The sequence below is a fragment of the Leucoraja erinacea genome, chromosome 20 (assembly GCF_028641065.1).
Source record: "Leucoraja erinacea ecotype New England chromosome 20, Leri_hhj_1, whole genome shotgun sequence".
Taxonomy (NCBI): Eukaryota; Metazoa; Chordata; class Chondrichthyes; order Rajiformes; family Rajidae; genus Leucoraja; species Leucoraja erinaceus.
Window position 1 is genome coordinate 25,212,822 of NC_073396.1, and position 288,358 is coordinate 25,501,179.

Here is a 288,358-nt window from a genome sequence, read left to right on the forward strand (position 1 = left end):
TACACACATTTGTGTTCCTTTCCCAGTGACTTACCACTGGAACTATGCCTCACACACTTCCCATGAGAATGTGAGAGTGTAAGAAATTTGGGGGAAGCTCGTGTCAAGATGCACGGGACAGCAGAAGCTCCCAGCGGAGGGAGGTCAGGACTGCACTTTAGTCGGTGAGAGGACGGTTCAGTTGCCCGATCACAGCTGGGAAGAAACTGTCCCTGAATCTGGAAGTATGTTTTCTCTGCATGTCACCTGATGTGAGAGGGGAGAAGAGGGCGTGCCTGGGGTGAGGCTGGTCCATGAGTATGCTGGCTGCCTTGCCGGGGCAGAGTGAAGAATAGATGGAGTCAATGGAAGGGAGGTTGGCTTGTGACATGGTCTGCGCTTCATCCACAACTCTCTGAGAGGGATCTCAGGGACAACTTTTTCACTCAGAGGACAGTCCATATTTGGAACGAGGTGCCAGAGGAAACAATAAAAGTGGTTACAATTATGACTATCAAAAGACATTCAGATAGAGGAAGGGTTTAGAGGGATGTGGACCAAATGCAGGCAAATGAGACTAGCCCAGATGCCAGCTGGGTGGCATTGACCGACATGGCCAAAAGCGCCTGTTTCCATGCTAGATAACTCTGTGAATCTACGTAAGTTTTCCTCCGATCCCTTTAAACCTCCTTAAAGGACATTCTGCATGAAGCAATCAATCAAACTCAAAGTTTGTGATTTAGATGGAATTACAAAACCACTTAATGTACATCAGGTTCTGAAGTTGCTGAATAAATGTTCCTGCTGGAGTTAAATGCATGGATCGGTGAATAATTAGACACCTATGCAAAATTATCAGGCCATTTTGAAGGGTTACAGACATGGTCCAAGCAACAGAACTCTCTTCAATGGGCAAATTACAACAAAATCCATTTTCATTGAAGATTTCCTTAAATGCAACAGAAAGCACACAATGCATGTCATGTCTACCACCGATTTTCCGGCATTCTTAGTTCCAGGGCTTTTCGGGATTACCGGTTTTCCAGACCAACAGCGGTCACGGCTTCTGAGAGTAATCCCACGGTACTGGAGCGTTCCGCCTAGGCTGCAAAGTAACCTCGGAAATCGGCTATGGGAACAGATCTGCCGGCTCCGGCCAGGCAGGAGTTCCAGAGCCCTGGCCGCAGGGGGCAAATTCAACCTGCTGATCGGCCGCGGAAGTTAGGCGAGGTCGAGATCGGCTGCCTCATATTCGGGGGGACCTCCGGGAGGGGGGGGGGGGGGGGTGATGTTTAAAGTGTGCACCGTTGTAAATTTGCCCGGATTAAAGCAAGTGCCAGACCACCAGTTGTCAGAAGAGTGGTGGTGGACCTGTATAGTTAATCCATTATTTTTCTTTTCTGACCAGAGATATTTCAAATCTTGCTGTTATTGATCAAGTTCCCAGGATCTCCGAAATGGAACAATAAGCAGAGTCCCACGCAAAGACCAAGAAATGATTTTTCATCTTTTCCAGTCTGTAGACTTTACCTCAGACAATGAACTCAAGCTTCAGAACAAATAAAGGATCCAAATAACATCTATCAACAAATGTCGTCTGCAAATGTGACCGAGCAAAAAAAACCCTCGAGTCTTAAGGTCGTAAGTGATTGGAGTAGAATTAAGCTAGTCGGCCCATCAAGTCTACTCCGCCATTCAATCATTGCTGATTCAATCAAAGCTGCCTTCTCCCCATAACCCCCGACACCCGTACTAATCAAGAATCTATCTATCTCTGTCTTAAAAATATCCACTGACGGTCTCCACAACCCCCTGTGGCAAAGAATTCCACAGATTCACTACCCTCTGATTTCTCCTCATCTCCTTCCTAAAATAATATCCTTTAATTCTGAGGCAATGACCTCTAGTTCTAGACTCTCCCACTAGTGGAAACATCCTCTACACATCCACTCTACCCAAGCCTTTCACTATTTTGTATGTTTCAAGATTCGTGAAAGGCCTGGATAGAGTGGATGTGGAGAGGATGGTTCCACTAAGTGGAAGGTCCCAACTCGTGGTTGAAACAATAGCAATGAAGTGGCGGGCTGCCATGCCTCAACACGCTCTCTTCACGGCAGTTCCCTGTCTGACTTTATTCTTTCTCTAAAATGCGTGTAAGTGGGACTAGTGTAGAGGTATAATGGTCAGCAAAGCAGAGAGGAGGAGGGCAAATGTATGAGAAGATAATGTTAAAGGAGATGTGCAAGGCAATTCTGTTTACATCGAAGATGGTGAGTGCCTGGAACAGTTTGCTGGGGGTGGTGGCTGTGGCAGATACAATAGTGGCATTTAAGAGACTTTTGGATAGAATATGGATATGCAGGGAACTGCTCTTTACGAGAATGATCCCGGGAATGATTGGGTTAACGTATGAGGAACGTTTGATAGCTCTGATCCTGTACCTTCTATATTCACAGCAAATCAGATCATGGAGGATCTATTTTCCCCTCTCAACTTCATTCGCCTATCTTAGTCCCTTACTAATTGAGAATCACCACAGCCGTTTGTGGAAATAAATTCCACATGTTCACCATCCTCTGGCTAAATAAATTCTTCCCCATCTCCTTTCTACATGTACGTCCTGAGCCTGAGGCTGTGCCCTTTGCTCCTGGACTCTCCCACTTCTGGAAACATCCTCACCATATCCAGTCTGTCTAGGCCAGTGGTTCCCAACCTTTTTTTGGCCATGCCCCACCTAATCACCTCTAAAATCCTGATGCCCCCCCTTGCTTTCCCTTGAGAGAAAACAGAGGAAATAGATATTATAAGGGTAACTTAGCAAAAGCTCTTTGAATCGCATTTCTAAATCCAATTCAATAAATAAGGTTCTCCCATGACCTCGTGCGTTTCGTGCGACGTGCATGAAGAGCGATGGCGCGGTGATTATGTAATAACTACACAATAAAGACCTTTTTTACCCCAAAAAAATGATTTACTCAAAATAACATCTGAAACATAAACTACATATGTTTACCTGATGGAAAATCCAAAAAAATAAAAATCGAAAATTTGGACCCAGACCTCCTCAGTCGCGCTCAATTGCCCCCCTTAAAAATCAAATTGCCCCCCTGTGGGGCGTACGCCCCACGTTGGGAACCACTGGTCTAGGCCTTTCATTATCAAGAGTCAAGAGTCAAGAATGTTTTATTGTCACCGAAGATAGACAACACAAAATGCTGGAGTAACTCAACGGGTCAGGCAGCATCTCTGGAGAAGAGGACTAGGTGACGTTTCGGGTCAACACCCTTCTTCAGAAGAAGGGTCTCGACCTGAAACGTCACCTATTCCTTTCACCAGAGATGCTACCTGACCCGTTGAGTTACTCCAGCATTTTGTGTCTATCATTGGACTAAACCAGCATCTGCAGTTCCTTCATACATGTGTTTTATTATCATATGTCCTGAAACAAAACAACTACATTCTTCCGATAGGTTTCAATAAACTCCCCCCACCCTGATCTTTCTAAACTCCAGTGAGTAAAGGCCCAGACCCATCAAACACTCCTCACCTAATCATCCACGGGATCATTCTCATAAACCTCCTCTGGACCATCTCCAACAAGGCCAGCATTACCTTCCTCAGATATGGGGCCCAAAACGGCTCACAATACTCCAAATACCAGCACACAAGCGCAGCCTGGCTCCAGCACAGTGGCAATACCACAATAACTTACGCAGCAGTGTTAACAAAGACAAAAAAACATCTCAAGGCCTTACAGAGTCTGAATCACACAATGCAAAGTGCCAGCCACACAATATCAACCTCAGGGGGAGACTCCATACATTTTAAATGAGCATTGCACATTTTGTTTATTATCTAGCCTGAATGTGGTGATAGAAATGTGAACAATGGCTAATACCGATAACCTGTGGGTGCATTTGATGGAAAATGCATGCTGGCTGTTATCTAGACAACACAATTCCACAGTACAAAGCATTATTGTTCAAAACATTATCTGCCCAAAAGCTCGGGGGGGATTCTCAGGCTTCAGTTTTAATAGCATCTCGCACTGAAAACCCATATAGGTGTTCAATAATGAATGATGTGCACTGAAGTCTGGGGATTCCTCTCAGGTTATTGGAACGCTCTGTTTCAAATTAACACAAGGAGCGGGTGAGGACTTTTGAATAAAGTCCATCACTGCCCCCTTGTGGTTGCAGCGAAAACTCTCCTCCTAGTTTTCCGCATTAGTCACAGTCTTATCATCCTGAGAGGCTCCTAGCAAAAAACAGAGTGCTGGAGGATAGACACAAATTGCTGGAGTAACTTGCGTGGAGTAACATTTCCAAAATGTTGGAAAGGGTGCGGAGAAAGTTTAGGACTCGAGGGTCGAGAGGTTAAGCAGTCTGCAACTACATTCCCTGGAGCGCAGGACGATGAGGGGTGATTTTATAGAGGTGGATAAAATCATGAGAAGAATAGATTGAGTAGACTCACAGTCTCTTGCCCAGAGGCAAAAGCCTAAGCATATAAGTTTCAGGTGAAGGAGGATAGATTTAATAAAAATCCGAGGGGAAACTTTTTCACACAAAGGATGGTGGGTGTATGGAACAAGTTGCTTGAGGAGGTAATTGAAGCAGGGACTATTACAACATTTACAGCACCCAACTGCCCCCACCCCCACATCACCATCATGTTTGTGGATAGGTTTGAAGAGAATATGAGTAGGTGTAGGCCATTTGGCCCCTCGAGCCTGTTCTATTATTTAATATGATCAGGGCTGATCTCCACCAGCTCTCATCTCCTCCACTGTGCCAGTTTCCCCGTAGCCCTCAATTATTTGATGTTTCTGAGGTTTATCAATGTACATACCCTTATTAATTTAGCCTCCACAATCCTCCAGTGTAAAGAATTCCAGTGAGTCACCACCTTCTGTGAGAGGATCAAATGGAATGTGGTTAATGTCTTGATGAACTAATAGGCTGAATCTTCACTATACATTTATCCCACGTCTGATATTCTCATCACAACTAACCTTTCTTTTTTTGTATAATTATTCTTCTCTTGGGGTTCCTGCAGAAGTCCCTGCAAAATTTAGCATTTAATTCCAGTGAAATTCAAGAGAGTTGCCATCCTTGTGTACACAGGAATAATAATGTGATTGCCTTCCCTGCCTTATTCACCGTAACAACTGTAGTTTAGTTTAGAGATACAGAGCGGAAACAGGCCCTTCGGCCCAACAAGTCCACACCGACCAGCAATCCCCGCACATTAACACTATCCTACACACACTAGGGACAATTTTACACATACACCAAGCCAGTTGACATACAAACCTGTACGTGTTTGGTGTGTGGGAGGAAACCGAAGATCTCGGAGAAAACCTACAGCAGTCATGGGGAGATCATACAACCTCCACACAGACAGCACCCGTAGTTGGGATCGAACCCAGGTCTCCGGCGCTGCTAGACCACTCTACCACTGCGCCACCGTGCTGCCCAATCAAACATCTATCCCAGAACTGTGCCTAATGCAGCCTGTGGAGAGTTCTAAAGAGCCCCCATTCATGGGAAGGAGTAAAGTTCAAGTTCAGTGTGGTACGTATTATGTGATCTCTGGTCTGCAAAAGGATTCATTATCATTAGAACAATACAACACAGGAACGGGCCCTTCCGTCCACAATGTTTGTGCCCAACACGATGCCAAGCTAAACTGATCTCATCTTGCTGTACATGATCCATATCTCTCTATTCCCTGCACTTCCATGTGCCTACCTAAAAGCCTCTGAAATGCCACTATCGTATCTGCCTCCACCACCACCTCTGGCAGCGCGTTCCAGACCCCTACCACTCTCTGTGTAAAAAACTTGCCCACTTGCCCTGCACATCTCTGTTAAGCATTTCCACTCTCACCTTTTAGCTATGCCCTCTAGTGTTGAACATTCCCACGTTGGGAAAAAATTCTGACTGTCTACCCTATCTACGCCTCTCATAATACACAAACGTACACACATACTCTTACATATACTTGTTCACATAAACATTCAAACACACACACTATCTTACATGCACACACTTTTACACACATTCTCTCAAGCACACTTATTTATAACTACGCACACATCCACACATTCACTCACATATACACACACACTCACACACACCCACATCCAGACACACACACACTTACACACTCACTCACACATAGACACACTCACATATACACACACACTCACAAACACACACACACCCAGACACACACACTTACACACTCACTCACACATACAGACATACTCACACCTCACACATAGACACATTCACTCACACATAGACACACTCACACATACACATAGACATACACACACACACATACATGCACATACAACCATACACACACTCTCACATGCATACATCTGCACACACACACACACACACACACACACACACACACACACACACAGCTACCCTCTGCCTCTTCCTGTCCCTTCAGCAGCTGGGGCAGGCTGGCAGAACTGGAGTGGTTCTGAGCTCAAGCCCCAACATGAACCACAGCCAGACTCTAAACATCTGGTGCATCTGAACCTGTGTCACTGTCGGATCCAGGAGACAGTCCCTGTGCTGCAGGAGCTCACAAACAATAAGGAGAAAACCACTGGCAGAAACTGTCGCTGGAAACAGAGGAACAGGTAAACAGGAGTAGTGTAGCCCAGCAGAGGTTGGCCTTGCTCCTGAACATGATTAGTGGGTGTGGATGTGGCCTGGACATCCCCATTAATATATCTGACAGTTCCGTAAGGCAGACCATCCATTGCTCAGAGATTTCATCAAAAAGAGCTGTGCTTACAAATTATCTCCTGTACAAGTAGTTCCTTCTTGCACTTCACAGTTCGCCCCATGGAATATTTCATTCCCAATTGACTCATGATTAATAATCCACTGAAAGAATGACACGTAGAGACAGCGACAGCATGTGTGCAGCAGCTGTCTGTGCTTTGTCATCTTTATAAAGCAGTAAGGCGGAATCAAAGCGTTATTCTCAGAAGAAGAGTCCAGACCCGAAACGTCACCCACCCTTTTTCTGCAGAGATGCTGCCTGACCCACTAATTTACTCCAGCACTTTGTGTCTATCTTCAGTATAAACCAGCATCTGCAGTTCCTTTCGACACACTTTATTATTTTACGTTGCCTGCATTGCAACTTTGTTGATCTAAGTGATGGTACAGTAAACACTTGTTATTACAGACCATAGAGGAGGGCAGGGGAATGGTGGCCATTATTGCCGACTGTCCTCGATAACCAAGTAAGGGTATAAGTAGCAGAAACAAAGAACAGCAGATACTGGTTAAAAAAGACACAAAGTGCTGGAGTAACTCAGCAGGTCAGCCAGGCGGCATCTCTGGAGAACATAGATAGATGATGTTTCCAGTCGAGATATTTCTTCAGACTCTCGGACTGGAACTGGACCTGGAATTCAGGTGAGTTGAGGCAAGGAGCGGCTGGAGTGCAGGTAAGGGTCAACGGTGGAGGTGGCGACGGCAGGCGTAGCCTGGAAGCGGCCGGAGGTGGCGTCGACCCCCCGGCCTAGCAGTGAAGATCTGCTATAACCATAACCTGTTATAAAGAAGTCTGTAAAAACGAGGCTCTATGGTATACTTTATGGTGGAGGCGGCTGGTATAAAAGTGGCATATTAGGGGGCATTTAGTTAGGCACCTGGGTATGCAGGGGATGGAAGGATATGAATCATGTGCAGGCAAATGGGTTTGGATTATTTGGGCATTATGTTCAGCACTAACATTGTGGGCCGAAGGGGCCTGCTCCTCTGCCTTATGTTCTATGGGTCAGCAATCTTGAAGAAATGTTGTGGTGAAGGAACAAAATTGAACAGGCAGACAAGGTGGATGAGTACAGATGGATTATCAAAAGGACACAAGTGTCAACATAAATACATTTTTGAGTTATTTCATTGATTAATACTTCAACAACATTTCAAAAGTACGTATTGAACTAAAAGTGAACTGTGCAATTTTTGACAAGACTTACATTTGACAACACAAAAACATAAGAGCAGCTGTAGGACATATGTCATTTGAGAGCCTCTCACCACTCTCAAGGTCATTGCCCAGATATCTATTGATCAATATCTAGAATAGATGTGACAAATGAGCTTTTACTGTTGCCTGAAGTAGAGAAGGTTCACTGCATCTTGAGTGATGACATGCTTTTTCATCGTATTCCTAAACCGCCTAGCCCATGTTCATAGGTTCATCAGTTATACCAGCAGAATTAAGCCATTTGGCTCATCGAGTCTACTCCGCCTTTCAATCATGGCTGATCTATCTTTCCCTCTCAACCCCATTTTCCTGCCTTCTCCCCATAACCCCCGACACCCTTACCAATCAAGAATCTGTCAATCTCCGTTTTAAAAATATCGATTAACAGCCTCCACACCCGTCTGTGGCAATGAATTCCATAGATTCCCACCCTCCGACTAAGGAAATTCCTCCTCATCTCCTTTCGAAAGGTGTGCCCTTTTATTCTGAGGCTATGGCTATGGTATATCTTCTCACACTGTGTCCCATCCCTAAACTCTCATTCAGGGGTAACATTCCCAGGCATTTGGTCAATCAAGAACATAAATGATTTTATCATTCTCAATAAGAGCTCCGCTTATTCTTCTAAATTTCCATCTCAATGACCTAATTGAGTCCATCTTACTCAACTTCTCCTCATAGGTTACACCTGTCCATGCAGGGGTTGGTGGTAGGTCCATTGTTAATTGATGTTTATATTATGAATTGGGTTGGCAAGGTAAGTAACATTGTTACTAGACACAAGAAACGGCTGGTGCTGGTTTACAAAAAAAAAGACACAAAGTGTTGGAGTATTTGTGCCTGTCTGGCTGAGTTACTCCAACACTTTTTTCTTTCTGTGATTCTCATCCAAGATACCAGATGGAGTGAAGAATCAGTCTGAAGAAGGGTCCCGATCTGAATACGTCACCCATCCTTTCCCTCCAAAGATGCTGCCTGACCCGCTGAGTAAAGGGGTTGTCCCACTGCGGCGACCTAATTGGTGAGTTTAGAAGACCTTAGGAGAGTTTGAAAAAGTGTCATGTTGAAGACCTCCTTCGACTATGTTGAAGACTAGCTTCGACTAGCTACGACTAACCTCAGGAAAATTGGACACCGAATAGTGGAGAGTGAAGACTACCTCGATTACCAATGAATAACATGCCAACCTACTAAGTCTACTTCGAATAAACCTACGAGTAAAAAAAATATTGATTTTCCCATGGCGACCTTTTTTTACTCGCGGGCATTTTTCAGCATGTTGTAAAATACGCCGCGACCTAGCTGAGGCCTTGAGTACGCGGGCTATTCCCGAGCATGAAGGAGTTACAAAGACCTCCTAGGACCTTGTGTCGAACATGCTGCGAGTAAGAGTCAAGGGCAAACTCTTCTAAACTCGCCAATTAGGTCACTGCAGTGGGACAGCCCCTTTACTGCAGCTAACATAGATAGGCAGCGTTTCTTCAGTCTGAACCTTCTTCTGAATTTTTCAGACGTTACCTGACCCACTGAGTCTAACATTGTTAGTGAATTTTCAGATGACAATGAAATTGGTGGTATAATGGACAATGGGGAATGATATATAAGTTTACGATAAGATCTCGATCTGTTGGGAAGGTGGGCCAAGGAATAGCAAATGGAATTTAACTCTGGCAAGTGCAACATGCTGCATGATTTGGCATGCCAACCCAGGGCTGGCAGAGCCCTGGAGAGTGTTATAGAACAGAAAGGTATGAGAGTAGAGGTGCAGCGTTCCTTGAGAGTGGTAGTTCTGGTGAACAGTGGTGTGAGGAAGGTGTTTGGGACGCTTGCCTTCATTGGGAAAGGTATTGAGTACAAACGTTGGGACATCATGATGCTGATTGGTTCCGAACATTCAACTTTCACTTCGGTATCCCCAAAGGCCAGGAACGTCACGGTACGCAGGTGCGCAGTAAAATGGTAGTAACGTCCAAATGATGGACAATGATGCATGACCCGCGCGGTGCCGGCCAGGACACAGTTTGTTTTGTAGGCTGCCATTTTAAGTAAGTTGCTGAGATTTAACGATGTTCAATGTCGTTTAGTAAACTAGTGTTTAAATACTGAGGTAGAATTAAAATGCTGGAATAACTCAGCGGGACAGGCAGCATCTCTTGCATCTGTTACCTACTGCACGGAGCAATAACGACAGCAGAGTAAATATTTAAATATGTGTAGGAAAGCACTACAGATGCTGGTTTAAATCAAAGGTAAACACAATGCTGGGCCAGGCAGCATCTCTGGAGAGAAGAAATGGGTGACGTTTCAGGTCGAGACCCTTCTTTAGACTGAAGAAGGGTCTGTGGAGTGTATAACAGATGCAACTGTAGAAGTCACTGGTGAAACCACACCTGGGGTACTGGGTGCATTTCTGCTCGCCCAACTATAAGAAGGACAACATTAACTTGCAAAGAGTGCAGAAATACATGTCAATGAATATCTAAGAGCTCTAATGAAATGCTCTAAGCCATCTTGCCTCGATTAAGAAATTAAGCACAAGATGACCCGAAACGTCACCCATTCCTTCTCTCCAGAGATGCTGCCTGTCCCGCTGAGTTACTCCAGCATTTTGTGTCGGTTTAAACCAGAATCTGCAGTTCCTTCGTGCATAGATATAGTTAAACACTTTAGATCCATAGCACATTGTCCTTTGGTATGGAGCCTGGTTTTAAATGTAATCTGTAACTTTAAGCATTTCTCTATGTACTGGAGTTTCACATGAACACGAAACAAACTTCAGTCATCGTCATACAACAGGGTCAGAAGGATGGGTTGAGCCGGCCGCCTACCTGTTTCCTGAGAGGAGAAAACTGGCGACGGTGGACGCAAACGCAAGGGCCGGTAAGAGAGTGAACCAGGGTCTTACCTTCCGCACATTCGAAGTCGGCTGTGGGAGGTGCCCCCGCAGAACAAAGGCTGATGGAGGCCGGGTGAGGAGAGGGATGGCGGTTCACTGTACAATCCAGACAGACGGGACAGCTGCAGGCCCTGCAGCAGCCTGGGGTTCACCTGGATCGCGCGCCACTCCAGGAGACTGGACTGGATTTTAAATATGGCACCAAAACCTGGCGACCCTTGCAAACAGACTCAGCGGTCTATTTCAATTTACTTTATACTAATGGGGGATTGTGCTTAGATATGGTGATACTTCACTAAACTGTATGCAAAAAAAGAATTTCACTGTACATCTGTACATGTTCAAGAGTTCAAGGGACATTTATTATCACATTTAATATCACATGCACAAATTGGTACGGTGAGATTTGAATTACCATTTAGCCATACGAATAAAAAGAACACAATACCCGATAGAATTTAACATGAACATCCCCACACAACAGAATCAACTGTGAGGGAAGGCAACAAAGTTCAGTCATCTTCCTCTTTGTTCACCCGTGGTCGGGGCCCTCTCAGGCCCTCTCACCGGGATGATCGGAGCTCCGGCGTTGGAATGGAGAACGCTCTCAGCGGCTTGGAGTTTCCAAGTCGGCCACTTTCTACTGGAGACCGCGGCTCCTGAAGTCCACAGGCTGAGCTGGGCGGAGATTCAATGCTGGCGACTACGGCAAGAGGTCCCAGGACTCCGCGATGTTAAAGTCAGTACCGCCCGCAGCTGGAAGCTCCGCAGACCACAGCTCCACGGTGTTAAACAGCTGGCCCAATAATCCAGAGCTCCACGCGGCGATCCCCGGTAAGGCATCGCCCACTCCGCGATAGTAACTCAGTGCTGCTGAAGCTCTGGCCGGTCTCCGGCAGGAAAGGTCACGCCAATCCAGATGGTAGGCCGCGAGGAGGGGGCGAAGGAGCGACTCGAATAAAAGACGCATCCTCGACCAGGTAGTGACTGAGAAGACGGTTTCCCCCTCCCCCTTCCACCCCCCACATAAAAACGACCTCCAAAACAAAACTTAGGACAGACTAAAAATAATAAAAAGGTTGAAAGGACGAACAGCTGCTGGCGAGGCTGCCGCACGCAGCGCCACCCAATGAAATATTGAACCGTTGACTGGTGAACATTGGAAACATTGGACTAGTGAACATTACCTTTCGACCCAACTCAACCATGCCGATTAAGATCTATGCTGGTCCCATTTGCCTGCGTTTGGCCCATATCTCTCTAAATCGTTCCTATCCATGTACCTGTCCAACTGCTGAACTACTGAACATCCTTTACAATACAATACAGTACAATACAAATTTATTGTCATTTGAGCCCCAGTGAGACTCAAACGAAATTTATTGAAGAGACTCACTAACAGCAATGATTAGTACAAAAGTGTATCTAATGTTACAATATGTGATAACATCTAGATGGTGAAGATATGCACTCAAAATAAACTACATCGCTTTTCCTTAAAAACAGTAACACATATCAAAAAACAAATATCTACATTAAATGATTTTGTTAGCTACTCACTCATGTGTAAGATGATGCAATTATATACATTTAAAATATGTCATTCTACATTCAACTAAATACAAATTATGTTCTCGTCTTCTCAACTGCAAACTTGACACTATTAACTAGGTTTAACATCTGTAATGTTATCTGCTCCCAGTATAGATAATCCCAATGGATAACTTTAGCAAATGTCTTTATCTATTGCTAATTGCACATCTTGTGCTACAAGTGTTACCATGATCACACATACTCATGACATGTTGTGTTGCATATATTTTCTAAACATCAATGTTACCCAAAATTAAATCAATACATCCATTTCCATTTGCGTATCCATTTCCTCCAAAAATGCTGCCTGACCCACTGAGTCACTCCAGCACTTGGTCAATGTTGAGTCATAGCGAGTCATATTCATTCAGTTTGGAAACAGGCCCTTTGGCCCAACCTCCCTGGTATGATATATTCTTCCCTTCCCTCCCGTACCACCCCCTCCCCGGGCACTTTCCCTTGCAACCACAAGAGATGCAACACTTGTCTCTTTACCTCCCCCCTCGACTCCATTCAAGGACCCAAGCAGTTGTTCCAGGTGCGACAGAGGTTTACCTGCATCTGCTCCAACCTCATCTATTGCATCCGCTGCTCTAGATGTCAGCAGATCTATATCAGTGAGACCAAGCGGAGGTTGGGCGATCGTTTCGCCGAACACCTCTGCTCGGTCCACAATAACCAAGCTGACCTCCCGGTGGCGCAGCACTTCAACTCCCCCTCCCACTCCGTATCCGACCTCTCTGTCCTGGGTCTCCTCCATGGCCAGAGCGAGCAACATTCCATCACGCAAACCAGCTCCCCCCACCCCCCACCAGAAATTGGAGGAACAGCACCTCATATTCCGTTTGGGGAGTCTGCATCCTGGGGGCATGAACATTGAATTCTCCCAATTTTGTTAGTCCTTGCTTTTTCCTCGCCTTCCTCAGCCCTCCTGCTGTCTCCTCCCATCCCCCAGCCTTCAGGCTCCTCCTCCTTTTTCCCTTTTCCGGCCCGAAATGTTGCCTATTTCCTTTGCTCCATTGATGCTGCTGCACCCGCTGAGTTTCTCCAGCTTTTTTGTGTACCTCCCTGGTATGGCAATTGCTCTGCCCAAGACTGTAAAAAAACTGCAGAGGTTTGTGCATGCAGCCCATTCCATCACGCAAACCAGCTCCCCCCACCCCCCCCACTCACCCCATTGACTCCATCTATACTTCATGCTGCCTCAAGATAGCACACAATGTAATCAAAGATAACTCACATCCCAAGCGTTTTCTCTTTTCCCCATCTCTCAGGCAGAAGACACAAAAGCTTGAAAGTAGGTACCACCTCATTTAAGACAGCTTCTTCCCTGCTATTATCATGCTATTGAATGGACCTCTCATATGCTAAGGTTCTGTTCCCAAACTTCTCACTCGTTGCAGACCCTGCACTTAAAAAAAAAACTGCACTTTCTTTGTAGTTGTAACCACCAGATTCCAGGCTCTGTTTATTTTCTCTTATGCACTACCTGATGTACTCATATAATCCGCCTGGAGCAGATTGGGGTCTTACCTCCCATACGTTCAAAAACACTCTGGATGTCACGAGGTCGATGGCAGAGCACGAAGACTGAACGGTGGCCAGGTGAGGTGAGGGAGGACGGTTCGCAGGTCGGTGTGTCCGGATCGAGGTGTCGGTGGAGTGGGCCGTTGGAGGCCCTGTACCAGCCTGGGGCTCGATTGGATCGGGCGCCGCTCCAAGTGGTCAAGCGTGCGGATTGGACGTGGCCTGCAACGGCACAGAGCCGTGGAGGACACCACTAACTTTGCTTGGCCAGGCCGCCCCTGCAACGCCGCCAGGACTACGGGTCTTTATGGCCAAGTTAGGAACTACATTTATAACAGCTTAGACGATATAAAAAAATGGCACCAAAATATGCCAACTCTTGAATGCTGTCGTTGTGTACTATTCCTATACACTCGTACTTTACTATGAATGTGCTTTCTATGAAATTACTATGAAAGGAATTTCACTGTACCTCCGTACATGTGACAATAAAGTACCATTGAAATGAAAATTCTCAGTGTATCCTGGTTCACGTGACAATAAGAAACTAATACCAATAATTAATTAAGCAGAACAGTCAAAACAGTCTTCATTGCTTCAACCCAGGTCATTATATCTTGACAAGATTATTTTGTTTATAGCCAGTTGCCAATAGCAAACCGAGTCATTAAAGGCTATTTCATTTCAACTGTCAAATTTACTTGGTCAAACTCTCTTTCAGGGAAACCTCTACCAAGTGGCTTGAATAGGAATTACAGAAAATTATTCTGAGATATCGGTGAGGCCGTATTTAGAGTATTGTGTTCAGTTCGGGAAACCATGTTATAGGAAAAATATTGTCAAGCTCGAAAGGGTGTGGAGAAGATTTATGAGAATGATGCCAAGGACTCGAGGGCCTGAGCATGCTCAACCTATAGGGGGAGCTTGAGCAGGCTAAGACGCTATTCTTCAGAGCGCAGGAGGATGAGGGCTGATCTTATAGAGGTGTTCAAAATCATGAGAGGAATGGATCAGGTAGGCCCACAGAGTCTCTTGCCCGGAATGGGGGAACCAAGAAACAGTGCTCATATGTTTAAGGTGAAGGGGGAAGAATTTACTTTGTGCCTGAGGGTAACTTTTTCACACAATGGGGTGTGGGTGTATAGAATAAGCTGCCGGAGGAGGCAGTTGAGGCAGGTACTATCGCAATGTTTTAAGAAACATTTAGACAGGTACATGGATAGGATAGGTTTAGAGGGATATGGGCCAAACGCAGACCTGTGGGATTAGTGTGGATGGGTAATGTTAGTCAGGATGGGCAAGTTGGGCCAAAGGGCCTGTTTCCACACTGTTTCTATATTGAGCAAATGCTGGAGTGACTCAGTGGGTCGGGCAGCATCTTTGAAGTCAAGTCAAGTCAAGTCAAGTTTATTTGTCACATACACATACGAGATGTGCAGTGAAATGAAAGTGGCAATAGAAGGAAATAGATACGCAAATAAAAATAGTTTGAACCTGGGTCTCTGGTGCTGTGAGGCAGCAGTTCTACCAGCTGCGCCTCTACGCTGCCCTGGTACATTAATTGATGCCAGCATAGATCAACCATGGTATTACTGAATGGCAGAGAAGGTTCAAGTTCGAGTATATATAAATTTCTCTGAGCACAGTGAATCCCTGGTATCTATGGATGGTGGAGGACAGATTATTAAAAATATTCAAAGTGAGATACATTTTGAATGAACAAGGAATTTGCAGTCAGTTTAGTTTAGAGATACAGCATGGAAACAAGCCCTTCAGCCCACACCGACTGGTGATCACCCATATACTAGTTCTATCTGACCAATCAAAGACAATTTACAGAAGCCAATTAATCTACAAACCTACATGGCTTTGAAATGAGAGGAAACCGGAGAGCCAGGAAGAAACCCACACGGTCCCAGGGAGAGCGTACAAACCTTGTACAGACAGCATCCACAGTCAAGATCAAATCTGGGTCTCTGGCACTGCATGGCACCAACTCTATCGCTGCACCATTGTGCTGACATTTAGGGGGAACTGGAACAAGAGTTGAGGTCAGCACAGATCAGCTATGATCATACTGAATGGTGAAGCAGGCTCGAGAGGCCAACTCCTGCTCCTATTTCTTGTGTCTTGGCAATGGTGATTGGAACATTGCAAATGTGAGATTTGTTGAAAAATTTAAGAAAGATTTAAGAAAATCTCTTTAACTTATTACCCAACTCCCAAATTTGAAACATCAGACTTGGTCGGTGGATAAAGTTTGATAAAGTCCTGTCTGTTCTGGGCATGGAACCAATGCCACCTGTTGGGGATTTCTAATAGGTAGGGTAAGGGATTACAATGGGGGAGCATGACTCTTCCATTCATTGCTTTGGTGGTGACTCCGGAGAAAGATATTAGTCTTCATATTTCTAAGGCAAGCTGCTAGAATGTCTGGACATGGCTTCTTTGATAAGGTGGATGCACCATCCCACTCACCCACCTTAATCCTCCTCCCCAAACCCTTTCAAAGTCTTGGTACTTGGTGTTTCCAGGAATTCCTGGGAAATTCATGGTTGGACACACAATGCTGGTGTAACTCAGCAGGCCAGGCAGCACCTCTGCAGGGCGTAGATAGGTGCCATTTCAGGCCGAAACACTTCCTAACCCCCACCCTTACACTCACCTCTCACACTCCCCTCCCCTCTCAGCCCCCATCATCCCTGCACAGTACCTCCCCCGAGCCTCCCTCCACCATTCTCTGACCCTAGCCCTCACCTCTGTGGTGTTTTCACCATTCCTCCTGACCTCCCCCATTCTGATGCAGCACGGATGGTCCACAACACAGGCTAAAAATTAGATGTAATAAAAATGAACTGCAGGTGCTGGTTTATACCAAAGATAGACACAAAATGCTGGAGTAATAGCAGGTCAGGCAGTCTGAAGAAGCTTGACCCGCTGAGTTACTCCAGCACTTTGTGTGCTTTTGTATATTAACCAATATCTTTGTTTCTACATCTCAAAATTCATGGTTGCTTTCCGTAATGGAAAGGAACTGTTTTCATTTCTAAATGAAATGTTCGCACTGCTCTGTGGACCTGTCAGGGTACAACCACCATGTTAGATGTTTGATTTCAGTTTCTTACACACCAGTAGCAACCTTGTGCATAGACAGTGGTCCACAACTTTTCTGGACAACTAATCTGTACATTCAGCTAACTCTCAACCTTGTGGTAAAGGCAGGTACATTGGCCTTCATCGGTCAGGGTATTGAGTATAGAAGTTGGGATATTGAGTTACAGTTGTACAGCACACTGGTGAAGCCGCTTTTGGAGCATTGCATCATTGGGAATGTCATTGTGCTGGAGGGATTGCACAGAAAATTTGTGAGGATGTTGCCATGACGCGAAGGCCTGAGCTACAGGGTGCGTTTGGGCAAGCTAGGGCTATGTTCCTTGGAGTGCAGGAGGCTGGAGGTGATCTTATAGAGGTCTATAAAAGTATGAGCGGAATTGATGGGGTGAATGCATAGAGCCTTTTATCCAGTTTTGGGGAGTCAAGAAGCAGAGTACATAGGTTTAAAGTGAGAGGGGCAAGATTTAATAGGAACCCGAGTGGTAACTTGTTCCACTAAGAAGGTGGAGGGTAGATGAAATGTGCTGCCAGAGAAGGTAGTTGAGACAGGTACAATAATAGCATTTGAGGGGCACTTGGAAAGGCATAAGGATAGGAAAGGTTTAGAGCAAGGTTTGCCAACCTGGAGTAAATTTACCTCCAGGGGGTAAATTTCACCTACCTCGGTGGGGGGGGGGGGGGGTTAATTTGTTGATTCTGGATTTGTACATATTTTTTCTCATTGACTGACTGTGTTTGGTTCTGGTATACCGGTATCTGTTCATCATTAGTTGTTCATAAATAAGTGAAATAACATTGTTATGTGCTATTAAAGTTGCCTGGGTAAACGGGACGAAAAAGGTTGGGAACCCCTGGTTTAGAGGATATGGGCCCAATGCGGACAAATGGGACTAGCTTAGATGGGGCATCTTAATCAGAATGGATGAGTTGAGCCAAAGGGCCTGTTACCAGACTGAATTATTCCACCGCTCTATTTTAATAGCCGAGGGATTTTTTTTATTTTATGGGATCAGAATTAATTGACCAACAAAACTAAACAAATCAAATTTCCAATTGGTTAAGGACAAAAATTGGAAAGTTCATTTGAATAACAAATGTTTACTTTGAGCTGCGAGACAAGAAGTATTTTTAAAATCTGCTTGTCCGGCACCAAAGTCCCAAGCCTGGAGGTTTTTATAAAGAGTCCCACTTCGACAGTAAAACCATAAACATAGAAGCAAAATTAGGCCGTTCAGCCCATCGAATGCTCAGTTATCCAATCATGGCGGATCTATTTTTCCCTCTCAATCCCATTCTCCTGCCTTCTCCGTATAACATTTGTCACCCAGAACCTATCAATCTCCACTTTAAATACCCAATGACGGCCTCCATAGCCGTGTGGCAATGAATTCTGCAGATTCACCACCATCTGGCTAAAGAAATCCTCATCTCCATTCTAAACGTACATCCTTTTATTGTGAGGCTGTGCCCTCAGGTCCTAGACTCTCTCACTTTATGAACTGTTAACAATTCTTCAGAAAATGTTATTTCCACTGGGTTTGAAAAAAAAGGGTGAGCCAAGAAACAAAATGGAGAAACAAAGGTCAGTTTTATTGACCACAGCTCTGGTTTAACCATCAAACAATGATATATAAAACAGCGATAGATTTATTCCTACCCATAGATTCTTTTGCCAAGAAAAACAGTTCTGAAAGCATTAACAACAGAGGGAATCTCTCTTCAAACAGCTGATTTGCTTTCCTGATGTTCATGCAGCTAAATCCATTCCCTCAGTTTCCTGGGTTTTATCCCACTGATCCACCTTCTTCATTTGCATCTTTTTGTTGCTGTTGCTCTAGCCCAGTCTTCACGATTTATTTTATGAATAACTTGATGCCTTGCTTCCTACATCATCTTCCTGTGTTCCCATGCTCTGCAAGGGAAAAAAAGTAAATCTACATCACAGAGTTTTTTTCTCTGATCCATAGTACCATTATAGAATGCCATTTAATTTTAAGCTACTCCATTACAATGGCCACTAACGCTTTATCAAATATTGTTATACCTAGTGTATTTTTTTAATGCTGTACATTTGCTCAGTATTGGTCACCCTGCTATAGGAAAGAAAAATAATTATGTTGCCAGGAGTCGAAGGAGAGGTTGGGCAGCAGAGAACTTTATTTCTTAGAGCGCAGGAGGCTGAGGGGTGATCTTATGCAGGTGTATTAAATCATGTCGAGTCAGGATGTTTAGGCACTAAAATTCTCTGAAATATGCAGGCAAAAAGGCATAATAAAATTACAAGAAAGGCATTTATTGACAAAAAAAGGCATGTATTCCCACCACCAAAATATGGTAAAAAATGATAATTATAAAGGTATACTACATTAAATGACCAAAGTTGCCTGGTTGCACATAGTTACTAGCATTTTTTTCAAATTATCTGGTGTTAAACTATGCCATCTGTCAGACAGAATATGCTTTAGTTGTGAAAAACCTATTTCTACCTCAGCTAAGGTCACTGGTGCATACCCAAAACAAGCTACAGACTCTATATTTATGTTGATATCTTGTGCATTACAACTACCTTTGAGAACTTTAGCTTTGAATTCCTTCAAGATCTTTGTTTGCTAAAATCATTCTCTCACATTTTCCTTGTATGTCTTTACCTGCATCGCCAGGAACTTTACGAATATCGTCAGTTACTTTGTTGAAAAACTGCAGGTAATTCACTAATGTTTCGCCACGTTTCTCAAAGGAAGTGATAGCTTGTGGGAAGTTTGCAAAATTGGAAACAATAAACACAAGATCGCGGTGGAGGGACTTTTTCTGCATGATTTCACTGACGATCCTGACTGCAGCAGATTCTTCTTCTTCAAAACAGTTGACGATTTATTTCATCTTTTCAAAATTTGCAGCATAGCAGAGTACAGCAGAGAGCCATGTACCCCACCTAGTCAAAAAGGGATGAGGAGGTAGTGGAATCTCGGGTGCCATTTCCTTGAAAAACTGCACAACTGTGAGGAAGATTTTCTTGACATTGGAAACTAGGCGATCGACATTTGGAAACAAGCTACGTATGTGCTTGGCAATTCTATGAAGTCCTTGAGCTAAGCATGTCAAATGCAAAATTTTGGGGAATAAAACTTTTTTGAGCATGAGCTGCTTTTTTCATGTACGGAGCTGCATCAGTCACAAACAGAAGAACATTCTCGCCAAAGTACAGCAAGTGAAGATGTAAACAACTGAGCAATAATTGAGCTGTTTGACTGCTACAATACTTCCGATGTCTACAAATACTCCTTTGATGGTTGAGCTGCCTCCAGTGTACCGATGACCACATTGGCAACATATCTCCCCACAGCATCGGTTGTCTCATCTATTGAGAACCATATTTTATTGCACGCAACTTCATCTCTAATTTTCTGCACAACAATGTTCAAGTTGCTGACAACATAATTACGGGCTGATAATGGGAAAAAAGCTTATACTTAAATTCTGGAAAAATGCGCCGACACCAACAATAAAAATGTGGATATCAAATATGTTTGAAACATTACATCTGGAAGAGATGAGATTCCTCCTAGCAGGTAAAGCAGACCAATTCCAAAAGACGTGGTCTATGTTTCTGGACCTATTACAAGTATGAGGTGCAATAGTAATTTAAAAAATAAAAACAAATATATAAATAAGTGGTATCAGGACCTGGTAACGGGAGGTAAAATAACAAAAACAGACTTGGTTGGTAGTCCCCTTTCTGCGGAGTTTAATGTTATAATAGAGCGATTGTTTCTATTTTCTCTTTCTTTCTTTTCTAGGGTCTATTTTCTCACTTTACTTCCTTCTCTAACTTCTTTCCTAAGGGGCTTTTTTTTCCCTACACTCTTGCACTGCACGACTCTCTTGCACTTTCTTTACTTTCCTTACTTCTACCTTTTTCTTAAAGCTCAAAAAAAAATGAAGCGGTACAAAAAATGTATTAAGATATATGTGTTGTGTAGGATTGTAATTTACCGTACTTCTAATAAAAATTTAAAAAAAAAACATAATTTTTCCGTAATGATGACTCGCTTGGTATATGTTCCTCTGTGTATTTCTCCAAAAAACCTCTGAGAGGTTTGTTTTCCAATTTCCAGTGGAATTCCAGCATCAATGAATGTCTTGCACAGATCACTCGAAAACCCAAATTTGCGACTGGAGCCAGCAGTAAATGTAGTGAGGAGCCAAGCTAGGGTATTTCACTTGGGTAGTCTACACCCCAGTGATATCAACATTGACATCTCTAATTTTAGATAGACCTTGTCTTCTCCCTCCTCCCCCGCTCTCCTTCTAGTCCTACTGTATCCGCCTCTTCTTTTCTTTTTCTCACACCCCCCCCATCAGTCTGAAGAAGGGTCTCGACCCGAAACGTCGCTTATTCCTTCTCTCCATAGATGCTGCCTCACCCGCTGAGTTTCTCCAGCATTTGTCTACCTTCGATTTGTCCAGCATTTGCAGTTCTTTCTTAAATAGATCTTGAAGAAGACTGAGCCAGCGGGCAGCGGCACGAACGAATGAACGACCAACGGTGGCGCCCCCGGTTTCATCCCGGTGGTGGAAATTTTCTTGTAAGTTATACTATGTTAACACGTTAATGATAACATTAATATTAATGTGTTAACATAGCAAACGTCATTGTAATCACGGTACAACTAGAGAAAATAGCACGACCTATTAGCAAAACGGCAAAAAAAAGGATGATTTAGGCACTCGATCGTGAAAAAGGCATTATCCTGGTGACATCACCAAAAGGGCATGAAAAGGCACATGGCATTTATGGTAAAATCTTGGCGCTAATCATGAGTAAAATAGAGAGGGTGAATTCATAGGATCTTTTTTTCCAGGGTATGGGAATCAAGAACTAGAGGGACGGGTAACCTCAGGCAACCAGGCAACTTTGTTTCCGCGCTATACGATTCCAGGACTACTTTAAATTTTCTTCCATCAGATGAATTAAGGGCTCGTGAAAACTATATCTATTGTAGATAATTCTGAATTAAACCAACTTGAATAGAAGATCTTCATTATTCGATTGCCACTTGATCAAAACCTTTAAATTGTTTTACCAAATGCCAACATGGATGTAATGTCAACACAAGGATTGCAATGTGTCGAGAAAATTTCCCACCTCGACGTTCCACGAGTAATTGGGAATACGCGATAAGAGTTGCATTGTTACAGTTACCTAGTCTGACCAGCTATTTGTGGTCTGAAGAAAGGTCCCAGCCCAAAACGTCACTTGTCCATTCTATCCTTAGACCTGGCTGAGTACTTCCAGTACTTTGCGTTTTGCACCCATTTCTTACCTTCTGTACAAACTGTGGATTAACAGTGATTTCTTGATCCATTGCTTTCAGCTTCTCATCTAATTCTATACATTTTTGCATCTGGAAATTAAAATGGCAACATAGTCAGTTGCATAGAAACATATGACAACTACATGTCAATCATTATTCTCAGGATTATGTTTTCTTTAGGGTTTTACAGATACAGCATGCAAACAGGTCCTTTGATCCTCGTCAACCATCGATCATCCGTTCACACTAGGTCTATGTTATCCCACTTTCGCCTTCACCCGTTATACCAGGGGAAATTTACAGAAGCCAATTAACCTTCAAGTCCGCATGTCTTTGGGATGTGGGAGGAGACTGGAGCAACCGGAGGAAACCCACGCGGTCAGAGGGAGAACGTGCAAACTCCACACAGGCAGCGGCTGAAGTCAGGATTGAACCCGGGTCTCTAGTGCTTTGAGGCAGCAGCTTTACCAGCTAGGCCACAGTGCTGCCCCTACGACATGATGCTAAATAAATGATCATAAGTAAATATATATTGGAGGAAAACGGACAGAAAATGTTTTAGGTCGGCACACAGGAGTTCTGACCCCAAAATTAATCTGATGAACAAATCTATCTATCCAGATATTATAAATTTATTTAGCTTCTATGTATCATTTTGCTGCATGTTGTTGCATTTTTGTTACACTGAGTGCTCCAGACAGATAGCCTTTTGTTTTCACAAGCAGTGCATTGAAATGTATGCACCCTGACAGCTTAGGAGAGTGTAGGGACAACCGAGAGGCTGTGGAAACTCCCATGGACAATCAAGGACATTAAATTGTGAAATTCCATAGCCAGACAAACAAGGGCATCACCCACATTAAAAAGCAAATTTCCCTCAAAGTCATGTCCTAACTTGGATATACATCAACATTTGTTCATCATCATCATCATTGTATGCAAATCCTACCAATTCTACCAAAGGACAGCAATGGTTCAAGAGAGATCACCATTATTTCATCAACGGCAATTAAAGATGGCTAATAAATGGTAGCCTTGTCAGTGTAACCATGTCCCATATATGAATAAAACAAATTCTAACATGTTTAAATTATAAATGTCAACAAACATTAGTTATAATTATTTTTTTTATTACCTCGTGGTCAATGTTTAGAAGCATGGCTGGGTTATTGTATTTCTCTGGGTTGTCATGGAAACTAACCATACCATCCTTCTGATTAATACTAGCGTAGATTTCCCCATCATCTATCTGAAACAAAGTTAATTTCATGAAATCAAAGACAAATTTTTTTCATCAGCAAATGTAATGATATAATTTTATCTGATTTAATCAGTTAGATTAAAAAAATACAAAAATAATTTTCTCTGAAATGAACGCATTGACATTACATAAAAAGGCAGCATTCTGTTTTGTGAAAAGCTACGTCCTCAGTACAAATCCCTGCTGAACAAAATTTGGCACAATCCTGCATTCATTTTCTCCATCTCACAACTAATTATTGCCCATCATAAGATTATCCCCAATTCTATCCCGAAAAATAATCCAAATGATTTAGCTCTGTGTAAATGTTCTCCGGTGTGTTTTATGTGCGAGGTGGGGGAGGGGGTCGGGGGAAACTTTCTTTCAGTTTCTTACCTTGCCGGAGATGCGATTGTTTTCTGGGTCGCATCTCCGGTCCTTCTGCGACCTACCATCGATGGAGCTGGAGGCCTCTCGGACTGACTCGAGTCCCACCGTGGGGCGTGGACTTAACATCGGAGCTGATCCCTTGCCTGGGATCGCTCCAACCGCGGCCTGCGGACTTACCATTAAGAGCTAGCAGTTTCGAGTAGCTAGTCGGGAGCTCCAATGCCACAGAGGCTCGACCAGCCCCGACGTGGGGTTCGATCGCCCCCCAATGACATTCCCCCCAATGCAGGAGCTGATCGCCCAGATGCGGAGGGCCCAAACGCCGCCGGCTACGGGAGTCAAGATCCTCCCGTCAATAGAGGGCTCAGGGCCCCGACCGCGGGAGAGCATTGGGGAAATCCTTTCGGACCGAGATAAGAAAAACATTTTTCACACAGAGAGTGGTGAATCTCTGGAACTCCCTGCCACAGAAGATAGTTGAGGCCAGTTCATTGGCTATATTTAAGAGGGAGTTAAATGTGGCCCTTGTGGCTAAAGGGATCAGGGGGTATGGAGAGAAGGCAGGTACAGGATACTGAGTTGGATGATCAGCCATGATCATATTGAATGGCAGTGCAGGCTCGAAGGGACGAATGGCATACTCCTACACCTATTTTCTATGTTTCTATAGAAGGGATGAGATTTGAACTTTTTTTTTTTGCCTTCCATCATATTGCGGAATGTGGAGGAGTCACTATGGTGGATATTTATGTTAAAATGTATTTTGTGTGTTCCCCTTTTTATTTGTATGACTAACTTGCAAATGAAATTTTTCATGTTGCAAAACATACTTGGCTAATAAAGTATTATTGTGATTGTGATTGTGTGATTAGTAGGAATACCATATTTTGACAAGGCAGGTTTTGCAATGAACCCATAATGACCGCAGCCAACTGATTTGGGCATCCCATGAGGAAGTGGAGATTTGGAGACAATGGGTGCTGATGGCCACAAATCCCTCCAGCAGTTGCCAAACATGCACAGAAACTCTTGCCCAGAGTTGGTGAATTGAGGACAAGGCGACATAGGTTTTAGGTGAAGAGGAAAATATTTAATAGTAATCTGAGGGGTCACTCTTTCACACAAAGGGTGGTGGGTGTACGGAACAAGCTGCCAGAGGAGGTAGTTGAGGCTGGGGCTATCCCAAAGTTTAAGAAAAAATTAGACAGGTATATGGATAGGACAGGTTTGGCGGGATTTGGACCAAACATTGGCGGGTGGGATATGTTCGCCGGTGTGGGCAGGTTGGTCCGAAGGGCCTGTTTCCATACCGTATCACTGTATGACTCTATGACAACAGCTATCCTTAGGGTAGTTTAAGAGTCCAAATATGGCAGGATAACCGCAGGATTAATTTAATGTCACATCCAACCTAGATTTATAAAAGATCCGGAGAAAATCCATTCTCGTCATTAATGTCAGACAACACACCACGTTTTGAGGAAAAACGAACATATTTGGAAAGCATGTTAACTGCTATGTTATCATGGTGGAATCTATTACGAATCCGTGGAGATATAAATTGGGCCACCATTTGATGGCTGGGTCTCAAATGCAGAAATTCTAATCTATTTCCCTTACACAGTTTTCTTCCAACAAAGACGCATTTCTTTCCCCTCGAAGAATGAATTTAGTATTACACTCAAAGATGAAATAATCTGCTTCAACAACCAATTCCACCAAAATGTCCTAACATCCAGGGGCAAGAATGTTCAATCTTCTGGGTAACAATTTTAAAATAACATCGTCACACTGATTTGTGCTCATTTAAAACACTTTCAGATATCAGAAAATAATTCCATTAATCTTTTTGGAATCATATAGTCCTAATCGTTTAAATCTTTCCCCACTATGATTTCCATTTTTAGTAAATCCAAGGTACATTTCCTATGACAAAGTCCTTTCTGCAATAGAATAGTCAAAACTGCACATATCATTATTTGTAAAGCTGCATCTGCAGTTCCTTGCATCCACATAATTGTTTTCTGTGTCCTGACCAATGTTTAACATGGATTTATTTTCAGATTGATTTTTTGAGTTTACTGCTCACATATTATCAGCTTTTATGACTCTACCTCTGCTTTTTCTGCAAACTATACAGTTGATTCTCCAAGTATAATCTTTTAAATCATTTTCTTATTTAGCTACATAAAGCCTTACCATGTGAAGTACGTACTTCTCCGCTTCCTGAGCGCCCGATAATTGTACTCTACTAGCCATGTCTTGCAAGGACAACGTTAAGAACGTCTGCAATTAAAAACAAGGTACTTCTCAACGTAATAGAAAATAGGCCAGATGTTATGAGATAGATATACATTTTCCAATATAATCTACAATACAAGAACACGGTTAGTGAAAAAAAAATTATAGTATCACCAGATACTTGATATAAAGGTAACTGCATCCTGTAAAAGCAAATCCTTTTAGAGATTAACCAATGTTTTTCAGGAATTGTGAAGATATCAGATTTAGAAGTATGACGATCAAATTAACTCCTGCAAAACGTCAAATTTTTCAGGCTCCCAATGAACCTGTTCACCCACGCACATGCAGTTATCAGAAGATACATAAATCGCAAAGGCCTCAGGCACTTTTAAATTCCTTGTGTTGGACTAGGTTATGAATGCTAAAAGTGGTCTCAATACTCCTGCACTATGCATATTTCACCAGTCATTCTCTCATCGTCTACCATCCATTTATAAGCGGATATTTGCATTAATATATATAAGTGGCACAGCTGCACATGCTACATTTTTGTTTCTCATGTTTAGTTTAGTTTAGTTTAGAGATACAGCAGAGTCCACATCAACCAGCGATCCTCATACACTAACAGAATCCTAAACACTAGGGACAACTTACATTCTTTACCAACGCTAATCAACCTACAAACCTGAACATCTTTGGACTGTGGGATGAACCCGGAGCATCCGGGGGAAATGGTCACGGGGAGAATGCACAAACTCCGTACAGACAGCGCCCATAATCAGGATCAAACCTGGATCTCTGGTGCTGTAAGGCAGCAACTCTACTCCTGCGCCACGTGCCGCCCTCATAATGTTGAATGGCACGATCATTTTTATTTGGTGGACAGATCATATAGCACAGAAATCCACTATATTTCAGCATATAGTTTTGTATTGCTTTTCTGACTATTTTCTCCTCCAAAACATTTTTGTTTCTTTATTCTCAAACACTGCACTGCTGATCTGATGCAGTGGATACCCTCATCTTACAAGACGTACACATTTCTAATGACCATCTTTGTAATGATCACGAGCAATGCTGCTGGCTAATTTTCCTCTTCAGTACCAAAAGCACATAAAATTAACTCAATCTTAGCCATTGGTGCAAAACCAGGCAAGCACAACTTTTACAGATCTCTTATTTCTGTTAAAAAAAAGTCTAGTGGTGGAAATAATTGAGAACAAATTACAAAGCCAACCTTTATCACGGTAAAATACTTCAGACGATCAAGACTTTGGGAAAGTGGAAGGAACTATTTTATTGGAAATTTAACTTTACATTGCCATTGCAAGAACTTACACCTTTAAGCACACTGAAAGAAAACTAAACAGATTCACTTAGTTATCTCTATGGCTTGATGTATAGTGCTCTTTACCCAGATATGTCTTACCTTTGTTAATCTTTGAATGTTCTTTTTATAAAGAGAGGACAGGCATTGTTTGACCAGTCCCATGTTATTATCTCTTGTGAATGTTTCATTGTGTTTGTTCACAACATTTCGAAGTTCTGCTGGGTTATTTGTTGCATACACTTGTGCTAATTCATGATAGGCATTACTAAGGGGCTGTTGAAGGATAGACAACACAAGATACAGTTTACCTCATTGATGCAGAGATTGTGCAATTGTTTTTCAATTGACAGAAAGTGTTAACTATACATTCTAAATACATGAATATTTAAAGAAAAAACATTCATGGTGCATTATATATTTCAATTATTTATTTTACATGTAAGTTAAAATGATTCCCTTAGTAACCATACATATTTTAACACTTATACATTTCCTCTGCTGTCATTTGAACTTCTCTATTATAAGGGCACCAGTTGAAGATGCTTTTGTGAGCAGCACAGCTAACAATAATTTCCCACTTCCTAAACCACAGAATGAATCTTATGAGAAGAAAGGTCTAGAGAGCAAGACTGATGAAAATAATGCGCCAAAGTTGCACAATCTGAATTCACAGTAAATAAGGACATTGTCAGGGGTGATGTAATGCAGTGTAATAATGAACATATTCTAAAAGACAATTAGAAGACAAAGTAGGAATAATACCTTGCCAATTCAGTGGAAGGAAAGAGAAGAAATAACTTTTCCATGAACGTTTGCTTTTACACAAAGTAACATGTCCATACGGTTCTAGTTCAGCATTTTCCTATTGTAATTCATGATGTCAACATGAAAAAGGCCATCATTTTGGGAATTCTCTTCAAACCTGTTCACATTTGGACCAGAGCAATGATTGGAGTCAAGCTGTCTGATGACAGCCACATGGAGCATCAATGAACAGTTTCTTATTGAGCAAGTGTCCCGATAGAACAATCAAAGACCAAAACTCATTAACGTTAAAGTGGAATTAAGAAATAAATCTGCCCCCACCAATTCCTACATATAGATACGTGTTTCATATGCATAAACTTTACTGCCTTCGTCAGTTTTAGCCACTGAGAATTCCTAACTCTACATTTCCCATTACGTTTTATTGCACTTATTATGATCTCTGACAAACTTTGAGCAAATCTTAGGATAGCAAGGTCAAAACACACTGAACATTAAATCTCCTTTTGCAGGATTATGCATTCAATACTAGTAGAAGTGTGTACACTTTCTCACTCTGTAACACAAGTGGTTCTGTTCATCTCTCCAAAACTTTCAATTTTTCCATTTAAGAATCCAGATCAAATAGTCTTCACAGCACATATATTTTCATTTATATCAGATTTCAATTACAATTATTTCTGCAGAGCTACACCAATCAGCTATTTCACCACACATGCTACAAAATATTGCCTCTCCTCATTACTAGCAAAGTATATTTCTCACTCACACGCTGGGTGAATTCTAAATTTCAGAGCCCTAACAGATCTTCTTAGAGCTGCAGAGTTCAACCCTATCCCCCAGTTCTAATACTATCAAACTGTCCCAGCAATCCTAAAATTCAATTTCTCATTCCCCTCTCCAGCACAAATATAAAAATGGAAAAGGAATGGTCAAGATGTCAAGGGGTAAAAGAACAAGAAAAAATTTCAAACTGGAAAAAAAAAGTTTGATATATTTTCCAGAGGCAATTTTCAAACTGCCTCATTGTGGGTAACAGACCCCAATTATTTTTCCTCAAAACTAATATCATTTCCCTCAATGCAGCCAATCCTCAACGTACATTATCATCTTCTGAGAAAAATGCCATCAATTGTAATGCTTTCTACATATCCAATTTAAAGAAGTCTCACCTATTTTGAATCTACTCTACATTTTAAAATCTAGTCATTTAGAATTCAACTACAGGCTGCAATATCCAAATGCAAAGAGGAACCCTTCCCTAGCTATAATCCTGGGCTTCCAACAATAACATTATAAAGTTCTCTCTATCCCCGTTAGACCGTCCTCAAAAGGAATTTGCGTCTTAAGGACAAGAGAGAAAGGGGACAAAACTGGCGTGGAAGTTTTCACTAAGTCATAACACTTATTCGGTATTGGGTACCCACAGCTTAGTGGCTACATTATTATTTTTTTATGTGCTTTTAACCTTTACAAGGCATCTTCTATTAATTTAGTTTTTGGAATAAGTTATTGCCCTTGAGCAAATCAAACCTAAGTTTAATTTTAATTACAATGTCAAAATAAAAGCGTTTCCTAATATGACAACAACAAAAAATTGTCGATTGAGCCTGTCACAAATGGACGTTGTATAATTCTGTGCTGTTATTTGCATGCAGTTTGTATTAGTGTATGTAGAAAGGATGGTGATAGTTTCCTGCAGTTTGTCACGAGAAACATGGAAATGATTAGGGGAGATACGAAGATGTTATACAGGGCAACCAGAAAGGAAAGTAACCTTTAAGCAGCAACACATTTGTAGAATTTTCAAATGGTAACTTTTAGACTTTACCATTGTAGGCACCATCTCCCAGTCACTTTTTCCTCAGCACTACTATCATCATGTCAGCCGTGCTGCTCACAAGGTGTTCAACAGTTTACATCATATGCCAGTCCACATCTGAATTAAATCAAGCCAAAGGGCAGCAGGGGAAAGAGCACAAATATTGAAATAAAAAGTCAAAATTAACCAAGCAATGGACACACTTAGTTACTTTGATGTATGTATTTCTCTCAGCCATTCTTTTAAAATAAAATAAAGAGCATATAATTGCATTAATTTAAATAAAAATCAAATTAACTGCAGATGCTGGAAATCTGAAACAAAAACAGAGAATACTGGAAACATTCAGCAAGTCAGGCAACATCTGTGGAAAGGGAAACAGGGTTAATGTTTCAGTTTAAAATTTTAGTAATTTAAATTCAATGATGGATCTTCAATATCATATCTGAATTCTGCTTCTCGTTCCTCAGATACTGTCTAACCTACTGAGTACTTCCAGCATTTTCCATTTTTAATTACATTCATTTTCAATGAATTTTTTTTTTTTTTTTAAATACCCTTGATTTGAATTAATTCTATTTGTGGGAATGTGGGCATTGTTGACAAGAGCAGCATTCAGCCTACATCTCCAAATTACCTGGAATCAATCACTAGCCAGACTATAGATGTATATGCCAATTACAATACCATAGCTCTGGGGTGACATGCAGACCAGGAAACAGCAGCAGGTTTTCTTCAGTGAAGAAGGGTTTCGGCCCGAAACGTTGCCTATTTCCTTTGCTCCATAGATGCTGCCTCACCCGCTGAGTTTCTCCAGCATTTTTGTCTACCTGCCTTCATTATAGGTTGCCTTCATTAATTTCTGTTCGGATCTGGACATCTGAACTTTATCTCTATATCATTAGTATGTCTCTGGTTTCCTAATTCAGTAAACTAATAAACATTCTTAAAGTGCTCTATAGTAAAGTGCTAGGCAGCAAGCTGTTATGGGCGATTTAACAAAGGCAGTTGAATGAAGACATGTTTTAGGGAAGCTTTTAAAATACTTCCATGGCCACAAGCATTCAGTAATTGCCTGTATATCTTGTATGCTACTTCAAAAATTCAGTTAAATGCAAGAAAACGTTGTTTAAAAGGTACTGCAGGATATCGATCAGTTGGAAAGCGCAGACAGAGTTTAATCCAGTTAAGTGTGAGGTGTTGCACTTTTGGAGGTCAAATGTAAGAGGACAAATAAATGACAGGAGTACTTATCTATAGAGGGATCTTGGAGTGAAACTAAGCAACCCTCTGAAAGTTGCAACACAAGCAGATAGGCTGGTTAAGAAGGCATACTGTGTACTTGCCTTTATCAGTCAAGTCATTGAGTATAAAAGTTGAGAAGTTATGATGCAGCTATATTAAACTTTGGTTGGCCGACTTTCACGGTATTGTGTGAAGTTCTGGTCACTTTAATACAAGAAGGATGTGAAGGGTTTGGAAAGGGTGCAAAAGAGGTTCATCAGGACTTTAGAGGATTAGAGAAACATAGAAAATAGGTGCAGGAGTAAGCCATTCGGCCCTTCGAGCCAGCACCGTCATTCAATACGATCATGGCTGATCATCCAAAATCAGTACCCCGTTCCAGCTTTCTCCCCATATCCTTTGATTCCGTTAACCTTGAGAGCTATATCTAACTCTCTCTTGAATACATCATGTATTCAAGATCATTCTAAAATACAAAATCATGGCTAACCTGACTGTAATCTCAATTCCACATTCCCACCTAACTCTGGTAACATTCTATCCTCTTGCTTATCAAGAATCTAGATCTGTCTTAAAATACTCAATGATTTTACTTCTGTCATTCTTTGAGGCCTTCTGAGAAATAAAATCACCTCATCTCTGTCTTGGATGGGCAATCTGTTATTTTTAAACAGTAATCCTTAGTTCTAGATTCTCCCACAAGCCTTGGGAGAGAGCACTAGCTTCAAGCTTATCGTTTTCTCTGGAGCATCAGAGGCCGAGAGACAACCTGATAAAAAAGTATCTACAGTTATGAGAGGCATAGAAAGGGTAGATAGTCAGTCTTTTTTGCCAGGATGGTTGTGTTAAATACTAAGAGGACATGGATTTAATGTGAAAGGAGGCAAGCTCAACAAGATCTGAGAGACAAGTTGTACAGCGAGTGGTAGGTGTCTGGAACTGCCAGATAGTGGAAGCAGATACAATAGCTACATTTAAGAGACATTTCCACAGCCACTTGAACAGGCAGGGAATGGAGGGATATAGACAATGTGCAGGCAGATGAGATTAATTTAAATTGGCATATTGGTCGGCAAAGATATCATAGGCCAAAGAGCACGTTCTTGTGGTGTACTGTTCTATATTGTAAATTGGAGTCATAGAGTGATACAGTGTGGAAACTGGGCCTTCGGCCCAACTTGCTAACATGTCCCAGCTACACTAGTCCCACCTGCCTGCATTTGGCCCAAATCCCTCAAACCTGTCCTGCCCTGACATGTACCTGTCTAACTGTTTCTTAAATATTGGGATAGTCCCTGTCTCAACTACCACCTCTGGCAGCTTGTTCCATACCACCCTTTGTGTGAAAGGGTGACCCCTCAGATTCCTACTAAATCTTTTCTCCTTCACCTTAAACCTATGTCCTCTGTCGTATGTCCTTTGATTCAAAGGAATGGAATTTTGGATGCACAGTTCAATACCCACCATACTTTACAATTTACAATGGGTTATTATGGAAGAATACCCATCTAGCTGGTTAATAAAGGCGCATTTGGTGGTCCATCTGTAATTTCTGACATTTGGCTTGGAAGACATTGGCAGGATGCAGAAAATAAACAAAACCCAAGACATGTTTTGGGGATTAATCCCAGGATAGAAAAGTCGATGAGACTGTGAAAAGGGACAGCTAGGTTAATCCCTGTTCAGAAGGCAGAGATGAATGCCTCAATGGGCTCTTCAAAGAATATTAATAGAAAGAGACAGAAAGCAACTGTGGACTTAACTAAAAATTATAGAATGAGCTAAAGAATGGTGGAGGAATAGCAAAGACACATAGCTGCATTGAAGAAATGCAGTGTGATTGAGCTCTCGGGCAGCATTTATATCAAGTCATGTTTTTTGGATATGATTCCTAACATCTTAACCCTAAACCTTCATAAGGTATTCAAAGTTGTGATTTAAAGGATGAATTATCTATTTTGCTGGATTTCAAAACTAAACTGAAACTAACTTTTTTTTTAAATTAACCAGCATACATGTTACAACATACAAAAGTTCATTTTGTTTTCTGAAAATACACTATTAAATTGAACAATATTTGAATTAGTTATTACAAACACCCAGAATGGAAATTAGGTTGTAATATCTAGTTATGTGATGTATTATCAATTGAATAATTCAAAAGATATTGTTGCCCAAGATCCTTTTAACTCGTTTATTAGAATAAAAATTCTCACAGTATTTGTTAGACAAAGTTAGATGTTAGACATTTTTTCCTCGAAAATTAAATATGTAATCTCACCTTAATGAATCTTCCAACTATCTGTGACGTGTACTTAGGCAGTTGTTGAACCTTCCCGTGCAGTATCAACGAGACAAGTATATACTTTTTATAAGATTCCAACATAATATGACTGACTGCCATGGCTGGAGTTGTTATAGCCTGAGGGGAAGAAAAGGCTTCTATTTGTTAAAGAGCATTTCCACAATCTCATTTCAGCACTCACACAAGGGGGTAAAGGAATGGAATTAACAATGAATCAGATTAGTACAATCAAAGACAGCCTTCCCCAGCTGCCTTCTGTGTAATGTCCCAAGTCCAAACGTCAAGGATGAGCTACAACTGCAATCCTCTTCTCAAGCTTTTTTGCCACAATGCTTCATCTCAGCTTCAATAAGCTCCCAGCCATGGTGGAGCTTATCAGTAAGATGGATAGAAAATTGTTCCACTGCTACTGTGCCACTCAGAACAAAGATCAGTCTAATCATAGTCATTAAATTACAACACCCACACACTGCTTGTGAATGTGAAACTCGGAGGTTCTTGGAGATTGTTGAATCTGATATGTTGTTGGGGATATTGGCCTGAATGAGTAGCAAGCAATCATAGCTATTCTCTTCATTCCTAACCTCTTAACCCAAAACCTCTCAGATGTACTAGGGGACGGAGGAACTGAAGGAAATTCGCATTAATCAGGAAATGGTGTTGGGTAGACTGATGGGACTGAAGGCTGATAAATCCCCAGTTCCTGATGGTCTGCATCCCAGGGTACTCAAGGAGGTGGCTCCATAAATTGTGGACGCATCGGTGATAATTTTCCAATGTTCTATAGATTCTGGATCAGTTCCGGTGGATTGGAGGGTAGCTAATGTTACCCCACTTTTCAAGAACGGAGGGAGAGAGAAAGCAGGGAATTATAGACCAGTGAGCCTGTCATCGGTGGTGGGGAAGATGCTGGAGTTGATTATCAAAATGTAATAGCGGTGCACTTGGATAGCAGTAACAGGATTGGTCCAAGTCAGCATGGATTTACGAAGGGAAAATCATGCTTGACAAATCTTCTGGAATTTTTTGAGGATGTAACAAGTAAAAGGGACAACCATTCCCCTGCAACCACAAGAGATGCAACACCTGTCTCTTTACATAGAAACATAGAAATTAGGTGCAGGAGTAGGCCATTCGGCTCTTCGAGCCTGCACCGCCATTCAATATGATCATGGCTGATCATCCAACTCAGTATCCCGTACCTGCCTTCTCTCCATACCCTCTGATCCCTTTAGCCACAAGGGCCACATATAAACTCCCTCTTCAATATAGCCAATGAACTGGCCTCAACTACCCTCTGTGGCAGAGAGTTCCAGAGATTCACCACTCTCTGTGTGAAAAAAGTTTTTCTCATCTCGGTTTTAAAGGATTTCCCCCTTATCCTTAAGCTGTGACCCCTTGTCCTGGACTTCCCCAACATTGGTAACAATCTTCCTGCATCTAGCCTGTCCAACCCCTTAAGAATTTTGTAAGTTTCTATAAGATCCCCTCTCAATCTCCTAAATTCTAGAGAGTATAACCCAAGTCTATCCAGTCTTTCTTCATATGACAGTCCTGACATCCCAGGAATCAGTCTGGTGAACCTTCTCTGCACTCCCTCTATGGCAATAATGTCCTTTCTCAGATTTGGAGACCAAAACTGTACGCAATACTCCAGGTGTGGTCTCACCAAGACCCTGTACAACTGCAGAACCTCCCTGCTCCTATACTCAAATCCCTTTGCTATGAAAGCCAACATACCATTCACTTTATTCACTGCCTGCTGCACCTGCATGCCTACTTTCAATGACTGGTGTACCATGACACCCAGGTCTCGCTGCATCTCCCCATTTCCTAATCGGCCACCATTTAGATAATAGTCTGCTTTCCTGTTTTTGCCACCAAAATGGATAACCTCACATTTATCCACATTATACTGCATCTGCCAAACATTTGCCCACTCACCCAGCCTATCCAAGTCACCTTGCAGTCTCCTAGCATCCTCCTCACAGCTAACACTGCCCCCCAGATTAGTGTCATCCGCAAACTTGGAGATATTGCCTTCAATTCCCTCATCCAGATCATTAATATATATTGTAAATAGCTGGGGTCCCAGCACTGAACCTTGCGGTACCCCACTAGTCACTGCCCGCCATTGTGAAAAGGACCCGTTTACTCCTACTCTTTGCTTCCTGTTTGCCAGCCAGTTCTCTGTCCACATCAATACTGAACCCCCAATGCCGTGTGCTTTAAGTTTGTATACTAATCTCTTATGTGGGACCTTGTCGAAAGCCTTCTGGAAGTCTAGATACACCACATCCACTGGTTCTCCCCTATCCACGCTATTAGTTACATCCTCGAAAAATTCTATAAGATTCGTCAGACATGATTTACCTTTCGTAAATCCATGCTGACTTTGTCCAATGTTTTCACCACTTTCCAAATGTGCTGCTATCCCATCTTTAATAACTGACTAGCAGTTTCCCCACTACCGATGTTAGACTAACTGGTCTGTAATTCCCAGTTTTCTCTCTCCCTCCCTTCTTAAAAAGTGGGGTTACATTTGCTACCCGCCAATCCTCAGGAACTACTCCAGAATCTAAAGAGTTTTGAAAGATTATTACTAATGCATCCACTATTTCTGGAGCTACTTCCTTAAGTACTCTGGGATGCAGCCTATCTGGCCCTGGGGATTTATTGGCCTTTAATCCATTCAATTTACCCAACACCACTTCCCGACTAACCTGGATTTCACTCAATTCCTCCAACTCCTTTGACCCGCGGTCCCCTGCTATTTCCGGCAGATTATTTATGTCTTCCTTAGTGAAGACAGAACCAAAGTAGTTATTCAATTGGTCCGCCATATCCTTGTTCCCCATGATCAACTCACCTGTTTCTGACTGCAAGGGACCTACATTTGTTTTAGCTAATCTCTTTTTTTTCACATATCTATAAAAACTTTTGCAGTCAGTTTTTATGTTCCCTACCAGTTTTCTTTCATAATCTATTTTTCCTTTCCTAATTAAGCCCTTTGTCCTCCTCTGCTTACCTCCCCCCTCGACTCCATTCAAGGACCCCGACAGTCTTTTCAGGTGAGGCAGAGGTTCGCTTGCACCTCCTCCAACCTCATCTACTGTATCTGCTGTTCCAGGTATCAACTCCTGTATATCGGCGAGACCATGCACAGGCTCGGCGATCATTTCGCTGAACACCTCCGCTCGTCCGCCTAAACCAACCTCATCTCCCGGTTGCTCAGCAACTTAACTCCTCCTCCCATTCTGACATTTCTGTCCTGGGCCTCCTCCATTGTCAGTGAGGCTTAGCACAAATTGGAGGAACAGCTTGCTTGGGTAGCTTACACCCCAGCGGTATGAACATTGACTTCTCTAACTTCATGTAGCCTTTGCTTTCCCTCTCTCCATCCCCTCCCCCTTCCCAGTTTCCCCACCAGTCTTACTGTCTCCGACTACATTTTATCTCTGTACCGCCCACACCCCTGACATCAATCTGAAGGGTCTCAATCCGAAACTTCACCCATTCCTTCTCTCCAGAGATGCTGCCTGTCCCACTGAGTTACTCCAGCATTTTGTGTCTAACTTCCATTCAGTACTTTGCTTTTTCAAGTAATCTCCAGAAGACAAAAAAACAAAAACATTTGAGGATACCCTCGGGTCCCTTTTAAAAATATTGTAACTTTCCCACCAAGTCACAGGAATCTCTGGCCCCAAATAGAGGGGCAGCATTTGGAGAGGTACTGAAATCCTGAAGACCATTAGTTTGGAGTGTAATGAAACTCCCTTGAACTTTCAGAACCAGCGTACTTCCTACCAGCCCACCAACCTTATTACAGTGAGTCTGAAGAAGGGTCTCGACCCGAAACATCACCTACTCCTTCACTCCAAGATGCTGCCTCACCCACTGAGTTTCTCCAGCATTTTTGTCTACCTTCGATTTTTCCAGCATCTGCAGTTCTTTCTTAAACCTTATTACACAGATGCTACCCTATTTATGGCGAAGGCTACAGGTTCCCCATTGCCCTAATCAGCTTCCTCAAAATCCATCAAACTAGTGTGGAACTAAGTCAGTCTCAGTCTCAAGGCAATGTCCAAGAAAATGTTGTGTGACACCAAAAAAGGTCTCCCTTTCATCTGCTATTAGGTCATGTCAACATTAATTGACCAAATATAATTTGTCACTATGGCCAGAGTTACATCCTTAATTCAAAGTTCATCCAAAGGTATAAGTTGGAAGCACAAACAAATTATTATAATTACAACATAGAAGTGCTGCACAACAAGTTTATAACAACTGTAATATCATGCTGCCTATTCAGTAAATAATTACTCAGCTTTAGTGTCTTTAGATAACTTCTTTGAAGCAATCAAAGTTAGTATAGTCAATGTTTACCTGCTCGTAGAAATATAGTGCCCGCTCAAAGTTCTTGAGTCCTGTATAGATCATACCACCATAATAGTAATAACATAAAAAGTGCTTGGCGTCATAAGCTCCATTTTCTTTACAAATATCAGTCATATCCACCTCCAAGTAGGAAATTGCTGGGTTAAAGCATTTCGCAAGGAGACAAAGCTATAAACAAGAAGACAAAAGTAGCTTAGTCTTCAAAAAAACATATTTTCACTCTAATTTATACAAGCAATATTAATGCAAAAGCCATGATCTCATGTCTAATGTGTAGGAAGATTTAACACGTGTCGTTTAATTACAGTTCCAACTTACATGGCACATTTTATTTGTCTAACTAAAAGGCAATGTTAATTAATCATAGAATGATCAAATGTAGATTTTTGTCCAAATGACGAATTAAGGTTATTTTTAAAAAGTAATGATTATATGAAATTCTGCTATTGTTCTAGTCTTATGTTTAGTACTTTTGTGGAAGTGACATCTGTGAAATTAAACTGAAATTTCAGCCACACTGAAACATCCAATAATTTACAATAATTTATATTTACTGAAATAAAGGGGCACCTAAAAGTAGGTTTAAAGTATGAAGGAGGAGATTTAAAGGGAATCCAAAATTAAAAAAACTTCACACATAGTGGCAACTGAAATGAGCTGCCAACAGAGATGATGGAGGCAGGAACAGCAACCACATTTAAGAGGCATCTAAATAGGTATTAGAAAGCATGGGCATTGAGCAGAGCATGGGGGAGGGGGGTGGAATTAATACAGGCAAGTGGGATGTGGATAGATAGGCTTGGTGGTGCTGGATTAAAGGGCCTGTTTCTATGCTGTGCAACTCCATGCCTGAGTTTGCGGAATGAATTCCATTCCAAATGTATTGAATAACTCATGTAATATCTTATAATCTGAAATAGTATCTCTGTTTGTCTCCCCACAGATGCTGCCTGTCCTGTCGTGTTCAATCATTTTGTTTTTAAAGAGTGTGCTTGAATGAACATTTAATTATACTCCCATAAAACTGGACTCTGCACGTTTTTACATTTAATTACGATGTTGTGGCTGAATTTGAAATGCCACATACAAGCATGCTGGGAGCAGTGGTGTCCTGTACCAGGGACTTACCAGTTCTGTTTTTAGATGCTGTGGCAGTTCTGTGGGGGAGGGTGGGGGGTAAGGGGGGAAAAACTTGAAGAAGAGAACGGTTCAGCTTCACCAGCACTCGTGCAGTATTGACGGGTGAGGTTGAACAAGTGGGCAAACAAATCAAATTGCCATTGATATGGGGTGATGAAAGAGAACTTCAATTAAAGGACAGGAGAGCACCAAAGATAAGGTAGGTCACTGGGTTCAACACAATACAATTAATGAACAGAGACCAGAATTTAGGTGGGGGTATTTCAAAAAAATTCAGCCCTCGCAGATCAGCACTCTGGTAGTAAAATCTACTTAAACTACAGGTAGCAACAATGTGGTTCAAGAGGAGTAGTGCAAGGTGAGTGCCATCATTCCATGCAAACTCCAATCTCATTGGGCTCATAAGTGTGACGCACAACATAACACAACACAACAGAAAATACTCAATTTATTTTTTGTGTAAAACAGAATGGCTTTTAAGAGGTCATTATCATGCTTCACTTCAATTTTGACTTATGAAACAAAAATTAAATGCTATGTGATTGAATTTCTAAGCACGGGAATTTTTGTATCCAAATGAACGACCATTCGTACACAAGAAAATGAACGAAAGAGGTTATCTCACCTGGCAGAGATCAGCATGAACTGAGGTAAGTTGGTTTGTATTCATCTGCATCTTGTCTATGGCCTGTTTCAGAATGCTTATGCCTCGCAGTGGCTGTAACAAAGAAGTATATTATTTTTAACTGAGCATCTTTTAAAAAAAAATCTGTGGGTCATTATTTTAATAGATACAAATTCTCCTCAATGCCATCAGTTTTGCAACTTAAAATAACACCATGCTTCCCATTCCTGCTCCATCAATCCCAACTGGAAATGAGCCCATGGACATATGTGATGATGCGATTGCCTTAGAAAAAACGCAACAAGGCCAAAGATTCCTCTTCAAGATTTCTTCCCCCCCCCACAACTAGTCAAACGAAGGGTCTCGACCCAAAAGATCACCTATCCATGTTGTCCAGAGATGCTGCCTGACCTGCTGAGCTACTCCAGCACTTTTGTGTTCTTTTGTGAACAAATACTAAGAGTCGAGTGACATATGGAACCAAACCAGAATCAGACATTAAAATAGTAAGATCAAATATACTTATAGAACTCTAATTCAACAAGGGGAAGACTAAAGAACTGGCGAGAAAGATAAACACAAAACCTTTTTTTTTTATAACTTGAGTTTTTTAACACACAAACGGACAATGCCACTTCAATATGAACCCTTTTCAAGGAATATAACATCGCCGTCACATAAAACGTGGGACATATCATTTAATTGTGGGACATATCATTTAATTGTTCAATTTTATGATTGTCCCATTTCATCTAATATGTAAACCATCCAAAAACATTATCAATGTTATGAGCAAATGTAATAACCTAGCCTACAATATGCAACAATAATCACTTTATGTCAAATTTGATTGCCTGGGTAATTGGGGCTCAGAGTCAAACAAGATATAATTAATCATTCTGTATCTAAAATTGTTAAATTTTACACAGTAGAAACACATGTACATCAAGGTTCCATTATGGTATTTGCATCCAAAAGTAAGAAAACAAAAATTTCACAGAACTGTGGAATTTTTTATTGGAAAAATTTCCGACGTGCAAATAGTTTAATTAAATGATATTCCTTTGGGAGGTCAACTATAAAATAGTACAGTGTAATTTATTGACAAGACAGAACTCTTTCCCCATGGGCCAAATCACGGAATTCAACAAGCTGCTTGATTTTTCCAACAGCTTAATTTTTTGCTCTAGTGTTGTCTTTCTCCACTCATCCGCTCTGTCTTCAGAGGTCTGTACATCTTTTCAATCATTTGTTTAAAATATTTAGGCCCCAAACTACTTGAATTGGCCAGAATTAATTCTTAATATTCATTCTCGATTCATATTTTCCCCATTGCTGTGATCATGATCAAACTTACTGAGCTTAATCCAAGCCTCTGTCAGTGTTCTTTTCAACCAGCTGCTTGGATGCAAAAAAAAAGGTTTGCAATTCCCAAAACTAACAGGGAGATAGAAGTCAAACTGGAAGCAGACTAGGGGTATCATAATGGTTCTAGCATTTCATAGTAATATTTGATTTGAGGAGAGAAACAAATTTGAAAACTATTATAGAAATGTTTACCTGTTTTCTTTCTACTAAAGAATTTGTCAACTGATGGCAAAGACCTGCAACTGGAAAAAAAAAAAAATGTATTAGATGTGCTAAAATTGTGAATTGTAAAACTGTGCTAAAATTACTTTGATTACTTTGTAAAAGCTCACTGCAAATGTGTATAAAGAGATACTCACAGGTGTCTGTTGCATATCTGATATGTTCACCATTACAAGTACTAATAAAAAGCTGAACTTGGGAGAATAACGTCTCAAAATCTGGGATACTGGGCATAGAAAATTTCACATACCTATAGAACAAAAAAAGAAATAAAATAGTTATGTACCAGCATCATTTGATTTTCATTGCTAACATTTAAAAACAATCCAATATTAAAGGAAGGCATGTAGAAACCATTCCTCTTGCACCATAACCACCAAATATCTAATCTCATCTATTTACTTTAAAAGTATTGGCATTGTTAACTTTAATTTTAATTCTTTCAGTAGGGCAACTATTTATATTTTATTTTCCTCTACATAGAAGGCCTCCATTTGGCCCATCGAGTGCATGCCAGTTATTAGAGCAGACCCATCAGCCCCTTCACCAGCCTTTTCTCTTTAACCTATTCTCTCCCACATACCTAAGAACCACCCCCTCCCACTCCAATGCCACTTGCTTACACCCAGGGGCAACTTATTGGAACCAACTAACGTAATGTAATTTTTTTCAGAGGAAAGCCGAAATCATGGGGAAACCGCTTTAGTCAGAGGGTTGCTGGAAATGTGCAACAGCAGCATTAACAGGTATGCTGTACCCTCCTGGCAGCAGTGAGCTAATACCCTACCACACTGCTATCAATCCAATGTGAAGCTATTGTTGACTTGAATGAGCACTATGTTTCGTTTAGTTTAGAGATACAGCACGGAAACAAGCCCTTCGACCCAACGAGTCTACACTGACTGACTGTCCCAATTATTCTAGTGCACTCCACACACCAAGATTTACAATTTTTACTGAAGCCAATTAACCTACAAACCTGTACATCTTTGGAGTGAGGGAGGATATCAGTGCATCTGGAGAAAAAACCCAGGCGGTCACGGGGAGAACGTACACACTCCGTACGGACAGCTCCTGTGGTCAGGATCGAACCCGGGTCTTTGGCGCTGTAAGGCAGCAACTCTACCGCTGCCCCATCGCGCCACCCAAAACAGTAACATTTATGGAGGGAAATGCCTCAAAGGCTCTCAATTATTCTCTCTGGCACTTCACGAGAACAGGAACAAGGATGCAAATGTTACTACGTAAAATCGATCAACTATATACACTTTACATGAAGAAGACAATCGTTTGGAACTTACAATACTGCCAAGACTCCCAGAGAATGTTCCTGCACATCCAACGCACCTAGCACTGTATCCAAATGAGAGAGGTTTTTAGCCAGCAGCTCTCCGCTCTTGTTAATGAGGTCACATAGCTGAGTCATTTGGCCTGTAAGAAAATAAAATAAGCCACATATTAAATTTAGACAGGAAAGGGAATGGCAGGTATTCAAATTAGCAGCACTATCCGACAGGGACTGATGTTAGGATTGCAACTACTCATTGCATTAAAGACAAATTAGATGATGAATAGATAAAGTACACTTGCCAATGACCCAAAAGATGGGGTGTAGTTGAATTACCATAGAAAAAGGGTTAGGAACCTTTCCTTGACAGAGCACTAGCTAGGAACTCACTTCATCAATTATTAACTTAGAATGTGAAAAGAATAGAATTCTGTTAGAAAAGAAACAGGATGGGTAAATATAATGACAGATAAAAACAATGCATTTTAGAATGGGTTTGAGAAACTAAATCCTAGTTCTTGAGTTTAGTTTCTATTAGTTTAAACTATTCATCTTTAATCTACTAGTTCTTGATATTCAGCATGTCTCGAGTGACTCTTACAAACTTCTACAGATGCACCATTTAAAGCATACTGTTGGGCCTCGTTTAGGAGCAGCTCTGCCCAAGACTGCAAGAAATTGCAGTCATAGATATGGCCCGGTGCATCACACAGACATGACTTCCCACCATCGACTCCGTCTACAGTTCATGCTGCCTCAGAAAAGCAGCCAACAGCAAAGACGTGTCCCACCCCTGTCCAGTGCTTCCACACCTAAAAAAAATCCTTAAATAGAATCCCAAATTTCCTGGAATTTGATCGTATTTCCTGAAATTTACAAAAATGCTTCCTGCGTGCTATTTGTTGTTGGGTTTTTTTTAACAGCACAAAGCAGAACAAGGCAAAATAGATCTATTTAACTACACTGTATCTGCCTGCTTCTGTTACTCACTTGTACAGCGTTGTGCAAGGCAGCTTTCGTTGCCTCCAACAGCTTTCGTTGTCTTCGTTTTTTCAACCTGCTCACATGTGTCTCAGTCTCTGCGCTCTCTCCCTCCCACTCTCCCTTCCTTTTTTCTCTCCTCTCTTATTCCCTCCCTCTGCCCCTCCTTCCCTCTCTCAATCCCCCTCCATCTCTCCATCTTCCTCTCTCCACCCCACCCCACCCCTCCTCTCTCCCCCTTGAGCCCACCCACTGTTCTGTAAGATCAAGGCCAAACCCAATGTAACTGCAATCCGACCACCACTGGTAACTTTTCATCACTAGGCTTATCCAGAATTCTACCACTGCCTGTAAAATAATCAATGGCTCAACTTCCACTGAGAAAGAGAATTCCAAAGACTCATTATTATACGAGAATTTTCCTGAACAGTCTGGTACCCATAGCGCTATGTTTAAAGCCCATAGTGCTGCAGCCAGTAGCACTATATTTAGAACCCATATGCTGCAGCCGACAGGTCTTTGTTTAAATTCCCACGTATTAAACTGACAGCGCTCTGTTTAAACCTTTGAGCAACAAACCGGCAGTGCTGCGTGTATTACCTTTACACCCCTTCGTGGGCCGGATGCGGAAATTTCCCGAAATTATTCAATTTCCCTAAAATTACCCAAAGACAACCAGAATTTCCTGAATTTCGGGTAATTTCTTTCAAAGTGGAAATACTGCCCCAGTCTTTCCTTCTCCCTGCTATCATCCAGCAAAATGTATGTAGCTCAAAAGCATGTACCACCAGACTCAGAAACAGCTTCTTCCCTCTATTAACAGGCTTCTGAATGGTCCTATCATAAGCTAAGGTACTGTCTGATTCACCTCTACCCCATTGAGGATATTGTACTTTATGTATGGAACTGATGTGCTACAACGCTGTGAATTATATACTGCACTCTGCATCTTCTCTATCTATTGTACTTGAGTTTGACTCGATTGTATTTATGTATGGTATATATATGCTTTTATAGCATGCAAAACAAAGTTTATCACTGTACCTCTGTACATGTGACAATAATAAAACTGAACCCAGAGTGCTCAAGAAGGCATGTGGTATACTTGCTTTAATCAGTCAGGGCACTGGATATTAAGCGTCAAAAAGTCATGTTACAGCTTTATAACACTTTGGTTGGGCCTATTTGGAGTACAGGAAGGATGTAGAGGCATTGGAGAGGGTACAGAGAGGTTTACCAGAATGCTGCCTAGATTAGAGTGTATTAGCTATAAAGAGAGGTTGGACAAACTTGTATTGTTTTCTCTGGAATATTGAATGTTGAGAGTAGACCTGATAGAAGTACGTAAAATTATATGACTCCTTCCCTTACATCAATCAGGCCCATTTCATCTCCTCGGGCTCAGAAATTTCACTGTACTGAAATGCAGCACCAAATGGATGGAGCAGTGCTGCACCGAATGTTTCAATCACAGGCATACTGCAATCACTGCAGAATTCAGTAGTACCTTAAGGTCCTAAGCATCAAACTTTTTAATGAAGCAAAATGTGCTGCCTTGAATTGAGGTCCGGTCTGGGAATGGGAAAGGGGAGAGTTAGTGGCACCAGGTACAAGTAAATCTTGGATCGAGTTAGCCATTACTTTGATTATCATTCACTCGGAATAAATCCCATATTCTTCAAAATATGTATCCACTCATTTGAACCCCTCGTCTGAGCAAGCATGATATTCTCTTCGTATTCCACGACATTCAGCTTAGATAACCTCAGATTCAGAACTAATACTAATTGAGTCATGGCAGACCCTACATCATTATTTCATTGGACTGAAAAAGATAAATAAATTCCATTGCTCTGATTCTGTAGCAGAAAGTTATGAGAACTGTGCTAATATCCACTGTGAAGTATTGGACAGTCAAACTCTCACATCGAATACGTGCTCAGACTCCATAGTGTACACCCTAATATGAAGAGCAAGTGGAAAACAAATTTCAAATCTTTTTAAGAAGCTCCTCCATATTTACGTCTCCCACACGGAGACATGCATATGACAAAAATGTTCAGTCAAGCTTCGTTCGAGCACTCTGTAAAACCACTAATTAATCGCTCCAAATCTGATCAACATTTTATTTCACAAGAGGATCTGTGGCTCATCTCAGGTAAGAAACTGACGATCATTTTACTTTTATTTACATTAAATTTCAATAGAAATTTATCCTCTGCCTAGGTGATGTACCTGTCCGAGTGGGAGAGTCGAGATCCAGAGGGCACTCAGAATAAAAGGTGCCTTTAGAAAGGAGATGAGGAGGAATTTATTTCGTCAGAGGGTGGCAAATCTGTGGAAGTCATTGTCACAGACGGCTGTGGAGGCCAAGTCATTGGGTATTTTTTAAACGGAGATTGATAGATTCTTGATTAGTATGGGTGTCAAAGGTTCTGGAGAGAAGGCAGGAGAATGTGGTTGAGCAGGAAGGACAGATCAACCATGATTGGATGGTAGAGTAGACTATATGGACGAAATGGCATAATTACACTCATACAGACTAGCTGCTGGAGTATTCAAGGACATCCTCAATCTCTCACTTCCGCGGTCTGAGGTTTCCATCTGCTTCCCATCAATCATACCAGGAAGAGCATGGTAATCTGTCTCTCTGACTGCCATCTGGTACATCCACCATAATGAAATGTTTCAAGGGGTGGTTACGGCCCAAATTAACTCCTGCCTAAGAACTAACCAGGAGCCACTTTAATTTACCCATCTCCACAACAAGGCAACCGCAGATGCTAGAGGCTACAGACAGTTGTGGACTCTGCCTGGTCAATCGTGGACTCAGCCCTTCAACTATTGGAAGCATCTATTCAGGTGCTACCTCAAGAAGGTGGCATTCATCATTAAGGACTATCTTGTCCATGCATTCTTCTTACTGTTACCATTGGGCAGGACTACAGCAACATCAGGTTCAGGAACAGCCACTTTCCGACAACCATCAGGTTCTTAAACGGATCTAAATTAGCCTAATTCCTAGAACTCCCTCCTTTTAGCAGAAAACTGATAGCAGCTCATGAACATGGCTCACTGTCATTTTCTCAATGGCAACAAATGCTTGATGGTGCCAACAATACCCATCAATTAATAATTTTAAAAAATGTAGCTCAAACATACACCACCATAACTGTATCAACAATTCAATTTCTCCCTGCTCGCTCAATCAGAAGCCTGGAACTACGCACAAATAACCACCACACAAACTTCAATTGTTCAAGAAAGCCCATCATATAACTGCCAAAATAACCTGTGATATACAACAAATGAAGTAGTACTTTGCCCCAACTCACAATAAAATATTTTGATGAATTTCTTAAAAGCTGGGGTCTTTGCAATTTACATCTGTACAAGAACATACGAAACAGAAGTGGGAGTGGAGCATTCAATCCCTCATGTTTTGTCTACTGTTCAATAAGAACATACGTGATCCTTACATCAACCCCTTTTCCACTGTAAGAACCATAAATCCCTTGATCCATTTTGGATATTAATGGAACTGAGGGGATAAAGGGTGACAGCAGGAAGGTAGTCATCAACATGTTTAACTGAATCGCCATAATCCTCATGGGGTAGGGGAGTACAAGGATTCTTCTTATCTCAGTCCAAAATGGCTCACTCCCTGTTCCTGAACGTCAAGCCTTTGCTTCACACTAACCAGTCTGATGAAATGACAAATCTACTCTATAATTCCAGAATCCCTTGACCAAGATTTAACACTTCAGTAGATTATTTTTGCAGTATACTCTGCATAAACGTGTTAAATGTGTCCACATTATAACAGAGATAACATTTTCTAAATGCCATGTACTTTAAATGTTCTGAATGAGGCATGAAAATTTCCATACAAATATGACACATTTTCCTCTTTTTATTGACATCTCATTCTTTACTGATTACACTACATATTGTCAGGAAAAGACACACAATGTATGAGTAGAAAATGGATAGGTGATGTTTCAGGTCGAGGCCCTTCTTCAAACATTGCAGGAGGGAGAAAGCTGGAAGAGAGGCAAACTGATTGCAGTAGGAGGGAGAGGCTGGAAGAAGACAAAGTCAGGCAAGTAATAGGTGGATACAGGTGCTGGGGGGGGGGGGGGGGAAGGCAAGAGAGTCAAGAATGTTTTATTGTCATATGTTCCAGATAGTAAGTAAGTAAGTTTTATTTATATAGCACGTTTTAAATCAACTCGCGTTGAAACCAAAGTGCTTTACATAAAATAAATAATAAGGTTCCGTACATACATAGAAAAAAGATTAGAAAAAAAGAAAAATTGACATACATTATAGAGTTACTTGCTGCAGCACACAGAATGTGTAAACCTAGTACACTAAACAATATGACGATGTGAGTTATTCACTTGAAGGAAACATACAAGCCAGCTTTTCAGCCCATTGTTCTTTGAAAGTATTATTAAATTAATCCCGTTATCCTATGCTTTCCCTATAATCCTGTAATTACTTCCATTTTAAATATTCATTCAATTATTTTTTGTGAAAGTAGTTACTGCTTCTGCTTCCACCATTTTCAGAAGTATTATTCAAGATCAGAATAGTATGCTGTATTTAAAAAAAACATATTTCATCTGCTTCAACTGTAGTTGCCTAAAGTCTATTCTCGTTACTGGTGGATAACTTTGTTCATTTGTGTTCAAAACCCCTTTCACTAACATCTACCTATCACTTGACTCTTTTCCAGTTCTTTCCACCCTACTATAATCAGTCTGAAGAAGGGTCCCAACCCAAAACGTTACCTATCCATGTTCTCCAGAGATGCTGTCTGACCCACTAAGTTACTCCAACAAAGATAGACACAAAATGCTGGAGTAACTCAGGGATAGGCAGCATCTATGGATAGAAGAAATGGGTGACGTTTCGGGTAGAGACCCTTCTTCAGACAGTTACTCCAGTACTTGGTGGCTTTGTTTGTAAACCAGCATCTACAGTTCAAACAAACCTATATGAAGGGTTCCAAACCGAATTGTCACCTATCCCTTTTCTCCAAAGATGTTGGCTGATCCGCTGAGTTACTCAGCACTTTGCATCTATCTTAACCAGTATGATATATGCAAAGTAACAAATCTACTGCCAGCAATATTTACTCACGAGGAAGTACAATCCTATGTAATATGCAACACATTTTTGATTGCACTGTTTCATAAATTATATCTGTATTTCAAACATAAACTTTATTCAGAACAAACAATTATGTACAATCAAAAACTCTTCATACACTCCAAGTACATTCTCAGTGTCTATACATTCAATAGTAGACTATAACACATTCAATAGCATGATGATAGTGTTCCACTTATCATTAAAGTCAACACCTTGCACTTTATACCTCCCAGCGCTACATGGAGGCCTCCAGGATCTTTGCTAGAGGCCATCCATTGCCCTTTATGTGACAGCTCCAACCTGCCTAGGCCCAACGTTTGGGACACTCAGGGCAATGATACACCGGAAGTATCGCGCCAGTGATTGATAGCCGCGGGAACCAATCAGCCGCGGGGGACGGAGTCCCGCCCACAAACACGCCTGTCGATCACCCGGGAACAGCCAATCAGCCGTGAATGAGGGCGGGTGCTTCCAGTATCGTGCACCCACCGCCTCCCCTCCCCACCCCCCCCCCCAACCCTGATCCCCGCTGAGGTAAACAGGCCGTTAAAACCTCAGCTACTCGCGCCCAGGGACTGCGGTAGATCTGCCCTCACGCTGCATTGGTGGAAAGAAGCAACGGTGTGGCCCCGGCGAGGAAGGGTTAGGTCCGCCGCGGAAGCGCTAGGCCTGCCGGCGGCCGCTCGCCCAATGGCTCCGCTCGCTTCCCTCAACAAGGTGAGGGATGGCGGGACGGACTGACATCGTCTTTCCCCAGGATCGGAGGGAAGAGAAACGCGTGGACTCGGGCGCAGCGCAACCCGCCCTCCCTTACCCTGCGAGGAGAGCTGCCTCACGCTGTTGACAAACTGCTCCAAGGCGGACGCCATTTTGTCCAACCGCCTCCCCTCTCCTCATTCAAACGGCGTCGCTGCGGCCCCGCGCCCGCCTCCCGCCACACCGCGCCTGCGCAGCGCGCCGCCCTGACGTCAGCAGGAGGAGGAGGGGAAGAAGGAGAGAGAACACCAAAGATACTCCCTCTAGTATCTTTCAAAGATCTTAGAACAGAACAGGAGAGGGAAAACAGAAGAGGGAGCAGAACAGAAGAGCAGGAGCAGAGCAGGGGAGCGAGAACAGAGTAGGAGAGAGAGAACGGAGCAGGAGAGTGAACAGAGCAGACGAGAGAGAGCAGGGCAGGAGAGAGATAGAACAGCAGGAGAGAGAACAGAGCAGAAAGAGAGTGAGAGGGCAGAGCAGGGGAGAGAGAACAGAGCAGAGAGGGAGGAGTCAGTGTTTTATTGTAATATGTCCCAGATAGAACAATGAAATTCTTACTTGCAGTAGCACAACAGAATATGTAAACATAGTACTCTGTAAACAATATAATAGACTAGAAAAAAAGAGCATATTCAGCACTGAAAAACACCGGCATGCACATATACATCATTTTCTTTTAACTTTTGTTTTGTGATTATAGTTGTGCCAATATTATTGTGACTTGGATAACAGAACAATGAAATTCTCATGCAGCAGCATAACGTACAAAGACTCGCATGTTTGTAAGTTAATTGGTTGGGATAAAATTGTAAATTGTTCTTAGTAGTAGGATAGTGCTAGTGTAAGGAGTGGTTTTTGGTTTAGTTTTGGGGACACAGCATGAAAACAGGCCAATGGGCCCACCAAGTCCTCGCCGACCATTGATCATCCATTCACCAGTTCTATGTTAATTATCCCGTTTTCACTCCCCAGACACTGGGCAATTTATAGAGGTCAGTTAACCTACAAACTCGTATTTCTTCATGATGTGGGAGGAAACTCAACTGGTCACAGGGAGAGTGTGAAAACTCCACACAGTAGGATCTAACCTGGGTCTCTGGTGCTGTGAGGAAGCAGCTCTACCAGCTGCACCACCATGCTGCCCAACTTAATTTTTCCCAACATAAGTTAATGTCCAACATAGGTACTGACCTACCCATCATCGAAGGGATCTGTGTAAGAAGGAACTGCAGGTGTTGGTTTAAACCGAAGATGTACACAAAAAGCTGGAGTAACTCAGTGGGACAGGCAGCATCTCTGGAGAGAAGGAATGGGCGATGTTTCCGGTCGAGACCCTCTTCTTCAGACCTATAGGATGTTTTGCCTCAAAAAAGGCAGTCAGCATCGTCAAAGACCTGTCAATGTTCTCATTTCATCCCAACATCGGAAAGAAACATTTAATTTTGTTTTATGGACAGCATAAAAAAATAGGCCCTTAGGCCCACCGAGTCCATGTCGACCACCGATATTCCATTCACACCATTTATGTTACCTAATCCCTACATATTGGGGAAATTTACAGATGCCAATTTATCCTACAAACGCGCGCATCTTTGGGATACCTTCAAAAAATCCATCATTGTACTAGTACCAAAAAATGCCTCCTCATCCTGTCTGAATGACTACCGTCCGGTGCCCCTTGCCTCGGTAGTCATGAAATGCTTTGAGAGGTTGGTGAAGAAACACATCTGCGCCTTCCTCCCTCGCAATAGAGAACTGGCTGGCGAACAGGAAGCAAAGAGTAGGAGTAAACGGGTCCTTTTCAGAATGGCAGGCAGTGACTAGTAGGATACCGCAAGGCTCAGTGCTGGGACCCCAGCTATTTACAATATATATTAATGATCTGGGTGAGGGAATTGAATGCAACATCTCCAAGTTTGCGGATGACACGAAGCTGGGGGGCAGTGTTAGCTGTGAGGAGGCTGCAAGGTGACTTGGATAGATTGGGTGAGTGGGCAAATGCATGGCAGTTGCAGTATAATGTGGATAAATGTGAGGTTATCCACTTTGGTGGCAAAAACAGGAAAGTAGACTATTATCTGTATGGTGGCCGATTAGGAAAAGGGGAGATGCAACGAGACCTGGGTGTCATGGTACACCAGTCATTGAAAGTAGGAATGCACGTGCAGCAGGCAGTGAAGAAAGCAAATGGTATGTTAGCATGCATAGCAAAAGGATTTGAGTATAAGAGCAGGGAGGTTCTACTGCAGTTGTACAGGGTCTTGGTGAGACCACACCTGGAGTATTGCGTACAGTTTTGGTCTCCCAATCTGAGGAAATACATTCTTGCCATAGAGGGAGTGCAGAGAAGGTTCACCAGACTGATTCCTGGGATGGCAGGACTTTCATATGAAGAAAGACTGGATAGACTCGGCTTGTACATGCTAGAATTTAGAAGATTGAGGGGGGATCTTATAGAAACTTACAAAATTCTTAAGGGGTTGGACAGGCTAAATGCAGGAAGATTATTCCCGATGTTGGGGAAGTCCAGAACTAGGGGTCACAGCTTAAGGATAAGAGGGAAGTCTTTTAGGACCGAGATGAGAAAATCATTTTTTACACAGAGAGTGGTGAATCTGTGGAATTCTCAGCCACAGAAGGTAATTGAGGCCAGTTCATTGGCTATATTTAAGAGGGAGTTAGACGTGGCCCTTGTGGCTAAAGGGATCAGGGGGTATGGAGAGAAGGCAGGGATGGGATACTGAGTTGGATGATCAGCCATGATCATATCGAATGGCGATGCAGGCTTGAAGGGCCGAATGGCTTACTCCTGCACCTATTTTTCTATGTTTCTACTTCACTCGCCCCGCTGCAGGATCTATACATCAGGAGGGCAACTCCAGAGCCAATAAAATCATGGGAGACCCCTTCCACCCCTGCAACGGACTGTTCCAGCTGCTACAGTCAGGTAAACACCTCTGTTGCCATGCTGTGAGAATTGAGAGGTTGAGAAGGAGTTTCTTCCCAGAGGCCATTCGGACTGTAAACTCCTATCTCACCAGGGACTAACTTTGCTGAATGTTTTCCTTCCGCCCACAATATTTAACATGTAAAAGAATATGTGATTCTGTTTGTTGTTTGTTTGTCTTTTTGCACAAAGTCCGCGAGCATTACCACTTTTCATTTCACTGCGCATCTCGTATGTGTATGTGACAAATAAACTTGACTTGACTTGAAACCAGAGCACCTGGGGAAAACCCACGGACAGCATCCAAGGATAGGATCGAGCACAGGTCTCTGGTACTGCGAGGCAACAGCTCTACGAGCTGTGCCACTGTGCTGCCTACAGGTATAGGACTCTGAAAACCATGACCACCTGGTTCAAGAATAGCTTCTATCCAACAACCATCAGGCTCTAGAACCCTACAAACCACTAACTTCAATTATGGACTGTGGCCTGTCTGATTCCACTAATGACATTGGCCCTTTTTGTACTAGTATTGGGGGTTATTCATTTCTTGATTTACAGTTCCTTGTGTCTCCATCTATTGTATCGTCGGGCATCTGCTCTAGGAAGGCCTGTTTGAAAAGCAAGCACGGTCGATATCTGTCCATTAGGGCCAGCATCTTGGCCATTATGGTGGAAGGCCTCCGATCACCAACCCCGTCCATACGTAGGATCTTCGCCGCCCGATCTCGACGGCTGAGCCTGAAAGTGTGTAGCAACAGGGCCTTGAGGCCCATGTACTTGGCTGCCACCGGTGGATCTCTCAGGTACGGCAGCATCCTCGAGGCCGACTCCTGCGGCAGGGCTCCCACCATGTGGAAGTACCTGGTCTCATCGGCGACAATGTGGTGCAGGTGGAACTGTGCCTCCACATGAGCGAACCAGACCTGTGGCTGATCTGGCTAAAAAGGGGGAAGTCCTTCTGGGTGCCGGCTGCTTCGGCAGAGAAATATTCTTCTTGCATGTCTCTCAGTCCAACGACGGTCAGACTCGTCGGGGTCACCAATTTAGTGGATTAGAGACAACGACCAGTGGTTTGAAACGAGATTTATTCTGAATCAAGGTTCTCCAGTATCACAAGTCCTAACACACAACTGACCACAACGGTGGTCCTCTTCTTATTGCGTATGGCGTGCACAGCCTAAAGTTGTAGGGCAACTTGTTCTATTTGATCTTATTTGATTGTGCACGCCAGGCAGATTGCATTAGTCGAAACAGGGCGGACCACGTGAAGATTGCAATCTCCCACCCCATGGTGGTCCTCAATCGACTGGCGGGCTGAGACCAGAAACCGGGCAAAAACCCGACCCCTCCCAGAATCACGTGCGCGCGGCTTCGGACCGCAGGGTTTGACGCTGGCGCGCACCAGCAGATGCCACTACATGTGCGTCATAAAAAGGAACTGCAGATGCTGGTGTGTACCAAAGATAGACACATAATGATTGCTGCAGTAACTCACCAGGTCTCTGGAGAAAACCCCAACCCGAAATGTCGCCAATTGTACTGATTGATTGTAATCACGTATAGTCTTTTCGCTGACTGAATAGCACACAATGAAATAAATATTTTCACTGTACCTCAGTGCACGTGACAACAATAAATTAAACTAAACCATCCATGATATCTGTGCGTTTGTGTAGATGAGAGAGGCGGAGAATAACACAAAAGCAAATATAACATACACTGGAAATATGAAATGTTTAAAAATTACTGCAGATGCTGGAAAAGTCGAAGATAGACAAAAATGCTGGAGAAACTCAACGGGTGAGGCAGCATCTATGAAGCGAAGGAATAGGTGACGTTTCGGGTCGAGACCCTTCTTCAGACTGAGTTTCTCCAGCATTTTTGTCTACTCTGGAAATATAATGCCACATGGAACTTTTGTAAATTTAAAAGGAAGTTATTTGTTTTTCTTTACAAGTTGTCTGCCAATACGTTTCTGCAATATTGAGAGGGATTTGTAAGGTGCGATTTCTTGTCAGCGATTAAATATAACATTTCATCTGGTGCTTCGATGTTGTTTGCAACAGCCGCACTTGGAATTCTCTGATCCTTCTGGGTAAAAAAACAACACGAAATCATTCCGCCTACCGACGGAGCTGTCTCTTGGTCGCTCTGCTTTGAAGGGAGCTCCGGGGCGTGATTTCCGGAGATTAGAGGACAGTGAGTGCGACGAGAAAGTTTGTCAATATCTGAAAGTGTCAAAGGTTGGGTTGGTTGTTTAATTCATATCACACGGCGGTGAAGGGAGCTCCGCGCTAATGCGCCCAGTGCAAATCGAGGTCATCTCGCATGCAGCAATTGCCCGCTGATCAAAGGCACACAACTATGGGAATATCCCTGTGGTTGCCTCCATTAATTACACGTGGCTAAATAATATTTTTTTTCTTCCCCCCCCCTCCTCCCCAAATGACTTTACGCTGAAGGCTATTTTAGGCACACTGTTGTTTTCTTTTGCACACCAGCATGATCTTCGGCAGTAGGTTTGCAACTCTGCGGAGTTCGGGCAGCAAACTGTTTGGCGCAATGACCAGGTCGTTTTCCGCAATGCCGCAGTGTGTTGGAGAAGGCGAACGGCTGCGGGTCCTGATCGACATGGACGGAGTGCTGGCTGATTTTGAGGGTGGATTCCTGCAAAAGTACAAGAGCACGTATCCTGGGGAGCCGTTCATAGAGCTGGCGGATCGCAGAGGTTTCTGGGTTTCGACACAGTATGGAGAGATTCAGCCCGATCTGTGTGTAAGTGAAAGGTTGCACGAAATTAACCGCGCATTGCTACATGCTGGCCAATACATAAACTGAACAGAGTGCATCTTGCATCTCTGCATGATCTCAGTTCAAAATATTTATTGGCTTGCGGCGATATAACAAACAGTATTTAGTAATTGATAATGCTTGTCAGATCAAAATTTGTGCAGATGCTGGACATCTGGAAAAAAAAAGCAAAATTAGTGCAGATGCTGGAAATCTGAGATAAACGACACATTAGCCGTGGAGCAATCAGCACAGAAAAGCCGTTTCTCCTTGCTGGCCGACAGACTGTCACAGGCATTTTATTTTGTGTGTAGGAAGCAACTGCAGATGCTGGTTTAAACCGAAGATAGACACAAAAAGCTGGAGTAACTCAGCCGGACAGGCAGCATCTCTGGAGAGAATGAATGGGTGACGTTTCTGGGTCGAGAGAGACCCTTCTTGTTCATTTTATTAAGCAGATCATCTTTCATTCCTGAGGGTAAATTGGTCCATATATCAGTCATGGATTTCTAACAAGTCAATGTAGCGCAGCTGGTAGAGTTGCTGCCTCAGAGACCAGGTTCAATCCTGACCTCGGGTGCTGGCTGTGTGGAGTTTGTACATTCTCCCTGTGACCATGTGGGTTTCCACCGGGTGTTCCCTTTTATTCCCACATCCCAACAGAGTTGCTGTCGGGTTCAATATTGACTACAGGTGCTGCCTGTGCAGAAGCTTGCATGTTCTCCCCAATACCTGTGTGGGTTTGCTCCGGGACCTACCGTTTCCTCCCACACTCCAAAGACGTACAGGTTTATAGGCTAATTAACTTGGTAAAAATTGTAAATTATCCAAGTGTGTAGGATAGTGTTAATGTGTGGGGATCAGTGGGCCGAAAGGCCTGTTTTCACGCTGTATCTCTAAACTAAACATGGGTTTGTATGTTATTTGGTTTATGTAAATTGCCCCTAATATGCAGGGAGTGGATGCAAAACTAGGATAACATAGAACTAGTGTGAACGGATGGTCTGCCTCGATTCGGTTGGCCGTAGGGCCTGCATACATGCTCTATATTTCAATCAATTAATGTATTACATTTAGTGCAATAAGAGATGTTACACTGACTGCCATCCTAGGTTATTGTAAAAGATTCCAAAATGTTATTTTGAAGATGGGCTTTAGAATTAATCTAGGTCACCCATCCATTGTTTAATCTCTCAGCTGTCAATTTTGGGGGTGGAATAGATTATTTTGTCATTTTTACATGGTAATTCTGTAATTTCACTGCAAAGTGATCCTAAAAGGAGCTTGATAAATACAGGAAAAATAGCTAAAAATATTGGAAACTTTCTTCAGGTTCCCCTGCTCTGGGGGAAGAGAAATGGATTTGATGTTTTGAGTTGGAAAGCCTTTTTTTTTTTATCAGAACTGGAATTGATGAAAGGTCTTTAACCTGAAGTGTTAACATTTTTCATTCCACGGGTGCTGCCTGATCTACTGGATGTTTCCAGCACTTTCTGTTTTTATTTCCGATTTCTAGAATCTGCACTTCTTATTTTCATGTGCTTATCGATACATGCCCTTTTTTTTATAAATCAATCGTTTTCATTAACTTTTTCACCTTCTTTTCTTTTTCATTGTCACAGAGAGTGGTGAGTGTGGAATTCTCTGCCTCAGAGGGCAGTGGAGGCAGGTTCTCTGGATGCTTTCAAGAGAGAGCTAGATAGGGCTCTTAAAAATAGCAGAGTCGGGGGATATGGGGTACTGATTGGGGATGATTAGCCATGATCACATTGAATGGCGGTGCTGGCTCGAAGGGCCGAATGGCTTACTCCTGCACCTATTGTCTATTGTAAATGCGATGTGTACAGAATGTCAACTTAGGTGCATTTGTAGTAATTCATTTTATTGGGGGGGGGGGGGGGGGGGGGGGGTCATGGTGGCACAGTGGTAGAGTTGTTGCCTTACAGCACCAGAGACCCATGTTCAATCCTGACTATGGTGCTGTCTGCTGAGTTTGTACGTTCTCCCCATGACCAGCGTGTGTTTTCTCTGGGAGTTCCGGTTTCCTCCCAAGCTCCAAGGATGTATGGGATTGTAGGAAATTGGCTTGGTAAACATTGTAAATTGTCCCTAGTGTGTAGGATAGTGCTAGTGTATGAGGGGATCGCTAGTCGGCGAGGACTCGGTGGGCCGATGGGCCTGTTTACGCGCTGTATCTCAAAATTCTAAAGTCACCTATCCATGTTCTCCAGGGAAGCTGCCAGACTGGGCTGATCCAGCACTTTGTGTCCTCAAAAGGATTCTCTTGTTTGTAAAATATTTAGGACAGTATATGTGAAAAGTGATATATAAAGTCAATCCATTAAGCAATTTGTGTTTTGCACCAGAGTCCAGCATCTGCAGTTCCTTATGCCTCCATTGCACTGCTCCTCTGCAAAATCTTGTCAATGTATATCAACTTTGAACAAATTTTCCTTGTCTCTCGCTCACTGCTCCCCCTCTGTATTTCCTGTTGCTCATCAACCATGTTCTGACCTAGGCTCACTTTGTGCCGCCCCCATCTTCCTTTTCCAGCTTTTTCCTCCACTGTAAATCAGTCTGAAGAAGGGACCCGATCCACAAAGTTGCCCAACCATTCCCTCCACAGATGCTGCCTGACGCTCCGAGTTACTCCAGAACTTTGTCTTGAAGTTTTGACTTTTTACGTTTCATCAAAAATTACGTTTGATTGATTACGGGCATCGCAAAGGAAAGGTAGCCATTTCACGAGATTTTCAGTGCAACTTCCGTAACCAGTGGCAGTGTAATCTCCTGCAGCTACAAACAACAAAGGGTGAAGAGATGATTTATGAGGAATGTTGCCAGAACGCGAGGGCCTGAACTATAGTGAGTGATTGAGCAGGCTAAGACTCTATTCCTTGGAGCGAGGAGGATGAGAGGTGATCGTATAGAAGTGTACAATATGGTGAGAGAAATAGAATGGGTAAATACACTGTCTTTTGCCCAGAGTAGGGGAATCGAGAACCAGTGGACACAGGTTTAAGGTGAGGGGGGAAAGATTTAATAGGAACCTGAGGGATAATGTTTTCACACAAAGGGTGGTAGATATATGGCACGAGCTGTCAGAGGAGGTAGTTGAGGCAGGTACTATCACAATGTTTAAGAAACCTTTAGACAGGTACATGGATAAGATAGGTTTATAAGAATGTAGGCCAAACGCTGACAGGTGGGACTAGTATAGATGGGACATTTTGGGCCGATGGGCCTATTTCCTTGGCTATGTGACTCTTCAATTACTTCAAAAGTGAAACAATGCTACTGTCGGTAGAGCTTGGCAGCTTGGTTCATTCTGAATAGGGTTTCTTTCTGAGGATGAAATGTGGACAAAGTAGGTTAGTTAGAGACACAAGAGACTGCGGATGCTGGAATCTTGAGCAATGCAAATTGTGTTGGAGGAACTCAGTGGGTTCGGCAGCATCTGTGGAGGGAATGGACAGATTATGTGTCCGATTAGGAACCTCCTTCAGATTGATTTTAGTATGAGGGAGTAATCTGAAAAAGTGAGGTTAGGGGCAGAACAAAGCTTGGTTAGTCAGATAGATAGGGGGATAGTTTAGTTTCAGTTTAGTTTAGAGATACAGCATGGAAACTGGTCCCTTGATGACCGAGTCCACGCCGACCATCGATCACCTGCATGCTAGTTTTATGTTATCCCACTTTCACGTACTACTTACTAGGGACAATTTACAGAAGCGAATTAACCTAGAAAACCTGCACATCTTTAGAATGTGAGTGTGGAGATCGGAGCACACAGAGAAAACCCACACGGTCACAGGGAGACCATACAAACTCCACACACCAGCACCTTTAGTCAGGATCGAACCGGGTCTCTGGCACTGTGAGGCAGCAGCTCCACCGCTGCGCTGCGCCACTTGGCAATGTTGTTGTTTTTTGGTCTTTTAAAGATGAGCTGTTATGGTTTATAACTAACCTCAAGCTTTAGGGGTAAAGGTTTAGTTTGCCCTTGTGGCTCAGTTTCTCCTGCATAGACCACATATCAGAAAATTATTCATTTATACTCCACAATTTATCCTGTAGATTGGGTAATCCCCAGCCACAGGCACTGAGTTGCCATCAGGCTGGTACTGTTCTATATGAAACAAAATTAAGATGGAGGCCTACAGAGGCTACGCTTCAAGCACAGCCTGCGGTGGGAGGAGCCGATGGCGTCATATGAACGGATCTGGCAGCTGATGAGAACAAAGACCAGGTGGCCGCATATAACAAAGACTCAGCAAGCCACCCGTGGCCACGTGCAGTACCAGGCCTGGTTCACCGCTGTCTGCACGGGGAAGCTTGGAAGTCCTGAAGATCAGAGAGTCGAGTAGGAGGGAACGACTGGCGATGACGGACGCGAAGAGTGGGCTGGTAGGAGACGGACCAGGGCATTGCCTCCAGCTCCTTCAAGGAGGAGGCGCTCCCCGGGATAGAGAGGTGGGGAGAGGGACGTTGGGTCATGGGCCTGCAGCAGCTAGGGCTCACCTGGATTGGGGGTGCTCCACTACTTCCAACATGTGGACTGGACTTTGGACTTTTTCTTTGCAAACAGTACCAAAATATGGTGACTGTGCATTTGTGGGTTGTGCAAAATAATTTCACTATACATGATAAGAAAGAACCATTGAACGCTGGGCCAGACCCACCCCTACTTCATTAATCCAATGCCAACAGGTTACAGGGCTTTACAGTGAGAGAACCAGAAATTGCATATCTCCTTGTGCCAAGATATGCAATTTCTTGCGATAAGGTAAGATCAGATTTTTCAGAGACATGGAAGTTGCAAGATTGGGCTATAACGTGACAACTCTCTGCGTGCTGTTCCAGACCAGGATCTATTGTAATCATGTAGAGTATGATTTGGATTTAATTTAGAGATACAACGCAGAAACACGCCCTTCGGCCCACCGAGTCCACACCGAGTTTCTCCAGCATTTTTGTCAACCTACTAACCTGTACTTCTTTGGAGTGTGGGGGAAACCAGAGCATCCGGAGAAAACCCACGCGCTCACGGGAATATCGCCCAAACTTCGTCCCCATGGTCAGTATTAAACCCGGGTTTCTGGCGCTGTAATGCATCAATTCTACTACTGCGTCACTGTGCCGCCCTTAACTGGATAGCATGCAGAACAAGCATCTCACTGTAGCTCCGTACATGTGACAATAAATAAACTACCTTGATGCTAGAATCGAGCAAAGCACAAATTATTGGCGGAGCTCAGCAGGCCATGCACCATCTGTGGTTGGAATGTACAGGCAACGTTTCGAGTTGGGAATCTTGCACCTTATCTGCACATGTGACAATAAATAAACTAACTAGATGCTGGAATCGAGCAAAGCACAAACTATTAGAGGAACTCAGCGGACGGACCAGGCAGCATCTGTGAGGGAAATGGACAGAAATGTTTTGAGTTGGACCCTTCTTCAGACTGAAGAATTCTGTTTCTGCAATAAATTTTAACATCGTGGAGCTCGCGGTCTCTGATCAGAGACCGACATCAGGAACTCCGAGCCGCAGGAGCATCGATCGCCCCGACGAAGGAACTTCGACCACCGGCTGCGGGAGCTTTGATCGCCCCGATGGATGGTTAGACTGCCCCGACAGCGGGAGAATAAAGAGGAAGAAGATTGGACTTTTTGGTTTTCCATCACAGTGAGGAATGTGGGGAATCTGCTGTGGTGGATGTTTATGTTAACTTTTGTGTAGTTGTGTTTTGCTTTTTTTTCGTATGGCTGTATGGTAATTCGTATATCACTGTACTTTAATTGGTACATGTGACAATAAAAGACCTTTGAAACTTAACTTGATACAATGACTTACATTTCTTAAAACTTAATCGGTAGCGTTAGAGTGAACTCTGATGTAGAATACTTACATGGGAAGGTGCAACAAAGCTAGGAATATATAATAACCAAGAGGAAAGTGGTGTGGAAGAACAGAACTGGAGAGTATACATCTACAGACCTCCACTGATTCTTCGACAACTGGTGGTCCAGCACCTCCTTAACCCCGACAAAATTACGAGAGCGCACTCCCCCCCCCCACCCCCACCGGAGTCCCCCATGAAAATGTGGCTGCCAATCTCTGCCTCATCGGGAATTCCACGGTCGATTGGGGGGTCGAATGTTCCCCCTGTGGCTGGGGCCCAGCTCAGCCGTCAGATCCGTTCCCATAGCCGACGTCTGAGGCCGACTTTGTGGACTGGTAACATGCCTAGGCGGGCTGTTCTGGTACCGTTGGACAGCTCTCGGAAGCTGTGACCTCTGTTGGTCCGGCAAAGCCATAATCCAGAAAGGCTGTGGAACAAAGGGTGCCGGAAAATTGGCGGTGGACCTGCAGTTAAAAGGCATATGGGATGCTTTCTTTTAATACCTAGTACATCTATCTATTATTATATAAAACTCTGTGGCTGCCGCCTGCCGTCTGGCTGCCGGCTGCCTTTCTGCCTTATGATTCGTTGATGGCTGCTCCTTCCTATCAGCTTCCAACACACTTCAAAACATAGTTGCAAGACAGGAACACTCTGAACTTTTCACTGCTGCAGCAGGCAGGGAGGTGCAATTGGAATTTTTCTTTAATCCACTGCTGAGGGAGGCAGGGGAGTGCTGGAATCTTACATTTGGGAACGGCTTCAGTTCCGTGGGAGGAGACGGGTGCATGGTGGAATATTGGGTTGGGGGATCACACCATTGGGGGTGCAGACCCAACGGGTCTGCACTTGGTCTAGTAGAATATAAAACCAGGCAGCTAAGCTAGGACTTTATACACTAGTTAAGCCTCACCTTGAGTACAGCGGACAGTTCTGGTCACCACATTTCAGGAAAGATATGATTATCACTATGGAGAACGCAGGGGAAATTTGCAAGATTGTTGCCAGGTTTGGGAAAAGTACAGCCACGAGTAAAAATTAGTTACGGTCTGGTTGTTTCCTTTGGAACAAAGGTGTCTGAGAAGAAACTTTATTGCATATAAAGTGATGATAAAATAAATATTAAGGATCTATTTCCCGTGATGGGTGGAGGGGGATGGGGGCATCAAATACCAAGAGGTATAGATGTAAAAAGTAATGATGTAAGGTAGAAGGACTAGGGTACACAGCTAGTATACGTTGGAAGGCAGGACTAAGCTGTGTGTTCATGAAGAACTGGTGTAACTCTGGTGTAACAAAGTGCTGGTGTAACTCTGGGTCAGGCAACATCTCTGGACAAAAAGCATAGGTGACGTTTCGGGTCGGGACCCTTCTTCAATTACAATATCTCCAGACATGCTGACTGACCCGCCGAGTTACTCCAGCACTTTGTGCCTATATTGACATAAACCAGCATCTGCAGTTCTTTGTTTCAACTGGAACTGCAGGTGGTGGAATCGAGCAGAGTACTGAGCAAAGACATAAAGTACTGGAGTAACTCAGCGGGTCAGGCAGCATTTGTGAAGGGAATGGAGAGGCGACATTCCAAGTCAGGGCTCTTCTGCAAACTGATTGTAGTTGGGGGGGGCAAAAAATTGGAAAAGAGAGTTGGGGGTGGGACAAAGCATTCAAGTGATGGGTGGATACAGGTGAGGGGGGGGGGAGGATTGATTGGCAGATGGGTGGAGAAGTTAACAAAGGTTAGAGATGGAAAGGAGACAAAGGAGTAAAGAAGAGTGAAATATAAAACACACAGGAGGGATATAGGTGGAAGGGGAAGAGAGGAGGGGCGAGGTAGTGGGAGAAATTGGTGTGCGGCAGGCTGAGAGGGGGGTGTTGTGTGTTCATGAGTTGGAGAGGAACTTAATTACACACCCTGGCTCTGCCAAGAATGCAATTGACTAAGTCAAGCAGATACCAACCAGTTGCTTCATGGCCTGAGACCTAACAAGTGTTGACAAGTAAAAGTAAATGTTTTTCTTGTACAAATTTTGCCAATTTAATCACACAATTCAACCGAAATCTCAAAAAGAACCGCGTTTGTAACGTCATATGCATTTTTGTGTCCGGACAACTAAATATTGGAAAAATATAAGGAAAAACACTATGCTGAAGTAACTTGCAGTCTGTTATGAGCTAAAATGTTTCCTACAACACAGATGTAACTGCATGAAACCAAGTACTTCACTTTTCGATTAACTGAAAGACATGGATGTGCAAGATGCTGATAAAAGCAAATGCATTATTTCCTGTAGTAATAAATCACGCATATTTAAAAAAACCACATTGTGTGCTTATAGCAGGTTCAGAGATGCATTGGAGTAACTCAGCGGGTCAGGCAGCATCCCTGGAGAACATGAATAGGTGACGTTTGAGGTCGCAACCCTTCAGATGAGTGAACTCAATTACTAAGTGACATTCTCCCTGTGACCTTGTGTTTTCTCCGGATGCTCCGGTTCCCCCCACACTACAAAGATGAACAGGTTTGTAGGGTGATTGGCTTTGGTAAAATTGTTAAATTGTCCCCGGTGTGTAGGATAGTGCGGCCTGATCACCGGTCGGCGCTGACTGGATGGGCCGAAGGGCCTGTTTCCGCTCTGTATCTCTAAACTAAACTAATAATTGGTATGAATGGTACATGGTTTCCTCTAATTCTAATATTCTTGCTTTTTTAAATAAAATGCACAGGAGAAATCAATAAGTATCTGGGAGTCCAAGAACTTCTTCATTGAACTTGATCCGCTTCCTGGTGCAGTAGAGGCGGTGAAAGAGATGGCCAACATGAAAAAGTGAGTCCGGTCTCCAAAACTATTACTATTCTTTCTGGACTGTCCCGAATTTCCGCAGTGACGTGATGTTTGTTTCTTTTCCACAGCACTGACGTGTTCATTTGCACCAGCCCCATAAAGAAGTACGATCACTGTCCCTTTGAAAAAGTGAGTTACGCAAAAACGTCAACCAAGAGAAACAGTCTCATGGTTACGAGGAAATATGCTGAAATTTAAACAGAACCTAAATGCTAAACAGATTTGTAAAGAACAGATTGACACGTTCGCTGGATGCACTGTGGATACCTTTGCCCCTAGTAACCATTAGGAGCTTGAATAAGTAACTCACATGTTGTAATAATCTGTGCGAAGGAACCTAACAAATAAACGTGCTAAACAGATCGAAAATCCAATGAAAGTAGATTCCAAACTTTTTTTTTGCCATAGTTTATATTATTCATGGCTTATTAATTATTATTAACTGGATAAATGTGAGGTGGCATATTATTATCACAAAAGAAACAATTAGGTACATGGATAGGACAGATTTAGAGGGATATGGGCCAAACGCAGGCAGGTGGAACTAGAGTAGACGTTGGTCAGTGTGAGCAAGTTGGGCCGAAGAGCCTGTTTCCACGCTGCATGATTCTATGACTCTATGATAATAATAAGTAGGCCAGTTATACGTTGGTGAGTAAGGAAAGGGGGAACAGAGTTTTCTTGGGACATGTCATTAAATGGAGCGCCGGATACTGAGAGGTGCTGTTATAGAGGTGTATAAAATCATGTGAAATAGATAAGGTGAATGCACAGAGTCTTTATCCAGGATACAGTGGCTTGCAAAAGTATTCATACCCCTTGAACTTTTCCACATTTTGTCACGTTAAAACCACAAACGTAAATGTATTGGGATTTTATGTGATAGACCAACACAAAGTGGCGCATAATTGTGAAATGGAAGGAAAATGATACATGGTTTTCAAATTTTTTTACAAATAAAAAACTGAAAAGTGTGGCATGCAAAAGTATTCAGCCCCCTTTACTCTGATACCCCTAAATAAAATCCAGTGCAACCAATTGCCTTCAGAAGTCACCTAATTAGTAAATAGAGTCCACTTGTGTGTAATCTAATCTCAGTATAAATACAGCTGTTCTGTGAAGGCCTCAGAGATTTGTTAGAGAACATTAGTGAACAAACAGCATCATGAAGCCCAAGGAACACACCAGACAGGTCAGGAATAAAGTTGTGGAGAAGTTTAAAGCAGGGTTAGGTTATAAAAAAAAATATCCCAAGCTTTGAACATCTCACGGAGCACTGTTCAATCCATCATCCGAAATTGGAAAGAGTATGGCACAACTGCAAACCTACCAAGACATGGCCGTCCACCTAAACTGACAGGCCGGGCAAGGAGAGCATTGATCAGAGAAGCAGCCAAGAGGCCCATGGTAACTCTGGAGGAGCTGCAAAGATCCACAGCTCAGGTGGGAGAATCTGTCCACAGGACAACTATTAGTCGTGCACTCCACAAACCGAGCCTTTATGGAAGAGTGGCAAGAAGAAAGCCATTGTTGAAAAAAATCCATAAGAAGTCCTGTTTGCAGTTTGCCACAAGCCATGTGGGGGACACAGCAAACATGTGGAGGAAGGTGCTCTGGTCAGATGAGACCAAAATTGAAGTTTTTGGCCTAAATGCAAAACGCTATGTGTGGCGGAAAACTAACACTGCACATCACCCTGAACACACCATCCCCACTGTGAAACGTGGTGGCAGCATCATGCTGTGGGGATGCTTTTCTTCAGCAGGGACAGTGCAGCTGGTCAGAGTTGATGGGAAGATGAATGGAGCCAAATACAGGGCAATCTTGGAAGAAAGCCTGTTAGAGTCTGCAAAAGACTTGAGACTGGGGTGGAGGTTCACCTTCCAGCAGGACAACGACCCTAAACATACAGCCAGAGCTACAATGGAATGGTTTAGATCAAAGCATATTCACATGTTAGAATGGCCCAGTCAAAGTCCAGACCTAAATCCAATTGAGAATCTCTGGCAACACTTGAAAATTGCTGTTCACAGACGCTCTCCCTCCAATCTGACTGAGCTTGAGCTATTTTGCAAAGAAGAATGGGAAAAACTGTCAGTCTCTAGATGTGCAAAGCTGGTAGAGACATACCCCAAAAGACTTGCAGCTGTAATTGCAGCGAAAGGTGGTTCTACAAAGTATTGACTCAGGGGGGCTGAACACTATTGCACACCACACTTTTCAGTTTTTTATTTGTAAAAAAATTTGAAGACCATGTATCATTTTCCTTCCACTTCACAATTATGCACCACTTTGTGTTGGCCTAAATCCCAATAAAATACATTTACGTTTGTGGTTGTAACGTGACAAAATGTGGAAAAGTTCAAGGGGTATGAAAACTTTTGCAAGCCACTGTAGCAGAATCAAAAACAAGAGGACAATGTGTAAGCTAAGAGTGGTTTCCTTTTCATTCAGAGGGTGCTGGGTATATGGAATGATCTGCCAGAGAAAGTAGTTGAGGCAGTAATAGCCCTGACCCATGGTGCGAGTTCATTCAAGAGCTCTCCCGAGTTTAAAAAAAATCAAACTCGTGGTAAGCACGGAGACTGAACGTGGCGGGTACGTCGGAGCTCGGGACGTCTCTTAGCGGCTCGTAACGCTAACGGCAGGTACTCGGGAGGAGGGTAAGCACGGGAAGACTCGCGAAGATCTTTCAACACATTGAAAAATGTCCACGAGAGCCCCAATTACCGACGAGTGGCCATTAACGTAAATCTCTGAGTTCGAATCGGCAAACTCAGGAGAGCTCTTGGAATGAACTCGCACCGTGGGACAGGGCTATTACTATAACAGCATCTAAAAGCCATTTGGACAGGTACATTGATAGGAAAGGGCTTATATGGGCCAAATGTGGGGAAATGGGACTAACAAGGATGGGGCATCTTAGCCATCATGGACAAGTTGGGTTGAAGGGCCTGTTTCTGTGCTGCATGACTACGACTCTACATAGAGTAGCACAGGTTTACAAGGCAGCAGAGAAAGAGCAAGTACTGTGATGATTATAGAGCAGAGCAGAACATTCATGTAAAACATATAGAAGATCATTTAGGCCACACATAGTACTGTCCACAGTTCTTGTCTCCACTTATATAAAGACACTGCATAAAGTACAAAAACATTCAATCGAATAATAACAATTGGAGTGCTTGTGTCTGTTAGTAAATGTGAGATATTTTCTCTAGATAACAAAAGACAAGTGGGATAACCCGAGAGAGGCTTTTAGGGTTTTAAAGGATTGACATGGACTAAACTCATTAACATACAGAAGTTGGTAGATAGAATATCTAGATGGTACAAGCGGCCAGAGGAAATAGAAGATGCGGGTACAATTATGACATTTAAAAAATATCCAGTAGGGGTTCATTTATAGGAACGTTTTGGAGGATTATGGGCTGAGGTCAGGCAAGTGGGACAAGCTTGGTTAGGCAACTTGGTCGCATGGACCAGTTGTGCTGAAGGGACAGATTCCGTGCTCTATAACTCAGTGATTCAGTAACTCATGGGCATCCCTGGCAAATGACTGCTCAAAATGAAGAAGGAACATCTAGGAAGAAACTGTGCACCAGATCTATAGTCGTAGAGTCATACAACATGGAAACAGGTTCTTCAGCCAAAGTTGCCCATGCCAAACACGTCCCACCTGCCTGCATTTGGCCCACATCCCTCTAAACCTGTCCCATCCATGTCCCTGTCCAAATGTTTCCTAAATATTGTAATAGTACCAGCTTTAACTACCTTTTCTGGCAGCTCGTTCCATCCACCCACCACCCTCTGTGTGACAAAGTTACCCCTCAGGTTCTTATTAATTCTTCCCCCCCCCCTCCGCCCCCCCTCACTTTAAACCCATGTCCTCTGGTTCTTGATTCTCTTACTCTAGGCAAAAGACTATGCATTTACCCTAGCTTGCTCAACCTCTCCCTATAGCTCAGACTGTCAAGACCTGGCAAAATCTTTGTAAATCTTCTCTGCACTCTTTCCAGCTTGACGACATCTTTCCTATAAAAGGATGACCAAAACTGAACGCTATACTGTATAGATAGTCAACAAGCTATACACAGAGGCATTGCACAAGCAGGCACACACAGCATCCCAAATAATACCACCCCTCTCCCTCACCACCCACCCCTAATCACCAATGCCTGTCCCAACCGTGGCTAGGTCTCCAGACCTCGACCTCAGCTGCCGCAGAACCCACACAATTGAATTACCCTCAACCAAGATGGAGTGCCTAAAAAGAGGGACAGACATAACAAAAATAATTTTCACTGGTAAAATTTATCAGAAAATAAACCTGATAAGGAAGATAATTGTTCAGCCGGGGAATGTCAAACTTGTTCCATCTACACTTCACACTGCCTCAGCCAGGCCATCAACATTTTCAAGGACCAATCTTACCCTAGTCATCCCTTCTCCTCCCCTCGCCCATCAGGCAAGAGGTACAGAAGTTTGAAAGTGCATACCTCCAGATTCAGGGACAGTTTCTTCCCAGCTGTTATCAGGCAACTGAATGGTCCTCTCACCAACTGAGTGTGGTCCTGACTTCCCTACAACATTGGAGACCTTGAAACTATTTTTAATCAGACTTCAATGTTATATCTTGCATTGAATGATGTACACTTTGTCATGTATCTGTGGACAACTTGAAGGCTTTTCTCTGACTGGATAGCATGCAAACAAAAGCTTTCACAGTACCCCAGGTCATGAATAATATTAAACTAAACTAAACACGAAGTATTCACGGCTCAGAGCATAGATGCATTTAAGGGAATGTTGGAGAAACACATGAGTGAAAAATAAATAAGAGGAGACACTGAAGAAATGTAATGGAGAGGAAGTAGAAAGGCTTTGCTGGGGGCATAACCACTGCTTGAGTCTCCTATGAGCTTTGTGCCCTGTTTTGATGCTGAGACATTAAAAAGTCCAAAAATCAAAATATACCAACTGGAAATTATGGTTTCACAGCTTCTTGCCTCCTAATATCCTGTTTTGTTTATTGTCATCTGTACCGAGGTACAGTGAAAAGCTTTATTGTTGCGTGCTATCCAGTCAACTGAAAGACTATACATGATTACAATCAAGCTGTCCACAGTGCACAGATACAGGATAATGGGAATAACGTTCAGTGCAAGATAAAGTCCAGTAAAGTCCGATTCAAAATAGTCTGATGGTCTCCAATGAGGTGGATGGTAGGTCAGGACCGCTCTCTAGTTGCTAATAGAATGATTCAGTTGCTTGATAACAGCTGGGAAGAAACTGTCCTTGAATCTGGAGGTGTGCGTTTTCACATTTCTGTGTCTATTGCCTCGTGGGGGAGGGGAGAAGAGGGGGTGACCGGGGTGCGACTCGTCCTTGATTATGCTGCTGGCCTTGCCGAGGCAGCGTGAGGAGTAAATGGGCCTGTCCCACTTTCACGACCTAATTCACGTCCTTTTTTACTCGTGGACATTTTTCATCAGCCTGGAAAAACGCCCCCGACCTACTTTATGTCACGAGTACCTACGACTAGCATCACGGCCTGCTACGACCTACCTACAACCTCCTACGACCTCGTGACGACCATGCTGCGAGTACGAGTCAAGGGCAAACTCGGCAGAGGTCGTGAATTAGGTTGTGAAAGTGGGACAAGCCCTTAAGTTTGTGTGATGGTCTGGGCTGCATCCACAATTCTCTGCAATTTCTTGCGGCCTGGGATGGAGTATATTCCCAAACCGTGCTGTGATGCATCCCGATCAAAAGCTTTCCGCGGCGCATCTGTAGAAGTTTATGAGAGATGTTGAACTTGACTCTGTTTCCACAGTACGCCTGGGTTGAGAAACATCTTGGGAAAGAGTTTCTGGAGCTGATGGTCCTAGCACGGGATAAAACATTGATATCAGGCAGCTTGCTGATAGATGACAAACCGGATATCTCAGGTAACATTCTTGGTTACAAGGGCCATGTTCGTGAAAATTCCATTGGTGGCAATCATACGAGGAATTCCTGGCTGGGAATTCGTGGGACATCACGATCAGAGTTTCTTAGAATCTTAAAATATTTCCCTGTACATAAGAGGTCCTTCAGTCCATCATGTCCATGCTGGTTGGATTAGCCACCTTCATCCCACCCTCTGACACTTGATCTGTGTCTCAGTATGCCACACATCCTGAAATACGCAACTAGTACTTTGTGAATGAGATGAAAGTTCATCCCTCCTTTTTGGTAATGAGTTCCATTTTTTTGTTCAGTTCACTTTAGTTTACAGATACAGCATAGAAACAGGCCCTTCGGCCCACCGAGTCCACACTGACCATTGATCACCCACACACTAGTTCCATGTTGGCCCACTTTTGCATCCTACACATTAGGGGCAATTTGCTGAGGCCGATTAAGCAACAAACCTACACGTCTTTGGAATGTGGGAGGAGACCGGAGCACCCGGAGAAAACTATGCGGTCACAGGGAGAACGTACAAACCCCGTACAGGCAGCACCCGTAGTCAGGATCGAACCCGGGTCTCTGGCATTGTGATGGGCCTATCCCACTTAGGCGATTTTTCAGCGGACTGCCGGAGACTGTCAAGTTGCCGGCAGTCGCCTGGAAAACCGGGAACTGGAACGGCGACTGTCGGAGTGGAACACACACACACACACACACACACCGCAAAGGCGGGGTCCAGGGCAAGCGGGGGAGCGCTGCCTGAAATTCACACGGTACAAAGCCAAGGTGATACAGACACACACCGTGATGAACAGGAAAGTTGGCGCTGTAATTAAGACGGCTAAAGCACACTGTACGGTAAGTCCTTTAAAAGAGGGGAGAAGGTGGGGGGGGGGGGGGGTGAGAGGGTAAGTAGAGGGGGGAGAAGGGAGGAGAAAGTGTGGAGGCAACTTTTAAGAAGCCAGCCAACTTTTAATAAGCCAGAGATACACGGCTGTGACATTTAACATTACCGGTTGGTTATCCTTGGTTCTGAAAACTCCTGCTTATGTTACCTACAACTACAATGACGACCCCACTTCAACTGCACCTACGACTACAGGATTATCGATTTTCTCCATGGCAACCAATTTTAGGTCGCAGAAAATGTTTCGACATTTCCAAATATTTGCGGCGACCATACTGAGGCTGCGACTAGTGCCCAGAATGCGGGAACTCCTCACGACCATGAAGGAGACTCACCAGAGACCATTAGCGAACATGTGGCGAGCGCAAGTTGCCTAAGTGGGACAGGCCCAAAAGGCAGCAGCTCTACCACTACCACTGTGCCGCCCTGAAGTGCAGGTTTCTGCGCTGGGTCTCTCTGTATACTTGATGGAAGCTTATTAAATATTTAATTTGTGTTTCACAAATTCTAGATCACACTGCATTAATTATAGCGTTTTAAGTGTTACTAGACCAAGTGCAGACCCACTGGGTCTGTTCCCCCCAACGCACGGTGGGGGGATTTTGTAATGAATTACAAAAGGAATTTCAGCCCACTTGTACTTTCCCCTTCCCCCCTCCCTCGTTCCTGTGGCTTGTCGTCAGTCTGTCTGTTGGAATGTATTTGTATTGTTTCACAATGACTTCCGCGTGTCTGTCAGTGATACTGCTCATTGTATTTTGTAGGTGTGGAACCTAACCCGACGTGGGAGCACATTCTTTTCTCAGCCTGTCATAATATGCATCTGCAACTGAGAGCCCCGCAGAGGCGGCTGCACTCTTGGGCAGATGATTGGAAGCTAATCCTGGACAGCAAACGGCAGTGATGCCCTACATGTGGCCTCAGATGGTTTCAGTTGCCACCGAACAATGAGACCCAGATAGATGCCTGACGCAGAGTTCCTACACGCAGTAGCATGTGTTGATCGTTTAGCAACAGTGAAGGTTATTTGGATTGCAAATACACACAAAGTTCTTGCATCTGTGTTTTTCAGGACGTTTTGGAGGGACAGTTTTGGAGTACTTTTTAATCAACTGTGTAGTAAACAGGAGATCACACAGCGTATAGACATACAGGTATACTAGCGATTTCCTGGCATGCTAGGTTCCAGAGCCTTGCCGGATTATCGATTTTGCCGGACCAACAGAGGTCACGTAATAATAATTTAACTATACATCTCTGACCCATTAATTATACCCCTTCCGTGTCTCTAAAGCATGGAAACTGCTAGAAACTTAAATTAAAAAATAACGATTAACAAAGAAGTAAACAATGAACACTTTCAGGACGGAGGCACCTGAGCCACACTCAATGCTCTCATAATATTGTCCGGATTAAAGGAGGTGCCGGATCATCAGTTGCCAGAAAATTGGTGGTGGACGTGTATATATGTTGCAGATAAGAAATTAAACCCGACCCAGAAATACTTGACAGAAACCAAATAATGAACCTGCAAAAATGGCAAAATATGCCAATATGTTGGTTTCATTTCACCCATCGACTGGATTTCAGTGTTGTAGGATTTTATAGTTTCACTGCTGCATTTCACAGTGTGAGCCGACACCATGGGACATAGGAGAAAAAGATAATTCATAATCCATACTTTCTGTACCTGCACTGTTAAGTAAAACATGAGACTTTTATCAGGGATTTCACGTGCCATTGATGATTGCGGTGGTGCATATTAAATTTTGCTCAACTCATTCCAAAACCCAAGGCCATTACCTAGGACTTTGTTCTGCTTTGGGGGTTAACCTAATATTAAACTAAATTTTAAAATATAAAGTGCCAGCAACTTCTTATCCGACTTTTTCAGAATTATCCGTCGAAACGATTGGCTTCTAGTTTAGTTTAGTTTAGAGGTACAGTGCGGATACAGGCCCTTCAGCCCACCGAGTCGGTGCCGACCAGCCATCACCCCGTAAACTAGCATTATCTTACACACTAGGGACAATTTACAATTTTTACTGAAGCTAATTAACCTACAAACCTGTACGTATTTGGAGTGCAGGAGGAAACGAGTACCCCGAGAAAACCCATACGATCACAGGGAGAATGTACAAACTCTGTACAGACAGCACCCGTAGTCAGCATCAAACCCGTGCTGTGAGGCAGCAATTCGACCGCTGCACCACCGTCTTGGCCCTTCTCATAACTCTGTAACTGTCTGTTCTCTGTGCCCAGAGTCATCGCAGACTCTAAAGAACTGTAACACTCAGATAAATGTTTACTTTTAAACCTGAGTTCATTATTTAATTTGTTAGCTCAGATTTCATAGAGTACAGCACAGGAAAGGCCCATTGGCCCACGATGTCTTGAGTATGATGCAAAGTTAAGATAAACCATCCCATTGATCCCTATACTATCACCTCTGCATGTTCATCTGCTTATCTAAAAGCCTCTTAATCATATTAGCGTCCACCACCAGCTAACAATCTCTGTGCAAAAATAACTTGCCTTTTCAATTCCTGTGAACCTTTCCCTCTCTCCCCTTTGAAGCTATACCCTCTAGTATTTGGCATTTCCACCCTGGAGAAAATATTCCGTCTATCTTTATGCCTCTCATCATTTTCTACACCTCTATCAGGTCTCTATTCTGTTAGGGGATCTTAGAATTAGGAAATTCTATTAAAGGATCTTATAGAAACATATCAAATTCTTAAAGGATTGGTCCGACTAGATGCAAGAAAAATGTTCTCGATCTTGGGGGAATCCAGAACCAGGGATCACAGTTTAAGAATAAGGGGTAGGCCATTTAGAACTGAGATGAGGAAAAACTTTTTCACCCAGAGAGTTGTGAATTCTCTCCCACAGAAGGCAGTGGAGGTCAATTCACTGGATGTTTTCAAGTGAGTGTTAGATTTATCTCTTTGGGCTAAAGGAACTAAGGGATATTCGGGAAAAAGCAGGAACAAGGTACTGATTTTGGATGATCAGCCATGATCATATTGAATGGCAGTGCTGGCTCGAATGGCCTATTCCACCTATTTTCCATGTCTCCCCCCCAACCTCTGATGCTCCAGACAAAACAACCTAAGCTTGTTGAATCTCTCCTTATGGCTAATGCCCTCTAATTCAGTCAGCATCCCAGTAAACCTCTTCAACACCCTCTCCAAAGCCTCCACATCTTTCCTGTGTTGGGGTGAGCAGAACTGCACACACAATACTCCAAATCCAACGTAGCCTAAACCCAATGGTTTATAAAGCTGTAACATGACTTCCTGACTCTTATTCTCAATGCCCTGACTAATGAAGGCAAGTGAACCATACACCTTCTTTACTACTCTATCTTCTTGTGTTTCCACCGTCAGTGAGCTATGGACACAGACCCCAAAGTCCCTCTGTACATCAATGCTGTTATGCCCCTGTCCCACTTAGGAAACCTGAACGGAAACCTCTGGAGACTTTGCGCCCCACCCAAGGTTTCCATGCAGTTCCCGGAGGTTGCAGGTGGTTGCCGGAGGTTGCAGGTAGGGAGACTGACAAAAACCTCCGGGAAGCGCACGGAAACCTTGGGTGGGGCGCAAAGTCTCCAGAGGTTTTCGTTCAGGTTTCCTAAGTGGGACAGGGGCATTAAGGTCCTATCATTAACTCTATATTCTCCCTTACATTCAACCCCATAAAGTGCAATACCTCGCACTTGCCAGATTACTGTAAACTCCCATCTGCCATATCTCTGCCCATATATGTTACTGATCTATATCTTGCTGTAACCTTTGACAGCCTTCTTCGATGTTTTTACGCTGTTTCCAAATTTACTAGCCAATACATGTATATTTTCATCCACTGCATTTCTATATAACCACAAATATATAACCACAAACAACAAATGTCCCAGTACTGATCCCTGTGATCCAGCCAATATTACACCCTTCCACCACTGCCCTCTGTATTCTATGCGTAAGCCAGTTCTGAATCCAAATCACCGTGGATCCCATGCATCTTACCTTCTGGATCAGAGTACCACAAAGGACCAAGTAAAACACCTTAACAATTCCATGTGGACAGCATCCACTGACCTACCCTCATCAGTCACCATCAACTCCTCAAAAATCAACCAAGTTTGTGAGACATGACCATCCTTGGACAAAGCCATGTTAACTATCCCTAATTCTCATTCTCTTCCAAATGTGAGTAAACCTTATCGCTAAGACTCCTCTCCAATAGCTTCCCTACCACTGATCTGAGGCTTCTGCATTGCCTGTTTCCATTATTAAACAAAGGAACAACTTTGGCTCCTCTCCAGTCCTCTGCGACCTCTGGCACGAGAGGATAGAGAGATCTTCGTCAAGCCTCCTGGAACCTCCTCACTTGCCTCTATCAATAATTGAGGATAGATTCCATCAGGCCCTGCCCACTTATCTACCTTAATGTTCTGCAAGAGACCTACATTTCCTTGATCGCAGAATGCTAGAGCAGATCAGTATCCCCCACATTGACCTCACCTTCATGTCCTGCTCTTTGGCAAATACTGATGAAAAATATTTTATTTATGTTTAAGAAGGAACTGCAGATGCTGGAAAATCGAAGGTAGACAGAAATGCTGGAGAAAGTCAGCAGGTGGGGCAGCATCTATATAGCGAAATAACTTTTCAGGTCGGGACCCTTCTTCAGACTGATATGAGGATGGGGGGTGAAGAAGAAAGGAAGAGGCGGAGACTAAGGGAGAGCTGAGAAGGGGAGGAGAAAGCAGGGACTGCCTGAATTTAGAGAAGTAAATGTTCATACCGCTGGGGTGCAGACTGCCCAAGAGAAAGATGAGGTGCTGCTCCTCCAATTTATGGTGGTCCTCACTGGCCACGGAGGAGGCCCAGGACAGAAAGGTCGGTTTCAGAATGGGAGGGGGAGTTGAAGTGCTGAGTCACCGGGAGATCAGGTAGGTTAATGCGAACCGAGCGGAGGTGTTGGGCGAAACCTACGCTTGGTCTCACCGATGTGGAGCAGCTGACATCTAGAGCAGCGGATGCAATAGATGAGGTTGGGGGAGATGCAGGTGAATCTCTGTCACACCTGGATAGAAAAAATATTTTATTAATACCTCGCCTATATCCTCTATATCCTCCAAACATAATTTCCTTCCTTTATCGTTCTGCAACCCTCTCCCCCGTTATCCTTTTGCTTTAAATGTATGTGAAAATAAAATGTCTGATTTAATCTTCCAAAACCTTACATATTACCCATTTTTCTTTCCAACAAAACTCTCTCGTCATCGAAAGTTCCCTTTAACATCCTTGCCCCTCCACCTTACTGGAACATGCCCGTCATAAACTCTGATTAGTTGGTCTTTAAAAAATTCCCACATGTTAAATGCGGACTTGCCCAGTAACAATTGCTCCCAATTTATTTACTGCCTAATAATGTTGTGATTTGCTCTCCCCAAATTTAGTACTTTACCCTAAGATCCAGACATCCTTAGTCATAGCTATCTAAAAACTTAATGAGCCGAAGATAGACACAAAAAGCCTCAGTAACTCAGCATCTCTGGAGAGAAGGAATGGTTGACGTTTCGGGTCGAGACCCTTCTTTAGAATGCCCCTCCTCGTTGGACTGTCCACACACTATTTCAAGAAACCTTATTGAATGCACCAAACAAATTCTGCTCTGACTCAGCCTCTTGCACGAAGGGAAGCCGGGAGGCAGGGTGGCGCAGCGGTAGAGTTGCTGCCTTACAGCTCCAGAGACCCAGGTTCGATCCTGACCATGGAGGCTTTCTGTACAGAGTTTGTGCTGTACATTCTCCCTGTGATCACATGGGTTTTCTCCAGGTGCTCTGGTTTCCTCCTACATTCCAAAGACTTACAGGTTTGTAAGTTAATTGAGTCGCTGAAAAAAGTCCCAAGTGTGCAGGATAGTGCTAATGTACAGGGGTGAACGCTGGTCAGCGCGGGCTCGATGGGCCGAAGGGCACTTCGCACTGTATCTCTAAAGTCTAAAAGTAAATTCTCAAGTCCCAGCCAATATTGAGGAAGCTAAAGTCCACCAATCTGACATCTTTTTAAAAAATCTAACTGCTAGAGCGAGCTGATGACGTCACAATTCCATTGCTCCTTGCGGCCAGCTGCGCAGTTTTCAACACGCAGCCACGTGGCCCAGCCCCCCCCCCCGGGCTCTGGATTGAAACCGTTGAACACGTGATCCAGTCGTGTTGCACGCTCCGCTGCGCTCCTTGAAGTTCTACAACATGGAGGCGGCGCTCGTCGCAGCGCGGCCACAGACAAGCGCAGTGGAAAAGTGACTGTGGCGGCTGTCACAGAGGAACAACCTCCTCTCCGTCTCCCCCGCCCGATTGTCATGCTGGTGGGTGCACTTCCCCTCGCGGAAGCCACGATCGGCTGGCCCTCCGCTGCTTTTTACTGTCCTCAGACCGCTTCGGGCCTCGCTCTGGACCACGCCGGCCGTAGCCTAACTCGGGCCCGGCTCCTGGTGGGGGGGCCTGCTTTACGACCTGGGTAGGTGCTGCCTCTACCCCCCTCCCTGGGGCAGAGAAAGAGAGGGGTGGGGGGGGGGGTGAGAGAGAGGGGGGGGGGTGAGGTGAGAGAGGGGGGGGGGGTGAGGTGAGAGAGAGAGGGGGGGAGGGAGAGAGAGTGGTGGGGAGAGGGGGGGGGGAGAGGGAGAGGGGGGAGGAGAGCGGGGCAGAGCGGCGGGGAGGGGGAGAGGGGGAGAAGAGGGGGGGGGGGGGTGGGGAAGAGGTAGGGGGCCCTGCCTCTCATGCCTCCCTCCCTCTCTGCCCACAAACGCACGTTGAGGGGACGGGACCCAACAGGTCCCCCTTGGTCTAGTGTATTTTAAATATTTTGTTCTATATTGCACTGTGTCATTGTTCTGCACATGATTGTAATAAAAACAGATTGCCATCATTCCTGTTATATTCTTTTACAATTGATACTAGTTGTGTTCAGGACATTGTAAGCAGTACTAATGATCTTTAATTCCATCTGTTTCTGCTGTTTTCCGTATCTCACTGGTGAATAGTGAAATTGCTTTCTCAGCAGTTGGTAAAATGTAATTATAAAGCCACTAAATTTACACGGATGATTGCAAAAAAGGAATGTGAATTGATACATTAAATGCAAAGTGATTGTGACTGACTGCAATTGTCTTGGAAGGTTTGGGTACACCCACGAAAGGGAGAGCGCCATTGCCCACAATACTGATGGATTTTCCAATTTTGCAAGTCAGATGGAAAGGGTGCATTAATACTGTAGGATAAACGGTGCACTCATGCATATTGATAACATAGACTTAACAGTGCCCTTCATCATCAGCTTTCTATTATATCCCATAGATCCCTGGTATTTTGCAGCTCAGAAATAGACCATTTCAGACAACAGTCTGTGTTTCTAATCCCAGGAAACCTCCACCCATCCTGCTTCTTTTAACCCCAGTAGTATGTCCTTTTAAGCCTTTCTCTCCATTATATTCTTTGCTAGCTTCTAAATGGGCATGTGCATTTTGTCTCAGCCTTTCTACTCTCCGAGAAAATACATTTCTCCTGCACTCTTTACTAGATGTATTGGTAATTATCTCTTATTTATCAGCTTTGGTGCTGGATATTTTGCCACGTGGAAACTACTCTACGAAAACACAAAGAAAATTGATTTAGTATATGAGTGAGAGTATGGAGTCATAGAAACATAGATGAAACATGGGAAAATAAGTGTAGGAGTAAGCCATTCGGCCCTTCGAACCAGCACTGCCATTCAATATGATCATGGCTGGTCATCTAAAACAGTACCCCGTTCCTGCTTTTCCTTCCTTGATTATTTTAGCTCGATGAGCTAAATCTAACTCTCTGTTGAAAACATGCAGTCAATTGGCCTCCACTGCCTTCTGTGGCGGAGAATTCCAGATTTATAACTCTGGGTGAAAACGTTTTTCCTCATCTGTCCTAAATGGCCTACCCCTTATTCTCCCCTTAAGTCATAGAGCTGTACAGTAAAGTTTTATTCAAAATTAAAATTCAAAATAATTTGGGTGGCAGTGGCTCAGCTGATAGAGCTGCATTTTACTTCAGTATTGTGTCTATCTTCGGTATAAGCCAGCATCTGCAGTTCCTTCTTACACATATTCTATAGTTTAGAAATACAGCATGGAAACAGGTTCTTCGGCCCACCAAGTCCACACCCACTACCGATCACCTATTCACACCAGTTTCGTTATTCCACGTTCTCAATGACTCCCTACACAATAGGAGCAATTTTACAGAGGCACAATCCTGCACGACTTCAATGAAAACCCATGCAGTCACAGAGAGAACGTGCAAACTCCGCACAGCCAGCACCCAAGGTGGAACTCATTGCCACAGAGGGCTGTGGAGGCCAAATCAGTGGATATTTTTAGGGCAGAGATGGACAAATTCTTGATTAGAACGGGTGTCAAGGGTAATGGGGAGAAGGCAGGAAAATGGAATTAGGAGGCAGAGATCTGATTGGCAGAGTAGACTCGATGGGCCGAATGGCCTAATTGTACTCATAATTTGTGAACAACTCATTTGCCCAAACACTGCAAATGCTCCCCTCCATCATCCTTCTGAAAGCCTCTCATCTTCCCCTCCACCTAACTGGAAAGAGCCTAAAGATAAAAGTTTACTGTGTTCTACATTCTGTTCTCTGCAAGATTCCAAATGCATAACGTGCCATACATGCCTCCGTATTACTGAATGAATAATCAAGATAAAAGACCTGCTTTCAAATACCTTTCCACTCCACCCCAGGTGCTGTAGAGTGAAGGTACTCACAAAGGGTGCAAGTATAATTGTGATATGACTCAGTGACCTTCATATACAGTAAATATTAAAGCATTAATCAGATGTTTGCTTGTAAACATCATCTATATAAAATATGCCAGTACACAGGACAAGCATTGCAACTTTAAGTGAGATAACAGAATGATGATGTTGTCAGGCATGAACCAGTACTTTCAGCAGAGGGGAATAAATGAAGAAAGTTGTAGGTCTCCAGTGATCAGAGTAGAATCCATGGCAGGTCATGGAATTTAATGTCAAATCTAAGTGTAGGTGATATTTAAGCACTGACAATATATCGCAAAGCATAACTGCCACATATCCCAGATGGGCAGCACTTAATCATTGTATCAAAAATCCCACTTGTTCAGCATTTGGTTAAGATTCTGCTGGGAACAAGAATATATTACGCAACACAGCTGGTAGAGCTCCTGCCTCATTCCGCAAGAGAACCGGGTTCGATCCTGGCCTCAGGTGCTGCCTGTGTGGAGTTTGCACGTTCCCCCGCTGACTGCGTGGGTTTCCACCCACATCCCAAAGATATTTTGGATTTGTAGGTCAATTGGCTTCTAAAATTGCTCCTAATCTGCTGGGAGTGGATGAGGAAGTGGGATAACAGAATTAGTGTGAATGAATGAATGACGTGACCATGGTCTTGGTGGGCTAAAGGGCCCGTTTCCTGGCTATATAAAAGTAAACATACATCTAGAAAACAAATAGGAATCTGAGGGGTAACTTTTTATTTTACACACAAAGGGTGGTAAGTGTATGGAACAAACTGCTGGAGGAGATGGTAGAGGCAGGTACTATTGCGACATTTTTAGAAACATTTGGCCAGGTATTGTAGATAGGGCATGTTGGTCAGAGTGGGCAAATTGGGCCGAAGGGCCTGTTCCCACGCTGTATGACTATCTGTGGTATGCGTAAATAGTCTGTGGCAATATCTGCTAAAATAGAAGAAATTTTAGTTGCATGAGGTAACATTATTAAACAAAGCAAATCGCTGCAAAGTAAGTTAATTGCTACCTCAAGATAGATCTCAACAAAGGGAAGAGTTTATTTTAAAAAAAGTGACTGCTGGACTTTCTGGGTAAAAGCTCAGTGTCGGGATTATTGAGCAAGATATGACATGACAACACATCTCACACCATTCCCATTCTGCAAAGGCTTTGTGGAGGTTTGAAAGCCGTCATTGATCAACAGCAACTCCAATTTATTGATGAGCAGGCAGTTTACAGATTTGAATGAAAAGCAGAAAAAGAATGAAAAATGCACATTGTTCTTTTAGTCAAGCTGGAGTGAAAAGTCAATTTATCGAATCATAGCTGAAGAAATTAACTTAAACATGAATTTTGAACATCACGTACTTCATAAAACAACCATATATAAAAACTCAATTTAATCTGTTTTTGTTAGCTGATGGATTCATCAGTGGAAGAAACAAGATTGTGGATCACCATTCACATCTCAGCGGGCTATTTCACATTAACAATATGATATTCCAGTATGATTAACAATAAAAGAAATGCAAAAATAGAGTTTATTCAGCAAAAATGATTACAAAAATTCACAAATTTCTTACACAACTTCAAAAATTCGAATCAATTGTAAATAAATTATAAGGACAGGCACCAAAATATCAGCTGTAACACTTCCCCCTTTCCACACTTTGGATTGTAATACATGATGTACCTATAGCCCTTGAAAGACAAGAAAATTAGTGTGACCTGGCACATATGGTTTTGTCGAATCACGAGTATCACCGAGTTACAGATGAAAAAGCAATTACACGTCCAAGTTTGCAAGGAAAAAATTGAGAAATGTACAAGTTAAAAATATATGCAAATTGGTTACTTAAAGCCAATGTGCTAATTGCAGCAAAGAGCAGTAAACACAGAATACGAATCCACTCACCGTTAAATGGAGCAAACGGTTTTGTTTCTTCACATAGATTGACTATTTTGATTCTTCAAACTATAATTACAGTTGTTTCTGACCACTTTGCTGCAGCATCTGGCTGCAAGCGGTGGCAACGTGTATTTACAAATTTAAACATTATTAATACCAGAACTGTAATAGGCTGCCTTGAGAATGTAATGTGACAGTACATCTCGATCACAAGTGTTCAGTTTCTAGGCGGCGCACTTCCTTGACCACCAGGTCGATATTTATGATGGGATTGAAGTACAATGCCCAGTAAAATAAACAGTCACAAACAAACTGAGGAATTATTGGCCACAAAATCGCAACAAGGATTCCTTGGCTTGATACTTTCCAAAAATGGCTCCACATTTTCTGAGGGATGGTCCTAAAAAAAAGAACATTTCAAATTATTAACACGTTTCATGGGCAATTGTTAGAATACTTTTTAAAGTTTTTAAATATATTGCAAAATTGGTGGATTTGGTGTTGGATTTGTAGCTCAGCTCAAAAGATTAAATAGAACTGTAAAAGCCACAAATTGCAACAGTTCGGGGCAGCACAGTGGCTCAGTTTCTGCCATACAGCACACCAGAAACCCGGGTTCAATCCTGACCACGGGCACTGTGTGTATGTTCTCACTCTGACCCCATCGATTTTCTCTAGGTGCTCTGGTTACCTTGCACACTCCAAAGATGTACAGGTTTTTAGATTAATTGGCTTCTGTGTAGGATAATGCTAGTATACGGGGTGATCATTGGACTTGGTGGACCGAATTTTGCCCCCCCCCCCCCCCCCCCCCCCCCCCCCCTCCATATCAATTCACGTAACATCTGTAATTATTTTAAAATCACTTTATTAGAATCAGTGCAAACACAATAGATTAGCATCTCGGCCAAGGGTGTTGGAAAATTGGCGGTGGATCTGTATTTTGGTCGACTAATTCCACACAAAGTTTGGTTGTGTATTCAAAGTACGGAAGTTACCTGAGTCCTCCTCTTGACCAAAGTCTCCAGAATGCAAAACCTTCCAGGACGGACAGAAGCACTGCGTTGAAAATAATAAAACGTGCCGTCCAGTAGTGCAAGTCCATCCAATCCCAAGCAAATTCAACAATCAACTGATACGGTATCAGGGAGTATTTCACAAGGAACTCAGCCCACTGCTTCAAGCTGATGTCATCAGGCTTTAAAGAGAAAAAGCATCAAAGTAATTGCACAAATAAGTCATCAATCCAGACATCATTCCTCAAGGAAGTTGTATCTCCAAAAAATAGGTTAACAAAAACAGCTAAAAGCAGATGCAATCAGTGTTGCATAGAGAAGCAAAAGGAAACAGCTTACAAGATTCAGACATCAGCCAAAAAGTTTATGATTTTTGATCAGTTTCAGTGTACTAATCTTGAATGTATAATGAACAGTTGAAAACATTAAGCAATCTAGCATCTTCACTTAACAAATTTTCTTCACAAATTATTTCACTTCAGTAACAGTATGCTTACCCAGTACTTGCGAAAAATATCTGCATCCTCTGTCATCTCAGTCTTCTTGGGAGAAATGGTGTGGATAAGGGGCAGAAATATTTCCGAGTAATCAAACAGGTAGAGGTACAGCATTGTCAGCCGTGGGGAGCTCTTCAGTGCATACAGCAGGAACAGTGACTTGCCAACATTCATTGCCTGAAGAGAGATTTGTAGTCCACATCAAGCAAAGAAGCATAAAATTATTGACTTGATTCTAGACAATTAAAACTATATATTTGTTAAATTGCAATATGCATCTCAAAAATATAAAATCATTATATTAACTGAACTGAATAGAGGTTACACATCTCCAAAACTCCATGTAACATAGTTTTAGAAACACAGCGTGGAAACAGGCCCTTTGGCCCATTGAGTCTATGCCGACCACCACATACACGAACACTAACAATTTACAATTTTACCAAAGCCAACTAACCTACAAACTTGTACATCTTTGGTGTGGAAGGAATCTGGAGCACCTACAAAAAAACCACGCAATCACAGGGAGAGCGTACAAACTCCATACATACATCACCCATAGTCAGGATCGAACCCGGGTTTCTGGCGCTTTAAGGCAGCAACTCTACCGCTGCGCCAGTGTGCTGCACAGCCAATTTAGTCAGGCCACCAGTTACTTTAGACCAGGAGTGGGGAACCTTTTCATGTTGGAATGCCGCATTAAGTTAACTTTAATCTAATAAGGTTGCATCCAAGAAACTTCAATCAGATATACTTCAAAATGTACATTATTTTGTGACTTACTAATGTTTTAATTGTGGCCGTCAGTCGGGGAGGATTATTCTGTTGAATCTTCTTTTACTCTTTGGTATTTTAAATATGTGAATTTTAAGATTAAAATAAAAATAATAAAAGACGAACAAAAACATATTAATAAAAATCAAAGGATTTGTTCTACAAAATTTGGATTCATTCAAAAGGCCGCATTTAATGGCCTAGAAGGCCGCAGGTTCCGCACCCCTGCTTTTGACAAAATTGAATCCTTTGTCAACAAGGGACAAAGAAAACAATAGGTACAATTCATTTCATCAGTTGGGGAAAAAGGCCAGCATGCAGACCATTTCATTTTAAGAAACACTTACCTTGTATTCCCAAAGATTCTGGGGAGGTTTAACTCCAAGTGTTTTTACATTGTCCAATTCCATTAGAATAACTTTCCTATGAAGTTCTCTCTCAATGTTGAAAGGAGGTTTTGAAAATTCTTCTTCACCTAGAGTCAGCAATAACCTAAAATATATTTAATGGAAGACATGTTTTAAATAAAACATCTAGACTGGAGATTTCACTCTAATGCAGTGGTTCCCAACGTGGGGCGTATGCCCCACAGGGGGGCAATTTGATTTTTAAGGGGTGCAATTGAGCACGACTGAGGAGGTCTGGATCCAAATTTTCGATTTTTATTTTTTAGGATTTTCCATCAGGTAAACATATGTAGTTTATGTTTCAGATGTTATTTTGAGTAATTTTTTTGGGGGTAAAAAAGGTCTGTATTGTGCAGTTATTACAACCAAGGTATTGCCGTTTAAAGCTTCTTCAGCTGAAACGGAGTTCACTTTTTAAATGATAAGAATTATATATCACCACATGGGGGGGTGGGGGGCATCAGGATTTTAGAGGTGATTAGGTGGGGCATGGCCAAAAAAAGGTTGGGAACCACTGCTCTAATGTAAATTAAAAGAAAAACTTGCATTTATGAAATGATTTTAACATCTCTTTTGGAAAATCCAAGGTGCTTTACAACCAAAGAATAATTCTTGAGTCAGTTCAATATAACATTGTCTTCAAAACTACTGCCTGTTAAGCTGCAATAGTTTATAATTCCAAATTAAAATGTGATAAATCTGTTATTATTGCTTATTAAAATAAAATCCATGTAATAATCATTTAAATGTATCTTATTTTACATTAATTCAACTAGCTTATCATATTCAAGTCTCAACATTTTGCTGACAAAGTATCTTCTGAAAAACATCAACACCAGAAATAAATTGAAAACCAAACCAAGATTTTGAACGATTCCTACAATTGTTCTGTTCACGGCTTTACCAGCTAGCGGGCGGCACAGTGGCATAGTGAGTATCTGGTGCTGTGAGCCGCAGCCTCACAGCACCAGATACCCGGATTCAATCCTGACCTTGGGTGCTGTCTGTGTGGAGTTTGCACATTCTCCCTGTGACTGCGCGGGTTTCCTCCGAGTGGGTTTGTTAGTTAATTGGCCTCTGTATAGTATTTCTTAATTACAGGGAGAAGGTACCAAGGTCTAGTCGGAGGCTCAGAGGGGATAGAGCCTTCTCTGTTGCTGCTCCGGCGCTCTGGAACACCCTGCCGCTGCACATCAGACAGGCCCCCTCACTGTCCATCTTCAAATCCAGTGTTAAAACGCATTTGTACTCCCTGGCTTTTGACCATGCCTGAGGCTTTGCTTCTGTTTGTGGTGTTTTTGATGTTTCTTTATTTTACATGTCTTTTCCTACTATTTCTTTTGATTGTTATTTTTGGTGTGTATTAACTTTTTTGTCAATGATTAGTGATGTACAGCACTTTGTTGCAGCTATGTTTGTTTTTAAAGTGCTCTATAAATAAAATTATTATTATTATTATTATTATTAACATTGAACCAGTGTGAATGTGTGATCGATGGCAGCGTGGACTCTGTGGGTCGAAGGGTCCGTTTCCATGCTATATCCCTGAAAACTAAACTGGAGTTGTGACATAGCAGTAAATCTCTTCAGTGGAGGAACTTCCCCATTTCCCCAACTTCCTCCTGTGAACCCCACGAAGAGATGAACAGACCATTGACTGGTATCAGGAGGGCTCATAATGCAAACTGAACAGGAAGTTGCATTTCAATTCTATGAAGTGCATTAGATAAGAGAGAGATAATATATGGTAGGAATGATAGATCTGTAGAAGAGTTCTAAATGTTACTTTCCAGAAGGAAGAAAGGACCAAGTCTCAATTGCACTATTGACGCCTGACAGCAAATGCAAATAAATCTCACCTTCCATTGACTTCCTCCTCCAGAAACCTGTCCTTGTAAACAGTAGTCCATTGACCCAATTGCTCCAACCAGACTGCCACTTCTTTTGCTGTCCATTTCATCACGGGTTTGTGTACAAGATGATCTTGTTCAGTTTCTCGGCTCCAGAGATAAACTAGAAGTACCACCTGCAACAAGTAATAATCAGTGCCGAGGATGTTATGCCACGGTACAAAAGTAAAAAAATTGCATATGCTAGAAATCTCAAATAAAGGGGTTTTAGGTAAATGACAACTCCTACTCCCCACATGGACAAGACAAATATTACATATTATAACTTCATCCAAATTAAGTTAAACAACAAAATGTATTGTTAGGCCACAGATTTTGCTGGAGCACAAACAATATAATTTTCATCTCATCGAGGGCCTGAGTCATTAAATTAGTTTAGTTTAGAGATGCAGTGCGGAAGCAGGAACATCGGCCCAACGAGTCTGCACTGATCAGTAATCCTTACACACTAACAGCCGTGCAGGTCGCGGGGAGAACGGACAAACTGCTTAGTGACAGCACCCGTGGTCAGAATCAAACCCGGGTTTCTGGCATTGTAAGGCAGCAACTCTACCGCTATGCTAACGTACACTTTCAATGTAAGTGAAAATGTGGCATATCAGTTCACATAAAATATGTAATCATTTTCAAATTTTATTAGAATCAGTACAAACACAAAGCTAACTATACTCAATAGATTAGGATGAAGATCACAGTCAAGGTTACTCAAGTAAAAGCTTGAAGGCTATTAAACAATTAGGGAATTAAAGTCTCCATACACTAGTCCCTTATTCATCTTTTTTGCCAGAGGCTGCTAGGCGAATTAACAATCTGCTTTACAAGCAAAATGGCATTGATGGTGGAAATCAGAAGGATATAAATAAAGACAGCAATTCATGGGAAGAGAAAAACATTTCACTGGACCTTTAAGCTGTACAAAGGCCAAAGTCCTGTGGCATTTATTTGCCAATTCACATGTTGTTCTTTTAGCAAATGCTTTTATCCAAGTGTGAAATGGCCTAGTAACAAATTCAGTGAAGTTATTCATTCTTATTCACTTCCTCAGATTCTGGGCATAAAAATCTTTCCCAATATAGAGTCATAGAGTGATACAGTGTGGAAACAGGTCCTTTAGCCCAACTCGCCCACACCGACCAACAATGTCCCAGCTACACTAGTCCCACTTGCTTGCGCTTGGTCCATATCCCTCCAAACCTATCCTATCCATGTACCTGTCTAATTGGGATAGTCCCAGCCTCAACTACCATCTCTGGCAGCTTGTTCCATACACCCACCACCCTTTGTGTGAAAAAGTTACCCCTTGGATTCCTATTAAATCTTTTCCCCTTCACCTGAACCTATGTCCTCTAGTCCTCGATTCCCCTACTCTGGGCAAAAGACTCTGTGTGTCTACCCGATCTATTCCTCTCATGATTTTGCATACCCCTATATCTCCCCTCATGCTCCATGAAATAGAGGCCCAGCCTACTCAACCTCTCCATATAGTTCACATCCTCTAGTCCTGGCAACATACTTGTAAATCTTTTCAGAAACCTTTCAAGCTTGATAATATATTTCCTATAACATGGTGCCCAGAACTGAACGCAATATTCTAAATATTTATCACAGCCTTTTAAAAAAGTATTTTACCAGAAACAAATATAAATCTACTATTATGTAAATCAATTCTGACCAATTTTATAGCACTAAATTGTAATTGATAGAGCTTCTTACTAAACTGATACAACAGTAAAAAGAGTTTTAAAATATTGTCAAACAAGAAAAGTATTGGCAAAATGCTGCAGAAAATTCCGTTCATAACTTCTAGGAACAGAATTAGGCCATTCGTTCCATCAAGTCTACTCTGCCATTCAATCATGGCTGATCTATCTTTCCCTCTCAACCCCATTCCCCTACTTAAGAAAGCTCTTACACAATATGGTCTAAATAGAATATTGTTAGTTCGTTGTTATTGTTATTTGCACTGAGGTACAATAAAAAAAAGGGTTGTGTGCTAACCAGTAGTCTCACGTTGCAGTAATTCTGGCAATCGCACACTAGTTTGATAATATTAAACTTGGTCATTAATTTAGAAAATGTGTGCCCAGGGCAATGATTACACTTACAATCAATGAATCACTTATGGGGAACATAAAGCATTACAAGTATGTATTCCTTGAGGGGCCAGATGACCTAACCTACCTCCTTTTTCCGTATAAATGTTTTCCAAGAAACATATACTCACCGCCGCACAGGTTAAAGAAGTTAGTACTCCTGAGAAAAAGCCCCCGCCTCGTCGCCATTGCCCCGAATGGTCGACAACCCTTGACTGTTCACTGCCAAATTTCTCGAAAGCCAAGATGCTATGTGAGATTTTTATGTCGTTCTGTGTCTCCATCCGTCGTCTTATGACATCATCAGGGAACAGCTTCTCAACTGCATCTCTGGAAAGAGCCAACAACAAAAAGTACAGCAAAATGACAACTCAAACACCTGTAAATTGGAGTTTAATTTCTTCAAATGTATCCAAAGGGCTGGTAATGAAGTTACGAGTAGATTCATCAAGGAATAGTCCAGCATTTATACAACTTAGACTACAATTATATACGCCATTTGAGGTGGCACAGCGGTAGAGTTGCTGCCATACAGAGCCAGAGTCACGGGTTCGATCCTGACTATAGATGCTGTCTGTACGGAGTTTGTACGTTCTCTCCATGACTGCATGAGTTTTCTCCAGGTGCCCCAGTTTTCTCCTACTCCTCGTGTGGCAATCTTGATGGCAGGGATGGATGATTAGGGAGGAAAATGCAGTGTCAATTAAGAGGGCTGCTTTGGTTTCTCTGGTGCAAAGGCATCTAAACGTTGTTAGAATTACACCCAGACATGCTGAACGATTTCATCACACTGTTGGCCAATAACTCACCTCCTGACCTTTCACCAAGCCTTTCTGCAAGACACCCACCCAGTTTAACTAGTTTACTTTTCGTTATAGAGATATGGCAAGGAAACAGGCCCTTCGGCACACTGAGTCCATGCCAACCACTGATCACCCAATCACAGTAGTTCTGTTATCCCACTTTTTCATTCACTCCGGACATACTGGGGGCAATTTTACAGAGGCCAATTAACCTACAAACCCACATGTCTTTGGGGTGAGAGGGGAAGCCAGAGCATCCAGAGGAAACTCATGCAGCAGCCGCAGTGAGAACATGCAAACTCCACACAGACAGCACCCAAGGTCAGGATCAAACCCAGGGTCGGACGCGCTGAGATGCAGCAGCTCTACCAGCTGCGCCACTGTGCTGCATTATACCCACAGTATTTTTTTTATTTGCAGGTGGTCCAGCTGGTTTTCTGGTCAATGGTGATTCTCAAGAATAGGACATTCAGTGAATCTCAAGTGCAGATAAACCTAATCTCTATAGTTAAAGATGGTAATTGTTTGGTGAAAATGTGATTTTCAATGTGTTCATTATTACTTTTGATTTCCTGAAGGAGAAATGGTTGATGATACAGCTGATGGTGGCTTGGCCCAGGGTTCTGCCAGGAGGAATGGATGAAACTATGTCCTGGGACTGAGATGATTGATCACCAACCATCATCTTCCGCGCAAGACTGGCCAGGAGAGAATATTCCTCTTGAATTCCACTGACTGTAATTTTTAATCATGAAGTCTCAATACCACATTCAAATAACAGTCACGTTTTTTAGTTTGGTTTAGAGATACAGCGCAGAAACAAGCCCTTCGGCCCACCAAGTCCGTGGTGACTAGCAATCCCCGCACTATTCTACACACTAGGGATAATTTACAATTTTGCCAAGCCAATTAACCTACAAACCTGTACGTCTTTGGAGCCTGGGAGGAAACTGGAGCATCGGGATAAAACCCACGCAGCTAACGAGACAATGTATATATTCCATACAGCAGAACTAGTAGTCAGGATCAAACCCGGGTCTCTGGTGATGTAAAGCAGCAACTCTATCGCTGTGCCACCGATGTCAAGAGTGGTTTAGAATTCAGCTATTGTGTTCATGCATGGATCAAATTTCTTTTGCAGGTGGCGATATGCAAAATGAGTTATCGGCAAGAAGATTTTTGTTAAGTTCCACTTGATAATATTTCTGTTTACACATCCCATCACCTTGTTCATGAGAGAGAGCAGACTTAAGGGGCGGTAATTTAGCTACTGTCCTATTTTTATATGGACAGAACATACCAGGGCAATTTGCCACTTTATTGGGTCGATGCCTATATTGAACTTGTACTGAGAAAATTGGTTTAATCTGATCTTTAGCATTACAATTAACATATCTGGGTATGAAATGTCAAATTGGCTGGACCCTGTTCTATGTGATTGTAATTATAAAGGAAAAAGCCCAGATAGATCCTTTTAGCTTAGTTATACAGCACGGAAACAGGCCGTTCGGTCCACCGAGTCTGCGCTGACCTGTGATCCCCAAACATGAGCATTATCCTACACGAGGGGCAATTTACAATGTTACCACGCCAATTAACCTACAAACCTGTACGTCTTTGGAGTGTGGGAGGAAACCAGAGAAAACCCACACAGATCACGGAGAGAACTTATAAACTCCGTAGACAGCACCCGTAGTCATGATTGAACTCGGATCTCTGGCGCAGTAAGGCAGCGACTCTACTGCTGCGCCATTGTGCCACCCGTATACGTATACGAATGAACAATAAATCAGTTGGTGTTCAAAATGTGTCTGTCTCAAAAAGCTGGCAGCTTTCTCCTCAATGTTTTATCCCAAAGATGGCATTTCTTAGCTTGTGGCATTCTTTCAGCAGAATTTTGAATTATTGGTCACTCAAGTCTCCAAAGTCTGACTTGAATCAGCAACCTTTTGGCTCAGTGCAAACTGTAGTAGCAACTGAGCCATAGCTGATATTAAAAAAATAGATTAAAACTCAGCAAAATGAAAAAAGGTATTTGTTCCAAAAACAGGCTTTTTAGTCTAATCAGCCTGTGCCGGTATTTACTCTCCACTCTTCCTTGGATAGAGGTACAGAGTCACAATCAGACCAAACATTAAGTGCAACTGCTGTTAATATTGCTATGGTGGAGTTAAAACTAAAACAGTAACATCAGGCAAACCAAATTTAACTGTGTTGAACAGTATTAGACGCACAAGCAAAAGATAGCTAATGGAAAAATAATGAACCTACAAAATTGGATGTTGCAATCAGTCTGAAGAAGGGTCTTGACCCAAAATGTCACCTATCCATGTTCTCTACGGATGCTGCCTGACCCACTGAGATACTCCAACACTTTGTGACTTATTTTTGGATATTGCTAATTCCATTCTGTCCTTCAACAAGCAAAGAATGACCAGAGAGAGACATTTCCTGTATTAAAATGCTCTCTTGCCTTTAATATCGATTCATTTATCATGATTTCAGCTTCTAAAAAAACGTACTCTTCGCGTGTAGGCTTCCTGTACACAAAATATAACTGTACCTTAAGACAATGTTGACTTTCGGAAATCCCTCCCATTTTTCTCTGCATTCTGGGCATTCCGTTTTCCTGGAAGCATCCCACCACAGTGCCAAGCAATGTCGGCAGAAACTGTGGCCACAGTTCAAAGTCGTTGGGTTTACCAATATCTCATAGCAACAGTGGCAGGAAAATTCATTGGCAGAGAGCTGATAGGATGGTTCTGTTAAGGTGTAGGCGTCTGACTCCTTGTACTTGTTCTTCCATTGATGCTCGTGACGGAATCCTGCATCACCCTCCATTCGCTTAGAACTGAGGCTTTGCAAACTGGATTTTCTTCCTTCAGCATAGGCCTGTAATTAAAAGTGTATTCCAATTGATCTTAAGTGCATCGTCAAGTGCTTCATTCACAGAGCTGTGACAGTCTGTATCTTTAAGGTTTCACTCTCAAACACTGCCCAAGTTTCCATACACTTTAAAACAAGTGGAAAAGGGCCTCTGAGAGGCCAAGAGCCACAACCTTATGATTCTTGGGTACAACTGGACTACAGAATTAGAAATTGCTTTTATTTTCACCCTTGCTGAAAGAGTTCGGTACTTTCAGATCATGATCTAGGCTGGTTAATAGTACGTTGATCTTTCCAATGCCCATATATTGCTACAAAAAAAAATTGCACAGCAATTGGCATACCAGAGTAGCAAATGAAAGCATCTAAATTCAAGTAGCTCTTATGAAAGGTTCAAGAAACCAGATAAATATGTGAGCTACAGTAGTGAAAATTAACACTTCTGGAGTATGGTAAAATACAAAACTCTTTATATTCTACAGGAGAGACAGTGCCACCCTACACGGCTCCAATTTATTTGCGACCATTCCACATTGCATAAATAGAAACATAGAAAAATAGGTGCAGGAGCAGGCCATTCGATATGATCACGGCTGATCATCCAAAATCAGTACCCCATCCCTGCTTTTCCCCCCCATATCCCTCGATTCCCTTAGCCCTAAGAATCTAACTCTCTTGAAAATATCTAGTGAATTGGCCTCCACTGCCTTCTGTGGCAGAGAATTCCACACATTCACAACTCTCTGGGTGAGAAAGTTTTTCCTCATCTCAGTCCTAAATGGCCCACCCCTTATTCTTAAACTGTGACCCCTGGTTCTGGACTCCCATTTCTGGAGCAAATGACAGAATTATCTTGAAAATGTTGCTATGGAAATAACATTTCTAAATTGAGATGTCAGAAGGTTTTGAGGTGGGGAACCAAGAACCAGAGGACATTGGTTGAAGGTGAGAGGAGAAAGATTTAATAGGAACCCGAGGGGCAACTTTTTCCAGAGGTTGGTGGGTATATGGAGCAAGCTGCCAGAGGAGGTCGTTGAGGCAGGTACTGTAACAACATTTAAAATACATTTGGTCAGGTACATTAATAGGAAAGGTTTAGAGACATACGAGCCCAATGCAGGCAGGTGAGACTAGTATAGATGGGGGCATTTGGTCAGCATGGGCAGATTGGGCTGAAGGGACTGTTTCCATGCTGTATGGTTCTATGACTCTATGAGGTGCTCCATGACTCACTGAGTTACTCTAGCACTTTGTTTTTTGCTGTAGATTGCAGCATCTGCAATCTCATGCCCCCTGTGAATATATAATCTAGCACCAGTGCACTGTATAATAATAATAATAATACATTTTATTTATGGGCGCCTTTCAAGAGTCTCAAGGACACCTTACAAAATTTAGCAGGTAGAGGAAAAACATGTAAGGGGAATGAAATAAATAGTAGAGATAGTACACAAAGTAAAGACAGAATTCAATACAAAACACAATATGAGGCAATTAATGCACAGATGAAAAGGGAGGGGGACGTGGGGCTAAGGATAGGCAGAGGTGAAGAGATGAGTCTTGAGGTGGGACTGGAAGATGGTGAGGGACACAGAATTGCGGATCAGTTGGGGGAGGGAGTTCCAGAGCCTGGGAGCTGCCCTGGAGAAGGCTCTGTCCCCAAAACTGCGGAGGTTGGACTTGTGGATGGAGAGGAGACCGGCTGATGTGGATCTGAGGGACCGTGAGGGTTGGTAGGGGGAGAGGAGGTCAGTGAGATATGAGGGGGGGGGGGCAGATGGTGGAGGGCTTTGTAGGTGAGGATCAGGATTTTGTAGTTGATCCGGTGGGAGATGGGAAGCCAGTGAAGTTGTTTGAGGACTGGAGTGATGTGATGCCAGGATTTGGTGAGGGTAATTAGTCGGGCGGCTGCGTTCTGGACCAGTTGGAGTCGGTTAATGCAGGTGGAGCTGATGCCAAGGAGAAGTGAGTTGCAGTAGTCCAGTCGGGAAGAGATGAAGGCATGGATGAGTCTTTCAACAGCGGGAGGTGTGAGAGAGGGTCTGAGTTTGGCGATGTTGCAGAGAAGAAAGAAGGAGGTTTTAATGACATGGCGGAAGTGAGGCTCAAGGGAGGAATCAAAATTCAGGCCAAGGTTGCGGGCCTGGGGAGATGGGGAGACAGTGGTGCCGTCGATGGTGAGAGTGGGGTTATTGATTTTGCTGAGTGTGGCTTTGGAGCCTATGAGGAGGAATTATATGGACTTTATAAACAAAGCAAAACTTTACCACCTAAAAAAAGCAAGGATCAATGGCACACAGAAATAGTACTTGTACTCACTCCAAGTCACATTTCACCCTGATTTGGAAATATATCGCTGTTATTTCTTTGTTATTAGATCAAAACATTAGAATTCTCTACCTAACAGTGCCAGTGAGAATATTTTTATGGACCGCACAAGATGTCAATTCAATGTATAAAGTTGTTTAAACAGAGTGACGAGTTTTGGAGACATGCACCAATTTTGAAGTGTTTGATATATGTCTTAGCTTTAATATCATTGCTGTAATTGAAATTAAGAAAAAGTCTATAAAGTACATAAATCACAGATTAACCCCACATTAAGTTTAGTTTAAAATGATGCAAAGTTGAGAAGAAAGGTACGAGTCATTTGTCAAAAAAAAGGATTAATGCAAATAATGAGCTGAAACAATATTATGTTTAAAACCTAAAGACATGCAAGCTACTTCAGACTCAAGTCTGCAGTGATATGTTGGAAGCATAAAAATAGCCTGGGGCAGAGTAAGTACATGACGTTTATCAAGATGGTGCTACGGAAGGTGTATGGTACTTAAAACAAGTTGGGTCAGAATACTGATTAAGAAATAGAAAGAACATACGGGTTGAAACATTCAAAAGGGAAATGATGCCAAGGCAAGCAACAGTTGTGACAGAATTACAGACAATTAGCACAATGGCTTCATTTGAGTAGCCGCTTAGACTTCAAGACAGTGAAGAAAGAGGATAAGGAATGGCTCCAACTAAGAGGCGTGACTGGTAATAAATAAAACAAAAATTATTTTTTTGAAAAAAGTAGGAAGAAGATGTTCCGGAAATTAGTAGTTATAATACAAGTACAAAGAGCTGAGGGTGAGAGAGAGAGCATGAGGAAGTATAACTCGAAAGGGAACCTGCCATCATGAGGAAAATAGATTTTCACCACAGCTGCTCAGGTTGATCTAAGATTTTGAAGAACATACTAAGTCCGTCATCTTTGTTAAATATTGCTTCTTTGTATTAGATGCAACTATTTAATAAATCTATTTTACTTATAACCAATAAACCTGCACATAGTGGTGTGTTGCTGACACAAACACATCCCCGAGTTAGGTTAGATTGAATACGAATTGACAATTTTCACATTACCACCGTCTTCAAGGCCAATTGTAAATAAGCAGTAAATACCGAAAGTGTAAGTAAGCCTAACGTCCCGTGAATAAATCTTTTATCAAACAATCAATCCTTCATGTTTAAATATATTTCCTTCAGGCACCTTCACATGATACCCGTACGTAATTCATCCCAACGAATCTCAATCTTTAATTTTAATGACAAAAACACACATACAAAAACATAAAAAGAAAATTGGTGGTAAACATCCTAAATTCATAGTTGTGCTATTATTATTATGCTATAAATAATTTCGATAAAGGTACAAAAACATTTCATTTCAAATATACCACTATTTTGGCAGTTATTTATGGAAGAATTAATCTCCTTTCCTCAAAACATTAGCTTTGCGTATTTTAGTTTGACTGAAGTAAACTAATACAGAAGGAGTTTTTGTTCACAATGCATTATAAAATATGGATCCCTTTGGCACTAGCATCACGAGTGAATTGTGCGTCAGACCTAAAAGCATAGAAGGGTATTCAACCTAGAGTCCATGTTAGTTCTTAGCATTCAGTCCTTTCTTGCACTTCCCGAAATAACCCCGCAAATCACTTTCCCCCAAATGGCTACCCCATTCCCTTTTGGTAGGATTACAGCAGCTCTTTCTTGGCTCGTAAGAGTACAAGTAGTACAAAAGACATCCAAGCCATTTGACACATACACCCCCACCATGCCTTCTCTGCCATTCTATGATTGTGGCAGATCTTTTACTGCCTCTCTCCTGCACTAACCCCATATCTCTGAATTCCCTTACAAAAAACCCCCCCAACTATTTGTCCTGATATTCAACTCAATGATATTGCCAAGAAAGCTTTAGAGTTGTGTGCACAGCCTAGTCTATCATACATACTATCATTCCCTCCCCCCCCATTGACAATGTATATTTCACACCGCCCCGTGTAAGCACCAAGATTATCATGGACCGTATAACCTGGTCACTCTCTTCTCCCCTCTTCCAAGGGACAGAAAATACAAGAGCTTGAAAGCACATACTACTAGCATCAACAGCTTTTTCCTTGCTGTTATCGGACCTTTCATATGCCTTGTAGCACCCCTTGTAACTTTGTAAAATCTGCACACTCTCTGTTTCTGTAACATTATATTCTGGATTCTGTTTGTTTTCTGTTTTTGACTACCTGTTGCACCTATGTATAGTATGGTTTGTCTGGATAGCATTTAAAATAAAGTTTTTCATTATCTGGATAGACACAATAGGTTTAGATTAAAAAAATGCTGGAGTGACAGCAGTTCAGGCAACATCCCTGGAGAGTATGGATAGGCAATATTTCAGGTCCGCTTCATTCAGAGATTTCCCGACCAGAAATGTCACCTCCAAGGATGCTGCCAGGGATGCTGCCTGACCAGTTAAGTTACTCTAACACTTTGCGTCCTTTTTTGTAAACCAGCATCTGCACTTCCTTGTATCCATAATGGGTTAGGCTTATTATTGTTAAGTGTACTGAGGTGCAGTGAAACGCTTTGAGTTGAATGCTATAAAATCAAATCAGATAATACTATACATAAATAGTCATTAAACTCTAATACAATAAATCAAGCAATGGGAAAGTTATAGTCCTTAGTATTGTAGAGCACCAGTTTCAGAGACAAAGTCCAATGTCCACAATGACTTGGATTATACCCTAGCTGGGGGGGAAAGTCAGTTTGTGCAGAAGCAAGTAACAGAGGTGAAGGTGTTCTTAAGTCTGGTGGTGTGCACTTTTAAGCTTCTGCCTGACATGAGCAGAGAGAAAAAGGAATGACCCAGATGGGAAAGGTCTTTGATTAAGTTGGCTGCTTTCTCAAAGTAGTGTGGTGTAGATGGAGTCAATAGTGGGGAGTCTGGTCTGCGTGATGGACTGGGTTAGATCCGCAATTCTCTAATAATAAACCACAACCTAAAAATCAATCGGTCTTTGCTCAGCGCATGAGGCTCCACAGTCCTCTTTGGTAGTAAATTACAAAGACTCACTACACACTGGGTAAACACATTTTTTTTTGTCTCAGATTGACTGATCTCTTATTTTTGAGGCCATGAACTTTCCTTCTAGATATTGTAATCACCTGTAATTACTCTGTGAAGTCCATAGGAATCTTGTATATTGTCCAGAGATGCTGCCTGACTTACTGAGTTTTTCCAACACATTGTGTCTTTTTTTTGTAAACCAGCACTGGTTTTCTACAAAAACCTTGTACGTTTCAACGAGACCACCTCCCATCTGAACTTAAGGAAGTACAGACACAGTGTAGTTCCCCTCACAGATGAAGCACAATCAAGCTGGCGAACCCTCAAGGCACTCTGCCAAGCAAGTATATCCATTCCACGACCCAACCTTTGCACAATATTCCAGGTCCCGACATAATTACAGCAATTTAAGTCTTTATATTAAAACCCAAGTCATAATTTTTCAATGACTCCCTCTAGTTAAAAGAATACATGGTTTCCTGTGCACAATAAACAGTTTATAATTATAGCAAAGCACCGTAACAGAAACATATCTGCAGGATCACGCGGTTAAATATAAGAAAGGAAACAAGAGTTTAGGAAACCAGAAAACCTTATATTTCTGTGTAAGAATTTATGATAAAAAATGTCAGGTATAAGGGCAAGAGAAGGCAGTCCCAGCAGTGGTTGGCATGGACTTTCCAAGCCCGAGGGTGACGCTGATTTTAAAGCTTGGGTACCTTTTCCGAAACAACTTCTCTTCCTCGTCGCACACCTCGCCCCAGTTCATAGTCCCGAGTCCGTCAGTGCGGCCGCCATTACTGCTGGCCCCGGGAATCTCCCTGGCAACAGGCGCGTCACTGCCTGCCCGCCCTCTCCGCTCATTGGCCCGTTGGCTTCCGGCGCGACCTATCACACCGCGCGGCGGCGCCAGGACCCGACTTCCGACCCCCCTCCCCTCCTCTCCTCAGCTGGAGACGAGAAGCCTTGGAGAGAGTTTCTTACTCAATCGATCCGATCAGATCTGACCTCTGCTCAGTCCGCCTCAACCGACCTGATCTCCCGGTTGCTGGACACTTTAACTCCCCCTCCTATTCCCACACTGACCTTTCTGTCCTGGGCCTCCTCCATTGTCAGTGGAATCCTCTGCCACAGAAGGCAGTGGAGGCCAATTCACCGGATGTTTTCAAGAGAGAGTTAGATTTAGCTCCTTGGACTAAAGGAATCAAGGGATGTAGGGAAAAAACAGGAACAGGGTACTGATTTTAGACGATCAGTCATGATCATATTGAATGGCGGTGCTGGCTCCGCCTATTTTTCTGTGTAAAACCCTTTTTCTATGTTAGAGTGAGGCCCAGTGCAAATTGGAGGAACAGCACCTCATATTTCGCTTGAGCAGCTTACACCCCAACGGTATGAATATTGACTTTTCTAATTTAGTAATCCTTGCTTTTCCTCTCCATCCTCCCCCCTTCACAGCTCTCTGACAGTCTGACTGTCTCTGACTACATTTTATCTCTGTAGGAAAGAACTGCCGATGCTGGTTTAAATCAAGGGTAGACACAAAATGCTGGAGTAATTCAGCGGGTCAGGCAGCATCTCTGGAGAGAAGGAATGGGTGATGTTTCGGGTCGAGACCCTTCTTCAGACTGATGTCAGGGGAGGGGGCAGGACAAAGATAGGGGGGAGGTAAAGCAGAAAGGGGTGGAGATGGAAAGTTGTGGCCAATAGTGGCCACCTCCGATGGGATCCCACTGTTGGCCACATCTTCCCATCTCTACCTCTTTTTGCTTTCCGCAGAGACCGTTCCCTCCCTAACTCCCTGGTTAACTCGTCCCTTCTCACCCAAACCACTCTCTCCCCAGGTACTTTCCCCTGCAACCGCAGGAGATGCAACATCTGTCCCTTTACCTCCCCCCTCGACTCCATCCAAGGACCCAAACTGTCTTTCCAGGTGAGACAGAGGCTCACTTGCACCTCGTCCAATCTTATTTGCTGTTCCTAGTGTCAACATCTCTACATTGGCGAGACCAAGCGCAGGCTCAGCAATCGTTTCGCTGAACACCTCCGCTCAGTCTGTCTTAACCTACCTGATCTCCCGGTGGCTCAGCATTTCAACTCCCCCTCCCATTCCCAATCAAACCTTTTTGTCCCAGGCCTCCTCCATTGTCAGAGTGAGGCCCAGCACAAATTGAAGGAACAGCATCTCATATTTCGCTTGTGTAGTTTACACCCCAGTGGTATGAACATTGAATTCTCTAACTTCAGATAGCCTTGCTTTCTCTCTACATCCCTTCCTCCTTCCCAGTTCTCCCACTAATCTCACTGTCTCTGTCTACATTCTATCTATGTCCCACTCCCTCCCCTGACATCAGTCTGAAGAAGGGTCTCGACCTGAAACGTCGCCCATTCCTTCTGACCCGTTGAGTTACTCGAGCATTTTTTGTCTACCTTACATTTTATCTCTGCTTTCTTGTTACCTTTTCCCAGCTAACAATGATCTATTTTACATTTTACTTGATCTGCATTCCCTATGTCCTGTTTTCACACCTTCACAGGTCCTTACCTATGTTTCTCCCTTCCCCCTGACATCAGTCTGAAGAAGGGTCTCGACCTGAAACGTCACCCATTCCTTCTCTCCAGAGATGCTGCCTGACCCGCTGAATTACTCCAGCATTTTGTGTCTACCCTTGATTTAAACCAGCATATGCACTTCCTTCATACACTAATCAGATAATCTGCATCAATTTATTGGCCAAGTATGTGCAAGGAATTTGACGGTGCTTTGCTTTGGTAAAAATACAATGTACAGCAGACAATTAAAAAAAAACATTGCAATTTCAAAATGTGAAAATAAACTGCAAGAGTAAAAAGGGGCAGCCTGGCTATATCTTGCACATGTAGAAATCTAAAGTGCACTTGGAGAGTTTGGCTTACAGACCAGAATGTAGTGGTGTAGTGCGGCTGTTAAGTAGAGCTCGTGGGATGAAGCTATTTTTGTCTCTGGATGTGGAGTCGCCTCCCTGAGGACTTCAAAGAGTTTGTGGCCGGGGTGAGAGGGGTCAGAGATGATCTTACCCTCTCGCTTCTTGGCCCTTGCAGTGTACAGTTCATCAATGGGGGGGAAGGTTGCAGCCAATAACCATCTCAGCTGAGCGAATGATGTGCTGCAGCCTCCAGGTGTCATGTTAGGTGGCTGAACCAGACCATGATGGAGGAGGTGATAGACTCTATAATGGTAATGTAAAATAGCATGCTACAATCCTAATTATATTCCATACAGAGACTGATTGATATTTAGATATTGGTGCTGGTTTATTATAAGAGAGTTGTGGATATCGCCCAGTCCATTTTCTGGTAAACCAGCATCTGCAGTTCTTTGCTGCCAGAGATGCTGCCTGACTCTCTGAGTTCTTCCAGCATTTTGTATCTACTTTTGTTTTATATCAGCATCTGCCTTTCCTTCCTACACATTTTCTCTGCTTTCTTTGTGCCTCTCTAATCCTAATTCAGAGTTTCATAAAATCATAATCCCAATTATATTCAATACAGAGGTTGGTTAATTTATAGAAGATAACCACAAAATACTGGATTAATTTAGGGGGTCAGGCAGCATCTGATGGAGGGGGGACTGGAGGTATGCAATGGTATTTTAAATAGTGTTTATTATTAAACACTTATTATTATTAAAGAGTTGTGGATATAGCTCAGTCAATGTTTTGGTAAACCTGCATCAGCGCGGAACAGTGGCACAGCAGTAGAGATGCTGCCTTACAGTGCCAGAGACCTGAGTTCCATTTTGACGACAGTTGCTGTCTGTATGGGCTTGGTATGTTCTTCCTGTGACCGCATGTGTTTTCTCCGGGTGCTCTGGATTCCTCCCACATTGCAAAGGCATACAGGTTTCTACGTTAATTGGCTTCTGTAAATTGTCCCTTGTGTGTAGGATAATGCTGATAGGGGTGATCGCCATTTGGCGGGGACTCGGTGCGCTGAAGAGCCTGTTTCCACGCTGTATATCTAAAGTCGAAAGGCATCTGCAGCTTCTTGTGTATCCTTTTTTTTTTAAACACAGATTTATTATTTGTTAATTATTTGTTTTGATACCCTATACCTCTGCTTAGATAGCCCAGGGCCTATGAGTAATAATAATAATAATAATATATTTTTATTGTCATTGCACGTCAGTGCAACGAGATTTAGTATGCAGCTTCCAACCGATGTAAAAGAAGAGTAAAATAAATAAATAGCTGTGTGACGTGACCATCCGAGGGAGACAGTCCAGGGGGATCGGGGGCACTCAGCAGGGCCTATAGCTCTGGGAATAAAGCTGTTTCTGAAATCAAGCCAAACTCAAGTACAAAAAGTAGAGCAAAAGAAAGATATCAGAGTGCAGAATATTGTGGGCATTATCAGTTCTGAATCAGCATTGGGGAAAAAAATCCTAAGCAGGTCAGGCAGCAGCTGCAGTGACTGAAGCACCCTCCGGGGAATAACCTTTTATATTGCTGCTATGGTGACGACCAAGTTCCACCTGATGACTGGGTTCCAAATGTTGCAATGGTGATGACTGGTTCCACTGTTGCTACGGTGATGACTGGGTTCCATCTGTTGCTATGGTGAAGACTGGTTGCACTGTTGCTACGGTGGTGACTGGGTTCCATCTGTTGCTATGGTGAAGACTGGTTCCACTGTTGCTATGGTGATGACTGGGTTCCAATTTGCTCTGATGAAAACTGGGGTCCACCCGTTGTTATGGTGATGACTGGATTCCACCTGTTGCTATGGTGATGACTGGGTTCCACCTGAGTGACAGCGACCATGTGGTTGCTGTGTTCGCAGGAAGTGACGACGATGCCGGTTCTGGTTCTGGTTGATTTCTGCGCAAACACCTCATAAGTGGTGATCTCGCGCAGGGTTAAAGGGCAGGAGGTGGAAGGTGATCGCCGCTGTTCCTGTGTCTGGGCTTTTCCGCGGCCATGGAGATCACCAGACAGAGTAAGTGCGGGAGGCCCGTCCCGTCCCGGGGCGGTGAGGGGCGGCCAGGCCGCGGGACCGGCAGGGTGTGTGTTGGGGGATTGGGTGGCGGGTCCCGTGCACAGGCCCCGGCCCCAGGGCAGCAGGTAACTCGCGGCCCGCGGCCCACACCCGCCAAAGCCGCCTTGCAAGGAGCGAGTGTCGCCCTTCAGTTAAATGTCTCCCGAGCAGCTGGAGAGTCACCGCGGATCCTTTCACGTTGCACTCAACCTTCCCCCGGAACGTGTGTGCAGAGCCTCCCGCTCCTTCATACAGGCTCTTGGGGCATGGGAGACTGAGCTGGTGTGGGTGGGCGAGAGAGGAGCTGGTGGGTAGGGGCAGGCGAGGTTTGGTGAGGGTGGGCGACGGGGGAAGTGATGAACTTTTAATCTCTCAGTAACCCTGGTGATTGTTGTATAAAAAAAATAAAAGTAGCACTGTTTTAGTTTAACTTTTGCAATAAAGGTTAATCCTTCTTGGTGATCGGGTCGATTAGGATGGAAACACGAGAGACGGTAGATAGTCATAGTGATATAGTGTGGAAACAGGCCCTTTTGCCCAACTCTCCTACACCGGCCAATGTCCCAGCTACACTAATCCCACTTGCCTGTGCTTGGGTAATATCCCTCCAAACCTGTCCTATCCATGTATCTGTCCAGCTGTTTCTTAAATGATGGAATAGTCCCAGCCTCAACTATCTCATCTGGCAGCTTCTTCCATGCACTAACCACCCTCTGTGTGAAAAAGTTACCCCTTGGATTCCTATTCTCACTCTACTCAACAACGTACCCCGGTGACTGCCAATCACCACCCCCCCCCCCCCCGGACACTTATTATTATTTATTCAAATCGTTTGCTATGTCGCTCTTCAAGGGAGATGCTAAATGCATTTCGTTGTCTCTGTACTGTACACTGACAATGACAATTAAAATTGAATCTGAATCTGAATCTATTAAATCTTTTCCCCTTCACCTTGAACCTATGTCCTCTGATCCTCGATTCCCCCTACTCTGGGCAAAAGACTGTGCATCTACATGATCTATTCCTCTCATGATTTTGTATACCTCTGATCTCCACTCGTCCTCCTGCGCTACATGAAATAGAGACCCAGCCTACTCAACCTCTCCCTATAGCTCACACCCTCTAGTCCTGGCAACTTCCTTGTAAATCTTTTCTGAACCCTTTCAAACTTGACAATGTTTTCTATAACATGGTTCCCAAAACTGAACACAATATTCTAAATGCGGTCTCACCAACGTCTTATACAACTGCAACATGACCTCCCTACTTCTATACTCAATATTTTGACTGATGAAGGCTAAAGTGCCAAAGGCCTTTTTGACCACATTATCTACCTGCGACTCGACCTTCAAGGAACCATGCACCTGTACTCCTAGATTCCTCTGCTCTACCCAGAGGTCTACCATTTACTGTGTAGGTCCTGCGCTAGTTTGACGTACTAAAATGCAACACTTCACACTTCTCTGTATTAAATTCCATCAACCATTCCTCTGCCCATCTGAGCAATCGATCATGATCCTGCTGCAATCGTTCACAACCATCTTCACTGTCTGCAAAACCACTAACCTTTGTATCATCAGCAAACTTGCTAATCTTGCCCTGTATGTTCTCATCCAAATAATATAGATGACAAACAGTAACGAGCCCAGCACTGAGGCACACTGTTAGTCACAGGCCTCCATTCTTAGAAGCAACCAGCCGCCATCAACCTATGCACCCTTCCATGGAGCCAATTTGCTATCCATTCAGCTATCTCTCCTTGGATCTCTTAGATCTAACCTTCTAGAGCAGCCTACCATGCGGCACCTTATCGAACACCTTACTGGTGTCCATGTACACAACATCTATAGCTCTGCCTTCATCAACCTTTTTGCTCTTCAAAAAAATCTATCAGATTTGTGAGACACGACCTCCCACGTACAAAACCATGCTGATTGTCCCTAATCAGCCCTTGCCCATTCAAATGCCTGTATATCCTATTCCTCAGAATACTCTCCAGTAACTTACCAACTACAGATGTTAATATTGCCGGCCTATAGTTTCAAACATTTTCCCTGCAGCGCTTCTTGAAAAGATGCACAACATTCCAATCCCCTGGCACCACTCTCCAATCCCCTGGCACCGCTCCTGTATTAAGGATGACTCATAAAGCTGAATCGGAGCTCCTGCAATTTCCTCTCTAATTTCCCACAATGTCCTTGGATTTATATGATCAGGCCCCGGAGATTTGTCTACCTTCAAACCCTGACTGCTCTCATGACACTTCCAGTGACTGCTCCAATTTCCTCTGTCCTAATGTCTTTCTCCTTGGTAAGTACAAAGGAGAAATACTCATTGAGGACTTTGCCCATCTCCCGTGGCTCCTCACAGAGGTGACCGCTTTTACTCCTGAGAGGACCCATACTGGGGTAAATTTGGCCTACCCAGGTGGTAAATTTGGTGATTCTGGATTTGTACATATTTTTTCTCAGTGACTGACTGTGTTTGGTTCTGGTATACCAGTTTCTGTTCATCATTTGTTGTTCATAAATAAGTGAAATAACAGTGTAATGTGCTATTAAAGTTGCCAGGGGTAAACGGGACGAAAAAGGTTGGGAACCCTTTTTCCCCCTTAAGTAATCTTCAGCGAAAAATAAATAAGCTGCTGGAGGAACTCAGTGGATCATGCAGCATCTGTGGAGGGAAATGGATAGACACGTTTCCCCTTTAAAGTAGAGGGGAGAAAACAGATGTTGTCTGTCCACTTCCCTCCTCAGATGCTGCCTTACCCACTGAGCAGGAGGCTTGCTTGTGTTTCCTTCAACTTAAATTATAATAGTGCTGTTAACATTTGTTTTGCCAGCTAACATAATATTGACTAAATGATATAGATAAGTTTTGGAAAATAATGCTGACCTGGTTGTTAATTATATTTTGAAGAATTAAATAATATCTTTGCCAGTGGAATTCTGTGCCACAGAAGGCTGTGGAGGCCATGTTAATGGATATTTTTAAGGCAGATAGATAGATTCTTAAATAGTCTGGGTGTCAGGGGTTATGGGGAGAAGGCAGTCGAATGGGGTTAGGGGGGAGAGATAGATCATCCATGATTGAATGGCGGAGTAGACTTGATGGACTGAATGGCCTAATACTGCTTCTATCACTTACAGCCTTATGGTCTTTCGTTGATCCATAGGCTTCCTTATGACTAGTTTCTGTTATTACCTTTTATTTCTGCTAAAATATTCAGCTAAAATATCACATAGCATTTAAGTACAATTTTTCTTCTGGCGAGTCTCGTTATCTTAATTGTTAAAGAAAAGTGTATTTTATCTAGAAATTAAGATAAGGGAAAGTTGAGGGAGCTTATCTAGGATGAAAATTGGTTTGACTAAGCAGATGATGTTTGGTGGTTTCTGTTCTGTAAACACAATGTAATTCTATGCAAAATTGTCTTTTTTAGATTTTAAAGAGCATCTAAGTCTAATCTATGAAGCAATTGAGGAAGCAGATTTTCTGGCAATTGATGGAGAATTTTCAGGTACTGATGTAGATAAATGTTCTCGAGATGAAAAACTGTATTCTTCTTCAAGATGTTTGGACAAATCTTTGACCAGGAGAGGCACAGAGACTGTGGACAATGCCAGCAAATGGGATTAGCATAGATCGGCCTCGTGTTTTGCATTGATGAGATGCATTGGGAGCCCATCTATTCTTTTATTTGGCTTATTAAATTCCCCACATTCCATGAAATAGCATTTGGATGCTGCATTAACATAAATGTTAATATAAACAAGTTGAAACTCTTCTTGACTGTTCAGTGTGTTTTATTGTCATATGTCCTGAAATGGAGCAATGAAATTCTTACTTTAGACTTTGGACATACAGCGTGGAAACAGGCCCTTCAGCCCACAGAATCCTCGCCGACCAGGGATCACCCTGTATACTAGCACTATCCTACACACAAGGGAGTGTGGGAGGAAACCAGAGCACCCGGTGAAAAACAAAATCAGGGAGAATGTACATCATCAATAGTTAGGATAGAACCTGCGTCTCTGGCGAGCAAGGCAGCAACTGTGCCAGCAGCACAACAGATATGTACAGTGCATTCAGAAAGTATTCAGACCCCTTCACTTTTTCCACATTTTGTTAAGTTACAGCCTTATTTTAAAATGGATTACTTTTTTTTTAAAATCATCAATCTACACGCATTACCCCAGAATTTAGAAGCGAAAACAGGTATTTAGAAATTTTTGCGAAGTAATTAAAAATAAATAAATTAAATATCACATTTTACTTTTACTTTACTTTTTTACTTTTATTAATTTATTGAACATGTTAAAAAATACAAACATAAATAAACTTGTAAGCAATAAAAAATAAAATAAAACAAACAAATAAGTAACTCAAATAATACAAATAATATCGTTCATGTTCAAAAGGGGTAAGAAGTTCGAAAACTTTTCTGGTCCTACCCCCTCTTATTTTCTATACATTTTCATGGAAAAACAAAATAATGGGAACAAATTGATCCAAAATCTGTTGAACTGTCCACAAACAGGAAATAACCAAACAGAAAAGAAAATCACTGGTCCAGCTCATAACCATTCAATCTTTTGTTTCTGAAGAGTTTGAATAGAGTCTTACATTTTGAATAGTTTGAATAGAGTCTTACATTTTTTTCAGCTCATCATGGCAGTTATTCCAGAGACTAACACCCTTTGCTGTAACACAATGGAGTTTTGCATTAGTTCTTATTTCTGGTTTTTCGAATATATAGGTTCCTCTCAGGTTGTGTTTGCTTTCTCTCCGTTGGAACAACCCCTGGATATTACAAGTCAATTGCTGATTAGCTGCTTTGAACATAATTTGGATAGTTTTATAATCTGTCAGATCTTGACATTTTAATGTTTTTAGTCTGATAAATAATGGTTTTGTTGAGTGTCTGTAGGTGGTTTTATGTATAATTCGTATTGCTCTTTTTTGGAGGATGAAGATTGGATGTGTATTTGTTTTATACGTGTTCCCCCATACCTCCACACAGTAGATCATGTATGGGAGTATGAGGGAGCAGTACAACATATACAGGGAGGCTTGATTTAGTAGGTCTCTGGCTTTATTCAGTATTGCAATTGATTTGGATATTTTGGCTTTCATACAATTTATGTGAGGTTTCCAAGTTAATTTGTTGTCAATTAATACTCCAAGAAATTTTATTTCAGATACTCTTTCTATTTCTGTGCCATTTATCATGAGCTTTTTCTCTGTGTTGGTTGATCGATTTCCAAATATTATGAATTTTGTTTTACTTAAATTCAATGTGAGTTTATTTTCGTCAAACCAGATCTGCATCCTGCTCAATTCCTTTTCCATACTATCCAGGAGCTGTTCCAAGTTGTCTCCACAGCAGAGTAAGTTAGTATCATCAGCGAAGAGAATAGTTTCAAGAGTTTTTGACACTTCACATATATTATTGATATACAAAATGAATAATAATGGCCCTAACACTGAGCCCTTCATAAGTATTCAGACCCTTTGTTATGACACTCAAAATTGAGCTTGAGTTCATCCTGCTTCCATTGATTATCCTTGAAATGTTTCTACAACTTGATTGGAGCCTACCAGTGGTAAATTAAATTGATTGGACGTGATTTGGAAAGGCTATATAAGGTCCCTCAGTTGCCAGTGCAGGTCAGAGCAGAAAGACCACGTCATGAAGACGAAAGAATTGTCCGTAGACCTCCGAGACAGGATTGTGTCGAGACACAGACCTGGGGAAGGGTATAAAACAAATTCTACAGCATTGCAGGTCCCGAAGAGCATAGTGTCCTTCCTCATTCTTAAATGGAAGAACTTTGGAACCACAAGGACTCTTCATAGAGCTGGCCGCCCAGCCAAACTGACCAAACGGAGAAGGGCCTTGGTCAGGGAGGTGACCAAGAACCCGATGGTCACTCTAACAGAGCTCCAGAGTTCCACTGTGAAGATGGGAGAACCTTCCAGAAGGACAACTATATCTGCAGCACTCCACCAATCAGGCCTTTATGGTAGAGTGGCCAAATGGAAGCCACTCCTCAGTAAAAGGCACATGACAGCCCGCTTGGAGTTTGCCAAAAGGCACCAAAAGGGCTCTCAGACCACGCGAAACAAGATTCTCTAGTCTGATGAAACCAAGATTGAACTAATTGGCCTGAATGCCAAGCGACAAATCTGGAGGAAACGAGGCACCACTCATTACGATGAAGCATGGTGGTGGCAGCATCATGCTGTGGGGATGTTTTTCAGCGACAGGAACTGGAAGACTAGTCGGGATCGGGGGGAAGATGCACGGAACAAAGTACAGAGAGATCCTTGATGAAAACCTGTTCCAGAACGTTCTGGATCTCAGACGGGTGGGTTAATCTTCCAACAGGACAACGACCCTAAGCACACAGCCAAGTAGTGGCTTTGTGACAAGTCTGTGAATGTCCTTGAGTGGCCCAACCAGAGCCCGATCTTGAACCCGATCGAACATCTCTGGAGTGACCTGAAAATAGCTGTGCATCGACGCTCCCCATCCAACCTGACAAGAGCTTGAGAAGATCTGCAGTGAAGAATGAGAGACATTACCCAAATACAGGTGTCCCACGCTTGTAGCACCATACCCAAGAAGACAAGGCTGTAATCGATGCCAAAGGTGCCTCAGCAAAGTACTGAGTAAAGGGTCTGAATACTTATGTAAATGTGATATTTCAGTTATTTATTTTTAACTACTTTGCAAACATTTCTAAACACCTGTTTTTGCTTTTGTATTCTGGGGTATTGTGTGTAGATTGATGATAACAAAATTAAATTTAGCCCATTTTAGAATAAGGCTATAAAGTAACAACATGTGGAAAAAGTGAGGGGGTCTGAATACTTTCTGAAGGTACTGTAAATGTCACATGTACCGAGTTACAGTGTAAAGCTTAATGAAATTATTTTTTTAAACTATTAGCGTGAATTAATAGCTCCAGGGTTTAATTTGCCATAAAGAACTAGGGAGATGACTGTCATGGAAGTCTCTGGTCTATTGACATATTAAAACTTTGGAATAACTTTTATTCAAAAATGTTAGTCTCTTGGAAGATGTTTTTGTAGATATTATTGTACTGCTGTGCATGAGTTGATGCTGCCATATAGCTACTGGACTTGTCATGAATTTTATTGCTGGTTATAATGTTCTCATTCTTAGCTTGCTTTTTCTGTAGCCCATGGAGCTGATTGCTGGTAAATACTGATTATTCTGCTGTCATCTGTGTTTCCATAAAGGAAGACACATGAAAATGCAAATACTGGTTAACCAAATAAAACAAGGGTGCTGGAGTAACTCAGCGGGTCAAGCAGTATCTCTGGAGAATATGAATATCCATGTTCTCCAGTGATGTTACCTGATCTGCTGAGTTACTCCAGCGCCTTGTGTTTTATATCCAATTCTGTTTATGGAAAATAATGTGATTGATGAAATGGGGAATGCCATTGGTAGTAGGCGGGCCAATTTGGTTATAACACCATTTTGGTCGGGAACTAGCCCTGCACTAATTAGATGCAGACTGCCAATTTCATCATGGAGATGAAAGAGATTCACTTTGGAAATTGACAAACTGGGGAAAAAAAACGTTTGGGGGAAAATAAAATCTTGGAAATATATGCTGCTTTATATGTGACTTCCCAGCCCTGAAAATCACAAGTTGTAGGTTTCACCACAGGAGGCCATTGAAGAATTACAGATAACCCTCGTTATAATGTGGGGAATTGTGTCTGTTATTGCTGATTGTCCGCTATAACCAAGTAAGTGATTTGCTCCGACCACCTTGTGGTCACTCTGTGAAACAACAAGTTGTTTTCAAATACAAAGTACATTTTAGCAATTAACATTTTATTTTTGTTACTGCAAGGCTGTTTGCTACATTGTTTAGTAAGGTATCATTGCACAAGTGTTGATCAAAGCATCTGCTTGTCAATTACATTGACTTGTCAATTTCCGTGGCGTCCTGCAGTGTAACCAGCAGCTTGTGTTCTTGTAGAGACGGTGTCTGATTACTGTGGGGATGCTCGGTCCGCTTATAATCAAAATCTGTTATAGAGATCTGTAATAACAAAGGTGGATTGTACTTGGGAATTTGACAGGCAATTACTTCTGTTGACACTTGTACAATGATTAGCTATTAAACAATGTTACATGCAGCCTTTAGTATTTTTAGCTTATAGAAACAAAAATAAATTTATTGCTATTAAAACATGTTGATATTTTGAAAATCATTTGGGGGAGGCAAAATAACTTGTTACTGCGGGGTCTAAAACTCTCTAGCCTCTAACCCCTTTTTACCCCATTGACACAATTGTTTTCATAATGCAAATTTGTATAATGCAAGATTTCTTGGGACTGCAACTATCCCATTGTAGCAGAACTACCCCAAACTATCCACAACGTTTGCTGTCATATATAACTTTTTTCCCCATCTGCTTTATTTTTGCACTTCCGAATCATTGCCTGTCCCTCCCCTCAGTCCATTGGTTGCTGAAACATTCACCCGTGCAATTCTTGATTCTTAAATTGACTACCAAGGCATTAAAAAACCAACACCAAGCACAGGAGTAGCAGTGGGTCAGGCAACATCTCTGGAGAACCTGGATAAATGACATTTTGGGTAGGGGCCTTTCTTCTAGATTGAGTCTGAAGAAGGGCTTCTCCTGAAGCAACTCCTGTTCATGTTCTCCAGAGATGCTGTCCGACCTGCTGAGTTACTACCGTGCTGTGTTTTGTAAACCGGAGTTTGCGTGTCTTCCCTCTGGTTTCCGCCCATATTCCAAGGAATTGCAGGTTTGTAGCTTGATTGTCTTCTGCAAGTTGTCCTTAAGTTGTAGGGCAGCGCTAGTATAAGGGTGATCGCTGGTTGTTGTAGACTCAGTGGGTCAAAGGGTTTGTTTCCACACTGTATATCTAAACTAAACTGATCATCCTTCTATTTGCAGAATTACCTGATAGTTGTTTATGTAACATATATTTTGCTGTTTTTTACATCTCCATGGGCCTGCTTCTTCCTATCTCTGAATTAGTGCTGCATCCATCTGAACATTGACTACTTCCACCACCAGTAGTCCATAGTTACAATGTGTACTGTCTACAGAATGCACTGCTTGGGCTGGTGAAGTAAACAATAACGATCAGTTGCTGCGATTCATCTAGGGCAGAGGTGTCAAACTCGCGGCCCGCGGGCTGGATTTGGCCCGCGAAGGAGCCCAATCGGGCCCGGGGGATGATTTCCCCAATGCCGGAGCGGGCTGCAGCTGTCCACGGTGCCGGATCAGGCTGCGTCCACGTATGCACGGCGCGATCCGGCCCGCATGAAGTCGCATTTTGCCCGTAGCCTAAAATGAGTTTGATACCACTTATCTAGGTCAAGGATTGGAGCTGTTAAGTGCAAATGCCACAAACCAGCTCTGGACTCCAAGGTAATGTCTGGTGCCAAGAATTGGTAAATTTATACTTCTAAAGGAGGGTCTCGACCCAAAACGTCACCCATCCTTTTTCTCCAGAGATGCTGCATGACCCGCTGAGTTACTCCAGCACTGTTGTGTTATGGTCACCCTGTTATGGGAAAGGTGTTGTTGAGTTGGAAAGGGTGCAGAGAAGATTTACAAGGATGTTGCCAGGACTTGAGGATCTGAGAGGGGTTCAGCAAGCTAGGATTTTATAACCCCAGGCAAGTGGGACTAGTGAAGATGGGACATGGTGGTCAGCATGGACAAGTCGGGCTGAAGGGCCTGTATCCAAGCTGTATGACTATGGTGTTTGAGCTGTCACAAGGAGCTGCCAGTCCTCTGTGCTGGGGAAGTTTTGGTTCGTGGATAACTCATCGTTGTATTTTGGCATCTGTAATTCGGTGTTGTACAGGTTCCCCCAAGTCTGCAAACACTCAGCTCATGTACAGCCCGTACATGCGAGCAAGTGTTTGGGTTGACCGGTGGGATGGATTTGCCAGTCTCTGCATGTCTGCAGGCATCCGCTGCTGCATGGGAAATCGGTTTGCAACTGCATTTCCAACTTGCGAACTGTTTGTGTAGCGAATAGCTCACAAGAACGGAACCCTGCTGTAACCTGATGACAACCCACACATAAACTTTGTAAAGTGGGAAGATTGATTTTAAACTTTATTGCATAATCTGAAGGGGGCGCTGTCCTGTGCACGGCTGCCCTGCCAGCAGTTGTCTGTCTTTTCACCGTTTTATTTTTATTTTTAGTTAGTTAAAGTGTTTTGTTTGGAGGTCTAGACTTTTTTGTGTGGGGGGTGGGGGGGAAACTGCCTTTCAGGGTCCCTACCTGGTCGGAGAGGCAGCCTGGAGCGGCATTTCCTGTCGCGGACCGCCCAGAACCTCGGCTTCGGCGGTGGCACAGCGCTGGAGCGCTATCGTGGAGCGGGCGAAGCCTTGCCTGGGTCGCTGCGCTGGAGCTCCGATGAGCTGAGACCGCCTGGAACAACTTCGCGGAGCTGCGGGACTGTGGAGTGGCCAGCTGCGGGCGGCGGCGCCGAACTTTACACTGGGAGCCTGGGATTTCGCGACGAGATCGCCAGTTGTGGAGCTCCAACCGGTGCGGCCTTGTCGGCTTCGGAAGCCGCGGCCTCCAGTACGGAGGCGGACGTTCCAGGGTTCCCATGCTGCTGTGAGGATTCTCCCAACGCCGGAGCACCACCACCCGGCGAGAACGGCCAGGAACATCAGGCCTCCGTAGAGGCAACTGTGGAGGCCTCAATAGGCCCGACTATGTGTGAACTGGGGTTGGGGACTGGACTTTGTGCCTTCCCTCATGGTGGGAGCCATTGTGGGAGGATGTTCTTTGTTTAAGACTCTCATTGGTGTTATGTCTGTATTCTTTTTTTGTGTGCTGCAAAATGGCAAAAAGCATTTCACTTCATTACACCTCGGTGTATGTGAATGTGACTAATAAAATACCTTTGATACCTTTGATAATTTGCAAGGAAGGCTATTACTGGTTAATTAAACTGTATTCTATCTGTTTTGTTTGTGTTTAGGAATAAGTGATGGACCTTCAGTGAGCACTCTAACAAATGGCTTGGACACACCAGAAGAAAGATATCAAAAGCTGAAAAAGGTGAGTAAAGAATTCTTCCTGCCATCCCTGTTGCTTAAAGCAGAAGGGACAACACGTCAGGCTCTCCTGTTGTACGATGGGAGTGCAGAGAAATTGGAGCTGAAGGTCGATAAAGTCATGTTATTGCCTATGTAAATTGCCCCGAATATACAGGGAGACGATGAGAAAAGTGGGATAACAGAGAGCTAGTATGAATAGATGATCGAAGGTTGGCATGGATTCAATAGGCCAAACGGCCTGTTTCCATGCTGTAGCTCTAAACGAGGAGATGACTGATGTTCGGCCTCTGCTTGGTAAAGATGAATTCGCCCAAATTATTAACCTCGCCCATGTCCGCAGGTTTGATAGCAGTGAGGGGGCTGGTCAGTGCATGCAATGCTGTTGTATTGGATGGTGGTGGTTTTGTGTGACCATGGAGAGGTTGAGACGTGCATTGCCAGGATGGTGATGAATAGGTCTAGAGAGGGTAAGAGGCCAGAGCAAGGGCTGGCGTCGGGGAATCAGGAATTCTGAAGATGGGAGAGATGCTCCACGATCTCCAGTGAAGATTCTTAGCCAAAGAAATGTCCGTGGAAGCAAACAAGCCATGTTAAAAATCGGTCACACTTGCCATGGGCTTTATTGAGATTGGGTGTTGGGGAATGATATGGAGCCGTCTGCTGCAGACAGATCGTTTGGGATGTGAGAGGGAAAACCTGAAGGGGTTTGTGGGCACAGAGTCGGACTTGTAAACCCTTTCCGTCCTGGGCTCCTTCATTTACCAAAGGGAGGTTTTGTGTATTCTGGTGGAACAACTGCTCCTATTCTGCTTGGGCAGCTTACAACCCAACATTTGAACATTGAATTCTACAATTTTAAGTAACCCGTCCCTATTTTTTATCTCCCCGCACCCCCTGTGCTTTTACTCTGTGACATTTTGCACCTTGGTGCGCACCCATTTCTCCAGTGATCATGGGGGGGGGGAGAACAAAAGAGGAGTTGGCGTGCTTTGTAACTTTGTCAATGCCGTAGGTGGCTGCTATTTGTATACCTTGGGTATGCAAGCAAAGATGTCACACGTGGCAAAGTATTCCATTCCACCCCAGCAACTCTCCCATCCACTTCCACCTGCATCGCTCCCTCAGGCTTTGCATCACTCCTCTTTCCTCGTCTGCTCCCCTTTGTCTCCTTTTCACCTCGAGCCTTTGTCCACCCATCTGTCAACCAAAGCCCCTTCAGCTGTATCCACCTATCACTTGCCAAGCGTTGTCCTGCCCCACTTCCATGACCTGAACCTTTGCCTATCCATTTCCTCCAGAGAAGCCGTCTGACCCGCTGAGTTCCTCTAGCACCCTGTGTTTTACTTGTAAAATTCAAAGTGGTATCCTTGAACTGGTTCGATAATACACTGTTACTTTCCCCTGTTTTGTTCTGCAGCATTCCATGGACTTCCTGCTGTTTCAGTTTGGACTTTGCACATTTACATATGACTCTGCAGAGAATAGGTTTGTATGTTTTATTTCTTATGAATAATCTGTCAATTATCGTTCCCCATTGATATTGCACACAGTGTTGGTGGATAGCTCTATGGGCACAGTTAGCTGTCAAGATGCCACAATGATAATTGTCTATTGAAAATGTCTTTCATTTGATTCAAAATTGGGGTTAAGATATTTTGGCATGGAGGGTACATCTTGTAAACTCATTCTCTTTGTACCTTATGATCATTATAACAGCATAAACATTTACAATGCCAAACACTTGCTTGTGCTAAGATAAACAAAAAATGCTGGAGTTACTCACCGGGACAGGCAGCATCTCGGGCGAGAAGGAATGGGTGACGTTTCGGGTCGAGAACCTTCTTCAGTCTGAAGAAGGTTCTCGACCCGAAACGTCACCCATTCCTTCTCGCCCGAGATGCTGCCTGTCCCGGTGAGTTACTCTAGCATTTTGTGGCTATCTTCAGTGTATATCAGAATCTGCAGTTCCTTCTTACACTTGTACTAAGCAGCTATCGTCAAAAATCAGGATGAGTATGTGTGTTAGGCATAAAAAGAAATGGAAATTAATTGGATAAGAATCATCGGAGACCAAGGAATACAAATAAGAGGTTCAAGAAGGCTATGTGGGAAAATAAATGTACAAGGGCTGTTAAAATTAATTTATTTGAATACTGTAATGTAGTACATTATGAAGGGTTACAAAATTCCTCCTAAAATAATTTGAGGAAATAAGTGCGTGCGACTGGGTTTGTGCCCTTGATCCAGAAATGTGTAGACACAACTTGATTGTGGCCTTTCGCCAAGAGGAAGAATGGGTGCAACGCCGATACATTGGAAGGTTGCTAAAAGCTCAAGGGCTTGAGATTTGAGGTCTAGTTGTATTAGGGGTGCTTGTTTGCTCTGGCACTTACCTCGCTGCTTCAGGGCTTGATGAGAAGTAAGTAGTTCTAGTACCGTTTCCTGATAGGATTAATGGTTGAAGTTCAAAACCTGATGCTCTTATTTGTATTTTTTTTTGAATAACAGGCACATAATGAAAACATTTAACTTCTACGTATTTCCAAAGCCGCTGTCTAGAAATTCACCTGATGTTAAGTTTGTTTGCCAGGTAAGAAGATCTTCTAATAAAATGTTAATGGTGTTGGGTGAGAGTTCTGCAGATTCTGGTTTAACTGGGTGCTCATTGGTAGTGGCTTAAGGGCCTATCCCACTTGCGCGTCCTTGGCTCGCAAATTTACGCGACCTTGTGGTCGCTTGAGGTGTACGGGCACCGTATGGCTGCGCGGGGCCGGTCCCACTTAGAAACGCGGAGGGGTATGGAGTTGTGCGGGGCCGTTCCCGACATCACCCGGGGCTCCGAAATTCTTGCAGTGAACAAAATCTTCGCGCGCCAACGGCCTGTCGCGGAACTGACGGCCAAATTGGGACAGGCCCAAGATCCTGGTGCGACGCAACATCTCACCTTCAACAGCAGCAGGCAGGCAAACGATCGCTGAACTGGACCTGGGGCTCACGGGCGTTGCGGTCCGGATCTGCCCCCACTTCTACTCCCAGAGCGGGGCCAAGAAAATTGAAGATAGACACAAAATGCAGGAGTAACTCAGCGGGACCGGCGGCATCTCTGGAGAGAAGCAATGGGTGACGTTTCGGGTCAAGACCATTCTTTTCAGACTGAAGAAGAGTCTCGACACAAAACATCACCCATTCCTTCTCTCCAGAGATGTTGCCAGTCCCGCCGAGTTACTCCAGCTTTGTGTCCATCTTCAAATGACGTCACGCGCTCCAGACGGCTGTGCGTATGCATGTAATCGCGCCCGACCTTCGCTCGACCGTCTCGGCTCAACGCGACCACGAGGTCGCGTAATTTGCATGCCTGGACATGTAAGTGGGACAGGCCCTTTACTTGCAAAAGCTTTGGATCATTGCATTCCTATATTGTCCACTAACCTGTATTTCAATCTGAGAGTAATGAAAGGTCTCTGTGCTCTGATTTATTCACCAAAAGTTCTGGCCTCTATTTCTCAAAATTAAATTGAATTAAAATTTCAAGAGAATGCATTAATAAAATATACTTTAATACAAATCACAGAATGTTCCAAAGAACTAAAAATGCTATTAATCACTTTGAAGGGTAGATGTTAAGTTGACATAAGTTAAAATAACATGCCATTAACAGCGAAGATAGACACAAAATGCTGGAGTAACTCAGCAAGACAGGCAGCATCTCTGGATAGAAGGAATGGGTGACATATCGGGTCAAGACCCTTCTTCAAACCCAAAACATCACCCTTTCCTTCGATCCAGAGTTGCTGCCTGTCCCGCTGAGTTACTCCAGCATTTTGTGTCTCATCTACTGTGTAAACCAGCATCTGCAGTTCCTTCCCACACATGCCATTAACAGCAGTGCACAGAAGTTGATTGACAGGATTTTGTGGGGTAGATTTATTACTGATCTCTGAAACACCCTGCTGGTAACAGGTTCCTAATTAGAAACTTTCATCTTTTCAGTCAATGATTTCTCACTGTTAACCAACCTCCAATGCCGACCGGTAGATTTTCTTCAATAATTTGTTCTATAATCTTTCACAGCCTTCAATGTGACAGTTTGTTAAATACTTTCTGGTCACATCATCTGCCTTGTCTCATTACTTCATGTTGCACAAATCTGTGGAATTTGTTTTTATTTCTCTTTATGTTGACCCATCCCAATCCTATACAGGCACCTCGTGTTTTCAACATGTGTGATTTGAGTTTTTGAAATTATATGCGGGTTCCCTTAATACCAAAGCTTGATTTATGCACTTATATTTTCGGAATAATGTGTTTATTGCTGACAGCGTAGTCCTGTATTTGTTTAATTGACACGTTTTTGAATTGTGTGCTGCTTTTCAAGAGAGTAACCCCGTGTAAAACATGAGGTGCCTGTATTTTACTAGTGTTTTTTTAACTGATTCGTAGCTTTCTCCTCACTACTGATGTTGGCCTTCAAGACCCAACAACATCTACCAGTCTTAGTTGCAGAAGTACAAAAGGTTTTGGGAGATTACACCTAATCTATAATCCATCTCCATGTGTTTCGGTACCCGGACGTGGCGCCGACTGACGAGAAGCCGAAGCAAAGAAGTGGAAGCCAAATAACCGATTGGAAACTAAGCCGAAACGCCAAATAACAAAATGGAAACTAAGCCGAAACGCCAACTAACCAAAAGGGTGGGACGCCGGTGGAGACGGGAGGGTGGGGGTCATTTTCCCACACAAGCCATAGGTGACTGGGCAATCTGAACCCAAGCACAAGTTGTAAGCGGCCGAAGGAGCGCAACCCTCGGGACAGCCCCCACTCTCCCACGGCCACGGCCGCTCTCCGCCTCGTCTCCCCCGTGCGGCCGTACTGTGACGGGCTGTGGGTCGGGTGGAGCAGAGATGTGGGACAGACTGGTCCCTCCGCCCACCCAGAGTCACTGACTGCGATGCACCGCCATCGGACCCCAATCCCCACACCAGGGCGATTATTTATATAAAAAAAAAGAAAATTTAATTTTTACTTTTTTAAATTTCTTTTCATTTATTTATTTAGTAACCACTCCCCCCCCTCCCCCCATCTCCATCGGCTGGAGGGTGGGGGTCTTTTTCCAACAAAAGCCATAGGTGACTGGGCAATCTGAACCCAAGCACCAAGTTGTAAGCGGCCGAAGGTGCGCATCCCTCGGGACAGCCCCCACTCTCCCACAGCCACCCTCTGCGGGCTGTGGGTTGGGTGGAGTGGAGGTTTTGGACAATGTTCATCCCTCCACAGTGATGTGATGGACGTGGGGGTCTGGACAAATCGGTGACAAGTCTCGCCCCCCGGCAACATCATGTCCGTTATTTGACTTTTCTGTTGAGCGGCATTCGGTTCGTTGGCTTGTCAGCGACGCCGCCTTTCGGGTAGGTGGTGCTTCGGCAGAGCGGCCATTCGGTGAGTTTGCTTTTAGGCGACGCAGCTTTTCGGTTAGTTGGCTTTTAGGCGTCCCACCCTTTCGGTTAGTTGGCGTTTCGGCTTCGTTTCCATTCGGTTATTTGGCTTCCACGTCTTTGCTCGGCTTCTCGTCCTTCAGCGCCACGCCGCACACGTGTGTTTCAATGGTTTTTATTTGTCACCAAAAATCAAATGCACTCAGAATTTCAAATTAATAATTGACCATGCATTAAGTGCAGATTTCAAACAGAGTTTCAAACTTTTTCCTAGTTTTCCCTGTCAATATTTCTAAACTTAATTGGTGTATTTTAATTTTTTTGATTTTGCTCCTAAATTGTCGCCTCTTGGTCAGAAGGAATCATTTCTTTTGCTCGATCTCTCGAATCCCTTTTGCTATTTTGCAAAACTTTGGTCAAACCTTTGAAGTTCCACGGATCACAACATGAGATTGTGTGATCCCTCTGTATTTGAACCATTGACAATTGGGTATCATTTTGGTATTCTATGCTGTAATTCTTTAGACTTTTGATTTTAGAGAGAACGTGGAAACGGGCTCTTCAGCCCACCGAGTCTGTGCAGACAGTGATCACCCCTACATTAGCATGATCCTATACACTTGGGATAATTTACAATTTTACCAAAGTCAATTTCACCTACAAGCCTGCAAGTCTTTGGAGTATGGGAGGAAACCGGAGAACCTGGAGAGAGCCCACGCGGTCACTGGGAGAATGTACAAACTCCATAGAGACAGCACCCATAGTCAGGATTGACCCAGGTCTCTCAGCACTATGAGGCAGCAACTTTACCGTGGCGCCATTGTGCTGAACCTTCCTTCAAATCCAGTATTTGTTACTTGTGTGTAGCCCAAACCTATGGAAGAGAGCATTCAATGCCTTTGAATAAAGATATTTCTCTGAATCTCAGCCCTTTTATCCTTGGTTTAACACTTGGTTCTTGACTATCTTGTCAAGCTATGTTAAGAATTTTATGATTTGATGAAGTAAACCTCATCCTCATTTCCATTGTAGAATGTTGTCTCATTCTACTCTTTTTCCTCTTCTATAAGACACTAAGTCATTCGGCCCCTCTGCCATTGCTCTGCCATTTGATCCTGGCTGATCTCTTTGTCTCTCAACCCATCTCTCCTGCCTTAATCCCTTAACCTTTGATGCCCTTCTTAATCAAGAACCCATCAATCTCTGCTTTAAAAATACCCAATGACTTTGCCTCCACTGCTGACTGGCAATGAATTCCACAGATTCACCATCCTCTGGCTAAAGAAATTCCTCTTCTCCTCCATTCTAATAGTGTGCCCTTTTATTCTGAGGCCATGTCTTCTGGTCCAAGACTCTCCCACTACTGCAAACGTTCTCTCCACATCCATTCCATCTAGGCCTTTCATTAATTCATTCCATATAGCCTGGGATGGTCTTTGAAATTCTCTAACTATGTGGTGATAAAGGGGGAAAAAAGCTTCTGATAATAGGTTTATTATTTCATTATTTTTGTTTTTAATGAATGTTTTTAAAAACAGTACTTAAATTAATCTAATGCTTTTAGCCATCTCAGAAAGTCTCGGAACTTTGGAAGTGTAATCGGATATGTAATGCAGGATCTGGGGAAGACATTTTGCTCACAAAATTCTCCCACTCAGCAATGTGACCAATTTTCTTTTAAGATGTTGGTTGCGGAGTAGTTACTGATAAGTTACTTGACAGTCTTGTGTAAGCAAACCACATTCCTTGTGCCTTTTCTCTTATTTTTTTTTTTAGAGTTCGAGTATTGATTTTCTAGCAAATCAAGGATTTGACTTCAATAAAGTCTTCCGAGATGGTGAGTGATCACTTCTGAAAGAAATTGAGATGCATTCATTTTGTGGCCAAATGCTTCTCCAATCTTGCTTCATGTGTAAGATTGGAGAAACAAGGATTCTTCTATCAGTTGAGAAATTTGTGGTGTTTCTCCAGCTTGCAGGTTACAAGATTGTATTGAATAGGTTTGTCTCTGAACCTGTCTGGTTTATTCCAAAGATAGACACAAAATGCTGGAGTAACTCAGTGGGCCAGGCAGCATCTTTGGAGAACATTGATAGGCGACGTTTAGGATTGGGACTCTTGTTCAGACTAATGTTCTCCAGAGATGTTGCCTGACCTACTGAGTTACTCCAGCACCTGGTGTCGTTTTGTTTTTGTCAATCAGCTTTTGCAGTTCCTGGTTTCTACATCTAGTAAAATGTTGATGTTTCTTAGCAGTTGTCAACTGTTTAAATTTGCAGGGATCCCATACCTAAACCGTGACGAGGAAAGACAGCTTCGGGAGCAGTTAGAAGAAAAGCACCAACAGTCTAACGGCACAGGAACGCCATCTTTCATCTCGCCAAACTCTGCCAAAGGGCCAGTTGTCATACCTGAAGAACATCGAAGTTTTATCGAGAAAATTGTGTAAGTGAATTTTGAAATGATTGTGAAATTCTCCACTTAACCAAACTGTGCCCTGATCAATTTCTTAACTTACCATTGATTTGATGCCCAGGAACAAAAAGTCACAAAAAGACATAAATTGCTGGAGCAACTCCTTGGGTCATTCAGCTTCCGTGGAGAATGTAGATAGGTGACGTTTTGGGTCTGGCCTGCAGAAGGGTCCCGACCTGGAACGGTGACTGAAGAACTGCCTGCAGTTCTGTGTGTCAACAAAAAGTCAAAGCCTGCATCTGCAATGCACCACTTCGTATAATGTCAAATGTGGGACATTGAATTTCTGTGGTGTGAGGTGGAAGATCATGATATGGGATGCTCAGTGTTAAACCCCTTTTAATATTTATATTGAAATTACTTGGCATCCTCTAAGTTTTGTTGGAAGGTTTTTGTCGGGTGGCACAGTAGCGAATCGGTAGCTTTGCTGTCTCGCAGCGTGAGAAAACCGGATTTGATCCTGATTACGTGTGCTGTCTGAATGCCGTTTGTACGTTTTCCCTGTGAATGTGTGGGATTTCTTTGGGTGCTTCTTTTGCCTCCCACACTCCAGATGTACAGGTTTGTAGGTTAATTGGCTTGGGTAAAAATTGTAAATTGTCTCCAGTGGCTAGTGCTACTGTACGGGCTGATTGCTGGTTGGCATGTACTCGGTCGGCCGAAGGGCCCGTCTCCACGTGTTTCTAAAGTCTAAATGTTGTTAGTAAATCTGCTGGAGGTGGGTATGCATGATATTTTTTGCATGTAAGAAACAGGTTTTGACAGTTTTCAGATGTAAGCTGGTGTTTATCAACATTTCTAAGCCGTCTTGCAAGCATTAAATAATTATACTCTGCTCTTTTAACTTAAATCTACAGTTAAAACCTGTAGCTTTCTTTTCTGAGAATGTTATGTCCTTGTTTAGATTAGGATTACATCTCTTAGGTAGTGATTTACTCATTGGCTTACTAATAATAGATGCCAGAAGCCTTGTCAAAAGCATTAGGTAATACCACTGAACATGTTCTGTCAATGCACCTACACTTCCTCCTCTTGCCTCAGAATTATCATTTCCTTCTCTGGCTTTTTCGCATTGTCACCATTTTTTTTTACTTTGAGCATCAATTTCCTCCTCTTGGTGAAGTGCATGTATTTTCTGACGAATAATTTGGAAGTAAGATGGGATTTGTAGGGCATTTTTTCTGTGCAATGATAGGGTATATTTATTTCAAGTTTAGAAGTTTAGTCGAACATTTTTTCTGAGAAATTAATCTTAAAGCTGAACCATATAATTGTTTTCAGGGAAAAAGTTGAAGACTTGCTGAAAAATGACAAAGGTAGTTTAGAGTTGGATCCATGTACCGGGTAAGTGGAAATATATTAATCTATTACAAAACTGGTTACTTTGTAGCCTTTTAGAGTTTAGTGTAAAACTTTGGAATGCTTTGGCGAGTATTTATAATTTAAAATTAACAATAGGGATTGTTGTCTTCACATTTTCTGAAGGTACTTGCTTATATGTATTTGTCTATTAGCCTGCGCTTATGTGTGGAATTGCAGCCAAACCTATTTATTCAGTGTACATGGTCACCTGACAATTGTAGGGAAACCTTTCCTTGCTCACTTTGTAAGGTACATCAAACAATCTCAATTCCAGGCATACACTGGCCCTATCCCCAAACTCTACCTCTATTGACGCCTGCATCGGTGCTGCCTCCTTCACCCATGCAGAACTCATTGACTTTATCAACTTCACGACTAATTTCCATCAAAAACCTTCCCATTCCCAATCTGACCTTTCTGCTCTGGGCTGACTCCATTGTCAGAGTGAGGCACAGCGCAAATTGGAGGCACAGCACCTCGTACCTTGCTTGGGTAGCTTCCACACCAGCGATATGAACATTGACTTTAACTTCAAATAGCCCTTGCTTTCCCTCCCTCCCTCTCCATCCCCTCCCCCTTCCTAGTTCTCCCACCAGTCTTACTGTCTCTGACTACATTCTCTTTTTGTCCCACCTACTCCCCTGACATCAGTCTGAAGAAGGGTCTCGACCCGAAACGTCACCCATTCCTTCTCTTCGGAGATGCTACCTGTCTCGCTGAGTTACTCCAGCATGACACAGAGGGCATATTTAGTATATCAACATACCCTGGATTGAATGATGTAGAAACGAGGAGATGCTGGTGCTGCTTTACACAAAAGAACACTGTTCTGGAGCAACTCAGTGGGTTGTCAGTATCTGTGGAGAGATTGGTGACGTTTCGGGTTGTGACCCTTCTTCAGTCTGATTGTGTGTGGGGTGGGGGGTAGAAAGCTGGGAGAGAGGTGCAGCATCTGGTCTTTGTTTTACATTTCACAGTATATATTTTTTAACTGGCTGAGCTATCATGATAACCCGTACTTTTTCTTTGCCAAACACAACCAGTTGTCATGATCTGCAATATATGACTTTGAAGGGCAGTGAATAAAAGGATTTTGATCAGTAATTTACATCAAAGCAATTGATTAAAATATAAAAATGAGCAAAGTCTGGTCTATGGGGAAAAGAGAGGAGTGAAGCTAATTGGATTACACTTCCAAAAATAAAGGGAAATGTGTTCTGAATGACTGCTTCGACCAAAATATTTTGAGATGTTAGTATACTTTCCTTCCCCACTTCTCATCCTCCCGCAAAAATATTTCTTCCCCTCCTACTCACTGCAAAATTTAAAAACGGCAGGTTACTGATGCGCACGTTAAGCATGATAATCAAATGTGTAAATTATATATGTAAATTCATGCTAAATTTAAGATTATTTTGCTCATTTCTCTTTTGGAGAAAATAATGTTTTGTATAGAATGCATTCAGTTTTCTCTCGTTTTGTAAAAGGTTGTTTTCTGTTCAAAGGTTCCAGAGAAAGCTCATTTATCAGACTTTGAACTGGAAGTAAGTCATGGTATTAAGGTACAGGGCACAGTTGTGTTCTGCCTGAATTTCCTTTTAATCGAACATAGAGATGTTACTGGATGTGAATTTCATGTTGGAATGTGAAATGAATGAAATTCGATCTATTTTCCCATCTTGATTGGATAAGAGTGAAATACACTTTATCCTGTATCTGTACACTGGACTGCTTGATTGTAATCAAGCATAGTTTCTTTGCTCACTGGATGGAACGGAGACGTGATACTAAACTAATCAATGCTTTCACAAACTTTTAATTGGAACTATTCAAAGTTGCTTAAGACATATTAAATTGAAATCTCTTATTCGGTGAATATTGAAGCCACTGAATAAAATATCTTGATGTATGATATTATGGCTGCCCTAAGGAGAATTGGCACTCACAGGAACATAATCTAAAGACGATGACAGCTAGAAATGTAGATAAATATCAGATTTTTATTTAAAAAGCTAGTGTCAGAAATGGTGGCCATGCAGCGATCATATTGTGAAACACAACTGGTTCACTATTGTTCTTTGAGGAAGAAAATCTAATTTTCAACTTGACAAATACTTGAAACCAGATCCACGCAATCTACTTGACTCTTGGTCACCCTCAAATTACCTAGCATGGCAGTGTTAATAATTTAACCACTAACAATTAAACAATAGATTATGTAGCCAATTTAACAGCAGATTGAGATGTGACAATGGATCATATAGTTCAGCTGACCCTGCAAAATCCTTTTCCTCAATCTCTGATGATATGTCAAGTTAGGAAGATGTGTTCCATTGTTTAGCCCAGGCACTGCCTTTTGTAATCTGAAAATGATACCTTAAAATTGTATTAAAGTGTTTGTAATTATTGTTATCCAAAGGAGTCAAGTGCACCATTATTCCCTTCCTTATTCTAATGACCCAAGTCTTCGGCCAATTTAATGTCCTCCAAATAAAACACAGGAATTCTGATTGAGATGGAGATGGGAAACATTTTGATGTGCTGTCGTGGCCAAGTATTTTGTTTTTAACACAACAGTTTGTGTGCATTGGAGCAATATCCCTACTGACTGGAGTTGCAAGAACTACAAAGGAACCTTGTGCAATTGCTCAAGGCCTGTGATCTCTAAAGCATTTGCTGCAGGAGTCCTGTGCTGCAGATATTTCCTGCTCCGACGCTATTTGAGATACTCAATGTTGTCCAGGATAACAACGCATGTTTTTTTTTTTGCTTCTCCTCTGCCCCAAGCTCAAACAGCTTAAATATTCTGTTCTTTAGCCACCAAGGTGATGTGGTTGCAGTGAATGCCATGTACTGCCTGTATTGGAGCAATGCATTGGGGGTTCTTAAGAGCATGTGCACCTGGAATCTCTACCATCTACAAAACAAAAATAAGGGTCGCTTGTACTTGGCGTTCAGTGCGCGGCTTGATTATAACCAGGTATAGTTTTATCGCTGACTTGGTAGCATGCAACAAAAAGCTTTTCACTGTACCTCGGTACACATGATGACGATGATGATGATGATAAACTAAACTGATCAATGCTTTAAACTTTTATTAGGAAATATTCAAAGTTGTTTTAGACATATTAAATTGAAATCTCTTATTTGGTGAATCTGCAATGAATATGGAAGATACTGAATAAAATATATTTTTATTAATTTATTATATTATGGCTGTCCCAAGGAGAATTTGCAGCTACAGAAACATAATCTAAAGACAATGACAGCTGAAAATGTGGATAAACATATTTTTAAAAAGTTAGTGTCGGCTATAAAGGAACACCATTCACTGTAGGTTGCACACCCATGTTTTGCATTGTTCTCGAATGACATTGTCAATTTTTCGACATCATCAGGTTAAAATTAGTTTAAAGCTGCATTTTTATTGAAGGAATTGAGGGAAATTCAAGGTGGATGGCGATAAGTCCTATTCTATTACTGATATTAAACACTATTCAGATTCTATACAATCCTGTGGGAATTCTTGTTTTTGGATATTTGCTTTAGGATGAATTTGAATTATTACAACAGAATTGTTTAGCAGTTTAAAAGTAGTTGTAGGAATTGAGCAGAACATTAAATATTTCTTAAATTTTACATTACTAAGAAGATGATGTCACAGGTTTATTTAAATTTTACAGCTCATTTAAAATTGACTTGAAAACCACAGAACACCCCAGAGCACTAACAATATGAAGTTTGCAGCAGTTCTTTAGAAACCCCTCGTTTAAATTATTTTTCTCTGCTGTTCTTGCTTTAGGTTTCCTAAAGGAACTCATGTTGAAACCTTGGAGAATGAAAAGGTAATGAGTTAAACATCAAAATAAAAGCAGCGATACTGTTAATGTTGTTGCATGCGGAAAATAGTCTGAATAAATAGTTAGTTCACTGTATAAATAGATTTGTGTTGTCTTTTTATGGATGATAAATGTAGGTTTATGTCTGTAAGCAGGACAAGTCTCATCGGCAGTTAAATGTTTTAATAATCATTTTCCTTTGTTTAGAGCTGCATTCTAAAATACTGAAATTGTGAGAAGCACAAAGTGCTGGAGTATCTCAGCAGGTCAGGCATCTCTCAGGAAGTCATGGGTAGGTGATGATTTGGGTCGTCTTGAGTCTGAAGAAAGGACCTGATCTGACAAAAAAACATTGCCTATCAATTCCCTCCACAGATGCTGCCTTACCCGCAAATGTACTCCAGCACTTTGTTCTACACAAGATTCCAGCATCTGCAGTTCTTTGTCTCCATTTTTTAGCGATATATTTCTCAATCCCACCTTTATATCCTCCAACTCCTTGCTTCTGAATATCAATTTCAGAAGATCTTTGTTTTCTATGGGTGTGGCAATCCAACATTTTCTAAACTGGGACCCCAGGCTGAAATGTATATCAAAGTCATTCAATCAATGGTCGGCCGAGCTTCAAACCTTCCGAAATTGGCCACAGGTCCTTGCATCATATTGAGATTGGAGGAAACCCTGCTTCCTGACTTGGTTGTAAATGTCAGCCCGGGACATGTGGCTCTCCAGAGTTCGACACAAAAAGCTGGAGTAATTCAGTGGGACAGGCAGCATCTCTGGAGAGAAGAAATGGGCGGTGTTTCTGGTCGAGACCCTTCCTCAATGACTGCACCAGTCTTAACCCCAGTTTCTCCAGACTGATCATTTGTAGATGGGGGTCTGTCAGTTAAAGTGAATGATGAATTTCTTGATATTTCTGGGACTTTGGTCCTGCTTACTGATCTTGAGCTGACCAAACACTCCACATTCTTCTTGGATATCATCTTTTAGTTTGATGATAATAACATAAAATGCTGAAAGGCTTAACAGGCCAATATGAGCATTTTTAAATATTTTTTTTGTGGAACATTCTGGTGAAAACTGTTCCTATCTTTTTTTTGTGCATTATCCTAGAATCACCAACGAGCAATTATGGCTGGAATTTTTTTTTTTTCCCTGATCTTGTAATCCATTTAGAAAGGTATTGATAAATCAGACAGTCGGCAAGGATTTGTTCAGGGCATTACCTGTGAGACGGTGAAACGTCTGACCAATGTTTATTTATTTTTCCTGAGGTAACATGTTGTTGATGAGAGTATATTTGACACAGTCTTATTGGTAAATCGGAAAAATAAAAGTCCACAAATCCAAAGCGATGTGGCAGGAATTGTTCACTGTCAGAAAGTGAGCCATGATTGGATGTTTTCATGACTGGAAAACTACTTGTAGTGGCATTCCATTGGATGTTGTGAGGTCTCTTCCTTTTCTAGTTATATATTTGGGCTCGAGGTTTAAAGAATTAAAAAATGAAATCAATATTGGTTGTGATTTTTAGTGAGGACTGAAGAAAAATACTGTGGCAAATACAATTGGTCTGGAGAAGTGCGGGATATACATTTATGGAGAGCAACAACGTTGAAGGATAAACAAGTAATGGGATACAAAGAAATATAGAGGGGTCACTGAGAGTGTATCCACAAATCTCTGAAGGTAAAGGATGATGAGATGAAGCACTTGAGGTATCCAGGATGCATGCCTTTATTTGTAAAATACCAGAGAGGGAGACCATGTTCAAAGCTGTTCATTTTAAAGAGAGATAAGGCTAGTTTGGTCACAGCGGTGCAAATTTCTAATGCTGTGAAAGCATGAAAAAAGCTTCAAAGGAGATTTCTGGATGTCGCCAGGTATTTTAATTAGAAGCCAGATATTTCAGTTGAGAATGGACTGAGCTGAGACTGAGGCTTGTTATCCTTGCCTTGCATCTATGTTCCCATGGTATATGTTGATAGCTTGCAAAAGGATTAGAGTGGTGTTGAGGATTTTTTGTTTGCATCCAAAGTGCAGAAACTGTTGCAAAAAAAATAGAGGCTGCAGGAGGAACTCAGCAGGTCAGGCAGCATCTGAGGAAGGAAATGGACACTTGACGTTTTATTCTAGACTGAATGGGCTGAGGGACGAAAGGCCCGAAAGGGGGTTGGAGGAGAGGGTTAGGAAAGGAAGGTAGATGCAGTTGAGGATGGGGTGCATAGCAGGTAACAGTTAGGTTGGGGAGAGAAGGGTAGAGATAGTGATAGAGGCTGGGAGGTGATAAGTGGAGAATAAAAGACTGCAGATTCTGGAAGCTGCTAAGAAGGGAAGCCAATATCTTGTATCAAAACTCCTAGATGTTTGTTAATTTTTCTTCGTGTTGACTTTTGTTCGTGCGGCTTTCACCTTTGAGATGTTTCAGCAATCTCGTCAGATGCTTTGAATGTAAGTGTATGTACATTTTAAGAAGTGTGTAACAATAAGCATGTAAAATATTTTAAATACTGCTTTGCAGAAAGAGAGATACATTGTGGTCAGTAAGCTGGATGATGATGAAAGAAGGAGGAGAGAAGAACAAAAGCGAGCAAAAGAACAGGTGTGTGTATGTTTTAGCACTTTTAATGCATTGGTATGTTTCCTCTTGTTAATTTGATGCCAAACTTGGCATGCTTCTCAGTAAGAAAGAACTATGCATGTATTTGATGACTTAGACAATAGATGCAGGAGTAGGTCATTCGGCCCTTCGATCTAGCACCGCCATTCACTGTGATCATAGCTGATCATCCACGATCAGTACTACGTTCATGCCTTCAACCCTTGTCCCTTGACTCTGCTATCTTTAAGAGCTCTATCTAACTCTCTTGAAAGCATCCAGAGAATTGGATATAACTGAAATTATATATTTTATTGTTAATATCTATTATGCTGAGTTATTATATTTGCATTTGAAGAATCTCTAAATGTTCAGAAGTCTGACATAGAGAGAGAGAGAGAGAGAGAGTTATGACCAATACAGACCGAGAAATCAAGCATTCCTCACATAGACTTTATAATGGTGTGTGTCATCCCATAGAGGCCATGCAAAGCATAAGTCCTTTAGTGTCAGTGAATTATGACTGAATCCATGTCGACCATCGATCACCCATTCCAACTATCTTATCCCATTTTCCCATCCCCTCCCTACACACAAGGGGCAGTTTACAGAGGCCACTTAACCTACCGTAATTTCTGAAAGGCATCGAATGCCTGGGATTATGCCGGATTAATCACTAAATGGAATACTGAATTTGTTACCAACCAGTCCTAATGTAACCATAACCCAACCACGAGTCTAATGTTTAACAGAAAACTGAGAAAAATACAATTAAATAATTTATTTCTATATTGTGTGTGTGCGTATGTGTTTCATATAATGTGTGATGTAAATTTACTAGACTAATCTCATGGAGTTCATGTGTTTTCATATCAGCATTCCTCATTTCTTTTGTTGATTAGTTGACGTATATCATGTCCGATTTGCAGCTTAAAAGAAAATCAAGAAAAAGTGCCTGATAATTGAGAGAACTCTCTAGAAAGAGCAATTAAAAGTTTGGGATTAACAGTAAATGGATGTAATGGTGCAGATATCTTGAAAAACAGGCATGGCTCTACCATAACTAGCTGTCTATTTTACAGGAAGAAATGAATGATGCTGTGGGATTTTCCAAAGTAATATATGCCATTTCTAAATCGGTGAGTCTTCTTTTCGAAAAAAAATGAAGGTTAATTTCTTAAATGTTTTTAGACTTTAGAGATGATACAGCGTGGAAACAGGCCCTTCAGCCCGTCAAGTCTGCGCCACCCAGCGGTGACCCCACACACCAGCTCTATCCTACATACTAGGGACAATTTACTTTTTTTTTTACCAAAACCAATTAACCTACAAGCCTGCACATCTTTGGAACGTGGGAGGAAATCGGAGCACCTGGAGAAAACCCATGCGGTTAGGGAGAAGTACAAACTCTGTATAGATAGCACCCATGGTCAGGATCAAATCTGGGTCTCTGGCGTTGTAAGGCAGCAGTTCTACCGCTGCGCTACTTCACCGCCCCCTTATCTGTGTATTTCATGATTGATCTCATTTTGAGTCTTCCTCTTGCAGGATGAGTTTTTCTTTAAATTGGTTACAGCATCATTTTTGGTCTGCTATACTTTTAATTCATTGGCTAATTAAATTGAAGATCGGAAGGCAACTTTATTGTAAATGTTTTTTGAGTACATGAGCAAAGATATCTTGCTGGAGTTGTAAGATCTCCACTTGCAACAAAGGTGATTGCATGTAGAAATCTTCCATACCTGGGAAAGCTTTCCTAAAGCTTGGAGGTTGGGCAATGTGGATTAACTCCTGTGGTGAGTAATTATTCTATGGCAAGTCTTTGCGTAGGGTGGGTCTATACTTGGTGAAGTTGAGAAAATAGATCCTATTCAAACGAACGAGGAAGATAACCCATTGAACAACAGACTAGGATGGCTATCCTACTTCTCGTTCTCATATGCTTGTGCATTTCTCTGTCTTTAGAGCAAAGAAAATTAGTGTTATTGAGTTTTGTATATCTGCATTTGCTTTTTTTATAAATAGCATTATACAACTATATGTTAGCTTTTTTTGTTAGACATATACGATAGTTTTTCACTCTAGGTAAACTATTAGAATCAGTTTTATCAAGATTTCCAGATTTGAGAGAGATCAAGCAATACCCATTTTGAGAAAGTTGAAATAAGGACACGCATTTGTACTTCACTGATTTTGGACAGATGATATTGCCGCAACTGATGAAATAAATTGCAGGATTCCTGGTATTCAGTACTTCTGTTGCAATGCCATTTACATGTATTGCAAACGTTTCTTGCCAAGTTTGCAGATAGTTTGAGCACAGACATCCATGAAACAGATGGTAAAGCAGCAGCATCTTGTGCTTCTCGGAAAGAAATCTGCTGCCTGGGATACAATTTAGAGATTCGTGTTCATAGTTTCACTGTTGTAATAAACAGTGACAGAATGGAAGATAACTGAGAATTTTTTTTTATTCTTCTACATAATTTGTATTGATGAATTGGTTATTACAGAGGGGAAAAATAAAAAGTATAATGACCTATGTTTGAGAAAGATAACTTCTGTTACAAATTGCACATTTCTGATTCAAAATGTTCTTAATTAATGCTTTGTTCCAGTAGACACTTGGTGCAGGACTGAGATTAGCTGTTCTGCGACATTGAGCTCAGTACTACATTAGTGGCCCCCACCCAAATCCTGTCCAACTGCTGGCAGTGACATCTCCCACAATGGTAGTTGTATGTTGGTCCTTTGCGCTGCCAGCTGTTGTACAATATCAATTTACTATCTGCACACAGTAGTGTACAGTTTTACTATTTACTAATTTATAGTGAGTGTCCAATAGTTCTGGTTTGGGATTTTTTTGGTTGGATTATCAGTAATTTTGGACATTTCAGTCTGCTTTTACAATTGTTTATTTCATAGAGTAATACAGCACAGAAATAGCACCTTCGGCACAACTCATCCATGCTGATCAAAATGCCCCATCTACTCGTCCCGGTTGCCTGCATTTGGTCCATTTACTTTAAACCATCTCTCAATACACCTGTCTAAATGTCTTGTTATTGTACCTGCCTCAACTACTTCCGCTGGCAGCTCATTCCATATACCTACCACCCTCCGTGTAGGAAAAAGTTGCCTCCAGTTTCTATTAAATCTTTTCCCTCTCACCTTAAAAGTGGCTGCTCCCCTATAGCAGAGTGTCATCTCCCCAAAGTAGAGTGACCATAACTGAACATGATCTAGGGAGTAGGTATATGGAGTGAGGAGGTAGTTGAGGCAGGTATTATAACAACATTTAAATGACATTTGAGCAGGTATATGGATGGGGAAGGTTTAGAGGGTTATTGGTCAAATGCAGGAGAATGGGTAATGAAAGGCCCTGACTCGAAACGTCACCTATCTATTTTCTCCAGGGATGCTGGCTGACCCGTTGAGTTACTACAGCATTTTATCTTTGGCGGGCTAATGATATGAGCTTGGATGTGGCAAGTTGAGATAAAGTTGTCGGTAAAGAGACATCTGATGTGGGAGCCTTTTAAACAGGAGATAGCAAGAGTTGAGGCCAGTATGTTCCTGTTGGACTGAAGAGCAAGGCTGGATTATGCCAGATATAGGCAGCTGGGATCACGAATCCTTTAAGTATAGGGGATGTAGGAGTACATGAGGAAAATTGGGAGGTACAGAAGGCAACGTGAGGTTAGTTAGGCAGGTAAGGCGAAGGAAATGTAAAGATATTCTACAGGTACATTGAGCAATTAGGGGAAGAATAACGATGGCCAACGTCATCTATCTGTAAAGCCATGGAAACGGGATGAATGTGAAATTTAAATTTCTTGTCTATTTATTATGGAGAAAGACATCAATTGTGAGTGAACTTGGGGAAGTTAATAGTGATGTTGTGATATTAGTCCACATTACATACGAGGTGGTGCTCATCAACATTGTTGGAAGCTAGAGAAGAAATTCTGAGGCCATTGTCGAAAGATATTTATATCAACAGCCTTGGGTGAGGTGCTGATAGATCAGAAGGTGGCCAATGTTGTACCTCTTTGAAAGGTTGCCAGGAAGTGACTGCAAACTACAGATTGGTGAGTCACATCAGGTAGGAAATTATTGGAGGGGAGTCTGAGAAATAGGATCTACATACATTTGGAAAGGTAAGGATTGGGGATAGTCAGCGTGGCTTTTTGCATGGGAAATTGTACCTCATGAATTCGAATTTTTTTTAAAGTGACTGAGAAAATTGAGGGTATACTAGGCATTGTCTGAGTAGATACTTGGAAAGGGCCATGCGCGCATCATGACGCTCGCGTCGTGATGCGTAAATGATGCCGCGTAAATGATGTCGCGCAAATGACTCCCAAGTGGGACAGGCCCTTTAGATACCGCACAGTAGATTAGTCTAGAAAGTTAGAACACTTGGGATCCAGGGCAAGCTGGCCAATTGGATACAACATTGGCTTGTTGAAATGAAGGGTGGTGAGAGGCTTGTTTTTCAGCCTGGGGGCCTGAAACTAGCATCTATTGTTCTTGTGTATAATAGAAGAGACATTTTTTTTTTTCTTTTTAAGAATTGGCATTAAAGTCATCTTTATTTGCTTCCTAATTACTCTGAATGTACTTGTGGGATCTCTTTAGATATTTTAAAATAAATTAGTTACTTCTTTCCAGGGTAAACTGGTTGTGGGGCACAACATGTTACTGGATGTCATGCATACAATTCACCAGTTCTTCTGCCCGCTACCGGATGTAAGTATCAACCCATTTTAATATCCCTTTTGGTTTTCTAATGGCTCTTGGTTGTATTTATTAATTAAGCTTGAATAAGACTTTGAGTGACTGTCATAATTATACTCATAATTGGTTCTCACAGTGCTGTGAATTCTTGCTCTGCAGTCTGAGACCAGCTGCTTGCTCTCGAGCAAAATGGCCTACATTGCTTGAGGCTTGCAGGGTGATTGTGATCTTGCTGGTAATTCCTCACTTCCCCATTGAGGGACCTTCTATAAATGATGGCAGTTTCTTGCAGAATGACCTTTACTGCTTGAGCCTTGCAGGGTAATTATGTGATCTTGCTGGTAACTCCCCACTTCCCCATTGAGGGACCTTCTATAAATGATGGCAGTTTATTGCAGCAATGAAAGACAGAAGAAAAGCTCATCAGTGCGGGAGGCAGGTTAACCATCATGCTCCCTGTACCTCGATGAACCTCTTCAAACATAAACGAGAGAATATTCTAAACTTTTCTTTTCTGATTATTGTTCCTTTTTTTTGTTCCCCTAAAATAGGAATTGAATGAATTTAAAGAAGTAACAACAAGTGTATTTCCCAGGTGAGTTCATTATTGTTTATTCTTGCAAAGAGGAAATTTTGTTTAATTGTGCGATAGGGTGACTTTAAACTTGTTCCCTAGAAACTTTAGAAATTTTGATTCAAATTCAATTGTTCTTGCTCACTTGCGTCCATTTAAAAGCTGTTTCTTACATGCAAAAATATTCTGCACTTCCACCTCCAGCAGATTTATTAGAACTAGTTTTCGACTTTAGACTTGCAGTGGGAAATGGGGCCCTCTGGACCCCGAGCCCGTACCAATCAGCGATCACACTGTACACTAACACTATCCTACACACTAGGGACAATTCACAATTTTACCAAAATGTGGTCACGGGGAGAATGTACAAATTGATTAAATGATGGAGTAATCTTGATGGGCCAACTGGAATCGTTCTGCTCCTGGAACTTATGAACTTGGGTCCCTGGTGTTGTAAGTACTGTGCTGCCCTGGTTTGAGAAAATAAAAATATTCAGAATTGAGAAACTAATGGTGATTTTGAGAATAAAATAATTAAAATTGTTGACTGTGAGATGTACCCTACTTTAATCCTCTATATTCAAGCGTGCTTACTGCCTTTATCTTTTTGCACCAAGGCTTCTCGATACAAAACTTATGGCAAGCACACATCCTTTTAAGGTAAATTGGTTACGTTTTATTGGGCCTACTGACCATTTGTGAATTTGCAGAGGTGGAGCATTTCTGAGATCATATTTATTTGCAGTAGTCATCATGCCACTAACGTAAACTGATGTGGTCAGTGTCATTAAGTTATTTGTGCCTGCTGCATCCTGAAAATGTACTGAGCCAGATACATTTTTGGGCCCTGCTTCCAGGCTCATGTTGAAGTGGAAAGTAAATTGTTGCAATAAACTAGCCATCACCTCGCATCTTGCTTGTTGTCTGCAGTTAAGACTGCCCGAGGCTTTCTAAACTAAAGCTAACACTTTGCTTTAATTCTCTTGGAATTGTCCTCGATTTTTTTTTTAATTTAGAAGAAGTTTACTTTGTTTAGCATGGTTATTTGTGGGCTTAAAAACCATGTGAATTATATCAGTCTGACGAAGGGTTCTGAACTGAAATGTCACCTTTTTAAAATATATATCTATAGTTTAGTGCTTATGCAGTCTAATGGTTTTATTAAACATGCATGTGCCTTGAGCTCTCTTTTATTTACTACATTTATTTCTCAGTTCAGTCACTAGATGGAGTTTTGAGATCGAGGATAAATAAAAAAATGTTTTGCTACTTTTGCGTAGTGAGCAGTACAGATTTCCTATTTTGGAGCAGAGAGATTGTGCATCATCATAAGAATGTAATTGCATTGATAACTGTTGAGCCATCCCGAGGTGTCTTGGGCCTAACTCAATGAAACATCAGTGACGGGAGGTGTCCACTTGATAACCCCAATGTTATACTGGCACCTGCATGCCTGCTTTTTGTTGTCCCATAGTTTAACTGTGTAAAGACTTTTTAGATTCTCATGTGGCATTAGGTTTATTGGTTAAACATTTAGCTTGTGTGTTTGGTAACATGCAGATAGCTTATTACTGAATATGGAGTTAGTTATTGTCCTATACCATATGTGTGTAGTTTAGATACACCATGTGGCATTGGGGTTTCTTGGTTGCACACTAATCCTGGTGTTACTTTGTGTTTTAACAGTAATTGGACTTCCAAATGCAGTTTGGTTACAAATTTAACTTAAATTAGAAACAGCCGACATTCCAAAGCTGATCACTGGAGCTTATCCTTTTAACCTGTCCCTGGGCACCTTAAATATGCATTGCCTTGGGGGTAGAGGGTGGCATTTCTTCCAGAACTGTTAGTTTGGAAGTCCAATTATAATAAATACAGTACTACAGAGTTACTTTTAGAGTCACATCTATAGTTTTGATGAATGGGATTTGTTAGTTAATTCAATCCAGCATGGATGTAACTTGCTAATCAGCAAAGAGATTTGGAGTGCATTTTGAGTAGCTGAACCGAACTATGAGTGCACACAGCCCAACCTTTATGTAATGCAGATTACCTATTAATAAAAAGGTAAATAAGATGAATAAAATATGAATTTAAATAAGATTAATTAGAATAACTTGTTATGTAAGACGGAACTGCAGTTGCTGGTTTAAACCGAAGAGATAGACACAAAATGCTGGAGTTCCTCAGCGGGAGACAGGCAGCATCTCTGGAGAGAAGGAATGGGTGATGTTTCGGGTCGAGACTGAAGAAGGGCCTTGACCCGAAACGTCACCCATTCCTTCTCTCCAGAGATGCCGCCTGTCCCGCTGAGTTACTGCAGCTTTTTGTGCCTATCTTTAGAATAACCTGTTGTTGTTCTAGGAATCTTAATGTAGAACCCAGGTTTGAAACCATTTGTGTTCTGCTGTATGGTTTTTGCTATTTGCCCAGATAAACATGCTGGCCAAATTGGTGCAGGGCAAGACTCTCCTATCTGTTGGCATCCCTCTTTCTCGGTCTTCCATTCTACCATTCCTTGGTCATTTTTGTTCCTTTGCTCCACCAATATTGCTGTTGAAATGGCCACAAGGTGGTGCATAAGCAGTGTGGGTTAATTTAATGCATGCTCTTCATTTGCCCCCGCCATGCAGGGAACTAGTGCCATATATTTTATGAATTTATCCTGTAATGACAAAGAAATTCAAGAAAATGGTTAGAATTTGAGAATTGCAGGTTTATAGTTGCAAGTTTTATTTTCAAACTTAAATACTTTTTGAAATTAAAAAGAAAGGTCACGCTCAGCAAATCAAACAATGTGTGAAGAAAGAAGTAGATAATGTTTCAGGTTGATGACCTTTCATTAGAACAATGAAAGATAATCAACTTTAAATGTTAACTCTTCTCAATATGGTCCCTGACCGAATATTTTTAGATTTAATATTTCCAGTATTTCGTTAATTGTGTGATTTTTTTTTGTCCCTTGTAGGAACTGATAATGAATACACCTCTTGCAGAGTTGGAAAAGCGGTTAAAAGATGCACCCTTCAGACCTCCCCAAGTTGGTAAGAATACACACTCTTAGATATTCATAGAGTTGCTCGTTTCATTTTGTACCAGTTCTTTAAACAGCATATTCATAATTTAATATGCACAAGCAATTGGAATATGGTATCCTTCTTTAAGAAGATTTTTGAAAGCTGTAGAATAAGAAAGAAGTGGTGGTGAGTCATTTCATTCTAATTTTAATGGATAGATATGTATTTTAATACCCCCAACCTCTCCTAAGCAGAATATAAAATCATCTTGCATGTTGGATGCGCCTCATTAAATCATAGTGCCAGCATAATTTATGAATGCATTGTTAGGTCTAACGTGCTCGAGAACTCTTTTTTTTTTATGGGCAAGTGGGTAGGTTGGTTAGCGCATGTATATTTACCCCAGTGTGTAGAGAGTGGTTGAGAAAGTGGGATAACAGACCTATCATGAATCCTAATCTGAGGAAAGACATTGTTGTCATAGCGGGAGTACAGAGAAGGTTCACCAGACTGATTCCTGGGATGTCAGGACTTTCATATGAAGAAAGACTGGATAGACTTGGCTTGTACACGCTAGAATTCAGAAGATTGAGGGGGGATCTTATAGAAACGTACAAAATTCTTAAGGGGTTGGACAGGCTAGATGCAGGAAGATTATTCCCGATGTTGGGGAAGTCCAGAACTAGGGGTCACAGTTTAAGGATAAGAGGGAAGTCTTTTAGGACCGAGATGAGAAAATCATTTTTTACACAGAGTGGCGAGTCTGTGGAATTCTCTGCCACAGAAGGTAGTTGAGGCCAGTTCATTGGCTATATTTAAGAGGGAGTTAGATGTGGCCCTTGTGGCTAAAGGGATCAGGGGGTATGGAGAGAAGGCAGGGATGGGATACTGAGCTGGATGATCAGCCATGATCATATCGAATGGCGGTGCAGGCTCGAAGGACCGAATGGCCTACTCCTGCACCTAATTTCTATGTTTCTATGAATGAGTGATCGATGGTCAGTGTGGACTCGGTGTGCCCACAGGCTGTTTCCATTGCTTTGTCTCTAAACGAATTAATGTATGCTCACCTGATTTGGGATACTAGGGACACTACTGACGTATATTAATTTGCCAAAAAGACAGACTTATCCAATCTGGCCCATGTCAGGGGATCTGCTTTTTTTTTTCCCCCCAGTGCCTGGTTTAAAGCATGATCTCTTTGCCATCACTTGGGATGGAATGCATTGAATCATAGGAATGAGCTGAAACATTTAGTCCAAGTTAATTTCAAGTATTGTTCAGTGTGCGTGCCATGCCCTCTAAATCACTTTTAATTATTTTGCAGCTTCACTATAATTTATATCACCTAACCAATTCAGACTGAGCTTGACTTATAAAAGAATAAGTACATTTTTGCTATAAAAAGGTTAGCTTGACCAAGCCCCTGGATATTTAGGTTACCAGAAGAGTAACTTTTATGCTAAATATACTAAGGTTTAATATTATAATTGTAAAGTACTGTTTGATTTGAAGATGAATCTGGATCTGTGTTCTTGATTTAGTGACACAGTAAAGTTACTGGATTAGTAATCCAGAAGCCTGGTCTTAATAAGCAGAGGCATTAGGTCAAGTCATGGAGTCATAGTCTTGCAGCATGAAGACGGGCCATTCGGCCCACACCAGCCAACATGTCCCACCTGCCTGCATTTGACCCATATCCCTCTAAATCTTTCCTATCCATGTATCTGTCCAAATGTTTCTTAAATGTTGCGATAGTACCTGCCAACAAGTCCTATTATAGCAGGTGTGGACATTAATTTTGGCAAATTGTATAAATCTGAAAGTGAAAAGTTAGCCCCAGTAAAAGTGACTGTTCAGTAATGAAGCTGCTGTTTTAAAACCGTTGCTTGACTAATATACTTGGAGAGGGAAATGTGCCTTTCTGCTCAGTTTGATTTTGAACAGTTCCTGATGCACAGCAATATAACTCCAAACTTGTCTTCTCAAGTGGCAAGACATTCAGTTCTGGGGAAATTAAAGATGTGTGAAAAATACTGGCCAACCAATGGATGCCCACATTCTGTGAATGATTAAAATATATTCAGAAAATAAAGGTTGGTTCAATATGCACAGATGGCTTTGATTAAAACAAAATGTAAATTAAATCTACAGAGGCCAAGATAAATTAACATTTCATACGGAAAGCATTGTTTTTAGGAACTGCTTTGCAGTGTAATATTTGTAATGTGTAATGCAGTGTAAGATCACAGTGACTGATATTTTGTTTTGCTTCTCTTTGCAGAAAGTGCAGAAGGATTTCCAAGCTATAACACAGCAACCGAACAACTCCATGAAGCAGGTTACGATGCATATATAACTGGCCTGTGTTTCATCTCCATGTCTAATCATTTAGGTATGGATATTGTATTATTTTTTTTTAGGAGATTGTATTATTTTTAAGAGATTACATAGTGGACAACAGAAGACGGAAATGGCCCCTTTGGCCCACAGAGCTTGCTCCAACCAGTGATCCCTGCACATTAACAACTATCCTACATGCACCAGGGACAATTTTACATTTATACCAAGACAGTTAACCTACAAACCTGTACACCTTTGGAGTGTGGCAGGAAACTAAAGATCTCGGAGAAAACCCATGTGGTGATGGAGAGAACGTGCAAACTCCGTACAGACAGCATCCATAGTCTAGATGGAACCCAGGTCTCTGGCGCTGTAAGGTGGCAACTCTACCGCTGCGCCAGCGTGCTTCTTGTTCTGGAATGGAATACATTTTATCCTGTTGACGCAATTGTTTGTACAATTTTTTTGCCTCACTAAGTGACAATGTTTCCGAAAGTCAACTATTCATGGACTTCATGGGACAATAGGGCGGCATTGATAATGGAGCTGCTGCCCCACAACCCCAGTGACTTGGGTTCAATCCTGACCTCCAGTTTTGTCTGTACAGAGCTAGCACATCTCCCTGTCACTGCTTTTTCCAGGTATCGCACTATCTTCTCACATCCCCAAAGACATGTAGGTTATTTGGCCACTGTAATTTACCCGAAGGGGCAAAGGTGAGTGGTAGAATCTGAGGAAAATGGATGGAAATTTGAGAATGTAATGGGGTGGGTGTAAATGTGGTGCTCAGACTAGCCTTGGTAGATCAGAGACTGTGGTAAATGTAGATCTGGTCGACCCACCTCGTACAAAAACCATCCCTGGAATCGTTCACATGAAACCTTGTTGTATTCTCTGTATGGCAAGTGCATCCTTGGGTAAGAAAGCTCAAAACCAGGTGTGGTCACACTGAGGCCTTGTATAATCCTAGTAAGGCACCCTTGCTCCTATGTTCATAACCTCCTGCAATGAAGATCAATGTACCATTTAGTAAGTAAGTAATTTTTATTTAAATAGCACATTTAAATCAACTTGCGTTGAAACCAAAGTGCTTTACATAGAAGAAATTAGATTTCCATACATCCATATAAAATAAAGAAAGGAAAATGACACAACACACTATAGAATTTAACTTGAACGTCCGCCCACACCTTAGTTGCTTGCTGCACCTGCAAGTGGTGCAGAATAAACGATGGTTCCTTTGTACACCAATGTTTCCCAACCTTTCATGTAAATAATACTTTGCTTTGTTCCTTTTTTCCCCTGCCAAAATAAATAACCACCTCTATTTATGTTGGGGACAGGTCCTTCGGCCCTTCATGTCTGTACAAGTAGTTCTGCTATAATGTATACTTGCATTGTCAGGAAGCCTCATGTAGGAAATAGTGTTATATAAACAATTGTGTCAATGGGGGGGGGGGGGACGTGTTGGAGGCTAGAGTGTTTTATTCTCGCTATAACAAAGCTCTTTTTCCTGCTGCATTGTCAGAAATAAGTGTTATTTTTAAAGTTAAAGAATGCTAAAAGCTGTGTGCCACATTGTATAATAGAGTACCATTGCTCGTATCAATAGATGTGATTGTCTCTGGTGGCCAATGATATTGGCATGCAATGGTATTTCATTACTGTGGGGAAGTTACATTGAAGTGGTTTGACTTCCAGCACTGTTTTTTGTAAGACAACTCTTTTTCTGCTTGTCAATTTCCAAAGTAACTTTTAAGTGGTTTTCTAGTTCCCAATCAAAATTGCATTTTAACCAATTCGATCCACGTAATACAATTAGTGTTCCCTAATTTATCAATCGCATTATATCATATTTGTATTTTGGAAAAGTGTCATAGCAGAACTACCTGCTTGTCTAAATCGTCACAAACCTGTTTTGTGTCTTCCTCACTGCCCCAGTCCAACAGATTGCCTTTAGGTTAAGTTTGTCAGCATGGTGTTATTGTGACACATTATTTGAAAACTTGTCGTGCCTTTGACTTTGCAAAATGCCCTTCGGCATAGTACAGGAAGGTATTCAAACAAAATGTGGCTTTGAACATCATGAGGAGGGCTGATTAGCAAAAATCTAGTTGGAGAGAGGTCAATAAAATTTCTTGGAGGACGGGAGGAGAATGAATTTCTACTGCTAGCTGATGGGAAACCAAGTTTAAGGAGAGTACAGTGGCTCCTATGCTGCAGGCCATGAACAAGTTAGAAACTAACAAGACCATGAAGGAATTTAAATACCTAGATGAGAGTTCGTTTTTCAACTAGCAATAAATAAAGGTCCGTAAGCACATGCTGAACTTTTAATTGTAAAGCAAAACTGATTTACAAATCCATCAAGAAGGTGCCAATTTATGTTCAGTGATATTTATTTATATGTATTACATATTTAAATATCATTGAATTATGTAATTTGAATGCTTCATGTTAATCCACTTGTGCATAACCTCCATCACAAGTTGGGATGCTGAATCCTATTGTTCTGAATGTTCGCACATTACATATGTGGTCAATTTAAGCATTCATTTCAGGAACTAATTGATTCATTGTGATTAATGCATGTGGTTTCCCATTAAAAATACCACTGTAGTAAAATTTTGATCAACCATCCTGTTGGCATCTTTATTCCAAATTGACCTTTTTCTTTGCTTTCTATTATGGTATGGAACGGGCTCTTCAACCCACAGTGTGTGAGCCTAACATGATGCCAAAATCGACTCTTAGCTGCCTGAACATAGTCAATATCCCTCCATTCTCTGCATATCCACGTGCCTATCCAGCAGTCTCTTAATACCTCTATCATATTTGTGGCACAGCAGTACAGCTTCTGTTTTACAGCACCGGAGACCTGGGTTTGATCCTGACTACGAGTGCTGTTTGCACGGAGTTTGTATGTTTTCCCTATGACCATGTGGATTTTCTCTGGTTGTTCCAGTTTCTTCCCACATTCCAAAGAAATGCAGTTTTTAAGAAGGAACTGCAGATGCTGGAGAATCGAAGGTACACAAAAAAGCTGGAGAAACTCAGCGGGTGCAGCAGCATCTATGGAGCGAAGGAAATAGGCAACGTTTCGGGCCGAAACCCTTCTTCAGATGCAGTTTTTGGGTTTAATCGGCCCTATACTTCAGGAACAATTTAGAGAAGCCAATTAACCCAAAAAACTGAATTTCTTTGGAATGTGGGAAGAAACTGGAGCACCCAGAGAAAATCTACATGGCCATGGGTGCAAAGCTGGAATAACGTAGAACTAGTGCATGGGTGATCATTGGTCAGCATGGACTCGGTGGGCTGAAGGGCCTGTTTCCTTGCTATCTCTAAAACTAACCAATCCCAGCAGTGCTTTCCAGACACTCATCAACCTCTATCAAAAAAAAACTTTGCCCCTCACAATTCTTTAAAAAATCTCCTTTAAAGCTATGCCCTCTAGCACTTGATTTTCTGCGATCCTAAAATAGTCCTGACTGGCTACTCTATCTATGCCTCTCATAGTTTTATTATGTTCTCTATTCTAAAATGGCATAAAAGCATAAAAAGTAAATGTAGTTGCAAATATGAGGAAAGATTGAAAAGACTAGGCTTGTATTCACTGGAGTTTAGAAGGATGAGGGGGATCTTATAGAAATATATAAAATTATAAAAGGACTGGACAAACTAGATGCAGGAAAAATGGTCCCAATGTTGGGCGAGTCCAGAACCAGGGACCGCAGCCTTAGAATAAAGGGGAGGCCATTTAAGGCTGAGATGAGAAAAAACTTTTTCACCCAGAGAGTTGTGAATTTGTGGAATTCCCTGCCACAGAGGGCAGTGGAGGCCAAATCACTGGATGGATTTAAGAGAGAGTTAAATAGAGCTCTGGGGGCTGGTGGCATCAAGGGATATGGGGAGAAGGCAGGCACGGGTTATTGATTGGATACGATCAGCCATGATCACAATGGATGGCGGTGCTGGCTACTCTTGCACCTATTTTCCATGTTTCTATGAGAGGATATACGTTAAATACTCACTGCTGACATAATTCAAAGCGTAGAAAATAAATGCAAACATTTCTGAGTACTCAAACCCTTGACAGTTGAGTTAGCTGAGCTGATTTATGGACCACCTTGCAAATTTGCCAAACTTGAAAAGGAAATGAATATAGGAACAAAATGTTCTATATTATAAGAATCTACCTATTGCCAGATTTATTTATTGTCAATTTTAATTTAAATGGCTTCTTTTGAGCAGCCAGTAACAGAGGAAATGAATGTTTGTTAGTCATGAAACCACTGATGACTCAGTCCATTTATTTACATTGGCAACTTTAATTCTGTTAACTTGTACGTTTAATATATTTAAAGTGGATCAACATGATGCTATAATTCAATGGTTGAACCTAAAGACATTTTTATACCCTTTTTACTAGGTTCATTTCTCAGCCCTCCTAAAGTTTTTGTTCCTGCAAAATCTAAATTGGTTGAACCTTTTATTAACAAGTAAGTCTCTTTATTGTTAGTTTGTGACCGTTTCAGTGTTTTGTATTTAGTTAACAGCTATCGATCAAACACATTTATTTAGCATATAATTACTTTCATTTCTTGATGCTGGTAGATCTTTACTATGTGATTCCTGATGTGTCTATGAAAAGTTTTTGGAAGGCTGTCTTATATTTGTTGGGCAGGTTCACTTTAAATGGGCTTTGAGCAGGAAGATTTGGTTATGGAGCCAGAAATGTGAATGAAATACTGTCATGGGAGCCAGAATAAACAGTGGGCTAAGAGCAGCAATATGGTCCAGTTGCATGTGTTTTGTGTAATTTTCTTTCCTTTGTATTAGTGGTGAATTATCAGCATCTGCCTACTAAGTTACTGAGATACTTTTCTTGACATACTGCAGTCTCCAATTCTACGTTTAGATATATTGCTCGGTGAGAAGTAACATCCTACTGATCAAATCTGCTTAGTTCGTGTTAGTAATGAGAAGAACTTTAAAGGGGAACATTTTAAATTATCAGTAAATATTTGTGGTAAATTTAAATTTTGAAAGCTGAGCAAAGTTGTGTTCTTGTAGACGCAACGAGCTTCAGACAGTCGGGACCTTTCTTCAGATTAAAGTCTGAAGAAGGGCATTTACCCAAAACTTCACATTTTCATGTTCTTCAAAGATGCTGCCTGACCTGCTGAGTTACACCACACTTCGTGCCATTCAAACTTGTGTTCTTTTGCCGAAGTCGGTCAAATAAAAAATCATGTAATTTATGTTACATTGGTAATTCACGTTTGTTGTTTGACATCCATTAAATTGCTTCCCTTAGAATTTGCCCAACCTTTAATCTATTTATTAAATACCCAATAATTCAGCTTGCTATCCTGAGAGAAGATGTTTCACTTGAATTGATCTGACATTGTGTCTTGATTTGCATGGTCCTTTTGCAATGCAATTCTATGTTTTTCCGACAAGTTTTCTTCCCTTTTTTTAAAAATCTCTGCACTATATAACACGAGCAATTGTTACTTTTAGTACTCATCTTCAAATATTTGGGGAGACTGTGAAGAATTCAAATTTCAGTACCTGTTTATCACTAAATGGCTGTGGAAAAACTACAGCTGAAAATGAGCAGGGACTCCTCAGTCAGTTGTTCTTGTCGAAAAAACACAAATGGCTGTTGATAGTGGATGCTTTTTCATCAGTTGTCGTTCAGGCATTCATCTTTTTAATTGTCATTGTGGTGTAAATTTAAATTGAGGGTATGCAATAGATTCTTAGTTTATCTGAGAATGAAAGATGGATGATTGCAGGCAATAGGAGCCAGAAGCTGCTTTTTCATTTGGTTTACGTTACACAGAAACACAGCAGTGTCTCCACTTAGTGTTTAGAGATACCGCCTTGGTGCAGGAAGGTGCTCCCTCTTTAAACATTGAACTTATAGTGAGAAATGGAGCCGGTGCCAATATACAGTGCCTTGCAAAAGTATTCATACCCCTTGAACTTTTCCACATTTTGTCACGTTACAACCACAAACGTAAATGCATTTTATTGGGATTTTATGTGATAGACCAACACAAAGTGGTGCATAATTGTGAAGTGGAAGGAAAATGATACATGGTTTTCAAATTATTTTACAAATAAAAAACTGAAAAGTGTGGCGTGCAAAAGTATTCAGCCCCCCCTGAGTCAATACTTTGTAGAACCACCTTTCACTGCAATTACAGCTGCAAGTCTTTTGGGGTATGTCTCTACCAGCTTTGCACATCTAGAGACTGACATTTTTGCCCATTCTTCTTTGCAAAATAGCTCAAGCTCAGTCAGGTTGGATGGAGAGTGTCTGTGAACAGCAATTTTCAAGTTTTGCCAGAGATTCTCAATTGGATTTAGGTCTGGACTTTGACTGGGCCATTCTAACACATGAATATGCTTTGATCTAAACCATTCCATTGTAGCTCTGGCTGTATGTTTAGGGTCGTTGTCCTGCTGGAAGGTGAACCTCCGCCCCAGTCTCAAGTCTTTTGCAGACTCTTAACAGGTTTTCTTCCAAGATTACCCCGTATTTGGCTCCATCCATCTTCTCATCAACTCTGACCAGCTTCCCTGTCCCTGCTGAAGAAAAGCATCCCCACAGCATGATGCTGCCACCACCATGTTTCATAGTGGGGATGGTGTGTTCAGGGTGATGTGCAGTGTTAGTTTTCCACCACACATAGCGTTTTGCATTTAGGCCAAAAACTTCAATTTGGGTCTCATCTGACCATAGCACCATCCTCCACATGTTTGCTGTGTCCCCCACATGGCTTGTGGCAAACTGCAAACGGGACTTCTTATGGCTTATTTTCAACAATGGCTTTCTTCTTGCCACTCTTCCATAAAGGCCCGGTTTGTGGAGTGCACGACTAATAGTTGTCCTGTGGACAGGTTCTCCCACCTGAGCTGTGGATCTCTGCAGCTCCTCCAGAGTTACCATGGGCCTCTTGGCTGCTTCTCTGATCAATGCTCTCCTTGCCTGGCCTGTCAGTTTAGGTGGACGGCCATGTCTTGGTAGGTTTGCAGTTGTGCCATACTTTTTCCATTTTCGGATGATGGATTGAACAGTGCTCCGTGAGATGTTCAAAGCTTGGGATATTTTTTTTATAACCTAACCCTGCTTTAAACTTCTCCACAACTTTATCCCTGACCTGTCTGGTGTGTTCCTTGGGCTTCATGATGCTGTTTGTTCACTAATGTTCTCTAACAAACCTCTGAGGCCTTCACAGAACAGCTGTATTTATACTGAGATTAGATTACACACAAGTGGACTCTATTTACTAATTAGGTGACTTCTGAAGGCAATTGGTTGCACTGGATTTTATTTAGGGGTACCAGAGTAAAGGGGGCTGAATACTTTTGCACTCCACAGTTTTCAGTTTTTTATTTGTAAAAAAATTAGAAAACCATGTATCATTTTCCTTCCACTTCTTCACAATTATGCACCACTTAGTGTTGGTCTATCACATAAAATCCCAATAAATTTACGTTTACCATTTACCATTTTAACATTTATGCTTGTGGTTGTAACGTGACAAAATGTGGAAAGGTTCAAGGGGTATGAAAACCTTTGAAAGCCACTGTATACATGGATTAAACTGCATCAGTGGATCATATGGAAACCTTTATTTTATCAGTTTGTGGGAAGCAATTTGAATAATTGAAAATAAATGGGGAATGTAATCCAACCTGCAACTTCCACTTGCAATAGTATGTTATCCGATTTGTTTAAAAAAACCTATTTATTAGAGAAACTCCTGAGTGAATGAAAATACTCTGATAGGGCAGGTAAACTGTACTATCATTTGTTGAAGGAAATCAATCTATTCCATTGTTTTGTTGAGAAGGCTAGTTTCTCTTGATGTTTTAAAGGAACTGCAGATGCTGGTTTAAACCAAAGATAGACGCAGAAAGCTGGAGTCTGGAGAGCAGGAATGGGTGACGTTTAGGGTCAAGACCCTTCTTCAGACTGGTCTCGCCGATGTATAAGAGTCTACATCATGAGGTTGGAGAAGGTGCAGGTGAACCTCTGCCTAACCTGAAAGGACTGTCGGGGTCCCTGGACAGAGGTTCATTTGCACCACCTCCAACCTTATCTTCTCTCTTTTTTTTTAAATTTGGTGACCCTCTGACTATCCATGATCAGACTTTGCTGGCTTTACATTACACTAACCTTGTATCTATACACTGTAAATGGCTTGATTGTAATCATGTATGGTCTATCTGCTGACTGGACAGCACGCAACAAAAGCTTTTCACTGTACCTCAGAACGTGACAATAAACTGAACTGAAAATTAAAAATAATAAGTATGATTAATTCTGCATACCAAGCAAATGAATATAATGGAACAGCTCAGTACATTGTTTTCATTTCATTTGTCTCTATCTACTCTTTAATTGAGTGCAGTAAATTTGGTGCAGTTATTATTTTGCTCCTCCGACGGTAGCCCCTGCCTGAAGGGGGTTCCATTCCAGGTGTTGAGAATTTAGACGATTAATCTCTTATCATTTTTGAATTTTACTGTATTTTCGGGAATCACTCTGGATATGTAATTCAGAAGATTTTCCATTTCAAGTAATTGTCATATAACTATCATAGAGAACTTTCAGCCCAACTTGACCATGCTGACGTACTTGCTCCATCTAAGCTAGTCCCGTTTGGCCCATGTCCTTCTAAACCTTTCCTATCCTTGTATCTGTCCAAGGTACAAGGCAAATGGGTGTTTTTGTTTAAATTTGTTATAGTGCCTGCCACAACTACCTCCTCTGGCAGATCATTCCATGGACCCACCAATTTCAGTTAAAATGTTGCCCCTTAGGTTAGTATTAAATCGTGCCCTTTACTGTAAACCTATGTCTTCTGGTTCTTGATTTCCCCTATCCTAGGTAAAAGACTCTGTGCATTCACCATCTCTCTTCCCCTCAATATTATAAGCACACCGCCCTCGGCCTCCTGAACTCTAAGGAATCATTTCATCTCCTGCCTAACCTTTCCTGTAGCTCAGTCCATCAAGACCTGACAACCTCCTTGTAAATTTCTTCACTCTTTCCAGCCTAATGATATTCTTCCAATAGCAGGAAACCCTAAACTGAACACTAAATACAGTCTCACCAAGGTCTTGCACCAAACCTGCTATATTGATAATAATTGAATTTGGGAGAAAAATGCATCATCTGGTACTGAATCATTGCATGTGAAATCTGTTCAGCTTAATATGCTTTCCTCATATAGGTCTCTACAAATTAAAGATACAAAATTAGTAGAATGTGATGACAGGAGTCCTAAAAAGTGAGTTCATAATGAAGAATTATAATGACAGTAAGTGGGCAGATAGGGATTTGGTAATGCCAAACTGAGCAGTAGTTAATATTCCTCTTCTGTTCCATTTTTGAAAAGGTGGAGAAGCATTTGCATAATTCGCATCGTTAATTTGCTTGATTTTTGTAAAATGGTTCCAAAATAACTTGTAAATGAAGCAGATGTGCCAAATATTCTAATACATTGTGTATGAATGGATCAAAGGTAAATTCTAATGCAAGACTTTCAAATTGAACATATTTGCACTGGATCTTGGCACATTTTCCTTGCTGGTTATCGGTACTAAATTAGAAATAGCTCTCCACAGTATCATAGGAGTGTTCTGTTCATTTATAGGTGAGCTTCTGCTCACAAATAAAAGCCCTACAATGCCAATTGACCTGGTTTCAAGTTATTTGTTTAAAAACATTATTTCTTCATGGCATGTGGGCCAGGGTGACATTTACTATTTCTGAATTGAATATCCCAACTGAGCTAAGTGGGATTTGATTGCAACCTGATAGCTTTATAGCCACTGATAGGAATCTTTTATTGCAAAATTATTTAATTGCTTGAAATTAATGTATTTCCTGGCTGCCATGTATGATGATGGTAAGACTGTACCAAGAACTTTTGAAACTGTCGGTGCCAGGAACGCAGTGACTCATTGTGTACTAAAGGCTGCTGAATGATTTTTTCGGATTGTATGCAAAAACAAAATTTCATTGTACCCTGCTACATGTGACAAAGTATCATTGATTTGAACTTGTGTCAATTGTTTAATAGTCAAAGTCTTGTACGCTAGTAATAACTACTTTGCGACTGCCTGTTATTTCATTTTTCATCTGCATAATTCCCTTTAATTATACAGTAAAAAAAATATTTTCTTATACTCGCATGTACCAAAGTAAAACGGTTTTGTTTGCTATCTAGTCAAAGAAATGACTATATGTGATTACAATCAAGCTGTCCAGTGTGCAGATAAAGGATACAATGTTTACTGGAAGATAAAGTCTGATTTAAAGATTGCTCAAAGGTCTCCAATGAGGTAGATGGGAGGTCAGGTCTGTACCCTAGCTGGTAATAGGATGATTCAGTTGCCTGATAACAGCTGGGAAGAAACTGTCCCTGAATCTGGAGGTGTGCGTTTTCAAACTTGCCAGAGGGGAGAAGACGGACCAGGGTGAGACTGGTCCTTGATTATGCTGGTGGTCTTTCCGTGGCTGCTTGAAGTGTATACGATGTATATGCATGCAATGTGTAGACTTCCCAGGATGATACTTTATTCAATATCTTTACAGGTAATTATATTTTAGCACATTTCAATGTTGTGAATTGAATATAAGGCAATTGCTGAATTAAGGAGCTATATTTGCATCATGCAGGCCGAATTGATTACAACATGATTTTGTTCCGCAACTAGCAAATCAGTTAAAACATTCCTTTGGTAATTGACAATCTGAAGTTTCTATTTAACTTCCCTGCTGTAATCGGACACCATTGTCTCTTTAAGAATGCAGTCAGTCAGTTTCACCGTGGGTGACCATTGAATTAGACAAGCAATCAGTCATGTGACACTTGTGCAACGATACTCCATTAAATGTAATACTAAACGTACCATTCAGCCTTTATTTTTTGTGTTATTTCATTATAGCAGAACTACCTTTATGGTTATTAGTGAGCTGTGCACTTGTGACAATTTAGCCTTTCTCTGGTAGTTGGACACAAAAAGCTGGAGTAACTCAGCGGGACAGGCAGTAATCCTGGAGAAAAGGAATAAGTGACTTTTGGGTTGAGACCCTTCTTCAGACTCCAGCATTTTGTGCTCCAGAGATGCTGGCTGAACTGCTGAGTTACTCCAGCATTTTCTGTCTATCTTCTGTGTAAACCAGCATCTGCAGTTCCTTCCTACACAACAAACTGGCAGTTGGCGTAGAAATGACAAATTGACATTTAGCAACGGGAGCAGCAGGAAATTTAGGAGTGAATACTGAGAGCAGTACTGATAACTAGTGTACACATTTGTACTCTAGCCTGCGGTACTGGCTTTCCATTCTTATCATTCTTGCATTTTGTTTGATCAAAAATGAATTGTAGGATTTCTAAAAAAAAAAATTGCATCATGGTGAAAGGTTTGCCTTATTTTGCTCATGTTTTCCTCTATCATTGTTTATTTTAAAGAAACAGCATGGAAACGGACCCTTTGGCCCACAGAATCAACGCTGACCAGCGATCACTCGTTCACACTGGTTCTGTTATTCACTTTCACATCTACTCCTGACACACTTGGGGCAATTTTACACAAGCCAATTAATCTACAAACCTGCATGTCTTTAGTATGTGGGAGGAAACTGGAGTACCCGTATGAATTCAACGGTCACGGGGAAAATGCAAACTCCACACAGTCAGCACCGAGGTCAGGATCAAACCCAGGTCACTAGCGCTGGGAGGCAGCAGCTCTACTAGCTGCGTGATTGTGCTGCCCATGGTCTATGCCGCCTCTTTATTTGAATCTGATAAAATTCCATCACTACCTACCTCATGCCTTCCTCTCCTGCCACTTTTTAAAATGGGGGGTCACCCTCAGGAGTTCCTTGAGCATTAAAACAGTGGTTTAACCTACAAATGGGATTTTGATCTAATAAAAATGTTGCCAACATCACAAGATTCTTTCAAATGTTTCCTTTGTATTGTGCATCTCCTAATTTTCATATTCACTACTGAAGACCACAATGGATTTGGAATGCAACGTCATTGATTCTTGGTTATCCTCAAAGTAACCATTTTGTATGCGTGTTGTCTCAAGATAGTGACGGCTGATTATTTAAACATCGGTTCGTTTTTGTCAACGCAAATCATGTTCGTACTCGCCGATTACAATGGGAATTGATGAATATCAGCTTGGAGCAGGAGTTTGAGTTCTTTTCATTCTCTCAGACTTTATTCTGAGATTTCCTGGGGCAGAGACTACTTCTAACGTCAAATTCACACTTCATGGTCTGAGTGTTTCAGTCATTAAACTGCATTTTCCAATTGCGAGACTCTCAATTTTTCTACTCCTAGTGACGTTAGCCGATCAAATTATCTGTTCTTTGTGCTTTTATCACATAAACAGCAATTTTGGCTAACTCAGACTATATTCTTGCAACGTGGCCTGTAAGATGGATTGGTTAGTTGGAAAGTGTAGATAGGGCCTGCAGTGTTATCATGTTGAAGCACACTGTGGGCATGACACTGTGGTGTAAACGTATTAAAAGACTCTTGTAGCTTGCCATATGAAGATAAACTTATGCCTGGTTCCAACCTAGAATTCTTATTTCCTGAATAAGCTGTAAATTGTTTACATAAATTACCTATTGCGTAAATCTGAGAGTGTCTGTAAATACATACATTTTGCTTAAATTGAGGCAGCTGACTAATTTACAAGTACTCCCCTAAAGTTTGTCTAAAAGTAATGGGGCTTTATTTTGCCCGCTGTATGCTTTATATATGTTATTGCCTGAAATTTCAGTTTTTGCAAGTGAAGTTAAAAACTAAAATAGATAGAATGATTAATTGTACCTGACATCATCAGAAGTCAAATGTATCTACCAGTCAATTTAGTGTCTAACCAGCACACAATAGCAGACAGCTTTTTGAAAAACTGTTGTATTGATTCAACAAACCTGGTTGAGCAACGCCAGAGGCTGGTGTTCTTTTTAGACTATTAATTTTGTATGATCGAAAATAGTTTTCCATTTATTGTTCAATGAATGAACAAGCCTGGAGCCAGTATTAAAGTAGTAAAAGGTGTACATTGGTCCTGTTGGCTGCAGGAAAATATAATTTCATGCTACAACGGAAGCAATTAAATGCCGCTCACAATGTACAGATAAAGGAGAACGGGCGCAGCGCATATAATAAATAATACAATGGATTAATAATCAGTAATATTGGGTAATCATCCCAGTGTATCAGTGGAGGCCCAAGTATTAGCATTACAATTAATGCCCCTCAACAACGGAGACCCGGGTTCAATCCTGGTCTCGGGTTCTGTCAGTGTGGAGTTTGCACGTTCTCCCTGTGACCGCGTGGGTTTCCTCCGGGTGCTCCCGTTTTCTCCCACATCCCAAAGACGTGGGGGTGTGTAGGTTAATTGGCCCTCTGTGAATTTCCCCCTAGTGTATAGGGAGTGGATGAGAAATGGGCTAACATAGAACCAGTGTGAACGGGTGATCGATGGTCGGCACGGACTCGAGGGACTGATGGGCCTGTTTCCATGCTGTGTCTTTGAACTATTAATAATACTGTACAAATCAAGACTTACCTATCGGATTTGAACATGAACGATATTATCCCAAGGCTGCAGAGTATTTGATTGGCATTTACTGCATAATCCCAGAGGTTATTCTTTGTAAAGTGAGGGGCAAAGCTCATCTCTACAAGTTTCATTTTCTGAAGTTAATTTGTAGTTTATATTTACTATCTTGCCTTTGCTTATTTGTTCCCACGATACATGAATCCAAGACTTGCATTTAAAGATGAACAAAATATCAATGTAAAGACATATCAACTAATTTCCCCGATTGAGTATGAATATCGATCCCCTCTCTCTCCCTGTCCCTCCCCCACCCGAGTGGTACTAGCATCAAAGTCGTCTTGTTGGGTCTCATTGTGTGCGAAGGAGCTGCAGATGCTGGTTTAAACCGGAGAGACACAAAATGCTGGAGCAACTCAGCGGGACATTCAGCATCTCTGGAGAGAAGGAATGGATGACGTTTCGGGTCGAGACCCTTCCAAAGGTTTCGGGTCAAGACCCTTAGGGTCACCCATTCCTTCTCTCCAGAGACGCTGCCTGATCCATGTCGGTCACCAGGGCAAATGCGGCACAAAGACTAACGGCAGCGGCACAACACTTCCGACGCCTCCAGCCACCTGGGACTCTTGCACTGAGGCTGCTCCATGACCGGAGCGACTCGCCAGCCCCGCAAACACTCTCCAGCCCCGGCTCCCCGTCCGCATCTGCCCCCGCCGCTGCTTCTGCTCCTGCGTCCATCCCTCCCTCAGCCCTGGCTCTCCAACGCCCGCGGCCCATGCAGTTAAATAATAATAATAATGGATGGGATTTATATAGCGCCATTCTAGATACTCAAGGCGCTTTACATCGCATTATTCATTCACTCCTCAGTCACACTCGGTGGTGGTGAGCTACTTCTGTAGCCACAGCTGCCCTGGGGCAGACTGACGGAAGTGTGGCTGCTAATCTGCCCCAACGGCCCCTCCGACCACCACCAATCACTCACACACATTCACACGCAGGCAAAGGTGGGTGAAGTGTCTTGCCCAAGGACACAACGACAGTATGCACTCCAAGCGGGATTCGAACCGGCTACCTTCCGGTCGCCAGCCGAACACTTAGCCCATTACGCCATCTGTCGCCCCTTGCCCCATCTGTCGCTCCAGTTGATATGCGTTTTGAAATTCTCGTTGATCACAGAATTTCTCACGACCGAGCATAAGAAACTTATGATCAGCGTGAAAGCGTGAGAATTTGTCGAAATGCTTGTGTTTCACGCTCAGTGCGTGAGAGTTGGCAGCCCTGGTATCTTGCATATTTAGAAACCAAGACACGCAGATGAAGATTTATACTAAAGATAGACACACAGTGCTGGAGTTACCCAGAGGTGCAGAAAAAGGATGGGTTTATTTTGCGTCTGGACCCTTCCGACGCGAAACGGCACCCATTTCTTTTCCCCAGAGATGCTGCCTGACCTGCTGGGTTGCTCCAACATTTAGTGCCCATCTTTGGCATATTTAGGGTAGTTTAGGCAGCTGGATGCATCTTGGGGTGCACTGATGGGTCCGTCGGTTCCTTTTTTGATTAGCCCACTGCCTTTAATTAACATCACTTCTCAAAGCAATTAAAAAAAAATTGCACAGAAATAAACCCATGGTGTAACTTACACCAGGCTGAGAGAAATGGGGTTGTGCCTGCTGCATACTTCAGCCAGTTCACCATTCCAACATAGCAGCAGGTAATGCGTCCAGACAGCTATCTTTGTTTCACTTCTCATTACTAATCTTCAGTGGTTTCTTTCTTTTTTAATGCAGACTGTTTCTAATGAGAGTGATCGACATTCCCTACCTAAACCTCAGTGGACCAGATTGTAAGTACATAATTTTAACTAGAATGTACATAAATGTGCATCAATTTGTCAGTTCCATACAGCAATTTCCTGTTTTGTGTTAAATTCCCTAAGGCTATTGAAATAATTTTATACCAAGAGCCAAATGGTATTTTAAATAATTTTGCACTTTGTTACCTTAGAATTTCAACGTGTGCTTTATGTTCCACTGCTAATAGACTACATTAATAGTATTGTAATACAAAGTGTTTCTAATTGTCAAATATATATAATCCCAATATGATTACATTAAGGAAATGGAGGGGAAAAAAGGTCAGGATTTAGTGAAATTTCTGCAAAATTGCTTTTATGTTTAGTTTTTTAACAGGATAGCATACAAACAAAAGCTTTTCACCATACCTCTGCATGTGACAACAGTAAACTAAACTACCAAGTAAGGTTCCCCTCATCTACCATAGATGAGGCTTACCAGGGTCTCTTCTATACCCCGTGACTCTTCTCTCACTCCCCATCCTCCCCCCACTCGTATCAAGGGCAGAGTCCCCCTTGTCCTCACCTTCCGCCCTACCAGCCGCCACGTACAACAAATAATCCTCCGCCATTTTCGCCACCTCCAACGTGACCCCACCACTTGCCACATCTTCCCGTCTCCTCCCCTGTCTGCTTTCCGCAGAGACCGCTCCCTCCGCAACTCCCTGGTCCCTTCCCACCCGAACCACCCCCTCTCCGGGCACTTTCCCTTGCAACCGCAAGAAATGCTGCACTTGTCTCTTTGCCTCCCCCCTTGACTCCATTCAAGGACCCAAGCATCGTTCCAGGTGCGGCAGAGGTTCACCTGCACCTCCTCCAACGTCATCTATTGTATCCGCTACTCCAGGCGTCAGCTGCTCTACACCGGTGAGACCAAGCGTCGGCTTGGCGATCGCTTCGCCGAACACCTCCGCTCGGTTCGCAATAACCAACCTGATCTCCCGGTGGCTCAGCACTTCAACTCCCCCTCCTGTTTCCGAATCCGACCTTTCTGTCCTCGGCCTCCTCCATGGCCAGAGTGAGGACGACTGTAAATTGGAGGAGCAGCACCTCATATTTCGCTTGGGCATTTTACACCCCAGTGGTATGAATGTTGACTTCTCTAATTTCAGGTAGTCCTTACTTTCTCCTCCCCTTCTCAGCTCCCTCAGCCCACTGGCTCCTCATCTAGGGAGCAGGCATTGACCTGATTACAGAGAATTCTGGTAAAGAGAAAAATCAAGCTCTGTACTCACGGTGGTCTTTTCTTTTCTTTCAAAAGTGTGTAGCATTTCCATTGGATACTTTCCGGAAAGGAATGTTAGACAAGCTTAAGGGAAAAGGAAGAATCTATACAACAGCTCATTGGAAGAAATGAAAAGGGTTTAGCAATAATGAAGGCCATCAGTTGTTCTAGGATTAAACCATGACTGGTTATTGGCAGGCTTTCACTTGCATATGCATCTATTTTTAACTGATTCATTGTTGAGAGAACAAATTGTACTAATTTCTCTTTTGTCCGCCAAGTTTTAAATCCCTGAAGCACCAAAGTTTTATGATGAAGATCTACAGCATTTGCTTTTCTCTTTCAGTGCAACCTAAGAGGGACCATGTTCTACATGTTCGTTTTCCCAAGGAGTGGAAGACCAGTGATCTCTACCAACTTTTCAGTGCCTTTGGTAGGATCCTTCAATTTGTTTTGCAACTTACTTCCAACATTTATTCATTTGATAACAATTTAGCCAACTGGTTAGCACCGTTTCCTTTTAAAGCAACGGACTTAAAGTTATCAATCATTGGAACTAGATCTATATGCAAGTTTCTTTTGAAGAATCCTTGGAAGACTGAGAGGCAGTTTTATACATTTTGTGTTGTTCCTTTTGTAGAAACAATTTTAGTATTTCTGGATAATGCCCATTGCCACCCAGAATTAACTTTTGTCTACCCCAAACTCTGGGGTAGGTTTCTGTGGTATTATGAAAATAATTTTCTTTGGTTGATTTTTTTTTCCCCCCAGTATAATTTGATTAATTGTTCTAAAACCATTTAAAAAAAATATCTTAATCTCTTTTCTCAAATGTCGCATCTGAGGACGAACCTGTACTCAACTGCATGACGTGGACTTGAACATTGGAATCGGCATTTAGTGTTAAGGAGCGAGATCAATGCCTTCAGTCTACAGGCCATCAGGACAGGCAGCATCTCTGGATAGAAGGAATGGGTGGCGTCCCTGTTTAAGGAATTGGCACAATTAAAGCATGTAGGATTTGTTATGAAGTACTTGTATGTGTTGAGTACTGACTGGCATCTAGGAAATGGATAGTTTCCAAATGGCAGGCAGGTACCACAGGATTGAGTGCTTGGACCCCATCTATTTACGACATATATTAATAATTGTAGGTGAGGGAATTGAATGCCCTATCTCCAAATTTTCTGGTAGCATAAAGCTGAATAGAAATGTGAGCTAGTAATGAGGATGCAAAAAAAGCTCCAGTGTGATTTGGACAAGTTGAGGAAATGTGCCGTCATGTGGATAAATGCAAGATTATGCACTTTGGCAAAAACGAGAAGGGATATATTACTCTACAAACAATGAGAAATTAGGAAAAGGAGGGTGGGGGGTGAAATGAGACCTGGTGCCCTGGTATATCATTGAATGGAAGAAAGCATGGCAGTGTAGCACAAGATAATGAAGGCAAATAACATGCTGGCTTTCAGAGTAAGAATAATTGAGTATAGTGCCTTGGTGAGACCACACCTTGAATATTGTGTTCCGTTTTGGTCTCCTTATCGGATGGCACATGGTCCCGTGCTGAGGGAGTGTAGTGAAGGTTCACAGGAATTGAAGGACTGGTGTATGAAGAAAGATTGGGGCAATTAGCCTTGTATTCACTGGAGTTTAGCAGAATGAGAGAGGACCATGCTGAACCTTATGAAATCCTGACAGGTTTGGGCAGACGAGATGAAGGAAGAATGTGTTCCCGATGGTGGGGAAGTCCAGAAATAGGAAATCGCGCCACAATGATCTGGGATAAGCCATTTAAGACGATGAGGAAGGGTTTCTTCACCCAATGAGTGGAGAATCTCTGCTGCCAAAGGCTGTTGAAGGTTCATCTTAAATATATTCAGAAGGAGTTCTGAGAAGGCTCTATTGATTAAAAAGATCAAGCCAGCTTTGGCATTCAATAAGATCATTCCTAATAAAACAAAATTCAATAACTCGTCCCAAAAAATGGAAATCTAATTTCCGATCTTTGTGTTTCTTATGGCATCAATAAAGATGCTTGTCTTTTGGCATTGAGTCTATGCAAACACTGACATTATTTTAAATGAAATGCTTTGAGAGGGTGAGAGTCCAACAATAAGAACTTGAGTGTTCCAAAGTTATTTTTCTCATTATTTGATAATGCTCATTGGATCAGGTAACATCTTTGGACAGAGAGAAACACTGTTAACTTCTCGGGCATTGTGGAATAGCAGAAATTGTTGAAATTCTTCTGATGAAAGTCGTCGACCTGAAACGTCCAGGGATACTGCCTGACCCGCTGAGTTACTCCAGCATTTTGCCTCTTCGACCTGAAATGGAGGTAGATACAAAGTGCCGGAGTAACTCAGCGGGTCAGTCAGTATGTCTGGAGAAAAAGGATGGTCAGGACCATTCTTCAGAACCTGAAATGGAAACTGATTGTGTGGGTTGACCCATTGAACAATTCCAATATTTTCTGTTTGCAAATCGCAAAGTGCAAGAATAACTCAATGGATCAAATTGCATCTCTGGGCATAGGCGGTGTATCGGGTCAGAACCCCTCTTCATATTACAGTCTGAATAAGGGCCCGGACCTGAAATGTCAATTCCCTCCACAGATGCTGCTGAGTTCCTCTAGGACTTCATGTTTTGCTCACAATTCCAGCATCTGCAGTTCCTTAAATGGTCACCAGTTTCAATTTGTATTTCAGAATAAACCAACACTTACAATATTTTGCTTTGAAGTATAGTTTAGAGATACAGTGTGGAAACGGGCCCCTTGGTCTACCGAGTCAACGCGGACAAACAATCACCGCACATGCTAGTCTATCCTGCTCTCGTGACGATTTACAGAACCTAATTCACCTAAAACCCGCCCCTTTGGAATGTGGGAGGAAACTGGAGCATCCGGAGAAAAAACCCACATGGTCACAAGAAGAGCGTGCAAACTCTGTACAGACAGCACCCGTAGTTGGGATCGAACACTGGTCTCTGGCCCTCTCTATGGCAGCATCTCTACCACACTGTGCCACCAAATAAATGCAATCAGTGTGTGGTTATCTTTCTAAAAGTGTGAACAGGGCAGGAAAAAAAAAACAAGAGAAAAATACCCTTCCAATATCGGAACTGAAACACTAATCCCACTGTCGAGTACTGAAATGGAGTAGAGTCCATCTGTCTCTGACAGTGATGCAGAGTTAGCGTAGTCAATTCAATATAAATGAGAGGTGCTTGCAAATCTTATTAATCATTAATTTGATCTCTGGATGAAATAAATTACTTTTTCACAACTTTCTTGTCTGAAGAATGCCGTTTACTTCTGGAGTATCATTGACTCTTGCCAGCTTGACAAGGTGGCAGAAGTTGTTTTACTGCATAATTTGAAAATACTCTGGGTTATCAAACCTGGAAGGTAATAGCCAAGATGCATTTCTGTTGAGAGTTTTAGAACTTAATTTATTTGTAGATATGTTACTCTGCGCCAGTCATTTAGTGCTGTGTTATAATGGGCTTAGAAATAATTTAAACAACGTGATGGGATTTAATAAAAAGGAACTGCAGATGCTGGTTTATACCAAAGATAGACTAAAATGCTGGAATTACTCAACTAGTCAGGCAGCATCCATGGAGAAAATGGATAGAACTGACTAAAATCCAGGGTTGCTGCCTGACCTGTTGAGTTACTCCAGCATTTTGTGTCTATATAAGGTAATTAGACTGTTTAGCATGGCATCGTTTAAGAGGTCACTAATTGATATTATAAAACTACAGTTGGAAGAACATAAAGTTTTGATTACTGTTATTAAACTGGAATATGGGTTTATAATCATAATCGTACTTTATTAGCCAAGTATGTTTTGCAACGTACGTGGAATTTGATTTATATTCATACAATCAAAAGCAACAAAACACACACATTGGATCATACATTTTAACATAAACATCCACCACAGTGACTCCTCCACATTCCTCACTGTGATGGAAAGCGAAAAAAAAAGTTCAATCTCTTCCCTTCTTTGTTCTCCGGCAGTCGGGGGCCTTAAGCCTTCCCTTGATGAGACGACGTTGGCTCCCGTAGCCGGCAGTTGCGCCCTCCGCGTCGGGGCGATCAAGTTCCCGCATCGCCGGTTCTCAGCTACCCCGCACCGGGCAATCGGACCCCGGGTCGGGGCTAGTTGAACCTCTTGCAACTTTGGAGCTTCCCGGCATCAGTCTCTACGCGAGGCTGCGAGCTCCTTGATGTTTAAATTTGCAGGCAAGCAAGGGATCGCATGCTCCGATGCCAAGTCCACGTCCCCCCGGTGGGGCAAAGTCGGTCTCAAGCAAGGCCTCCATCTCCATGATGTTAGGCCTCAGAGTGACCGGAGATATGAACCGCAAAACAATCTCATCTCCGGTAAGGTGAGAGATTGAAAAAAGGTTTCCCCCGACCCCCCCCCCCCCCCCCCCCCCCCCCACATTGAACAAACCAGAGAACATTAACACAAACTTTAAAAAAAACACTAAAGTAACAAAAGTCAAAAAGACAGACAGACCGTTGGCGAGGCTGCCATCGCTGACGGCGCCACCCGGTGGTATTGGTTCAACTAATATCATGCCATGAAGGAGTGAGTATGGTATCTTTGTAAACATGCTTGTTGTGCCAAATTCTGAACACAAAAAGCAATTTTTAAAACTAACTCGAACTCCTTTTACTCTTGAAATTAATAATGTGCTTTTGATCTAGGTATGTATGTATTGTAATGTGATATCAAAAATATAATATTGATATTGTTTTAGTAATAGGCTTGAACAAACTTCATTTGATTTAACAGAGCATTAAAGTCTCACCATTCATATCAAGTGACATTTTGTAGGCAATTGAAATAAAAATGTATGAAATATTTGTGGGTAAATGTTTTCATTTTGTACTAGGTAACATCCAGGTGTCTTGGATAGACGATACTTCAGCATTTGTAGCTTTGAGCCAACGGGAGCAGGTACAGATCGGTAAGTGAAATTCCCACAGCGTCAAGTATTTCTGCACAAAGGCCAGTGTAATTTATTTTACCGTTTTACTCCCCTCTTCGTGTTCTGTATATATTTTTTGGCCGTATAAAGATCTAGGCGTACTGATTGTCCTCCAATTATTATCCATGCTGTCTCGATAGATTGTTGGCAGGCATCTCTGTCTGGAGCAGAATCACAGGTGGTGTCATCTACCTTTTGCCTGACTTCAACAAATGCTCTAAGTCATACAGCAGTGAAACAGGCCGTTCAGCCCAACTTTTATCCATGCCGAGCAAGTTGCCCCATCTAAAATAGTCCCATTTGCCTGTGTTTGCCCCATAACCTTCTAAATATTTACCATCCATGTACCTCTCCTGGTCTATTTGAATGCTTTTGAACTACCTGCCTCAACTACCTCTGCTGGCAACTTGTTCCCCATACCCATCACCCCCTGTGCGGTCTTGACCCGAAACATTATCCATTCGTTCTCTCCAAAGATGCTGCCTGCCCCGCTGAGTTACTCCAGCTTTTTGTGTCTACGGTTTTAACCAGCATCGGCAGTTCCTTTCTACACTTTGTGTCTATCTTTGGTATAAACCAGCATTTGCAGTTCATTGTTTCTAGGTCAGGAACTGAGCATGGTAGTCTCTCGGGATGTGTGACTCGGTGATTGAAAACTATATTGGTCGATTATCTATACCGTTTAACTTGGTGTGACATAATAGAAGCAAAACTTCTGGAAGTAGAATGTTTTGCTGTTCAGAAATGTTGGACGTTTGCCCATGCAGTACATGTGATAGTCACACAGTTCCTTTGATTATTAGGCTACTTGCACTTGTGACAGTCATTCAGCAATTCCCAACTCGGAATAAACACACAAAGTACATACACAAGGGAAATGTTTATTCATCTCCCTCATCAAGCTCCTAATGTTTTAAAATGGATTTATTAATGTCACTTGCCATATCAATAACAGCAATTTCATCATGAGAATGATGTATCTAAATGTGCGTGCATCACCAGTGCTATTGCTAAATAAACTAAGAACACGAAGGTGGGGGGGGGGAAGATATTGCTCGTATCTATCCATAATCTTTCAGCCTGATTATTGGGGGGGGGGGGGGGGACCCGGTGTGAAAATAGGAAGAACTTAATGGAAAACAACAGTATAACTTCTGGAATTACAATTAACAGTGTTGAAATGGGATCCAAGGGGCAAGCTAGCTAGTTAAATCTCATAGACACAAAATGCTGGAGTAACTCAGCGGGTCAGACAGCATCTCTGGAGAAAAGGAATAGATGATGTTTTGGGTTGAGACCCTTCGTCGGACTGAGTCAGGGAGCTGAATCCCATATTGGCGCGATAGTGGGAGGGCGAGAGTAGTGCTAAAGGATGACTGTTTTTCGGAAATATGTGACCTGTGGTCTACTGCAAACAAACTTCCAACTGGCGCCGACTATGGCTGCCACGGTGTACTGCTCCTTGCTGTTTTGCATGTGTTCGTCTGTGAAAATCCCACAAAGATCACTTTCATGAGAGAGATACTCATTAACATCAGATATTCGGTACTTCCAAACATCATTTCGGATTTCTCTCACTCGCTGGATTATTTGGACATGCTCGTCACCGGAGCTGTAGCTGTGTTCGAGGTCTTGACTGAGGAGGACCTGTGGGAAATGCTCTAGAGCAGTCGCCCGACTCCGGCAACCAGGATTACGCACACCGCTCCCGAGTATATTCCTTGCAAATCTACGTTCTCTCAACAGCAAAGTGAATGAACTGCAACTCCTGCGCCAGACGAACAAGGACTTCTCTCGAGCCGCTGACCTGTGCTTCACCGAGACCTGGCTGTGTGAGTCAATCCCGGACAGTGTGCTGCAACTGGCTGGCTTTCAACTTCACAGGGAGGACCGAGAAGCAGAGGCAGTGGGGCAATCAAGAGGCTGTGGAATATGCTTCTATGCTAACCTGCACTGGCGCGGCGGCATCAACTTCCTGACAAACAGGAAGACCGTGTGAGACTGGGAGAGCACATCTCGGACCCGCAGACCCTCAGAATAGGAGCACCGCGAGGCTGCGTACTCTCCCCTCTCCTTTACTCTACACCCACGACTGCACCTCCACAAACTCCTCTGTCAAGCTTCTCAAGTTTATGAATGACACAACGCTGATTGGACTGATCCAGGATAGGGAGGAATCTGCCTACAGACAGGAAGTGACACAGGTGCTGTCCTGGTGCCTTTGTAACAACCTGGAGCTCAATGTTCTTGAGACAGTGGAATTGGTAGTAGACTTTAGGAGAGCTCCCCCTCCCATCCCCACTCACCATCAACAACACCACAGTCACACCTGTGGAGTCTTTCAACTTCATCTCCAAGTACCTTAAAGGTGGGGGTGGTGGTGGTGGGTGGGGGGGGCACCATCGACTCCGCAGTCATAAAGGCCCAACAGAGGATGTACTTCCTGCGCCAGCTGAGGAAACACAATCTGCCACAAGCAATGATGGTCCAATTCTATACTGCCATCGTAAAGTCTGGCCTCACCATCTCCATCATGGTCTGGTTTGGCTCAGCTACCAAGCACGACATCCAGAGGCTGCAGCAAATCGTTCGATCAGCTGAGAAAGTTGTGGGCTGCAACCTTCACCCCCCCCCCATTGATGAACTGTACACTGCAAGGGCCAGGAAGTGAGCGGGTAAGATAATCTATAACCCCTCTCACCCTGGCCACAAACTCTTTGAAGTACTTCCCTCTGGAAGGCAACTCCGGATGGTCAAAACCACCACAGCCAGACATAAAAACAGCTTTTTTTCCATGAGCAGTAGCTCTACTTAATAACCAAAAGTCAGCAGCCTCCTGGGGGGGGGGGGGGGGGGGGGGGGGGCCGAGCGGGCTTTCTGGAGCGCTAGTATAGGTGTTGTGGGCCAAAGGAACTGGTTTTCAGAAGGCTAGTATGGACATTGTGGGCCGAATGGATTCTTGGGCTGGCAGCTCAGTCACTCACGGCTGTTGGGCTGGCAGTTGACTGACTCACGGCTGGTGTGATCTCACAATTTTTTAGACATTCATAACTTTTTTATTTGTCATCAATCGGAAAAATCCTCCAGGCTGCCTCAGCGGAGGAGGACTGAGTAAGATGGCCAAAAATCATAGCGATGCATGGTAGCGTCTTTTCTAAAATCAATATACAGTGCAGACAGGAAGTGGTCAAGATGAGACTTTTAGTTATATAGATTCATTTGGTTGTACTTTTGTTATTCAGTTGGAAGATTCTAGGGAGATGATTGCAAACGTCTTGGCTAACACTACAGTAAGGGCCTGAGGGAGATGGATTAAGCCAGGGCCCCTTCTCTTGGGTAGATGCAAATAATCTATGGCATCTTTTTGAAAAGGCGCATGGATATTTTCCTTGATCTCTTGACCTATATTTGGCCTGCAATCAGCATCTTAAAACAGATTATTGTTCCATAAGTGAGAATTTGACTTCCAAATAACATTGCCTCATTTCTTAAATTACAGCAGTGTTTTGCCTTCTAAAGGACTTTGTGAACACTGAAGAGCTTTGGGATATTCCGAAGAGAGAACTGGTTTCCTAAATCTTGCCAGTGGTACTTGTTCATTTATAGACGAGATAATGTATTAGCACAAGTTTGTGGATAACAAGGCTACGGGGCTATTATTGGTCAACAATTATAAACGCCATAGGAATTCCTTTGGTCCTTCAGAATGTAATATCCAAGTTAATGTTGATATTTTCAGGGACCATTATAACAAAGTCTCATCAGTCCTATTCCATGTGAATTTACTATCCATTTGTATAGTTTGATGATCTCCACTGTTTTTCTGAATGCCCCTTTTGTTTCTGCCTCAAGTGTTCTTAAATTGTTTTCATTCCAGGTAGTTGCTGATTAAAGTGACCATTTCCTATGTAACTTATTGATTTGACTGGCAGATAGATATAACAAATCTGGCGGTTATTCATTCTCCAAGTTAATGAATTCCTTAAGCTTTTGATTTACATTAAGCGGGTCGTGAGTCACTGGCATTTTTACATTGCTTCATGCAAATTTTTGTTCCATTTCAGAGGAAAGTCTATGTTATCTGCAGTTTTATTATTATTTTTTTTATTTTTTTAAATTTATTAAATCGACCCGTTGCTTAAAGAATTGTACAGTTGGTATTGGCCAAAAGCCCTTGTCAGTAGAGTTGCCCACTATCTGACTGGCCCATTCCAGACTGCAGCAGTGTGCACTGAAGCTCAGTGGGGGAGTCTATGCTCTTTCCATGGCTGGACATTGAGAGGCTAAGCCTATTTGAAATGTTCTTTTTTGGCAAAAGTGAAGAAATATTAGCTCAGTAAATGGAGAAGCAAACATATTTTAAGAATGCTACAGATGCTGGAAATCTGATGGGGGAATGTCAGAAAATTCTAAACTCAGTAGGTCAGGCAGTATCCATGGACAGTTTTTATATCTGGCATCTTTTTGAAGGTCTTCTGGAAATCCAAATGTTTATATCAACTGGTTCTACTTTTATTCATTTTTCCTACTTTGTCAAAGAACGTTAGAAAACTTATCAAACACTATTTTCCTTTCTTGATCATGTTCAACGCGTCTTATGATTTTCCTCAATATCTTGCTATTACCATCTCGTAATGGATTGCAATATTGTCACAATGACATGTCAAGTTATCTGGTAGTTTCCTGTTTGTAGCTTTCTGCTCCCTTTTTCTCTATATAGTGGCATTACCATTGTAGTTTTCCAATCCTGTGGGATTTTTCCAGAATGCAGGGAACTTTGGTAGATTACAACCAACTTGTCTATCGTCTCTGCAGCTACTTTCATTAAGACCCTAGAATACAGGCCGCATGGTCCAAGTACTTGTAGGCCTTCAGCCCCATTAGTTTACTTACTATTTTTTCTCTCGTGATAGAGCATGTTTAAAGTCCCTTCCTCCATCCATTTTCTAAACGGGCGGGGATATTAATGTCTTCCCCCATGGGGACAGATCTGAAATTATTTGAAATCTCTACCAATCACTCTCATTATTTATTTGGTAAGGGACCCGTTTTTACTTTTGCTATTATCTCACTTCTTGTATTCTGTGGAAGCTCATGCCAAATGTTTGTTTTAAAATTATTTGCTGGTTCACTGCTGTATTCTAAATTCCCCTTCAGTTAATTTTTGGACATTAATTTCAGACCCAAGTTTCTCAATCTCAGACATTCCCCCAAACAAAGAATGTTGAATGGAACATTTTAATTTCAAATTATTTGTCATTCTTAATCAAAATTATTTATTAGAAAATGCCCTCTTATTTGATTGGATTCTATAAATTTATCCTATCGAAGTGCTGTGGTTTATATTATTTAGCATCACCTCATTTTTGACTTTTTAATAGTGACAAATCTTCAATGTGGGCACCTAAATTATAAAATGCCTCTAGCTAAAATTTCTTCCAAAACAATTGCATTTTACAACTTTTTTCAGTCAACTGCGTGCTTTTAGTTGTGCATAAGTATGGAGAAGTTGGAAACATTCTTCTTGGAACAGAAGCGGTTAAGAGTTGATTATAAGAGAGATGAATTTCATGAACCGTGAATAGATGAAATGCACTTCTCTGGTAAGCTGCATCGGTGTTCTAACATTATAAGTATAACATCATTGCATCATATAATTGGCAGCACAATGGCGCACCTGGTAGAGCTGCTTCCCCAATGTCAGAGACCCGGTTCATTCCTGACTCTGGGTCCTGTCTGTGTGGAGTTTGCATTTTCTCCCTGTGACTGTGTGGCTTTCCTCCCACATCCTTCTCCTTTACGAAACAGACAGGTACTTGGATAGGACAGGTTTGGAGGGATATGGACCAAATACAGGCAGGTACTAGTGTGGCTGGGACATGTTGACCGGTGTGGTCAAGTTCGGACGAAGGGCCTGTTTTCACACTGTTTCACTCTATCTCGAATCCCAAATATGTGCAGTTTTGTAGGTTAATTGGCATACTTAAAAATTGCCCCCAATGTGTAGGGAGTTGAAAAGAAAATGGGAATACATAGAACTAATGTGAACCGGTCAACAATGATTGCAGTCGATTCGGTGGGTTGAAGGGATTGTTTCCATACTGTATCTCTATAACTAAATTACAAAATTTGGGCGAGGGGTAGTTGATGTTGAAGTTTTTTAAATTTGTTTCTTCCCATGTGGAATATATGGAATAAGCTTGTAGGCTTACAGATTGTAGAGCAAAAGGTGTGGGCAAAAACATGACTGCACAAAGGACTTGAATGGGCATTGACTTAAATGACTGCCTCCTGTTCAGAATACTACAGTGTCTCTGGAGCCTTGCAAAAACAGTTTGAAACGTGATATCCTGTTAATAGTGTATTTGACTGTTTTAAGTGTCATCAATTTTGGTCTGTTGCTGATCTCCATCTGTTATGGCCCACTGCTTACGCGTATTAATGTGCTCTGCCAGTAGTCTAGAGATTCAAGTATTTCTGTGCAGAATTTTTCTGGAGCATGGTAATTCCTTGATTTCAAAAAAAAAGGTACCATTCTGTTGCTTTTTGTTGGAGGGAAGTGTATGGTTTCTGGTAAAGATTACATGCGTCACTTTGTTTAAAAATTGAATGCATTATAAATGGAAATAATTGTTTTCGTAAGACTAACACACCAATATAATGTTTGAAATAAACTCCAAATATTGGAAAGGAGTCGGGGAAGACACTAATTGGCAAATTCAGCTGTTGGTTTTCATCTGAGGGTTTTGATGGTTGGCTCTGGTCCCATTTTATGAGCAACAGTTGTCAACTTGTAACCTTGGTGCAGGCACGTGCCGCGAGTAATTACTCGGGGTAGGCAGCCAGTCGACTTTTATAAAGTAATTTGTCTTCAAAACGCTCATCTCTTAATAAAGTATTTAAAAACATATAGCTCAAAGAAATTTGCTCATCATGTTATTTGTACACGAACCCCATTCTTCTCTCTTTGTTTCTTAAGATACTCTTAAGATAATGACAATCCATGTTCGAAAAACCCGCCAGGAAACTTGCACTGCGCATGCGCAGTATGCTGCGCAGCACATGCACGCAGTCCACGATGCAAAGGCAGAATTTTGGCCACCTTTATAGACCGTTGTCATTGAAGGCTTGAAGCAGCTTCGAAGGCACGCGAGTTGCACATACTTTCGTGTGTTACATGTACTGCGGATGAAAGGTATGGGAAAATTATGCCTACCTAAGAGATCGATCTACTAGGTAGGAATAATTCTCCCATGCCTTTAAGGGCCTGTCCCACTTGGGAGACCTCCAACGCGACCTTAAGCGACTAAAAAAAAATCAAGGTTGTGGTGACCTTCAACCTCCTACGATCTTCCTCGACTATGTGTACGACCTACGACAATGTTGAAGACCTCCCTCGACTATGAAGAAGACCTCCATCGATTGTTGAAGATTGGCTTCGACCATGTACGTTTTACTCGAGGATGGTCTCTGGCAAATTGGTCCGTGAATGAGCACGACCCCCTTCCACCTCAGAGCACCACAGCGAAAACCAACAACGACCAGTGACAAGTGACAGCTCAAATGATCACCTGATAAAATGATGTTATGTCTGCTTTTTTTTTTTCTCACTAAAAAATGCCTCCCAGGTTGTTTTATAAAAATAATAAAAAATCATTCTGAACAATGCATGCAAGGAAGGAACTAGTTTGGAGGATGTTAGTAAAAATACAATTACTGGTGTTTGCAGTAGCCCTTTTGCTTCAACAGCTTTTTAAGAAAGGCAGAAGGGGAAGAGCAAGGGTGAAGAGGAAGCACAAGAAGAGGTCGCAATAGGTGAATGGAGATGATGTGATGGACTGTCCCAGTACACCAGATGAATGGAAGAGTGGTGCTGGGCATTGACAAAAGATGGAACTTTAAGCACACATGTGGGGCAGTGGATGGCAAGCATGCCATTCTTGTCACTGTGCCCCTCATTTTCCTTTTTGTACAGGATGGCATTCTGCTGGAACTATTCCTCAATGTCCCCCTCCTGCTGCCTGGTGAAGGTGTAGGGCATAACCTTCCTCCAGACCTCCCTCACCACCAATGGGGCATCTGCCTCTGATGCTGTGTCAGACACAGGAGAAAGAGCTGTTTTGCTGCCTTCAAATGAAGCAGTGAAGGTGGTGGGGACATATACTGCCACCCTGGTCTCCTCCAGGGGCTCTCTCATGCAGGGCTACCTCCTCCTGTACTATCACCTCCTGTGGCATCACCTGCCACTCCTCCTGAGTGGGCAACACCTGCATGCAGGTTTTTTTTAGGGTTGTGCCCTCCCCTGCGTTGCTGCCTTTTTGGTGCCATCTCTAAAACACGTCTCCTCTCCAAAAATCTCTCCAGCTATGAATGAACATGCCTTGGAGTGAAAGAGGTGACGTTCTGCTGTTTAAATCACCTTTTTTTTCCTACTAACCTTTTCTTTAAACCTCAGAGCTATAACTTTCAACCACCTACGACTAGCATCATGACCAACTACGACCGGGTTCGACTAGACCTACGACTAAAGAAATATCGATTTTTCCCATGGCGACCTATTTTTAGTCTGGGTCGATTTTTAACATCTTGAAAAATATGCCGCGACCTAGCTGAAGCCTTGACTACGCGGAGACCACTCTCGACATGAAGGAGAGTGACAAAGACCTCCTGCGACCTCTTAGGGACCTTGCCACGACTATGGGTCGCTGGCAAACTCGCCAGAGGTCGCGGTGGAGGTCGACCAAGTGGGACAGGGGCTTTACTATTTACTAGACCAAGTGGGACCCGTTTTGGGAGGGGGGGGGAGTGTAAAGAGAGAGAGGGAAGGACAGACGACGGAGGAGAGGCAGACGCAGAGAGTGGCAACAACCTCCGCACCATGCGCCGACACGAGGACCAGGAGTGAGGCGGCTGGCGAGCGAGCATTGACCAAAGGACCGCGAGTTGTGCCGCCGCAGTCTTCAGCTATGATTTCATCTCCGGCTGCGTCTCTTATATAACGTGGGTGGTGATGTCACTCGCAACGTGAGGAAGAAGGCATGCAGATCCATTGTGGTGTCATCGGCGAAAGACAGTCGTTTTTAAATTCAAAGTTTTGCCAGATTTTTTAACGTTTTCATTAATAACTCGAGAAATAAAATATGACATTTTCTGATGTCGATTTTGGACTCCAGGGGAAAAATGTCTACCGGAATATGTAAACATTTTTATCGTTATCGTGTCGTTTTTTTCAAGAGGATGTGATCACACACACACACACACACACACACACACACACACACACACACACACACACACACACACACACACACACACACACACACACAAAAAAACACACACACACACACACACACACACATATATACACACACACACACACACACACACACAGATACACACAAACAAAAGCCACACACACACACACACACACACCCCCAACCACACACGCACACACACCCACACACACACACACACCCACCACACACACACACACCCAACCAAACACACACACACACCCAACCAAACACACACCCAAACACCCAAGATCAGAGTTTTATAACTTGGTGGCCCTTCTCGATTATGATGGTCGTATCAGCCATGTTTACGGTCTCAAACACTAGTGACATGAACGTTCAATGTTTGACATTGGTAATGGTGTGCACAAAGCCAGGAGAATGGCTTGCCATTCAGGTTAATGCCTTCAGTTCTTCAGCTCTTTCTGTTAACAAAATCCACTGAAAGGAGCCATGCCCTTATTTTAGCAGCAAGACTGGGAGATTTCATCTGGGAAAACAATATTTCTGCAAAGGGTCTTCAGCTCTCAATCTTTTAACTGACACAGGGTGTTGTTAACTAATCAAATAAAGGTATGATTTTAATTTTCTCTCACTCCTTCCCAACCAACCCTCCTCTCCCTCTGGAGGCTCTGGTGGGTTTTTTTTCTCTCCAGGGTGTTCTTGCTAAGATCACTGTTGACGGTTTCGAGTTTAGGTTTATAATTGTCACGTGTTCTGAGGCACGGTGGAAAGGTTTGTTATGCATGCTATCTGATCAAATCAGGTAACACTATATGTAAATACAATCAAACTAAACAATATGAAGAGAAAGGTGTAGAGTGCAGAATGTAGTTCTCAGCATTGTAACGCAATTGTTCCATAGACAAAATCCAATGTCTGCAATGAGGTAGAGGAGAATTGGATCGTAGCTTGTTAAAGGACCGTTCGGAAGCCTGGTAACACACGGAAAGAACATAAAGTGCTAGAGTAACTCAGTTGGCTAGGCCACATTTCTGGAGGACATGAATAGGTGACGTTTCAGGTCGAGACCCTTCTACAGACCCAAAGTCTATGTCAAAGTCAATTTTATTTGTCACATGCACATCACATGCAGTGAAATGAATTTGCCAGCAGCAATACACTTAAAAAGAACACAATACACAATAAAAATTTAACACAAACATCCACCACAGCATTCTTCACTGTGGTCGGGGCTATAGTCACCGCTACAGACGGCCCGATGTGCAGGCGGTGGAACACACTCTGCGGCTTGGATGTCCCGAATCGGCACTTTCCTACCGGAGTCGTGTCGACAGAAGAAAAGAAGCAGTGTAGGTGTTCCTAAAGTGAATATAATCTTTTGTGAGGTTGCTTTTATTCCAGATGGGGGATGAGGGACATTTACTGGAAGTATTTACTGAAATGTCATTGCCAGCACAGTTGCTGCTAATTCAGGCTTAAATATACAAATTAATAGTATGTTGTGGATCCTGGATGAAAAAAACCTCCGGCTGAGTTCTGAATCATCATTTTTGCATGATGAATGGAAATGTTACTCAGCAGTCCCATGGGTGTAAAAATCAAAGTGCATTCTGAATTAAATACTTGAAGGATTGATCATCACTGCCTGCTTATTCACTGCTGCCGTGTACAGAATGTTCTTTGTCCAGCTGCCTTCAATCTACAACTTTACATTTGAAACTCTACTTTCATGTTTTGCTAAACCAATTGGCATATATATCTTCATCGTGCCAGAATTGTGTTAAACATTGGGAGTGGTGCAGTGGTAGAGTTGCTGCCTTACAGTGCCAGAGACCCAGGTTCGATCCTGACTATGCTGTCTGCACGGAGTTTGTATGTTCTCCCCATGACCATGTGATTTTCCTTCCCACACTCCAAAGACATGCAGGTTTGTAGGTGAATTTGGCTTCAGTAAAACATTTAAATTGTCCCTAGTCTGCAGGGTCGTGCTAGTGTATGGGGTGGTCGGTGCGGACTCGGTGGACCAAAGGGCCTGTTTCCGCGTTGTATTTCTAAACTAAACTAAATTTATACTAAAATTTATACCAAAATGTTGCTGCAGTTCCACCTCCTGGATGTTTTTGCATTATTTCTTTCCAATGTAGACACTTTAAGTCTGTTTTATTTCCTCTTACCTTGAGGCAATTAAGGTGTAAACTTTCTAATTATTTATTTGGCATGTTGATAGCTGGATGACTTTTAATAAACTCCAAATATTGGATAGGGGTCGGGGAAGACTCTAATTGGTAAATTCACCTGTTGGTTTTCATTTGCGGGTTTTGATAGTTGGCTCTGGTTCCATTTTATGAGCAACAGTTGTCATCTTGTAACCTTGGTGGCCTTTCTCAGATATGATGGTTGTGTCAGCCATGTTTTCTGTACGGTCTCAAACAATAGTGAGGTGGACTTTCAATGTTTGACATTGGTAATGGTGTGTATAAAGCCAGGAGAATGGTTACTCCCTTCAGTTCGTCAGCTTTGTATAAACAAAATCCACTGAAAGTAGCCATGCCCTTATTTTAGCTGCAAGACTGGGCAAATCTCTTCTTGGAAAACAATATTTCTGCAAAGGGTCTTCAGCTCTCAATCTTTTAACTGACAGAGTTTTGTTTGCTAACCAGATAAAGGTGTGATTTTTCTTTTTCTCTCCTTCCCTTCCCAACCAACCCTCCTCTCCCTCTGGAGGCTCTGGTGGGGGGGTTTTTTCTCTCCAGGGGGTTCTTGTTAAGATTATTTTTGACAGATTTGGGTTTAGGTTTATAATTGTCACATGTTCTGAGGCACGGTGGGAAGGTTTGTTATGCATGCTATCTGGGTTTGGCCACATCTCTGGAGGACATGAATAGGTGACGTTTCAGGTCGGGACCCTTCCTCAGGCTCATCTGTGTCCTCCAGTTGCTACCTGACCCACTAAGCTATTTCAGCACTCTGTGCTCTACGCTGGATTCCAGCAGTTCCTCATGTCGACAGCAGAAAAGAACCAGTGCAGGTGTTCCTAAAGTGAATATAATCTTTTGTGAGCTTGCAGACAGACTTTTGGACAAAATTTTAAAGACATGTTGAAACACACTGAAGCTTTAGAAAAGGCATGAGTAACACACATCCTGTTTGCTGTATTCCAAATGAGGAGTTGCCCCTCTATAAACATATGCAGAGTTTTTGGAGCTGTCATGCAGCTTTAAAGTACTGTATTAATAATGCACAGAATCCATTTCTTGTTAGTACTTCCCTTTATAGTCCCTGGTCAGGATTGAATGCTTTCACAACCATGAGCCGGGTTTGATTCTCAGTCACAAATGTATAGGGAGGTTGCAGGGCAGTTGAGGTCACGACCCGTGACCCGTACTGTTGTCATGCAAAGCCTTCTGGAGTACAAGCGGTGAATGTCAGGTAAGCACTTGCTATGGCTGCCAGTGCAGCGGGCCCGTGTTCCGTCCCATCATCCGGACTCCATGCTGATTGGTTCCACACTCGTGGACCCCGGGCCATCAGTCCCCCGGGGTGGGGGCGTGAATCACCCGGTTCGTGGGTCGGGGGAGGTGAATCACCCGGTGTGGGTGTCGGGTGGTTGAGTCGCCCCATGTGGGGGTCGGGGGTCGGGGATGAATCACCCCGTGTGTGGGTTGGGAGGGTGAATCACCCAGTGTGGTGTGGGGGGAGGCATTAATCACCCTGTGGGTCGGGGTCGGGGGTTGAATCACCCCGGTGTGGGAGACGGGGTCCGGTGCTGGTGCAGCGCGGTCAGTGACTGGGTGGGCGGTGGGACCAGACTGTCCCAAACTCTGCTGCGGCAGACAAGGTCGTTGCCAGGCTTATGGCCCAGTGTGTCCGCAGCCCCGCTCCACCCGTCCCTGTGTGTGGACGCTGCCGATCCGCAGCCCATGACAGTGCGGCCACACGGGGAGACGGGGTGGAAGGCGGCCATGGCCGGACAGCGTTGACCCCCGGGGGAGAGTGGGGGCTGTCCGGAGGGATCCGTTCCTTCGGCCGCTTACACCTTGGTGCTGCCTTGTACTCCAGAAGGCTTGAGTCACTCCGTGCGTCACGCCTTTGACATTATGATCTTGCATGCAACCCCCCCCCCCATGGTTACCTGATAAAAGTACAGGCACCTTCCGTTTTACATGGGGATTATGTTCTTTATAACAGCTCGTAATTCAAAAACTAGTAAATTAAACTTACACACGACTACACTGCCTGATGTAAATTTGAGCACATTACTCCGAGAGTACCAGGCATGAGATTTCTCCGCATTTCCGCGGATTTTGACATTTGATGAGGTATCGCCGCCGCCGTGGCCCCATCGTCACGAGGCTTCACCGCTGCCGAGGCCTCGCCGCTGTCAACGCCCCACTTCACGCCTCCGTGGTGCCGACCCGGGCCCCAGCCGCGGGCGCCTTTGGCCGTTTTGTCTGACCCGGGCTTCAACCCGCGAGGCCCCACCTGGACTTCTATGCGGCGATCCGGGAAGCATTGAGACCACGGCGCCTCTGGCCCCGTTTCCAGTTCACAGTCACGGGCCGTCGGGATGCCTTCTGGCTGCGCAATACAATGTATTGTTGCATTTCCAACTTGGGCTCGCCATTGAGTCAACAATTAGCATTCCTTAATAGTCACTGACTTTGCAAATTCTGGCAATCCGAAAATGTCCAGCGATCAAAAGACGATATAAGATTATTCGCTTATTATTATTATTTTTTCAATAATTTAACCATAGATTTAAAGAAATGAAATCTTTAATTTCAAATTTTGCAGTGTTATTTTCAAATGTCTTAAATTCCAGGTTGAGATGTTAATATTTTGACCACTCTACTTAATTTGACTGAGTAGCTATGTAGCACAATATGATCATCTTTGAAGTAGATGGATCATCATTTTCATAACTGTTAAGAGTTGGATTTGTAATTCATTTGGTGTTTAAATACAATGGTAAAGGATACTTCTCTTTAATTAGAGTAAACAAGCAAGGGACAAGTATGTTACAAGTAGGTGTAATATTAAATATCTTCAATATGACAAGTGTAAACAAGCAAGGAGTTGGTGTCAATTTAAGGTATGATTATCACACATTTTCTGTGTAAATTGAGAGTGACAAGCAAGTAAAATGTGTTATTTTAAGTTATAATTAAAAAAAAAAAATACAGTATAAATTAAGGGTAAACAGGCAAGAAAACAGTGTCATTTCAAGGTTCAATTATCAAAAAATGTTCTGCTCCCTTTTACCCCCGCCTGGAACCCTAAAAGGGGGCAATGCCCCCTGGACCCCCATCTCTCTTCCTCTTTTTTCTGTTTATTTCCCGTCTCATGCCTGAGAACGTGTGTGTATTTCAGGCTTTGGTATTAAATGAACAGCGTGTTATTCCAAAAACTCAAATATGTGTAAAACAGTGTCTCTACATATAATTGAGGCATAGATGGGGTATACAGGCAGAACATTTTCCAATAGAAATGTCAAAGACTAGAGGGCACTAGAGACTTAAGATGAGAAAGTCAAAGTTTAAAGGAGATGTGCAGGGCAAGTTTTTTTTTTTACAGTGGGTGGTGAGTGCCTAGAACATCAAGCCATGGATGTTGGTGGTTGCAGATACAATTGGGGCATTTTCAGAAGCTTTTGGATAGACACATGGATATGGAGGGCTATGTGTTGCATGTGTGCGGAGGAGATTAATTTAACTTGGCATCAAGTTCGGTATGGACATTGTGCGCTGAATGACCTGTTACTGTACTGTGTGACATAATTGATTTTTCTGCCTTTAAACAGCCGTGTTGGTTATAATATAGTGTCATAGAGTAATGCAGCGTGGAAACAAGACATTCGGCCCAACTTGCCCACACTGACCAACATGTCCCATCTGTCTGCATTTGGCCCCTATCCCTATAAACTTGTCTTATACATGTACCTGTCTAACTGTGTCTTAAACATTGCGATAGTCCCTGGCTCAACTTCTCCGGCTGTTTGTTCCATACGCCACCACCCTTTGTGTGGAAAAAGTTACCCCTCGGATTCCTATTAAATCTTTTCTCCTTCACCTTAGACCGATGTCCTCTGGTCCGCACAAACTGATAGCACTAAGGGTATATGAGGTATCTCAATTGACTTTGGAAACGTCATGTTTTTCTTGTGGTTGCTGATTTTCTCAGGTTTGTGCTTGCCTTCCACCTCATGTACCATTGTACAGTGTGCTCCGTCTGGGGAAATTATTTGGTCCAAGTCATGTGCTTTTATCGCCCCGTTTGGCCATTGTCAACTTTGTTTATTGCACCTGATAGCCTTTGTTTATTTGTTGATGTCTAAACCTTTTGATAATATTTCTCTTGAACTTGAGTGAAGACAGGCCCTTTGGTTCAACTTGCCCACACTGCCGAACATGTCCCACCTGCAGCATTTGGCCCATATCCCTTTAAACCTGTCCTATCCATGTACCTATCTAATTGTTTCTTGAACGTTGCAATAGTTCCTGCCTCAACTGCATCCTCTGGCAGCTCGTTCCATCCACCCTTTGTATGAAAAGGTTACTCCTCAGATTCTTACTAAATCTTTTCCCCTACACTAAACCCGTGTCCTCTGGTCCTCTTCCCCTACTCTAGGCCAGGGACTCTGAGCATCGATCCTTGACAGAAGGATATAACATTATTACATAGGGTAGACTGTCAAAATCTTTTCCCAAGGTGGAAATATTCAAACCTCTAGGGCACTGCTATAAAATGAGAGGGGGAGTTTTTCTACACAGAATAGTGGCAGCCTGGAACACACTGCCAGGGATAGTGGTGGATGCAGATATGATAGTGGCATTTTAAAATGTGTACAGGCAAATGAGATCAGTTTAACTTGGCATCTTATGTTTGGCACAAACATCGTGGACTGAAGTGCCCGTTCCAGTTTTGTACTGTTCTATGTTCCATGGTTTGCTGAAAATTACTCGGCAAAGAATTAAAGCTGTAGTGGACGTTTTGTCATTCCAACCAGATTTGTAATTCAAGCTGCTGGTTTTCATTAGTAATGAGGGTCCCTTATTGTTCTAATCTATTCTAATTACCATCCTCAACCATTTCCAGTATTTGATTACTGCTATTGAAATCAAGCACCATAAAATTAATGCCCAATTATTTTGAGTTACTTTTTAAAAGATGCATTAAAGACATTTTTCATCTGTGATCAACAAAGTGAATAATTTGATTGTATGTAAATCACGTCACTTGTATTGACATTGCACTTCCCCATATATTTCGGACCAATTTAATCTATTGTCTTATTCCTCTTAACAATCCTTCTGTTTCCTCTTTCTCTTCCTGCACCCAACAGCTTTCAGGGAAACTCCATTACTAATAAATGTTTTTTTTATGGTTTAGCCATAATTGTAAAAAAATATTTACTTAAACTTCAAGTTCACTTGGCAAAATGCTTTGAAAGAAACAATTAACATTGCAACATATTTATCATTTGTTTCTCTGAGCCTTCATGATATAATTTTCTCACAGAAAAAACAGAAAAATAGGTGCAGGAGTAGGCCTTTTGAGCCAGCACCATTCAATATGATCATGACTGATTATCTAAAATCAGTACACTGTTCCTGCTTTTTCTCCTTAACCCTTGATTCCTTTAGCCCTAATAGCTAAATCCAACTCACTCTCGAATTGTATTTTGTACATTGATCATCTTTTTTAAGTATATTCAAAGTTCTGTTTGGATTTTCTCATCGAGAAAGTCACAATTTCCTAATTGATGAATGAGTCACTCCGAAGTTAAAACAAAGTACTAATGAATTCATAAACAGGCAGAGGTTATTGAAGGGCAGGTGACTAGACGACAGATGAATCACAATTTGGGAAAGGGGTATTTTGTAATCTGCACTTCCCCTAACCCCATTTTGTATGACTATATAGATCAAACTATATTCTGAAGTTAGAATTAGAACTATTGGAAACATTGCCATTAAGCTAAAGGGGGATGTTGGGCAAGCTAGGACTTTATTCCTTGGAGGCGTTGGAGGTTGAGGGGATGTTCTTGGGTGTATCAGATCATGAGAGAATAAATATGGTGAAGCACAGAGCCTTTTAACCAGAGTAGAGGAATCAAGAACCAGGGGACATGGGTTTAAGGTGAGAGGGGCAATATTTAATAGGAACCCGAGGGGAAACTTTTCACTCACAATGGTGAGTATCTCGAACAAGCTGTCAGGGGAGGTAGTTGAGGCAGGTACTATAAACAACTTTTAAAATAAATTTGGGCAAGTACATGGATAAGAAAGGTTTAGAGGAATATGGGGTAAATGTAGATGGGGCATCTTGGTGGACATGGGCAAGTTGGGTCGAAGGGCCTGTTTCCATGCTATATAATTCTCTGACTTTTTGGGGTACCACAATCTAAAATTTATACCTCTAAAATTTAGGAAAGAACTGCAGATGCTGGTTTAAATCGAAGGTAGACACAAAATGCTGGAGTAACTCAGCGGGACAGGCAGCATCTCCAGAGAGAAGGAATGGGTGATGTTTTGGGTCAAGATCCTTCTTCAGAAGCCAATCAAGTCTACTACACCATTCAATCGTGGCTGATCTAGCTTTCCCACTCAACCCAATTATCCTGCCTTTTCCCCATAACCCCTGACACCCGAGCAAATCAAGAATATGTCAATATCTGTCTTAAAAAATATCCATTGACTTTGTCCCCACAGATGTCTGTGGTAATGAAATCCACAGATTCAAAACCCTTTGACTAAAGTAATTCCTCCTCATCCCCTTTCTAAAGATATGTCCTTTTATTCTGAGACTATGGCCTCTGGTCCGAGACTCTCCCACTAGTGGAAACATCCACTCTATCAAAGCCTTTCGCTGTTCGGTATGTTTCAATGAGGTCCCCCCTCATTATTCTAAACTCCAGCGAGTACAGGCCCAATGCCGTCAAACACTTATCATATGTTAACCTAATCATGCCTGGGATAATTCTTGTAAACCTCCTCTGGACTCTCTCCAGAGGCATGTTGTGTTCATGAATGAGCTTTTCCTTCTGAAATTAAATCAAGGACATGGGGACAAGCTTTACCCCCTAACTTGATGTAGTAGTATTTATCCTCTTTTCCAGCTTTCTCACTTCTACTACCATCAGTCTGAAGATCCAAATTGTCACGGTTAATCCAACTGCCATTAACGGTTGCCCGGTATACATATATATGTATTTGTATGTATGTATATTCATAGTGTGTATATTACAAAGACACTATGTATAAGTATATGTACACACTAACTATAGCGTTCTGATGTTTAATATTCTGTTTGTGCTGCAGCACATATATATTATTGTAATACATGGTAAGATAAATATCTTGATCTATATAGGGACTTAAGCAAGAAGAGTTCACTTGGTAGGGGGAGCGTGGCTGCGTCTAAGGACCCAATAGATATTTATGGTCTTTCAAGATGGGACTGGAAGATGGACAAACAGTATACCTGGCTACCTAAAGTCCCACGGGGCAACCTAAAAGCCATGTCATTTTGCCCGGCTTGGCAAGTACCCGGGACACCTGCCGTTCGACTGGTTTAAACTGAAGATAGACACAAAAAGCTGGAGTCAGGTCAGACAGAATCTCTGGACAAAAGGTCAGACAGAATCTCGACAGGTCAGACAATCTCTGGACAAAAGGAAAATATTACGTTTTGGGTTGGGTCTGAAAAAGGTTCCTAACCATACAGACAACACCCACATTCAGGATCAATTCTGGGTCTCTGGCACTTTTAAACAGCAATGAGGCTATTCGGCCCGTCAAGTCTACTCCACCATTCAAATGTTGCTGATCTATCTTTCCCTCTCAAATCAATTCTCCTGCCTTCTTCCTGTAAGCCCTGACACCCTTACTAATCAAGAATCTGTCAATCTCTGCCTTAAAAATATCCATTGACGGCCCCACAGCTGTCTGGCAATGAATTACACAGATTCACTACCCACTGACTAAAGAAATTCCTCCTCATCTCTTTTCTAAATGTGCGTCCTTTTATTCTATGGCCTCTGGTCCTAGACTTTCCCACTAGTGGAAACATCCTCTCCACATTCACTCTATGCAAATGTTTTACTATTCTGTAAGTTTCAAAAAGGGGTCCCCTCATCCTTCTAAACTCCAGCGAGTACAGGCCCAGTGCCTTCAAACGGTCATCATACGTTAACCCAGTTATTCCTGGGATCATTCACATAAACCTCCTCTGGACCCTCTCCAATGTCAGCACATCCTCATATATGGGGCCCGAAACGGTTCTCAATACTCCAAATGTTGTTTAAGGGAAGGAGGTTGTTAAGAGGGTCAAGTGCAGCATAAACACTGGCACAAAACAGATGAGCAGAATGCACTGTGGATTGTACATGCTGAAAGATAATGGACACATTCTAAAATCCAGCACTTATTCCATTATTCAAATATATTGTCTGCCAATGTTGTCTTGTTTAATGTGACGCTTTACTTGTCCTAACCTGAGGCTGCATGGACTTTTTTCTAAAACCAATCAGACTGAGAGAGCAATGATTCAGCTCTATGCTGTATCAGCAAAAGCTTGTGGTAACAGCAGACTGAGCTAACATTCTTTAGTGGCTGGCTTTTCTTAGTCATAAATGACCATCATAAGAGTTGGGGAACTGCTGCATTTTCTTTTTTTTTTAAATTGTTGTTAAGGATAACGTCTTACTCAAACCGAGCAAAGAATGCAGCTAATTTTGCAGAAAAATGTGTCGATACAATTGGCACTGAAACACGATTGTATAGAGTTTGCTCATTCTGCAGAAGTTGAGCATGGGAACAAATGGAATGATTCATGTGCCAACAAATCATAGAGAAGAATGTTTAGAATAGTGCAGTACATAAATCTTCCTTATCTACTGAAAGCTGAGAGGCACTGTTAAGATTTGCCATATAATACCATATAATCCTGTTCTTCATGGATGCATCTCTCCACTCTGGGCTCAAGAGAATACAAAGCTATGTTATAGGTTGCAAGGAGCAACCAAATATACAGTATTCTGTTATGGTCCCATTAATGGTTACCAGACTGGTTTTGGGGATGGTAATGTTCCAATTGAATTATCTGCAGGTGACTAGTGCTTGCTGTGAAATGAATTATTTGATTATATCTGAGAATATATTAATCGATAAATTATGAGGTTACGGTTGAGCTGTAAAGTATTATTTCCACTGTTTTTGCTTTGTAAAAGCATTTATTTTATAATTTAAAGGGTTTAAATTTATAAATGTCCTTTCGAGATGATTCAATGTGCTTTTGAAGAGGAACTGCTGTAGAAAATGTACAACAATTGGTGCACAAGACTGCAAAGTAACAACATGATAGCGGCTATGCGATGTTTTTTTTTAAAATGTAGTCTTTCTGTTTTTTTATAAAATATTTTCACTGAGGATTAAGATTAGCCTTTCTGTTAACCATCCTTTGGAATCTCCTACCTACACATGAATACTGATGGTGCTTCAAGTTTATTCTCCATCTTTATAGTGGAGTTTCAGCCGAGGTTATTGTGCTCGAGTCTCTCAAAGATCTTGAAATTAAATGTTTGTAATTATGAGAAAGATGACCTGAGGTCTTCTGTTACCAACCATGCTTGGTTCTGCCTCTCTTTGCTTAAAGTTTTTTTTTTTTCTCTCTCTGCGCTCTCCCTACTATAATCGGTCAGAAGAAGGGTCCCGACCCGAAACGTCACCTGTCCGTTTTCTCCAGCGATGCACCTTGACCCGTTGAGTTACTCCAGCGTTTTGTCTCTCTCTCTCTCAATTCGAATCTGGAGGAGAAAATTGTCAACTGAGCCGCAGATGTCATTCACAAAACATCTACCCTAAATTAAAATGTTGAAAATCAGACTCCAGCAGGCAAACTACTTCAATAGAATATTTAAAAGGTACATTAACATTTAAAAGGCCTTTGGACTGGTATATGGATAGTGAAGACTTGGAGAGATATGGGTCAAACGTCGTCAAATTAACTAGTATAGAAGTTTAAACAATACAACAGAAAAACAGGCCCTTTGGCCCACAATATCTGGGCCGAGCCTGATGCTTCACATAACATAACATCACATAACCCATATCCTTCCATTCCCTGCATATCTAAAAGATTTTTAAATGCCACTAATGTATCTGCTTCTACCACAACTCCTGGGAGCACTTTCTAAATGTTCAGCACAATGTGTAGTTTAAAAAAACTTTCCCCCACACATCTCCTTTAAACTTTGCTCCCCTCATCTTGAAGCTATGCCCACTAGTATTTGATTTTGTTTTTTCCCCCCATCCTGAGAAAAAGATTCTGACTGTCTACTCTATCTATGCTTCGCTCAATTTGATATACTTCTATCAGGTCTCCCCGCAATCTCTGGCATTCCAGAGAAAACAACCCAAGCCTGTCCAACCTCTCCTTGTAGCTAATACCCCCAATCCCGGAATCATTCCCAATGTTAAGCCTCCATATCCTTCCTGTAATAGGGCCACGTGAACTGCACACAATACGCCAAATGTGGGCTAAACAAAGTCCTATTAAGCTGCATCATGACTTCTTGACTTTTGTACTCAATTCCTGGACCCATAAAAGCAAACATGCCATGTGATTTCTTTACCCTTCGTATCTACTTGTGTTGCCACTTTCAGGAAGTTGCGGACTTGGACTCCAATATCCCTCTGTACACCAATGCTTGAGGGTTATGCCATTAATTGTATATTTTCCTCATGCATTTGACCTAAGAAACCCACGCGGTCACAGGGCGAACCTGCAAGCTACGTACACAGCAACTGAGTGGTCAGGATTCAACTGATATCTGGCGCTATAAGGCAGCAGCTCTACAGTTGCGCTACTGTGCTGTCCTTAAATGTGGGACTCGTTCTGCTTGTGGTGCACTACTTTCTATATCAGATTCAAAATATTGTGGTGGTACCAGGGGACTTGTAAATTTGATTTCAAAATTCCAGTCTGCACATGATTCTTGACTCATGCCCTGGGTCTGGAGTTATGTGTCAGATGTGGCTCAGTTAGTAGAATCCTTTGTTCAAAATCCCTCCCTTGTAAACTGCTCTACTTCTGAGTCAGAGACTGTGGGTTCAAGTCCCATCCAGTGACTTGATCACAAAATTTAGCCTGGTGTTCCTGGGCAGATACCTCAACATTCTTTGAGCGGGTTAATAAATATTCTTCACCCATCAATATTAAAAATATTATCTTGTGGTTGTTATGGTGCAGTAGCAGGAGTTTGTTGGGTACAATGCTATGAAGTGTCCTACAATGGAGCAGCATATTGGCACAGCAGTAGGGTTGCTGCCTTAAGTCGCCAGAGACCTGGATTGAATCCTGACTACGGGTCCTGTCTGATCGGAGTTTGTACGTTTCTACAGTGTGACCGCGTGGTTTTCCCCGAGTGCTCCAGTTTCCTTCCACATTCCAAAGTTGTACAGGTTTGCAATTTAATTGATTTTGGTAAAATTGTAAATTGGCCCTGGTGTATAAGATAGTGCTAGTAGTGATCTCTAATTGGCATGGACTCTAAGGGCCTGTTTCCACTCTGTACCTCTAAAGTGGTTGCTACACATCTTCATAAAATATCCAATATCAGCACTATACTACATTTATTCTGCAGGATATTATTCTGCAGTCTGAAGAAGGGTTTCGGCCCGAAACATTGCCTATTTCCTTCGCTCCATAGATGCTGCTGCACCCGCTGAGTTTATCCAGCTTTTTTGTGTACCTTTTATTCTGCAGGTATTTGCATTTATTCTGTAGGTATTTGCCATAAAAGCCATACCAAAGTAATAGGCAGCCAAGGAAAACTGGTGCTGGACTGACATGCTGAGTTGTTAATACATACATGCTTTAGTTTAGAGAGTGACAGCATGGAAACAGGCCCATCAGCCCATCGAGTCCACGTTGACCAGCGAGCCCCTTACACTGGAACTATCATACATACACACTAGGGACAATTTACCAAAGCCAATTAACCTACAAACTGCATGTCTTTGGAATTTGTGAGGAAACCGGAGCACCCAGGGGTTAAGTGTATTGTAGATAAAGTTGACAATATTTTAATCTAATAACTGTTTGATTGGTGTTTGTAAACTGCTAATGGCAGTCTTGATTTTGTCACTACTCTGTATATGTGTATAGTTGAATGAAAGCATTTTGGATTTTTAATTAAAAAGAGGAAACTGGGAGAATGTACCAACCCTGCACAAACAGCACTCATGGTTGAGATAGAACCCAGGTTTCTGTTACTGTAAGGCAGCAACTATATAGCTGCACCATACCCCTCTATGCTGTGGCCTGGTGATCAAGGGAGGGGGGTGGGGGGGACTGGCAATGGTGCCCATGTGAATAGGCCACTGCCGTATATTTTAAATTCAATGCGGTTGGGGAGACAATCCACTGCCAGTGAGCATCCTTGAACATAATGTTGTGAGCAGAGTCTAGGTTGGAGGCCACAGTGCTTCCCACCACTTTTTTTTCCCCCCCTTCTTAAATAATTCAATAACAATACTGGTGAGCAAAATTGCACATGTGCAGAACCAGCTTCCCCAAAAGCAGCTGGACCTGTAAAATTACCAAAGCCCAGAGTGAGTGTATGCAATTGCTAGGATTAATCAGCAAGGAGTGGCAGCAGTACTGACTGAAACACCCCAGGGATCAATAAATCACTCTGGCCTAAGCAGATGGCTGGACAGGTGTGATAATGTAGTTCTTGGGGAGTCTGCCTTGGGCTGCTGACATTGTTCTCTGACTTGACTGCCTCATAAGAGCTGAGTCATTATCTGCCACACAGCATGCATCTGTCCTCTTCTTAACAGTGTTCCATTCAAGTACAGACCGACTATTAGACAGTCAATGTGCTTAAATTTTTGTATACTTTGTGGTAGTTTGCCATGTTTTCCTTTCTGCAGTTGGTCAGTGTGTAGATAGCAGTAAAGTGTAAGATCATCAAGTGGATTATTATTTTTTCTTTTGGTTTCAACATTATTTCACTTAAAGTATTTAAAAAAGCTTTACATTGCAAGTTAATAAAAAATAGGATTTTTTGATAGTTACTTTTCAAAAGTAGAATATTAGAATATTAAAAATAGTGTAACTTGTGAAACCGCTTGAGTTCCTATTTCGTTGTGAAACTTTGCTACCTGTGTTTTAGTTCTAATTTGAGCTGTGTGCATATTGGACTAGGCACGGAAGTGCAATAGCCTGTTTATACGAAAAACGGACTTATTTAACACTTGAACCATTGCGGATGTGATATAAAATTTGTACATATTAATAGATTGGGGAAAAAAAGGAATATTTAAAAATAAAAATGAACAGCCTTGTTCATAAGCCAATCTTGTAATAAATTTGCTTGCATGTTTGTTCTGAGATTTCTTGATTTTTAATTGGGATGATGGGATTATAACATGCTTGGGAGATTGGATGGAATTGTTTTCCCTCAATGGTCTGGGAAATATTTAGCTCGACTACTTCCCATTTAAGCAAAAGTTTGAATTGCACTTTATTTTTTAAAAAGGAGAATAGATGCAGATCAGAAACCACAACTGATGGTCAATATTTCCCATTTACTCCTTAGCTTGTCAAGTCTTTGGAAAGTATCGTCTTGTCTTTCTGACAGGCGCATGGAAAAGTTTCCTTCGGGCATTTGAATTTGTATTTGAAAGGGCAGTTATGATTCCGTGATTGAACAGTGGTCTGTACTTCCAACTAAATTATAAACAGTAACAGTGGGGAAAGGGGTGGTTGTTTGCTCTGCAGGAATTCTTGTGTGTAGTGTGTTTGAAAAAAAAATGTTCTTGAGGAATGATAGAGCCATGTGCTTGTCATAGTCATATTTTTATACATGGTTACTTGTGAAACGTTTACCAGTAATCATGACCCCCCTTTCCTGCAGAGGTGATTTCTGGATGCAGTTCTGGAATCGTCCATTATTCCATGCCGAAAGTGATCATTGGTTAATGCTTTGGGCATTCAGAAGCAGCCTCTGCTTTGTGCTTATTGTCGGTTGTAACCCTCGATTGCTGTTGGTTTTGCACCTCCTTTTGTGCCTGCCTTCGTATTTCTCAACCCCTTCCCCCATCCTTAACCAATCTGCTGAAGGATCCTGATCCGAAACATCACCTGTCCATGTTCTCCACAGATGCTGCCTGACCTGCTGTATTACTCCAGCAGCTTGTCTCCTGCGTTTGTAGTTCCTTGCATGTGCGCTAGTGTCTCTCTTATTTGCACAGTCCTTTATCTTTTTACTAACTTGCAGAATTTTGTATAATTACTGTTTAATTATTTTTTGTTTGTTTGAGTCCATGACCTAATTCTCGTCTTGCTGTTAGCATTACAGCAAGGTTTGCACTGTACCTGTACCTATCCATAGTTGTGCAAATGAAAATAAACTTGACGTGACTTGAATCTTTCATGTCTACCCTTGGCTTCCCCGATTTTAATTTTTTTCTAAACTATATTTATTTTGTTTTAAATTTGTTAACGCCGGCACTGCTTTTAAAATTATAATAGCAATGATTAACAACTCTTACTTTTGTACTTTATAACTGCTGACATTCTGTGGTAAGAGCCTATCCTGTATCCACAATAAAATCTTCATGCCTGTTCAGCACAACCATTGAGATTTTGGCTATGTTTAGCACCCTGGGAAGGTGTGAGAAGAATGAGACTCTGGAGGCCACCATGATTTTGCACCGTTCTGTGTTTCTAATATAGAAGGTAATAAATGCAAAGGCAAAGTGCAGCATTTTTAAGAATAAACCTATTAATTAGAGCAGCTGCTCACAACGAGTCTAAAAATACTGTTCTTCGATGCCACTTGTTGCCTGTACTCTATTATTTAAAAGCAGTTTAAACCATTGGGGTTTGTAACTTAGCAAGAGGCTATTCATCTCATTGTTCCTATATCAGCAATCCACCTGTTCTGTTCTCTTGCATAGCTTTGTACTTTTTTCTTATTAAATATGTAAACCCAAAATCTCCCAAGCTAAAAGCTTCCTTTAAAATAAATTTCCTCCAGCCATTATCAAAGTGTGGATTTTAGGTTGAAGTAATTCTTTACTGGCTGATCTATCAAACTCTGCTTTAAAAATACCGAATGACTTTGCCTCCACAGAGCAGTCTGTACCAATAGATTCACCACCCTCTGACTAAATAAATTCCTCTTCATCTCCATTCTAAAGATATGTTCTTTTACTCTGAGGCTGTGTCCTCTGGTCCTAGTATATCCCACTACTGGAAACATCCTCTCCACATGCAATCTTTCACTATTTTCAAAGTGCTTCTCGGTTTCTCTTGGAGTGGAAGATGATGCCTTTTATTGTGAATCTATTGGATATGTTTTTAGTGGTTTTATGGTATGTAAAATTGATTTTGTTTCTGCCTGAAGTTGCTGGTTAAATAAAAGTTTTTTTTGTATGTTAGTTTTGATTTTACTGCTTTGTTCGGATGAAAATATGATGCTTAATCAAAGTTACCTCACGAGTGATCTCTGTAAACTCTGGCAAAACAAAGAACTGCAAATGCTGGTTTAAAGATTGACACCGTGCTAGAGTGACTCAGCAGGTCAGGTAGCATCTCTGGAGAATAATGATAGGTGACGTTTCGGGTTGGGACGCTTCTTCAGACTCTGAATCTGAAGATGGGTCCCAATCATTTTCCTCCAGAAATGCTGCCTGACCCACTGAGGTGCTCCAGCACTTTGTCTATCTTCTGTAATCTGTTTGTTGGATTTCAATCCATTCAGCAACAGTGCCGCGTTTTCTGCACTGCTTATTGCTGTGACCAACAGATGTGCTAATAATTCCAGAATGTTTGGGTTTAGGTTCATTATATTGTCATGTGTACAGAGATACCATGAAAAGCTTTGTTTTGCATGCTATCTAATCAGATCAAACATGAATACAATCAAGTCCAACAAATATAACAGAGCAAAGGAGAAGATACAGAGTGCAGAATATAGTTCTCAGAATTGTAGCATTAAAGTTAATGCCTTAACCAGTAATCCTTTAAATATAAAAGCTTTTCCCACCGAGGGTGGTTGGCATATGAAACAAGCTGCCTGGGTAGGTTGTTAAGGCAGGTACAATAACAGTATTTCAAAGGCATCAAATGGTACATCAATAAGAAAGATTCAGCAGGATAGGGGCAAAATTGCAGCCATGTGGGACTAGTGTAGATGTTGCATCTTGGTCGACACGGGCAAACTGGAACCAAGGGCCTGTTTCCGTGCAGTATGACTCTAGCTCTGTAGCAGTGTTGTACAAACCTAACATTAAATCAAGCCATTGATTCCGCCATTTGATTCGTAATAGCAACGCATGTACCTATTGTTACAGACATCTGTTTCCACTTACTATATTGAGATCCCTTCCATCTTACTCTCCTTACAAAGGCAATGGTTTCAAGTGGATTGTTAACTCCAGTTAGGTCATAACACAACTTTTTGGTTGAAGGTTCGTTTCACCTTAATTTATTTTGCTTTACTGAAATTTGTGTTGATAAAATCCCTTATTTTCCTGTATTGAGCACCTTTGTCATGCAAGGGGAGAGATGTTTCTTGTATTGTTTAATTATGTTCAGTAAACAGGAATATTGTATTAACTGAGTCACATTGCAACATGGTATACTAACAAGCTAGTTTAATGTGTGGATTCATCAACTGAAATATTGGCATTGTACCATTGACTTGGCTTGTATATCAAAGACAGTGGGCTGAAAACTAGCTTTGGCCTAAAATAACATTGTTAGATTGTTCTATTGATCTACCTTCATGAAAATAGATTTTTAACAAGTCTACATTTATAAAGTAGTCATTGAGTTAGTTTTAACAAGTAGAAATTTCATTTGGAAATTTCATCCTCATTCGTCCAGTAAGCAGCTGATTTTTGTCAGGGCGACAAAGATATAAAAAACTGTTACATGCAGTAGCATTATAATAGGGTGGCAGATCATAGCTGAAGCTGCTTCAATTAACAGCATGTCACCTCTGTGTCTCCAGGACTCAGTGGGTGCTTATTTTATATATTTGCCATCTTTTAACATCTTACAGCTTTTACCTTGGTGACTTGGCAGCTGTTAGCCTGTTGAAACCTTGCTTGTTTGGCAAGGCACATGGGTCAAATTTTGCTTTGGAAGGCCTGAGCTGTGAAATCAGAGTTTAACCCTGAAGCCTTTTATCACGATTGCAGCTTCCTTTAAATTAACGAGAAACCAACTCTCCCAAGGAGAGCAAGATCCATCTTTTATATTATCCTTATTGCTAATTCTTATGACATCTGTCCAAAGAAGACTGGATTTTTTAATCTAGGATCCTGCACAATGAAGATGTACTAATGCAGCCATTCTGATTTCCTGATCTTGTCGCTGTTTGAAAGCACTGAAGGGAAAGAAACATCACCGGACTTGTTTTTTTGCGTTTTGTCGAATTGTTGCCTTTGAACTTGTTTTTTCATTTGGTTTAGCTGAACGTACAGAACAATTACCTGTAACTCTGGGAAAAGCAATGTTTTTCTTATGAGTGACCAGAAAAAAAGGAGCTGGAGTGAAACAGGTTAAAGGCTGTGATGAGATTAAATATTGGAACTGCTAAGTTTGGGAATTCGATTTTTTTCTACACAGCATGAATACAGTGCAATACAAAAGCAAAGTGCTTACTCTGTTCTGGGAATGTGCTGATTCAGATAGTGGGGAGGAATGGAAATATTGGTGTGTGTTATGAGCTTTTCCAAAGATTTAGGTTGGAAAGTAGAGTGAATGCAGGGAATGGTGGCTTGGGGTAGTCCATTGTTCTGAATGTCAAATGTTTAGAAAATGGGATGAAAGCAGAGGAACAGTGGAGAAATCTCCGACAATGTCGTATGGTGAAAAGTGAAAAGAAGAAGACCCAACTAGAGCAGAGGGATCTCGGAGTGCAGGTGTATGGTTCCTTGAAGGTCAAGTTACAGGTAGATAAGGTGCTCAAAAAGACTTTTAGCACCTTGGCCTTCATTGTCCAGAGGATGTTGCCAGGAATAGAGGGTGTAAGCTATTGGGAGAATTTGAGTAGGCTGGGTCTCTATTCCATGGAGCACAGAAGGATGAGGGGAGATCTAATAGAGGTATACAAAATCATGAGAGGAATAGATCGGGTAGATGCACAGAGTCCTTTGGCCAGAGTAGGAGAATTGAGGACCAGAGAGCATGAGTTCAAGGTGAAGGGGAAAAGATTTCATAGGAATCCAAGGGGTAACCTTTTCACACAGAGGGTGGTGGGTGTATGGAACAAGCTGCCAGAGAAGGTAGTTGAGGCTGGGACTATCCCAGTGTTTATGAAACAATTAGACAGGTACATGGATAGGACAGGTTTGGAAAAATATAGACCAAGTGCAGGCAAGTGGGACAAGTGTAGCTGGGACATTGAAGGCCAGTGTGGGCGAGTTGGGCTGAAGGGCCTGTTTCCGCACTGTATCACTCTATGACTCTTAATAGAAATAAGATAAATTATCCGGTTGGGTAACAGATGTAACATGCATGCAAAAGTGTAATCCATTGTAATATATGATGGCGCCCAACATAAGCAACCCTTTGTTTGCTCATCACAGAAGTGTATCTGCATCTCGCATTACAATCGCTGCATTCTTTTAAATCTACTCCAACAGCAGCATTTCTTACTTTATGCTTCACGTTATTCTCTTTATCATGTATCTGCACTCTGTGGATGGCTCATTTGTAATCCACTGACGGGTTGGCGCACAACAAAAGCTTTTCACTCCACATCGGTGCACGTGTCAATAAACTAAACTCAATATTAAAATTACAATACATCATAAAGACCTTGACTATGCAAGCCCTCATTCTGGCTCTTGCAAGGACACCACACCTTGCTCTCAATTTCTCTGCCTCTGCTGCATTTGACCCCAAGTTAAGACTTACCAGTCTAGGACATCCGAGATATCCTCCTTCAATGAATGTGGTTTCCCACCCTGCAGTTGTGGATGGAGCACTCGCCCCTTCCATCTATGACCCACAATTCTGCTCTCACTTCCTCTTCCCCAAGATAGAACAAGGATAGAGTTACCCTAGTCCTTGCCTTTCGCCCATCAGTCCTGACATCAAAAACATAATGTGATTCCACCACCAGTCACATCTTCCCACCGCCACCCCTTACCCCATACCCCTTACCGCTTTCTATAGAGACCACTTAATGACAACTCCTTGGTTCACTCAACCCTTCCCACCAACCCATTCCATCCCTAGGTACTTTCACCTATAATTGCAGGACTTGTAATAACTGTCCTTTGACCTCCTCTCTCTTATTTCCATCCAGGAGCCCCAACAGCTCTTTCAGGTGCAACAAAGGCTCACATGCACCTCTTCCAATCTTGTTCACTGCATTTGGTGTTCCCAACATGGCCTCCTTTACATCAGCAAGATCTCATGCAGACCAGGTCACTGTTGTATCGAACACTTACAAGGACCCGGGCAACTCTCTCCCTACTTGGGAAAGAGGGTCCCTAGACCTGATGGATCTCGTGGTTGCTAACCATCTTAACTCTCCTCCCCATTCCTATACCCACTTTTCAGTCACTGGCCTCCTCCATTGCCAGACTTAGACAACAGGCAAACTAGAGGAACAATGCCCGGTATTCCGCTTGGGAAGCTTGCATCCCAATGGTATGAACGTTGAATTCTCCAATTTTAAGTAATGGCCACTCCCTCCCTGGCACGCACACATTTTTCACACCATCTCCCCAGCTACCCTGCTCCCTTCCCCTCCTCCATAAAGTCATCACCCATTGCCCGAGTTGCTCATTTCCCTTTTTTCCCCTCTCCCCTCTTTCCTGTCCCCATATCATTGCCTCCGGTTTTTCATTTCCTCTTCTCTTCTTTCCTCCTCTATCACCCTTTTATCACCTTTTAGCCTCTGGCACTTACTCCATCCATCTGCCAATGAACTGCTCATCCATAACCACCTATCACTTGTCTGGCTTAGCCCCATTCCACTTTCCTTTTCCAACTTTCTCCTCCCTATTCCAAAGGGTTTGAAGAAGGGTCTTGACCTGAAATGGCATCATCTGTCCATTTCCTCCACAGATACTACCCAAGCTGCGGAATTCCTCCAGCACATTATGTTTTGTTTATGAAATCATCGAGGCCTGTTCTGCTTCCGTTAAGTTTCATTTTCATATTAGCAAGGATATGCAAAACCTTTAAATGAAAGAACTCTCAGCACCTGGTAGTTTTAACACCAGGTCATGAATTCATAGTGGTAAAAGCTAGAAGTTGAATTGCTTTTTACATACTCTCTTGCCTTGACACTTGTTGGGTAATAATGTCTTTCTGTGCCATATTCTTCAAATTCTCTCATCTGTGCCTCCTTTACAGCTGTAAACACCAGCAGGTATGCAGAGAGCTACCGGATCCAGACATATGCAGAGTATGTTGAGAAGAAGCAAGAGGACAAGCACACCAAGCGGAAGTGGACAGAGGAGAGCTGGCGGGAAGTGGAAAGGAAGAGACTAAAAACCCAGTACGCTCCTCAGCCATATCTTAGCCAGATGTTTGATTTCAACAGGTGAGTGTTAACAAATTCAACCACAGGCTGTATTTGAAAGTAAATCCACAGCATCATGAACAATAGTAGTGTACAAGGAACCGCAAATGCTGGTTTACAAAAAAAAGACAAAACATGTTGGATTAACTCTATGCTTCAGGCAGCGTCTCTGGAGAACATAGGTGATGTTTCGGGTCTGGACCCTTCTTCAGACTGACATTTTGGGTTGGGATCCTTCTTCAGACTTTTCCCATGTAGTAGGTTCTTCCCACAAGTGGTAGATTTTTCCCATGGAATATCAATATAACTAACAACATCTTGGGAGGAAATAAGAATCTACAATAGAAGCAGGAAAAGTCTCTTTGGCCCTGCCTTGCTTGTTTCACCATTCGAAGGATCATGGGTGATCTTTTCCTCATAACCGCTTTACTGTGCTAACCACAACCCATTATGCCATCAGTTCTACCAGTAGAGGCAGAATCATAGTCATACAGTGTGGAAACGGACACTTCAGCCTAACCTGCCCACACCGACCAACATGCCCCATCTACACTAGTCCCACCTGCCTGTACTTGCCCTGTAACCCACTAAGCTATCCTAGTACTTGTCCAAATAGACTTGTCCAAATGTATTTTAAATGGTATGATCGTACCTGCCTCATCTACTTCCTCCAGCCACTCGATCCATATACCCACCTCCCTTTGTATTTTTATAAAATATAAATTAAAGAGAGAAATTTCTATCAGGTTCCTATTAAATCTTCCCCTCTCACCTTAAACATATGTCCCCTGGTTCTCCAATTCCCCTGTGGAAAAAAAGTCTCTGTGTTTACCCGATCTATTCCTCTCATGATTTTGTACACTTCTAAGATTACACCTCATCCTCCTGACTCCAAGGAATAAAGTCTTGACCTGCTCAACCTCTCCCTGTAACTCAGGTCTTTGAGTCCTGGCAACATACACGTGAATCTTCTCTGCACCCTTTCCAGCCTGACAACATCTTTCCTATTTCCTACAACATAATCCTCTGAGGCTTTTAACATCCAAAAATCCATCAGTTTTGGCAACGTGAGGGCTTAGTTAAAGAATTTCAAATCTGAAGAAATTCCTCCATCTCAGTCCTGAATTGCTGGCCCTTTTTTTTTCAGTGCGTTATCCTTGATTGTATGCAATAAAAATGTCATCTGCATCTACCCTGCCAGTCCACTATAGAATTTAATATGATTCAAGGAGATTAGCTCTTATTCTTCCAGGTTTTTCCGGGGTAGAGTAGATGTGAGAGGATGTTTCCACTAGTGGGGCAGTCAAGGACCGGATGCCATAGCCTGAAAAAGTGGACCTTTAGAAAGAAGAGGAGGGATTTCTTTAATCAGAAGGTGAATCTGTGGAATTCATTGCCATAGAAGGATGTGGAGGCCGTCAATAGCTATTTTTAAGGTGGAGGTTGCTAGGTTCTTGTTTGTCAAGGGGTTATGGGGAGAAGGCAGGAGAATGGGACTAAGAGGGAAAAATAGATCAGCCATGATTGAATGGCGGAGTAGACGTTGGACCAAGTAGCCTAATTCTGCTCCTATGACATGGATTTATGAGCCTTCAGTATCAATCTAAGAAAGCATATTCGCATGTGTCGCCTTGTGGTGCCAACACCCTTGGTTCATGAATGAATTGTCCAGAGTCATTGGTAATTGGATTTCTGTAAATTGAGATAAAGACATTCAGTTGCAACTCTTGTATTTATAAATTAATAAAATTGCAACTTCAAAGGTTTTAATTTTTCAGTGTGAGCCATTTGACTCCAAACCATATTTCCAAATGGATGTGTTCCATGAGTGCTCTCGTGCATTGCTAGTTATATTGTAATCATTGAACTTCGGAATATAGAATGGAAAACCATACAGGAAATATGAGCAAGGGGAATGCAAAAGTAATTTAACTTGTCTCTTCTGACACATTTGTACTTCCTAATTAAACATTTAGCTTGGAAAATGTTAACTTGTCAACAGTGTGAGTGATTAATAGTTGTATTGGAAGAACTTGGGACTTTGGAAATGGCTGGGGTAGAATCTGATTTAAAATAAAATCCCCTAAATTAATTATGCTATTATTTGAATTCACAGTTTACAAAGCTGACAAAATGTTATGTCTCATTTTCATGAAGTCAATTATTTTACCAACAACTCTTATTTGTCACTGTGAAGTTAAGGGTGGGCATAGACAGTGAGCATATATTTGTAAGATGCAACTTGAGGCTTTTGCTTGTTGGTACGACTTGTATTTTATTGTTATTTCTGCACCGGAATACAAGTTGGCAATTTTTCAATACATTTTGATAGTTTGATTTTCAAGACATGACATTCAGGTGGTAATCTATATTGTCTAGTGTGAAGCAGTAATTGTCACTTGAATGGTTTATAGTTGCCTGCAGAATTCAGTGTCCACTTTCTTCAGTTGCTTCATATTGGTAACTTGTCCCGTAATTCTCTCAAATGGGAATATTTAAATACAAGTAAATCAACATGTTTGTTTTAGTTCTCTTCTGAATGAATCCCAACATAAATGCACCAACTACAGACCGCAGTATATGGTATTAAAGTTGTGGCATGGTCGTTAAACTGTTCATTTTCTTAAGTATTTGTGAGTTGAGGTATTAGATTTGTTGCATGTTGAGTTTATTGTCATTTGCCCAAGTATGGTAAGGTACAGGTACAATGAAAATCTAGTTTGCAGCAGCATCACAGGCACATAGACTTGGGCAACGCATAAATTATGCGTAAATTGCACAACATTTCTAAAAGAGAAAAGGCTGGGATTAAAACATTAGTGCAAAACAGATTTAGTTTAAAAAACAAAAAGTGAATGTAGTGTAAGAGGTGGGCCGTATTGTTCTGTTGTCGAGGTAGGATTAGTGTGGTGCAATTTGGCTCAAGAATCTGAAAGTTGCAGGAATGTAGTTGTTTCTAAACCTGGTGATGCAAGACGTCAGCCTTCTCTACCATCTACTGAGTGGTAGTGGTATGAAGAAGGTATGGGGTGAAGTATGGGGATTCTTGATGGCAGATACCACCTTCTTGAGCCATTGCCTCGTGTAGATGCTCCTGATGGAAGGGAGAGATGGCCATGATGGACAAGGCTGCGTCAACCACTCTCTGCATCTTCATATATTCCTGTGTGTTAGAATTACCATGCCAGGCCATCATGCAGCCAGTCTACCAGAATTAAGATGAGAATTGAATGTACATTTGTTTTGTGGAGTGAAAAATCTCTTTTAAGAAGACCAAATATAGTATTTGATGAGAATTCAGTGCAGTATCAAAAGTTGCTGGAATTGAGGTGTAGAATCCGCCATGATTTTATTTAGATAATGGAACGGGTTCAAATGGTCATTATTCCATGCTCCTGATTTCAAATGTTCCTGTCATTTACCAGTGATTTCACCTTTGGTGCTTGGTGTGAACCGTGCAATATTAGAGGCTTTCCATTGCATGCCTCTTCACATATTTTCCCATTGGAGAAGAAATGAATCTGAAGCAGTCAATCTTGTAGATAGATATTTTATAACCCTGTCAAACACAGAATAAAGAAAAGTGCAGCAAAAGAACAGACCTCCTTCTCTGCCGTCTTTCCCCAACATAATGCCAAGATAAACTAATCTCACCTGCCTGCATATGATTTACATCCCTCCATTCCCTGCAAATCCATGAGCTGATCTAAAAGCCTCTAAAGCACCACTATTGTATCTGCTTTCACGACCTCCCCTGGCAGCGCACTTAATGCACCCACATTCTCTATATGGAAAAAAAACTTACCCTGCCCGTCTTCTTTCAACTTCCTTCCCCCACCTCCCCCATTACCTTAAAGTTATACCCCCTAGTCGTTAATATTTGGCACACTTTTAGTGTGGCGATTGATAGGTTCTTGAATATTAAGGGTGTCAAAGGTTAAGGGGAGAAGGCAAAAGAATAGGGTTCACGGGGAAATAGATCAGCCACGATCAAATGGCAGAGTGGATTCAATGGGCTGAATGGCCTAAATCTGCTCCTATGTCTTATGGTCTTGCTTCCACCTTGGGTGATGAAAGGTTCTGGCTGCTTCCCTGTCTATGCTAAATTGGAAGTTTACCCACTTTTATTTATGCATATAATGCAAGGAGAAGTGATATTCTAACCTGCTACAGAAAAATGTTGTTTTCAAGTGTTCACAACAAGAACATTCTCACTTACACAATATACGTATCGCTGTTTAAAATCTAAAACATTAGTCCTGGTATCTGTCGAGTTTTTTTCTGTCATTATTTTCTCGTTTCCCCCTTAAGCTTCTATTTGAATTTCTAAACTATAGATGTTGTGCATGCATTCACTCCTGCATCTTGGTTACCAATGTCCTGCAGCTAAAAATCTGTTGCCTCAGCAAGTGTCTTTGCTCTTTTGGCTGTTTTAACTTTCAAACAAGTCTGAGATACTAATTCTAGATTGTCCTCTGACATTCCCACTCTCTGTAAATTAATTTATCTACAGTCATTCGCAACTGAAACAAAAAGTGCTGGAAACGTTCCAAGTGAAAGACGCTTCATTAGAACTGGGGTAAGTTCTTTCTTCTACTCCTCGGGTTAGCATTAACATCTCCTAACTTAGTCATAGAGTCGTACCGCGTGGGAACAGGTCCTTTGGTCCAACATGCCCATGCCAACCAACATGCCCCATCTGAACTAGCCCCACCTGCCTGTGCAGGGGAGGCCCATATCCCTCTAAACCCATCCTAACCATGTACCTGTCAAATGTATCGTTATGATAGTACGTGCCTCAACCACGCCCCCGGCCGATCGTTCCATTCTTTGTGTGCAGATAAATAAATAGATAGATTTGCCCCTCAGGTTATTATTAAATCTTTCTTGCCTTGCCTTAAACCTATGGTTCTTGATTCCCCTACTCAGGGCGACAGACTCTGCATTTACCTGATCTACTCTCATGATCTTGCACACGTCTATATGATCAACCTGTGAAACCAAGGAATAAAATCTTAGCCTGCTCAAGCTCTCCCTATACCTCAGACCCTAGAGTCCTGCAACATCCCCGTAAATCTTCTTTGCACTCTTTCCAGCTTGACAACATCATTCCTATAACATAGTGACCAAAACTGAACACAATACTCTAAATGTGGCTTCACCAACATCTTATGCAACTGTAACATGACCTCCCAACTTCTGTACTCAATACTCTAGCTGAGGAAGGCCAATGAGTTGAAAGGCTTTTTGCCCACCCTTTCTAGCAGCGATGCCATTTTAAAGGAACTTCACTCCTAGATTTCTCTGCTCTGCAGCATTCCATAGCCCAGGCCATTCACTGTGTAGGCCCTGCCCTTGTTAGACTTCCCAAAATACAACACCTCGCACTTCTCTATATTAAAAGATCTATCAACCATTCCTTAACCCAAATGCCCAAGCTAACAAAATCCTGCTGCAATATCTTTGACAACTAATTACAAATCACTTTAGTGTCATGTAGAAACTTGCTAAGCCTGCTTTGTACATTCTCATCCAAATCAAGAATAGAGATGACATACTGCAATCAGCTCAGTACTGAACCCACCTCTAGTCACAGGCCTTCAGTCCAAAAAAGCAACCTTTTCTTATATAATCAGTTAGGTTTGATCCAATCTATGTCATTGATATTAACACAATGTGCTGGCGGTATTCAGCAGGTCAAACAGCATTTGTGGGGGGAATGTACAAGTAATGTTTTGGGTTGTGTCATGAAATGTTGCCTATCTATTCTCTCCACAGATGCTGCCTGTCCTGCGAGTTCTTCCAGCGCTTTGTGTTTTGCTCAAGGTTCCACCATCCCTTGTCTCCAGGCATTAAGACTGGTGATCTACATTGCAGATAGACACAAAATGCTAGAGAAACTCTGCGGGACAGGCAGCATCTCTGGATAGAAGGAATGGGTGATGTTTCGGGTCGAGACCCTTCGTCAGAGGAGAGGGAGACGCAGAGATAAAGAATATAAGGTGTGAAAACAAGACATCAAAGGGGATGAGGATGAAGGAAAATATAGAATAGATAATTGTTAGCTGGGGGAAGGTGACAATGAAGCATACAAAGATAAAATGATAATCTACATTGTTCTACATCCCTCATCTTTTGTTCTATCCACAGCGTCAGGGAGTGTATAGTTGGGGGTTGTGGGGTGTATTTTTAATGTTCCATCCTTGCAGATTTTGCATTTATATTTAATCTTATCCCTGCGCAGTGTAGAATATGCATACAACATATGAAAGGTGTGCTTGCTTTTCTACTGCCTGAGCAGTATTTGACTTTTCACTATTGAAAGTGGTTAAAATGACCAAGGCAAATAAAAGGGCAGTGTAGTTTTTAGTTATCTTACGGCAGCACAGTGGCGCAGCAGTAGAGTTGCTGCCTTACACCGCCAGAGACCCGGGTTTGATCCTGTACGGAGTTTGTACGTTCTCACCGTGACCGCGTGGGTTTTCTCCAGGTGCTCCGGTTTCCTCCCACACTCCAAAGACTTACACGTTTGTAGCTTAACTGCTTTCAGTAAAGTGTAAATTGTCCCTAGCATGTAGGATAGTGTACGGGGATAGCTGGTCGGCGTAGAATTGGTTGGCCGAAGGGCCTATTTCCACACTGCATCACTAAACTGAAAGATAGACACAAAATGCTGTGGAGAAGGAATGGGTGATGTTTCGGGTCGAGGCTCTTCTTCAGACTGAGGGCACGGAAAAGGAAAACGGGAGATATAGGCGATGATGTCGAGAGATATAGAACAATGAATGAAAGATATGCAAAAAAATTAACGATGATAAAGGAAACAGGCCATTGTTAGCTGTTTGCTGGGTGAACACAAGAAGCTGGTGTGACTTAGGTGGGGGTGGAATAGAAAGAGAGAGAGGGAATACAGGGGCTAGTTGAAGAAATTAATATTCATGCCACTGGGCTGTAAGCTGCCCAAGCGAAATATGAGATGCTGTTCCTCCAATTTGTGTTTAACCTCACTCTGACAATGGAGGAGGCCTAGGACAAAAAGATCAGTATGGGATTGGAAGGGGAATTAAAGTGTTTAGCAACCGGGAGATCAGGTACGTCCAGGTGGACTGAGCGAAGGTATTCAGCGAAACAATCGCCCAGTCTACGTTTGGTTTCGCTGATGTATACATCAGACCATACTCTAGTCCCGCCTGCCCATATTCCTCTGAACCTTTCCAATCAATAAACTTGCCAAAGGAGTCATTGGGTATTTTTAAGGTGCAGATTGACAGATTCTTGATTAGTAAGGGTGTCAAAGGTTACGGGGAGAAGGCAGGAGATTGGGGGTTGAGAGGAAAAATATAGATCAGCCATGATTGAATGGTGGAGTAGACCTAATGTGTAAGAAGGAAATGCAGATGCTGGTTTAAACTGAAGATAGACACAAAACGCTGGAGTAACTCAGCGGGACAGGCCGCATTCCTTCTCCCCAGAGATGCTGCCTGTCCCGCTGAGTTACTCCAGCTTTTTGTGTCTATCAGTGGAGTAGACCTAATGGGCTGAATGACTTAATTCTGCTCCTATAACTTATAAGCATATCATAAACGTTTGCACTCGAGTAGTAGATCTGCATTCTGTACAGCTTTGTGGTCTTGCATTTGGACAGCGGAACCCCTTAACTGCAGCTTCTGGCATATATCGATCTCGATCTGTCATGGTCTTTTTTTTTTCCACCCCTGTTTGATGAATTTTGTTTGGAGAATACTTCATCTTTAACTCCAGATAATTCTAACCAGAACTTTCCCCAGTGTACTATCAGGGCGCTCTGTCTATGGCTTGTTGCAAGTTTCCCCAAATTCTCTCTCTGCCCTCCTTCTAATCCAGCTGTAACGGTTTGATTGGCACAACCTTCTATTTTTCTATGGTTCCATCTCCTGTTTGTACTCGGGAATATATGAAGTCCCAACTGTTGCACAGCAAACGGTGATTTGATGGAAGAACGCATGCAATTCAAAGAAAACTAAACTCAACGACAAACATTTCCCCTGTTGTGTACTTAAACAAATGCATGCTGAGGTCTGAGCTGGACATGGTGGAGTCGTCATCTTATCTATGTGATAACTTAATATTTTGCTGACATTTATCACATAGCAGGGGTCCAGAAGAAGTTTTTGGTTGCATAAACAAATACTTCACCATTTCCCTTTCCAGCTTCCTTCCTGTTTGAAAACTTTCATAGGCACTGGTCAGACCGCATTGGAATTTTGTGAGCAGTTTTGGGCCTGATATCAAAGGAAGGTTGTGCTGGCGTTGGACAGGATCTAGAGGAGGATTACGAGAATGATCCCTGGAATGATTTGGTTAACATATGATGAGCGATTGACGGCAATGGATCTGTACTCGCTGGAGTTTAGAAGGATGAGGGGGGGGGGACCTCATTGAAGTTTGCCGAATAGTGAAGGGTACTGCCTCAGAATCAAAGGTCTGGATGGAATGAATGAATGTAGAGAGGATGTTTCCACGAATGGGATAGTCTAGGACCAGAGGCCATAGCCTCAGAATAAAAGGACGTAACTTTAGAAAGGAGATGAGGAAGAATTTCTTTAGTCGGAGGGTGCAGAATCTGTTGAATTCATTGCCACAGACGGCTGTGGAGGCCAAGTCAATGGATAGTTTTAAAGTAGAGATTGATAGATTCTTGATTAGTATGGGTGTCAGGGGTTATGGTGAGAAGGCAGGGGAATGGGGCTGAGGGAGAGATTGATCAGCCATAAATGAATGGTGGAGTGGACTTGATGGGCCGAATGGCCAATATCTGCTCCAATAGCAATTGCAGTGGATTCCCCTCAATACCTTGTTTAGGAATTGCAGTTCATTTTTCATTCAGCTCACTTGCTTTCTTAGTACAGATATCTTAATACTGAAATACAGCAAGTGAATAGGAAAGTTAACAATGCTGTTGATTATAGTGATGGTATGTGAATACAACAGATGCTGCCTGATCTCCTGTGTTCGATGCAAGATTCTAATATCTGTAGTTTCTTTGTGTCTATAGCATTGGTTTATTTATTTAGGGAAGTATGTGAAGACACTGGATGTAGTTCATCTCATATCTGGAATGGATATTTGTCTTGTGTGGAGTGGTCGGACACACTTGAAGAGTCTCTGGGCAGCACAGTGGCGCAGCGCTAGAGTTGGTGCCTTACAGCACCAGAGACCCTGGTTCAACCCTGACTGCGGGTGCTGTCCGTACGGTGTTTGTGCATTCTCCCCATGACCGCATGGGTTTTCTTCGAGTGCTACAGTTTGCTACCACACTCCAAAGACACACACATTTGTAGGTTAATTGGCTTCGGTAAGTTGTAAAATTGTTCCTAGTGTGTAGGATAATGCTAGTGTATGGGGTGATCGCCGTCAGCGAGGTCTCAGTGGGCCGCAGGGCCTGATTCCGCTCCGTATCTCAAGTCTAAAGTGTGACATAACTTGATTGAAATGCAAGTTGCTGTGTGGTTGTGACAGGACGGATGTGGCAGAGATGTTTCTTCTTGTGGAATAATTTGAAACAAGGGGTTCTTGTTTAAACGTAAAGTTGCTCATTTAACTTGCCTCGTAGCAAAGTCTTTCAATATTGTTAAGACTGACAATTCTTCATAAATGAAGGGATAAAGTTTATCCGGGATTGGCAGGAATAGAACGACGAAGTTGTAATCAGATCAGCTATGGCATAGCAGGTTTGAAGGGCCAAATGGCTTATCCCTGCTCCCAATTTTGTATGTTTGTACGAGCCACAGCTGCCACCTGTCAACAGAAGAAGAAAAATATTGACTGATATTCTGAGAAGAAAAATATAAAAAACGGTAGATACTTAAACGTGGTAATAATGGGTTAAGAATTTCTGCAAGTCCTTGCAGCATACATTTTCCAAAAAAGTTCTGGTGTCTGGCTTAACACATTCTGTTAGTTGAGACTTGCAACATTACGGCAGCATATTTTAACACATTGTCTCCTATAAGCAGCAAGGAACAAAAAGCCTTTTTTCTTAATTTTAAATTCATATATAAGATTTTCTAGCCTTGCCTCCACCTTGAATTTAACCTGGGAAGGGTCGAATTGATTTGTCTGTTAGCACTTCAGGAGTCCAGTTGGTAGTCCTCCAACACAGCTTGAGCAGACTAACCCTCGAGGGAGGAAGCATTACACTGACACAGAATGCAGCCTGTGTTGGTATGGTATTAAGATGTTCATCTGCTGCTTGGTTCAACTAGCTGCCGTTGATCCTGAGGCACTATTTGCGAAGAGAAAAGAGGAAATAGAACAGTACAGCACAGAACACACCATTTGTGCTGAACGTGATGCCAAGTTCAACTGATCTCATCTGCCTGTACACGATCTATTCCTACTATTCCTTGCACTGTCATGTGTGAATCTAAAAGGCTCTTAAACACCCAGCACATCTCCACTACACTTTCCACCTCTCGCCTTATGCCCTCTTTCATCATCATCATCATCGGCGGTCACTCGAAACGAGTATGACTGTCCTCTCATGGAGGACGCCTGTGCGTGACTTTGTTTAACTTCCGGGAGACTGGTGCACAGACAGCCACCACGCGGCCCTTGACATATCTGGGTCGGGATCCAGTGGCATGGAGTCCAAGACAACCGGAGCTGCTGCAGCCTTCCCAGCCGTTGTGAAGCTCCACTAATGTCAGCCATCGTCCTCTGCCTGTTCCGCCGTTGAGGTCTTGGGTGGATTGCTCTTTGTCAGAGACCTCCCCCTCGACCTTACCACCATGGGTGGCCCTACCAGGAGTATCGCTCCAGTCGGCATCACTCTCAGGACCGCACAAGCTTCTCCACCACGACAAGGTGACAATCTCTAATGTTGGACTTTTCCACCTTGGGGGGGGGGGGGTTCTGACTGTCTACCCTATCTATGCCTCTCATAAATGTATATACTATCAAGTCTCCCATCAACCAGATAAAACAATCCAACTTTATCTAACCCCTCTTGTAGCTGAAACCCTCTTAATCCAGGCATCATTCTGGTAAACCATCTCTGCATCCTCCCCAAAGCCTCCACATCCTTCCTCTAATGGGGTAACCAGAGGTGCACGCCATACTCCATATGTAGCCTAACCAAAGCCTTCTAGAGATGCCCTGATCCTCCGGACAGCATTCCTTCCTTGCGCTGCTTCATCTGAAAACAGTGATTTGTCATTTATCTCCTTCCTGCTTGGTAGAGCATTACTGATCTTAACAGCATTCTCGTGATTGCATAAGTTATGGCAACAGAGAGATTTCACATGTTTTTATTATTTTGTTATAGACGTACAGTGCTCAAAAATATCCTTTTGTGCCTGTACAAATTATTTACTAATTCCCTAAGGGGAAAATAACAAAATTGGTTATAAAAAGTCTCTTGATGATTCAATTACTGACTGCAACCTTTGAAGTTTTTTAATGAAAATATATAATTTGTTCATAACGACACATAACATTAATTCCAATAAAGTCCACGTATCCTCAGACGTCCATTGAACAAAAGCCACTGGCATCTAAATGCTTTTGATAAATTTTCTTCCTCAATCTAGTTGGAATTGATCAGTTCTTGAATGGAATACTTTTAGTTTAATTAATAGATACAGCACAGAAACAGGCCCTTCGGCCCACTGAGTCCGTGCCGACTAGCTATTTACCCCTACACAAGCCCTATCCCACACGTTAGGGACAATTTACAATTTTTACTGAAGCAAATTAACCTACAAACCTGCACCTCCCACAGACCTGTCTGGAATATGGGTGGAAACCCACGGGGTCGCAGGGAGAACATACAAACGCCATACAGATAGTCAGGATCAAATCCAGGTCTCTGGTGCTGTAAGCCAGCAACTCTACCGCTGCGCCACTTTGCTGCCCCTTACCTAAAAATAATGAATGCCCCTTACCTAAGCCAGTGGAGTTTTCAGTTCATTGCTCTGTGGAACTGGCCACGGATACTATATATCAAATTCTAAGGGGAGATATTACCAGTGCGTATTTTTTTTAATTTATTTGTTTTCTACAATCGAACCCTGATGCAATGACATGAATTATCCATCCAGTTTAAGTGTGACTCCTGCAGTGCTGAGGAATAATGCAGAATATAGTAGTTTATACTGGCTTGGATGCTGATCTACAGCCAGAAGCTTTGCCTGCCGACTGGTGCAGCTTGTGAAACATGCAATTGTTTTTGTGGCATCAGATACGACAATGTCGATGAGACTGAAGATAGACACATAATGCTGGAGTAACTCAGCGGGTCAGGCAGCATCTCTGGAGAAAAGGAATAGGTGACGTTTCAGGTCGAGACCCTTCTTCAGACTGAGAATTAGGGGCGAGGGAAACTGTTGATGAGACCATTCCAGCACCATTACACCATAAGTGACGATTACCGTAAGACATCCAGATCACACAGAGGTGAACAGTACTTAAAATGGCATCTCAGATGCATATACATTGAGTGCTGAAATACATTCGCTCATGATTTTCTGATGTCCGAGTCATTCGCCGATCTATGTGTCGCATTCACAAGATCACTTTGCTTGTCCATTTTAGAGAGTGCAGCTCTGAAGCAATGTTTACAGCAAATCATTCAGGTAACTGACCTTGCTGCCTCTGAATGTTAGCAGACTTTTAACCTGATTATTTTAGATTTATTATCACTACCAAAGTACAGTGAAAAGTGGGAGTGGCACACTGGTGCAGATATATCCCACATAACTACAATCAAGTCAAACTCGAGTACAATAGATAGAGCAAAGGGCAAGATACAAAGTACAGAATATAGTTCTCAGCATTGTAGTGCGTTAGTTCTATAGACAAAGTTCAATGTCCACAGTGGAGTACAGATGAATAAGACAGTATCCTAGCTTACGGAAGGACCATTCCAAAGCCTGATAATGGGGGTAGAACCTGTTCCTAAGAATGTGATTAAGATTTACTGTAACAGGGAAATTGGTCTGTGCAAAGTCATTGAGCAAATCATTAAAATATTTGCCATGTTTGGATTAAGAAGTTGTGAAGACTGGATCCTTCTTCACCAATCACCACTTCACACTTAGTTAAAGCATGACACCAGTCTGAAAAGACTAGACCCTTTCCTACCCACCCCTCTCCAATCACCACTTCACACCCAATTACCCATGCCCTCCGCGCTGCACAACATCACTTCTCCATCATCAACAATTAAAATGGAGGAGGTGGAAAGGCTGTTCAGAAGACAGAAAAGCCGGAAACCTCCAGGACTGGACAATGTTTCCCCCTCTGCTCTCAAGCTGTGTGCCGAACAACTGGCACCGGTCTACGCAGACATTTTCAACCAGTCCCTGCAAACCTGTACTGTCCCTGCTTGCTTCAAAGTCTCCACTATTGTCCCTGTACCCAAAAAGGCAAGGATTACTGGTCTTAATGACTACAGGCCTGTCGCACTGACCTCTGCAGTCATGAAGACCCTTGAAAGGTTTGTGCTGGCCAAGCTGAAAAATATAACGAACCCCCTACTGGACCCTCTGCAGTTTGCATATCGGGCCAATAGATCTATGGATTACGTAGTCAACCTTGTCCTGAACTTCATCCTCCAGCAACTAGACCGCCAGGGGATCTATGTGAGGATTTTGTTTGTAGATTTTAGCTCTGCATTCAACACCATTGTGCCAGAGCTACTACACTCCAAAGTTTCCAAGTTGACTGTGCCTGAACCCCTCTGTCGGTGGATCACCAGCTTCCTGACAGACGAGAAGCAGCATGTGAGGCTGGGATAGCACATCTCGGACCCACCAACCCTCAGCTTAGGAGCACCGCAAAGCAGCGTACTCTCTCCTCTCCTCTACTCTCTACACCAATGACTGCACCTCCACTGACTCCTCTGTCAAGCTTCTGAAGTTTGCGGGCGACACAACCCTGATTGGACTGATCCAGGATGTGGAAGAATCTGCATACAGACAGGAAGTGACACAGCTGGCGTCCTGGTGTCATCGCAACAACCTGGAGCTCAATTCTCTTAAGACAGTGGAATTGATAGCAGACTTTAGAAGAGCTTCCCCTCCCCACACCCCACTCACCATTAACAACACCACAGTCACATCTGTGGAGTATTTTAAGTTCCTGGGAACCATCATCTCCAAAGAGGGCTACCATCGACTCCACGGTCAAAAGAGCACAGAGGATGTACTTCCTGCGGCAGATGAGGAAGCACAATCTGCCCCAGGCAATGATGGTCCAATTCTACACGGCCATCGTAGAGTCTGTCCTCACCTTCTCCATCATGGTCTGGTTTGGCTCCGCCTCTAAGCACGACATCCGGAGGCTGCAGCGAATCGTCCGATCAGCTGAGAAGGTTATTGGCTGCAACCTTCCCTCCATTGACGAACTGTACACTGCAAGGGCAGGCAAGCGAGCGGGCAAGATCATCTCTGACCCCTCTCACCCTGGCCACAAACTCTTTGAATCACTTCCCTCTGGAAGGCGACTCCAGGCTGTCAAAGCTGCCACAGCCGGACATAAAAACAGTTTTTTTTACACGACTAGTAGCTTTACTCAATAACCAAAAATCTGTAGCCTCCTTTTGCTCTGGTATTTCATTTCATTCACATGTTTAATCAATAATTTTTGTATTATTAATGTTTAATGTTTTATGTGTTGTTCCTAACTGTCACTATGTCATGCTGTCACTTGCGGGCGGAGCACCAAGGCAAATTCCTTGTATGTGAATACTTGGCCAAGAAACTTATTCACTTATTCATTCATTTTCGTTTAATTCTTTGGTCAAGAGTTATTGGAGAGAAAACGTGACCATATCAGTACATTCTTTGGGTCTTTAGACTTTAGAGATACAGCGTGGAAATGGCCCTCCACTGAGTCCACGCCGATTACCCTGTACACCAGCACTATCCTACACATTGGGAACAATTTACAATTTTTACTGAAGCCAATTAACCTACAAACCTATTCGTCTTTGGAGTGTGGGAGGAAACTGGAGCACCCAGAGGAAACCCATGTGGTTATGGGGAACGTACAAACTCCGTATAGATAGCGCCTGTAGTCATAATCGGACCTGGGTTTTTTGTGCCGGAAGGCAGCAACTGTACTGCTGCACCACAGTGCCGACCGTTGTAATTGTTAATGTAAACATGATTCTTAGTTTCTGTATATTTGAGTGTTAGTAAACCATCTGTTGCAGATCATCAGTTAACAGTTTTGTTCCAAATGAAGGGTTATTTATCTTTGTGATTTTTCATCTAACTTGGATAAGCAGAATACTCATTTAATCACACAAGATTCAAACCTTTCAATGGCCTATCATCTTGAAATGTGCACCTATATTTTCTGAAGAAAGTGAAAGGAACTTATTTGGATGCAACCTGTTAGTTAACTTAACCAGTGCTTTCCTTTAGCAACCCAGCGCGGGAACAAGGCCTTCAACCCACCGAGTCTGCGCCGACCAGTGATCACCCATACACGACACTGGGGACAATTTGCGACTTTTACTGGTCAATTAATTTACAAGCCTGTATGACTTTTGAGTGTGGGAGTAAACCAGAGTACCCAGAGAAAACATACGCGGTCCTCGGGTGAATGTACAAACTCCATACAGACAGCACCTGTAGTCAGGATTGAACCTGGTCTCTGCAACTCTACCCCTGTGCCACTGTGCAGCCCAACATCGATCACTTAGTAGCTTATTGCAAGTTTGCATGGCAGCGGTCTGAAAATTTAATTGGTGGACAAGATGTACTTGCAAAGTCAAGTCTTTATTTAGCACAGTACGTTTACTCAAGCTTTGAAAATTGTGCCAAAAAAATCATATCAGTAGTACATTTTCAATCTGATTTCTGATGACCTTGACTGTTATGTTGCTTCTTCCTCCTTAGAATTGCTGTTTGTTTATGTTATGAACTAACCGCTAAATAGATAAATCCACATTGCTTTTCCTACTCATTTGTGAGATAATAGCATCACTGGCAAGGATGGTCTATTGCCCATCTGCTCTTCCGAAGGTGGTGTGGTACTCTGTTGAATCACAGCAGTTGTGTATACTGTTTCCTGTAAACCACTTTTGATTTCAGTCAAAATCAGATTGCAGAGATTTAGTTTAGAGAGAGTGCAGAAACGGGCTCTTCAGCCGACCTGTGCCGCTGCGCGCTAACATTATCCTACACGCTCAGGACAATCGCTGCGCGCTAACATTATCCTACACGCTCAGGACAATTTACGATTTTTTACCAATGCTAGCTAACCTGTACGTCTTTGGAGTGTGGGAGCGCCCTGAGAAAAACACGCGCGGTCACTGGGAGAACGTACAAACTATACAGACAGCACCGGTAGTCGGGGTCTGACCCGAATCTCTGGTGCTGGAGGCAGCGACTCTACCGCTGCACCACTGTGCCGCCCGTCACTGGAATCAATCACTTTGGTCATTGAAAGTTTGCATGGTGTGGTGTTCTGTTGTAAAACAGCAGTTGTGTACACAGTTTCCAGTAAGTCACTCTTGATTTCAGTCAAAATTAGACTTCACAGGATCATTTGTGCAATAATTGGTGGAAGGAAAGTGTTACTTGAATGAGGAGCATGGAACTGTGCATAGTGTTGGGATTAGTATTGCTGCTCACTTGGCATTTGTATATAAACGTTCATCCTTCCCCTTCCTCCCCCCTCCCCACCCCCCCCTTACCCATTGTAGAGCAAATCCAATGGCGAGCAAACGAAGTATGAGCCCCATTGAGGAAGAGACGGTGTCTGAGGAGATGGAGGCGAATGCAATCGCAAATAAAGATGCCGAGATTGATAATTCAGGTAGTGCCTGGATAGATTCTTCAATAACTGAAGCCAGAAAAGTCAAGAAACCATGGCAGAAAAAGGAAGAACAGCAAGAAAAGACTGGTAAATCGATTTGCACCCTGATATCCCAATAATAGTGCCATTAGGTAGATATATCCATGGAAGTATTAATGTGGCTATTGTGTTTAAGATTTTGGTGTTTTCAAGTTACTGTAATGAAAAAAAGGTAAGTTCTCGTGTAACTTTAGTTGCTAATCATAACAGACTAGTGAAATGCTGCACGGCATATCCATGTCATCAACCCCTGCATGTACTTAACAAAGCTTCTGAAAATTTAAAAGTATGGGAAGGTTGACATCATCCTATGCCTGTTATTTATTTTAAAATAAACCGTCTGCTGAATAGATTCCTAAATTTTAATTGCTATGTAGGATATATAAATTATAAAGCAATTCTAATTAAGGCTTAATATCCTATGTATATGCAACTTTCTGGATTAACATGTTAGTGTATGTACTTTATTTTTAACTGTCGTTCCAGTTTGGAATTCTATTACATGAAGATGTAATTTCTAGATACTTGTGGCAGGATATTACCTGTGACTTATCTATCTGCCTGAATGTTGTCTCGGGCTTCTGTCTCCACCGTGGGCTCCTTTATTTTCCGTTAAGTTGTAAATTGTGTTGAATGCTCTGTCGTCATAAATGAACGCCCCTTTTCTGTCCTTATGATGAAAGAAAGATTGATTGAAGCAGTTGAAATAGTTAGGCCGAGGACATCGCATTCTGGGGTATGGTTGCAAATGTTTTAGACGTTAGCATTCGCAAGCTGTGTTTCATCTCTCTGAAGATGGAGCTTTCTCATCCCATTAGCATAGAACATCGAACAGTACAGCACAAGAACACGCCCTTCGGCCCACAATGTCTATGACGAATATGATGCCAAGACCATAATTTATCCACCAGCAAGTAACCCCTATCCCTCCATTTCCTGTATAGCCCTATGCCTACCCAAAGACCTTTCAATGTGACTACCATATCTGCTTCATCCACTACTCATCAGTGTATTCCAGGCACTCACCACCTGCGTATTTAAAGCAAAAACTTCCCCACTCATCTCCTTTAAACTGTGCCCCTCTCGTCATAAAGATATACCTTGTAGTAATTGATTTTCTTTTCCATCCTAGGGATGAAGTATTCTGACTGTTTTCTGATTCTGAATACTCTCTCTATGTTTCTCATAATTGTATATACTTCTCTCGAGTCTCCCTGCAACCTCCAGCGTACCAGAGTAAACAATCCAAGCCTGTCCAACCTCTCCCTGTAGCTAATGCCCCCGAATCCAGGCATAATTCTGGTAAACCTCCTCTGCACCCTTTCCAAAGCCTCCACATGGATTCTTCCTGTAATGGGGCGGCCAGAACTGCAGTCTAACCAAAGTCCCATGAAGCTGTATGATTACTTCAATTTGTTTAATTTTCCATCAACATTCACAACTGATTGTGATGAGATAGCAGATCCTTGATCTGATCTGTTGGTTGAAGGATTGCTTAGCTCTATTGCAAGCTGTTTGCAAGCGTGTAGTCTTGTGTTGCAGCTTTGATGGTTTAACTGTCTCCAGGCATTGTTCAGTGCAAAATGCATTGATTTTTTTTTCTCTTTGCTGAACCAGGGATTATAATGGGGATGCCAGGGGTATTGGCTACAAGTATTATCGTGAGAACATATCCATATCCATATCCAGCTAGTCATTGATACAACACTCTCAGGCTAAACACCAGTCACTAGGAGTTTGAGAAGGGCCTTTGGAAGAGGAGTGACTTGCTATATCCAAATTCAGAGCCAAAGATGGTGATGAGTGATGACTTAAAGTATGGTGATTTAAAGTAATACATTTAATACATTGAGTAGCACAATTGGCAATATCTGAGTCAACCACATTGCTTTGTGTCTGGATTGCATGTAGGATGACGGATTTTGTTCCTTGTACAACAAGCTAGAAATATGCAGAGAAGATTTATGATGTTGCCAGGACTTGGGGGCCTGAGCCATAGGGAGAGGTTGAGCAATCTGGGACTATATCCCTCAGAGCACAGGAGGATGAGGGCTGATCTTGTCGAGTTGTACAAAATCATGAGAAGTGGATCGGGTAAACGCACAAAGTCTCTTGCTCAGGGTAGGTTAATCGAGAACCATAGGACATGGGTATAAAATAAGAGGGAAAGGTTCGGTAGAGTTGTCGGGTGTATAGAACAAGCTGCCGGAGGGAGGGGGGGGGGTAGTTGAGGCAGGTACTATAGCAACATTTAAAAAGCATTTAGACAGGTACATGGATAGGGTAGGTTTAGAAGGATATGGGCCAAACATGGGGGGATGGGATCAGTGTTGGTTGGTGTGGACAAGATTGGGATCGAAGGGCCTGTTTCCACGCTGTACGACTCCATGACTAACATTAAAGAACTAGAATGATTTTTACAACAATCTGGTGGTTCCATAGCCACTGTTCCTGAGCTTAATCTTTTTGATTTAATTCCATGTTATTAAATCAAATGAATTTAAATATCCCCCAAATTCTCTGGTAAGATTTAAATTCCCAGCTCCCAAGTGATTAGTTTAGATTTTTGGTGTGACTTTCTCAGTGAATATTGTGAACAAATGCAGAGGACATCAGAAATACTGCAGCCCGTGTTCAATCGGATGGGATTGTGTGGAGGATCAGGAAAAATATTAGGGACATCCAATTAAAAAAACTGCAGATGCTTGAAACCTGAAATGAAAATTGGAAATATTTGAAATATTTAGTGGGTCATATAGCACTTGATGAAAGAGAATGAGTTAACGTTTCTGGCTGAATACCCTCTGTCGGATTTTGTTAGGCTTTGGCAAGTTGTCAATTTGACTCTAAAGCAAAGGGCTTGATTCCACGGGTCAGCCAGCATCTCTGGAGGAAAAGGATGGATGATATTTCTGGTCGAGACACAATCTGTAACGTCACCTAACCTTTACCTCCAGAGATGCTGGCTGACCTGTTGAGTTACTCCAGCACTTTGTGTCTATCATTGGTATAAACCAGCATCTGCTGTTCTTTGTTTCTACATTTTAACTCTGAAGGCAAATGGATCAATTTTAGAAAAATTGCGATTAGGTCCAATATCTATGCCGGCAGCATCTTTAGACTTTAGAGATACAGTGTGGAAACAAGTCCTTTGTCCCACCGAGTCCACACTGACCAGCGATCACCCCATACACTAGCACTATCCTACACACTAGGGACAATTTACAATTTCCAGAAGCCAATTAACCTACAAACTTGTACATCTTTGGAGTGTGGGAGGAAACCAGAGCACCCGGAGAAAACCCATGCGGTCACAGAGGGAACATCCAAACTCCGTACAGACAGTAGCCTTAGTCAGGATCGAACCTGGGTCTCTGCCGCTGTAAGGCAGCAACTCTACTGCTGTGCCACTGTGCCCGCTGAAAAGCATAATTTTAGTGCTATCTCACTCCATCTGTAATGGTGGTGGTCCTTGCTGTGTTGGGGCAGCTTAGCTTAAGTATTATAAATATATAAAGAGGAATACATGGATTCGGTGCGCCCAAACAATAGTGGAGCTGGTATTGGGAAATACTTGTGTAGGAAGGAACTGCAGATGCTGGTTTACATGGAAGATAGACACAAAATGTTGGAGTAACTCAGCCACTCTGAAATACTTGTCATTCTTTGGAACTTGAATCACATAGAACCTGATCATTTCCAAAACCAAGGTTGTTTGATACATTTTAAAATCCAATCAGAGCCCAGTGAAAAGAAGTCTTGTCTCAGTGGTAAAAGTAGACATTGGCAAATGGGCTTCAATAGTCCAGGGTGATGTGTGTAAATTCTAACAATGATGATGTATGAAAATGTGCTCTCCATTCTCATGATGTATCACAATAATCATCTTTAAAAAGGTATATTCCCAGCAGATCTGCTTCTTCCTTGTAGCTCCAGCAACCTGGGTTCAGTTCTGAATTCTAGTGCTATTTATGTGAAATCTGCATATACTTGTGACCACATGGGTTTCTTCCAGGTGCTCCGATTTCCCTTCGCATCCCAAAGATGTGCAGGTTGATAGATTAACTGGCCACTCCAAATTCCCCCTACTGTGTCGCGGTGGAATCCAGGGAAGTTGATGTGAATGCGGGGAGAACATACGAGATCCAGTAAACTAACAATTCTACCACCATAATCTCATTCTCTAGATTTGTCTGAAATTGTGAGTCTTGTGTCAGGTTTGCATATCTTTGTGGTGGGTGATTGTAGGTTGTATGCTGTGCATAATTGTAGTATGCAAGTAGGTGTGTGAGCTACGTCCTCAATTGCCAATGCCACAATAAGCTAAACACGCAAAGTGCTGGAGGAACTTGTTGGGTGAGGCAGCATTTGTGGAGGAAATGGAAGGATGACTGTTTGGATCGGGACCTTTGTTTAGTGTCTCCGTAACATAATAACTTACTAACGGAATTGTAGGGGTTCACTGAGCGAGACTAAATTGATCTCTGAAAATCAATGCAGAAATAACATTGGGGGGGGGGGGGCTGCAATAAAATGTGCAATAGATCAATGACTAAGATTTCAGTGTTTTGGATTACCCTGAATTCTGGGCTTCAGATATAAATCAATGATTGATTGCCTCAGTGGGCATACTGTGGAGTCGAGGGCAAGGGATATTTGGGAGTTGGGGTATAATGGGAGTGTGTGGTGCTCTACATCACTTGGCATCACAAGAACACTCTTCCCCACTCCCAACTTTAGTACTTGTAGGCAGTACAATATCCAAGTTTTCCAAGGAAGGTTTCAAAGGGAGATAAACACTGTAGAAACTAGGAACTGCAGATGCTAGGTTACAAAGGAGGACACACAGTGCTGGAGTAACTCAACTGGTCAGGCAGCGTCCCCGGAGAACATGGATAGGTGACGTTTTGGGTCAGGAAACATCTTCCTGCACAAAGTGCTGAAGTAACTCGGCTGGTCAGGCAGCAGCCCTGGAGAACATAGGTGACGTTTCAGGTTGGCACCCTTCTTTAGGTTCAGAAGTGTGAAAATGGACCTCGACCCGAAATGTCACCTATCCATGTTCTCCAGGGATGCTGCCTGACCCATTGAGCTATTCCAGCACTTTGTGATGGCGACTGTACTTGCAGAAGGATTCGTATCCCTATTGTGAATGGCTGCAGGGAAGTATGAATGTGGCCCGAAATGTTATCCAATGTTGTCTTATGCAATGTGATTCCAAAGAAAGATTCCATCACTACTCTTGTTATTTCTGCATTGATGAGCTACAAGACCATCCTTGGTTCCACATTCAGAAAGTAATCAACACTATCCCACATGGCCTTCCTTCCATCCCCAACATCCGGAGAACTTGGATGGGTGACATTTCGGGTTAAAAAAAAAAAAAAAACTTTTTGAGTTTAACATTTTGAGTTCGTCTGGTGGCCTTCACTGCATTGGAAACAGCATATATTGTTTTGTTTCTGCAAGATAAGTGAAAGCTACAACCGTGCCAGGATATGGACCGTTCTCCGCACTGAACTACTTTTTAAACTTCTCTTGCACTGTTGCTATCTTGTAGGTAAGGGATCTCCTGACATGGCCAATTTGACGAGAGCCATGGCAGTCTTTTTAAGACTGTCACTTGCGGCAGTGTCTCTCCTTTTGACAAGTGTGGCTGTTGGCGTATACTTCAGTTAAGGTATTGAATTTTGGCAGGTTGGTCTTGGGTGCAGATTTTCTGAGCAAATCAAAAATCCCTCCTCTGCTCTTGTATATCAAGATATCTGACGGTGATATATTACCTACCTTTGGTAGATTCCTTTCCAGAATAGATGGTATTCTTTAACAAGCTCTGCCATTTTGTGAGTGAAGGAAATGTACTTTATTTTATTCAGTGTCTATATTATTATATTACCTTCACATGTACATTGATTAGTTTTGCCTTGTGAATGGAGCAAACTTGTTTTGTAATGGAAGGAAATAACTTGATTGTATATTGTGCTGTGTTGAGATTATTATCGTAGGAATCCACTGCACTCTTCAAAAAGCTTCTCCTCTTTTGAGATTTCCCACTTTACATTTTACATTGTTCCAGTTTCACTTGGATGCAAAGATCTCAATGATTTGAAATTAATTTTTGATCCCTAATTTTAAAATGTTAGCAGCTGGTTGTCTTTATTAATGGCATGGAGGTGATGGCAAATCCATGCACTGCCAACCTCGTCTCTCCCACCCCTGATAAGAACGTGTTAAAATTTACCTCTATTACTTGGCACGGTGGTGTAGTGGTAGAGCTACTGCCTTACAGCGCCAGAGACCCGGGTTGAATCCACACTATGGCCGCTTGTCTGTAAGGAATTTGTACGCTCTCTCCGTGACCTGCGTGGATTTTCTCCAAGATCTTCGGTTTCCTCCCACACTCCAAAGATGTAGAAATTTGTATGTCAATTGGCTTGGTATAAATGTGAATTGACCCTAGCGAGTGTAGAATCGTGTTAATGTGCGGGGATCGCTGGTCGGTGTGGATTCGGCCGGCCAAAGGACATGTTTCCACGCTGTATCCCTTAACTAAAGCTAAACTTGCGAGATCCGATTAACTCATGCCCATAATTATTCTATTATATGCAATGCTTTGAATTCATAGCTCATAGGTTATCAGTTTTAAAAGAGCTAATGACTATAATTAATGTGCACTCTCATAACCATGTTAAGTGTAGTAATGTAAATTTACTAGAGACGCTGCCAGAAATTTGCCAAAGTAGTGCCTCTTTATTTCAAAAATGATCTTAACGCCAGAATCGAGTTTGAAAGTTGTCTTTACGGTAATTGTACAACTGCTAAGTTCCTAACAGTGCATTTGTTGTGGAGGAACTGGGAATCAAATGCTGTAGTCCTTCTTGAATCCACTTGATTGGAATAAACTAAATGTAATACTCCAAATAACTGCCCATGATTTTAAATATCTAACTAACTGGAATTGCAAACCTGCCAAGTAAAATGTTAACAAAAAAATGGCACAGATTTTGGTTTTGGTAAAATAGAAGTGCCAGGCTGTCATCTAAGCAGTTGTTAGGTTATCTGATGAAGGAAATGGAAGTCTAGTCCTTTTTGTCTTGGTCCCTTGTGTGGTCTTTTCCATTCAACAAGATTATGACTTTTTTTACCAGCATCACTTTCCTGAATTAACTCTACATGCCGTGATTTCAAAAATTCATAAAAAGCTATAGATTTCACTCATCATATGCTTAATGAGCTTCCAGTCTTCCTCGGATTAATTACCCACAGGGTGAAGAAATGTCTTTACACAGCTGTCCTAAATGGCTTAAGCTGCGTTGTGCGTGACTGGAGTGATACACAGCATGGCCAAGGGCGACCATAAACATTTGGAACGTAATCATAGAATACTGCACAGAAACAGGCCTTTCGGCCCACAATGCTTGTGCCAAATATGATGCCATGACCATCATTTATCTACCAGCACATAACCCATATCCCTCCATTTCCAGCATATCCCGATCCCGATATCGTGTTGAGGACTGTTAGAATTTTATACAGTTTCAATAAGATCGCCTCTCATTCCTGTAAGCTCAAGCGAATATAGGCTTGGTCTGCTTAATCTCTCAAAATATGACAAACCTGTCATCTCATTAATTTATTTATTTTTGGTTTCTAGCTCATTTTAATTTTATCTTTGGCAAAGACATGGTTTGCAAAGGCCATTTAGTGTATTATTGGTCAATGTGATATTTTGCCATGACGGCATTTTAAAGGATGACACAATGGCGCTGCTGACAGAGCTACTGCCTCACAGCACCAGAGACCCAGGTTTAATTCTGACCTCTTACTGCCTATGTGGAGTTTGCACATTCACCCTCTGACTGCATGGGGTTCCCCTGGGTGCTCCGGTTACCTCCCACATACTGAAGACATGTGGGTTTATAGGTTAATTGGCATCTGTAAATCGCCCCTAGTGTGTAGGGAGTGAATGTAAAAGTGGGATATAGAACTAGGAGTGGCACGGTGGAGCAGCGGTGGAATCGCTGCCTTACAGCGTCAGATACCCGGGTCCGAAACTGACTGCGGGTGTTGTCTGTACAAAGTTTGTGCGTTTTCCCTGTGACTGCGTGGGTTTTCTCCTGGTGGTCCAGTTTCCTCCCACACTGCGAGTTTGTAGGTTAATTGGCTTTGGTTAATTGTTCCTAGTGTGTAGAATACAGGGTGTTAGTGTACAAGGTGATCGGTGGTCAGTGCGGACTCGGTGGGCAGCAGGGCCATAAATCATCTCATTAAAGGGAGCAGTCCAGACTTTGCTGATGAAACTGATCTTGGCGTGTTCAAATTCCTTTGTTTAAAAAGACAAATAAATGGCCAGACTTTGGAGTTTTTATTGGTTAAAAGAAATTGATAGTCATAGAATCATACAGCATGGAAACAGGCCCTTTGGCCAATCTTTCCCACGCCGACCAACATGCGTACCTATCCTATCCATGTACCTGTCCGAATGTCACCTAAATGTTCTGATATTCCCTGCCTCAGCTAGCTCCAGCCGCTCGCCCCATATACCCACCACCCTTTGGGTGAATATGTTACTCCTCGCGTTCCTATTAAATCTTTCTCCTCTCACCCTAAACTTATGTCCTCTGGTTCTCGATTCCCCTACTCTGAGCATTTACCCTTGATTGTATGCAGCTTGGTATACTACACAAATCCACAGGATTGCATTTTGGATAGATATAAATTCTCTCTTTAGTTCAACTCGTTCTGGATTCTTTTCAGACTTGTGCTTACCTAAAATTTAGCATGCGCATCAGTGCTGTGGTTTACACACAGAAAATGACATTTGTACATTTTTAATACGTATCTGCTGCACTGCCCAACAAGTCTGTGCACTTAAGGTGTGCGAAAGGCATCCATCTATGGATGTTCATCACTTCACAATACTAATTGAAGTAATTAAATTGACAAAACGTGTTGACATTTGTTTTGCCATTGTATCAGCAGTTTTAAAGTAGACCATCACAAATGATGAAGTGATCTTGCATCGAGTGTGCCAATGGGCATTTGGGGAAAAAGATAAAACCTTTCCCCAGGGGAGAAAGTGCATGTTGTGTCCTTGTATCACCTGCCTGTTCAGCAACTAGTTGAAAGTCACAGTGGCACAAGTTTGTTGGTGGCCCATTTCTCACCTTCTTATTTAATTCTCAGATAGCTGGCAGATACTGACACTATGTAGTCTGCATGACCCCTTTTTTTGTGCTAAAATCGTTTGCTTTGAGGTTTATTGTTAATTAATCTTAAATCATTCATTGTCAGTGTTAGAGAGCGACCATTTTTTTTATTTTCCATGGATACATTTCTATATTTGTGTCAGTGAAATTTAAATGCTCTCAACTTTTTTTTTCTCTCCTGCTATGAGCAGTGCTACTGTAGGTTTTAAAAAAAGATCTGCTGCTTGTTTTCCCAAACTTAACGTTGTGGTATAAATTGAATAGTTTAGAAAATTTCAGAAACCATTGCCTGACTATTCAGTGGCCAAGTATACTTTGTGGAATGCTGCTGAGTCATCTAGCTGGAAAAGATTTGCATTTTTTTCACCCATTTGAAAGTTTTCAAGTAAAGTAGTACTTTTACCTATAGTCATTATTGTAATCAGAAATGTGCCAATATTTTTTAAAGTTTTTGTTGAAGGATGGGCACGGAGTTTCCTCTTTAAAATAATACCCTCAAGACAAATGCCTGTTGGTAAAGAAAGTGTTTCTATACGTGGCACTTCTTGGTACTGCCCATGGCAGCACTTGGTGTGACCAAAGACACAAAATGCTGGTGTAAGTCAGCGGGTCAGGCAGCATCCCTGGAGAACATGGATAGGGTTGCTTCTTCAGACTGGGTTTACACTTGGCTACATGGCCCAGCGGCTAGCGTGGTCCTGGGGCTATTGACTCGTAAGTGAATGTGCCACACACAGCCAGCAACTCCACTCGCTGATTCTGTCAGATTTGCTGCCAATAAATTTGAACCAGCAAAATAGTGGCATTTGATAACGTACTCAGTCAGAGAAAGGGAAATCAAATAAGTTTCCAGAGATCCCTGCTGTAACTGCATAGTTTAATACTTGATTATAAAGAGATTCAAAGCATACTGACATTGTCTTTTGAACCATGTTGGTAGGGGCTAGAGAGCTGATGTGTTGGAAGGAAATGCAAATGCTGGTTAATACCAAGGATACACACCAAATCTTAAGTAACTCAGCAAGTAGGGCAGAATCTCTGGGGGAAAGGGAATAGGTGATGTTTTGGGTCGGAACTCTTCTTCAGACTGAAAGATATGGAGGGGGAGGGGAGAAAATGGAGGTGAGAAAAGGCCAGAATAAAGAACAAGAGAGCTGATGTGTTGTGGAAGGATGCAAGTAAGTGCAATGGGTTTGGAGATTAAAGGAGGGACACAATGATGAAATGAGGATGGGTAAATGAATGTAACCAAGAGTAAAGGTTGCCACCTGGTTTGCACTGTAATACTTAGCAGGAAAATCATGATGGTAAACTGTTAAAAGGCGCTTTTACTGATGTTAATGTGATGCCAACTAATTCTGTTCCGTCTTCCAAATTCCATGATCTATAAAATGTGTTCCTTTTTAATAAAAGGTGGCCGTAATTAAAAACGAGTCCCCAGCACAATGCATAGACAATTTGGTTTTGTACAATTTTATTCTGTTATACAATGGCAGCATCTGTCAACTGATATTTAGTATGACATTAATGTAGACAAGATTTCCTAATGTAGGTTGTTGATTCTTTGCAAACTTTACATTTATTATTTGTTTTCTTTCCCTGTTAAATAGGCAGCAGTATAAATGCCCACACAGAGTTATTTGAAGTCCCAGACACATGGTGACACATGAAGCACATGGATTTACAAAGTGGTATCTTCCCGAGAATGCAATGATGTCAAATTTGCAAGCCATATTGAACCATGAGCTTCAATCTTCATGTGGTACAAGACAACTTTAAAAAAGTGTTTGTAAAAAAAATGTTTTAATTGTATGAATATTACCCAACGTTAAATATTTTAGTTTTTTTTGCTTTTTGTTTGTTTGATAAACAGATGGGGTTTGATTGCATTTTGACCATTCTCTCGTAGTCTCATTAGCTTAATGACCTGCATTTCAAGCCAGTCCTGTACTTCTGATGACTTAGAATAGCAACCAACATTGGAAGTTGCCTTGTGCCAACCACTTGGGATGTTCGTTTCAAAAATAATGTAATCATTGTCCAGTGGTGTAACTTTTTTTTTAATATACCTATCCATTGGTTGTATTGTCAGTAAATCCGATGACTTATCAATAACGTGTCCTGACTACCATAAATTGGGTTTTGTTTTGTTTTTTTACATAAAAGGATACTCGGAACATTCTCGTCATCCTTGCATTGAAGATGGTGACCATGTTAAGTCGATCCTTTTATCCATGTAAACTGGTGTGGACTGCACGGAACCTTCAATCTTGTATGAAAGAATCTGCACACCAGACCCATTTACGTATATGTGTGTATGTGCAAGATAATTGTTTTCTTTCAAGGCCAGCTGTGAGTTTTGTATCATATTTAAAGTTTTTTGTATCATGAAGAAAATTAAAATTTCATGAAGGAAGATTAAATAAATTTTCTTACTACAAAATCACATTCTCTTTATTTTTGTCATAGTATTTTGACTTAAATATACAAAAGCAACAATTTCTTGTCGATCTGATTTTCAAAGCAGTGTGTACATAAGATATCAACATGTACAGATGATTCAACTTTCAACCACTACCTGAATTGAGTGACATAAAGATGGCAACATTAATAAATACAGAATTACAGGAAAAGCCTCTATATGCATTGAACTGAGTGGGGAGATATGCATGCATACAAGGGGAGAAAAAATGACTTATTGCAACAAGTAGCTGATTTTATTTTTGTGCTTACAGCTATATTGTACACAGAAAAATTACCTTTAAAATTTACTGTTGTAAGTTGTGATTATGGAAACAAGTGATGTTTTCTTCATCCCATATTCAAGGGTTTTAATTTGGATGCAGCGTAGAAACAGGCCCGTCAGCCCAGAGTCCACGACAACCATCGACCACCTGTACACTAGTTCATGTTATCCCAGTTTTGCATCATACACACCAGGAACAATTTACAAAAAACAATGAACCTATAAACCTGCAAATCTTTGGGAGGTGGGAGGAACAGCATCATCTCTTTACTCAGAGAGTGGTAGCGGTGTGGAATGAGCTTCCAGTGGAAGTGGTGGAGGCAGGTTCGTTGGTATCATTTAAAAATAAATTGGATAGGCATATGGATGAGAAGGGAATGGAGGGTTATGGTATGAGTGCAGGCAGGTGGGACTAAGGGAAAAAAAAAGTTGTTCGGCACGGACTTGTAGGGCCGAGATGGCCTGTTTCCGTGCTGTAATTGTTATATGGTTATGTAGCCTAATTTTGTGCTTGTATGTTGCACAGACAGGAGAATTACTTTTTATATATTGTTGCATTGTTTATGAAAATGTGCTGCTCTCTTCATCCAATATTCAGTCGCTCAACCACATGTGATTTGTACTGCATTTCAGCCTGGTTGAGCCACTTGCAGATCACTGCTACGCAAGTTGTCATTCCTGGCTAATTCAGCCTCCATCTGTGGCAGAGAAGCCAAGTGTTATTCCTGATGAGATGCCGGTGAAAGGGAGGGCAGTAATGGCCCCCCCCCCCGAGCAACGTGCTGTCATGTTGTACTGTCGGAATACAAAGAGACAAATCAAGTGCATGCACAGCCTTAAACTGCAGCTGTAAACCAAGAAAAGAAGAGGTACAGTTTATCATTATTCAGTTTTCCATGCTTGCAGACGTCCCCCGGCTCAATAGAATGTAGGGGGGTGAAAATAATAAAACTGTAATTAGTGTTTATGCAGGATGTTGAAATGGTCCACTTTAGACTTTAGGGATACAGCTCAGAAACAGTCCCTTCGGTCCACCAAGTCTGCATCGACCTGCATTCACCCCGTACACTAACATGGTCCTATGCACTTGGGGCAATTTACATTTTTTTTAACCAAAGCCAATCAACCTACAAACCTGTACGTCTTTGGAGTGTGGGAGGAAACCAGCGCACCCGGAGAAAACCCACGTTGTCACAGGGAGAACGTACAAACTCCGTACGGACAGCACCCATGGTCAGGATTGAACACAGATCTCTGGCGCCGTAAAGGCAGCAACTCTAACACTGTGCCACTGTGCCGCCTTTAATCTCATTTAATTTAATTTCCAATACAAGAAATCAACTGTTCCCGAGATATTAGATTCAATGCCAAAATAATTTGATTAATGTAAATACCTAATTGAACCGATTTCCAACATCGGCTTCTAATTAACAGTTGTGACCTAAACTGAATTCTATTGACACGTCGTGAATCTGTTTTCTTTCATACATCAGTAGCAACATTCTAACTACAGAGCTGAATTATAAATATCAATCTGCCAAATATACAATCTTTTAAAGTTTGATTTGGGACATACCATCCTGTCTGATAGTCCAAATAGTCCCAGAATGTGGAATTATTCATGGCAGTTAAAGAGTTTTGCTTTGGACACAATTTTAAGCCCTTCAAGAGTTGATATCCCAAAGCCGACATTGTTGAAATGTTATTTTTTAACATTTTTTACCTGATTTATTTAATCACGTATTTATTCATGTTTGTGAATTTTTATCTCAAATGCTGGTGGAAGTAGGTAGATTAAATAAGCTGCCAGAGAAGGTAGTTGAGGCAGGTACAGGAAAGGGTTAGAGAGATATGGGGCATCTTGGTTGCCATGGGCACGTTGGGCCGAAAGGCCTGTTTCCATACTATGACTGACTGATCACTCCTTATTCAGCATAGGGTCCTGACCTGGGTACAGTAATGAAAGCATTTTACATATACTCTTTCTCTATTTTCAAATACAAGCCTTTGCATGGTCTGGTCTTTGATACAATTCCGGAAGCTGGGACAAGGATCCCCACTGACAAGTAATCATTATTGCCAAACAGGAAAGTTGTATGCATTCCATCAAATGCTTGTAATCAACTTTTAGACAAAAACAATAAGTATTATTTGAGGAAGGACATTCTTGCTATTGAGGGAGTGCAGCGTAGGTTTACAAGGTTAATTTCCAGGATGGCGGGACTGTCATATGCTGAGAGAATGGAGCGGCTGGGCTTGTACACTCTGGAGTTTAGAAGGATGAGAGGATATCTTATTGAAACATACAAGATTGTTAAGGGTTTGGACACGCTAGAGGCAGGAAGCATGTTCCCGATGTTGGGGGTGTCCAGAACCAGGGGCCACAGTTTAAGAATAAGGGGTAAGCCATTTACAACAGAGACGAGGAAACACTTTTTCTCATAGAGAGTTGTGAGTCTGGAATTCTCTGCCTCAGAAGGCGGTGGAGGCCGGTTCTCTGGATACTTTCAAGAGAGAGCTAGATAGGGCTCTTAAAGACAGCGGAGTCGGGATAAGGGGAGAAGGCAGAAATGGGGTACTGATAGGGGATGATCACATTGAATGGCAGTGCTGGCTCGAAGGGCTGAATGGCCTACTCCTGCACCTATAGTCTATTATTTTAAATGGGGAGGAGAATTAATAGCTTTATTGCCTGAAATGGCAGGGGGCTGCAGAGAATGAAAGGGGGACCTGGCATGGGAAAGGGGGCTGCTGCCATGTATGGCGGGCAGTCAGAAGAGAGGACTGTTCGGTGAATTTTTGTAACATTTTTGTCAGTGCCAGAAAAGTGCCGACAGTTGTGTACTGCCTAGATGAGGTCCGCTATAAATTTTTGACCAGCTTGTATGCAAAAACAAAACGTTGCACGGTACCTAGGTACATGTGACAATAAAGAATGATTGAATTGAATAACTCAGTGGCCACACTTGCACCAGAATAGTTTCTTGGATTGTCAGGCAGTTGTTGGTAAGTTTCCCGACACTTCCTTAATGTTATCTCACCTCAGAATAGATTCCTTGAGCTTCTGGATGTGCGTGTGGGTACCACAAGCCACGCAAGCGTTTGTCAATGTGAAGGCTCAGATTCTGGCTGCAGGCAACCACACACAGCTGATGTGTGGCACACAGTAACTTGCGGGCAGGAAATCATTAATCGGCCACATGACTGGGCACAAGGCTTTCGGGTCATAGAAGCATAGAAAATAGGTGCAGGAGGAGGCCCTTCGAGCCAGCACCGCTCCAAGTGAAGTATGCGGTTGGGATAATGTCTGATTTATTACTGTGAAATCTCAGTTTCATTATCCAGTTACCACACCTTGCCCTTTGAGGTCTGCCTAGAGTTTGTCCAGTCAATCAGTGATCTGGAGGGCTGCAGCCTTAGACAGAAATTGGTAATACGATAGTCAATGATTGTGGTTTCACCCACAACAGGGAGGTGATAGTTTAGAGATTGAAATCACGGTTTTAAATCCTGTTTGTTCAATTTTCATTGTTAACTCATGACGGTCCAGCCATGGGGGAAGGGAGGGGTTGGTGAAGATTTTAAATTGTGGAAAGGAGTGAGAATTGTTGAATGTCACCACCGACTGTAGAAGTACTGCACGGAAACAGGCCCTTCCCCCCCCCCCCCCCCCCGAGTCTGCGCCGACCAGCGATCGCTAGCTAGCATTATCCTACACACTGGGGACAATTTACAATTTCAGAAGCCAATTAACCTACAAACCAGTATGTCTTTGGAGTGTGGGAAGAAACTGGAGCACACGGCGAAAAGCCACAGGGATACCGTACAGACAGCAGCCGTATTCAGGATCGAATGCGGTTCTCTGGCGCTGCAAGGCAGCAACTCTACCACGGTGACGCCCCAAATACTGACGTTTGCTGCCAAGATGGAGCTCATTGTCCATTTTCCCAGTTATTCACACGGGATTTTTACTCACTGCATTTTGCCTTTTCACATCCGCATGTTAAAAATGCTGCAACTCAAGGCTGCACACAACTGCTATCACAATTCAAGAATTGATATCTGCCCTTTCACCCTGCATTTCTAAACTGTTATGCATTACCATCACTGGACACAGGTCAAGACTCGGTATGGTTACATCTGCTGCCTTCTTGATCTTGCATTCTACCCACTTTAGGACTTCCAATCTAATCTGCCTTCCACCATTCTCGCATAAACAAACTGATCCCAGTCAAAATCTCACATGATGCATCATTGTGCTTTTATCTCTCCTGCATGAGATGGCACAGCCTTTGATCTAAATGACGGTATTATCCTTCCTTATCACTGTCCTGACTTTAGACTCTCGAGATACAGTGCGAAAACAGGCCCTTCAGCCCATGCCGACCAGTGATCACCCCGTACACTAACACTATCCTACACACTAGGGGCAACTTTACAGAAGTCAATTAACTTCAAGAGAGAGTTAGATTTAGCTCTTTGGCCTAAAGGAATCAAGGGATATGGGGAAAAAGCAGGAACAGGGTACTGGTTTTAAATGATCAGCCATGATCATATTGAATGGTGCTGGCTCGAAGGGCCGAATGGCCTACTCCTGCACCTAATTTTTCTATATTCTAACCTGTAAACCTGTGCGTCTTTGGAATGTGAGAGAAAAGCAGAGCACCGGAGAAAACCCACGGGGAGAACGTACAAACTCTGTACAGACATCACCCGTAGTCAGGATTGAACCTGGGACCCTGGTGCTATGAGGCAGCAGCTTCATCAGGTGTGCTGCCCTAAAAACTGTAGAACAGGAAATGCTGCAAACATTTGTGTCAGGCAGTGTCTGATAAAGAAATAGTTAACGTTCCAAGCCAATGAATGGATAAAGGGAAAACAAGTTGGTTCTAAGGGTGGAGAGGGATGATTTGGACAAAGTGCATGTCGTGGATTAGGTAGAGCCTGGATTTCTATGGGGATAAACTAAAGTAATTCAATGAGAATGCTCACCCATTTTAACAATACAATTTCCTGAAGCTCTATATTCCCCCGACTTTGTGCATGATTGTTAAACCACCTTTGGCACCCTGAACTACTTAAATCTCCAATAGTTTCAGGAAATCATCCACACCTATGTATTTAACTGACTAATCTCCACCCTGAAGCTGCACCAGTGTTACTTTGGTGAAAGGCCATTGTCCTGAAAGGCAAGTTCTGTTTTTTCTGCAAATATACCATAAGGCTTACTGAATACTTCCCAAATTTACTGGTTTCATCTCAATTTTCCTGCATTTAATAGTATTCTGTGTTTAGTTTAGAGATACAGCGTGGAAACAGGCCCTTCGGCCCATCGAGTTGGCATAAGCCAGTTACCACCATTCACTAGCATGTTATCCCAGTTTTGCATCCTACTCACCAGGGGCAATTTACAGAAGCCAATTAACCTACAAACCTGCACGTCTTTGGAATGTGGGCAGAACCCAGAGAACCCAGAGAGAACATACAAACTCCGTACAGACAGCACCCTTAGTCAGGTCTCTGGCGCTGCAAGGCAGCAACTCTACCTCTGCGCCACCGTGCCGCTCCAAAATGGATAAACTATAGATGAAGTCTTTCAACCTTTGACTTCACCGATTGTTTCATTCACTTAATTTTAAACTTTTGAAGTATCTTGGTCCAATTTGTGTGCACTTATTATACAACAACCGCCAGTAAAGAAACATGTTTTCATTTAACTTGGGACCAGATTGGCGAACTTGTACAGCACACGTATTGCATGATAACAATCCTTACATAGAAATGAGAGTGAGTAGATGAGTCAGCTCTCTGAGACTGCTCCACTATTTAACAGGATATGGTCATCTCATTGCAACCTCACCTCTACATTCCAACCTACCTGCATCAACCTCTCATACTCTTGCTTATCAAGAATCCATCTACCTTTGCCTTTAACAAATATTCAAAGACTCTGCTTCTACCGCTCCTTTGAGGAAGAGAGTTGCAGACTTACAACCCTCAAGAAAATAAATTAATCTCCTTGTTGCCATAAAATGATTTTTTGGGCAAAAAAACATACAAAAAGGATTTTCACTGTACCTCAGTACAAGTGACAATAATAAACCTAAAGTTAAAGGTGGGGGGAGAGGGTAAAGGTTGCATCTGATCATCTTTCAAACCATTAAGATCCATAAATAAGGAAACAAATACTAAATACAGCTCTCCAAATGTAATCTCACCCAAAGCCCATGTAACTGAGGCATTATCTCCCTACCTTTGTGCTCAATCCCTTTTGTAATGAACAATAACATTGCTAGTTTTCCCAGTTGCTTGCTGCAGTAGCCTTGTACTCAATGTATGTACTCAATCACATACATTCCTCTGCCTCTCAGCTAGATTCATAGTCATACAACCTGGAAACAGGCCGCTCGGCCAAACTTGCCCACCCCGACCAACATGTCCCATCTACACTAGGCCCACCTGCCTGCATTTGGCCCACATCCCTCTAAACCTGTCCTGTCCATGTACCTGTCTAATTGTTTCTTAAATGTTGCGATAGTCCCAGCCTCGACTACCTGCTCTGGTAGCGTGTCCCATGCACCCGTCACCCGTTGGCTCCAAAAGCTACCCCTCAGATTCCTATTAAATGTTTTCCCCTTCACCTTAAACCCATGTCCTCTGGTTCTCGATTCCCCGAACAATCAGTCCTCCGCAGATTCCTCTCTGCATTCTCTCATTGAGAAATACGTTCTTTGCCTAAGTGGAAACAGTCACATTTTCCCACGTTATATTCTATTAGTCTGATCTTTAGTCACTCATTTAGCCTTCCTCACACCTCCATCTTCAGCTGCTAATTCAGCCTTCCCTGGTAAGCATTCACACAACGTGTAACTGTGTCATTCTTACAGCATCCCTAGCTCCAAATTCCTTCCTCCCGCTCCTCCATGCACAAATGTCTACTGATGTGCATCTCTGACGGTATTCCAATGATCCCAGCAGGAAGCAAGTCTGCCATGTAGGCACAAATCCAATCCTCTGTTAGGATTACCAGAACGCTGTGTAGGAAGGAACTGCAGTAGCTGGTTTACATCGAAGATAAGACACAAAACGCTGGAGTAACTCAGCGGGTCAGGCAGCATCTCTGGAGGGAAGGAATGGGTGATGTTTCGTGTCAGAACTCTTGGATTCTCCTAGAATTTCACAGTGAAGATTTCTTTCAAGGTCTCTGCATCTGAGTTTAGAATATTGGAGAACTAGATGAGAGATCTGGGGGTTAATATAATGGCTTACTGATCAAAGGGAGATGAGAGAAAATGATTAGAGATATCGGACGAGTCTTCAAATGGTAAACATCTAACTAGAGTTGACAACTGGAGACTTGTAATCTTGGTTGTGGTCAGAGATCTGAATTGAAGGAGAAATTGTACCATTGTCTGTGCTGGAGAGGGTGATATGTTTTGTGCTAATTATTTTCTCTAATCTTGTAGCCCCATTCATGTCCCCACTGTCTGCAGGGCAGTGATAAGTAAAATATGTCTCCAGTCTCTATCAGTAAAGGCCAAGCTCTCTGGATGGAGGCAGTTTCTAACCAACCCAGCTGACACTGCCCCGCGTTTAGGTACATGGTTTCAGTTTGGTTTAGTTTAGAGATACAGCATAGAAATAGGCCCTTCAGCCCACCGAGTCCACGCCTACCATCACCCATCCCTTCAATGTTATCCCACTTTCTCATCCACTCCATACACACTTACTGAGGACAATCAATCTACAAACCCCCACGTCTTTGGGATGCGTGAAGTTGCCCAAGGACACTGAGCAAACCCACACGGTCACAGGGAGAGGAGAGTCATACAGCGTGGAAACAGGCCCTTCGGCCCAACTTCTCTCTGCCGACCAAGATGCCCCACCGACACTTGTCCCACCTGCCCACGTTTAGCCCATATCCCTATCCTATCATGCAGCTGTCCAAATGTCTTTTAGGTGTGCAGACTCCACACAGACAGCACCCGAGGTCGGGATCGAACCAAGAGTCTCTGGCCCCGTGAGGGTGGCTGCTCTACCAGACCCACCCCTACACTGCCCTAACGCCTGATGATCCCGAGACAAGAGATGCTGATTTGGTCTGAATGCTTCTACTTTTCCTCAGAAAGAGGTAATCTTGGGGCTTGTTTCTGACTTACAGGCTTAAATAAGCTTAATCTAAAATGGCATGTTCTCTAATAGCTAGCTTGCACTGCATAGCTAGTGTTGGTAATTACATTCCCTATTCTGGGTGGTGTTTTGATAACATCAGAATTGGCTCCATGTTACAGCTGGTCATTCCCAATCACTGATAAGAATGTCTTGCACAACCTTAATCACTGAATTCAGAATGTTGAAACACTCGTGTTGCAGTGACCGTTTATCTAACAAGTTTTCAGCAAACGCATGCATGGGATGATAAAGTAAACGAGCCCTTGGCACTATTCTAAAGAGCCAGTAAATTCTTCTTCAGGTTCCTGGCCCATAGTTATCCTTAAAGCAACATCAACCGTCTTCATTCTGAAGAAGGGTCTCGACCTGAAACATCACCCATTCCTTCTATCCAGAGATGCTGCCTGTCCCGCTGAGTTACTCCAGCATTTTGTGTCTTCTCGCTCCAAGTAAATTGCGGCAGAGGTTTCTGCACGTAAAATAGTGACGACACAGCAAGACTACTTGTAGAAATAAAGAACTGCAAATGCTGATCAATGCACAAATCTTCCCATCAACAAATAGAGAGCGGTCCTGAGCTACTGGACAGGCAGGGTGGCGCAGCGGTAGAGTTGCTGCCTTACTGCGCCAGAGACCCGGGTTCGACCCCGACTACGGGTGCTGTCTGTACGGAGTTTGTACGTTCTTCCCCCGTGACCGCGTGGGTTTTCCCTGGGTGCTCCGGTTTCCTCCCACACTCCAAGAATGTACAGGTTTGTCGGTAAATTGGCTTCGGTATAGATTGTACAAGGGACGATAAACTAACCTAAAACTAAAGGAGAAGGACACAAAGTGTTTGAGCAACTCAGCAGGTTAAAACATTGATAGCATGGCGGACACAGGCCCTGCACAGAGTCCACGCCGACCAGCGATCGGCCCGTCCACTAGCGTTATCCTACACCCTAGAGACAATTTACAATTTCCAGAAGCCAACTAACCTGCAAACCTGTACATCTTTGGAGTGTGGTCGGAAACTGGAGCACACAGAGAAAAACCAGGCAGTCCCAGGGAGGACGTACAAACTCCGTAGAGGCAGCACCCGTAATCAAGATCAAAGCTGGGTCAGCAACATTATCACTGAGCCAGTGTGCCCCCCGCAAGCATCATCTGTCCATTTCCCACCACAGATGTTTCGCCTGCTAAGTTCCTCCAGCATTTTGGTTAAAAAAGGAACCGCAGATACTGTAACCAAGAAAAGACACAAAATGCTGGAGGAACTCAGCGGATCAGGCAGCATCCCTGGAGAACATGGACGGGTGACGTTTCGGGTGGAGTCTGAAGAAGGGTCTCGACCCGAAACGTCGCCTATCCATATTCTGCGGGGATGCTGCCTGACCCGCTGAGTTACTCCAGCACTTTGATTTTCCTCCAGCAGTTTGTTGTTTGCTCATCGTAACCTCACCTTTTGGGAAGTCAAGGCCCTCTGGGATTCTGTAAATCGTGATTCTCATGCCTTCACCTACCAAATCCACGACAATCTGCAGATACAAAATCTAAAGACCCACACAAAATTCCCAATGTGTAGAAGGTGTTTTATGTGCCAGGTGTGTAAAAGGTGCAAGGATTGATGGATTGATGGTTTTGGATTAGTTTAGTTTAGTTTAGAGATACAACGCGGAAACGGGCCCTTCAGCCCACCTAGTCCGTGCCGACCAGCGATCCCCGCACAGTAACACTATCTTACCTACACACACTAGGGACAATTTACATTATTTGCTGAAGCCAATTAGCCTACAAACTTATACGTCTTTGGAGTGTGGGAGGAAACTGGAGCACTCGAAGAAAACCCACGCAGGTAACGAGGAGAAGGTACAAACTCCATATACAATCTCTATACAGGCAGCACCCGGGTCTCTGACACTGTAAGGCAGCAACTCTACTGCTGTGCCACTGTGCCCACGTTTTGACCTTGATTGATACAAATGCAAATATTTCAGATAGGTATTAATTTATTATTTCCAGGTACAATCATGTAGATTCATGGCATGGCGTTTATTTGCCTTGTTTTCTGGTGCTCATTTTGTTCAACGTGACAATCCCCGTATTTTTCTGTCAAAATTAGGCAGACGTTATCGATAGTGAGCATTGTTTATGGCTAAATCACAAGGCCAAGTCAGCTGTGGAGCTCATGCCCGGTTTAGTTTAGAGACACAGTGTGGAAACAGGCCCTTCAACCCACCGTGTCGACGCTGGCCAACGATCACCTGTACACTCCTGTTCTACACGTTAGGAACAATTCGCAGCGGCACAACTTGCAAACCTGCTTGGCTTTGGATTGTGGGAAGAAGCCGGAGCACCTGCAGGAAACCCACATGGTGACAGGGAGAACGGGCAAACTCCACACAGACAGCACTCGCAGTCAGGATCGAACCCGGGTTCCTGGCGCGGTTAACGCAGCAGCTCTACCTCTGCGCCACCGTGCTGCTGAGTTTTGACTGACTGACAGATACAGCATGGACACAGGCTATTCGGATCACTGAGTCCACACCGACCGTCCATATCCCACTTTCGCATCCACTCCCCACACACTAGGGACACCCGGAGGAAACCCACGCTGTCACCAGGAGAACCGGAAAATTCCACACAGACATCAGGATTTAAATTGGGTCTCTGGTGCTGGGAGGCAGCAACTCTACCAGCTGCGCTTCCGTGTCAGCCTTAACATACAGATAGTTGTTGAGAAGTATTGCTTCATGGAGAATATCTCTGCTTTTTTCATCATCATAATGTATTAACCAGCATTAGTCCATTTACATGCAAAGACAAGCTAAACTTACAAGAGACAGTCGCATCTTGCTGCAACAGCCCAGGAGGTCTTAACAATGAGTCAGCACAGTGAGACAACGGTAGAGCTGCTGCCTTACATTGCATGACTATGGTTGCTGTCTGTACGGTGTTTGCTCATTCTCCCCGTGATCACGAGGGTTTTCTCCAGGTGCTCCAGTATCCTTCCACAGTCCAAACATGTACAGGTTTGTAGGTTAATTGGCTTCGGTAAGATTGTAAAATGTCCCTAGTGTGTAGGATAGTGTTAGTGCAAAGGGTGATCGCTGGTCCACGCAGACTCGGTGGGGGGAAGGGCCCGTTTCCAAACGTAGGTAGGTGGGACTAGTGTAGATGAGACGTGTTGGTCAGTGTGGGCAAGTTGGGCCGAAGGGCCTGTTTCCACACTGTATGACTCTATGCAGAGAAAAACAAATATTGGCAGGAGGAGTCATCATCGAATTGCAACATTCTTTAAAACGATTTGTTTTAATGAATCCTTTTTCTCCGGAGAGGCTGCCTGACCCACTGAGTGACTCCAGCATTTTGTGTCTATCTTCAAAAAGTGTTAGATCATTTCAAAGCGGCAGTGTGGTGTGTTGCGCATTCTTGCTGAGTGAAAACAGACCCGTTCTACAGCACCAAGACATTCAGCAACTACCTTATTTACATTGCATGACCTGAATTCACCCGCTCGAAAGGGAACATGGGCATGTTGGCGGAGTGTCGGGCAGAGTGAGTCAGTGGCTAATTGCGTCTATCATTACACATCAGAAGAGCAGTCAAAAAGTTCTCTGGTTTTATATTCTTGGCAGATGTCTGAAAGCCCTCAGCTGCTACATACTACAGTGCTCGAATGTTTGAGTGTGCGTTGGTAACTGAGGCAACCGTTAAGACATGAAGCTTGCAAAGTGTGACAGAAATCTCATCCAAAAAAACTGTTGCTGTGGTTTAACGCATTCTTGCCAAATGTTGCAATTTCTTTTTTCTCTTTAGAAAATGGCACAAGGTTTTGCAAAAAATATTTTTCTAAGATTGCTAACAATCATTAGTATGCTACACATCAGCAGAACAATGATGTCCCGTGTTTCCCACAATATGCTTTTAATTATGTCCTGCACTCCATCTTGCACCCGGTTTTATGAATTATTATTTTATATGTAAAAAAATAATCTTTATTCAAAATCAAAAATGTCCAAAACAAAAACCATGCACAATTCTTAGCGTTGATACATCCAATATTACTAGTGTCCTGATCAGTAGTGCTAGCAGTGGTCTACACAAGTAACCTTGCCATTCACATGGCCCCCCTGGGGTGATATCCCTTCCCACACAGCCAGTCATAGAGACATACAGTGTGGAAAAAGGCCCTTCAGTCCAACTTGCCCAAACTGACCAAGATTCCCCCATCTACACTTGCCTGCATTTGGCCCATATCCCTCTAAACCAGGAGTCGGCAGCCTACGAAATCATCCGGCCCGCAGGCGGATTTTTTTCTCCGTAATCATCCGGCCCGCTGAGCACCCCCCCCCCCCCCCCCTCCCCCCCCCCCTCCCCCCCCCCCCCCCCCCTTCTGTGAACACCTTTACATGCGAAGGTGGCCCTCAGCGGTGAGAGACATGCAAGGAGCGCTGCCCCCCTCCGAAGCACGGCCAAGCTCTGTCTGTACCGCATCCTGCGCAAAGCCGCCGGCACGGCCTCGCACCTTCTGTGAACACGTTTAAGAAAGAACTGCAGATGCTGGGAAAATCGAAGTTAGACAAAAATGCTGGGGAAACTCAGCGGGTGAGACATGCAAAGATTGCATGAGGCTGCCTCACCCTCCGAGTTTCTTTAGCATTTTTGTCTACCTTCTGTGAACACGTGATTTGATGCCTGCCATCCGGGGTGGGATGGGGGCGGGATCCATGTGTACACGTGATATATGTGGCCCGCCATCCGCTCACAGACATGCGTCCCGGCCCCTATCCAGAACAAGGTTGCCGACCCCTGCTCTAAACCGTCCCTATCTATGTACCCGTCCAAATGCCTTTTACATATTGCTCTAGTGCCAGCCTCAACTAACTTCTCTGGCAGCTCATTCCATAGACCCACTACCCTCTGTGTGAAATCCCTTGTTTGAGGATTCCCTTGTTTGAGGGGCATCTCCACCACACCCTGCCCCCCCAATGTTCAGCAGCAGAAGGACCCTAGACTGTGGTCCTCCCCCACAGAGCCTTGGCGTTGTCTGCACCGAGCTTCAGTGCGTCTGTCAGCTAGTACTCCAGCAGCCTGGAGTGGGCCAGTCGGCAACATTCCCCGACAGACACCTCGCTCTGCTGGAAAACCACCATGTTGCGTTCAGACCAAAGAGCGCCTTTCACCAAATTGGTCTTCCAGCAGCAGTTGGTCCGTCTTCAAATGAGTCCCCTTAGAATCGCCCGTAAATCAGAGGGTCCTCCCTCCCTTGATGAACTGAGGCTAGACTCTTATGGATCATCTCTTTCTTGTGCTAAAAGTCTACTTCTTTCACTTGTAAACACCTCGTTGATCAACATCTACATCTTGCCCTCTATGGAGAGTGCGAGAGGGGAAACAAAACACAGCAGTTTCCATCGTTTTCTGGTTTTCAGAACCCACTGAAAAATCCCAGTACAAATAATGTTGACTTTGATTAGGACTCAGAGTAGTCTCAGATAGGAGAATCGTCAAATCATTTAAATCTCAGGTTTATTTCCACTGCAAGACACTGGGTCCCAGAGAACTGCACCCATCATTAACCAATGTACACAGGAGAAGATGGCGGCTTGTTTTAATTTATTTCACTCTCTCTCACTCACACATAGTGTATATATGTGTGCAGATAAATGAGTGAGTGTGTATGCATACTCACACACAATATGTGTGTGTACTTGAGTGTCTATACACACACACACCCACACACACACTTATACATAAATATATATATATACACACATATTAATGTAATAAAAATAAAATGTAACTATTTACATTGAAGCCAATAATGATATAAAAGGTATATATATACACATTAAAGATATATACAAACAGCTATATGTATATACATATACATTTTTATATTTATAAAATCAGATTTATACATTTTATATACACATATACATAATACACATCAACACATATCTATACACCTACATACACACATATATACATACCCACATACATATACATGCACACACACATACATGCACACAAATAGCATAGCATCTGTTTACAGTGAAGTCAAGGATAATAGCTTCCTCGTGCTACAAGCCAAGCCTGCCTTACAATCCTGTTCATTGGCATATTCATATCCCAGTGTAATGAGCAACGATAAATTGCCAATTTAATTGTCCGAGGTCAGCATTTATTGCAAAGAAAACCAGAAATGTTAAAGCTGTATTGAGAGCTGCAAGTAGCCACCAACTTCAGTGGTTACTTGTACCAGCTTTAGTGATTTTTGTAACTTCAGGGAGGTAACCCGAGCACTGACATGTTAAGATTTAAATCAAGCACAGTTTGTACACTCTGCAACTTTTCCCAGGATTATATCGCTTTTAGGAATTAAATGCCAACACATACATTTGCAAAGTTAAGGAGGAACACTACATGGAAAACACTCAAAAGCAGTTACGTCAAACATGCCCGTATCCAGCTTTGACTTGCCAAAGGCACTAATGTACAAACAACCTGATCACATTTATAAAATGTGATAATGGTTACCTTGGTTACAGATTGCAGAGTTTTAAATTATATTTGTTCCTTTTGTGTGACATCAAATGTGATTGAATTAATTTTGACAGTATGCAGATAATTAAATGTTTCCAGTAAATGGGAGAGTCTAGGACCAGAGGACACAGCCTCGGAATAAAAGGATGTAACTTTACAACGGAGGCGAGATGGAATTTCTTCGCCACAGACGGTGGTGGAAGCCAAGTCAATGTGTATTTTTTAAAGTGTAGATTGATAAGTTCTTGATTGGTAAGGGTGACAAAGGTTACGGGGTGAAGGCAGGAGAATGGGGTTGAGAAGGATATAGATCGGCCATGATTGAATGGCGGAGCAGACTTGATGGGCCAAATGGCCTAATCCTCCACATAGGTCTTATGATCTTATAATTGAATGTAATAAAGTTGATGCCCATTTCCAGGTGTAAAGTTGGGCTCTGTTTGATGTTCAGACCTCTCACCAGTTAAGTTAGCGGCACTTCAAACTATCTCCTCATCCCCTGATTCTGCCAAACTCAAGAAATGCAATCTTCATATCCTGAGGTATTTGTTTAATTCCACCAAGATCAAAAGTGCAGAAAGATAGTTTGGGTTTAGAGTGCACTGCTGGGGGTGATGGTGATGAAGGTAGATTCCACTACAGCATTGGAACGAGAGCTGGACAAGTATCTGAAGGTCAATAAACTGGGGTCAGAGAAGATGGATTTCATCTTGCATAGATCCACTATCCAGTAATCATTTATAGTCTTTTTACTGGCTGGATAGCACGCAACATAAAGCTTTTCATAGTTACTCAGTAAACATGACAATAATAAACTAAACTAAACAGTATGGGCTTAAATACTTCAATTTAGCAGCATAGTGGCACAGCGGTAGAGTTGCTGCATTACAGCACCAGAGATCCGGGTTCCATCCTGACTGCTGTCTGTACACTGTCTGTACATTCTCCCTGTGACCGCATAGGTTTTCTCCGGGTGCTCCGGTTTCCTCCTGCACTCCAAAGATGTACAGGTTTGGATGTTAACTGGCATTGGTAAAAATTGTAAATGGTTCCTAATGTGTTGGATAGTGCTAGTGTACGGGGGTGATTGTTGGGCCAAAGGGCTTGTTTCCACACTGTATCTCTAAAGTAAAATAAATGGGCAGAATGGCAGAACGACCATTCTGTGTAAAGCCAGCAACAAGCTCACTTTGATCAGTTATACACTACCAAAAAGGGTCAGAATGCATTAGTGTGATGTAATCGAGATTCTTCACACAGTTCCTCACTTTCCTCGCAGTTCTCCACACTACATCTCTCATTGCTCTCACAAGCTACAATCGCATTCAAGAACACTAAAGTCCTTGACGACCAATTTTTGGCCTTCAATCTTTGACAAGGGTGAATGCGAGCTGAGAGGAAAGTTTTGACAGAATAGACATAGGGAAAAGCTTTGGTTTATTATTGCCTTGTGTACCGAGGTTCAGTGAAAAGCTTTTCAATCTGAGAAGGTTCCCTATCTAAGGTAAACAAAAATGCTGGAGAAACTCCAGTGGGCGAGGCAGCATCTATGGAGCGAAGGAATTGGTGACGTTTTGGGTCGTGACCCTACTAATCTGAAGAAGGGTCTTGACCCGAAACGTCACCTATTGATCAGTCTGAAGAAGGGTCTTGACCCAAAACGTCACCTATTCCTTCGCTCCATAGATGCTGCCCCACCCGCTGAGTTTTTCCAGCATTTTTTGTCTACCTTCAATTTTTCCAGCATTTGCAGTGCTTTCTTAAACATAAGGTTCCCTATCTAAATCATCACCTATCTATGTCCTCCATAGATGCTGTCTTGAGCCTCTGAGTTACTCCAGCACTCTGTGTTTTGCTCAAGATCCCAGCATCTGCAGTTCCTTGTGGCTCCAGTGAAATTCATTTATTTTCATACCATCCAATCAGGGCCAAACTACACTACAAAATAGAGACATGGAGAGGTATTGAGTCATACAGCGTGCAGACAGGACCTTTGGCCTAACTTGCCCACCTCAACCAACAGGCCCCATCTAAACTAGTCTCACTTGCCTGCTTTTGGTTCATATCCCTCTAAACGTACCCTATCCATGTACCTGTCAAAATGTTTCTTAAACGTACCTTCCTCAACTACCTCCTCCGGAAGTTTGTTCCATTCACCCATCACCCTTTGTGTAAAAAAGTTACTCCTCAGGTTCCCATTAAATCTTCCACCCCCTCCTCCCCTTGCCTTGAACCTATGTCCAAAGATAGACACAAAAAGCTGGAGTAACTCAACGGGTCAGACAGCTTCTCCGAAGACCACGAATAGGTGACGTTTCAGGACCGGATCCTGCTTCAGTCTGAAGTGTCCCGATCCGAAACGTCACCAATCCCTTTTCCCCAAAGATGTTGCCTGACTTGCTGAATTACTCCAACATTTTGTATCTACCTTTGGTATAAACCAGCATTCAGTTCATTTTTAATACACAAGGACATTTTGTGCTTTACTCATTCCAATTTCTAATGCGATTTCACACTATTCAGCCTTGGTTGCTGCTCATTGCAACACGTTCTGTAAAGATGATTGTATTCCTTAAAAGAAAAGTAATATTGACTAAAGGACTACCTTTGTGTGGTAAATGAGTGCAAAATGCAGTAGATAGGAATTAAATGACTAACAGTCACATGAACACAGACTGTTGATTCTGCTATGAAGATATCTGACTCTTGAGAATCTAAATTCCATTACTTGTCAAGTATCTGGGCTGTAGACTCTTGAAGATTAAAATCAAGGCTGCCATACAAAATAGAGATACTTTTTATCTCTACCTTTTGTCTTTTCTTCTCTGGCCTCTGTCCATCACCTCCCCTCCCCCTCTCTCCATCAGCTGTATCCACCTATCATTCACCATTCCCCCCCTACTACAATCCCGACCCAAAACATCACCTCTCCATGTTCTCCAAGCTGCCAGACCCATTGAGTTACTCCAGCATTTTGCCTTTTTTCTTTGGTAAACCAGCATCTGCAGTTCCTTGTGTCGAAAGATACATCTCCCCCCCCCCCCCCACACCACAATCAGTCTGAAGAAAGGTCCCGACCCAAAACGACACCCATCCATGTTCTCCAGAGATGCTGCCTGACCAGCTGAGTTACTCCAGCACTTTGTGTCCTTGTGTGTAAACCCGCGTCTGCAGTTCCTCGAGTCTAAGTGCCGTTTTCACAACAGCTGAACAATTCACTTTAAACATTTTGTTCCCTCACACACATACATCAGCCCAATAGGAAAATGCCAATCCAAAAGGCAAATTCAACCAAAGAATCACTAAAACTGCTAGCATGTAACCAAAAATATTAAGAAGATAGATGGAAAAAGCTGGAGTAACTCAGCGGGACAGCAACTCAGCGGTTACCCCAGCTTTTTGTGTCCTGTCTCGCTGAGTTAAGGGCCTGTCCCACTTTCCCGAGTTATTCACGAAATTCTCCCGAGTTTTCAAACTCGCAGAATGTTCGTAACGAGTCCGTGGGAGTCCGTGGATATATCATAGCGGCTCGTTATGCCAGCCGTAGGTACTCGGGGCATCAGGTAAGTCGGGACGTTTTTTCGGCCTGATGAAAAATATCCACGAGTAAATAAATAGCCCTGAGTACTTAGGGCTGGCATAACGAGCCCCAACGATAGATCACCCCTTACGTTCCTTCGCTCCAGGGAAAACACGCTTCGACAATCCAATTCTCTCCCATAACTAAAGACCTCCAACCCTAGCAACGTCCTGGTTAATCTCCTCTGGGCTCTTAGCTTTCCAATAACGTGGTGACCACAACTGCACACAAATCTCCTGTGTGACCTAAAACACGTTTCTCAAGAACAACCAGGCTTCTTCTTCTTCTTGCGTATGGTGTGCACAGCCTAACGTTGTAGGAAAACTTGTTCTATTTGATCTTATTTGATTGTGCACACCAGGTTGATTGCCTTCGTCAAAACAGGGCGGACCACGTGAATTTATGAATAAATCGGGAAAGTGGGACAGGCCCTTTACTCCAGCATGTTGTGTCTATCTTTGGTTTAAACCAGCATCTGCAGTTCCTTCCTACCACATATATTACTTTGGACTCAGGAAAGCATTCAACTAGGATGGATTTACATTCGTACAAGCCGTGTACAAGTCAATGTTATGGTGCTAGTTGGTACAAGTTTAGACACAAGGTAACGGCAGTAGGCAATTCAGACCCTCATCCCTGCCCCTCCATTCAAGACTATTCGATCTATCCCAGACTTCATCTCCTCTTCTGTGCCAGATCCACACAGCCCTCAATCCCCCCCCCCGCCCAAATCCCCCTTCCCGTCGTACAAAATGATATCAACATTAAACCAGCGAGAACATAGAGCAGTACAGCCCAGGAACAGGCCCTTCAGCCCACAATGTCTGTGCCGTCATGATGCCATTAATTTAATCTCCTCCGCTTACACATAATCCTTAGCCCTTGTTATTCGAGTGTATATCTAAAAACATCCTTCACTGCCCTACCCTCATCAATCACCTTTGCCACCTCCTCAAAAAACGCAGTCATACACCGTGGAAACAGGCCCTTCAGCCCAACTTGTCCATGCCAACCAACATGCCCCATCTACGTTAGTCCCACCTACCTGTGTTTGGCCTATATCTGTTAAAATCAATCCTATCCATGTACCTGTCCAAATGTTCCTTAAACGTCGTGATAGTGCCTGCCACATTTACCTTCTCTGGCAGCTCGTTCCATAAAGAAGTTGCCCCTCATTTTAAAAGTTCCTTTTAAATCTTTCACCCCTTTGCCCCCTCACCTTCTCACCTTAAGTCTATGTCCTCTAGTTTTCAATTTCCCTACTCTGTGCATCTACCCTATATATTCCTCTCATGATCTGATAAGATCTCTATGATCTCTACAAGATCACCCCTCATCCTCTTCTGTCCTACATGCTATTATATTCAGACATATCCAATTCCCTACTGATAGTCCTTATTGACTTTCCTTCCACCAGTGTGGGATCCAGTCCATCCAAATCACCGCCACTCCCTGCACTAACAGATCTTCACATTCCACTCCATGTGTTACGCCCCTCAGTTTCAAGCTGCGTCTTGTGGCTCCACAACCATCTGTCACTAGGAACAGCTTCTCCCTCCTTTATCTAATCTTCCATTGTCTGATCCCGTTATCTATTCAGAAAAATGCACTGCAGAAGATACATCTGTTCCTGAACTTAATGGCAGCGTTGACTAACCTTCCACAGCCCAGAGGTCAGGTGAAAATCTCCATCCAGGTAACCCATCACACCTGGCTGGGGGGATGCACGAGGAATGAGACAAAAGTCCTGTATTTACGTGCTTCCCATGGGTTTCCTCCTTGGTTACACAAAGACGCACAGTGTGGAGATGAGTGGTAGAGTCTGGGAGAATTGATGGGAATGTGGTGCAAATAAAGTGGGATTTGTACATGAAGAGTCTCAAGTGCTGGACTAACTCAGCGGGTCAGGCAGCATCGCTGGAGAAAATGGATAGGTGACATTTCAGGTCAGGACCCTTCTTCAGACTGGGACTCCCAACCTGAAGGGTCACCTATCCATGTTCTCCAGAGATTCTGCCTGACCTGTTATGTTATTCCAGCACTTTATGTCTATCTTGGGTATAAACCAGCATCTGCAGTTCTTTCCTGTATGACTGCTCAATTGGGTAGATATAAATGGGTAATTGGTTGTATGATGGTTGGCACGGTCCCGATGGGCCAAAGGGCCTTTTCTCATCATGCTCATGACTCCACCTCAGGAAAAAATCAGAGCTCCACTGAGGCACACTCAGAGAGGGGCGAGCGACTGCTCCAACATTACGTACACAATGCCGGAGTAACTCAGTGGTTACAGGCAGCATCTCTAGAGAGAAGGAATGGGTGACGTTTCGGGTCGAGACCCTTCTTCCTCCGAAATGTTGCACATTCCTTCTCTCCAGAGATGCTGCCTGTCCCGCCGAATTACTTCAGCGATTTACTTTTCGATCTATCTTCGGTGTAAACTGGAGCATCTGCAGTTCCTTCCTACACATTACGTACGGAGGTACTTGTCCACGGACTCGGCTGGGCTGAATTTCGGCTTCGGCAGAGGAACACAAGACGGGCAGTAAATGTGGTTTGACCGGTCGATCAGCTGCTAGTTCCCACCATTCCAAGGCCCAAGAGGGAAGTACGAGTTTCTGCCGGAAGACATGCACCATAACTGAGGCCAGTTAGTTGGCTAGAATCACTAAAATGATGTTACATTGCAGAAGTTTCTCCCTACCTTGTACACTCCAGCAGTCTCAGAGGCTAATAAACAAGGTGCGTGGTTAATGGATGGGGTAGTGGTGGGGCAGGATCAAGCTGGTCTGTAGCCTCCTTGATGGGACAATGAACTGTTTGGTTTAGCCTAGTTTATAATTGTCACATTATAGTGACAATTCTGTTCACATGCTACCCAGTCAAAGAAAAAACTACACCTCATACTTCGCTTGGGCAGCTTACAACCCAATATCAATATTAATATTGATTTCTCTGATTTCAAGTAACCCCTGCACTCCCTCTCTCTCCATCCCTCCCCCACCCTAGATGTCCCGCTAGTTTTACTCCTCATATCCCTTCATATCACCTTTTCCACAGCCAACAATGGGCCATTGTGGGCTCCACCTTTCCTTTCCTCGACCCAAAACGCCACCTATTATTTTTATCCAGAGATGTTGTCTAACCCGCAAAGTTACTCCAGCATTGTGTGTTTTCATTTCAATGCAACTGGGTGGCACAGTGGCGCAGCAGTAGAGTTGCTGCCTTACAGCGCCTCGAGTTCGAGCCTGACTATGGGTGCTGTCTGTGCGGAGATTGCACGTTCTTCCTGTAGGGACCGGGTGGGTTTCCTCCAGGTCCTCCAGTTTCTTCCCATGTTCCACTGTAATTTGTCCCTGGTGTGTGGGCGAGCAGCAGAACCTGGGAAGAAATTATGAGAATGTGGGGAGAGTAGAAAATGGTGGTGGGAGGGGGGGGGAAGATTTATTGCAAGACCACAAGGAGTTTCTCCGGGTGCTCCGGTTTCCTCCACTGTACATGACGTAGAGGTTTGTAGGTTAATTTGCTATGGTAAAATTGTACATTGTCCCTGGTGTGTAGAGTAGTGTTAGTGTACGGGGTGATCACTGCTGGGATAAATAAACTAGTGTAGATGGGACATGTTGGTCAGTGTGGACAAGTTGGACCAACGGGCCTGTTTTCACGTTGCATGATGCTATGACTCTATGGTACTGCTGGCTGTTAAGTGCTTGGCCACGTCTAAAGGGCCTGTCCCACTGTACGAGGTAATTCAAGAGTTCTCCCGCGTTCTCCCCTGATTCGAGCTTGTGTAATGTACGTAGTGGAGTACGTAGGAGCTCGTGGATGTCACGTGGTGGCTCGTACGAGTAACGGTAGGTACTCAGGAAATCCGGTAAACTCATGACGTTTTTTCAACACTGAAAAATGTCCACGAGTAAAAACATACTCGTGATGAAAAAAATATTACTTTTTACTCATACGAGCCCCTACATACCCGCTACGTACATTACACGAGCTCGAATCAGGGGGGACCTCGGGAGAACTCTTGAATTACCTCGTACAGTGGGACAGGCCCTTCAGGAGGTTGTGAAAGGCGCAGGAGAATTGCAAACATTCCTTTCAATAATCTAATTGCTGGGACGGTGAGCCTTCTGCCCCACATCATCAATGCAGAGCGAGCTCGACTTAACAAAGATATCTCCACCAACCCTCTCTGCCACACCAAACACTTCTGCCCATGCATTCTCACAGTCAGGTTTGTTCTTTAAAAGGCAATAGAGACGGATGTGATCCATCCACAACTTGATAATAAGACAGAACAACAACTGAGATTTCATTGCCCCCATTTGATCAACAGAAAACTGATAGAGAGGAAATTATAACTGGGGTGGGGAATAACAAATGCAGACAGACTTACCAGGATGATGGCTATGAACAGAATTAGCTATAGCTTTGAAGCATTTTAAATATCATAAAGGTTAAATGGTTCAAACAACCAAAGACAGGAAATGACTAACCAAGATTTCGAATGCTTCATTAAATTATCTGCAATCAGCAGATTATAATGAGACAAGCTCATCATTTGCGGCCTATTTTGGAATAGTTTCTATTTTTGTTTAGAGATACAGTGAGGAAACAAACACCGAGTACACGCCGGCCAACGACCCCTGCACAATAGCACTATCCTACACACACTAGGCTAGACAATAGAAACAAGGCCAATTAACCCACAAACCTGCACCTCTTTCCCCGGGAGGAAACCAGAGCACCCAGGGAAAACCCACACGGTCACGGGGAGAATGTACAACTCCGTGACCTGCTGAATGAGAAAGTGGGATAACATAGAAACAGTGTGAACAGGTGATCGAGGGTCAGCGTGGACCCGAAAGGCCAAATTCCATGTTGCACGTCTAAGAAACGCCCAACAAAACACTTCAATCAGTTGCATCACCTTTTGAAGTGACTGCATTGGCCTTTTTAACATTGTGTCTGGTATAACATCCTCACTTCCATAACCCATAACCATCACAAAACTATTTTGAAAATAATCAACAATGCCCTTTTAAAGAGTACGCCCCATTGTAAGAGATTCAGCAGCTGGTTTGCAAGTTCCAATAAGGAAGGAACTAAATAACCAGGATTATATTGGCTAGAAACGTATTCCAATTGCACAGCTCAGTATATTGACCCTCTGTTGAATGATACTCCTATATTGACTCCCAACACAAAATGACTTGCTTGCTCGCTAACCTTATTTCTATCAAGACCTGGCAAAGACATTTGCTTTACATCACTAGTCAAAGCCTGAACAAGGATTGCAGTGTAATGTATCAGGCCAGTACAACTAGCAGCCAATATTCTCCCAGAGGCTTAAAGGTAGCAAACAAGATCAACATTCAAAGGATAAACTGCACTGGTCTCAAGAAATAAAATCCTCCCTGCCGCACAATATCAGACGAACTTTTGAGTCTATACATGTTACAAATATCGATTTTAATTTTGCTTTTAACCATGATTTCAGGTTAGCTACACAAGTGTTGATTGGAACTAATCCCTGCTATTGACTCAAATAATTTTTATTAAGATAACATGGTTATTGTTTGTGTCACAGCATATTCAGGTGTGTGTTATCCTAATTAATGCAAAGCAAGTTTGACTCTTAGATTTTAGCACTTCCACATATTAGCTTTGTTTCATTCTGGAAACATTTAGGGTGACACAGTAGCACATCGGTAGAGTTGCTGTTTTATAGCGCCAGAGACCCGGGTTCGATCCTGACTGTGGTTGCTGTCTGTACGGAGTTTGTACGTTCTCGCTATGACTGCATGGGTTTTTTTTCCGGTTTCCTCCCACATTCAAAAAATGTACCAAGTTTGTAAGTTAAGGGCCTGTCCCACTTAGGCGACCTCATTTGCGAGTTCAGGAGACTCTGCGCTCGCCACATGTTCGTAGGTGGTCTCTGGTGAGTCTCCTTCATGGTCGAGAGCAGTTCCCGCATGGTTGTAACTATTCGCGGCCCCAGAATGGTCGCGCAAATTTTTTCAACATGTTGAAAATGTTTCCGCGACCAAACATTGGTCGCCATGGAGAAAATCGATACTTTTGAAGTCGTAGTGCAGTGGTAGTGGGGTCGCCATGTCGTTGTAGCTAGTCGAGGTAGCGGGAGGAAATCTCCTTTGCTGACCGGGCATTGTCCCTTATTGTATAGAACAGTGTTAGTTAATGGGGTGATCGCTGGTAGGCACAGACTTGGTGGGGTGAAGGGCCTGTTTCCATGCTGTATTACTAAAGTCTAAAGTAAAGTGGAAGCTAAAAATGACAGCACCACATTTGTTACTGACAAATACAATAGCGGTCGGTACTCTTCATATTTACGTTTAGGTTTATTATTGTCTTGAGGTACAGTGAAAAGTTTTGTTTTGCATGCTGTCCACACAGATCAGATATACCATATAATCAAGTCGAACTCAAGTACAATACTTTAGGCTTTAGAGATAAAACGTGGAAACAGGCCCTTCGGCCCACCAGCGATCACCCCGTACACTCGTACTATCCTACACACCAGGGACAATTTACAATTTTTTACCGATGTCAATTAACCTACAAAGCTGCACGTCTTTGGAGTGTGGGAGGGAAACCGGAGCACCTGGAGAAAACCCACGTGGTCACAGGGAGAACTTATAAACTCCGTACAGACAGCACCCGTAGTCAGGATCAAACCTGGGTCTCTGGCGGTGTAAGGAAACAACTGCTGTGCCACTGTGGCACCGCATAATAGATAGAACAAAGAGGAAGATACACAGTGCAGAATATAGTTCTTAGAAAGCGGAACAGTCACTTGAAGGAAGATGCTACACAAATGAGAGTTCTTTCTTGAAAAGCTGAGTATTTAGTAAATGTCAGATATATTTACACAAGCGTAAGGATTATAACAGTGAAAGCTACAGGTGATCAATACTGCCTGGTTTTGACCAACCAACAATCATTAGCTAACTTGTGCAATCATTCGCGATGGAAATATTTACATTTATATATTTTGTTGTTTGACAAGAATGCAATCCAAGCAAATTAGAGGGTCTTGCTGAAAAATAAGCATTTTATTTACCGGGTAATTGATATGCAAATATATATATATATTTTAGTTAAAATTATTCTCTTCCACCCCATTCCCCCACTAAAACATATAGCATCCAGAGGGCATGAGATACCAATGTAAATTTGGTGAGATAAGGAACTGCAGAAGCTGGTTTACAAAAAAGACATCTTCTACTAACTCTGTTTACATTTCACACTGCATCAGCAAGGCCACCAGCATAATCAAGGACAAATCTCATCCCGGTCACTCCACTATCAACAAGTAGAGAGGGATCCCCAGCTTCTACCCCAGTGGCTGAAAGATAGACGTGGGGGGGGTGGGGGGCTAAGTAATGGGAGGCGAGGAAAGCCAGAACATGTCATGGCGGGCAACAGATGAACTCAGGAAGGATGGAGTCCATAATGGCCCATTGTTGGCTGGCGAAGATGCGCTAACAAGAGGGATACAAGGATGGATGACTAGGGTGGGGGAGGTCGGAGAGGAGAGAATTGCTGAACAACTCCGTTCAGTCCGCCTAGACCTACCTGATTTCCCGGATGCTAAACACTTTTTAACTCTCTCTCCCATTCTCATACTGACCCTTCTGTCCTGGACCTCCTCCACCGTCAGAGCGAGGCCAAACGCAAATTGGAGCAACAGGAGCTCATATTTTGCGTGGGCAGCTTACAACCCAGCGGTATGAATATTGATTTCGCTAACTTCAAGTAACTCTTGCTTTGCCTCTCTCTCCGTCCCTACCCCATCCTTGTTCTCCGTCCCTACCCCATCCTTGTTCTCCGACTAGTTCTACTGTCCTGATTAACTATTACTAATTGTATCACCTCAGCTAACAATGAACCAGTCTAAGGTACACAAGAATGCTGGAGAAACTCAGCGGGTGCAGCAGCATCTATGGAACGAAGGAAATACGCAACGAGTTCGATCCTGACCACGGGCGCTGTCTGTACGTAGTTTGTACGTTCTCCCCGTGACCGCGTGGGTTTTCTCCGGGTGCTGCGTTTTCCTCCCACACTCCAAAGACATGGAGGTTTGTAGGTTAATTGGCTTTGGTAAGAATTGTACATTGTCCCTAGTGTGTAGGATAGTGTTAGTGTACAGGGATCGCTGGTCGGTGCGGACTCGATGGGCCGAAGGGCCTGTTTCCTTGCTGTATCTCTAAAGTAAACTAAAGCTGGCAGAATCCCACTCAGAGCATGAAAACTCCGCACTGATAGTTCCCAAGGTCAAGATTAATTCAAGACATTTGAGTTCTCCAATTTTAGGTAACGGACCTACAAAAATCTCCCCTTTTCACCCACAGACCCAAGGTCAATTTTGAGGCAAGTCTAGTTAAACAGCAGAGGACCTAGATGGAAACTAGAGACATCTAGAGGCAATGTTTCCCTCTATTTTCCTTACAGTAAGTGGAGGATAGTTAGACAAATTATCTGCATAAAATTAAATTCTGCCATTTACTCCACACTTGATCTTATAATTGCCCTGTCAGGCATGGTCATTAGAAGCTACCTTATTTATTATTGATACAAGGATACAAAGTGAACACAGAATTCAATATGTAATAATTTATATTGACATTTCATTTTAATGGCTGGTAGACATTTCGTTTTGGATCAAGACCCTTCTTCAGACTCGACCCGAAACGTCATCCATTCCTTCTCTCCAGAGATGCTGGCTGTCCCGCTGAGTTACTCCAGCATTTTGTGTCTACCTTCGATTTAAACCATCGTCTGCAGTTCTTTCCTACACATTAATTACTGCCTTCCCTGATCATAAAGGAAATTCATGACAATTGACACAGGAACATACATCATTAAGAACGTTCTTTCAAAAAAAATGTTTACCAAAATAATCTTTATTCAGAATAGAAAAACCATATACAGAACAAAAACTGCAAAATTCCTCCAACAATTACATAGCGTTGTATTTGGTAGTGTTCACCGAACTATCATTATACCATGCACCCTTGCCACTCATGTGACCCGATCATTAAAGGGCTTCTTTCCCTCTGTTATCAGGCTTCTGAACAGTCCTTCCATAAGCTAGGGTACTGCCCGATTCACCTCTACCCCCATTGCGGACATTGGACTTTGTCAATGGAACTGATGCGCTATAATATTGAGAACCATATCCTGCGCTTGTATCTTCTCCTTCGCATTAACTATTGTGCTCGAGTTTGACTTGATTGCATTTTCTGTTCTTAGTTTAGTCTGGTGTAGAGATACAGCGCGAAAACAGGCCTTTCGGCCCACCGAGTCCGTGCCGACCAGCGATCCCCGCACACTTACACTATCCTACACACACCAGGGAAAATTTACAATTTTACCAAGCCAATTATCCTACAATCCCGTTAGGGGGAAAACGCACAAACTCTGTACAGAGAACAACCGTGGTCAGGATGGGACACGGGTCACTGGCGCTGAGAGGAAGCAGCTCTACCTCTGCATCACCGTGCCGCCCAATGGTATTAAACCGTGATCTGATTCAATAACATGCAAAACAAAGCTTTTCACTGTACCTCGATACGTGTGACAATATTAAACATAAGCCTAAACCGAGTGCATTTGGTCATCCCTGACCTTGGAATGCAAGGGCAGTTGTACAGCACAGAAGCAGGCCATTCGGCCCACCAGAGCCATGCCAAACTTTCTATCCATCTGCACTAATCCCACACCTGCATCAGGAGAGTCTTCTGTGTTTCTTTAAGTATCTGGCTCTCTTAAATGTAGCAATTGTATCTGATGATCATGTGATAGGAGTAGAATTAGGCCATTTGGCCCATCAAGTCTACTCCGCCAATCATGACTGATCTATCTCTCCCTCCTGCCTTCTACCCATAACCTCTGACACCTGTACTAATCTAGTATCTATCTATCTATCTATCTATCTATCTATCTATCTCTGCCTTAAATATATACACTGACGGCCTCCACGACCTTCTGTGGCAAAGAACTCCACAGTATCACCACCCTCTGACTAAAGAAATTCCTCCTCATCTATTTCCTAAAAGAAGGTCCTTTAATTCTGAGGCTACGACCTCTTCACCTTCTCTAACAGTGCAATCCAGTTATCAACCACTGTGTAAAAAAACTTTCCCCTCACATCCCCTTTAAAACTTTTTCCTCCTCACGTAATCCTATACTCTTTTGCGTTTGATGTCACTAATATGGAAAAAAGATTTTGACTACGCCTCTCGTGATCGTATCCACCTCTATTAGATCACCCCTTAGGTTCCTTCGCTCCAGGGAAAACAAGCTTCGACAATCCAATTCTCTCCCATAACTAAAGACCTCCAACCCTAGCGACACCCTGGTTAATCTCCTCTGGGCTCTTAGCTTTCCAATAACGTGGTGACCACAACTGCACACAAATCTCCTGTGTGACCTAACACACGTTTCTCAAGAACAACCAGGCTTCTTCTTCTTCTTGCGTATGGTGTGCACAGCCTAAAGTTGTAGGAAAACTTGTTCTATTTGATCTTATTTGATTGTGCGCACCAGGTTGATTGCATTCGCCGAAACAGGGCGGGCCACGTGAAGGTTGCAATCTCAACAACCAAGCAAAAACTTCAGTAATTAATCTGTTATCATTTAAAACTTGCAGCACTAATGGGTTCATTTTCTAATCATATACCTGTATGTTGCAGCAGCTGATTAGTATATGGGCTATATAGCATAAAAAATTCCAAGCTGCCATGAGCAACACACATGAATATAGAGTACCACCAAAAATATAGAATCAAGCAGCTTGGAAATAGATCCTTCAGCCCAAAATATCCATGCCAACCAACCTATCCTATCTTCATTAGCCTGCATTTGCTCCATATCCCTCAAAACCTTTTCTATCAATGTATTGTCCAAGCATCTTTTAAATGCTGTTATAGTATCCGTTTCAACTCCCTCCTATGGGAGCTCATGCCGTATACCCACACCCTCCGAGTTGTCCCTCAGATTCATATTAAATCTTTCCCTTTTCATCTAAAAGCCATATCCTGTTGTTCATGATTCCCCTACCATGGGCAAAAGACCTTACCTTATCAACTCCCCTCGTGATTTTATACACCTCTATAAGATTACCTCTTAGCATCCAGCGCTCCAAGGAATAAAGTCGCAGCCTGCCAACCGCTTCCCATAGCTCAGGGCCTCGAATCTTGGCAGTGTCCTCATAAATTGTCTCTGCGTTCTTTTCAGCTTCCAGACATCCTTCCCACAGAAGGGTGACCAAAACTGGACACAGTAATTCCCAATGTGACCTCACTAACGCCTGGTACAAGTGTAGCATTGCCTCATCAACTTCCATTAGAAATGGACTTTAGAAACACAGAATAGAAACAGGCCCTTCGGTCCACCCAGTCCATGCCGACCAGCGACCACCCTACACACTAGGGACAATTCTCCAATTCTTACCAAAGCCAATTAACCTACAAACCTGCACGTCTTTGGAGTGTGGGAGGAAACCGGAGCACCCAGGCAAAACCCATGCGGTCACAGGGAGAACGTACAAACTGTACGGCAGTCAGCTTCAAACCTGGGTCTCTGCACCAACCAACTGTGCCACTACTTGGTTACTATTTCCCGTGATAACTTACTGAAATGTACAGAGGTACTTTGAAGGTAGATAAAAATGCTGGAGAAACTCAGCGGGTGGGCAGCATCTATGGAGCGAAGGAATAGGTGATGTTTCGGATCGAGACCCAGCCTTTGAAGGTCAGGTTCTTTAGCACTAAGAATTATTGATGACTTTGAGCTTAATTATTATGTAATATTGCGTTGTGCATTTAGTTCCATAAAAACCCCTTAATAGTTTTGTCATGATATTTTTCATTCCATTTTTGCTCCATGCCTTTACTATGCAATGCATAAAAAAGGAGTTACTGTGGTATCCATATTTTTGCACTTCTCTACATATTTTTGGGTCAAATACCATATAATTCATTGGCAGTATATTCTATTGTATAATTTTGACTCCATTATAGTCTATTTAGTTTTATGGGGATGCATCAGAGCATGTTTTGGGAACAGCTCCATCCAAGACCGCAAAAATTGTAGAGAATTGTGGACGCAGCCCAGACCATCACACAAACCAACCTCCCTTCCACTGACTCCATCTACACCACGCTGCCTCGGCAAGGCCACCAGCATAATCAAGGACTAGTCGCACCCCAGTCACTCCCTCTTCTCCTCTCTCCCATCAAGTAAGAAGTAAGGACGTGTGAAAACACACACCACCAGCTTGAGGGACAGTTTCAGACAGTTTCTTCCCAACTGTTATCAGGCAACTGAACCATCCTACAAACAATTAGAGAGCGGTCCTGAGCAACCATCTACCTCTTTGAAAAACCCTCGGACTATCTTTAATCGGACTTTACTAGACTTTATCTTGTACTAAACGTTAGTCCCTTTATCATGTATCTGTACACTGTGGATGGCTCGATTATAAGCATGTGTAGTCTTTCCACTGACTAGTTAGCATGCAACAAAAACTTTTCACTGTACCTTGGTACACGTGACAATAAACTAAACTATCACACTGTCTTGTATCTCATATCATCAAGTTATATTTTCCCCTCTATCTCAAAGCATACAGGGCCCAGGATTAGTATTTGTGTGTCTCATCATCAACCATAGCATCAAATCAGAGGAAAGACCCTTCAGGTCACATTGCCTGCTCAATTACCTATGTTCTCATGTGTCTGGATTATTCAACATTGCAACAAAATTAGCATTCATTCAAACTTTGAAGGATCAGAATAACCCAACTTAAATATTCCAATTAGCACAACGGGTCATTTAATGGAGGCACAAGGAACATGTAGATGCTGGTTTAAGCCGCAGATAGACACTAAACGCTGGAGTAACTCAGCGGGACAGGCAGCATCTCTGGAGAGAAGGAATGGGATACGTTTCAGGTCGAGACCCTAGGGACCCAAGGAACTGCAGATGCAGGAATCTTGAACAAAACACAAAGTGCTGAGGAACTTAGATGGTCAGGCAGCATCTGTAGAAGCGATGGATAGGTGATGTTTTAGGTTGGGATCATTCTTCAGACTGATTGTAGTGGGGGGGGGGGGGTGGGGGGGGTGAGAAAGAAAGAAAGAAAGCTGGAAAAAGAGAGACAAATCCTGGCAAATGATTGGTGGATACTGATGAGGGGGACTTGATAGGTAAATGGCTGGAGTAGGTGACAAAGGGTAGAGACAAAAAGGAGACAAAATGGTGGAGATGAGAGGAGTGAAGCCAGAGGCAGGGACGTGTCAGATTGGCATTTATTTTGGTTGTAGGAGTGAGGAGAAAGCTGGAGACTGGTTGTAGGAGTGGGGAGAAAGCTGGAAAAGCACCAAGGGCTGGATGAAGCCTGCCAAGTGATAGGTGGATACAGGTGAGGCGGGAGGGGATTCGAAAATGGGTGGGGTAAGTAAATAAATGAAAAGAAGACAAATAGGGTGTGAAATGTAAAGCTGGCGGGAGGGATATAGGAGAGGGGGAGGGGTGGAGGTAGTCTCGGACACACACGTGTGCTGAGAGGGAGAGGCTAGAACTAAGATTTTTTTTTCAAAGTCATCATTTTATGGAAAATCTAGCACGAATGAATGACGATAGGAAGGCACACTAACAGCATTCACAAGTAAAAAACTGCATTGTACCCTTCGAATTACAATGATGTACACAATCTCCAGGGCAGAAGTTGGAGACTTTGTTTGCACTGCCCTCTGATCAATTGCTTTCTTTATTTAAGACACTGTTGAAACAAGTACTTAATTGCACTGCCACAGGACTGAGGGAAAGAAGATGTACGGAGCATTTCATGGATCAGTTTCAATTCTAGACATTTTCAAGCCAGAGTGTAATTAGATTGATTGTAAAACTGGTTTACTGGCTTCTGAAGGTAATTGTTTCTTAACCCCATTTCCCTCAGCAATCCAAAGATATAGATGCAATTAAGTAAATGAAATGACAGCAGCATGTGGCCACTTAGATGCTACAGTTTGGACATAATTTGCACGGTTTAAATATATCAACCATTTTCAGTTGATGGTAGATCCATTCTCCCACCCATTGTATCAATATTATGTTTGGCACTTTGCTTCGTATCATATTATAAGATCATTAATTTAATGCAACTGGACTGTGGATGCACATTAAAATAAATTGTTTGGTGGGAGAAAATAGTGGGAGAGAGCTGGCTATAAACTGTTGCGGCCGGGTCAGGGTGCAAAACTGGCAGCTGAGATCAGCATTGGTTTGCAGTATCTATCAATCCTTTTAACTGACAAATTTAATCGATTGCCAAGTCCAAAGGTCACTGACTGCAAACTAAACCGGCATTATTAGTTGCAGACAGTTGCTGGAATCCATCGCCTAGAAAGCCTGCTTTCATTTCTGCGTGTAGATGTAAAAAAGGGACACGGTCTAATTATTATTCAGGTAAATACAACAATATTTTATCCCTGCCAGTGTTACCAAAGTATAATCTTGTGAACCATTTTGCTGTATCTTGTATTAACCCCACAAAGGGTTTGTTAATATTTTTGGCATTTAAGTTCTTGCAGTTAGGTATGATTAAACCATTCATTCCAGAGTTTGCTACTGTTAGCGTGTACTTGAGCTGGCCAGAATATAGCTCCACTGTATTTTAAAACTTTTTATACTGTAATCACAAATTAATATTTCCAATGTCTTCCCCCTAGATACCCCTGGCACAAACAACAGCATATTTTGTACAAAGGAAAAGTTACAAAAAGAAACACCTACTTATTTAGCAGGCAGAGCATCAGAAAAAATCCAAACTATAAGCTAGCTTCTTAATTCATTTCCCCCCTCCCCACATTTTCTGTTAACTACTATTTCATTTATTACAAATGAATTAAAAATGAATGCAGAATCTCATATTATTGTCTCTTTATTTATGTTTTTCTTAATATACACAGAACCTTTTTTTTGTGTAGGAAGGAAGTGTAGATGCTGGTTTAAACTGCAGATAGACACAAAAAGCTGGAGTAACTCAGCGGGACATGCAGCATCTCTGGAGAGAAGGAATGGGTGACGTTTCGGTTCGAGACCCAGAAGGGTATCAACCCGAAACGTCACCCATTCCCGCTCCCCAGAGATGCTGCCTGTCCCGCTGAGCTACTCCAGCTTTTTGTGTCCATCTTCTGAACTTTTTTTTTGGTTATTATGGGTTTTACATAGTTTTGGGACATTTGACAATAAAACTCTCTTGAAAAGCAAATAACTGCATGCAATATCCGTCACAAGCGGAGTACTATTTCCCTATTAGGAACAGTTTAGCTATTAGATGGTGGTAAATTCGGTGTAATCATTGACATTGTAACTTATAATATTTGGGTCATTACATTTAACAAATAGGACCAAGTCATCGACAATTGCTATCACCATAAACATATTTTCCATGGAAATTGCTGGCAACATTTAATTTTGTTTCTGGTTGGTGATAGCTGGTCCCTGACAACTATTGATAAACTATCACAGGCGGGAGATGGCAGGAGCACTATGACCCAACCCTTTAAACAGTCACACAAACAATCATACTCAACATAACCACTCCAAGACCATACAACCCAGCGATATGAATATTGGGAAGGGTCTCGACCAGAAACATCTCCCATTCCTTCTCTCCAGAGATGCTGCCTGTCCCGCTGAGTTACTCCAGCATTTTGTGTCTATCTTCGATATGAATGTTGATTTCCCTAATTTCAAGTAACCCTTGTATTCCCTCCCTCTCCGTCTCTTCCCCGCACTAGTTGTCATACTCATTTCGCTGTCGGCCTGCTTGAGTTTCAGTCTGTATAATTCGTTATCACCTACACCACAGCCAACAATGGACCTTTGTGGGCTCCACCTTTCCTTGATCATCGTTGCGTTTTGAATATCTTTCATTCATTTCTTCTATGTACCTTCTATATCTCTCATACCCTGTTCCCTTGACTCTCAGTGTGAAGAAGTGTCTCGACCTGAAACTTTACTCCAGAGATGCTGCCTGACCCGTTGAGTCACTCCAGCATTCTCAGACCATGACTGCTTCCCTTGCAGTGGGATGGCACCCATCGAATAAAGAACAGAATTCAGTGACTAAAATAAATATTTATAACATTCAGAAGAAGCCTTTTCAGAACAAAAAAAATTATATTGATCTGAAGAAGGTCTGGACCCTTTTCTCCAGAGATGCTGCCTGACCTGCCGAGTTACTCCAGCATCTTCTATATGAAATACGCATCCATAGTCTCAATAATCGGGATTTTAAAATATATATATATATTTTTTTTAATTCCTCAGATCCTCAATTAGTTTTACAAACGGCATCTTTGATGGGAATCCTTTAAGAGTATCATGCATGATTTTTCTTCAGTTTAAACACAACTTCTCTGACTTACAACACCGACTAAATTTGTGTATTTCAAGAATGTTAACTTTTTTTTAATTCTTCAGCAGAAATACCGGGACAACTGAAACACATATCCCGACGTTTTGCCACTGTGAATCTGGTTTAAGCGTGTCGTTGTTGTTATTATTTTCAATATTAAGTCTCTCTGCGCTGCTGAAACACTTTACATCGATGCTGTTGGATTTCTCTCGCACAAACAGTAGACCGAGCGAGAACTCTGCGTCGCTGCCGCGGCACGGCTGATTACTGCAGGAACAGTAAGGATTTTTAGGGGCATTATGATAATGCAGGTATAAACACAATTGCCCCCAAAAGTCCCTGACTTTCCCTGCGGAATCGAGGTCCCTTAATCACCTCCCGAATCTGACGTGTTGATGTGAGAACTGGCTCGTCTGAGCATCGGCCGCCTGCACATGCCCACCCCCCCTTGTCCCAACCTGATTAGGGACAGTAGCGCCTAACAGCTATCTTACTCCTGAACGCCTCGCTAAACCATGACCTCCGAACTATATTAACCTCACCGAGGACTTGTTGCAATAATATAGATTTTGAATGTATTGATTTTTTTAAATATCTATGAATACTATGTTTACAGGCCTGATATGCTGCTGCAAGTACGATTTTCTATCGTTCAGTATTCGCTACATAGGACAGGGTTTAAAAATGTAACACATTAACAATTTTGGTAGATAGGTTGTTGGCGTTTCAATTTTCTAACCGGAATAATTAACACAATTGAAGGAGGTCTATTACACCACAGACCAGTGGACATTATATTAATCTTATGCCCATTTCTAAAGTTGGGAAAATCCCACACAGTTGTTAGAAAGTCCCATTTAAAAAATGGCTCAACTTTGTGCAATGAAGTTTGTTCCTCTTGGCTTTTTTTCTTTAAGGTTGAAAACTTGTAACCCGTTTAACTGTGCGATCCGGAGATCGCGCTAGTTTGCACGTACTCTCAGCTAGGGACAATCAACCAACTGGTGGGCGAGTGCGTGAGATCTTAAAGCGGGACTTTGCGGGCCAGTTGGTTCTGTTCAACAATCTCATCTCGCCCCCAAAACCCCGCTCCTGGACTCACAGCTGATGGTCGTGTCCTTAAAGTCGTCTCCTGTTTCACAGAGTCCAGCTTCCTCCTTGCCACAGAATCCTCGTCCGCCGCAAACAAACCCTTCGCAACTTGACAGTGGCAGTAATTTTGAAACAACCTCACATGCACGTCAGGCATTTAACTCCAGGTTGTTGCTGTTGGAGGACACGCCCTTTCACAGAATCGATGATCCACGCAATTAATAATTATGGAATGATCTGGATTTTTCTGGAGATTATTGGATACAACTACCTGCAAGATTTCACCAAGACTGCAGACATACAATCACGCGATTAGACGTGGATGGCAACACTGTGAACTCGCTACAGATTATTTGCCACGGCTCACGATTAAACCTGCTAAAGTGTAGGCGGCCTCGGTGAAATGATCAATCGACCTCTTCCTTCCCAACCCCCAGAGGGTCGAGTGTCGGTTCAGAGGTGATCATGAGGTTCAAATGGGCAGCGGGGCAGTGCGATTGCCGCATGTCAAACCAAACGTTGAATCGCATGCTAATGTCACATGTTGAACCGCACATGTTAACGACATAAATGCCAGACTTTGAAGCGCGCATGTTAATAGCACACGTTGAATCGCACATTAGTTTCACACGAACAGCACGTCAATTTCGCATGTTAATGTCACATGTTGAATCGCACATGTTAATGTCACATGTTATTGTCACGCTAATTTCACGAGTCATTCCTAATGTTAATTTTTCAGGCGAAATTGCTTTCCTGGCCGATCCGCACTTGGATCAGCGTCTAGGGTTTGTAACTAGAAATATGCATCAGTGAGCGAGGCAGAGGCAGAGCCTTTTTTATCGGAATGGCTGTAGGAACTGCGAGGAATGGTGCGTAACAGATCTGTTTTCGTAACTTCCAGAAGGTAGGCATTGAGCAACAAGCCGGAATAGTCAGGCTGCTCATTCAGTGCGACAGTTTCAATCTATCTCTCTCTCACACACACACACACACTTGACTGTACCTCGTCGATTACACGCTACCTGCAGAAGCCTTGACCCACGACCAAAGGTCCTCCGGATGACCGGCTCCCGGAGCCTTGGTGAAAACGCCACAGGCAGATTTGCGGCAGTCAGTCTCTAGAACACAACCATTCTCGCTCGTCCACTGTAACCAACGCTTCCGTCTCTCGGTAACTCCATACCTGCCCGCCCGCCCGCCCGTGTGGCGAAAGGTGCAGATGTCAGAAATCCAACCGCGAGGGGCTCCGGGGTAGTTTATTTTGTTTTAGTTTTGTTAATCACTAAGGCAGAATTGGCACAAAAAAAACACACACACACAGGACTGGCTACTCACGAGAAGTTTGGGAGCCTGCGCCGTCAGACCGACCCTCCCTCCCTCTCCCTCTTTCTGTTTCTCTCTTTCTCCCTCCCTCTCTTTCTCCCTCCCTCCCTCTGCCTCTCTTTCTCTTTCTCCCTCCCTCTCTCCCTCCCTCCCCCTCTCTCTGTTTCTCTCTTTCTCCCTCCCTCCCTCTCCCTCTCTTTCTCTTTCTCCCTCCCTCTCTCCCTCCCTCTCCCTCTCACACGCACCAGCACACGAGTGACTCTCTCGCTTGTCACAACCTGAGTCATAAGACCACGCTGCTTAAAGAACTCATGGTTATTTCTTGATGGTGGCGCCAACTCTTGGAATGACCGGGGCCAAACACGATGAAAAAGCGAGGGGAGGGGGGGGGAGAGATTATAAAAAAACTTGCAATCCTCTGCTGCAATTACATCCCACAGCAGATCTGACCACCAGCCCATCCTGTTCATTCCTCACTAGGCTGGTAATGTCGACACGCCAAAAATAAAATAACATTTTTGTAAAGTACATGGAGGTACCTTATGGTCCGGGTCGTATTGGAATGGTGTTTTTTTCCCCCTCTCTAGAAATCGCCTCCAAATATAGTAGCACGGAAGGGGCATTCCTAGAAATTAGACGTCAGTGAGAGAGAGAGAGATATATACACCTCCCACTTTCCAGCGGCGGAGGCCCCCTACAGGTTAATCCCGCCCTTAGTTCGACCAGATAGACACATAATGCTGGAGTAACTCAGCGGGTCAGGCAGGCAGCGTCTCTGGAGAAGACAAGAGGAATAGGTGACGCGTTGGGTCGAGACCCTTCTTCAGACTGAGAGCAAGTGGGAAAGGGAAACGAGAGATGTAGACGTAGAGATAGAGATATAGAACAGATGAATGAAAGATATGCAAGAAGTAACAATGATCAAGGAAAGGTGGAGCCCACAATGGTCCATTGTTGGCTGTGTGCTTGGTGCTAACGTATTTGCAACAGGACGACTGTGAAACTAGTGCAACGAATAGCATGGGGGAGGGAGGAAAAGAGAGGGGATACAAGGGTTACTTGAAGTTACCCGTACAAAATTCTTAAGGGGTTGGACAGGCTAGATGCAGGAAGATTGTTCCCGATGTTGGGGAAGTCCAGAACAAGGGGTCACAGTTTAAGGATAAGGGGAAAGTCTTTTAGGACCGATATGAGAAAAACATTTTTCACACAGAGAGTGGTGAATCTGTGGAATTTGCTGCCACGGAGGGTAGTTGAGGCCAGTTCATCGGCTATATTTAAGAGGGAGTTAGATATGGCCCTTGTGGCAAAAGGGATCAGGGGGTATGGAGAGAAGGCAGGTACAGGATACTGAGTTGGATGATCAGCCATGAACATATTGAATGGCGATGCAGGCTCGAAGGGCCGAATGGCCTACTCCTGCACCCATTTTCTATGTTTCTAAGTTAGAGGTCCTATAAAATCGAGGAAAACACCTTCCTTTTTGATGAGCATCAAGTTCCAAAGTGGAGTTACCCACTTAATTTTTTTTGGATGTAATGTCCTGGGATCACTATATAGATTTAATGTCCCACACTCCGAAAACGTTACCGTCGGGCCACCACCAATACAACTGAAATTGTCCCTGGTGTGTAGGACAGTGTTATTGTATAGAACCATAGAAATTAGGTGCAGGAGTAGGCCATTCGGCCCTTCGAGCCTGCACCGACCATTCAATATGATCATGGCTGATCATCCAACTCAGTATCCCGTACCTGCCCTTTCCATACCTCCTGATCCCTTTAGCCACAAGCGCCACATCTAACTCTCTCTTAAATATAGCCAATGAACGGTTTTAAAGGATTTCCCCCTTATCCTTAAGCTGTGACCCCTTGTCCTTAACTGTGACCCCTTGTCCTGGACTTCCCCAACATTGGGAGCAATCTTCCTGCATCTAGCCTGTCCAACCCCTTAAGAATTTTGTAAGTTTCTATAAGATCCCCTCTCAATCTCCTAAATTCTAGAGAGTATAAACCAAGTCTATCCAGTCTTTCTTCATAAGACAGTCCTGACATCACAGGAATCAGTCTAGTGAACCTTCTCTGCACTCCCTCTATGGCAATAATGTCCTTCCTCAGATTTGGAGACCAAAACTGTACGCAATACTCCAGGTGTGATCTCACCAAGACCCTGTACAACTGCAGTAGAACCTCCCTGCTCCTATACTCAAATGGGGGGCGGCATGGACTCGGTGGGCCGAAGGGCCTGTTTCTGCGCTGTAAACAAAACTAACACCACACCAAGAGTTTCCCCACATTAAAGGGGCCCTCAAATACCATTTGCTTTTCCTTGTATCCATGTTTCATGTTAAGTAAGTAAGTTTATTGGCAAAGTATTCACATACAAGGAATTTGCCTTGGTGCTCAGCCCACAAGTAACAACATGACATACAGTGACAGTTACAAATGACTCAGAAAACACTAAACATTAATAATAATAATAAAGCATTATTACTGAAGTTGACATCAGTGCAGCACATACATACAAACACTCACAGTCAAGGGGGGGGGACACACTTCACCCTTGCAAGCAAAACCTAACATTAATCCCTGAGCATATTACATGTTATTATAAATAATTTATTTCCGTCTGCAGGAAATGAATATTACCTTTTCTAGGAACATGAAGGAACAGTTCTGCCAGTCAACTGGTCCCATCAACGCATAATTTGACAGTTTCATAGGAAGCCATGTCTTCCTCTCGTTATCTATTGGACTCTTTACAAAGGACAATGCTAAATGAAGAACATGTTGGTTTTTCTTACATCCTGAGGCTATAACAGTGCTGATGTGGGGATTTTGAAGACGCGTATTCCCTGAAGCAAATTCACAATATAATCACAAGCGGGATTTTAAAAAAATGAGAGATTCCACCAAAAGGAAAAGCTTGCACCTTATATTTAGTGGCAAAATTACACCACTGGAGTAACTCAGCGTGTCAGGCAGCATCTGTGCAGGAAAATGGACAGAACGTTTCGGGATGAGGTCTTTCTTCAGACTGACCAATAACGCTATTTGTCCATTTCCCTTCACAGATGTTGCCTGACCTGCTGAGTTCCTCCAGCAAAGATAGACACAAAATGCTGGAGTAACTCGGTTACCTGGGTCAGGCAGCATCTCTGGAGAAAAGGAATGGGCGATGTTTCGGGTCGAGACCCTTCTTCAGACTGGGCAATTCTATGATAACCGTTAGGAGTTATGAGGAAACTGCCTTCCTTTTCGATGGGCTTCAAGTTACAGATCCTCAGTCTGAAAAAGGCTCTGGACATAAAACGTCACCCATTCCTTTTCTCCAAAGATGCTGCCTGACCCGCTGAGTTACTCCAGCATTTTGTGTCTACCCTCCAGCACTTTGTTTCTTACTCAAGTTCTCGGCATCTGCACTCTCTTGTGTCCCATGTCTCATGGTCTAAGCTGTGTTTGCATATGGTCCCGACCTTCCAGAGCTCATTCACATCAGTTAATTATACTCATGGAACCATTTTTGTTTGGACTGTAGCATTTCCTGCTTTTCCTCAATATGGCAGTGACACAGCACGTTGACCTGTTGCCTCCCAATGCCACAGGCCCGGCATTGCTCCTGACCTCTGGTGCAGGCTGTGTGGAGTTTGCACGTTCTCCTTGTGTGACCATGTGTGCTTCCCCTGGGGGTTCCGGTTTCCTCCCATATACCGTGCAGGTCTGTGGGTTAATTGGCCTCTGTAAATAACTTGTAGCGATGTGAACGGGTGATCCACGATAGGTGTGGGCTCGGTGGGCTGAAGGGCCTGTTTCCATGCTATATCCCTAAACTAAACAGTGAAGAGCAAACTCCACACTATATACTGACCTGGCTATGTAGACCATAGAACTGTACAGCACAGGAACAGGCCCTTTGCCCCACAATGTTTGTGCCAAAGAGGATGCCAAGACCAACTTATCTGCCTACACATAATCCATGTCCCTCCATTCCCTGCAAATCCTGGAGGAATGCACTTGATGTATTACATGGAACATGTTTACTAGGAAATAGTGATTCTTGTCACACAATTCAGGAGAAGGGAGAATGCCTCAAATCCTTCTTTGAAGAACTCACTCATTAGGCACTGGATTATTGGTGGAATCTAAGAGCAAAGGCAACCACGTGAGACAGAGTTAACTTCAGACAAGTGCCTTACGCACAAGAAAAGCTGCAGAGTTCACCACAGGCCAGAAAAGCTGTACGCTTAATAGAAGCAAAAACATGTGGTGAGGTTCAATACAGTTGGCAGAACAGGGAAAATACGGCTATGGTGGCATTGATGGAATTAATAGTCTAAAGTCAGGTTTAGGAGTGAGTTTATTATTTATTATGGTGAAAGGCTTTGTTTTGCTTGCTATCCAATCAAATCAGTTAATACTATTCATAATTATCAAAGATGTACAGGTTGATACATTAATTGGCTTTGGTAATTGTGTAGTGTAGGATAGTGCGAGTGTATGGGATGATGGCTAATCAACATGGACTCAATGGGCCGAAGGGTCTGTCTCGTGCTGTGTCTCTAAACTAAACTGAAACTAAATACAATCGTCAAACTCAAGTATAATAGGCAGAGCAATGCTCCATCTCCACCGCGCTGGTTCGGCAAGGCCCACAACATATTCATGGATGAGGTACAGAAGTGTGCAAAACGCACAGATTTAGGGACAGTTTCTTCCAAGTTGTATCAGGCAACTGAACCATCCTATCACCAACTAGAGAGTGGTCCAGACCTCATATCTAACTCATTGGAGCCCTCGGACTATCTTTAATCGGACTTTACTGGGCTTTACCTTGCACAAAATGTTATTCTCTTTATCCTATATCTGCACACTGTGGACGGATTGATTATGACCATGTATAGCCTTTCCACTAACTATGCAACACCGAAACAAAATATTTCACTGTACCTCGGTACACATGACAATAAACTATACTAAAAGATACAGAGAGCAGAATATGGGGTGGCGCAGTGGTAGAGTTACTGCCTTACAGCACTGGAGACCCAAGTTCGATCCTGACTACAGATGCTGTCTGTACAGAGTTTGTACGTTCTCCCTGTGACCGCATGGGTTTTCTCCGGGTGCTCCGGTTTCCTCCCACACTCCAAAGACATAGTACGGTTTGTAGGTTAATTGGCTTCAGTAAAATTGTGAATTGTCCCTAGTGTGTAGAATAGTGCTAGTGTACGGGGTGATCGCTGGTTGGCGCGGACCTGGTGGGGCCAAGGGCCTGTTTTCACGATGTATCTCTGAAGTCCAAACATAATTCTCAGGATTGTAGCACAACAGTTCCAGTGACAAAGTCCCAGCATTCTTTTTTATTTCACTGTTCCAGCACTAGTTTTTTTTATTTTCTGTTCTTAATCAAACTCCCCACCCCCCCCACCTCTCTATTTACACTTCCTCCAGAAACATCAGCTAAAATTAAAAAAGGAGGCACCAGCAGCATCTGTCTCATCCAACACTCATGGTGGCCGACTAGGAAAAGGGGAGATGCAACGAGACCTGGGTGTCATGGTACACCAGTCATTGAAGGTAGGCATGCAGGTGCAGCAGGCAGTGAAGAAAGCGAATGGTATGTTAGCTTTCATAGCAAAAGGATTTGAGTATAGGAGCAGGGAGGTTCTACTGCAGTTGTACAGGGTCTTGGTGAGACCACACCTGGAGTATTTCGTACAGTTTTGGTCTCCAAATCTGAGGAAGGACATTATTGCCATAGAAGGAGTGCAGAGAAGGTTCACCAGACTGATTCCTGGAATGTCAGGACTGTCTTATGAAGAAAGACTGGATAGACTTGGTTTATATTCTCTAGAATTTAGGAGATTGAGAGGGGATCTTATAGAAACTTACAAAATTCTTAATGGGTTGGACAGGCTAGATGCAGGAAGATTGTTCCCGATGTTGGGAAGTCCAGGACAAGGGGGTCACAGCTTAAGGATAAGGGGGAAATCCTTTAAAACCGAGATGAGAAGAACTTTTTTCACACAGAGAGTGGTGAATCTCTGGAACTCTCTGCCGCAGAGGGTAGTCGAGGCCAGTTCATTGGCTATATTTAAGAGGGAGTTAGATGTGGCCCTTGTGGCTAAGGGGATCAGGGGGTATGGAGAGAAGGCAGGTACGGGATACTGAGTTGGATGATCAGCCATGATCATATTGAATGGCGGTGCAGGCTCGAAGGGCCGAATGGCCTACTCCTGCACCTAATTTCTATGTTTCTATGGTCTGCATCCTCTCACAAACAGTCCCTCCATTCCCCTTCTCCCCGTCATAATGCCCTCCATAATGTTTGGGACAAAGACCCATCATTTATTTATTTGCCCCTGTACGCCACAATTTGAGATCTGTAATATAAACAAATCACATGTGGTTAAAGTGCACTGTCAAATTTTAATAAAGGCCATTTTTATACATTTGGTTTCACCATGTAGAAATTACAGCTGTGTTTATACATAGTTCCCCCATTTCAGTGCACCATGATGTTTGTGACACAGCAATATCATGTAAATGAAAGGAGTCATGTTTAGTATTTAGTTGCATATCCTTTGCATGCAATGACTGCTTGAAGTCTGCAATTCATGGACATCACCAATTGTTGGGTGTCTTCTCTGGTGATGCACTGCCAGGCCTGTATTGCAGCCATCTTTAGCTTATGCTTGTTTTGGGGGCTAGTCCCCTTCAGTTTTCTCTTCAGCATATAAAAGGCATGCTCAATTGGGTTCAGATCGGGTGATTGACTTGGCCACTCAAGAGTTGACAATTTTTTTAGCTTTGAAAAACTCCTTTGTTGCTTTAGCAGTATGTTTGGGCGTAGCTATGGGCACATGCATGGGCCCCAGGTATGCCTGCCTATTTGTAGGTTACGTCGAGCAATCCTTGTTCAATACATACCAGGGCCCCATCCCCGACCTCTACCTCCGCTACTTCGACGACTGCTTTGGTGCCACCTCCTGCACCCGCACACAACTGACTGACTTCATCCACTTCACCACTAACTTCCATCCGGCACTCAAATACACCTGGACCATTTCCGACACTTCCCTACCATTCCTTGACCTCACTATCTCCATTGCAGGTGATAGACTTCTGACCGACATACACTATAAACCCACTGACTCCCATGGCTATCTGGACTACACTTCTTCCCACCCTGCTTCCTGTAAGGACTCCATCCCCTACTCCCAATTCCTCCGTCTACGCCGCATCTGCTCCACGGATGAGGCGTTCCACACCAGGACATCTGAAATGTCCTCATTATTCAGGGAACGGGGGTTCCCCTCCTCCACCATAAATGAGGCTCGCACCAGGGTCTCTTCCATACCCCGCAACACTGCTCTCTCTCCCCATCCCCGCACTCGCAACAAGGGCCGAGTCCCCCTAGTCCTCACCTTTCACCCCACCAGCCGTCACATACAAAAAATAATCCTCCGTCAGTTTCGCCACCTCCAACGTGACCCCACCGCTCGCCACATCTTCCCATCTCCCCCCATATCTGCCTTCCGCAAAGACCGCTCCCTCCATAACTCCCTTGTCAATTCTTCCCTTCCCTCTCGGTCCACCCCCTCCCCGGGCACTTTCCCTTGCAACCGCAAGAGATGCAACACTTGTCCCTTTACCTCCCCCCTCGACTCCGTTCAAGGACCCAAGCAATCGTTCCAGGTGCGACAGAGGTTTACCTGCATCTCTTCCAACCTCATCTATTGCGTCCGCTGCTCTAGATGTCAGCAGATCTATATCGGTGAGACCAAGCGGAGGTTGGGCGATCGTTTCGCCGAACACCTCCGCTCGGTCCGCAATAACCAAGCTGACCTCCCGGTGGCTCAGCACTTCAACTCCCCCTCCCACTCCGTCTCCGACCTCTCTGTCCTGGGTCTCCTCCATGGTCACAGCGAGCAGCACCGGAAATTGGAGGAACAGCACCTCATATTCCGTTTGGGGAGTCTGCACCCCGGGGGCATGAACATCGAATTCTCCCAATTTTGTTAGTCCTTGCTGTCTCCTCCCCTTCCTCAGCCCCCCTGCTGTCTCCTCCCATCCCCCAGCCTTCGGGCTCCTCCTCCTTTTCCCTTTCTTGTCCCCACCCACCCCCGATCAGTCTGAAGAAGGGTTTCGGCCCGAAACGTTGCCTATTTCCTTCGCTCCATAGATGCTGCTGCACCCGCTGAGTTTCTCCAGCTTTTTTGTGTAACCTTCGATTCTCCAGCATCTGCAGTTCCCTCTTAAACCCTGTTTGGGAATGAGTGAACCGCCGGCCAATGTTTTGAGGCATTTGTTTGAACTTGAGCAGATAGGATGTGTCTATACACTTCAGAATTCATTATGCTACTACCATCAGCAGTTGTATCATCAATGAAGATAAGTGCCTCCAGCAGCCATAAATGCCCAGGCCATAACACCCCCACCTGTGTTTCACAGATGAAGTGGTATGCTTTGGATCTTGGGCAGTTCCTTCTCTCCTCCATACTTTGTTCTTGCCATCACTCTGATATGTTAATCTTCGTCTCATCTGTCCACAAGACCTTTTTTCCTGAACTGCGGTTGCTCTTTTAAGTACTTCTTGGCAAACTGTAACCTGGCCATCCTATTTTTGCAGCTAACCAGTGGTTTGCATCTTGCAGTGTAGCCTCTGTATTTCTGTTCATGAAGTCTTCTGTGGACAGTAGTCATTGACAAATCCACACCTGACTCCTGAAGAGTGTTTCTGATCTGTCCGACAGGTGTTTGGGGATTTTTTCTTTATTATAGAGAGAATTTTGCTGTCATTTGCTGTGGAGATCTTCCTTGGGCTGCCAGTCCATTTGCGATTAGTAAGCTCACCAGTGCTCTTTCTGCTTAATGATGTTCCAAACCGTTTCATTGGCACAACTTTGGTCCTCATGTTAATAAACAGCAATAAAAGTTTCCAAAGGTAATGGAAAGACTGGAGGAAGGCCTAGGTGCTGAGATCTCTCTTGTACCTGCATTAAGGAGGCATTTAAACACACATGAGCAATTATAAACACCTATGAAGCCATGTGTCCCAAACATTATGGCGCCCTGAAATGGAGGGGCTATGGATAAACACAGCTGTAATTTCTACATGGTGAAACCAAATGTATAAAAATGACCTTTATTAAAATCTGACAATGTGCACTTTAACCACATGTGATATTACAAATCTCAAATTGTGGAGTACAGAGGCAAATAAATAAATGATGGGTCTTTGTCCCAAACACTATGGAGGGCATACATGTTTGCATCTTTCTCACTTCCCTGCTTTAATGAAAGGTCTTGAAGCGAAAGTCAACCCTGCCTCTCCCTCCACAGATGCTGCCTGAACTGCTGAGTGAAACATAGAAATAGGTGCAGGAGTAGGCCATTTGGCCCTTCGAGCCATGCCATTCAATATGATCATGGCTGATCATCCAATATCAGTACCCGTTCCTGCTTTCTCCCCATAGCCCTTGATTCCGTTAGTCCTAAGAGTTAAATCGAACTCTCTCTTGAATATAAATTGAGTGTTTTGGTTTGGATTTCCTGCACCTCAATTCAATAATACTTTCAACGTTACTTTATTGTCACATGTAGGGTAGGGTGAAATTCTTTGCTTGTGCATAGAATGGTCAAGTAAGCAACGAGACGCCATGTATCTGGGGGCCGATCATGTTACAAGGTACTCATTACAGTCCCGACAACCCTCTGTTCTTGTCGCCAGGTCCCGCTTTGCAGTTTTTAACTTGGAAATACACAATCTTTTTCTCTTGTAATTTTTTTTTTGGTTAATTAAGTACTTTGTTAGTTCAGCTGACTAACTATCCTCCAGGTTCCTTGAGATACATCTGTCACTTCATTTAATGGGACTGCTTTCCTGCATTCTTGTTGATGGCTCACATGGTGCTCTGACTTTGGCTCCATCAAACCCATTGAGTTCAGCTGGGTCCAAGTGGTGTCAGCTATCTTGCACTGCTCCATTGTACAATACTGCCCTTTATTATTTGAATTAATATTATACCCATGCAAGTATATTTACCATTCCCACCTCTATAACCATATAATAACCATATAACAATTACAGCACGGAAACAGGCCATCTCGACCCTTCTAGTCCGTGCCGAACACATAATCTCCCCTAGTCCCATATACCTGCGCTCAGACCATAACCCTCCATTCCCTTCCCATCCATATAACTATCCAATTTATTTTTAAATGATAAAAACGAACCTGCCTCCACCACCTTCACTGGAAGCTCATTCCACACAGCTGCCACTCTCTGAGTAAAGAAGTTCCCCCTCATGTTACCCCTAAACTTCAGTCCCTTAATTCTCATGTCATGTCCCCTTGTTTGAATCTTCCCTACTCTCAGTGGGAAAAGATTTTCCACGTCAACTCTGTCTATCCCTCTCATCATTTTAAAAACCTCTATCAAGTCCCCCCTTAACCTTTCTGCGCTCCAAAGAATAAAGCCCTAACTTGTTCAACCTTTCTCTGTAACTTAGTTGCTGAAACCCCAGGCAACATTCTAGTAAATCTCCTCTGTACTCTCTCTATTTTGTTGACATCCTTCCTATAATTAGGCGACCAAAATTGTACACCATACTCCAGAATTGGCCTCACCAATGCCTTGTACAATTTTAACATTACATCCCAACTTCTATACTCAATGCTCTGATTTATAAAGGCTAGCACACCAAAAGCTTTCTTTACCACCCTATCTACATGAGATTCCACTTTCAGGGAACTGTGCATAGTTATTCCCAGATCCCTCTGTTCACCTACATTCTTCAATTCCCTACCATTTACCATGTATCTTAGACCACCCTTAGACTATATTTGATTGAACTTTACTGGATTTTATCTTGTACATTATTCATGTTAATCCCATTATCATGTGTGTGTCAATGATGGCTCGACGGTAATCATTATTGTATTGATGGTGTTGTCTTTCCGCTGGCTGCTTAGCACGCATCAAAAGCTCTCTTGGTTGTGCTTTAATTCAAATAAATAATTTAAACCAAGGTTTAGTTTAGTTTAGAGATACAGCGCAAAAACAGGTCATTCGGCCCACCAAGTCCATGCCAACCAGCGATCATACTGTGCACAAGCACTATCCTACACACTTGCACTATCCTACACACTAGGGACAATTTAGAATTTTTATCAAAGCCAATTAACCTGTACATCTTCGGAGTGTGGGAGGAAATCGGAGCACCTAAGGAAAGGTCGCACTGTTACGGGGAGAACGTACAAAATGCCGTGCAAACAGCACCCGCTGTAAGTCAGGATGGAACCCAGGTCTCTGGCGCCATGAGGCTGCAACTCCACCTCTGCATCTCCATGCTTCCCTTAAGAACGAAGGAACTTATATTTATTAGAACTGTTTTCCACTTGAGGTTCTTCCAAGGCACTGACGTAGCTCCAATTCCATTCACTTGATCACCCATAGGTTTAATCCCCTTCACCCCTGCAGTTAAGCTTTTGGCTGCCAATGTTTCAGGCTTGCAATTCCCTCCCTGAATCCTTCCCATCTTTCTACCCCTTTCACCACTGGCCCACAGAGGGTACAGGATTTAAATTCTCTCCCTAAATTCTCACCTCCTTTCCACCTCTTTCTTTCTTAGTTACTCCTTAAAATCAACTGCATGGATCGAGTTTGAGTTTATTGAGTTCAGTTTAGTTTATTGTCACGTGTACCGAGGTAGTGAAAAGCTTTTGATGCGTGCTAAGCAGTCAGCGGAAAGACAACACCATCAATACAATAATGATTACCGTCGAGCCATCATTGACACACACATGATAATGGGATTAACATGAATAATGTACAAGATAAAATCCAGTAAAGTTCAATCAAATATAGTCTAAGGGTGGTCTAAGATAATGGCTCAGGATTGCTCTCTAGTTGTTAGTGGAACGGTTCAGTTGTCTGATAACAGGTGGGAAGAAACTGTCCCTGTGTGCGTTTTCACACTTCTATATCTCTTGCCTGATGGGAGAGGGGAGAAGAGGGAGTGACGCATCCTTGATTATACTGGTGGCCTTGCCGAGGCAGCGTGAGGTGTAGATGGAGTCAATGGATGGGAGGTTGGTTAGCATGATGGTCTGGGATGCGTCTACAATTTTCTGCAATTCCTTGCGGTCTTGGATGGAGCCGTTTCCAAACCACGCTGTGATTCATCCCGATAAAATGATTTCTACTGCGTACTTGTAGAGGTTTGTGAGAGTTGTGGAGGACATGGTGAACTTTCTAAGCCTTCTAAGGAAGCGGAGGCATTTGCTTCAGTATGGATGGTCCAGGACACGTTGTTAGTGATATTTATCCCTTGGAATTGGAAGCTTTGAACGACCTCTACTTCAGCACTGGGGTATGTGTGTATCACTTTGCTTCCTGAAGTCGATCACCATCTCAACTCAATAATCTAAGCTCATAGGATCAAGTTTTTTGTCATTTACTATAATGCCTCCTCTAGCTCCGCATCTTTGTGTTAACAACAGTCCTGCGAAATGCCTTGGGATATTTTGCCCATGTTAAAGGTGCAATACAGTTTATCCTTGTACAAGGCGTGGGCGAGGCCGCATATTGGTCACCCTTCTATAAGGAAGGATGCCATTAAGCTGGAAAGAGTGCAGAGAAGATTTACGAGGATGTTGCCAGGACTAGAGGGCTTGAGCTATAGGGGAAGGTAGGGCAGGGTAGGACTCTATTCCTTGGAGAACAGGAGGCTGAGTGGGTAATCTTTTGGACATGTATAAACTCATGAGGGGGATAGGGTTGAACGTCCAGGATCGGGAAACCATGGACCAGAGGACACGGGCTTAAGATGAGAGGGTCAAGATTTAATATGAAGCTAAAGGACTTTTTTTCTCTCAGAGGGTGGTGGGTGTATGGAATGAGCTGCCAGAGGAAGTAGTTGAAACGGGTACTATAACAGCATTCAAAGACATTTGGGGAGGTATATGGATAGGAAAAGTTCAGAGGGTTATGGACAAAACATCGGGCAAATGGGACGAGATTAGATGAGGCATCTTGGTCAGAATGGACGAGTTGAGACAAAGGGCCTGTCTCCGTGCTGTATGACTCTATATATGTGCATGGTTTTGATGTTGTCACTGAGAAGAAACATCACAAAATGTTAGGGCGGCACAGTGGCGCAGCAGTAGAACTGCTTTCTTACAGCGCCATAGACCCGGGTTCCAACCCGACTTCAGCTGCTGTCTGTACAGAGTTTGTACGTTCTCCCTGTGACCGTGTGGGTTTTGTCTGGGTGCACTGGTTTCCCCCCACACTGCAAAGATTGACAGGTTCGTAGATTAACTGGCTTCGGTAAGTTGTAAAATTCTTCTGGTGCGTAGGATAGTGCTAGTGGAAAGGGTGATCGGTGCTAACAGAGTTGGCCAAAGGGCCTGTTCCCACGCTGTATTTCTAGTCTAAAGAGTTGTCCGAGCCGGGTCACTGGAAGGCACATCATTACTGCTGATGGGGGGAAGCTGGAAGTGGGAGGCTACAAGTACACTTGTTAATGGTCATTGCTGATGCAGGTCCTTCTCGCCAGCATGGCTGGTGCTAATGTCAGTCCAGGCAGGGGAAGAATGCCAGCCCAACATGTGGCTATTCTTGTCCTTGGCTGGGACATTGACTTGGTAGCTAAATATTTTAACTTGGCTTTTCCAGGAATTAATCTAGGACTGCTTACAGTAAGCAAAAAGCCTGTTTGCCGTACCGGGAAATGACATCTTTCCCCCCACAACCTACTCTCTGTCTCAGTTACAGACCAACATTCTTTCTCCCGACATCCATTGGATGTGCAATTTTTAATCTCCCCCACAGTATCCTGCCGATACCTTGATCCGTTAATGAAGCCCTGAGATACCTGTATCTTCTCAGAATCGAAAACCATGTGATCCCAAATCACGTGGCTGGCAGATAATGCATTGAAATGAGTTATTTAATGCAAGTTTATTTAAAGCTTCCAGAATACGTCTGCAGTTCACACAACACATCCAAACTGTGTAATTTCATCCGTCAGCTTTCAAGTGACTACATAAACTAATCCAAGTTTGCTCTCATGATTCATGACATCATTTGACCCTTCAAGTGGCTTATTACTTGGCAATAGCAGGCAATTAATTACCGACTGACACGTAGCGTTTTAGTGAAGATCCACTTTCAACCGTTATTGTACTGGGCAGTGTGGTAGTCTGCTGGACCGCTCAGGGTGAAGGCTGACTCCTGGTATTATTGGAGGCTGCCAAGTTAAGATTAAGCAACATATTCCTGGGAAATGATGCCATGTGAATATAGATTGTGAGCATTTCCTCGACAACATACGGCTCAGAAATGTCCGAGTGCCCGCAATGTTTATTTATACAAAAGATAGACACAAAATGCTGGGGTAACTCAACGGGACAGGCAGCATCGCTGGAGAGAAGGAATGGGTGACCCTTCTTCAGTTGATTAGGTCTGAAGAAGGGTCTCGACCCAAAACATTACCCATTCCTTCTCTCCAGAGATGCCGCCTGTCCCGCTGAGTTACTGCAGCTTTTTCATAGAAACATAGAAATTAGGTGCAGCAGTAGGCCATTCGGCCCTTCGAGCCTGCACCGCCATTCAATATGATCATGGCTGATCATCCAACTCAGTATCCCGTACCTGCCTTCTCTCCATACCCCCTGATCCCCTTAGCCACAAGGGCCACATCTAACTCCCTCTTAAATATAGCCAATGAACTGGCCTCAACTACCCTCTGTGGCAGAGAGTTCCAGAGATTCACCACTCTCTGTGTGTGAAAAAAGTTCTTCTCATCTCGGTTTTAAAGCATTTCCCCCTTATCCTTAAGCTGTGCCCCCTTGTCCTGGACTTCCCCAACATCGGGATCCATCTTCCTGCATCTATCCTGTCCAACCCCTTAAGAATTTTGTAAGTTTCTATAAGATCCCCTCTCAATCTCCTAAATTCTAGAGAGTATAAACCAAGTCTATCCAGTCTTTCTTCATAAGACAGTCCTGACATCCCAGGAATCAGTCTGGTGAACCGTCTCTGCACTCCCTCTATGGCAATAATGTCCTTCCTCAGATTTGGAGACCAAAACTGTACGCAATACTCCACGTGTGGTCTCACCAAGACCCTGTACAACTGCAGTAGAACCTCCCTTCTCCTATACTCAAATCCTTTTGCAATGAAAGCTAACATACCATTCGCTTTCTTTACTGCCTGCTGCACCTGCATGCCTACCTTCAATGACTGGTGTACCATGACACCAATGTCCTTGGGGGGGTGTTTGCTACTGCTGTCGGGGAGGATTTAAACTAATGTGGCAGGGGGATGGGTACAAGAGCAGAGGGGCAGGGGGGTGTAAAATGAAGGTAGAAGCAATAGGTAGCAAGGTGAAAAGTAAAAGTGGCAGGCAGACAAAACCAGGGCAAAAATCAAAAAGGGCCACTTTTCAACATAATTGTATAAGGGGTAAGAGCGTTGTAAAAACAAGCCTGAAGGCTTTGTGTCTCAATGCAAGGAGTATTCGTAATAAGGTGGATGAGTTGAACGTGCAGATAGCCATTAATGATTATGATATAGTTGGGATCACGGAGACATGGCTCCAGGGTGACCAAGGCTGGGAGCTGAACATCCCGGGATATTCAATATTCAGGAGGGATAGAGAGAAAGGAAAAGGAGGTGGGGTAGTGTTGCTGGTTAGAGAGGAGATTAACGCAATGGAAAGGAAGGACATTAGTTTGGAGGATGTGGAATCGGTATGGGTAGAGCTGCGAAACAATAAGGGGCAGAAAACGCTGGTCGGTGTTGTGTACAGGCCACCTAACAGTAGTAGTGAAGTTGGGGATGGCATCAAACAGGAAATTAGAAATGCTTGCGACAAAGGCAAAGCAGTTATAATGGGCGACTTCAATCTACATATAGATTGGGTGAATCAAATTGGCAGGGGTGCTGAGGAAGAGGATTTCTTGGAATGTATACGGGATAGTTATCTAAACCAACATGTAGAGGAACCAACGAGAGAGCTGGCTATTTTAGACTGGGTATTGAGTAATGAGGAAGGGTTAGTTAGTAGTCTTGTTGTGCGTGGCCCCTTGGGCAAGAGTGACCATAATATGGTTGAGTTCTTCATTAGGATGGAGAGTGACATTGTTAATTCAGAAACAATGGTTTTGAACTTAAAGAAAGGTAACTTTGAGGGTATGAGACGTGAATTGGCCAAGATTGACTGGCAATTAATTCTAAAAGGGTTGACGGTGGATATGCAATGGAAGGCATTTAAAGACTGCGTGGATGAACTACAAAAATTGTTCATCCCAGTTTGGCAAAAGAATAAATCAGGGAAGGTAGTGCATCCATGGATAACAAGGGAAATCAGGGATAGTATCAAAGCAAAGGATGATGCGTACAAACTAGCCAGAAAAAGCAGCATACTGGAGGACTGGGAGAAATTCAGAGACCAGCAGAGGAGGACGAAGGGCTTAATTAGAAAAGGAAAAATGGATTATGAAAGAAAACTGGCAGTGAACATAAAATCTGACTGCAAAAGTTTTTATAGATATGTGAAAAGAAAGAGATTAGTTAAAACAAATGTAGGTCCCTTGCAGTCAGAAACAGGTGAGTTGATCATGGGGAACCAGGATATGGCGGACCAATTGAATAACTACTTTGGTTCCGTCTTCACTAAGGAAGACATAAATGATCTGCCGGAAATAGCAGGGGCCCGCGGGTCAAAGGAGGTGGAGGAATTGAGTGAAATCCAGGTTAGTCGGGAAGTGGTGTTGGGTAAATTGAATGGAATAAAGGCCGATAAATCCCCAGGGCCAGATAGGCTGCATCCCAGAGTACTTAAGGAAGTAGCTCCAGAAATAGTGGATGCATTAGTAATAATCTTTCAAAACTCCTTAGATTCTGGAGTAGTTCCAGAGGATTGGCGGGTAGCAAACGTAACCCCACTTTTTAAGAAGGGAGGGAGAGAGAAAACGGGGAATTACAGACCAGTTAGCCTAACATCGGTAGTGGGGAAACTGCTAGAGTCAGTTATTAAAGATGGGATAGCAGCACATTTAGAAAGTGGTGAAATCATTGGACAAAGTCAGCATGGATTTACGAAAGGTAAATCATGTCTGACGAATCTTATAGAATTTTTCGAGGATGTAACTAGTAGCGTGGATAGGGGAGAACCAGTGGATGTGGTGTATCTGGACTTCCAGAAGGCTTTCGACAAGGTCCCACATAAGAGATTAGTATACAAACTTAAAGCACATGGCATTGGGGGTTCAGTATTGATGTGGATAGAGAACTGGCTGGCAAACAGGAAGCAAAGAGTAGGAGTAAACGGGTCCTTTTCACAATGGCAGGCAGTGACTAGTGGGGTACCGCAAGGCTCAGTACTGGGACCCCAGCTATTTACAATATATATTAATGATCTGGATGAGGGAATTGAAGGCAATATCTCCAAGTTTGCGGATGACACTAAGCTGGGGGGCAGTGTTAGGTGTGAGGAGGATGCTAGGAGACTGCAAGGTGACTTGGATAGGCTGGGTGAGTGGGCAAATGTTTGGCAGATGCAGTTTAATGTGGATAAATGTGAGGTTATCCATTTTGGTGGCAAAAACGGGAAAGCAGATTATTATCTAAACGGTGGCCGATTGGGAAAGGGGGAGATGCAGCGAGACCTGGGTGTCATGGTACACCAGTCATTGAAGGTAGGCATGCAGGTGCAGCAGGCAGTAAAGAAAGCGAATGGCAGGTTGGCTTTCATAGCAAGAGGATTTGAGTATAGGAGCAGGGAGGTTCTACTGCAGTTGTATAGGGTCTTGGTGAGACCACACCTGGAGTATTGCGTGCAGTTTTGGTCTCCAAATCTGAGGAAGGACATTATTGCCATAGAGGGAGTGCAGAGAAGGTTCACCAGACTGATTCCTGGGATGTCAGGACTGTCTTATGAAGAAAGACTGGATAGACTTGGTTTATACTCTCTAGAGTTTAGGAGATTGAGAGGGGATCTTATAGAAACTTACAAAATTCTTAAGGGGTTGGACAGGCTAGATGCAGGAAGATTGTTTCCGATGTTGGGGAAGTCCAGGACAAGGGGTCACAGCTTAAGGATAAGGGGGAAATCCTTTAAAACCGAGATGAGGAGAACTTTTTTCACACAGAGAGTGGTGAATCTCTGGAACTCTCTGCCACAGAGGGTAGTTGAGGCCAGTTCATTGGCTATATTTAAGAGGGAGTTAGATGTGGCCCTTGTGGCCAAGGGGATCAGAGGGTATGGAGAAAAGGCAGGTACGGGATACTGAGTTGGATGATCAGCCATGATCATATTAAATGGCGGTGCAGGCTCGAAGGGCCGAATGGCCTACTCCTGCACCTAATTTCTATGTTTCTATTCTATGTTTCTATGACACCCAGTCTCGCTGCATCTCCCCCTTTCCCAATCGGCCACCATTTAGATAATAGCCTGCTTTCCCGTTTTTGCCACCAAAATGGATAACCTCACATTTATCCACATTATACTGCATCTGCCAAACATTTGCCCACTCACCCAGCCTATCCAAGTTTTCGATCTATCTTCGGTGTTTCACCAGCTTCTGCAGTTCCTTCCTGCACATTATGTCACTTGCAGCAGCACTCCAGATATGCAAACATAGTACTCTGTACAAACCATAATAAACAAAAAAAAGTTCGGAAGATGGACACAAAAATCTGGAGTAACTCAGCGGGACAGGCAGCATCTCCGGAGAGAAGGAATGGGTGACGTTTCGGGTTGACACCCATCTGGGTCTTTCCAGAGATGTTGCCTGTTCCGCTGAGTTAATCCAGCATTTTTTGTCTATTTTTGGCTTAAACCAGCATCTGCAGTTCCTTCCTGCACATTTCTACCGCTTATTTATACAGTCCAGGTATCCTGTGGCAATACCCCTTTGTGGATCACGTGTTTAATGAGGGCCCACGAAGTAAAGATGATAGTACACTTCATGAAGCATAATAAATACATAGATTAACATGTGATTATAATGATTTTTAATTATTCAGGTGGTTTCTAAAACAGCAACATTAGTTTAATTTAGAGATACAGCACGGAAACAGTCCACTTCGACCAACCATCCCCATACACTAACACTGCTACACACTAGGGACAATTTATAATCTTTACCAAAGCCAATTAACCTACCATCCTGAACCTCTTTGGAGTGTGGGAGGAAACCGAGGCACCCGGGGAAAACCCACACGGTCACAGGGAGAACATCCAAACTCCGTACAGACAGCACCCGGGTCTCTAGCAGAAGCTCTACTGCTGCGCCACCGTGCCACCCAGCATCCATTGTCACGTGTACTAAGTTACAGTGAAGGACTTTATATTGCATGCTATTCAAACAGATTAGGTGATACTATACATAAATATAATCGTCAAACTCAAGTACAATAGATGGAGCAAAGGGGAAGATAAGGAGTGCTGAATATAATTCTCAAGAAGGGTCTCGGCCCGAAACGTTGCCAATTCCTTCTCTCCATAGATGCTGCCTCACCCGCTGAGTTTCTCCAGCAGTTTTTGTCTACCTTCGATTTTTCCAGCATCTGCAGTTCTTCCTTAAACATTATACCACACCAACTATTACAAGACCTTTACTACTTTATAGGAACGCAGGGGGCCTTTTGCATTGTGTGAGGTCACATGATTGATTCTGAATGCAACCTATAAAACCATCTGAACAAAGCATCCCAGAAAAACTGGACATTTAGGGTAGCACAGTGGCACAGCGGTAGAGTTGCTGTCTTACACCAGAGACCCGGGTTCAATCCTTACTATGGGTGCTGTCTGTAAAAGGTGTTTGTATGTTCTCCCTGTGACACAATGGGTTTTCTCCAGGTGCTTCAGTTTCCTCCCACTCTCCAAAGATGTACAAGTCATTAGGTTAATTGGCTTTGGTAAAATTGTACAAATTTTACAAAGTGTACGCATGATTGCTGGTGGGCGTGGACTTGGTGGGCCGAAGGGCCTGTTTTCCACGCTGTATCTCTAAAGTCCAAAGTCATTTTGTGGCCCCATTACCAACATTTAGCTCCGTTTGCACCTCCTCCCATGGCAGCCTCCAGCAGAACTAAAACCCATCAATGCCACACAGCCGATGATCACCTCCAACACAGATGTGCCAGTTATCTCCCCAGCCTTCAAATGCTTTTTTGTCTTCAAGTTGGAATCTCTTTACCATCAACAGTTCAGTGCCAAAGTGATGTACAACCATCAGATCAAAGCCCAAAGTCACTGGTGCAATCTATATAACCATAAAGACCAAGAGTCAAGAGAGTTTTATCTACTCCATGATATCGGAGTAGAATTGGGCCATTCAGCCCATCAAGTCTACTCTGCCATGCAATCATGGCTGATATATTTTTCCTTCTCAACCCCATTCTACTGCCTTCTCCCCATAACCTTCGACGCCCTTCCTAATCAAGAACCTATCAATCGCCGCTTTTAAAATACTCAATGTCTTGGCCTCTACAGGCCAATGAATTCCACATACACCACCATCTGGCTAAATAAATTCCTCCTCATCTCCATCCAACATGTATGTCCTTTTATTCTGAGGCTGTGTCTTTTGATTCTGGACTCTCATTACTGGAAACGTTCTTTCCACGTCCACTCTATCCAGGCCTTTCATTGCCTGGTAGGTTTCAATGAGATCCCCACTCATTTTTTAAAACTCCAAACAGTACAGGCCCAGAGCCTTCAAACACACCTCGTATGTTAACCTAGTCATCCTCGGTATCATTCTCAGACTAGGATAGACACAAAAGCCTGGAGTAACTCAGCGGGACAGGCAGCATCTCTGGAGAGAAGGAATGGATGACGTTTCGTGTCGAGACCCTTCGACAGATTTCTCGGATTATCAAGTTTGGTTAGGCAAAAACATGGTTCCAAACTCAAATAATCTTGGTGAGCAGAACGCTGCTTGCTGTCGTGTTAGGTTTAGAGTCAGAGTCATAGTCATACAGCGTGGAAACAGGCCCTTCGGCCCAACTTGCCCACGTCAACCAACATGTCCCATCTACACTAGTCCCGCTTGGCTACATTTGTCCCCATATACCTGCCCTATCCCAGTACCTGCCAAAATGTTTCTTAAACATTGTGATAATTTGTACCTGCCTCAACTACCTCCTCCGGCAGCTTGTTCCATTCACCTACCACCCCTTGCGTGAAAAAGTTGCCCCTCAGGTTCTTATTGAATCTTTCCTCCCTCACCTTAAACCTATGTCCTCTGGCTCTCGATTCCCCTACTCTGGGCAAGAGACTGTGAGTCTACCCGATCTATTCCTCTCATGATTTTGTACACAAATCGTCTACAGAAAGATTCAAGGACACATGATAACGCTATCTTTTCCTGGAAAATGGGTCAAAAAGGAAACGAAGCTCCGGGAACATTGTGGAATTCTGACAAAATCCATGTAAAATGAATCAAACTCATTGTATCCAGTCACTGTTCATTGGTATCCTTGGCGTACATACAAGAATGACACAGTTGGAGAGAATTCTAAGAGTCTGACTAACTTTTGAAACACTCCTATTCTCGGTATTTAAAATATTAAAAGTGTTTGAAAGAAATAGAAAATAGATTCCATGCAAAGTTTCAGCCCAAGGAGTCATGGACATTGATCGGGGGGGGGGTAAGAATATCACAATTTGATTCACGGACTCTGTTAGTCTCTCCTCAATTATCCATCCAACACCCATCCCACATTAATCACAGTCAACATAACGTGGTGTAATGTCTGGTTGCTTTTCATAAAGACTCATTTCCACCACAGTGGATTGACTAATCTCTGCCTGTGCAGTGTTTGTATATGATTCAATATTTTCATTATTTATCAGTGCATTTAGTGAATCGCTAAATTCAGTCCAAGACCAGAAGGACATGCTATACCATATCAAAGTGTAACTAGCAGCGGCGACTTAGGAATGCTCAGAGTGAGGCCACATGCAAATTAGAGGAACAAAACCTCATATTTTTCTTGGGCAGCTTACAACCCAATGGTATGAACATTGAATTTTCCAACCAACACCACCCCACCCCCATTCCCCACTCTCTTCCCTGTTCCCTACTGGGATGTGCACCCATTTATCCCACCCCCCCCTTTCCCCGTCCCTCCATCCCCTTCCACCTACATCCCATCCTCTGCCTTCACATTTCATGCCTCTTCTGTCCTTTTACAGCTTTTAGTCTTTAGTTTAATTTAGAGATACAGTACAGAACCAGGCCCTTTGGCCCACCCGACCAGATCATCCCGTACACTAGCACTAGGGACAAATTTCCATTTTTTACCCAAGTCAATTTATCTACAAACCTGTACATCTTTGGACTGTGGGAGGAAACCGGGTCACCCGGAGAAAGCCCACGTGGTAACAGAGGGAAAACGTACAAACTCCATACAGACAGCACTCGTAGTTGGGTCTCTGGCGCTGTAAGGCAACAGCTCTACCGCTACGACAGCATGCAATCTTCTTTTCATCTCTGACCTTTGTTCACCCATCTGCCAATCAACCCTCCCCCCCCCTCACCTGTATCCACCTATCACTAGCCATTCTTCGTCTCACCCCTATCCTTTTTCCAGCTTTCTGCCCCCTACCACAATCAGTCTGTAGAAGCGTCCCGGCCCAAACTTCTCCGTATCCTAAAGAGAAGCTGCCTGACCCGCTGAGTTACTCCAGCACTTTGTGTCTTTTTTGGGAATGCTCAAAATGCTTTCACATTTGGGCTTTGCAAAGTTAGAAAAATAAAGTCAGCAAAGATAAATATATAGAGGGACTGGAAACCAAAATAATATTCACACATTTATCTATTTCCCCTGAGTATTTTAATGACAACTCAAAAAGTGTTTATTTTGATTTCTTGTTTTAAGTTTAAACAACCTGGTGTGTTTTGATAATATGCTTTATATCTTTAAATGTTTGTACTAGGGTCTCAGTCCTAGAGCAAAACAGGTACATAGTTCCATGAAAGTGCCGGCACTGGTGGTGGAAAGTGGACAGGGTGGTGAAGAAGTTGTTTGGCCCGCTCACCTTCATCGGTCCGGGTATTGAACAAGCGTTAGGACATCATGTTACAACTGTACAATATGTTGGTGAGGTCACATTCTAGTACTGCGCACTATTGTGGTTAGTTTGCTATGGAAAGGTTGTGATTAAAATGGATGCAAAAAATATTTACTAGTTTGTTACAGGGTCTGGAGGGTTTGAGTTATAAGGAGGAAGGAGAGGCTGGGCCTTTCCCTCTCGAGCATAGGAAGCTGAGGGTGATCTTATATATAACATTATCAGGGGCATAGGCATGAGGGCTTGTTATACCCTTTATTTCTTATCTTTGCAGAGTGGAGGGCTTGATTACGTTTACAGAGCAGTTTCGGACATGCATTCTAACAGAATCATCTGCACTTGGTGTGTAGGAAGGAACTGCAGATGCTGGTTCAAACTTCAAACCGAAGATAGACACAAAAACCTGGAGTGACTCAGCGGGACAGGCAGCATCTCTGGAGAGAAGTTTCTGGGTGACGTTTCTGGGTCGAGACCCTTCTTCCGACGATGATCAGCATGGTCGGGAAGGGCCGAAGGGCCTGTCTCTGTGTATGACTCTAGTAAGGCATACGAGACAAACTGAACGGGTTAACATTAAAAGAGAACACAACGGAAAATAGAAATGTAACAAAAAGGGGAGCTGCAAGGCTGAACGAATCCGGTTTATTAAGTTTTCATTTGATAAACCGGATTGGCGATTTTGGAATGTAAGAATGCATGCTATGTTTCCACCCTTTAAAATAAAAACATCCAAAGAAAATTGAAGATAGTGTCTCCGGGGCGGTAGGATTCAGTTCAGTGTCATATTGCAAAAGCGCCCCATTACTTTCTAACAAGGTAAACTACGCACTTCAAATTGAAGGAGCTATTTCTATTCTTATAGATTTTAATCGTTTAGGAACACAGAAGACAATAAAACAATACTTTGCACTGTGCACGTCAGCTAACCTGCAAGGCTCCAGTGGCCCCGGAGCAAGTTCTCTCTCAGTTTTCATTTACTGGAATAGCTCGGATCGAAGCCAAGTTTACGCCAGGGCAGGTTTCTGCACCCTCTACTGGTACAGATCTGAACAAGCGAATAATTCAACCACCATGATACGAGCAAATGACTCCTGAACTGCCAAGTATTACCGATAATAGCCATCGGGTCTCTTGTGAAAGAAATGACAGTTAAAGAATCTTCAAAGTACTTTGCAACCAATTTAACGAATTCCTTTTGCATTGGACATCTTGTTTTGCAATTTAAAAAAACACGTTAATTATTTAAGAACAATGCACAAAGTACAAAGACATGTTTACGGAAACGAGCAGGCCCGAGGCTTTAGCAAATAATTCTGCTATTTTGTTTGTTTTTAGAATGTGCCATTCAAACACGCTTTGTAATGAAATTCCATAAAGATTTTATGAACCTTCGGAAGATCTTTGCTTAAGATAATAAATCATACCTTACAGAAAAACGATAGGAACATTTTCAACGCATAATCATACGTCCTGCAGCATTAACGAGTTGCATGAGTTGCTACTGCCAGGAATTTTGAAGTCGCATTTAAGTGGTTTGAAAAGTTAATTGGAAAACTTGCTAATTACATTAACCCAATATTGGGCGTCAGTAGAGTGCTCATTCACCCCGATTAAATTCCCGAGGAATATTTACATATTATGTGGCCATGAGGTCGAGCAATTATTGATACTTTTTGCTCTATGAAATAACGAGTTAATTATTATTTTGAGTTATTTGTAATTGGATTAGTACCGCAAAGATGAATGGTAAAAGTTTTCAAAAGGAAATAAAGAGAAGTCGAAAACGTTTCACCAGCTCTGCAAAAACTTCCTGGGATAAATGATTAATAATCTTATTTATTTTATTTGGAGGTTTTTAACTTGTCTACCTGGATTCTGTCGGTTGAGAAATAATTGATTTGATTTATTAATTTATGGAATGAAAATTGCGGGGCATTATAGCAACATTCGCGCTTAGCAACGGGTGCAATAGTTGCAATAAGTTGTTTTCGGACGTGGTGAGACTGTTCAAAATCAATTTAACCCTATGCAATGGCACAGCGTGGAAACATAGCAGAAAGGAATGCAAACACTTAACAGGTCCAGGCAATTTACAATGCAATGCATTAATAAAGGGATGGGCTTCTGCACGGTGATACTTGGGAACTAGTGTTGTCAAGGAAGCAATTTCTTTGAATTTAAGTTTAGCTTTGTCAAGGAAGCAGCTGGGTTAGCTTTGCCGGGTTTTAAAATAATCGCTTTCAGGTCCTCAGGCACGGACGGGGTTCGAACCCGCGATCTTCGGTTTACGAGACCGACGCCTTACCACTTGGCCACCGCGCCTGCGCTACAAAAAAATACAGTGTTCAACTTCTTTGCAGAAAGCAATGCTCGACGTAACCTCGAGAGGACAAATTTATTCATGGGTTATGGGCATGCGCTTGGGAGCTGCAGTGAAAAATGTCCACTCACACACACTATCTGTTGAGTAATGTAACAAAGACTTCATTTCCACTTCAGGCACAACAGAGCTGATACTAATACTGAATATCACATCCTACACCTTAAAATCGTCAGCTACAAGGAGCAGAAGGAGGAGGCCATTCAATCCATTCACATAGCACTTGATCATTTCTCCTGGCATTGACTCAAAGTCCTTCACATGCCACAAACGAGTTTTAAATGCAGTCATTTAAAAGGAAAATAAATATCTTGCATATATATGTACGTTTTTTATCACAGTCCAAGGGCGCCCCAGTGTATTAGACTAATAATAATTCTACCAAAGTATGAACCGTTTTTGTACAAAAAATAAAACTTTTGTGACATTTTGAGAACATACGATATCGATATAGATGCAGAAATATTTTCCTTGGTCTCGCAAGCCTGTTCCTCCACCATGTCACGGTGGCGCAGCGGTAGAGTTGCTGCCTTGCAGCGAATTGCAGCGGTGGAGACCTGAGACCCGAGTTCGATCCCGACTAGGGGTGCTGTCTTGTATGTACAGAGTACTCCTGTGACCTGGGTGGGGGTTTTCCGAGAGAAAGCTTGGTAAATGTAATAAATATCCCCAGTATGATAGTGGGATCGCTGGTTTCCGCACTATATCTCTAAAACTAAAACCTAAACCTAACAATGTTTAAGAAGGAACTGCAGATGCTGGAAAATTTTTGTCTACCTAAAAAGAGTAGGTATAAGTTCACGCCACAACATCACTTTCCTGCCATATCTCCCCACCCCTTAATAACTTTGATGTCCAGTAATCTATTGACTTCTGCATTGAATGTAGTACATGAATGAGCCTCCAGAGTCATTGGGAGAAGAGAATTCCAGAGATTCATAAATCTCTCTGTTAGAAATGTCTCCTAATTTCAGCCCTGAGCCTTCTCTATATTTTGAGATTGTGATTTCTAATACAAGACATATTTGCCATAGGAAGAATTGGTTATGATTCTATAGCCTCATAGAATTTTGCGTGTTACAAATTAGATCACCCTTCATTACATAACTAGAGCCAGGATTTTACCATAAATGCCATGTGCCTTTTCATACCTTTTGTTGATGATTTCACCAGGATAATGCCTTTTTCACAATCGAGTGCCTAAATCAGCCTTTTTTAGCAGTTTTGCTAAAAGGTCGTACTATTTTCTCTAGTTGTACCGTGATTACAATGATGTTTTCCATGTTAACACGTTAATATTAATTTTATTATTAATGTGTTAACATTGTATAACTTACAAGAAAACTACTACCACCGGGGCAAAACCGGGGGCGCCACCGTTGGTCGTTCATTCGTTCGTGTCTCTGCCCGCTGGTTCAGTCTTCTCCAAGATCTATTTAAGAAAGAACTGCAGATGCTGGAAAAATCGAAGGTAGACAAAAAATGCTGGAGAAACTCAGCTGGGGAGGCAGCATCAATGGAGAGAAGGAATACGCGAAGTTTCGGGTCGAGACCCTTCTTCAGACTGATGTGGGGGGGGGGGCAGGAAAAAAAAGGAAGAGGCGGAGACAGTGGGACTAAGAGAGCTGGGGAGGGGGAGGAGGGAGAAAACAATAGTTATATAAAATTAGAGAAGTTAATGTTGATACCGCTGGGGTGTAGACTACCCAAGCGAAATACCCAAGCTTGTCTCCTCACTACATTTACTGCTGGCTCCAGTCGCAAATCTGAGTTTTCGAGTGATCTGTGCAAGGTATTCATTGATGCTGGAATTCCACTGTGGAAATTGGAAAGCAATTCTCTCAGAGGCTTTTTTATAGAAATACACAGGGGAACATGTACCATGTGAGTCATCATTACAGAAAAATTATGTTGACAGCAACTTCAACATTGTTGTGCAGAAAATTAGCGATGAAGTTGCATGCAACAAAATATCGATCTTAATAGAAGAGACAACCGATGCTGTGGAGAGATATGTTGCCAATGGAGGCAGGTCAACCATCAAAGGAGTATTTGTTGGCATTGGAAGTATTGGAGAAGTCAAACATCTCAACTATTGCTCCGTTGTTTATATTTTCACTTGCTGTACTTTGGCCAGAAGGTATAAAACATGAGAATGTTCTTCTGTTTGTGACTTAAATTATTATTCCCCAAAATGTTGCATTTGACATACTTAGCTCAAGGACTTCATAGAATTGCCAAGCACCTACGTAGCTTGTTTCCAATTGTTGATCGCCTAGTTTCTAATGTCAAGAAAATCTTCTTGACATTAGTGTGCAGTTGTTCAAGGAACTGGCAGCCGAGATTCCGCTACCTCCTCAGCCCGTTTTGACTAGGTGGGGTACATGGCTCTCTGCTGTACTCTACTATGCTGCAAATTTTGAAAAGATAAAATAAATCATCAACTCTTTTGAAGAAGAAGAATCTGTTGCAGTCAGGATCGTCAGTGAAATCATGCAGAAAATGTCCATCCACAGCGATCTTGTGTTTATTGCTTCCAATTTTGCAAACTTCCCACAAGCTATCAGTTCCCTTGAGAAACGTGGCAAAACATTAGTGAATAACTTGCAGGTTTTTAACAAAGTAACTGACGATATTTGTAAAGTTTCTGACGATGTAGGTAAAGACATACAAGGAAAATGTGAGAGTGATTTTAGCTTACAAAGATTTGAAGAAATAGAAAACATAGCCAAAGTTCTCAAAGGTAGTTGTAATGCACAAGATATCGACATGAATATAGAGTCTGTAGCTTGTTTCGGGTATGCACCAGTGACCTCAACTGAGGTAGAAAGAAGTTTTTCACAACTGAAGCATATTCTGTCTGACAGACAGCATAGTTTAACACCAGATAATGTGAAAAAAATGCTAGTAAATTATGTGCAACCAGGCAACTTTGGTCATTTAATGTAGTATACTTTTATATTATAATTTTAACCATATTTTGATAGTGGAGATAAATGTATTTTTATGCCTTTTTTTGTCAATAAATGCCTTTTTTGTGCTTTTTTGTAATTTTATTATGCCTTTTAGCCTGCCTATTTCAGTTTTTTAGTGCCTAAACATCCTGGCTCAACTCATTATTCTATTGTCCTGCTGTTCTTCATTATTCTATACCAAGCTATATATCCTGCTCTTAGAAAACTGAGAATGAAGTCCTGATGAGAAGAGGGTGGAGGACATATACATGATTGGTAAGGCCCGAGGGAAAATTGAGGAAAAAAAATCATGCACAAGTCCAAAAT

General features: G+C 42.6%; 4 protein-coding genes and 1 non-coding gene across 9 annotated transcripts; 2 read left to right on the forward strand and 3 right to left on the reverse strand.

Moving 5' to 3' along the window:
- Positions 1–18,709: 18,709 nt before the first annotated feature.
- Positions 18,710–49,948, reverse strand: cops3 (COP9 signalosome subunit 3). The gene is made up of 12 exons (XM_055651700.1): positions 49,793–49,948; positions 42,851–42,980; positions 41,687–41,799; positions 41,520–41,569; positions 39,960–40,052; positions 38,183–38,362; positions 33,773–33,913; positions 27,759–27,932; positions 26,285–26,371; positions 23,591–23,704; positions 22,465–22,545; positions 18,710–19,052 (listed from the first exon to the last, which is right to left on the reverse strand). The coding sequence occupies exons 1-12, from the start codon at positions 49,845–49,847 to the stop codon at positions 18,999–19,001; spliced, it is 1,272 nt and encodes a 423-aa protein (XP_055507675.1). The 5' UTR covers positions 49,848–49,948; the 3' UTR covers positions 18,710–18,998.
- A 4,782-nt stretch (positions 49,949–54,730) lies between these two features.
- On the forward strand, positions 54,731–72,439 carry LOC129706993 (5'(3')-deoxyribonucleotidase, mitochondrial-like). The gene is made up of 6 exons (XM_055651702.1): positions 54,731–54,883; positions 55,186–55,459; positions 64,108–64,208; positions 64,295–64,355; positions 70,063–70,177; positions 71,853–72,439. The coding sequence occupies exons 2-6, from the start codon at positions 55,187–55,189 to the stop codon at positions 71,990–71,992; spliced, it is 690 nt and encodes a 229-aa protein (XP_055507677.1). The 5' UTR covers positions 54,731–54,883; position 55,186; the 3' UTR covers positions 71,993–72,439.
- An 8,992-nt stretch (positions 72,440–81,431) lies between these two features.
- On the reverse strand, positions 81,432–98,819 carry LOC129706990 (bifunctional apoptosis regulator-like). Of its 2 annotated transcripts, none has more exons than XM_055651697.1 (8): positions 98,685–98,819; positions 91,881–92,209; positions 88,646–88,844; positions 86,371–86,537; positions 84,452–84,596; positions 83,331–83,507; positions 82,816–83,015; positions 81,432–82,217 (listed from the first exon to the last, which is right to left on the reverse strand). In XM_055651697.1, exons 1-8 carry the CDS (start codon positions 98,706–98,708, stop codon positions 82,025–82,027), a joined length of 1,434 nt encoding a protein of 477 aa, XP_055507672.1. In that variant the 5' UTR covers positions 98,709–98,819; the 3' UTR covers positions 81,432–82,024. The 2 variants fall into 2 exon arrangements, with proteins under 2 accessions (XP_055507672.1, XP_055507673.1); XM_055651698.1 differs by lacking the exon at positions 98,685–98,819 and adding an exon at positions 98,318–98,442.
- Positions 98,820–102,422: 3,603 nt separating this feature from the next.
- parn (poly(A)-specific ribonuclease (deadenylation nuclease)) lies at positions 102,423–222,145 on the forward strand. Of its 4 annotated transcripts, XM_055651691.1 has the most exons (26): positions 102,423–102,575; positions 106,057–106,134; positions 113,648–113,727; positions 115,144–115,211; positions 116,235–116,316; positions 120,936–120,996; positions 121,439–121,604; positions 122,916–122,978; positions 124,502–124,540; positions 126,799–126,841; positions 129,360–129,440; positions 130,520–130,576; positions 134,112–134,189; positions 134,729–134,772; positions 135,369–135,411; positions 137,720–137,795; positions 140,053–140,163; positions 144,544–144,613; positions 155,525–155,580; positions 157,161–157,247; positions 161,729–161,803; positions 193,477–193,666; positions 198,159–198,224; positions 210,342–210,541; positions 216,054–216,173; positions 221,313–222,145. In XM_055651691.1, exons 1-25 carry the CDS (start codon positions 102,557–102,559, stop codon positions 216,170–216,172), a joined length of 2,052 nt encoding a protein of 683 aa, XP_055507666.1. In that variant the 5' UTR covers positions 102,423–102,556; the 3' UTR covers position 216,173; positions 221,313–222,145. The 4 variants fall into 4 exon arrangements, with proteins under 4 accessions (XP_055507666.1, XP_055507668.1, XP_055507667.1 ...); XM_055651693.1 differs by lacking the exon at positions 198,159–198,224; XM_055651692.1 differs by lacking the exon at positions 216,054–216,173 and having other exon boundaries at positions 102,424–102,575.
- A 62,802-nt stretch (positions 222,146–284,947) lies between these two features.
- On the reverse strand, positions 284,948–285,019 carry trnat-cgu (transfer RNA threonine (anticodon CGU)). Its single transcript has one exon. It is a non-coding gene; the product is annotated as a tRNA-Thr (tRNA).
- Positions 285,020–288,358: the final 3,339 nt, after the last annotated feature.

What these genes read in the sequence shown, in the direction of transcription:
- cops3 (XM_055651700.1), bottom strand. Translation starts at nt 49,847, where the DNA reads ATGGCGTCCGCCTTGGAGCAGTTTGTCAACAGCGTGAGGCAGCTCTCC. An exon ending in CTGGGAGTCTTGGCAGTATT is followed by an intron (nt 41,800 to 42,850) that starts GTAAGTTCCAAA and finishes TTTGTTCTATAG; the next exon opens with GTATGTGAAATTTTCTATGC. An exon ending in AGAAGTACGTACTTCACATG is followed by an intron (nt 23,705 to 26,284) that starts GTAAGGCTTTAT and finishes ACTTTGTTTCAG; the next exon opens with ATAGATGATGGGGAAATCTA.
- LOC129706993 (XM_055651702.1), top strand. Translation starts at nt 55,187, where the DNA reads ATGATCTTCGGCAGTAGGTTTGCAACTCTGCGGAGTTCGGGCAGCAAA. An exon ending in AGATTCAGCCCGATCTGTGT is followed by an intron (nt 55,460 to 64,107) that starts GTAAGTGAAAGG and finishes TAAAATGCACAG; the next exon opens with GAGAAATCAATAAGTATCTG. An exon ending in GAGATGGCCAACATGAAAAA is followed by an intron (nt 64,209 to 64,294) that starts GTGAGTCCGGTC and finishes TCTTTTCCACAG; the next exon opens with CACTGACGTGTTCATTTGCA.
- LOC129706990 (XM_055651697.1), bottom strand. Translation starts at nt 98,708, where the DNA reads ATGGAGGAGGCCCAGGACAGAAAG. An exon ending in AGAATCTTTGGGAATACAAG is followed by an intron (nt 83,508 to 84,451) that starts GTAAGTGTTTCT and finishes ATCTCTCTTCAG; the next exon opens with GCAATGAATGTTGGCAAGTC. An exon ending in TGGTCAAGAGGAGGACTCAG is followed by an intron (nt 82,218 to 82,815) that starts GTAACTTCCGTA and finishes TCTTTTTTTTAG; the next exon opens with GACCATCCCTCAGAAAATGT.
- parn (XM_055651691.1), top strand. An exon ending in ACGGGAGCAGGTACAGATCG is followed by an intron (nt 161,804 to 193,476) that starts GTAAGTGAAATT and finishes CCTCCTTTACAG; the next exon opens with CTGTAAACACCAGCAGGTAT. An exon ending in AGAACAGCAAGAAAAGACTG is followed by an intron (nt 210,542 to 216,053) that starts GTAAATCGATTT and finishes GCTATCTTGTAG; the next exon opens with GTAAGGGATCTCCTGACATG.